The 242,312-nt window shown below is 39.6% G+C and overlaps 3 protein-coding genes and 2 pseudogenes across 9 annotated transcripts; 3 read left to right on the forward strand and 2 right to left on the reverse strand.

The window, feature by feature from the left end:
• The first annotated feature begins 57,791 nt into the window (after window positions 1-57,791).
• On the forward strand, window positions 57,792-58,290 carry LOC131825826 (large ribosomal subunit protein eL36-like). The gene has a single exon (XM_059165200.1). The coding sequence runs from the start codon at window positions 57,807-57,809 to the stop codon at window positions 58,236-58,238; it is 432 nt and encodes a 143-aa protein (XP_059021183.1). The 5' UTR covers window positions 57,792-57,806; the 3' UTR covers window positions 58,239-58,290.
• Window positions 58,291-79,027: 20,737 nt separating this feature from the next.
• On the forward strand, window positions 79,028-80,485 carry LOC131825559 (nuclear receptor subfamily 2 group C member 2-like; annotated as a pseudogene).
• Window positions 80,486-98,189: 17,704 nt separating this feature from the next.
• LOC131825560 (cytochrome c oxidase assembly protein COX18, mitochondrial-like) lies at window positions 98,190-98,775 on the reverse strand (annotated as a pseudogene).
• A 2,232-nt stretch (window positions 98,776-101,007) lies between these two features.
• Window positions 101,008-116,341, forward strand: SGO1 (shugoshin 1). Of its 2 annotated transcripts, XM_059162503.1 has the most exons (9): window positions 101,008-101,194; window positions 101,718-101,903; window positions 103,313-103,467; window positions 103,549-103,745; window positions 108,229-108,305; window positions 109,954-110,012; window positions 111,042-111,854; window positions 114,453-114,639; window positions 115,253-116,341. In XM_059162503.1, the coding sequence occupies exons 3-9, from the start codon at window positions 103,320-103,322 to the stop codon at window positions 115,368-115,370; spliced, it is 1,599 nt and encodes a 532-aa protein (XP_059018486.1). In that variant the 5' UTR covers window positions 101,008-101,194; window positions 101,718-101,903; window positions 103,313-103,319; the 3' UTR covers window positions 115,371-116,341. The 2 variants fall into 2 exon arrangements, with proteins under 2 accessions (XP_059018486.1, XP_059018485.1); XM_059162502.1 differs by lacking the exon at window positions 101,718-101,903 and having other exon boundaries at window positions 101,009-101,194; window positions 115,253-116,340.
• Window positions 116,342-123,405: 7,064 nt separating this feature from the next.
• Window positions 123,406-225,211, reverse strand: KAT2B (lysine acetyltransferase 2B). 6 transcript variants are annotated; one of them, XM_059162504.1, is made up of 18 exons: window positions 224,799-225,211; window positions 193,154-193,280; window positions 176,683-176,828; window positions 172,646-172,738; window positions 171,102-171,283; window positions 163,401-163,592; window positions 157,447-157,553; window positions 153,441-153,566; window positions 150,927-151,072; window positions 147,641-147,849; window positions 146,477-146,603; window positions 141,533-141,643; window positions 137,858-138,001; window positions 132,366-132,480; window positions 130,842-130,878; window positions 130,537-130,600; window positions 130,355-130,439; window positions 123,406-125,484 (listed from the first exon to the last, which is right to left on the reverse strand). In XM_059162504.1, exons 1-18 carry the CDS (start codon window positions 225,087-225,089, stop codon window positions 125,291-125,293), a joined length of 2,496 nt encoding a protein of 831 aa, XP_059018487.1. In that variant the 5' UTR covers window positions 225,090-225,211; the 3' UTR covers window positions 123,406-125,290. The 6 variants fall into 6 exon arrangements, 5 of the variants coding, with proteins under 5 accessions (XP_059018487.1, XP_059018488.1, XP_059018491.1 ...); XM_059162505.1 differs by having other exon boundaries at window positions 150,936-151,072; window positions 224,799-225,210; XM_059162508.1 differs by lacking the exon at window positions 224,799-225,211 and adding an exon at window positions 217,100-217,204.
• Window positions 225,212-242,312: the final 17,101 nt, after the last annotated feature.

A 242,312-nucleotide genomic window follows, 5' to 3' on the forward strand; every position in this document is an offset into this window, starting at 1 on the left:
CATCTACCCACAGACCTGTGAGCTAAATAAATGCTTATTTTTGTATGTCACTACTTTTTTTTTAATTTTTCATTTCTTTTCAGCGTAACAGTATTCATTGTTTTTGCACCACACCCAGTGCTCCATGCAATCTGTGCCCTCTCTAATACCCACCACCTGGCTCCCACAACCTCCCACCCCCCGCCCCTTCAAAACTCTCAGGTTGTTTTTCAGAGTCCATAGTCTCTCATGGTTCACCTCCCCTTCCAATTTCCCTCAACTCCCTTCTCCTCTCTATCTCTCCTTGTCCTCTATACTATTTGTTATGCTCCACAAATAAGTGAAACCATATGATAATTGACTCTCTCTGCTTGACTTATTTCACTCAGCATAATCTCTTCCAGTCCCGTCCATGTTGCTACAAAAGTTGGGTATTCATCCTTTCTGATGGAGGCATAATACTCCATAGTGTATATGGACCACATCTTCCTTATCCATTCGTCCGTTGAAGGGCATCTTGGTTCTTTCCACAGTTTGGCGACCTTGGCCATTGCTGCTATAAACATTGGGGTACAGATGGCCCTTCTTTTCACTACATCTGTATCTTTGGGGTAAATACCCAGTAGTGCAATTGCAGGGTCATAGGGAAGCTCTATTTTTAATTTCTTGAGGAATCTCCACACTGTTTTCCAAAGTTGTATGCCACTACTTTCTGCAGTGATTGGCTATGTGCATTTTTGTAACAATAATTAACTGTAAACAATAGTTTACAGGACTGAAATGTCCTAAGATTAGCATGTAATGGATGTAGATACATTCACCATAAACCAATCAAAATCAAGAAGTCTTATCTGTCACTTCTTAAATGTCCCATTTTAAGGAAAATGAGGGTTTAAAATACAGATACAATAGGAACTGCCAATTGCTGAATTCTCAAGAACAACAGTTACAGATAACAAGCGGTCCCTATTACATATAGAATTTGATTAGCTTTGCCAAAAGAATGCTTAAAAATCACATGTTAGCACTATGACTGCATAGAAAAAGTAGATCTGAAAGCTACCTTTGAAGAGGATGACAACTTATTTCAAACATAGTCATTACATGACTAGCATTATCACTTGTCAATTAATTTTTGGTGATTTCTTTGATTTTCTTTTGTCACTAGAAGTTTCTTTTTTTAGTTCACTTGGGTCAATCCCAAAATTTAACCAGTATAATAGCATGCTTAATTTTATTTTTGTATTCCGCAGTCCTTGATAATAGCAAACTAATTTCTGTGGCTGCATTTGATGAAAATATGCTGATGAAACTCATATTTCACATCATTGACTATAATGAGCTATTTTATCAAACTGTCCTTATGACAGTATTATAGAGAAAATGATAAATTTACTAATTTATTCACTTGAGATTCCATTTGAAAATTTTAAAAGAAAGGAAAAGATCAATGAAGTCAGGTAAATTAGACTTTCACCAAATGATATGTCTCGCTTTATATAAAACAATAGCACTAACCATCCTGGTCTTAATGAAATACTAACACTAAATAAGGGTTGATTAATTATTACTTTTAATAAAATTCTTCAGAACAAATAAGTAGCTGTGAAATGCCCTATTGTGAATACATATTCACAATGTTTACTCATAATCACTGTCATGGTTTTATATTAAAATTGCTTTTTTTCACATTCCTGCAATTTTTTATTTTTACTAGATTTTTTATTTAGAAATTATCAGTAGTAGCTGTATGAACTAATTAGAGTTACTAATCATTTTGTGGGACATATCTAAAGACTTTGAAGTAACTAGAAACTGTAGTATAGTATCTCTGAAATGTTGATGTGCCCTTTGGCATAGACAGGGTTGATGTTAGTGCAAACACAATTACATATACAATATACTAACATGTCTTTTGTCAATTACTATGTTCTATCGAATGTGTGCTCTCTGAACTCTAGAAACAATATTAACTTAGAGCAGGTCAGGGTCTTCATGGTCTGGCTATATCCAATCTTCAAGTGTTATATGACCATGACATTTTGTTTTGGAATCTTTTCTCAACATAAAATGATTTCATTGATTTTTTCTTTCCATTTACAAGCCATCAGCAATGAAAACAATTGCTCTAATAAATTATTTAGCTTGATCTCTTCTCAAGCAGCTTATTCCACCACAAATGACTCGAGTATCTATAAAAAAACACATAAGTATATTAAGGCTATTTTAAATGACAACTATATTCGTGATAAACGTCTACAGAAAAAAAATGCATTGATACCATGATAGACATGTTTCCTTCCTTTCTAATTTTTCCTCCTATTTGTATTTGCCAGATACTATGCTAAAACTGCCACCATTCCTTCAATCCAATTAATAGTTTCCCAAATCCTACAATGATGATGAATTCTAAAAGCAGCTGTTAAGACTAGAACATCACATTCTTAATGGAAGTTCACACAGAAACAATGAAACTATAATTTCTGGGCAAAAAAAGAACAAAAAAGCTTCATTAAATATTGGAAACATAGTTTGAACTTTAAAATTTAGTGCTGCGGGGCGCCTGGGTGGATCAGTGGGTTAAAGCCTCTGCCTTCAGCTCAGGTCATGATCCCAGGGTCCTGGGATTGAGCCCCACATCGGGCTCTCTGCTCTGCAGGGAGCCTGCTTCCTCCTCTCTCTCTCTCTCTCTCTCTTCCTGCCTCTCTGCCTACTTGTGATCTCTGTCTGTCAAATAAATAAATAAAATCTTTAAAAAACAATTAGTGCTGAATGCTAGTAACCTCTGGGGCTGTCAGGTGTCAGCAGACATTTGAAAATAAACTGTTTTAATATAGATCTAGCTTTGTCATTTCATGGCAATCAGCTGTCCTTTAAAATGACAGGAAAAAAGAGAGAGATGATCATCTCTTTCCTCATTTAGGTACTCTTGAATGGTCTGCATTTTACACAATCTTGAGAACAGTACTATAGTAGTCAATGAATCTAAGCTTCCTTATAAAGTATTCAATCATCATCGTCATATCAGAAAATTATTGAGTGATTTTTATGTGCCAGTCTCCAAGAATTTGTTTGCGTTGTCTATGCATTCCTCATCACATCCGTGTGAGGTATGTAACTAATATTTTTCCTGTTTAACAGATAAAGACACTGAGATTCTGAGAGATTCAATCAATTGCCCGAGTCCACGCAACTAACATCTTAAGCAGATGATGGAGCTGGCTTCAGACCGTCATAATCTAGTATTTCTTAATGTTGAAAATTTAACTTCCGGGGTTTTTATTGAGATATGTGCTATAATTCATAAAGAATGATCGATGAGGAATTATTTTTCATGGCATAAAGAAATATAGCACATAATTATCCTTCCAAATATCATCAATAAACTACTGAACAAGTGATCAAGTTCTATGTCTGCTGAAAACAGGGTTGGTCAAACCAGTATTTAGAAAGTTGACCGTTTTCATAAAGTGACTCCCTAAAGGTCATCTTTTCCACAAGAATGTGGTCTAACTCCCACATCTTAGACAAATGAAGAATTTCATCAACTCAGTGATTAGGTCAACAGTTTTATTTCATGGTTCCTTTGTAGATGGAACACATATAACATAAAACCACATATGACAAAATATCCCACCCTCATTTCTGAAAATTAAAATGATGCCTTCAAAGGCATACACAACATCCCCTTAAATAAATAGAAGATGGACATATAAATGGATGGATAATACCAGGTTTTGATTCACATGAGCTTATTTTCAAATGGAACTCCAGTGGGGGAGGTGCTGTGTGGTTATATGAAATTGTCCAGCGACTTCTCTCTATTCTGACATTCAGACTCTGTCTCTTTGCTATCTGCTGCTCCATACTTGAAATGACCTCACAAGAACTCACCTCTGATGACTGATGAGACAGCCCGACTACTGGACCCCTGGTTCTGGTAAAACCTACCTAGCTTATTCTCCTGTCACCTACACAAAGGTTGACATTAGGAAGGCTATGAAAAAAGACCCAAAAACCTTATGTGATCCAAGTGAAACACATTTGTCATAATCCAGTGGCATGTGTCTGCCCCCAAGGAAATGTATTCTTTCTTCTTCCCATACAGTGAGAATTATGTAGTAAACCATGTTTCTCTTTTGCTTTCACCTCCAGGAAGGTCAAAAACAAATTTACAGCTAAATCATTTGAGACATTATTGTGAGGTTTTTCTTCTTCTGGTATAATTTACTCTGTTTTGGCTTTAACTGCTGTTGATTTTATTTTTATTTAATTAAGCATCTCTTCAACTGGATTCCCTAGAACACCAGTTCTTATATATGTTAATAGATGCATTATCAAGAAAAAAAAAGACTTTTTAAAAATGTATTTTTGAAATGTTGTATAATACCATAGCCCCATGAAGTCCCCAAGAGTCACTTAGTGCTGAATTTTTTAAAAACCCACTCAAGTTCGTTTAACCAAAATTCTAAACAAATTTGAACATAGAGCAGTTTTGTCATGATATCTATTAATATCCCAGAATATGTCTAGGGAAAGAAAAACTATGCTTCTTCATTATATATATTTCCTGAAAGCAACTTACTATTTTAGGGGGAATAAGGAGATGTATTAGTTAATTAATTAGTTAATTAATTAAAAAATTATTTCATATTTGTTTATATTGTGAAATGATCTCAATAAGTCCAGTTAACATCCATCACTACAGGTGACAAGGATATTTTTAATAAATAGCTTATAAATTGTAAGTGTAGCGCTTTCAGTAAATAAAGCTAGAATGGGCTCTTTATTGGTTTTGTCAGTAGAATACCAAGGTAAATGAGATAAACCCACCCTCATATACAAACCTTATAGAGAACAAAGAAAGCCTGTTTTGTAACTCATAAATGCCTTGAAAAGATCAAGGCTATAAAAAGAGGCTAGATGAAGGCTCCTGGGTGGCTCAATCCCTCAAGCATCTGACTCTTTGATTTCAGCTCAGGTCATGATCTCAGGGTTGTGAGATCAAGTCCTGCACAAGGTTCTGAGTGGGTGTGGAAACTGCCTAAGATTCTCCTTCTCCTTCTGCCCTCCCCTAAATTGTGCATTTGCTCTCTCTCAAAAAAAAAAAAGAAAGAGAGGCTAGATGGTGGTTTGTAAAGCTTGATGAAGAGAATTTTCTGGAGAGAACCAGAATGGAAATACTGGGACCTTGTCAAAAGGGCTCCTCAGCAGAAGACAAGATTCAGCAGAAAAAGACTAGAAGCCAGGACCTGAGGATGAAGATGGAAGAGACTATCAGGAATAGTGATAAATCCACTAAACTGGCCCACTGAACTGTGAGCCTAGTGAGGGCAGAAACCACAAATGCCATGGTGACCATCATATCTACCATGTCAAGCACAGTATATAGCACTACCATTATCTTACTCTTAGCTTGCCTCTTGCATCAAAGTATTATTACCCAATGCCATTATGCTTTGTAAGGCCTTCACGTCAATATTTCTCCATGAGATCTCATTTCATGCACAGAGTTCCTGTTTCAAAATACTACTGTGCTTTTTCTCCTTACTCTCCTAAGCGCCCTTCAAACTTGTCATTTAATCAAAAGAATAATTTCAACTATTATAATTAAGAAAAAGTAAAGTGTTCTAATTTCCTTATTTCATCATTCTAATGCATATTTTTTGCATTTACTATTTCCAAAATACAGGGGCACCTGGGTGGCTCAGTGAGTTAAAGCCTCTGCCTTCCGGCTCAGGTCATAATCTCAGGGTCCTGGGATAGAGCCCCACATTGGGCTCTCTGCTCAGAAGAGAGCCTGTTTCTCCCTCTCTCTCTGCCTGCCTCTCTATCTACTTGTGATCTCTCTCTCTCTGTCAAATAAATAAATAAAATCCTTTTAAAAAAATCCCACAGTAAAATCAGATGTTCCTAATTGATTATGGGTAACAAAAGAAAAGTTTCCACCTTTAAACATCCTCAATCCACTTATCCAAAGACATTCTAATACACCTTTTAGTTTTACTTTGTTTTTTCATGACTGCTTCAGTGCCCTGAGTGTTAAGACTTATCCTCTATGATTTTGCTTATTAACTACATTTCCTTTAAAAGGACAGAGATCATGAGGCCTAGAAGGAAACATCCTTGCCATTCAATCTGCTATCCCCATTGAATCTGTCACCTCCTAATTCAGAAAGACTGAGACTTAACAGAGGTCACAAAGTGCAGAAGCAGCTTCCTGTGCTCTCTCCATCATACGTGTTTATAAACTTAGAGTGTAAATTTGCCTGTAAAATCATTTATACACATTTACCTTATCTTAGAAGCCCTAGAGTTTCAAGGACATGTAACTTATCTCTCAGAGATTACAACATTGCTCAAAACAAACTGGAAGTTGCACCTGAGATATGGAACACGGGAAAAATTTCAGGCTGGTCCACTGAGGGGTCTTACTTTAACAGTGCTGTCTTTGGGTAAGGAAGGAAACGGAGTTGTTTAAAATTGAGAATTTTTTCCATCTCATTTAAAAAAAATTTTTTTAAGAACAACAAATTTTAAAGTGTGACTCTCTCTAATCATAAAAATAACTCCTCCAAATGTCCCTTTTAAAAAGTTTGCAAGCTGCAAAGATACTTACGTTATGCCCTATAGACTTGACCTTAACACCTTAAGAAGTGTTATTGCTTTCAGTTGACTGGAGGGTATGAAAAGCAATTTCTCACACTTTATCAGCTTTTGACAATAGGCACTTATGGGCCTAAGTGATCTAAAATAGATTAATGAGGCACTAAAGTACTTTAATGAATAATGGAGCATTTTAAAATTTATTTTGTTTTTTAATTCATTTAACTGCAATCCATTTAGTAACTGAAACACTCCCTCCTGAACATATTAAAAGGCATTTTACATTGAAGCTTTTATTAATTTATTACGTTTCAATTCCTTTATCATTTATTCATTTTATTAATTTATTCACTGAATTGAGTTTCACCCTACAAACACTTTAGAAATCAATAATTTTATTGGGTTCCACATGCAACAAAATAACCTTTCAGCAGGTTAACCAGGGAATTTGGAATCTATAAAGAGAACACCATTGGCATAATACAAAAATACTGTTATCATTTCAAAGAGCATAGGATGACAGGGGGTCCACTCAAGAAATTTTATTCTGTCTCCTTGAAAGGAAGAGTTTTAAAATAGTCAAAGATGATTTGCAGGCATTTTATATCTTTCCCTTTTCTTTATATTAGTCACCCATTAGAACATTAGTAACATTTCCCCTCCCTCTCTTAGATTCACTCCTTTAAAACACACCCATACCCTTTCCTCACTGATTAAAATAATATAGATCTTAATTAACCAATTCACGCTCAACTCTTATATGTTTTCAGCTGGACTAATGAGGAGTTATGGTAGAATTTCACACATCTACACAGCATAAAGAAATTTCTAAATAATAATTGGCAGACCAGGTGGGAGGAAGATCTTCCTTCTCTAATGAAATGACAAGGTTTTGGCAGTCATCTATGTGGAAAGCTGCTCTGGCCCCTTAGAGTGATTTAAGATTTTTGATTTTTGATTTTTTCTTTTTTTTTTTTTTTTAAGATTTTATTTATTTACTTGACAGACAGAGATCACAAGCAGGCAGAGAGGCAGGCAGAGAGAGAAAGAAGGAAGCAGGTAGGCACCCTGCTGAACAAAGAGCCTGATGAGGGGCTCGATCCCAGGACTCTGGGATCATGACCTCGCCAAAGGCAAAGGCTTTGACCCACTGAGCCACCCAAGCGACCCAGATTTTTTAAAAAAAATTTCCTTCTTGGCAGGTTAGAACTTTGTCTGTGAGATTTAACCAGAAACAATTTTGTCCTTTGGGTCCACAGAACCAAGGCTCTTTGGAAAAGCTTGTTTCTTTGGTCTACCCTTGACTACCTTAAACCATCATCCTCCAAAGCAACTGAAAATAAATGACTCTGTACTGCCTTGTTCAGCATTTGTAACCCCAGGTACTGGGCTGATGCACGTAAATTCCACCCGAGGTTTCAGCCCACCCTGACAGTGGCTAAATTCTAGATCATTCTTACTGTTGAACCATTTCAAAACTTACACTACAATTCTTCAATCACTGTGTTGTAGTCTTGGTCGCTGGTACTGGCCATTTTCCTTTGTCTTACACAGTGCTTTACACATTTTTGAATAAGTATTTGTCACATAAATGAGTCCCGATCTCCTACATTCCCCATATTCATCCAGTGTCCCTGCTTTATGACCCAGTCTCTCAGAAACTAGACTATCGCCCATGTGTGAGTTTCTGATCCCTGGTCCTCAGGCACCATCCAGACCCCTCCTAGTACAGGAAACTTACAGTATTTCTCTCCTATCCTGAATTGAAACAACTCATCCTAGAATTATATTTACATTTTAGAGAATACTTTTCATATCTTTTAAGAACATACCCCCAAAATTCAACTTCACTATATGGAACATGACTTTGAGTACATTTTTCAGAGACCACTCCATAGAATGACTGACCTTGAGGGGTCAGGTGTTCAAATTTAATGTTCAAACCTTTAGATTCTACACTCTGCCAGGTCTCTTAGTCTCTGCCTGCCCCTGCCTAATATACACTGTCATTGTCAAATGTCTGATTCAAATAGGTCGTTCTCTTCTCTTTTTACAGAAGGATCGGAGATTTCAATACTATGGTTCCTACACTACATTTAGCAATACATTCTACTGCATATAGTAATGGAAAACATTTAGATTAGAGGGAAAGGGGGAATCCTCTAGATCATCTCATCTCCTATAGCAACCTGTTGAGTATCTTCAGAGAAAATTACAAAATATTTATAGAGGACCTATCATGTGCCAGGCTCTCAGGTAGATTTGGAAGCTACAGATTTCAACTAAAATACTATCTATATCTGAATAATACAACAAAGGTATACACTTTTGATCTTCTATGATAAAGAGACCAAATTAGGTACACAACAACTAGGAGAAAAATAAAAGTATCCCATAATATTAAGGGAGCACAAGCAATGACACTGTATAAAGCTAAGTAAATATTTAAAGGTTAAGTAAATAATTAACAGCTAAAGCTTCACCTAATCATTAAGAAATTTTATTCTCTCGATTCTTGACCCTATCTGATAGAGTTAGATAGCTTATCTGGTGCAAATTAAATTCTCTACTCTGTTTCATTCATGTATATGTCTATTTTTGCCAAATGTCATACTGTTTTAATTACTATAGGTTTGTAATACAGTTTGAAATCAGAGTGTGAAATATCTCCAGCTTTGTTCTTCTCAAGATTGCTTTGGCTATAAGGGGTCTTTTATGGTTCTATACAAATTTTAAGATTGTTACATTTCTGTGAAAAATGCCATTGGAATTTTGATAAGAATTGCTTTGAGCCTATAGATTGCTTTGGGTAGCAGTGTGCACATTTTAACAATGTAATTCTTTCAGCCTTACCAATTCTTTCATGTGAACATGAAACATCCTTCCATTTATTTGTATCTTGTAGTTTTCAAAACAGGTCTTTGACCTCCCTGCTTAAATTTATTATAGGTCTTTTATTCTTTTTGACACAGGTGTGAATGAGATTGCTTTCTCAACTTCTCTTTCTAGTAGTTCATTCTTAGTGTGTAGAAAGAAATGCAACAGACTTTTGAGTATTGATTTTTCATCCTGCAACTTTACTGACTCATTTATTTAACAGTTTCCTCATAGAGTCTTTATGGCTTTCTATGTATACCATGTCATTTGCAAGTAAAGACAGTTTAACTTTTTCCTTTCTAATTCAGGTGCCTTTTATATCTTTTCTTGTCTAATTGTTTTGCCTAGGACTTCCAGGACTACATTGTCATGTTCCAGATCTTAAAGGAAAGGCTTACATCTTTTCACCATTGAGTATGATGTTAACTGTGGCCTTTGTCACACGTGGCCTTTATTATGTTGAGGTATATTCCCTCCATATGCGCTTTGTTCAGAGTTTTTATCATAGATGGATGTTGAACTTTGTCAAATTCTTTTTCTGTATCTATTAAGATGATCCTATGATTTTTTTTTTTTTTCATTTTGGTAATGTGGTGCATCATACTGACTGATTTGCAGATGTCGAACCACATTTGCATTCTTGGAATAAATTCCATTTGATCATGGTCTATGATCCTTTTAATATATTGTTGAGTTCGGCTTCCTAATATTTTGCTGAGGATTTCTGAATCTGTGTTCATCAAGGGCACTGGCCTTAATTTTCTTGTCTTATGGCTTCCTGGTTGGATTTTGGTATCAGTAATGCTGACTTCATAAAATGAGCCTGGAAGACTTACCTCTTTTATTATTTTTGAAGAGTTTATAAAGAATTGGTAATAATATGTCTTTGAATGTTTGGTAGAATTCACCAATGATGCTGTCTGGTCTGGACTTTGCAGGTTTTAAAATTTGATTAAATCTCTATACTAGCAATTGTTCTGTTTGGATTTTAGTCTTGATACGTTTGTATGTCTCTGTGAATTTATCCATTTCTTTCAGCTGTCCAATGTTAGTATATAATTGTTCATACTAGACTCTCATGATCCTTTCTGCTTTCTGTGCTATCAGTTGTAAATCTCTTTCATTTCTGATTTTCTTTTTTTCTTGGTGAGTCTAGCTAAAGGTTTGTCAATTCTGTTTATCTTTCCAAAGAATAAGCCCTTAGCTTCACTGATGTTTTCTATTGTCTTTTTAGTCTCTATTTCATTCATTTTTGCTCTAATCTTTGTTATTCCCTTCCTTCTGCTAACTTTGGGTCTCATTTATTCTTTTCTAGTTCCTTGAGTATACCTGAAGTTAAGATTATTTGTGAATTCTCTTGTTCCTTGAAATAGACATTTATTGCTATGAACTTCCCTCTTAAAACTGCTTTTGGTGCATCCTATAAACTTTGATATACTGTGTTTCCATTTTCATTTGTCTCAATGTGTATTTTTCTTTCTCTTTTGATTTCTTCTTTGATCCATTAGTTGTTCAATAGCATGTTATTTAACAGCCATATATTTGTGAATTTTCCAGTTTAATCTCTAGTTTAGTTTCATAACATTGTGCTTGGAAAAAATATTTGGCATGATTTCAACCCTCTTAAATTTATTATTATCCATTTTAAGACTATTTCTTGTGCACTAAAGAAGAATGCATATTTTGTTGCTCTTGAATGAAAAGTTTTGTATATATCTAAGTCCATCTTGTCTAATGTGCCATTTAAAGCTGATGTTTCCTTATTGATTTTCTCTCTGAATTGATTAAGTAGCGCATTCAAGTTCCCTACTATTGTTGTACTGTTGTCTATCTCTCGCTTTAGATGGGTTCATATTTGCTTCATCTCTTCAGGTGCTCCTATGTTGGGTGTGTAAATATTTAGAAATGTTATATCACCTTTTTGGACTGACCCCTTTATCATGATGTAATTCCCTTCATTGTATCTTACTACAGTCTTTCCTTTCTTTTGTTTCAGGATAGCTACTCGAACTTTTTTTTGGTTTCCATTTGCATGGCATAGCTTTTCCCATCCCTTCACTTTCAGAGTGTGTGTCCTTACATCTAAAGTGAGTCTCTTGTAGGTAACATACAGATGGGTCTTTTTTTATCCATTCAGCCACACTATGTCTTTTGAGTGGAGAATTTAGTCCATCTACATTTAAAGTTTTTACTAATAAGTATGTATTTATTGGCATTTTGTTAATTGTTTTCTGTTTTTGTAGTTCCTCTCTGTTCTTTTCTTTTTCTCTTATTCTCTTCATTTGTGGTTTGATGGCTTTATTTAGAGGTATGCTTATATTTTTTCTTTCTCTTTTGTGTATTCACTACAGTTTTTTTCTCTATGGTTTCCATGAGGTTTACATATAACAACTTATATATATAACAGTCTGTGTTAAGTTGATAACAAAATTAAGTTTGAATCTATCGTAAAGCTCATCATTATTACTTTCTTCCCCCTACCATGTTTTGTTTTTGATGTCACATTTTGCAACTTTTTATTTTTTGTATCCCTTATTATTATAATCATAATTGTTGTTACTACTTTTGATTTTTAACCCTTACACTAGCTTTTTAAGTAATTAATACAATACCTTTACTATATATTTACCTTTCCATGTGTTCTTTTTTACTAGTTAGTACCCTTCTTTTTCAGCTTAACAAAGCCCTTTAACATTTCTTGTAAGGCCAATTTAGTGGTGATGAACTCCTTTAGCTCTGGCTTATCTGGAAAATTCTTTATCTCTTCTCACACCTGACTGATAATTTTCCCAGACAGAGTATTCTTGGTTGGCAGGTTTTTTCTTCCGTACTTTGAATATATCATGCCATCCTCTTCCAGCCTACACTTACTGCTGAAAAATCGGCTAGTAGTCTTATAGGGGTTTCCTTGTACATTAAAGTTGTTTTCTTCTTACTGTATTTAATATTCTCTCCTTCTTTTTAACTTTTTTGACATTTTAATTAGAATGTCTGTGGTGTGGGTCCCTTCTCATTTCAAATATTTTTCAAGCAATTTGAAAGATTATCACTTTCTACTATTTTTGTGATAAACTTTTACAATCAGAGGACAGAAAAGTTATATTAAAAAATAAAAAAACAGGGGCACCTGGGTGGCTCAGTGGGTTAAAGGCTCTGCCTTCGGCTCAGGTCATGATCTCAGGGTCCTGGAATCGAGCCCCACATTGGGCTCTCTGCTCAGCAGGGAGCCTGCTTCCCCTTCTCTCTCTGCCTGCCTCTCTGCCTACCTGTGATCTCTGTCAGTCAAATAAATAAATAAAATCTTTAAAAAAACAAAACAAAACAAGAGCACCTGAGTGGCACAGGTAGTTAAGCAACTGACTCCTGGTTTTGGCTCAGGTTCCTGAGATTGAGCCCATACGAAAGGCTCCACATTCCACATGGACTCTGCTTGGGGTTCTCCCTCCCTCTCCTACTGCCCCTCCCCCACCTCTCTCCCAAAAACAAATATTCTTTTAAAAAAAGGAAAAAATGCTTCATCCTCATAATAAATATTTGCCACAATGAATCTACTCAAAAAATAATTACACATATAAACACATGCACACAATTCTAAGAATGATTTGAGCAACACTAACATGAACACAGAACCTTCCAAGGTGAGTATTCTGAAAATATCTCTTTAGTATAGGACTTTGGGATCTCTCTGGGATGTATAGCAATGACTGATTTAATAAATATTTGGGGGGGTTATTTAAGTAAAAAATCAGCCTACATAAAGATTTTGGAAAACTGTCATTCAAATGAGAGGCATAAATAGACACATGGAAAAGTGCTCCACATCACTTGGAATCAGGGAAATACAAATCAAAACTACAATGAAATACCACCTCACACCAGTCAGAATGGCTAAAATTAACAACTCAGGAGATGACAGATGTTGGCAAGGATGAGGAGAAAGGGGAACCCTCCTACACTGCTGGTGGGAATGCAAGCTGGTGCAGCCACTCCGGAAAACAGTATGGAGGTTCCTCACAAAGTTGAAAATAGAGCTATCCTATGACTTAGCCATTACACTACTGTATTTACCCTAAAGATATAAATGTAGTGATTCAAAGGGGCACCTGCACTCCAATGTTTATAGCAGCAATGTCCACAATAGCCAAACTATGGGAAGAGCCCAGATGTCCACCAACACATGAATGGATAAAGAAAATGTGTATAAACACACACACACACACACACACACACACACAGTGGAATGTTATGCAGCCATCAAAAAATGAAATCTTACCATTTTCAATGATGTGGTTGGAACTAGAGGGTATTACACTAAGCAAAATAAATCAATCAGAGAAAGACAATTATCATATGATCTACTGATATGCAGAATTTTAAAAATAAAGCAGAGGGAAAAAATGAAACAACATGAAGCCAGAGGGGGAAACAAACCATAAGGGACTCTTAATCTTGGGAAACAACTGAGGGTCACCAGAGGGGAGGGAGATGGCGGGATGGGGGGGTGATGTTGGGGAGGGTATGTATTGTGGTGAGCACTTTGTGTTGTGTAAGACTAATGAATCACAGACCTGTACCCTTGAAATGAATAATACATTATATGTTAATAATAAAAAAATAAAAAATAAAAGAAATGAGAGGTATATAAGTTGTGGCAACATTTGAGCAATCATAAGCTATCAGACAGACTCAGGAAGCCCAAGATTCCCAGGTCTTGTCCTGGTCAAAGTTGGTATCAATTGAACACAGCAAAAGAATGAGGGAATTCAAATTCCATTCACTCTTTGACACTATTACAAGAATATCTACTTTAAAGGCATTTTTACAGCATTTACACTTCATTCTAATGATTTCATAAATTGAAGAAAGGGTAATAAACAGAAAGTAAAAGCATACTAGGACATGTATTTGACTCAGCAGTATTTGGCAATGTGATTGCCCAGAAAAATCCACTACAATTTTTAAATTCTGCCCATAACTTGCTTGCCCATATATTTCTCCTGAAACTGTGTGACAACAGTTTGTCTACTGTCATTTTTTAAAAATTATATTTGTTGCTACTGCAGTTTCATATTATTGAGTATAGTTTGATTTGTATTTTCCTTCTTGTGTTTAAGACAGTTGAGTAAGACTTCAAATAAGGATATTATAAAACCCTTCAGGGAAGGGATTTTTTTCTAAGTAGCCTTTACCTAAAATTGCAGTCAATCACACCTAGAAAAATGCAGCTATATTTTAAGTGTAATTTTCCATTATTTTAGCTTAATATACATTTCAGAATCTAAAACATAGAAGATGTACAACTTTCCTGGAAAAATATGCCATCTGTTTTGTTTTATACATGAATTTTCTTCTTAAAATGTTTCAGCATGTTTAGATAATTGAGGGGCTTTTTAATGACTTTCTATTTAAAATTACTCCCAAAAAACTATCCCAGGCAATAAAAGTTCTATGTAAAAACCGTAAAATAATATGTATCTTGCTAGTTAGATTCCATATACAATACCATAAATTTGCCAGATCAAAGATAAAAGATAGAAATAACTAGCAACATATTGTATATATATTCTAGAAAGTTCACCAGAATAAAAGGACTAGGGAAGATAGGGTAGGAAAGCTTCCTTAGAAGTAATTCCAGTAATTAGATAACTTTTTTATTATTCAGTGGAGCCAATGACATTCAAAACTAAAGTATTTCACCATAATTATTGATCATGCCTTTGTTTTGCAGAACTTAAGCACTGAAAATAAACAGGTATTGCACTTTCAAAAGAAATGGGCTTGACTATGGACTCTGAAAAACAACCTGAGGGTTTTGAAGGGGCAGGGGGTGGGAGGTTGGGGGAACCAGGTGGTGGGTATTAAGGAGGGCACATATTGCATGGAGCACTGGGTGTGATGCAAAAACAATGAATACTGTTACTCTGAAAAGAAATTTAAAAAAAAAAAAGATTTTTTTTGAATGCATGACAGAGTTCACAGAATGACCACATCTAGAACTTAAGGCATGCGAAGGACAAAAATGAAACAAGGCAGTTGGGGTGCATGATTTAGTGGAGCAATTGTGGCTTAAAGTCAGGAGATTTGGGTGATAGTCTCACCCTCACATAGTCGTTAGCTGAATGACCTTGGGAAATCACTTCATTCCTCTAGGTCTTTATCTTCAGAATGAAGGAGTTGGGTGAAACCAGCCCTGTGGTCCTTTATCACTAACATTCCATGATTCTTCAGAAACTGAGGCTAGGGCAACATCTCTTTAGGGTGTAGGAAAGTCTGGAAAGGGATCCTGTATTGATACTGGGCTGGACCTGACTTCAGGAAGAATTAAAAAATATTCTTACTTTCCCTCAAAATGGAAGTGAATGAAACTTTATTAAGGCTTTTCAAATTCTAAGGGGAATAAAAAGGCTGCATTTTATGGGAAAAAAAAAAAAAAAGAAAGAAAGAAAGAAATGAGCTTGATTATACTGAGCTAAACATCTAGATTGATATTGTTAACAGAAGCTATCTAAAAACTATGGCTGGGATGTCTGGTATCTTAATTAAAATTCCACAAAACCTAGCAAAGCTAGGAAACTTTCTTTCTCTAAGAAGCTAAAAAAATAAAAATAAAAAAAAAAATATAATTCTATCTTTTGGCGGGCTCCCAAATGCCAACTCTCTTCTTGTGATGTACTGGGTAACACCCTATCGAAACTTTTTTTTTTAAAGATTTTATTTATTTATTTGACAGAGAGAGATCACAAGTAGGCAGAGAGGCAGGCAGAGAGAGGGAGAAGTAACTCCCCTCTGAGCAGAGAGCCTGATGTAGGGCTCGATCCCAGGACCCTGAGACCATGACCTGAGCCGAAGGCAGAGGCTTAACCCACTGAGCCACCCAGGAGCCTTCACCCTATTGAAACTTGTCCCCTTTTTCATTTTGTTACCTCTATCCCTTCCAGGGGTAAATCTGAGTGGGTAAGAAAGTAGCCTGAGTTCTTAAAGTTCCCCTCTAGGATGGATTTCTGCCCACTCTGTTTGCCCTGGCTGATCACTTACCATCTCTACACATACTCTTGGTCATCCTCTTCTTACCTACCCAACACAAGGACATACAGGTCCAAATACAAAGATTATAGATATAGATATAGATATAGATATAGATATGGCATACTTACCCCTGTTTCTTTTTTTTTCCACAATCTGATTTTTCTGTTCTTTCTAATTTTCTACATTTATTTCTATTTCTGACTTTCTGCATTCAAAACCTCTCTTTTATCTAGGACAGCTGAAATTTATATACCATTTGTTGATCATGTCTAAGACTTGTTTCTTAGTAAGTTATTCTGAAACTTATCTATTTATTTATTTATTTAAGAAAGAGAGGGAGAGAAGGAAACTCTCCACTGAGCATGGAGGCAAACAAGGGGCTCAATCCCACAACACTGAGATCACGTCTTAAGCCGAAATCAAGAGTTAGCCATTTAACTGACTGAGCCACTCAGGTGCCCCAAAATCTTTTTAAAATAGTTTATTATTCAGAGATGAATTTCCAGATTTATTTCCCTTGTAAGACATTAGCTCTACAAGGTAGAATGTTAAAATTGGGGACTACATTGCCTGAGTCCAGTTCATAGACCCAAGTTCTCATTAAACAGAGAACTGGATAGAGGTCCTTTACTGTGTGACTGATAAAATCTCAAAGCCATAGCCTGAAAATGTTGATTGCTCTCATATTTCAACATATATTCCAAACAGAACAAAAGTCAAAGACATAGTTAATCATTGGATTTGTTGACAAACTAAAAATCTACTAATCCTTTTCACTCTCAACCCCCTCGTGTTCTCATTTCTTCCTTACCTACTTTAAATTACATTGTCAATCTCTTTAACCACTCCTTTGTCCTTTTGTTTTATTTTATTGCCTGGAAAATCTCCAACCTTGAGTGAATGCACTGATGCTGCAACTGTCTTGTGCACCTGAAGGGTGCTGGAGAAAATCATTCAACCAGACCAACCAACCTCAGTTTAAGTTCCTTCCTCCTAATTTCAGTCAGCCCTTCATGGAATCCCCTAATAATGCCTCTCCCAGTTTCCTAGCCAACTACCCCACGTCTTCTGGTCTCTCTTCAAATTATACCACCTCCTGCCTGTCTTCATACTTAGTTGAAAGAATCAGAAAAGAACTTGCACAAACTGATCCCACATTTACCTACCAACATCTCTGTTCATAAGCCCTGCCTTCCCAGATGAACTGTCCAACTCCTGTCAATGGCCAACCCCTACACTTGTAAATTATGTACATGCCCCCACACAATGATATTTCTCCAGCAATTCTTCCCTCTCTTTCCTGCAACTATTTCATCTCTCTACTTGGTTATTCCTTTCACCATACAAACTTGCTGTATCTCCCACCCTAAAAAATATAATCTCTCTGCTCTCACATTACTCACTAGCTACAACTCTATTTCTTTTGTGACTCTAAGCAAAACTCCCGGAAATTTTTGTCTATACTTGGTGTCTCCAAGTTCTCTCTTCTCCTTTTCTCTTATAGCACTCCAGTGAGGCCACTGCCCTGTACAGTCGGCCAAATTTATCTTTGACCTTCACATTGCTAAGTCCAAAGAATAATCTTCTTTCACCTTCTATTTGAACTATAAACAGTGTTGCACCCTGTCTATCCCTCCTTTCTTCCCAAAACTCTTTCTTCATTTGACCTACAAAAACATTCTCTGGTTCTCCTCTTATAACCCAGGACATTATAAAATCACTATTTTCATCATTATAAGAGCATTACAAGATCTCTGGTTTTTATTATTTGTTACTTCTATTATTTTCTGTTATCTTGAAAATTCTAGGCAAGTCAGTAAAACATAGCAAAGAAATAAGAAGTACAGCTATCTAACTAGAGGAAGTAAAATTATTGTACTGTACAGAGAAAATATCTACCTAAAATTTTAGTTACCCAAAAATAACTTTAACATACAATGTGCAGTTTCTAAATGAAGAAACTATAAAATGTTAGTGAGAGACACAAAAGATATCTTGATAAAATACAACATAATTGTAGAAACTTAAAATGGGAAGTGAATAGTTTATAGCAAGTGGAGATTGCTTCTGAAGCCTTTAGTTACTGAAATATATATGATGTTTCTGGATTAGGAACTTAGGTATCATAGAGTTATCAATCTTAACAGCTTAATCTACATGTTTAATAAGATTCAAATAAAAATATAAAGATGTGGGGAGCCTGGGTGGCTCAGTGGATTAAAGCCTCTGCCTTCAGCTCAGGTCATGATCCCAGGGTCCTGGGATCCAGCCCCGCATCGGGCTCTCTGCTCCGCAGGGAGCCCGCTTCCTCCTCTCTCTCTGCCTGCCTCTCTGCCTACTTGTGCTCTCTGTCTCTCAAATAAATAAATAAAATCTTTAAAAAAAAAAACTCAAGATGTTTTCTACAAAGTGGTTCTCAAGTTTACCAAGAAGTTATTACAATCAAAACAAGAGGGTAACTATGCAAACAGTTGGAAAACTGGAGAAATCAAAATAGAGTCTGAAGTTTAGTTAATAATGCTGCGTCAGTGTTAATCATACAATGGACATGGACAGATAACCACAAGAGAGATATAAGCGCTGTTTTTTTTTTGTTTGTTTGATTATTTTTTAAGTTTTTATTTTAATTCCAATTAGTTAACATACAGCGTAATATTAGTTTCAGGTGTACCATCTAGTGATGCAACGCTTCCATACAACACCAGTGCTCATCACAAGAGCATTCCTTAATCCTCACCACCTATTTAACCCATCCCTCCAATCACCTCTTCGCTGGTAACCATCAATTTGTTCTCTATAGTTAAGAGTCTGTTTCTTGGTTTGCCTCCCTCTCTCTTTTTTCCCCTTTGCTCATTTGTTTTGTTTCTTAAAGTCTACATATGAATGAAATCATATGACATTTTTTTGTCTCTGATTGACTTATTTCATTTAGCATAATACGCTCTAGCCCCATTCATGTCATGCTGTTGCAAATGGCAAGGTTTCATTCTTCTTAATGTCTGAGTAAATTCCAGTGTGTGTGTGAGCATGTGTGTGTGTGTACTGTCTCTTCTTTACCATTCATCAGTGGATGGATACTTAGGCGGTTTCTATAATTTGGCTATTGTACATAATGTTGCTATTGACATCAGGGTGCTTATATCCCTTTGAATTAGTATTTTTGTATCTTTGGGTAAGTACCTACTAGTGTAATTCCTGGATAACAGGCAGTTCTATTTTTAATTTTTTGAGGAAACTCCATACCTTTTTCTGAATGGCTTCACCAGTTTGCATTCCCACCAACAATGCAAGAAGGTTCCCCTTTCTCCACATCCTCACCAACACCTGTTGTTTTTTGTGTTGTTGATTTTATCCATTCTGATGGGAGCGAGGTGGTATCTCACTGTAGTTTTCATCTGCATTTCCCTGATGATAAGTGATGTTGAACATCTTTTCATGTGTCTATTGGCGATATGTATGTCTTCTTTGGCAAGAGACATATCTAGGAAGAAGTTGCTATGGCTGATGTCGAAGAACTTATTGCCTGTATTCTCTTCAAGGGTTTTTATGGGTTTAAGTCTCACATTCAGGTCTTTAATCCACTTTTGAGTTTGCTTTTATGTATGGTGAAAGAAAGTGGGACAGTTTCACTCTTTTACATGTTCCAGCTTTCCCAACACCATTTTTTGAAGAGACAGTCTTTTTCCCATTGGATATTCCTTCATGTTTTGTCAAAGTTTAATTGACAATCTAGTTTGAGTTCACTTCTGAGATTTCTATTCTGTTCTATGGATATATGTGTCCCTTTTTGTGCCAGTCCCATAGTGTTCTGATCACTACAACTCTGTCATATAACTTAAAATCCAGAATTGTGATGCCTTCAGCTTTGCTTTCCTTTTTCAGGATTGCTTAGGCTCTTTGGGTCTTTCGTTGTTCCATACAAATTTTATGATTGTTTAACAAATACACTTTAAATTCAACCATTCTAATGGCCAAAGAGTAAAAGATTAGTAAGTTTTTTGCCATCATATTATGCCAATATTCAAACAATTAATAATATCCACTGCTGATGAGAATCTGTTCAAATAGACTATACTGTTGACACCACTGATGGGCATAGAAAGTAAGCAAGTTTCCTGGAAAGAGTTCTGGCAATGTACAAAAAGAACCTTTATGGTTGTCTAGATGGCTCAGTTGGTTAAGCATCTGCTTTCAGCTCAAGTCATGATCCTAGGGTCCTGGGATTAAGCCCTGCATCAGGATCCTTGCTCAATGGGTGGCCTGCTACTCTCTCTCCCCCACTCCCCCTGCTTGTGCCCTCTTGTTCTCTCTCTCTCTCTCTGTCAAATAAATGAATAAAATCTTTTTTAAAAGGAGTGAGAGAGAGAGAAGTTTTAGAATGGTCATATCCTTTTGCCCAATATACAGGAGAACTATTGTCAATCTGCTGTTATTACTGGCAAAAAAAATGGAAATGATCTACACACAGGGACAAGCACACACATACATGCATTAAAAGGAAATACACACACACACACACAAAAAAAAAACAGTATTTATTACTGAGTAGTGACGTTATGAGTAACTTTTATTTTTCTTCCTTTTACTTTAAATTCTCTAAATAATCTCTCTGGTAGCATCTATTATATAAGTTTATTTTCTTTATATTTTTCTCTGTTCTCAAAATTTCCTCTAATTTTTCTTATAATTAGGACAGGAACACAAATTTTTACACTGAGAAAACAGTGAACGTAATACACAGAAGAATATAAGAAATATTTAAATGCATCAAGATATTCAAGTATTTAAAATTTAAGAAACAAAACAGATGAACATAGGAGGAAGAAGGGGGTGACATAAAGCAGACTCTTAACATAAAGAACAAACTGAGAGTTGCCTGAGGGGAGGTGGACGGTGGGGGAGATGGGTTATCTAAGTGATGGGGATTAAGGAGCATGCTTGTGTTAAGCTCCAGATGTTGTATCTAAGTGATGAGTCACTAAATTTTACACCTGAAACTAATATTACACTGTACGTTAACCAATTGGAATTTAACTAAAACTTCAATGAATGAATGAATGAATAAATGAATGAATCATGACAAGAAGTGTTAATGTTGTCTGATATTTTTATATTCCAAAGAAGAAGATAAGATTGCCATGTTAATTCTGAGAACATCTGAAAAGAGAACATGCTGAGCTATTTGGCATATTCTCATTTTAGGACTGAACCAATGAATTATATAGTTTCTGGGTCTTTAGTCTACTATTTCAATTGACCCAAACCTCTAGCTGATAACTTCTGATCCTCCCCTCACTCCCTCCATTCCTGAGGCTGCTGGGGTGAGGGTGCTGAGACTGAGTGCTAGGGACGGCTGTGTCTAGTCCAGTATTACTGGAAATTCCAACTTGGTCCAAGGAGTTCCCAGTTGGACAAGACTTTCATCCTCAAACACACAACACTAGAAACTTGCACAATCACCTCCGTGAAAATGGGGAAATTGCCACCAGGTTTTCAGAAATAGGTGACAATTTTCAGACTTTGTTTTGGCGGGGGGCACACAACTTTCACAAAACATTACTTGGCTTTACTGTGATGAGAATACTCTGATATTTTTTTTTAAAGATTTTATTTATTTATCGGACAGATAGAGATCACAAGTAGGCAGAGAGGCAGGCAGAGAGAGAGGAAGGAAAGCAGGCTCCCAGCCGAGCAGAGAACCCAATGCGGGGCTCGATCCCAGGACCCTGAGATCATGACCTGAGCCGAAGGCAGTGGCTTAACCCACTGAGTTACCCAGGCGCCCCAACTCTGATATTTTCTATTCTGCTTTTGTCTATTTATTTTTTTTAACCCACTAAATTGATTTCATGAGTTTCCAGTGGACCTTGATCCTAAGGATGAAAGCACTAGAAAAGAGAATACGGAGAATGCGAGCTGACCAAAAAAAAAAAAAAAAAAAAAAAAGCAAAGATGGTTTTAGGAGCTATGCAGACCTAACATTAAATACTAGAGTGAGACAGCTATTATCCTTTTGTTCATTTAATACCTTCTGATTATCATGTACCGAAAGCCAAGTTGTCACTTCTTGCTAGAGAAACACTTTGAAGAAAGTATTCGGGTTTTTAAATTTTTTTTTAATTTTATTTAATTATTTGAGAGAAAGAGACAGAGAAAGCATGCAAAAGGCAGGAAGGAGGGGGAGGGGCAGGAGAAACAGAGAACAGAGGAGAGAGTCCTATTTCATGACCTGAGCTGCTTAACCAATAAACCACCTAGGATCCAAAAGTATGTTTTTTTGTAATTGATCAAATAAGCACATGGAACAAGAATAAAAATAACTGCAAACGTCTATATGGTCTTGCCACATGCCAGGCACTGCTCTAAACACTTCTCACATATTTTATTTCATCCTCATTATAATTCTGTGAGGTAAATATAATTAATACCCTCATTCTATCAATTAAAAACTGAGACAGAGAAAAATTAAGTAGCTTGCTCAAGGTCACACTGCTGGTAAGCGGCAGAGTAAGGATTTGAACCCAGGCAAGTGAACCTATGCTCTTTAACTGCCATTCTGTGATTTACAGTGTCCAAAAGGAGAAACACAAAGTAAGGATCCCTTCTGCTCCCCTCTGAGCCATCTGCCCACACTTTTCTCCCCACAGGATACAACCACTGTCACTGGTTTCTTATCAAGACTCCCAGAGGTATTCCTTTTTTTCTTTTTTTTGTTTTTTAAGATTTTATTTATTTATTTGACAGACAGAGATCACAAGTAGGCAGAGAGGCAGAGAGAGAGAGAGAGAGAGGAGGAAGCAGGCTCCCTGCTGAGCAGAGAGCCGGATGTGGGACTCAATCCCAGGATCAGCTTAACCCAGGCAGCAGCTTAACCCACTGAGCCACCCAGGCGCCCTCCCAGAGGTATTCTATTCATATAATAAACAATAGGATATAAACAATATATACAATAAATAATACTACATAAAATATATACAATGTATAAAATAAAATATAAATATTTTATAAGATATTTAAAAATCTGTGTGTATAGGTATATATTACAAATGAATCTTTTTTTTTTTTTAATCTTTTTAGAAGGAAAGAGAGGGCATGAGGTGGATGGGGGAGAAGGCAGAGGGAGAGGGAAAGAGAGAAGCCCAAACAGGCTCCACACTCAGCACCAAGCCTAACGCATGGCTTGATCCCACAACCCTGAGATCATGACCTGAGCCTGAGCCAAGAGTCAGGTGCTTGAACAACTAAGTCACCAGGCGCCCTTTCTAATGAATTTTTTTTTCACATAACAATCTACTCGACATAGTATCTTCCACACAGTTTTAATGTGTTGTGTTGATACACCATTGTGTTGATGCACCGTAACATTTCACTAATCACTATCAGTCAGCATTTATTCTATACTAATCTTTTGCTACATCAAACAGTGCTTCAGTAGATAATCTGGACATAGGTCATTTGGTGCCATCATAAACAAATCTCCAGTAAACATTCATAGAAGTTGAATGAATCCTGGGTAAAAGGATATGGGCATTTTTTATGTTTATTTTAACAAAGAGAGAATATGCCTCAGGATGAAAGCCTTCCAGAGGCCAAAGTAGTTAGAATTTAATGACACTTATTTTCATTATTTACTTTTAAGTAAAGTTACCAAGTATTTATGACTAATGATACTAGTTTTCCATTTATGAAAATTATATAAACCCTCTTTAGTGAGAAAGTCAGTTTTAAAAATATTTTATCAGGGGCGCCTGGGTGGCTCAGTGGGTTAAGCCTCTGCTTTTGGCTCAGGTCATGGTCTCAGCATCCTGGGATCGAGCCCTGCATTGGGCTTTCTGCTCAGCAGAGAGCCTGCTTCCTCCTTTCTCTCTGCCTGCCTCTGTGCCTGATCTCTCTCTCTGTCAAATAAATAAATAAAATCTTTTAAAAAAATTTTTATCATAAAAATATTAAGGAAGTACATGAAGGTGGTCCTTGGTCCATTTATAACAGAGACCAAAAAAAAGGCAAAGTTCGGGGGTAGGGTGATACATAATCATCTTAAAATGCGCCCAGATTCACTTCTGTAACTTAATATTTTGAAATATTTTCATGGCGATAAGAACAAGTGCCTGTACTCTGGATAAGTGCCAGATGGCTGACAGTCATTCTTCACAACTGGTTTGGCGACTTCAGCCTTATTCTGACAGGATCTCAGATGCTTCTGCATCGTGATCTCATGCCCAGGCATAGATTATACTAACGTCTTCTTGGTCTATCTCGCACCAACTCTTTTGATTTTCTTCCCCCAATACCTAGTAAAAAGGTATTCCGCAAATGTTGACCACCCAACATGTTTCAGGTTTTCTACAACCGACTGCATGATCGAATTCCAGCCATAGACATGTTTCATAGATTTTTACAGACGTTGCTTGTCTTATAATTTGTTGACCACCTTCAGTTTGCCAAAACACTTGAGTTCAACTGTGTTGCCATATCTAATACATCTTTTGTATGTTTAAGTCACCCTTAGGATCCAATACTTTCCCTTTCTCACAAAGCTATTTTGAATAATAATACATGATTCCACAATGTGTGTTAAATGTGGTCTTGTCCTGTGGACCCACTGAAGTTGTAGATAAGAAGCTAACCTACAGGGGCACCCGGGTGGCTCAGTCAGCCAAGCGTCTGCCTTTGGCTCAGCATCCCGTGATCCAGCCTGGAGTGTGACTCCCTGCTCAGTAGGGAGCCTATTCCTTCCCCTGCTTGTGCTCCCTCTCTCTCTCTCTCTCTTTCTCTCTCTGTGTGTCAAATAAATAAATAAATAAATTTTTAAAAAAAGAAGCTTGCCTACAGAAAAATAAAAATACATGCCTAAGCAGTTACTTTCCTTGATTCTTTCATAAAGTATGCTCTTTAGCGATATTAATAAGTCCCATAGTGAACTTCAAATTGCTTTGGTCTTGGAATTTGTTTCCAAGTTATAGTCCAGATTCTGTATTCTGTTACCACATATTTCTATATTAAATTATTAGCCAAATCTAGTTATAGAAACTTCTGATCTTTGTCCCACAGACTACTTTTTCAAATCCCACCTTGAAAACATTTAGTTATACAAACCACGCACTGTGAACTTATAACCATACTATGGCCAAGTGTCCTTTGTCTCCTTTATATGTTCCCATAAAAATAAAAGTTTAAAATTTTGTAGAAGTCCAAGAATTGTTCAGGTTATTCTAAGTAAAAAGTGCCACTGCTAATTTTTTTTTTAATGGCAGTGGGGAAATGCCATAGTAATTGTTAATTCTAATCCACAAGCTATTATTTTTCAATAGTACCTCTATTCTTATTCAAATTTTATATTGAATATATTGTTTTTGCCACTGGACAAAAAAAATACTGGCGGAATTATTAACCTCAAGGTTAACAATACCAACCCTCAAGGTCAACAGTCCACCAAAGAAATATAAACTACAAAGAAGTTCTTAAAATTATCACGTAATTTCATTTCAGTGTGTCACATCAGGTTTCAGTTTTATTCCAAATATCTCCTAATGCAATCTACATGTGTTTGAGTCTTTTCTTTTCAGTCACTCTGCAAGTAAACAGAAGTGTCCTTTTAATAATTCTTCAAATCCTCTTTAATTTTATTTAAAAATACTAGGACACATATCAGACTTTCTTTACCTTGCTAAATAATGCATATCCTGCATGCCCTTTTGACAGTGTTTTCCAATACATTGTCAGTTCTTTACTTTGTTCTTATGACTGCTTACTGAGGAAACTAATCAAGAAAAAATTCTTCCCATTCTGAACTGGTGGATCACTCATTGTGTAATAGTAATTGCAGCCACGACTTCTTAAGCCCCTGCTATGTGGCTGGTGCTGTTGTAAACACAGAAACATAGACTAGTTTCTATAAACATTGCAGTGCCCCTTGATATGAATCATATTATTGTCTCCAGTTGTGGATAAGGAAACTGAGGATTGAAAAGCAGCATATTTTCCCAATGGTGCATACCTCATTTGAAGCAGAACTGGGATTCAAGCCCAGAGCTGTCAGGCCAAACCCTTAAATGCCACGGTTATTCACAGTGCCACACTAATTAAAATGGATCCTGTATTTGACTTATAATTGGTCTCACAGTAGGTGAGGAAAAAATACTTTATTCCAAGGTCACATGTCACAAAATTTATATGAATCTATCGGTAAAGTATAGGCAGACATTACTGATTAAAAAGGACAAAACTGCTTTTAATAAGCAATTTCTCTCTTAATTCTGGAAAAAAACTAAAATAAATCCTACCAGCAACTAGCCAATATCACCTACGTCTATCTAAGTTCATTTAGTCTTCATTTAATTGCTTGCCGATTCATTTTCAATTTTGAACTTCACTGTGACCTTTCCATTCTTTCCTTTTTGCCCTCTTAAATCTATGTCAGACATTCATGGTGCAGCAATGCAGAATTTCATTCCAAATGGAAATGGATTTTCACACATATTATGACTGTGTGTCTGCCTTTCTCTATGTATACCACCCATATAACCTATATATAAAATTCTTTTTATGATACTAAAAATTGGTTTATCCAGAATTACATCCTCTACAACTTAAAAGCTTTTAGATTCCATTTTACAATTTCAGAGTATCTTAATTGTTTTGAGTGCCTTTTCGAAACAAGACTCTACAGCACAGAATTTTTGCCAAGGGGCACCTGGAGTTAAAGGCAGAACTGGCACTGAAACTCTGTGCTATTAAATCACAACTCCCCCATCTGTTCCTTAATCCACCCAGCAGCATGGAAGCCCAAATGTTTAAATAAACAGCAGAACAAGATATTCACCAATGGGGTAAATTTCTCACTTTTTTTCCCTCTTTGAATATGGCTCATTATCACTGCTGTATTATACTATCGGTCGTACAAAAACATATCGTACAAAAACATATCGTACAAAAACATATACAACTAAATTACAAATGCATTAATTTTAGAAACTACCTGGAATTGAAACATATAGGAGAATATGATGCTAGAATACATTGGTTTGGATAATTTCTCTTCAGATGCATTTAGGTTTTGGTCTATAGTGTGAAAAGAAATATAACAGAGATTGACACAGTGTCAAATTTTTATATAGATGTCATAAAAGGATAACAAGCTTTGGTATAGTTGGGTTTACTAAGTTTTTTTTTTAATTAGTTGCTAACATTTAACTATCAAAGATTTTACATTACAAATAGATTTCCAGACCTTTTTACTCAAAAGGTCCAGTTACAGTGGGTACCACAAGCCATATGGTTGAGTATCAATTGTCCCTACCAGACAGAAGCTGGATACCATCTTCCCTCACCTGCTTCACTGATCTATGTTGCCTGACTAATTTGCATTGAACATGGAACTTGAGGCTTTGGAAGAAGTTAACAAGCTCTGAAAGGTATCACAGGAAATGTGAGTCAACATAGTGAAATGTGGTGAGTCTGGTGACAGATAGACTCATTACAAAATCTCAGTGACATCTGTTATGCAAAATGCCCAGACTCAGACTACTAGATTGATCTAAAAACATGATCCATGAAAGTCCTGTAAGGATGAGATCTGCACAACTCCAGATGCTTTTTCCCCTTCAAAAGTATCAAAAACAAGATAAATTAAGAAGGCATTAAAAATTTAGGAACTTGGCAGATCAGTAAATATTACCCGTTTTAGCAGTAAGGCCTGAAAATCCTTGATTAAAATTTTCAGCCTGTAATTGAGTTATTTGAATACCTAAGGCAACTGTAAAACGCATCTATTCTTAACAGTTCCCTGGGCCAAGGGTGGTGATGGAGAAAATACAGACTCCAACACTGTGCCCAGGAAATAGAAGGAAATTCCTAAATCTATGCCCAAACCAGATTATGTCAAGATTCCTCCAAGTAAATGAGAAGAATGAAAGAAAATGCACCCCCCCAAAAAAAGTCTCGTTTGTTTATTTCTATACCATTTGTGAAATAAGAACTATCCATAAGAAACAATTTCCTGGAGCCTTCCATAGATACACTCCCATCTTAAATTCCAACATGATGTAAAACTGTCAAGATTGAATAGAATTTGACCTAATTAGAAGAGTGGCTTTTCATCATGTTGGCACTGATTAAGGGCTTAGTTTACATCTAGGGAATGCCCCGCCTTCAAATGGCATTGCCATTAATCTGTTCTATGGTGCTGACAGAAACGCTCAGTCATAATGCATTGTCAGGTATTTTTACCTCATTCAAGAACTTGCTCTCATGAGCAATTACAATCTAATTAAAGTCATTAATGTTTACTCCTTTGGGAAATACAGTTATTCATAGAGATCAGAATCTTTTATGTTTTTCTATCTACTCTACAATTTATATTTTGTTTCACACTTCTGAGAGTCTTCAGGAGTTATTTTCCTGTCACCCTAAAATAGAAACGTACCCTGTGGCAATGTTTTCAGTATAGCTATTTGCAGTTAAATTGAATAAAAAATGAATAATGTGTTTATTAAGAGTATCAGGAGCGGAGATGCAACTTTTCTCATTATGTTATATTACTGTTTCTGCTGAGCTACAAGATATTAATAATTTTATAACATAAATAGTAGATTAAGCTTTGAAAAGTCATAACATCTACAGAAACATACCTGGACTGAAAATTCTTCCACATAGTGGCAACATCCTTTAAATAAAAGTAAAATATAAATATGGTACAAACTTTTAAAATTTTATTTTCCTGGGAAGTGTTTTCATTTTTCAAAACAAAAATGCATTTTTATTTTGGTATTATAACATTGCTATGAATGCATTCTCCAATATACCTAGGGGTCCTTAACTAAATACTACATGCATTAGAAAAGACAAGATAAAGAAATTGTTCTGTACTATTTACTTAGTATTGCACATGCCACATACTCTATTTCAAAAGACAAATAAGCTTAAATATTAATGGGCAATAATGACTTACACTTTTTTGCATTTAAACATTCAAACCAGACACTGGTTTAAATGTTTTGTATCACTTCATTAGATCTTATACCTCGTTCGTTTTATCCCCTTTTAACAGAAGGGGAAACTGAGGCACAGAAAGTTAAGCAACTTGCCAAAGTCAACCAGCTAGTAAATGAATGATGGAGCCAGGATACAAACCCGCATGCTCTGACTCCGGTGCAGGACTTCTAGTGTCTTTTCCTATGCTATACTGTCCCTTATATGAAGGGCTTCTTCTTTTCAAAAGTGGTAGTCATTCAAGTGCTATCTGTGACTTTCAAACCCTCCTGCTATCCCTTTATGCTTCTGTGACAATACTGCAGAGTAGATTTTTTTTTTTTTAATGTCTATGTCAGGGGACCCTGGATGGCTCAGTCAGTTTAGAGTCCAACTCTTGGTTTCAGCTCAGATCATGATCTCAGGGTTGTGAAACCAAGCCCCACCCACATCAGGCTCCAGGCTCAGTGCGGAGTCTTCTTGAGATTCTCTCTCCCTCTCCTTTTGTTCCTCCCTCTGCTTGTGCACTTGAACTCTCTCTCTAAAATAAATAAGTAAATAAATAAATAAATATTTTTTTTTTAATTTTTTATTTTTTATAAACATATATTTTTTATATACATATATTTTTATCCCCAGGTCTGTGAATCACCAGGTTTACACACTTCACAGCACTCACCAAATCACATACCCTCCCCAATGTCCATAATCCCACCCCCTTCTCCCCAACCCCCTCCCCCCGGCAACCCTCAGTTTGTTTTGTGAGATTAAGAGTCACTTATGGTTTGTCTCCCTCCCAATCCCATCTTGTTTCATTTATTCTTCTACCCACTTAAGCCTCCATGTTGCATCACCACTTCCTCATATCAGGGAGATCATATGATAGTTGTCTTTCTCTGCTTGACTTATTTCGCTAAGCATGATACGCTCTAGTTCCATCCATGTTGTTGCAAATGGCAAGATTTCATTTCTTTTGATGGCTGCATAGTATTCCATTGTGTATATATACCACATCTTCTTGATCCATTCATCTGTTGATGGACATCTAGGTTCTTTCCATAGTTTGGCTATTGTGGACATTGCTGCTATAAACATTCGGGTGCATGTGTCCCTTTGGATCACTACATTTGTATCTTTAGGGTAAATACCCAATAGTGCAATTGCTGGGTCATAGGGCAGTTCTATTTTCAACATTTTGAGGAACCTCCATGCTGTTTTCCAGAGTGGCTGCACCAGCTTGCATTCCCACCAACAGTGTAGGAGGGTTCCCCTTTCTCCGCATCCTCGCCAGCATCTGTCATTTCCTGACTTGTTGATTTTAGCCATTCTGACTGGTGTGAGGTGATATCTCATTGTGGTTTTGATTTGTATTTCCCTGATGCCAAGTGATATGGAGCACTTTTTCATGTGTCTGTTGGCCATCTGGATGTCTTCTTTGCAGAAATGTCTGTTCATGTCTTCTGCCCATTTCTTGATTGGATTATTTGTTCTTTGGGTGTTGAGTTTGCTAAGTTCTTTATAGATTCTGGACACTAGTCCTTTATCTGATATGTCGTTTGCAAATATCTTCTCCCATTCTGTCAGTTGTCTTTTGATTTTGTTAACTGTTTCCTTTGCTGTGCAAAAGCTTTTGATCTTGATGAAATCCCAGTAGTTCATTTTTTCCCTTGCTTCCCTTGCCTTTTGCGTTGTTCCTAGGAAGATGTTGCTGCGGCAGAGGTCGAAGAGGTTGCTGCCCGTGTTCTCCTCAAGGATTTTGATGGATTCCTTTCGTACATTGAGGTCCTTCATCCATTTTGAGTCTATTTTTGTGTGTGGTGTAAGGAAATGGTCCAATTTCATTTTTCTGCATGTGGCTGTCCAATTTTCCCAGCACCATTTATTGAAAAGGCTGTCTTTTTTCCATTGGACATTCTTTCCTGCTTTGTCGAAGATTAGTTGACCATAGAGTTGAGGGTCTATTTCTGGGCTCTCTATTCTGTTCCATTGATCTATGTGTCTGTTTTTGTGCCAGTACCATGCTGTCTTGATGATGACAGCTTTGTAATAGAGCTTGAAGTCCGGAATTGTGATGCCACCAACGTTGGCTTTCTTTTTCAATATCCCTTTGGCTATTCGAGGTCTTTTCTGGTTCCATATAAATTTTAGAATTATTTGTTCCATTTCTTTGAAAAAGATGGATGGTACTTTGATAGGAATTGCATTAAATGTGTAGATTGCTTTAGGTAGCATAGACATTTTCACAATATTTATTCTTCCAATCCAGGAGCATGGAACATTTTTCCATTTCTTTGTGTCTTCCTCAATTTCTTTCATGAGTACTTTATAGTTTTCTGAGTATAGATTCTGTGTCTCTTTGGTTAGGTTTATTCCTAGGTATCTTATGGTTTTGGATGCAATTGTAAATGGGATTGACTCCTTAATATCTCTTTCTTCTGTCTTGCTGTTGGTGTAGAGAAATGCAACTGATTTCTGTGCATTGATTTTATATCCTGACACTTTACTGAATTCCTGTATAAGTTCTAGCAGTTTTGGAGTGGAGTCTTTTGGGTTTTCCACATATAGTATCATATCATCTGCGAAGAGTGATAATTTGACTTCTTCTTTGCCGATTTGGATGCCTTTAATTTCCTTTTGTTGTCTGATTGCTGAGGCTAGGACCTCTAGTACGATGTTGAATAGCAGTGGTGATAATGGACATCCCTGCCGTGTTCCTGACCTTAGCGGAAAAGCTTTCAGTTTTTCTCCATTGAGAATGATATTTGCGGTGGGTTTTTCATAGATGGCTTTGATGATATTGAGGTATGTGCCCTCTATCCCTACACTTTGAAGAGTTTTGATCAGGAAGGGATGTTGTACTTTGTCAAATGCTTTTTCAGCATCTATTGAGAGTATCATATGGTTCTTGTTCTTACTTTTATTGATGTGTTGTATCACATTGACTGATTTGCGGATGTTGAACCAACCTTGCAGCCCTGGAATAAATCCCACTTGGTCGTGGTGAATAATCTTTTTAATGTACTGTTGAATCCGATTGGCTAGTATTTTGTTGAGTATTTTCGCATCTGTGTTCATCAAGGATATCGGTCTATAGCTCTCTTTTTTGGTGGGATCCTTGTCTGGTTTTGGGATCAAGGTGATGCTGGCCTCATAAAATGAGTTTGGAAGTTTTCCTTCCATTTCTATTTTTTGGAACAGTTTCAGGAGAATAGGAATTAGTTCTTCTTTAAATGTTTGGTAGAATTCCCCCGGGAAGCCGTCTGGCCCTGGGCTTTTGTTTGTTTGGAGATTTTTAATGACTGTTTCAATCTCCTTACTGGTTATGGGTCTGTTCAGGCTTTCTATTTCTTCATGGTTCAGTTGTGGTAGTTTATATGTTTCTAGGAATGCATCCATTTCTTCCAGATTGTCAAATTTATTGCCGTAGAGTTGCTCATAGTATGTTCTTATAATAGTTTGTATTTCCTTGGTGTTAGTTGTGATCTCTCCTCTTTCATTCATTATTTTATTTATTTGGGTCCTTTCTCTTTTCTTTTTGATAAGTCGGGCCAGGGGTTTATCAATTTTATTAATTCTTTCAAAGAACCAGCTCCTAGTTTCGTTGATTTGTTCTATTGTTTTTTTGGTTTCTATTTCATTGATTTCTGCTCTGATCTTTATGATTTCTCTTCTCCTGCTGGGCTTAGGGTTTCTTTCTTGTTCCTTCTCCAGCTCCTTTAGGTGTAGGGTTAGGTTGTGTACCTGAGACCTTTCTTGTTTCTTGAGAAAGGCTTGTACCGCTATATATTTTCCTCTCAGGACTGCCTTTGTTGTGTCCCACAGATTTTGAACCGTTGTATTTTCATTATCATTTGTTTCCATGATTTTTTTCAATTCTTCTTTAATTTCCCGGTTGACCCATTCATTCTTTAGAAGGATACTGTTTAGTCTCCATGTATTTGGGTTCTTTCCAAACTTCCTTTTGTGGTTGAGTTCTAGCTTTAGAGCATTGTGGTCTGAAAATATGCAGGGAATGATCCCAATCTTTTGATACCGGTTGAGTCCTGATTTAGGACCGAGGATGTGATCTATTCTGGAGAATGTACCATGTGCACTAGAGAAGAATGTGTATTCTGTTGCTTTGGGATGAAATATTCTGAATATATCTGTGATGTCCATCTGGTCCAGTGTGTCATTTAAGGCCTTTATTTCCTTGCTGATCTTTTGCTTGGATGACCTGTCCATTTCAGTGAGGGGAATATTAAAGTCCCCTACTATTATTGTATTGTTGTTTATGTGTTTCTTTGATTTTGTTATTAATTGGTTTATATAGTTGGCTGCTCCCACGTTGGGGGCATAGATATTTAAAATTGTTAAATCTTCTTGTTGGACAGACCCTTTGAGTATGATATAGTGTCCTTCCTCATCTCTTATTACAGTCTTTGGCTTAAAATCTAATTGATCTGATATAAGGATTGCCACTCCTGCTTTCTTCTGATGTCCATTAGCATGGTAAATTCTTTTCCACCCCCTCACTTTAAATCTGGAGGTGTCTTCGGGCTTAAAATGTGTTTCTTGGAGGCAACATATAGATGGGTTTTGTTTTTTTATCCATTCTGATACCCTGTGTCTTTTGACAGGGGCATTTAGCCCATTCACATTCAGGGTAACTATTGAGAGATATGAATTTAGTGCCATTGTATTGCCTGTAAGGTGACTGTTACTGTATATGGTCTCTGTTCCTTTCTGATCTACCACTTGTAGGCTCTCTCTTTGCTTAGAGGACCCCTTTCAATATTTCCTGTAGAGCTGGTTTGGTATTTGCAAATTCTTTCAGTTGTTGTTTGTCCTGGAAGCTTTTAATCTCTCCTTCTATTTTCAATGATAGCCTAGCTGGATATAGTATTCTTGGCTGCATGTTTTTCTCGTTTAGTGCTCTGAAAATATCATGCCAGCTCTTTCTGGCCTGCCAGGTCTCTGTGGATAAGTCAGCTGCCAATCTAATATTTTTACCATTGTATGTTACAGACTTCTTTTCCCGGGCTGCTTTCAGGATTTTCTCTTTGTCATTGAGACTTGTAAATTTTACTATTATGTGACGGGGTGTGGGCCTATTCTTATTTATTTTGAGGGGCATTCTCTGAACCTCCTGAATTTTGATGCTTGTTCCCTTTGCCATATTGGGGAAATTCTCCCCAATAATTCTCTCCAGTATACCTTCTGCTCCCCTCTCACTTTCTTCTTCTTCTGGAATCCCAATTATTCTAATGTTGTTTCGTCTTATGGTGTCACTTATTTCTCGAATTCTCCCCTCGTGGTCCAGTAGCTGTTTGTCCCTCTTTTGATCAGCTTCTTTATTCTCTGTCATTTGGTCTTCTATATCACTAATTCTTTCTTCTGCCTCATTTATCCTAGCAGTGAGAGCCTCCATTTTTGATTGCACCTCATTAATAGCTTTTTTGATTTCAACTTGGTTAGATTTTAGTTCTTTTATTTCTCCAGAAAGGGCTTTTATATCTCTCGAGAGGGTTTCTCTAATATCTTCCATGCCTTTTTCGAGCCCGGCTAGAACCTTGAGAATTGTCATTCTGAACTCTAGATCTGACATATTACCGATGTCTGTATTGATTAGGTCCCTAGCCTTCGGTACTGCCTCTTGTTCTTTTTTTTGTGGTGAATTTTTACGTCTTGTCATTTTGTCCAGATAAGAGTAAATGAAGGGGCAAGTAAAATACTAAAAGGGTGGCAACAACCCCAGGAAAATATGCTTTAGCCAAATTAGAAGAGATCCAAAATCGTGAGTGGGGAGAAAGGGGATAAAAAGAGGTTCAAAAAGGAAGAAAGAAAAAAGAAAAAAAAAAAAAAAAAAAAAAAAAGAAAAGAATTTTTTTTTAAAAAAGAAAACACCTAAGAAAAATGTAAAAAAAAATATATATATATTAGATAAACTAGTAAAAAATCGTTAAAAAAGAAAAAGGTAACAGTTAAAAAAAAAAAAAAATTTTACCCGAAGGCGAGAAAAAAAAAAAAAAAATGAAAAAGAAAAAATTAAATTAACTGCAAGACTAAAAAAAATCACAGGAAAGAAGCCATGAGTTCCGTGCTTGGCTTTCTCCTCCTCTGGAATTCTGCTGCTCTCCTTGGTATTGAAACCGCACTCCTTGGTAGGTGAGCTTGGTCTCGGCTGGATTTCTTGTTGATCTTCTGGGGGAGGGGCCTGTTGTAGTGATTTTCAAGTGTCTTTGCCCCAGGCGGAATTACACCGCCCTTACCCGGGGCCGGGGTGAGTAATCCGCTCGGGTTTGCTTTCAGGAGCTTTTGTTCCCTGAGCGCTTTCCGTAGAGTTCCAGAGGACGGGAATACAAATGGCGGCCTCCTGGTCTCCGGCCCGGAGGAGCCGAGAGCCCAGGGCCCCACTCCTCAGTGCGCCCTCAGAGAACAGCGCCCAGTTACTCCCGTCTGCCTGACCTCCGGCCGCGCTCCGAGCTCACCGAGCCTGCGACCGGTTCAAGGTAACACGGAGCTGCGAGCTTACTGTCGGCTCTGTCTCTGTAGCCGGCTTTCCCGTTCCAATACCCGCAAGTTCTGCGACACTCAGACACCCCCGATCCTTCTGTGACCCTGCGGGACCTGAGGCCACGCTGACCCCGCGTGGGCTTCGCTCCGGTTTAGCCTCTGGAGCGATGTCCCTCCGCGGAGCAGACTTTTAAAAGTCCTGATTTTGTGCGCGGTTGCTCCGCCGCTTGCCGGGAGCCGGCCCCTCCCCCCGGGGTCTATCTTCCCGTCGCTTTGGATTCACTTCTCCGCCGGTCCTACCTTTCAGAAAGTGGTTGTTTTTCTGTTTCCAGAATTGCTGTTCTTCTTCTCTTCGATCTGCCGATGGATTTTCAGGTGTTTGCAATCTTTAGATAAGCTATCTAGCTGATCTCCGGCTAGCTGAAGCAGTCTCAGCTTGCTACTTCTCCGCCATCTTGACTCCTCCCCAATAAATATTTTAAAAAAATAAAAAATAAATAAAAGTCTACATCAGACACCAGGCCTCTTAACAAACTGCATAGATCTAGGATTTTCATAGAAATTTTCTAAGCCTCAGTTTCTTCATCTGCAAAATGGTACCTACTTCATAGAACTATTTTGAATTAAAGAAGAAACACATGTATGGAGTGCTTGGGTGGCTCAATGGGTTAAAGCCTCTGCCTTTGGCTCAGGTCAGGATCTCAGGGTACTGGGATTGAGCCCCACATTGTGGGGAGTCTCTGCTCAGCAGGGAACCTGCTTCCTCCTCTCTCTGCCTGCCTCTCTGCCCACTTGTGATGTCTGTCTGTCAAATAAATAAATAAAATCTTAAAAAAAAAAAGAAGAAGAAGAAGAAATACATGTAAAAACACTTAACTAGATGGTGCCTGGATCAGAGCAATCAACTGCAAAATCTTAACTATTCCTATTACTATAGTTTTAATGTTCAACAAAGGAGGACCTGCATAGTGTGCACTATTAAGTAGTCAAGACATTTCCCAACATCATCAAACCAAACAGAATTTCATATTTGATACAAAGTTATGTTGGTTTTGGTTGGGTTTTTTTATTATTGTTTTAATTATTATTTTTAATAATGTGACTATGCCCCATGAAACAATCAATGATCTTATTGGTGGTCTTGCAGATATTGCTGATAGATTAAAAATGCAAACTAAATAATAAGAAAGTGTCTATGACTTTTAAGGTAAATTTCTTAAATGATTTTTAAATAGGATATAATATGAATGACAGTGAATCCAAAAAACATGTAAGAATTAATTCCTAGTGCTTTTATTTCCTTCAGCACTCTTTGGTAAAGCCAACAAACAATTCTTAAACAATAATATCTTGAAACAATGTCCTTATGTGTATCTTCCTTGTTTGTATGATAAATTTTTTTAAGACTTTATTTATTTATTTGACAGAGAGAGATCACAACTAGGCAGAGAGACAGGCAGAGAGAGAGGGGGAAGCAGGCTCCCTGCTGACAGAGAGCCCCAGGACTCTGGGATCACAACCTGAGCTGAAGGAAGAGGCTTAACCCACTGCGCCACCCAGGCACCCTGAGAAATATTTTAAAGGATATTTGTCTCCAAACTCACCATCACTTCACTTGTATTGTTCATGTTCATGGTGTCCAAATTTTTAATTATCCTTAAGACAATGGCAAATCTAACCAGGTGGGGTGCATTATGATAGAATGATATTTAAAGGACAGAATTTCTGTGGAGCTACTGAAGTTTACATTTCAGGGCTCCTCATTTGCATGGGACCCTTCTAGAACCCTGGGATACATTTAGTTTGAACTTACTGGGAGTTATCTATGTGGTTTGCAGTAACTTCTCTGTATAGTTACACTGGCTTCCCTGATATACAAATGGATTCCGAAAGTCTTCTACTGCTCACAATAGTGAATTATCCAGCACTGTTTGTTAAGGTAAGAGACAGAAGCCATATAATTATATAAATATGGTATCTAGCACTAGAATTATATGCATTGTAGAGAAGAAACAAGATTGCAATTATTTGGAGCCAAAAGCTAGTCTGGAAAATTATTATACAGATGTGTTGGCAGTTCATTAACAGAAATATTATTTCTATGGATCTGGGTGATGTTTCAGGTTTTTTCCCAGCTTTTTGAAATTTCCAACTTGCTACTTTTTTCTACTTTTAAATAAATGTGTACTCTTGAGTCTAATTCTGCATTTCTAATTTTATGTCCTTTTATATAAAGAAGCCCTAAACTACAATAGGCCTTCAAGGTCAAGTCCTGCCATGCCTAGACCTCATAACGTGTAACAGAAAGCTTATTAGCCTATTTCCACACTTCTCCACAGTAGAGTCACCTACAGTGTCAAATGAAATATTTCATACTACAAAAAAAACAAGCCTTCTATGAAAAGAGGAAAGCTACAGGTATGAAAGTATCAGAACCAAGCAAAATTAAGAAATCTTTAAAAATTCTCAATCACTGGCAAAGAAGTCAAACTTGCACTCTTCACAGATGACATGATACTTTATGTAGAAAACCCAAAGACTCCACCCAAAATTGCTAGAACTCATGGAGGAATTCAGTAACATGGTGGGATATAAAATCAATGCACAGAAATCAGCTGCATTTCTTTTTTTCTTTTCATTTTTTTTAAAAGATTTTATTTATTTATTTGACAGAGAGAGATCACAAGCAGGCAGAGAGGCAGGCAGAGAGAGAGAGAAGGAAGCAGGCTCCCGGCAGGGCTCGATCCCAGCACCCTGGGATCATGACCTGAGCCGAAGGCAGCGGCTTAACCCACTGAGCCACCCAGGCGCCCCTCAGCTGCATTTCTATACACTAACAATGAGACAGAAGAAAGAGAAATTAAGGAATCAATTCAATTTAAATTGTACCAAAAACCATAGGAATAAACCTAACCAAAGAGGTAAAGGATCTAAACTCTAAAAACTACAGAATATATCTGAAAGAAATTGAGGAAGACACAAAGAAATAAAAATAACATTCCATGCCCATGGATTGGAAGAATATTGTTAAAATGCCTATGTTACCCAGAGCGATCTACACATTCAAAGCAATCCCTATCAAAATGCCATCAATATTTTTCACAGAGCTGAAACAAATAACCCTACAATCTATATGGAAACAGAAAAAACCCTGAATAGCCAGAGAAACATTGAAAAAGAAAACCAAAGCTAGTGGCATCACAATGCCAGACTTCAAGCTCTATTACAAAGCTGTCATCATCAAGACAGTATGGTGCTGGCACAAAAACAGACACATAGATCAATGGAACAGACTAGAAAACCCAGAAATGGACCCTCAACTCTATGGTCAGCTAATCTTTGACAAAGCAGGAAAGAATACCCAATGGAAAAAGGGTATCTTTAAAATTTATCTTCAATAAATGGTGCTGGAAAATCGAACAGCCACATGTAGAAGAATGTCATGGGACCATTTTCTTATAGCATACACAAAGATAAACTCAAAATGGATGAAAGACCTGAGTGTGAGACAGGAATCCATCAAAATCTTAGAGAACACAGACAGCAACCTCTTTGACCTTGGCCACAGCAAATTCTTGCTAGACATGTCTCCTTAGGCAAGGGAAACAAAAGTGAAAATGAATTATTGGAACTTCATCAAGATCAAAAGCTTTTGCACAGCAAAAGAAACAGTCAACAAAACAACAAGGCAACCTACAGAAGAAGAGAAGATCTTTGCAAATGATATATCAGATAAAGGACAAGTATCCAAGATCTATAAAGAACTTATCATCAAACTCAACACCCAAAAGCCAAATAATCCAGGCAAGAAATGAGCAGAAGACACAGACATTTCTCCAAAAAAGACATCCAAATGGCCAACAGACACATGAAAAAATGCTACACATCACTCGGCATTAGGGAAATACAAATCAAAATCACAGTGAGATACCACCTCACTCCAGACAGAATGGATAAAATTAATAAGACAGAAAACAACAAATGTTGGCAAGGATGCAGATAAGGGTAACCCTCTTACACTGTTGGTGGGAATCCAAGCTAGTACAGCCACTCTGGAAAACGGTGTGGAAGTTCCTCAAAAAGTTGAAAATAGAGCTACCCTATGACCCAGCAATTGTACTACTAGGTATTTAGTCCAGAGACACAAAGCAGTGATCTGAAGAGGCAAATGCACCCCAAGGTTCATAGCAGCAATGTCCACAACTGCCAAACTGTGGAACGATCTGAGATATCCACTGACAGATGAATGGATAAAGAAAACGTCATATATATATATATACATATATATATATACACACAATGGTATATACAATATATACTCGGCCATCAGAAAGGATATTTAACATTTATATCGACATGGATGGAACTGAAGGGTATTATGTTGAGCAAAATAAGCCAGTCAGAGAAAGACAATTATCATGTGGTTTTGTTTATATGTGGAATATAAGAAACATGGCAAGGACTGTAGGGCAAGAGAGGGAAAACAAAATGTGAAATCATTGTAGACAGAGAAAAACCATGAAAGACTCTTAACAGGAAAAAAACTGAGGGTTTTGGAGGGGATGTGGGTGGAGGAATGGGGGGATGGGGTGATGGGCATTAAGGAAGGCACATGATGTGATGACCACGGGGTGTTATATGCAACACTGATAAATTATTGAAAATGACATCTCTAACTAACGATGTATTATAAGTTGAATAACTGAATTTAAATTTTAAAAAATCTTCAATTATTATTTTTCACATATCATTGTAATCCATATTTACATCAGTTTCATTTCATTCACATGCAATGATCTTATCTCACTTAAGATCTTTTAAGTATGAAACTTAATAATATTTTAGATTTCAATCCTTTTGGAATATACCTACTACCTGAGAGGAAAAGTTGGAAAAATGTAATCTTGATAAAGGCACAAAACTATACCTACCCACACATTAATATAAATATAAAAATTTGTCTTTGACTTTTCAATCGTGGAAAGAGCAAAGTAAGAAAGGCTCTGATCCAGAATCTTTCAAAAGAGTTCAATTCATTCCTGTAAAGGATTTCCCAAGTCTACAATAGCCTGTATTTAATGACCACTCTAAAATTTCATCTTAAGGGCTTGGTCAATATTTGGAGTGGCCCTAAAATCTCCAGCATGCCCAGCAAATCCCAAAGGCTATCAACAGACACTTGTGTAACATCTATTGACCATTTTGTTCCAGGCATCATGAAGCTACCTAAAAGCCTATCTTGATTTGCAGCAATTGACAGAGCGAGTGAAATGATTGTGGGCTTTTAGGTGCCGTATGAAATGTGCTAAGATGTCACTGAATCAGTAGATGATATACCTATGTCATTGACTCCTGGGGTTGGGGGGTTATACATAGTGTGGAATTCAGCTTGATGAAAAGACGGCAATTTGTTGACTGCAACAAGCAAAAGACCTTCATGCCCAATAAGTTTGGTGTTTACTTAAACTCTATCACAATCAAGAAAAAAAAAAGTTTTCTTGAAAGGTTATGTATTCCTGTATTTAGAGTTGGGGGTATTAGTCTTAAATGTTGTCATAAAATCATTTTTCCCAAATCTGCTCCCTGAGCATATTCGAATTGCATAGGATTCTAGCGCCACCAACTGACAGTTTTGTACCATTACTACGTTCCTGCTGCTCTTCTGCTAATCTCTGAGGGGAACTAAGGAAAGAATCTCTTCTACCACAACTGCTCATCCAGCTGGTCACACTTGAAGGGATTTTTCTCTACTCATTCACTGTTCCAAAAGAAAGTTACATTTGAACTTTTAAACTTCTATCCTCCTCTCTGCCCTCCTAAAATATACCAGTTTGAAATAGAAAATCATATAATAATATGATTTTGTGAAAGTCATTATTTTACATTTCCATCCTGAGTTTATGATTACAGTTGTTGAGAAAAAGTTGGATACAACTTTTTCTTATTCTTATTCTTTTACATATTAGAATTTACTTAAAATAATAAAATAAAATGAATAAAATGGTTAAAAATGTCAAAGATTATACGTACTTTACCCCAATAAAAAATTTCTTAATTAAAAATAAAAAATAAAAATTGACACGGCATCTGGGGCACCTGGGTGGCTCAGTGGGTTAAAGCCTCTGCATTCGGCTCCGGTCATGGTCTCAGGGTGCTGGGATAGAGTCCCATGTCTGGCTCTCTGCTTGGCGCAGAGCCTGCTTCCCCCTCTCTCTCTGCCTGCCTCTCTGCCTACTTGTGATCTCTCTTGCTGTCTGTGTCAAATAAATAAATAAAATCTCAAAAAAAAAAATTGACACAGCATCTAAGAAAGCACTAAGAGCATTTTGAAAATATAATTCCTGAAGAGTAAGGGTTTCTCTAGCTAAAATTCTTATTTATAAACTACAGAATAATGGGGGAGACCTTTTTTTCAAATAATAGGCTATATTGTATTTCTATTAACAAAAGTAATGCATGTCATTATTCAAACCAAATAATTAACTCCTGATACAGAAATATATTTTTAAAAGAAAACTAAAAAATTTATAAACAATTTATAATTCCTGCACCAAATGCAACCAAAATTACATTCTAGTTGTTATCAGGTTATTTGCTGTACATACATTCCCATATGTTTCTAGAAGGTACAAAAATAGTATCAATATAATACAAGGTATTTTCAAGTTTTCTTTTTTCTTAATGAAGCTTATAAAGTATAACACCATTTGATATAGATGCATAGTGTTCCAAAATATGAATATATTATCTTTTGTATATCCAATGTCCAGTTGTTAAACATTCTTGTCACTGCCAATTTTTCCTCTATAACAGAAGAACTATAAATATACCATTTTGCAAGGTATAGCTGTATTAATATCAGATAATCTTTAAAGCAAAGAGCATTAATAGAAAAAAGGATTTCAACTTCATAATTAATAGGGTCATTTCACCAAAATGATATAAAGATTTTAAATATGCACACATCTAAAGCACAGCTTTAAATTTAAAAGCAGAAGTCAACAGGGGTGCCTGGGTGGCTCAGCCGGTTAAGCATCTGACTCTTGGTTTCAGCTCCGGGTTGTGAGATCCAGCCCCACATCAGGTTCTCTGCTTAGAGAGGAGTCAGCTTGAGGGTCACTCTCTCCCTCTCCCTTTGCCGCTACCCTTGCTTGCTCTCTCTCTCTCTCTCTCTCTCAAGTAAATAAATAAATCTTTTAAAAATTGACCACTTGCTATCTATAAAATAAGTTCAACATTTTTTAATAATTGTTTTCATGTGGACCATAATGTTATTTTAAATTGACAATTACAATGATAATTTTTTAAGATTTTATTTATTTATTTATTTGACACAGAGAGAGCATAAGTAGGCAGAGAAGCAGGCAGAGAGAGGGGGGAAGCAGGTTCCCTGCTGAGCAGAGAGTCCGATGCAGGGCTCTATCCCAGGACTCTGAGATCATGACATGAGCCGAAGGCAGAGGCTTTGACCCACTGAGACATCCAGGCACCCCGAAAGATAATTTTTTAAATGTCTGTGGAAATTAATAAATTTTCTAGACAATTCAAACAAAAAGAAAACATCAAAATGACAGAGAACACACAGAACTGAATTATAAGGAAAATAATACCTATGGAAATTATATTGCTTAGTTTGTTAGAAAAGAAGAAAAGTTTAAAATTCATTCATTGAGATTTCAACTTAATATGTCAGAAATGAACAAAACAGTAAAAGTAAAAAAGATAGAAATAAAATAATAAAATAAGAATAAAAATAAGGTAAACAAATCAGAGAAAAAGGATCAGTGAACTAAAAGTTGGCTCTTGGCTCTTGGAAAATACTAATAGAATTGACAAACGTATAACAAGACTGATGAAGAATCCAAGAGAAAAGGCTTCCCCAAAAATGTTAAGAATGAAAAGGTAGACATCGTTACAGATGTATCAGTACAGAGATTAAAAAGAGACTATTATGAATAACTTTATCCAAATAAATACAAATATTTAAATGAAGTACACAAATTCCATATATACATATACATTACATATACATATACACATGTACATAGATATATATACACATATACACACATCCACACAATCACATATATATAAAAGTTTATAAAAAGTTTATCCAAACTAAATAAAAGAAAAACTAATAAATTCATTAATTTAAAAAAGGGTGTCAACAATTCACAGTACTTCCACACACACCCAAAAATAGGCCTATATATTGTAACAGGTGAGTTATGACCAAAATTCTAATTATTTCTTGGCCCAATTGCATACAAATTCTTACAGAGACTGGAAAAACTAGTTTTATGAGGCAAGTACAACTTTCATACCAAAGGCAGTGCAGAAGAAATGACAATATCACTAGTGAACTTAGACTGAAATATCTTAAAGGAAACACTGGCAAACTGAATCTAGCAATTAATTTAAAAGATAATACCAGATGATCAGGTTGTATTTCCTCCCAAAATTGTAAGGTTGTTTTCAGATTTAAAAACCTGTCAATGCAAATCACTATGTTAGCACTTAAGGAGGAAAGATCATATGATTATCTCAATAGAATTAGAGAGAACATCTAATAAACCCTTTCATTCACTCAACAAGGATGTATTAGGCTTACTCTGTTCCAGGCACTGTTCCAGGTGCAGGAAAAAACCCTGTCTCCATGAAGTTTGTGTTTCCCTGAACAAACAAATGAACAAACAAACAAATGAGATACATACTACAGCAGATGGTATTAAATGGTATGGAGAAAAATTAAGCAAGGCAATGAAGGGCATTGTGGGAAAACCAGAAGAGGTAGGAGGTTGAAACTTTATGTAAGATTGTTGGGAAAGGGCCCACTGAGAAGGGACATCTAAGAAGACCTGAAGGAGGTGAGAGACATGTGGAGGCAGAAAAATTCTGACAGAAGGCACAGCCAGTACATAGGCTCTGGCCAAGAAAGTACCTGAAATATTGGAAGAACTACATGCCTGGAGCAGAGTGAAGAAGTGACATTGGAAAGAGTTGGTATCAGGTGATACAGCATATATCAAAGAGGAGGAAATGAGATCAAATTGCATAGGGCATTGTCAGGACTTTGGCTCTCACTACCAGGGAGAGGGGATGCTATTAAAAGAGGTAAAGCAAAAAAAAAAAAAAAAAAAAAAAGGAAGAAGAAGAAGAAAAAAAAAAAGAAAGAAAGAAAGAAAAGAAACATCACCACCACTATCACCACCACAACAAAAAAAATCAAAATGGCAGACAAGATGTCATTATACTTTAACAGGATCATTCTGACAACTGTAGCACAATAGATTGTAGGAGGAAAGGCCAAATGCAGGGTGATTAGTTAAGATGCTACAGCAAAAAATCCAGGCAAGTGATGATAGCAGCTTGGACCAGGATGGGAATACTGAGGGAATGAGAAGTCATGAGTTCTGAATATATTTTGAACGCAGAGACAACCTCCTTTGCAGACAGATTGGGTATGGGATCTGAAAAAAGGAAATCCAAAAGTAGATTCTGAAAGTTTGACCCACACAACAAAAAAATAAGCATTCATCTATGATATAATACCTTAATTTTTTTTTAAAAAGGAAAAATAACCTTTTTACCAAAGTACAGAAATAAAATGTCATTGCATTAAAAAAAAAAAGAAAGAAAGAAAAAAGAAAAGAAAGCCTAAGGCAATCAAGGATGGAGGGAGGAATAGAAAAGAAAGCTAACCTCTTCACCTGACTAGAGAATTAAATACATTCAACCTCCTAATCAAGTATAGAAATGAGAGGGTATGGAGACACATAAACCCAGGAGGCTGAAATCTGCAAGCTCTAGTGAATGCCAACAGGGACCACATTTTCTGAACTCTCCATTATGGCTGCCCCACATCAATCCCCCAGGACCCCTATGAGAAATAGTTTGCCTTCCAAACATTTTTAAGTCCATTTTTTGTAACTCAGAGTACCTTATTCTCATAGAAACAATGTTAGAGACAGTGTAATACAGCCCACAGAAATCCACTTAATGTGTACTACAGATGAATGATACTCTTATTAATAGGCCTACAGAATCTAATCATCACTGACAGTATTCTCTCAGGGAAAACTTAAGCCAGCTTCCACCCCAAGCACCATAGTGCTTGTTTCTTCTTAATGTACCTCTAGAAATGGGAAGGTAAATTTCCCCCTGCCTGCTATTCAAAGCCACAGGGGTGAGATTCCAGTTGGCCTATAAGCACCAGAAAGAAAATTAAGGAAATTAAAAAAAAAAAAAATCCTACAGTCCTAGACCTCCCCAAATCCCTACCCCAGCAAAATCTCCACATAGACCTGTGACAGCAAGGAAGAGCATTGAGCATACCCAGAAGCCACAGAGAGCAGAACTTTGGATCCACTCCCAGCATGCTTTGGGAAGAGGACTTATAACAGCCTGGCCCAGAAATGGGTCCTTTGGTCAAGTTTCCTGCCTAGGACAAGTTTTTGAGTTCAGTATTCAATCAAGAGCTGTCTGAAACTGTAGCAAATAAATATTATCAATAGGAGGTTAGAGGATAATAAGACACTCCCTTCCCTGAGGCAGAAGAACCAGGAGCACATTATTGGGCCAGAGAGGCTCATTGGCCTGTCATTCACAGCACAGGATTGTGGGTAAATGGACTTCCTGTAGATGTTCTACAACACCCTGGGGAGATAAACAGGTGACAGGCACAGTTCCTTCCATTTTTCATGAAGAGGAAATGAAGCCCAGAAAGTGTAAGTGGCAGATTTCCAGAAAGCTTTTCAAACACTAAGAAGCAAACCTTCCAAAGTCGGCCACTTCTCTCTCTAGGTAAAAGGTCTTGCATCATATGCAAGTAATTCTGGTCTGAAAAGTCTTTTGGGATTTGTTGATGAAGCATTTCTCAGGTCTCATGGGGGGGAAAAATAGCAATTTATAATTGTGACATTTTGCAAATGTTTCAACCTTCTGCATAGCTAATTATGCTTCCTAGGGCTTTTCCTAGATTTTTCTTGACTATCTGAATTAGTGATGAATTACTTGGCATATTTCTTCTGATTACACTTGAAATTAAATCTTATTTCTAGTGGGTTTTTCTCCCCTCTACTTCTTTTCTAATTATCCGGACTACTCAGAAAGAATATTGATATCTACTCTCATTTCTCATAAATACTTGTTATATAATTTTTATGCATACATGTCAGACTTACCAAATTCATCTTCCAACTCTAGAAAAGATACTCTTATAAGAGTATAGTCTACTCTATGTTCAAATTATCTTTATGAATTACATTTTATTATGCAAATCCATCTTCCCATCGCAAACAGGACTTCTCAAAAATCTCTTTGGGACCTGTACCCCTGGGGATAAAAATATATGTTTATAAAAAATAAAAAAAAATCAGTAATTAAAAAAAAAAAAGAAATCTCTTTGGGCTGAAAGATGTAATGGGTTTTGAACTACATTTTTTTTTTAAGATGATAGATGCACAACACAGAAAAGAAAAGGAGAAAAAATGGACACAATAGTGACAATAGATGCCTCTTGCTCTGCAGTTATTTAAACCATAAGAAATTCTTTTTACACTTTTATCTGGCATCTCAGTTGAAGTTCTTCTTTAAGGCATTCAGCATGCCAGCCTTCTTGGAACTTTTCCTTCTTCTAATGAAAAGAGTAATGCACACTTCAGAAAAGTTCATTTAAAAAAAATCATTTCTGAAAACAGAAGATGCTATTTCTGACTTCACTGGAAGTTAAACGTTAAGGCTCTTAACACTTGCTATCTCCTGGGATAATTAGAAAGAAAAATTAAAAGGAACACAAATACAAAAAAAGAACGATGAGGAAGACTGGCCATTTTTCTTGTTTGTGATAGAGTTTCTAATGCCTCTGCTGTCATTTGGAATGTGTGAACGATGCTGGTAAGTAGATGAAAAAGCCCTAGGTGGTCTCACAATCACAATGGTCAGCAACAGGACAATGGAGGAGGGAGAATGAACCAGATCAAGAAACAAAGAAAGGGACTAAAGACAAAATAGACTTCTTTCATGCCATTAATCACAAGAGCCTTTGCTTCTTTTTACCCTGTGACACACAATTCCCCCCCCCCAATCTGAAAATGATATCTAAGAATAAAAAGTGCACTTTAGTCTGGAGTCATTTCCTCATCAACTGGAGGACTAGTCAGTCACCCATGGAAACAGGGGCAGGGGCCAGGAGGAAGAGAAGCAGCTGGTTTTTGCTCTCCTATAGGGAAGGGGGGCAGCTGCTGTCACAGACACTTCTAAGACAAGGAGCATCCTCTGGATGAGAATGGGCGACCGCAAACAGAGCTGTAGAGAAATTCTACTATAGACCAATGACTGGGGAGAAAAAAAGTTTTAGTTATGTAAGGTTTCTGTCTGCAAGCTTATTATTTCAATATACAGCTCAGATCTTTTATTCCTTCAGCTTCTCTACCACTGTGTTTTTTTAATATATAACAGTGTTATAAATGAATATAAACAATGCAAATATGTATATCCTAGTATATAAAATGTATTTAAACATGTAATGTTTATTTTTATATCATAAAATATATGTTCATTTACCCAACAAATACTTATGAGTGAATGTAATGAATGGGGTGTAGTCAGCTCTTCCCCAGTCTCACTTCAAAACTTTACTGATGTTTGAGCTTAATAATGCTTACAGAAACTGTTTGAAGTCAAAAACTTTCAGAGATATAACCATGCCAAAGAATATTTATTTATGTGACGAGATGGACAAAGTATATCGTCAACTTAAAAATCCTCATACTTTATCACTGTCTACAAAACAGTATGTTACTATTTCAGTTACAATTATATATTTATTCTTTCCCTCATCAAATATTTATTGACTATCTGTCATATACCAATTACTGTTTTTATCCAAAAAGATCCTTTGGCCTGGAAGAGTTTACATTCTAGAAGGTGGGGGAAGCAAGGGAGGTGGAGGAGAGGGGAAGTCAGCCTGGGAATAAACAACAGATGTAATAAAATAATATGTTCTGCAATATGTTTTTTTTTTAATTCTATTTATTTATTTGACAGAGATCACAAGTAGGCAGAGAAGCAGGGGGGTGGGGAGCAGGCTCCCTGCTGAGCAGAGAGCCCGATGCAGGGCTGGATCTGAGGACCATGAGCCAAAGGAAGAGGCTTAACCTACTAGCCACCCAGGCGCCCCTGCAGTGTGTTTTTTAAAAATATCCTGTTCTTGAAGAAAGGCTAAGGGGAAATGGAAGGGGTAGGTTTAAGGAAATGTGGCGGGTAGGCTACAGTTTTGAGTAGGGTTGTGGTCAAGACTATTTTGAGAACATGAAATCTGAGCAAAAACTGGAAAGAGAAGTGTCTTTAGGGAGATGGTCCCACCAGGGAAAGAGCTAGAACGAAGGCCTGAAGATAGAGTATGCCTGGTGTGCATGAACAACAGCAGTGATGTTGAGTGTGGCTCAACTAGAGGAAACAGGTAGAAGAAAAGGAAGTCAGAGAGGTACTAAGGGGGAGGGGAGTACATGATGTGAGTTCTCATAAGACAGGTAGTACAGGTTAGTTGACCCTTGAGCAACACGGGTTTGAACTGTAGGGTCTATTTATACACTGATTTTTTTTTCAGTAAATATAGTACTGTAAATATGTTTTCCTTATGATTTTCTTAATAACATTTTTCTTTCGTTAGCTTACTTTATTGTAAGAATACAGTAAATAATAAACAGAAAAAAACAAACAGTATGTGTGAATTGACTATTTATGTTATGGCTTCCTTCCAGTCCAGAGTAGATTATTAGTTAAGTTTCAAGAAATTCAAAAGTTATACATGAACTCTAAATTGTGTGGGGATGGGGGTGAGAGGTGTCAAGGCACTTAGCCCCTGAGTTGTTCAAGGGTCAACTGTATTATTTTCTCCATATAAATACTAGAAAAGTGTAAGCCAACAAGATTAATTTTTTTTAGGGACAAGATGACAAATTTTTTTGTGTGTGCTTTTCTTTTTTCTTTTTTTTTGTTTTTAAAGATTTTTATTTATTTATTTGACAGAGAGAAATCACCAGTAGGCAGAGCAGCAGGCAGAGAGAGAGAAGGAATCAGGCTCCCTGCTGAGCAGAGATCCCAATGTGGGGCTCAATCTCAGGACCCTGAGATCATGACCTGAGCCGAAGGCAAGAGGCTTAACCCACTGAACCACCCAGGTGCCCCATGTGTGCTTTTCTTTTGTTTCCAATTTTATTGAGATATAATTGATATGCTCTTACTGTATAAATTTAAGGTATACAGCATAATGGCTTGACTCACATATATTATGAAATACTTATCACAATAAGTTATATTCCGTCCTCTCATATATAGAAAAAGGAAAAAAAAGTTTCCTTGTGATGAGAACTCTTAGGATCTACTCTCTTAACTTTCCTATGTACCATATAGCAGTGTTAACTATAGTCATCCCTAGTATTTATTTATCTAGTATTTATTTATCATAAGACCACAAGTCTGTACTTTTTGACCATCTTTCTAAAATTGTGCTTTTCTGTATCCTGGTTTCACAGCTAGAAAAACATTTTCATAGTGATGAGGGAACAGAAGACTGGCTGAGGACAAAGCAAAATCTGACACCCTGCAACCTTCCCCCACCCCCACTCCTGGGTGGAACATATGTGACATTCTTTAGGGATCTCCCACCTATCTTAATGTTAATAGCTTGCTAAAAAGGGAGGGGAAATGACCTTGACAATGGCAAGGTCTCGAGTGTCCAGTATTTTATAGGTCCTCTTTAGCATATGAAAGTTTTATTGAAACCTCCCTTTCCTTACCTTCCCCAATCCCATGGTACATGACATGCCACCCCTCACAACCCCAGGAAGCAGCTATTCCTGCCCACAGGTCATGTCCCTGTGCTTTAATAAACCACCATTTTGCACCAAAGATGTCTCAAGAATTCTTTCTTGGTCATCAGCTCCAGACTTCACCCCACCAAACCTCACTTATATTGTAAGACTTCATCATTTGGCGCCCAACATGGGGCTTTGAGTCTTTACATTTGGACTCTGAGCTTTGGTGAAAAATTGGTGGTACTTTCTCTCCATCTCCTTTACTCTCATTTCAGGGGCTTTTCAAGGAGTATGGTCTTATTGGGACACTTTCATGTTGACTACTCAGGCTTCAATCCCACGGCTGCTCTATGGGGAGGAGAATGTCTGCCTTTTGGCTGGAAGTTAGTACACTGGCTGGAATGGTAATAAGACCCAGAAACTTCATGCCTCTCTCTATTCTTGTTCTTATATAAAGTTGTCTCTCTTGGGCATGGGGCAGCCACCTAAGTCACCAGGATGGCTGCCAGTCTTAAGACTTCAGTGTGAGGTTTCCTCCTGATTGATCTAATGTCATCCCCTCCACATCCCTGGTCTAGCCACTTCTGGCCACAGGACCTCCACTGGGAGCCTGCCAAAACCAGTACTTGATTGAATTAAAACCCAACTGGGTACTGTTTCCTAGGGAAGTTGGCTGTAAGGACCACATGTGTTGGAATGTCGTATAGACCATGATGGATTTCAGTCTTTGCTATTTCTTGTCAGTGTCCTATACTAACTACTTAAAGCTATGAAATTGGATAATTTCCCCTTGCAAAAACTTTTCTAGTATTTTCCATGGATTAAAATGGCAAAACAGTACGCAACCTTCAAGACAGAAGATGGCATGGCATGGCACAGTATTTTAGTCCATTCACCAGGCACCCATCAGCAGCCTAGGAGGTGATGGGGTAGGGGAGGGGCACCAGAACCCCTTCATGGCCTTTTATGGTAGGAATGCCTTCACAGGAAGGCAGGATCATGATCAATAACAATGATTTGGTGAAGGACGCCTCCAGTGGCTTTTGACACATGGGAATCTCTGAGTTATCCTGCATGGGATGTCACCCAGGAGCCGGGGGGATTTGTTAATGGGCCTTCTTTACTTTTCTGGGAGCATGGCCTCAGTAGGCTTCTACAGTTCCCAAGTATTCTATCTTGGAGTGCCTTTTTAACCCATGGGAAGCAAACTGCATTGCAAAACTTAGGAAAGGACTGAGCCCCTGTAACACTGCATGGCCTCAGTGGGATCTGTCAGTTAGATCTCCTCCACAGGAAACAGGGCAAATGGACCTAGGATACCTTCATTGCTGTACACCAAGACCCGGCCTAAGGGCCTTTTGCACAATGTGTTTGCCTAAATGGGTCAGCTAGTAAACTCCCTCCTGACATATTGGATGATAATTATCTAAATAAGCCTTTTCCTAGTAAACCCAGGTTGCTGAAGGATATACAGTTCATCTCTAGCAAAGGGGACTCTGACTTTATCTCTGTTCCTCCTAATAGATGTAGAGGCTTCTCCCTCACTCATTTCCCATGTTAATGGCTATAAGTGGAGCCATTAACATTATAAGTGGGGTTAGTCTAACTCGAGATGGAGACTTTAAGGAATATTCCCAAGCAGCTGCCGAAACTCCCTTTGTTTAGGGGAAATTCCCTGTCTTCTCTGGCCAAACCTGGACTGCCTAGCCCTTTCTCCCCAACTTGTTGGCATGAAAACATGGCATCTGCTCCTCTGTTGGAGCTGATGAGCTTTGAAACCAGGAACACTTTCTCTGCCCTCTGGCAGCACTTTGGCTCTTATGTCCCCCTTCTCCTGTTTCTGCACCAAATTGGGACCAACTCGAGACCATAACTGGTCTCGAGACTGTCCTCGGTGCCTCCTGCACCATGGCTCCTTCTCTCTTCAATGTCAAGGAGCAAGAAGAACACACCCTGGACCTAACATCTCCCACTCTAGATTTCCCCACCCATGCCTCAGGTAAACATTGAAAGTGGAGTGGGACCAGGTAGAACGTAAATCAGTATTTGAGCTAAATTAAGTTTGTTGGTTTAATTAAGATAAACATGTCTTTTAAGTTATCAGCAGTAAACATAAAACTTCTATCAAGGTTTACTGAAGGTCAAATAAGCTCATATTTGTTGCAATTTCTAAGCAAAAGGATGACTAAACTGATGGCTAATTGTCTCAAAGTTTTAATAAGTAATTGTTTATATAGCTTTCAAAGTCTTTGCTAACCTGAAACTAATGTTTGCTTGGATGATAAATGGAATTAAATTCATTAGACACCTAGGACTTTCAAATAGGATAAAATGCTAACTCATTAATTACTGGACATAGGTTTGTGCTTTTGACTTCTTACTGAAAAAAAAAAAAAAAAAACTAAGAATATTTAAATCTGTTGGCAAACATGTTGTATGCTTAACTGATTCACAAATTTGCCATCTAAAGAATTCTGTTGTAACAGTTCACAACAGGTTAATACTTAACTGACTAGAGACTGAGGTGTTTCTAAGAGTACAAAATTCTGCTAACTGTAACTAAGACTGATGGAAATAAGGGGAAAAACTCTGTATGTGGAAAAGTAGGAGATACATAAGAAAGATACAAAGAATGGAAATGCATTTTTGTTGAAAGTAAAAGGTAAATGAGATGGTTGTTTGGAAAGAAATGGCTTGGGACAAAATCTAAATGTAAAGGAAAGTTAGTGAAAGGTTCATGAAGGGAAATCTTCAGAAAAAGAGTTTTAGGTATGCTCAGGAAAAACTAAGATTGAAATGAGTGGGTTTTTTTTTTTTAAGATTTTATTTATTTATTTGACAGAGAGAGAGAGATCACAAGTAGTCAGAGAGGCAGGCAGAGAGAGGGGTAAGCAGGCTCCCTGTTGAGCAGAGAGCCCGATGTGGGGCTCGATCCCAGGACCTTGAGATCACGACTTGAGACAAAGGCAGAGGCTTAACCCACTGAGCCACCCAGGCACCCCAATCAGTGGGTTTTAAAGGTACATTGGTATAAGATTAAAATTCTATCCATTCAAAAAGACAGTTTTCTTAAATTAATCTGCTGTTAAGTAGAAAATATAAACAGTTGCTTCTTTTTTGCCTGTCCAGAAAAACCATTTTCCACATTTTGCCTATATCAGGTCTTTAACATCTCTAATTGTATTTAGGCATGTGATTTAAAACTTTCTAAGATTTTAACAAGTTTTGACAATATTTAAATTGTAATTGAAATCTCTAACTCATTATGCTTTTCCTTGGTATGCTGAGTTACTCAGGAAGTACTGCTAAGCAAATGATAAACCTTGGGTTACACTTGGGTAAATGGTACAACTATTCTAGAGGTTTTATGCATTTCCTAAAGTTTTAATGTTTTGATAAGGTCATCACTTGATATTTTAATTACTGAAGGGTTTGTGTCAATGGGTCACAGGATAACTGAGTTTCCTTGTCTACAGTATCATAGTGAATTTTCTAATCAGATCATTAACAATCCATTTCTAAGTTTATTTTGTCATTTATAATTGTTTTAATTCTCTTGTAAAATGAGTTTCACCTTAAAGGAGATTCATATAAAGTACTTTCAGGACAAACACAGGTATTCAATATCTTTAAGATCATAACTGAAATGAGTAAAAATTTCCAGAACTAACTAAAACTGTATTCAAACTAAACCAGAATTAGCAACATGGGACTAAATGAACCAAAAGATTATAGTGTTGTGACTCTTTTTTTTTAAATTTTTTTAAAATTTTTATTAACATATAATGTATTATTAGGCCCAGGGGAACAGGTCTGTGAATCCCAGGTTTACACACTTCACAGCACTCACCATAGCACATTAGTGTTGTGACTCTTGTTTGGAACATTGCCGGTTCTCTGCTTGCTCTTCCACACTAAGGAAAATTTTACTTATCTGTGACTTACAGAAATGTAAAAATATTAATTTGAAAACAAATCAAAGCATTCAACTTTTCTCTCTATCTGAACCCTCTGAAACTCAAAAGGTCTCAGTAAATATTCTTTTTTCCATGACAATCAGTCATTTGCATAAATTCAAAAAGAATCTGTTCTCCTTGTAACAGGACACCATTGGGAAAAATGGGTTATTTTACCAAGGCTTTGACTCGAATGTCATATTTGAGGAAGATATTCATAGACTCAGATATGACCAGACAGCTTTAAGGAGCTAAGGTTGACTTTATGAAACCTGGAGCCATAAAGACCCTTGGAACTGTTGGCCTGTACCTTGCTTACAGGGCTCCCAGCAGTCTTCACCAGGTGAGTAAAGAAGGTCACTTCCTGGGCAGGTGCAGGAACCTCAGGATACTTTGGGAACCTCATGAAGAGGAATCTGCCCAAATCTACAGGTATTGCAGGTATGTCTGAGGGCAAGTACTTGGCTTGGCTTCTGGCCTGGAGAGGCTACTTAAAAGTTCAACCTAGAGATTCCTTATAAGAAGTTCCAGCAAAGCAGATTCTAAAAGATCTACATGATCACTCACTGTTCTTGCTGATCTCATGAAAATAATTAGGCCAATTCTGTTTAAACTGGACTTGTTTTTCAAGCCCTAACTTGGCTATCTCTGGAAATGAGGGTTATTTTAGAGAGAAAAATTGTGTTTCATTAAGACAGCTTTGTGGATGTAAAATTCTAGATTTGATTGTCTTTAAATGTTTACTGTTTACCTAACCTAGACAATTGGAGGTAAAGTTCAGAGAAGTTGCATAATAGCTCATTTAGACAATCTTCTTACTTTTTATTCTGTGTGGATAATAATAGGACCCCATGGCACATGATTAAGCAACTAGAAAATGGGATCAATTCCCCAACAATTGTATAACTATCACCTTGGCCAATTCTATGTCACTAAGATAATGAAATTACCTAAAAGCCAGAAGCATACCCCAACCCACAGGGCTATGAACTTGTGGAGATAATGGATGATCCCACTTTCTTTATGATTGGATTGGATGATGCATGTGGGACTCCCCTTATCTCTTGACAAGTTTACTCCTATTTGCCAATGATCCTTTGCAATTAGGGTATTGTTAAGGCTGGACCACTCAAAGGGCTTCTTAATGGTTTCACCCCTTAGTCATATTTATCCTAGAAGCCACATTTACTGGGGTACAATTGCAAATAAAGGCTTTAGCTGAGCATATAACAGCCCTCCTCATACAAGGAGCCTCAGAGCTCACTATGGGACCATGACTACAATGACCTCACATCAGGTCCAAAGTGTCTTGGAAACCGAAGGCCACCAATGGATGATGGAGGTCAACTTACTAAATACTGGGATATATTTACAGATATGCCAGAAATAATACTTAAAACTTGTCAAACTTTAAACCTAGTTACCCACATGCCTGAACCTGACAATTGTACTTATTTCTCTATAGAGCAAAACTGTTCAGAGATTATTAATCTTGCTTACTCTAGTTGGCCAGATTTAAGATGCCCCTATTAAAAATACAAATGACAGTTGGTTTACTGATGACAATAGTTCTCATAAAAAAAACTAAGAAAATCTGGGTATGCCATAGTTCTCACTAGCACTTTGCAATTCCAAAAGCCTTAAAAATTAATATTAATACTGACTCCAAATATGCTTTCCTAGTCCTACATGTCCATGGAGAAATTCAGAAGAAAAGGCGATTATTATCAAGCCATACCTCCACAATCAAATACAGGCCTAAAATTATTACTCTTAAAGCTGTACACCTACCTAAGGAGATAGTTGTAATTCACTTGAAAGGATGTCAAATGATATGACCTTAGGAACCAATGAAAGTAATAAAGAGTTTACACAAGGCCACTGATTTGGACAAAAAGTCCATGGAGGTGACAAAAACTTCGTGAAGGAAAATTGTCCTTAAGTTCACTCCCTTGGTCCCTATAAAGTAACAATGGACTGCCTTTTATTATACATTAAAAGATGGCCCTCCAAAACTGAATAGGCCTTGATATCTTTTTTTTTTTTTTAAGATTTTATTTATTTATCAGAGAGAGAGGGGGGAGAGAGTGAGCACAGGCAGACAGAATGGCAGGCAGAGGCAGAGGGAGAAGCAGGCTCCCTGCTGAGCAAGGAGCCCGATGTGGGACTCGATCCCAGGACGCTGGGATCATGACCTGAGCCGAAGGCAGCTGCCTAACCAACTGAGCCACCCAGGCGTCCCTAGGCCTTGATATCTTGACTGTAGTTACAGAAACCAAAAATTGGAGGAATGCCTCCTAACGGGACCCAATGGTTATATGGCTCTGACTCATGTTCATGGCTTCCCCTAGGCTGGATAGCCACTGTACTCTGGGTTTTGCCTAGAATCAGGGATGCATTATTAAAACCATTACCAACCTGGCCGACCTTCCAAAATTTAAAACAGTGGTGAATTCGTTCTGTCTCATTGGTATGATAAACTAACATCCACTTTTATTCCCCCTTTGGGACTAGAGGATGTTTGGCACATGGATGCTCTTACTAAGTACATGGTCAGCCCTAAATAACCCTCAAAGTAACATTTCTCTATTAAAATGCTATGGTAATACAAATGTGTAAAGCAGCTTTACAAAATAGAATGGCATTGGATGTTTTAACTGATATACAAGGTAGAAGTTGTGCTATCACAAAAACAAAATACTATGTTTATGTTCCAGATTATCACAAAATATTTATGTTCCAGATTATCACAAAATGTGACTTACTCAAGTTAGCACTTTGAACAGTCCCTCTCTCCTTTAATAATTGATTAAACTCCCAGACTGAAAAAGGGTTTTTTTGTCAACTAGCAAAAAACTTATCTGAACTTCCTTTTCTTTTTGTTACACTAATCATGTTTTGCTGTTCTCTCCAATGTCTCCTCACCTGGCATCAACTCCTTTGCGGCCATAACTTCCACAGATGATCCTGACCACTAACAGAGACACTGTCAGCATTGGATTCAGCTGCCTCCTTCTTTCATAATTCCCCTGCATATTCCTCAACTGACCAATATTGACCCATAAGTAGGGACAGCTCTATGCCCCTATTCAGCAGGAAGAAGTTACAGAAGATGAGACCTTCCATCGTCAACAACCTTAAAGATTTAAGGGTCATGCCCTTCCGCCGCGGGAGCCATTGGAGAGTTGCAGCCATGGCTCTGCGCTACCCTATGGCCGTGGGCCTCAACAAGGGCCACAAAGTGACCAAGAACGTGAGCAAGCCAAGGCACAGCCGCCGCCGCGGGCGCCTCACCAAGCACACCAAGTTCCTGCGGGACATGATCCGAGAGGTGTGCGGCTTCGCCCCCTACGAGCGGCGGGCCATGGAGCTGCTCAAGGAGTGCAAGGACAAGCGCGCCCTCAAGTTCATCAAGAAAAGGGTGGGGACGCACATCCACGCCAAGAGGGAGCAAGAGGAGCTGAGCAACGTCCTCGCCACCATGAGGAAAGCGGCGGCCAAGAAGGATTGAGCCCCCTGCCCATCTGTAATAAAGCGTTTTTGGGGAAAAAAAAAAAAAAAAAGATTTAAGGATCAAAATTGTTCAGGGGGGAAATGATGAGGGAACAGAAGGCTGGCTGAGGACAAAGCAAAAGCCGACACCCTGCATCCCCACCGCCACTCCTGGGTGGGACATATGTGACATTCTTTAGGGATCTTCCACCTCTCTTTAATGTTAATACCTTGCTAGAGGGAAAAATGACCTTGACAATGACAAGATCTCTGGTATCTGGTATCTTGTAGGTGTTCCATTGAAATCTCCCTTTTCCTTACCTTCCCCAACCCCACAGTACATGACCTGACACCCCTCACAACCCTGGGCAGCAGCTCTTCCTGCCCACGGGTCCTGTCCCTATGCTTATTAAACCACCATTTTGCACCAAAGATGTCTCAAGAATTCTTTCTTGGTCATCGGCTCCAGACCTCACCCCATCGAATCTCACTCATATTCTAAGACTTCATCAATAGGAACCAATTTTAATAAGATCTTAGAAGAAGTTCAAGCTCTCCCAACCTCATTCTCTGTCACAGCTGTGAGCGAGATACACCTACAGAATTCAGAGCTCCCCCTGGCTATGAGCACCCACCCTGCAAGCCACAGTCTCCCTCCCCAAGGCAAGAAAAATCTAAGAGAGTCAACAGCCTCAGGCAGCCCAGTGATCAGAACTCACACACATCAGGGCCTGCTGCTTGTGATAGACAGTCCCTCCAGTGGTTTGATCTGACAGAGCCAGGGCCTTGCCATCTAGACCCATGAGTCACACCTGAACAATTTCTGCCTTAGCCACTCAAATCCACAAACACTGACGGAGCCCCAGCGATACACTCTGCCACTGTGTGTTCAAAATCTAGGAGATTTTTAGCAAAAATCTTTAAAATCTATTGGCTAACCCTACAATTACAGTAAGCCATAATAAGGGATATGGTAAAGGTGAATAGAGGCTGTCCCCAGAAGTATAGCTGCAGCTGCGGAAGGAAGCATGAGGAAATCTTCCAGGAGGAGGATGCCTGAAAGGAGAGATGGAAGTGAGCCCGCAGGGTGGGTCGAAGACAGTTTCTGCAAAAGCACAAGACATATACATAGTGCTTCCCGGACATCAGTGTAAACATAAATCATTGGAGCAGTTTGTTAAAATGCAAGTTTATATTTAAGAGGGTGAAATAGGGCCTGAAATTCTGCATTTCTAACAAACTCAGGTATGCGAATGCTGCTGGCAGGAAGACCACCTTTGCTGGACAGAGAACCACATTTTGAGTATCCAGGGGCTACAGCAGTCCGTTTCTGAGCTTAACTGCATAGTGAAATCACCTGGAGACTTTTTAAAAGTACTGATGCCTGGCTCCACCCCAGATATGCTGATATCATGGGTACAGGATGCCCAGAATCACAACCTGGGCATCAGGATTTTTTTTGAAGTCTCCCCCGGTGGTCCCGCAATGCAACAACATTTGGTATTCAAAGGACCAAAAGAGGGGAATGTAACATGAAATCAGCACGTGCCAATCATGAAGAATCCCCCCACTGCAATTTCCACACTAAGTAGTTTGGATACATATATAGATATAAAGAGAGATACAAATGAATAGATAGATACATAGATCAATCTTGCTGCCTGCTAAGATCTCACTTCTTGTATAGCTAATAGACATCTCAAAACTACTATGTAAAAATACAAACTCCTGAATCTCACCCAGCCCACCAAAAAAGCTGTTTCTCCATTAGTCTTTCCCAAGTCAGCAAGTCTCAGCTACACACACACACACACACACACACACACCCCAAACAGGTGATCTCAGGGCGATCCTTGAATCCCACACCTCACATCTGAAATGGCAGCAAATCCTGTTGATTCTATTCTCAAAACAGATCAGAATTGTCTGGGATCTCTTCTAAATAATATGCTAGGCAGAATTGAGTGGTTTACAGAGGACTGAAAACTACTCCTAAATTAATAATCTGTTTGAAGGTGGAGGAACTTATGAAATTGTTCTCTCAATATTTATATACCCAAAGCTTTCCACTGTGAAAAGTTGACATCTATATTTGCACCATCTTTATCACCACCTCGATTGCCTACGCTACCACCAATTCTCACATTGAAAATGCTCCTTAATCGCCTCCAAACCCCTCTCTAATGGGCTTTGCCTGTTTCTGTCTGGTCTCAACAAAGTATCGGTTTAGGCAAGTTCACGCTGCTCTATGGCTCCAAACTCTCCAATGGCTTCCCAGCCCGCTCATGGGGAAAAACCCCAAAACATCACAACAGACCATAATTTGTTCCATCCCTGCTCCTGTTTCTTCCTACCTCTTTGATCTTATTTCCTATTCATTTCTCCCTTCCAAACACATAAGCCTTCTTACTTTTTCTTTAAATCATGAGGCACATCTCCTCTTTACTTCTGCACCTGGAATGCTCAGCCCTCGGATATCTGCAAGGCCTGTGCTCACCTCCTTCAGGTCCTCACTGAAATACCATTTCTGTGAGATTTCCCTGACTTCCCTATTTTCAATGTAAAATCCTCCCTCTAACACTTCTTTCCCTATTTTATGTTTCATACATACCTCTCCTGAGCTATGTAATATTGGTTTTAAATATCAATTGAGTTATTTCTATCACCTCTTAGGGATTCCTATCCTGCCCTACTACCGCCAACTAGAATGTAAGCTCCACAAAGACAATGATCTTTGTTTTGTTCACCCTCTGAGTTCCAAGCCCCTTAAGCATATTGCCTGGTAGATGACAGGTGCTCTATAATATTCGTGGACTGACTGACTGTGTCAAGTCATCAACTAACATTTGTCCTGGCCATCTTGGATGAGAGACTTCTACTCCATTTAAAGTACTCGCTACAGTGTGCCACGATGTTGATAAATGGTAGCTCTTTTTATAACACATATTTCCCTATACCAAGCATTGGCAAACTTTTTTTATCTAAAGGACCAGCTTTTCAATAGGAATCATACAATCTCTGTTACAACTATGTGTGGCCCAAAACGGGATATACACAGCAGCTAAGTTAAAGGACATGGTTATGTTCCAGTAAAACTTTATTTACAGATTTGGCCCATGGGCTAAAATCTGGCAGTCCCTGCTTTAGAGCAGAACTTCCCAGTTTTGTTACTGAGGTATATATAAAAGGATTGCCTATCTCATGTTAAGCAATGCAACCAAAAGCAGAAGAAATAACCAAATCCCTCAAAATAGATGAAATAACTTCAAAACAATAAAGGACAGATGTAACCAATTCACTAAAGATTTATTAAGGCACGTGGATGGAGCTAGAGTGTATTATGCTAAGTGAAATAAGTCAGTCAGAGAAAGACAAATATATTTAACTCGTATGTGGAATTTTTTAAAAGATTATTTATTTATTTATTTGAGAGAGAGAGAGAGAGATCACAACTAAGCAGACAGGTAGGCAGAGGGATGGGGGAAAGCTCCCCGCTGAGCTGGGAGCCCAATGCAGGGCTCGATCCCAAAACCCTGAGATCATGACCTGAGCTGAAGGCAGAGGTTTAACCCACTGAGCCACCCAGGTGCCCCTCACATGTGGAATTTAAGAAACAAAACAAATCGGGGCACCTGGGTGGCTCAGTGGATTAAGCCGCTGCCTTCGGCTCAGGTCATGATCTCAGGGTCCTGGGATCGAGTCCCGCATCGGGCTCTCTGCTCAGCAGGGGGCCTGCTTCCCCCCCCCCTCTGCCTGCCTCTCTGTCTACTGTGATCTCTATCTGTCAAATAAATAAATAAAATCTTAAAAAAAAAAAAAGAAACAAAACAAATGGATATAGGGAAAGAGATGGAAAAACAAAATAAGATAAAAACATAGAGAGAAGCAAACCATAATAGAACTGACGAAAGCTGAAGAGGAGGTGGGGAGGATGGGCTAAGTGGGTGATGGGCATTAAGGAGGGCACTTGTTGCGATGAAGCACTGGGTATTATATGTAAGTGATTAATCACTAAATTCTACTCCTGAAACCAATACCACACTATATGTTAACTAACTTGAATTTAAATTAAAAAAAAAAAAACAGATTAAAGCATTTGGCATAATTTAATAGCATTTTGTATTTCTTATAAACAGTGGTGCAAGGGGCACCTGGGCGCCTCAGTCAAGCATATGACTCTTGGTTTCCGCTCAGGTCATGATCTCTTGGGTTGTGGGATCAAGCCCTGTGCAGGGCTCCATACCTGGCGGGGAGTTGGCTTGAAGAGTCTCTCCCTCTGCCCCTCCCCTCACTCTATTTCTACCCCTTTCTCTCTCTCTCTCTCAAATAAGTAAGTCAGTCTTATAAATAAATAAATAAACAAACAAACAGTGGTGCATCTGACAGTTGTTAAATTTTCGTGAAATACAGTAAATTCTTTCCTGCTTGGAATACCTAGAATAGTTAGTATTTCCTGCACCTTGATTGACATAATGTACATTCATCTAGCCTGCTTAGATGAATTTTCCCATACTCTATCTCTAGTATTCTCCTGATCTATCAGTAAATTAACAAGGATAGACAGATTACTTGCTTTTTTGAAACAAGTTTAATTCCTAAGATCATCTTAATCAACATAATTGTTAATATAATTGTTTAAAATTAATTTAATTTACCAGGTTTATAAATCTTTGTAGGACAGTGAGCCAATTCAGATGATCTATTTTATGGAATATCTCTATCTATTTATTTTTTTCAGTCAAGACTATTTGACCATCTGTAGATTTCTTGTTTTTCTCTGGCGGGCTCAGTGATCTAAAATGTAGCTTCTTTCGATATTAGGAAAAGTATCCTTTATCAATAAAGAAGCAGATTAATTTCAAATATCAAAGTATGCCACATGCAGAGGCATCTCTGATAAAATGGCCCACTCATAGAAACACAGACTGAGAGAGAAAGGAGCCAGAAATGCAGAAGATTTGCACAGGAAAGCAGAACAATGGACAGAAAACTAACTCAAAGCAGGCTTTCTCTTCAGAGAAGCAGCCAGATGGGCAAGGTGCAATATCCAAAGGCAAAACGGAAGTAACTGCATCACCATTTCCAACAAGATCTGTATTCCAGTGTATTCTGTCTTCATCTGGCACCAATCTACTGTTCAATCTGTCCACCGAGTTTTTGATGTCAGTGACGATATTTTTCATTTCTGAAAGTTCTATTTGGTTGCATTTGTGTCCTTTTTTCCAGTCGTCTTGAACTTTTTCATGGTGTCTGCTTTTTTCTCATGGCTTTGATTTGGTTTATGTCCTTAATTATCTTAAGCACACTTATTTTATTTTTACTGTTGAGTAGTTCTCTTATCTGAAGTTCTTAATTATATTACCGCTTATTATTCTATACTGTGTATGGTGACTCTCAATGACAGTATATTGTTTTCTTATGCACTTTGTAATTTGGTATTGTGAATTCCTCGGGATGCTTCAGGATACTACCAGCAGAAATCCTGTACAGTCTGGATTAAGGGTGTTCCCCCAGAGAGATTCTATAACTACTTTCCCAAATGCTCAGAGTTTTCACACACTCGGGCCACAATTATGTTAATTTATTGGCTCAGTGTTTCTAGAACCTGACAACTAGGAATATTTAAATCTCAGCTGTGGGTGAGGATAGGGATACAGTTATGAATTTTCATTAAAGACTTTCTCTCTCTAAAATCTAAACAAGGACTTACAAATGCCCCTCGGACACTATTCTGCACAGTTTTTCTAGTGGGTAGACAGTTTTTCTAGTGTGAACCTTCAAAGGCCCCAGATCTTTCCATTGTCTCAAATGTGATCTGTAAACTCATGAAATCTCAAGACATTATATTCTATTCTTGTGTAGGCACTAAGATCTAGATCTCTATATGAGAGACGCAAGTATTCCATCGCTTCTCCTCCTCCCACTCCCGAGGCTCTCAAAGCACCAACCAGCATGGTTTGGCTCTGGTTTTCACTTTGTGCTTCATTTTTTGCCCATTGGGAATTTCCTTACATGCTTTCTCATTCAGCTACATATTTAAAAATGACATCGTTCTATATTTTATCTAGCATGTGCGAGTGTTTTATAGCAGGAAGCTTCCTGGATAATCTAGTTTGTCATATTGCCAGAAACAGAAGTAGCAAATGATAGCATCATGCCATAAAGATTAGTGGGATACGTTAAAACGAAGCATCTCAAACCTGAAGAAAAATCATATTTTTCAGAGACTGATGAAGTCATGCAACACTAAATAAAGAATTTTACAAAGTGTAGTGAAATATGGTAATAAATATTTAAATGTCTTTTGACATTCCTCATTTTAAAGCAAAGGCAAAAGACATAGCCACATCCACTGGGGAAATACTTATTCTTTCTGTCGCAGTTAAAATGGCTGAAACACAACAAAACAAAACAAAAAGCATGTGGTGAAAGCTAAAATGTATATCTTTGTCAGCAAATATTGTTGAATGATATATGGAAAGCATTATAGAAGAGTGAAGAAACAAATGCTGGAACAGATTACGTAGTGTTGAAGGTTTGCTATATATTTGGATGAAATGCTGATGCTTCTAACACATTTCAGCTATGGTATTTTCTGGATTCTGCTTCCAATAATAAAACACATGAAGGGCTTGTGTAGTGGGGGGGGAGAGCTACCAAAAAAAGGACCAAATAACATTTTCTTTCAAAAATAAATAACTTTTTAGAAAAATTATGACAGTTAAGATATTTCCAGCAACTATTTGAATTGGAATTTTTAAAATTCCCCCAAAAAGCTGTAAATAAAGTACTCCACATGAAATGCATTCCCTCTATCATTCACAGGCAAGCTATTATAGCAAAGATGGTGATGCTTTAAAAAATCAAAGTGCTACAGGATAGGGGTGCCTGGGTGGTTTGGTCAGTTAACCATCCAACTCTTGATTTTGGCTCAGGTCATGATCTCAGGGTTGTGAGACCAAAATGCCATATGAGGCTCATGCTGGACATGGAGGCTGCTTGGGATTCATTCTCTCTCTCTCTCTCTCTCTCTTCTCCCCGTCAAACTACAGTGCTACAAAATATCATAGGTGAGATTAGCTTTATAAAAACAACTTTTGAAAATGTAAGGGATTCTACATACCTTTATGGAAGGTAAATTTCTTAGATCAGATTCCCTGGTAAGAAGATTCTGAGAAAAATCACATACAGAAATTTTACTGGAGAGTCCCCTTAAGATCAGCTATGGGGAAGTGTAAAAGGCAAGACTGAGCAGAGGGAGAAATTAAATTTAATTGTTCCTCAACCAATCCCATGGGCAGCACTGGGGTTAGGCTGGTGCTTTTTGTTCCACCTTTCAGCAGGGTGTCTGAGCCTTTATATCCAGCCCTGGCCAGTCTTTAGATGAGACCTGCCCCGTGGAAAGAGGTGAGACACCTTTCTACTGAGTGCAATGCCTAGAGAACGACTTCTTGGACACCAACATAGTGGAAACATAGCAGTGCACCACAGCATCCAGTAAAACAATCACACAGAGAATTGCAGGTGACTGGGCAAATCCTACAAGAGCTGGCTGACTTAAAGATGAGTACTTCATTTTTCTCTAGCAACAAACAAACAAACAAATAAATAAATAGATTCAGATGTGCTGACTTTTGCAGTTAGCGGGCATGAGAATTCCACCTACCACAAAATATTCAATCTAACAATATGTGAGAAAGTAAACTACTTGAAAGGCATTTATGCTATGGAGATAGCTTTATGAAAGCAGAAGTTTGGGAGCGCCTGGGTGGCTCAGGTGGTTAAGCGGCTGCCTTCAGCTCTGGTCATGATTCCAGGGTCCTGGGATCGAGCCCCGCATCGGGCTCCCTGCTCAGCAGAGAGCCTGCTTCTCTCTCTCCTAGTCTCCCTGCTGCTCTGCTTACTTGTGCTTTCTCTCTAGCTCTCTGTCAAATAAGCAAATAAAATATTAAAAAAAAAAAAAGAAAAGAAAGAAAGCAGAAGTTTGGAAGTGCTTCCATTATTACAAGTTATTGTCGCCAAAACTTACATAGCCCATAAAAACTCTAATACATGCACACTTAAGAAAGCTGGAAAATTATTTTAACTTGCTGATCATTTCAGTGCATGTTAAATCAACATGTTAATCTTTTTAATTATAAATTTTCAATAGGTAAAAAATTTCCTAGTTTTTTTTTAACAAAAATATTCTATTAGGTTTAAAAGATAAATATTACAGTTTGGAACGCATACTCAAGGGTATGCTCTTTGTATTTGGGTTTATATATTGCTGGAAGAACTTTTTCCAGTATGACATCCATTAAAATCAAGTATCTAAATAAATGGAAAACATAGGTTTTTAAATTTCTATACACATTGGGGCGCCTGGGTGGCTCAGTGGGTTAAAGCCTCTGCCTTTGGCTCAGGTCATGATCCCAGGGTCCTGGGATGGAGCCCCGCATAGGGCTCTCTGCTTCGCAGGGAGCCTGCAACCTCCTCTCTCTCTCTGCCTGCCTCTCTGCCTACTTGTGATCTCTGTCTGTCAAATAAGAAAATAAGAATCTTAAATTTCTACATACAAGCTTTTTTTTTTAAAGATTTTATTTATTTATTTGACAGAGAATGATCACAAGTAGGCAGAGAGAGGGGGGGAGTAGGCTCCCCACTGAGCAGAGAGTCCTGATTCGGGGCTCAATCCCAGGACCCTGAGACCATGATCTGAGCCAAAGGCAGAGCTTAACCCACAGAGCCACCCAGGTGCCCCTAAACACAAGCTTTTAATTAGAGTAAAGCATCTGATCACTCAAAGATGTGAGGCTTAGGGACGCCTGGGTGGCTCAGTGGGTTAAAGCTTCTGCCTTTCTGCCTCCAGCTTAGGTCATGATCCCAGGGTCCTGGGATGGAGCCCCACATCAGGCTCTCTGCTCCGCGGAGAGCCTGCTTCCTCCTCTCTCTCTTCCTGCCTGCCTCTCTGCCTACTTGTGATCTGTCAAGTAAGTAAATAAAATCTTTAAAAAAAAAAATATGTGAGGCTTAGAATTATGGTCTTAACTCAGAACCAGGATAATTCATCAGCTCAAGGCTTCTGGGTTCCTACAATGCCCAAGTTAAAAAACACTCATTCTCTTCTTTCCACCACCCAGCATCTAGACTGTTATCCTCACTATCACTTAGCACAGTGGCTTCCAAATCTTTATCTTCACGTATCACCATTAGTAGAAACATTGTTATGCACGGACCTCCATTTATTTATAAATTATATATATATGTGCTACTCTTCTGATAAATTATATTATGTAACACATACAAAAATAGAAATTAAAAAAGATCATTCTTGCCCAAAATGCATATGAGGAAATATCATGTGACCTCCAATGAAAGAAAGACTCTGCAACATAAGTGGCATCTCCTCTTCAAAAATGTCAAGTTCATTACAGACAAAGATTTGGAAATTTTTCCACCTGGAGTAACAGCTAAATGTAATACTTGATTCTGGACTGGACCTTGGAGCCATAAGGGCAATTTTGGAGGAAACAGGCAAATTTGGAGTGGAATTTATGGATTAGATGGTAATGTTAGATAAATGTCAATTTCATAATTTTGATTTTTGCATGGTAAATACACGCTAAATATTAAGGAATTTCAGGGCATCATATGTGCAACATATTGTCAAGTAGTTCAAGCAAAAACAAAATTCACAGCAATATATATGTGTACATATCTGCATGTTTGCGTGTGTGTGTGTGTGTGCTCAGAGAGACAGAGAGTAAGAGAATGCAAAAATGGTAACAAGCAGAAAATCTTGATAAAATTCATACAAAAATCTATGGATCTTTCTACTATTTTTGCAACTTTTCTGTAAATTTATAACTGTTTTAAAACAAGGTTAAAAATTTAATATAAACAAAGAAACAATCCTTTTAAAAGATGAGATAAAAGTAGAAACTAGTTTTAAAGCATTCCATCTATTAATGGTACAAAAAGAGGTATTTATTTTATTAAAACAATAGCTTTCTAATATGAGAATATCTAAAATTCTAGTTACTTGTTCTGTCTTCTTATAAAACTGCTCCAGAAGAAAATCTTCAGTGATCTTTTTATTAGTAAAAAAAAAAAAGTTTCTAGTCTGTAAAACCAATCTCTCTTAAAAGATTCAATTTAGTAATTTAAAAGTAGCTTTTTACTGATTAACATTTAATGTTTGAGAATTAATGAATCATAAGCAATTTAACAAATACATTTAATATCTATTCATAACCATTCAAAAGGTTTGACTTATTTCATTTAATTTAATGTTACAAAATAAAATAGAAATTATCTCCTAGAAGACACTCAAAATCTTGACCACGTTCTAACCATTTTCCGCATTCCTGGTTCTCTCTCTTCCCTCTCAGTATCAAAATGGGGTGATATCTTCAGAATGTGCAAGAGCTGAAACATTACATAGGAGGATGCGATAATAGTTTTAGTTGCAAAAAACAGTTCTTCCTTAGACCCTCTCTCTATTCTGATCCCCATCTTCATTCTAATTCCCAAAGCACAACAAAATGATTATTTAGCTGTCAGTGTCACTTAATAATCCCCTCTGCCTCCTTCATTCAGCCCACTGGCTGACTCACAAAGGGGAGCCTTCTGTCCAGAATACAGAGGGGTGAGAGGATGGTGCACTGATGCAAGAAAAGTATATGAAGAATGAATATACAATCACTTTCATTATCCACTCAAAATGCACATATAGAGAGATGATGTTTTCATTTGAGTATTTCACCAGCATGTAATACAAGTTTTAGTGAGGGTTGTGTAATTTTGAATTAAGTTTCTTGAATAACATTGTAGCACGTCCCCCCACAGCACAGCCCTCAAACACTGGGGGCCATTTAATGTAGGTACTCACAAACAGCCCAGCTCCCCCCAAAGTCTGTCACAAATCTACTGCATACACGATGTTGCTGAGTACTGCATTCTATATATACGGAATTAGCTGAAAGAGAAAGCCATGTGGAAGAAGGCAGTCTGCCCATGTATGAGTAATGAACCTTCAGCAACATCCATGAATACTCAACCATGGGCATACAAGATCAAAGTTCCTTTGGGAATTCTCTCACAGATGTGGACAAACTAAAAATCTTGAACACAAAAGAGCCACTTTTGCTGCAAATAGAAAGGCCTCATTATTATGAACAGGCAGTATGATTTGGCTGAGTTAAGATTATTTCACTTGTCATATCGTCAATTTGCATAACTTACCAAATGCAAAAATGTTAACAAGAAAGTCAGATTTTTGTCAATAATTGTTCTTCCCCTGACATAAGAACTTGGTGATATAACAAGATAAAGAAGTGGACTACAATGTTTAACAAAGAACCTGGCCAGAACTGCCGTGCTCTTACAGGTGTCAAGACAGCACATACAAAACTAGAAGATACCAGTTATGCGATATAGCAAAACACAGAAAAATTTGAATTTCTTTAAATATTTATTTATTTATTAGAGAGACAGGGAATGCGTGCGTGAGTAAGGGGAGATGTAGAGGGGGAGGGGGAGAGAGAATCTCAAGCAGACTCCCTGCTGAGCATGGAAATCGATGACGTGGGGCTCAATCTCAGACCCTGAGGTCATGACCTGAGCTGAAACCAAGAGCTGGAGGCTTAACTGATGGAATCACTCAGGTGCCCCCCAAATTTGAATTTTTTACCTCAATAGCAGAAGGGTGGGAAAAGATACAAACCCCACAGACTGTTCCTTATGTTTACTAATGCTCTTGAGCCAAAGACCAGGGGGAGCATGGGTAGTTGAAAAAGCTGGGTCTCTTGACTTGTTGCAGTAATGGAGAACATACCTCTGGGGAACCACAGGTCACCTCACTGAAAAGCATTATTAGAAGGGCTTTATAAAGGATTTGGGCTTGTGTTAGTTAGGTGATGTGAGGGAGAACTCCAGAAAGTAGGGCTTTGCTCTGGATTGGATGTTATCAGGATGTGGGTAATTCTATGATTATCTTCATAATTCTATATGGAAGCTAAGAAGAATGGAATGAGACTAAGGCTGTTGTTGGTAAAGCAGCAGCAACCATTCCCATCCACCAGGACAGGGGAGATGTTTGGTTGTTTTCGTGGTTTGGAAGTCATTCATGTTTTCTCCTGTGCTCACACATGGTTACTAAGTGGTCTTGTTTTTGTCTTGATCTGCCATGGTCACACAGTGGTCTTGTCAAGGGTTGTTTGCGTTCCCTAGAATGCCGGGGCCTCAGTCTATTCCAGGACTGTTCCTGGCTATCCAGATATGCTTCTCTTTCTCACAGATAAAGTGTGTAAATGCTCCAGGAGAACTTCTGGGAATACTCAGTGCTCAAGAGTGGGATGGCTTTTTTTTTTTTTTAATTTGACAGACAAGAGAGCACCAGTAGGTAGAGAGGCAGGCAGAGAGAGAGGGGGGAAAGCAGGCTCCCCACTGAGCAGGGAGCCTGATGTGGGACTCGACCCCAGGACCCCGGGATCACAACCTGAGCGAAGGCAGCGGTTTAACCCACTGAGCCACCCAGGCACCCATGGGGATGGCTTTTAAATAAAAATATATCCTAGTATTCACAAGAGGTGTACTCGGCAAATGTGGAATAAGAAATTATGAAATAGAAAACAGTTCAAGAGGTCACTGGATCCATCTTCTTGCTTCCAGGATGGATTTCTCTATCTCACTTTAAAAGCTCCTCATTTAAAAATTACACAGTTTCTATTTGACAGGTCTATTACTATACGAAATAATCCCAAATTCTCCCTCATTAAGTTGTAAAATAGTTTCTTCTTTCCTTCTCTGTGGAAATAGAAGACAAGCAGCCAATAACCTCTTCACTCTAAAAATAAAATCTTGTCTTTCCTTCTCTGGCAGAAGTAGCCTCTATTCCCAAGGGAGCTATTATAACTATCTCAAATTGGTCTGTGACTCTTCCTCTGCTGCTCCCAGCTCAGCGGATGCCCCGATCATGTCTTAACTGGAACACTATAGTAGCTTCCTAATGGGTCTCTCTCCTTCATTCTGGCACTGCTCCCCACCTCCTTCCACACTGCTGCCAGAGTGGTCTCCGAGCTCATTTCACTAATGTACATTTGGCCTCCCCATTTTTTTTAAAGGCAAAATCCAAACTCCTTAATGTCACCCAGAAGACTGTGACGTACTGGCCTACATCCACAACACAATCATATTCGGCCACACTGATTCTTCTCTGTACTCCAGCCATACTAAATATCTCTCAGGCCTGGGGAACCCATGGTCCTCCAGCCCCAAGGCCTTAACACGTGGTCTTCCTGAAATACTCTTTTTACCTCCTGCTCTACCCAACTAACTTCTATTTCTCTTCCCGATCGCATTTTAAACACCCCAACAACCACCCCTAAAAGAAACAAGATCCCCCTATTAGCTGTTTCCTTTGCACCCTGCACTTCATCTAGCATAGATCACAATCATCATTCACTAACTGGACATGAGCAGAGACAATCCCTGTCTTACTCACCACCATTTCCTCGGGGCCTGTGGGCATACTGCCTTTATTGGATAGGCATTCATTACATACTTGTTAAACACAATAACTTATAGGCTGGGCCCTCTTTAATTTCTATACATTATTTTTTTAAACTAAAAAAAGCACTCAAAAGTGACCTAACATTCTGAATACAGCAATGGAATTGCATCCAAGACCCCTAGGTTCAATCATATTAGAAATAATACAGCCCCTTCATGCTATTGGATGGCTGGCATATTGACCAGTTCATTCCACCAATGGTTTAATATAATAAAGTAGTTTATCCTTCTACTGACTGTAAGTCAAGCCATTACCTAGTTACTCACTAATCTCTCTGTGAGGATTCTCCACTTTCTTTTAACTATTACTAGTAATTAAGGTATTGTTTAGTTAATAATTATTAGGAATTATTATCCCCATTTTATAGAGGAGAAACGGAGGCCACATAGGTAGATGAAGCCAGGATTCAAATCCAGATAGGTTTCATCAAAACAAGCCTCTACGAACCAGAAGTGTCCTTCAGTAGCGATGGGAGATCCTGGTGCTCTCCTGAGTCTGGCAGGCCTCCTGCCCGAGGCCATCCGTAAGCAAGCAGGCAAGTGGTGATCTGACTGTGAGAGGATTCCTTTGCTTTAACAATTGCCCTGTCGTGATTGCCCATGGACTGCTACCTGGAAAAGCTGGCTGCCATGTTCTCCTCACCAGGCCTGATCACCTTATCCTGCCAACAACTAAGTTGGGTCTGTGATTGTTGTTACTTCTGGACATTGCGCCTGGACATTGAGCCTGGAACTTCCTGGCTCTCGTAGCCTGCGTCAGCCATTACCGTAGCTTAGGTCCCATCTTACTAGACACTGGCCTTGCTCTGGCTCTCCACTCTTCAAAATAGACCCCAACATTAGGAAGGCTCAGCAGGCCACAGCAAATGCACTTGCAAAGAGAACTGTGTGTGGGTGGGTGTGTTTATGTGTAGGTGGGTGTATTTGAGTGGGGGAAGGCAGAAGCAGCTTGAAATTCTCACTAAGAAAATATAACACACAAATGATACAATATATAAACAAGTAACAATGTAGCCCAGTGTCAAAATACAGGATTCAGAGAAGACATATGCAGAGTCTGGACAGAGATAGTGATGAGAAAAATTCTTTAGGAGGATTGAGAAACAAAGTATGACTTCAGTCAGACAAGGAGCTAGATTATAAAAGAACCTGAGTGCCCTAAGCATGTGTTGCCTAAGCTTGAAGTATTTGTGTCAACTTACCGTATCTATCAACTACCTGTACTGCTTTTCTTTAAGTTATCTCTATTTTTAAGTATTATCTACCCCTCAATGTGGGGCTCAAACTTACTACCCCAGGATCAAGAGTTGCATGCTCTTCTGACTGAGTCGGTCAGGTGCCCCTGTGTAGCTTTTAATGTTTTTCTTTAAACTTACTCACTTTTTCTCTGAAATAAATTTTTTTCAAAAAGAACTCGTACCATTACTTTTATATCACTATAAGTGCTAGTTGTATTTTTTCAAAGTAGACAGTGACTCAAAGTATGATGACTAAGATTATAAAAGTATGCCCTGAAGTACTCCTTAAAAACATATCATAGACCAACAGTGGTATGCTAACCATGCTTGGGGAGGCACCAACTCAAACACTTGTGTTGATCAACAAATGCCTGACTGTCCCAGGCAACAATGTCATACATTCTCCTTTCTCCTCCTCCTCACCAATACTTCCTCCATCCTCCTTCTCATCCAACCTTCTTAATAGAACTATATGTACTCACTCTGTCTACTATTTCTTCCTTCACCTTCTCTTAAACCCACTCCAATCAGGCTTTCAGCCCTACTACTCCACACTTGGCTTCTAAAACACCACTGTTGGTCAGTTTCTTCTTGCCTTACTGGCAAGAAGCTTTCTTTGTGGATACCCCCTTTCTCCTCAATGTCTTAATGTCATTGAGTCCTTGGGCTCAGTCTTGCGAACTCTTTCTTTCTCCCTTGGTGATCTCAGCTCAGCCCATGACTTTAAATATATTACATACAGTCTGTATACTGATGACTCTCAGATTTCGTCTCTAGTTCTGCTCTCTCTCCTGAACCCCCAGTGGATACAGTGTCTACCTGACATCTATACTTAGATATGTGGTAAATCTTTCACATTTAACACATTTAATGATCAATTCCCAACTCCCAGTCTTTGCTTCCAAACCTACTCTACTCCCATGTCTTTCCATCTCAGTTGATGGCAACTACATCCAGAATTCCATCATTTCCTACTCAAATCTCTGCTCCCATCCTGGTCTAATCCCTCATCACCTCTTGCCTCAAAACTACAACTCACTTCTGCCTTGCTTCTTTGTACAGTATAATTTCAATACAAAAGCCTTGTAAAATATGTTAGATCATATCATTTGTCTGTTCAAAAATCTTTAGCGGTCTCCCATCTTCCTCTTGGGGAAAAAACAAAATCTTCACAATGGCCTACAGGGTCTCAGACAATCTCCCTCCCTACTTCCTGACCTCCTTTGCTCTGTGCTCCTTCTTGCTGACACTGCTCTAGTGTATGGATCTCACTCACTGTCATAGTCCTCTAAGGCTATGGTCATGTCCGTTTTGAAGATGAAAAAAAAAAAAAAAAAACTGGAACCCAGGAAGTTCCTTGTCCAAGGTCAACATTAAGTGTTAGAGTAAGAAATTAGTCTATTTTGCTCCAAGACATGCCTCTCAAGTATACCACGCAGTCTCACATAAACCTTTGTTCTTGTAAAAATAGACCCAACTATATTGGAATTTTATTTATGGCAAAGGTGAGATTTCATGTCAGTAGCTAAGTCCGAACAAATGAACATCTATCTGGAAAGAAAATAAAGCTAGATCCCTTCCTCCCCTCTTATGCCTAATTTAATTCCAGGTAGAACAAAGATTTTACTATTAAGATGAATCCCAAAAACTTCCAAAACAAGTCACAAGTAAAATTATCAACAGTATTAGAACGGGAAAAGGAAACCCAGAACCACAAAACCCAGAATCATAAAAAGAAAGATTGGTAAATCCAGAACATAAATTTTAAAACTGCTACATGACTAAACATAAACAAAGTCAAAGACAAATAAATAATGGAAAAAAGTATTTCAAATGCATATATCAAAAAGCTAATTTCCTAAATTTACTGAGAGCTGGTACAAATTTAAAAAAGAAAAAAGATAATCTAATTTAAAGCAATTGTTTTAAAAGTACATGAAAATATGCCCAACCTCACTTGAAATGAAAGAAATGCAATTTAAATCAGCAAGGAGATATCATTTTTCACCCATTAGGAAACAAAGGGATTCTGATTCTGTTGGCTGCTATCTGGCCTCAAAAAAAAAAAAAAAAAAAAAAAAAAAAAAGTCATTAGCTTTTACTCATTAGTTCCTACCCATCATCAAAAACGTGTTTGAGAGCTAAATTAAATCCATTTTGGCTCTAGTCCTTGCTTTGAAATATCAACATCCAAAATGTAAACCATCACCTCAACAACTTTTCAGGGTACCATCCCTTAATACTTCTACTGCCTTGCCCATGACCTCGCCTCACAGTCTTTGCCTACTTCCATTCTACAAAACCTTCTCCATACCCGTTTAATTCCTGATCCATAATCAACAAACTCCCTATAACCTCACTCTGGCCCAGAACCCCTCCTCTACCACCTTTAATTAATTGAAATTGGGCTTCCCCAAAGGCATGCTGGCCCTGTAGCCTTCTCCTCTCTCAGGTGATAGCAGCAGATCTCTGACACTCCAGACCATTGTTCCTCCCCATGTTTCTTCCTTTTTTTCCTCTTTCAGGTCATTTGCCGTGTTCACCTGTGACTGGGCACATGACTTACCTCCAAGCTCTGCCATAAACAAATGTTGGGGAACCTCACCGTCCACATAGATAATCAATCTAATAATTGACCTCAGAGGTTCCTAACTTCATTTCCAAGATCCTTCATTTCATCCTAATCACCCATTCCCATGGTGATACTCTTAACGTTTTCATTTTCTTCAATAGCTATATTTCAAAAATCTATATTTCAAACAACCTAGGCTCTGTAACAGCCTCTCCTTCCAATTTGCATTATTAACTTCATCAGGACTTCAAGTTTAGGGGCGCCTGTGTGGCTCAGTTGGTTAAGTGTCTGTCCTTGGCTCAGATCATGATCCTAGGGTCCTGGGATGGAGCCTCATATCAGGCTCTCTGCTCAGTGGGGAGCCTGCTTCTCCCTCTGCCCCTCCCTCTGTTCAGGCTCTTTCCCTCTCTCTCTTAAATAAACAACATCTTTAAAAAAAGAACTTCAAGTTTATAAAGGTCTCTATTTTCTATCTGTCCTAACAACCTTCTTCTTTTTTTTTTTTTAACATCCTTATTTATCCATCTTAGATTCCATGAATCACCACTTCACAGTCCCATTTTACCTCCATAAACAATGGGTTTCCTGACTCATTTTAGATCTCGGCCCATTTGCTGCTACGTCAGAAGAGCCTTTCCAGATTATCCTGGCTAGGTGTGGTCACCCTATGACTGCTCTCACAGAAATGTGTTCCACCTTTTCAACATACTTTTCAGAACTGTAATTTTACATTTATTTTATATTATCTGATAAATATCGGTCTTCCCCATTAGACCATAAGATACATGAAAGTGAAACTGGGTAGGAGAGAGACTTTTTTTTGTTTTAAGATTTTATTTATTTGTTTGTCAGAGAGAGAAAGAGAGAGCACAAGCAGGGGAAGTAACAGGCAGAGGGAGAAGCAGGCTTCCCCCTGAACAGGGAGCCAGAAGCTGGGCTTGATCCTAGGACCCCGGGATCATGACCTGAGCTGAAGGCAGAGACTTATAACCCACTGAGTCCCCATTAGCCCCCAGAGAGACCTTCACTTTTCATTTTATCCCATTTTGTATTGTTTGAATGTTGTGGCCACTATTAAGATTTTTTTAGGGTAAAATCATGACTCTTATATAAACTGATATAAACTGATATAAAATGAGTAAATATCAGAAATTTGATTTAACTCATTAATTAATGAGGCAACCAGTAAGATGTTATAATTAGTTCAAAGGGGAATTCAAAGAAGCACATGCATGTGGGCATTAAAAATTGCTAAAATAATGTATAAATAGCTGCAAAATAGACCCATCCTCAGGGTAGAAATCAATTGAATTCCACTGCACACAATTCATTTGCATTTCTATAAAGAAGAATTATTTCATTTTATCAATTTTCTAAAATATACAAGATTGTAATTAGCTCAAAACAGTCAAAGACTGAGATAAGCTGGAATGGTACACAAACAGGACATTTTATTTATTTTCTTAGGACACTTAATATTTTTTACCTATTTCAAAGTTGTTTGTAATTTCTCCTGTCACATCAATGTATGAATGGTATACATTAATATATATACCAATTACTACTTAGTTTTTAATAATGTTAATAAGTATTACCTATATAAAGAATTATGCCCCAGTTTTCTATGTTTTTATATATGAAAAAAGGGTGTGAGTTTTATTTTTATTTTTTTTTTAAGATTTTGTTTATTTATTTGACAGACAGAGATCACAAGGAGGCAGAGAGGCAGGCAGAGAGAGAGGAAGGGGAGCAGGCTCCATCCCAGGACCCTGGGGGATCATGACCTAAGCTGAAGGCAGAGGCTTTAACCCACTCAGCCAGCCAGGTACCCCTGTGAGTTTTATTTTAAATGTTTTAATTGAATTACAACTGATAAATGACATTACATTAGTTTCAGGTATACAATATAACAATTTGACATTTGTTTATATTGCAAAATGATCACCTCAATATGTCTACTTAATATCCATCACCACAAATAGTTGCAATTTTTTTCTTATAAGAACTTTTAAAATCTAGCCTCTTACAACTTTCAAATATACAATACAGTACTGTTAACTATAGTCACCATGCTGTACATTACATCCCCAGGACTGACTTGTTTTATAATTGGAAGTTTGTACCTTTTGACCACCTTCACTCATTTTGCCCATCCCCCACCCTCCACCCTCCATTTCTAATTTCTAATTTTTTTTAATTTTTAATTTTTTTTTGTTTTTAAAGATTATTTATTTATTTGACAGAAAGAGAGATCACAAATAGGCAGAGAGGCAGAGAGAAAGGAGGAAGCAGTCTCCCTGCTGAGCAGAGAGCCCAATTCGGGGCTCGATCCCAGGACCCAAGCCACAGACAGAGGCCTAACCAACTGAGCCACCCAGGTGCCCTTTTTTTTTTTTTTTTTTTTTTAAGATTTTACTTATTTGTGATAGCACAAGCAGGGAGAGCAGCAGAGGGAGAGGGAGAAGCAGGCTCCCGCTCAGCAGGCAGTCTGCCATGGCGTTCAATCCCATGACCCTAGGATTGTGACCTGAGCCAAAGTAGACTCTTAACCGACTGAGCTACCCAGGTGTCCCAAGTTCGTTTTTTTTTTGTTTTTTTACATTCCACTTATAAGAGATTGTATGAAATTTTATTTGGCTTTTCAGGGTTCAGTTGTATATATTCTTTATATATTTTGGATATTAATCTCTTATAAGATAATATTATTTTTAAATATCTTCTCCCATTCAGTAGGTTGCTTTTCCGTTTTGTTGGTGGTTTCCTTCACTGTGCAAACGCTTTTTTATTTTGATGTAGTCCCTCTTTATTTTTGTTTTTGTTGCTTATGCTCTTAGTGTCAAATCTGAAAAACAATCACCAAGACCAACGTCAAGTAGGCTCACTGCCTATGTTTTCCAGGAATTTCCTGATTTCAGGTGTCACATTCAAGTCCTTTTGCTTGCCCTCCGTCCCGGGCACGCCCACCACAGACGCCATACCTGCTTCTAGGCCACTTTTGGTGACAAATTCCGAGTTTCTCTGATGATTTTGCTTCCCGGTGGCTCCAAATTTGGAGCGGCTGTTTGGACAGACAGTGGTGGAGGCCCGGCACACACAGATCTTGCGCAGAAACCTACCGCTGTTAGCCAGCCCCTCCCCTTGCATCCGGGCAACTTCCGCACCCCCGGCAGTAGCCTGGCCTCCGAGCTTTCAGGTGGCTACAGACCTGCAGAGGAAGATCCAGGCAGTTACCGCAGTGAGCCCCTATGGATTCCGCAAGCATCAGTTCTTCCTCATCAGCTGGAACTGAGAAGGTGATCCTGGCTTCCGCAGGGACGTGCAGTCATTTTCACCATCTGGGATAACCTCATTCCTGGTGGGATCCAGGTCTTCAGGGACTCTTGTGTCTGCGGAGCATTTTCTATGGAAGGCCCACATCCAGTGGCCACAGGTGTAAAGTCCTATATGGGCTGTGGCCACAAAGCCCCTGGCTGTCACTATGGAGCTGTCAGTTGTGAAGGATGCAAAATGTATTCACAAGGGGCATATGGAAAAATTTGACCTACAGCTGTCAGAGCAACTAAGACTGCATCGTCAATAAGCACCACCAGAACAGCTGTCAGTCTTGTTAACTGAAAAAAATGATTAGAAATGGGTATGGAAATGTAAGCTACACAGTGTGAACAGAAGCCCTTTGGCGAGGGTGGTGGGGGGTGGGGGGGAGCTGCAGAGAAGAAGCCTTTTGATGTGCAATGCGAGAAACCAAGCAATTGTGCCACCTCAACTAAGAAACAGATCTTCTTAATCCAGGACGCTCATGAACACCCAGGAGCCTTTGATATGTGGGAGTGGTATGGTTCTCCTGATGATGTATTCTAAACCTGAGACAAGCCAGGGGGTACTGGACATACTGACAAATGTAGTAGCCTCCCCTGCCCACCTAAATGCATCCCTTAACAATGGTAATGCTTCAGAAGTACTGTGGGAGAACCAGTCTGCAAAGTAAGATTCCTAGAGCTTAGCAAAAGCACCTGATACCGTAGATGGCTTCATGTCTCCATGCCTGGCAGATGAGACAGACACTAGTGGAGGAGGCAGCACCCATGTCATCATTGGAGACCAGTCCCCACCTGTCACTGAAGTCAAAGACACGCTCCTTGTAGACACATCACATCTAGATTCATGATGCCCAGCCCCATTCCAGAATACCTCAATATGAGCTACATCTGCAAGTCTATATCCTGCTTGTTTTTTCCTCCCCATCATGATCCCAGGTCAATCCAGCAGTTCAGACACTTGGTCAGGAATGCAACACCAGCCTCGTGCTGCCCTGCTAAAATAAGCTCTTCACCCTTGGCCTGACCCAGTGTGCCCAGGTGGTGAGTCTCTCTTGCATCCTGGCAGCTACCACCAACCATCTTCAGAAAAGCATCCAGGAAGATAAACTTGCTGGTCATTAAACTAGTCATGGAGCACATCAGGAAGCATCAGAACTTCTGTTATCAGTATGGTAGAACTGGATATAGGCAGCTAGGAGTATGCATCCCTTAAAGCTATAGTTCTCTTTAGTCTTGAGGATCCAGATTTGACCAGTACAAACCAGAGCGAAAAAATCCAAAAAAAAAAAAAAAAAAAAAAAACCTGAGATGGACTTCTAAGACTATGTTGAGAAACCCTACTCAGAAGACATCTTCTGAATGGCCCAGATTCTCATCTGTCTGCTAGCACTTAGGCTAATGAGCTCCAAAATAATAGAACTTAATTTTTTTCACCTTATTTACTTATTTATTTACTTAATTTATTTATTGGTCTTATTGTCAATGTTATGATAGCATAGTTCCCTTTATCCTCGAGATGGAGATGACAGAGTACAACGGCCAGATCACCAGAGCCAATCTCTGGTGGACACCACAAACCTGCTGAGGAGCAAAAGAATCTTCCCAGGACCATTCAGATACAAAGACAATGAAATAGTGGTACTTTGATAGGTACAAATATTCCCAGTGTGTTAGCCATGTCTTACCTAGTTTCTTTTTTTTTTTTTCTTTCTAAATTTTATTTATTTATTTATTTTTATTTGAGAGAGAGAGAGAGAGAACATGAGAAAGAGGAGGGTCAGAGGGAGAGGCAGACTCCCTGCCAAGCAGAGAGCTTGCCCTGATGCGGGACTCGATCCTGGGATTCCAGGATCATGACCTGAGCCAAAGGCAGTGACCTAACCAACTGAGCCGCTCAGGCGCCCTGGTACCTCGTTTTTTCTTACTTGTTAATCCCAGACAATAGCAACCAAAAGACTAAAAAGATCCTTTCCTGCCCTAAGAAATGTTTCAATGCCTTTTGATGACACAGTAGATTTTGGAAAAATCCTTTAAATTAATTTGTATTTAGAGATTCTCAAAGGGCAAAAAAAAAAAAAATCAAATTTTTATAATATCATTCTTGGATTGAGCCCCAAGGGAGGCTCACTGCTCAGCCAGGAGTCTGCTTCTCCCTCTGCCTCTCTCTCTGACTGGTGTTTTTTTCTTGCTTTCTCTCTGTGTCAAATAAATGGATAAAATATTTAAGGAAGGAAGGAAGGAAGAAACTTAAGATAGACATTTACAAATAATTCATCATTAACATTCCATTTAATGCTTAGCTTGTCACCTAAGAAATTTTATTAAACAGTATTTTTAAGAACACAAAAGTAAGTGGACAGAATGATAGAATTCAAGCCAATATTCTCCCAACCTCTTCAAAAGAAGAATAAAATCATAAAGGATTACTATGTCCTTTTGCCTTGTACTTATAGTAATTTGCATTAATATGGCATACAATGTTTTTTCTCATATTCAATAAAGCAGCTAATAGCCCATTAAAGTTGTTCCTTAAAAAGAAAAGATTAAAGCTTAGCAAAACTTAAATTTTCAGAGATCTGATTTTAAAATTTCAAGAGGTAATTAGATAACCTGTGCTTTTATTTATTTATGCATTAAGTATGATAGATTCTAACATGTGTTACTTTTTAAAAAGTATTGGCACTTAAAATTATTTCTATTACCTGTGCCATTTCTATTAGGCTTTTGGCGGAAATCAAAATCAGTAAACTACACATTGAAACAGTAATGTGTGTTAAATTAACACTAGACTACTACATGCCTATTGTTTATTTTTAAACACAAGAATTACCCACAGAATGCCCGTAATTCACCTGTCAGTCCTTGCTATTATGTTGCCCTTTTACTGGACTAAAAAAAGGGGGGGATACCAATTTCTAAAGATTACTATTTTTAATTGAAAGTTTTATTGAGATATTTTATTGAGATAATTTTATTCTTAAAAATATTTTATTTATTAGACAGAGAGAGAGAACACACATAAAAGGGGGAATGGCAGGCAGAGGGAGAAGCAGACTCCCTGCAGAGCAGGGAGCCTGATTCAGGACTTGATCCCAGGATCCTGGGATCATGACCTGAGCCGAAGGCAGATGCATAACTGACTGAGCCACTCAGGCATCTTATTGAGGCACTTGGGGTGCCTTAGTGGCTCAGTGGGTTAAAGCCTCTGCCTTCAGCTCCAGTCATGATCTCAGGATCCTGGGATCAAGCCCCGCATCGGGCTCTCTGCTCAGCAGGGAGCCTGATTCCTCCTCTCTCACTGCCTGCCTCTGCGTAATTGTGATCTCTGTCAAACAAATAAATAAAATGTTTAAAAAAAAAAAAACACAAAACTCTTACAACTCAATAATAGAAACAAACAGCCCAATTCTTAATGGACAAATTATCTCAATAGATATTTCTCTAGTGAAGTCATACAAATGGCCAATAAACACATCGAAAAATGCTCAATATCATTAGCACATCAGAGACATGCAAATTACAAGTAAATGAGATACCACGTCATACCCACTAGGATGGCTGGAATCAAAGAGGAAGATAATAACAAGTGTCATAAGAATGTAGATAAACCTGAACCATTACCATATGACCCAGAAATTATACTCTTAATTGTGTATCCAGGAGAATAGAAACATAGACCAAAACAAAAAATTTTACACAAATGTTCATAGCAGAATTATTCATAATAGCCAAAAAGCAGGAAAGACCTAAATCCAACATACAAATGGGTAAATAAATGTGGCATATCTACACCATAACATATTATTCAGCAATAAAAAAGAATGAATAATGTGTGTTACATCATACCTGAATTTTGAAATTGTGATGCTAAGTGAAAGAAGCTAGTCACAAAAGACCCTATATTTTATGATTCCATTTACATGAAATATGCAAAATAGGGAATCATATAGAAATAGAAAATGGATTACGGATTGCCTGGGGCTGAGGGAGGGGATGGGGAGAAACAGGGAATGACTTCTAGTAGTTAGTGGGTTTCTTTTTGGAGTGATGAAAATACTCTTAAATTGATTGTGACAGTGGTTGTAGGTTTCTGTGAATATACTAAAAACCATCGATCTGTATACCTTAAATGGGTGAATCGTATGGTGTGTAAATCATAACTCAATAGAGCTCTTATTTATTTTTTAATGGTTAGAAGAAAAAAAAGTAAATCTCTAGTGTCCTTCATGTTGCACTTTTATAAACATACTCACCTTCTTCCCAACCCTCCCTATCCCTATTTCTACTCAGTGACAGTCACTCACCTGCCTTCCATTTTTAAAATTTTGTTACTTCAAAATTGTTACATATGTTACATACAGTATGTTACCTTTTGGGATTGACTTTCTCCACTCAACATAATTCCTTGGAGATTCATCAGAATTGCAGCATGTATCAACATTCCTTTTTATTTGTTACCCTTGGTATGGATGTACCACAATTTGTTTAACCATTCACCTGTTGAAGGACATCTGCAATGATTTCAGATTTGGGCTGCCACAAATAAAGCTTCTATGAATATTTATGTATAAGTTTTTGGGTAAACATATGTTTTCATTTCTCTGGGGGAAAACACCCAAGAGTTTAATAGCTGGATTATATGATAATCACATATTTTGTTTTTTAAGAACCTAACTAACTTTTTTTCCAGAGTGGCTATATCGTTTTACATTCCCATCAGCAATGCATAAATGATCTAGTTTCTCCACATCCTCACCAGAATTTGGTGTTGTCATTATTTTTTTATTTTTATCATTCTGATAGGTGTATAGTTGAAATCTCATTGTGGTCTTAATTTGCATTCCCTTGATGGCTAATCCTGTTAAACATCTTTTCATGTGCTTTTCTACCATCTGTTTATCCTCTTCAGTGAAATAAATATCTGTGCATGTCTTTTGCTTATTTTCTAATTAGGTTGTTTTTTACTGTTGCATTTTGACATTCTTTTTTTTTTTTTTAAAGATTTTATTTATTTATTTGACAGAGAGAAAGATCACAAGTAGAAAAATCACAAGAGAGGCAGGCAGAGAGAGAGGGGGAAGCAGGCTCCCTGCTGAGCAGAGAGCCAGATGCAGGGCTCAATTCCAGGACCCTGAGATCATGACCTGAGCGATAGCAGAGGCTTAATCCACTAAGCCACCCAGGCGCCCCTTGACATTCTTTATATATTCAAGATGTACCCTTTGTTGGATAGGTGTTGTATTGTTTTCATACAGCTGCTGTAACAGATCACCACAAAGGGGGTATCTTAAAACAAGAGAAATGTATTCTCCCCCAGTTCTAGAGGCTAGAAGTCCAAAATCAGGGTATGAACAGGGTATCAGCAGGGCATTTCCTCTGGAAGAAAAGACTATCTTTGCCTCTTCTGGCTTCTAGTGGCTGCCAGTTCTCCTAAATTTATGGTCTTCTCTCTCTACTCAATCTTCACATCTTCTCCTCTGTGTGTTTGCCTGGTAGCTTTGTATCACTCCACTCTCTACTACCATCTTCACATCATCTTCCTTCCTGTGTATTTGTTAAATCACTGCCTGCCTTTCTCTTACAAGGATTCCTGTGATGGCATTTAGGGCCCACCTGGGTAACCGAAAATAACCTCCTTATCTCACAATCTTCAGCTTAATTACATCTAATTAATTAGATGTAATTAGGTGAGAAAATTACCCCTTTTCTTGACACATTCTATGTATTTTGAAAACATTAATTAATGAAAGTTTTTTTAAAAGATTTTTTACTTATTCACTTGAGAGACAGAGTATGAGTGAGTACATGAGCAGAGAGGAGGATCAGAGGGAGAGAGAGAAGCAGACTTCCAGCTGGACAGGGTGCCAGATGTGGGGCTCAATCCTAGGACCCTGGGATCATGACCTAAGCCAAAGGCAGATGCTTACCAACTGAGCCACCCAGGAGCCCCTAATAGAAGTTTTAAGGTGGGGGGACCTTTTTCCAAGTAACATTTACAAGTTCCAGAGACTGGACTTGATATTTTTAAGTACCCATTGTTCAGCTTACTACAGAGGGTTTGCAAACATTTTCTTCCAGTCAGTAACTTGTCTCTTAACTGGACCTTTCACGGCAATTTTTTTTTTTCATTTTCATGAGGTACAATTTATCAATTTTTCCTTTTATGGATCATGTTTTTAGTGTTCAGTTGTTCACCTTTTTTAAGATGGCCAACCTCAGAAGCACATAGGTGAGACCCATTGATTGCATAGCATTGGCTGAAGAATCATGTCTGCAATCCAGGGCGGTTATTACAGGAGTAAATGTAGGCTGAAATGGAAGTTAAACCAAATTTATTTGTTGCCTTTTTATATGTGAAGGCCTCAGTAGCAAAAAGGCATACTAACACAGGTAAAGCTATATTTTAAAAGGCAAAAGACAATTAACTAAAGGGAATTGAACCCAGCCAACCTGTCCTAGCAAATAGTAGTAAAGGAGTTAGCATCAAACTGAACCTTGAGAAACAAACTAGCAAAGTAATTCTAGCAAAGATCATGAACCTAAGAAAAAATATAGTTATAAAAAATATTATTACAACAATTGATGAAATTTGAATACAGATTGTAGGCAAGAAAATAGTGTTTTATCAATGTAAAATTTTCTGATTTTGATCATTGTACTGAGATTATGGAAGAGAATATCCTTTGTTCCTAGGAAAGATACATAAGGTTTTTAGTGGTAGGAACACTGTGTCTCCTACTTGCTTTCAAATGGGATAGATAGAAAGGTAGATCACTCTCCAGAAAGGAGATTCGAACCTAAGTGGTCAAGAGGGTGGATGACAAAAGGAGATGAGTTGTTCTAGAATTACTTACAGCAGAGGGTCTCAGACTTGGCTGTATGCTAGAATCACCAAGAAGTTTTTAAAAGTCCCTAGTACCTAAGCTTCACTCATGTATATACTTACCAAATCAAGATCTCTGGGGATGGCTACTACATAGTAATTTTCAAAGCCCCTGCAAGTTTACAGTGTGCACCAAGTTTGAGAATCACTGTCTTAAGATTTTTGCTACTCAAAATGTGCTCCATTGACCAGCAGCATCGGCAATACCTGGGAGCTTGTTAGAAATACAGAATCTCGTGCCCAGCTTTATATGTAGTGAATCAGAATCTGCATTTTAGCAAGATGGCCAGGTGATTTATGTGCACACAGAAGTCTGATGAGGTCAGAATCACCTGGAGAACAAATATAGACAAGAAAGACCCAGGCTTGTTGAGGTAAGATAAGGCCTGCACCTCCGTGTTTTTAGCAAGTTCTTCAGTGAAAGAGTTTGAAGATCTGACTATCCCAATCTGTCTCTTAGGTAAGGCAAAATTTATCTTCCCTCAGTGCACATTTCCATTCTCCCAATCCGGCAAAGTTAGCCAACCCTTGTCAGATGGAATAATTCACTATTTAATGTTCTACAACTGAGACAGATTACTAGTAAAATCTTCAAGTGCCTAGAGCTAATCATATTTTATTTTTATTATAACTCCATACTTGAGAATATTCACATAGTAGAAGAGAATGTTGAAGAAATATGCTTCTAGTCAAAATGAACAGAGTTGAGTGTGTATACTTCAGAAAGTTTTTTTTTAGGGTGGGGGGGGCTGGTTGGCTCAGTTGGTTAAGTGACTGCCTTTGGCTCAGGTCATGATCCTGGAGTCTCAAGATCGAGTCCCGCATCTACTCCCTGCTCATCAGGGAATCTGCTTCTCCCTCTGACACTCTCCACCTCTCTCTCTTTCAAATAAATAAAAAAAAATTTTAAAAAGGAAGGTTTTTTGTTTTTTGTTTTTTTTAAGATTTTTTAATTTATTTGTCAGAGAGAGAGAGAGGGAGAGAGAGCGAACACAGGCAGACAGAAGGGCAGGCAGAGGCAGAGGGAGAAGCAGACTCCCCGTCGAGCAAGGAACCCAATGTGGAACTCGATCCCAGGACACTGGGATCATGACCCGAGCTGAAGGCAGCTGCTTAACCAACTGAGCCACCCAGGAGTCCCAGGAAGGTTGTTTTTTTTTTAATGAAAGGAAAAATTGTATCAGATTTTTTCTTTTTTTTTATTTTAAGATTTTATTTATTTATTTGACAGAGAGAGAGATCACTAGCAGGCAGAGAGGCAGACAGAGAGAGGAGGAAGCAGGCTCTCCGCAGAGCAGAGAGCCCAATGCAGGGCTCGATCCCAGGACTCTGGGCTCATGACCTGAGCCGAAGGCAGAGGCTTTAACCCACTGAGCCACCCAGGCGCCCCTGTATTAGATTTTCAATTTCTGTTTAATTTCACCTAAAAATTGGAGTTAGAGGATAGTGAAAGTAGATAGCAACTGAAATTTCAGAGTTTCAGGACTTTTCATGCAATTTAAAAATAATCTTTCTGATTCTGTTGTTTTAAATCCCTTCTTCGGAGTAGGATAATTAGCCATACAGCTCTGTAATGGAAGTTAAATTAGGTGGGGTGGTTAATAAGGTGAGGCAGGAACATATTGTCGGCGGAAATGTAAGAAACCACTTCAAGAAACTGTGAGACTTTCAATAAGCCACATAAACTCCAAAATCTATAACTTAAAAGAGGTTGAACAAAACAATCTAATTTTAATTCAGCTTCAACATTCTTATTATTCCTTTAATACTTAAAACTGTTTTACTGATCTATATAAGTGCTTCCTAGTTCATTATATCAGCACATAATACAAAAGCAAATTTACCCATTAAAATATCATAACATTAGTGATTTGTGTTTATAACATAAAGCTTTAATGAAAATGACAGATCTGGGATAGATATTCTCCAAAGCAGACATACAAATAGCCAACATATACCTGGAAAAATGCTCAACATAACTCGGCATCAGGGAAATACAAATTAAAAAAAAAAAAAAATGAGATACCACCTCACACAGTCAGAATGGCTAAAATTAACAAGTCAGAAAAGGACAGATTTTGGTGAAGATGCAGAGAAAAAGGATCATTCCTACACTGTTGGTAGGAATGCAAGCTGGGGCAGCCACTCTGGAAAACTGTGTGGAGATTCCTCAAAAAGTTGAAAATAGAGCTACCCTATAATCCAGCAATTGCACTACTAGGTATTTACCCAAAAGTACATACATCACAATGTTTATAGCAGAAACTATGGAGAAAAATGTCCATCAACTGTTAAGTGGATAACAAAGTGGTGTGTGTGTATGTGTATATATACAGACACACATACACACACACAATGGAATATTACTCAACCATAAAAAATGAAATTTTGCCATTTGCAATTATGTTGGTGGAGCTAGAGTGTACTGTGCTATGCATGGTAAGTCAGTCAGAGAAAGACAATTATCATATGATCTCACTCATATGTGGAACTTAAGACACAAAACAGAGGATGACTGGGGAAGGGAAGGAAAAATAAAACAAGATGAAATCAGAGACTGAGACAAACCATAAGAGACTCTTAATCATAGGAAATAAACTGAGGGTTTCTGAAGGAGAGAGTGGTGAGTGATGGGGTAACTAGGTGATGGACATAGGAGAACATGTGATGTAATGAGCAGTGGGTACTATAGGACTGATGAATCACTGACCTCTATCTCTGAAATTAATAATACACTATACGTTAATTAACTGATTTTAATTAAAAAAAAACCCATAGAACATATAACACCAAAGATGAACCCTAATTTAAACTATGAACTTTGGGTAATAATGATGTATCAATGTAGGTTCGCCAGTTGTAACAAATGTACCACTCTGGGGCAGGATGTTGATAATGGGAGAGGCTGTGCTTGTGTGGGGACAAGAGGTATATGGGAACTCTGCCTTCTATTCAATTTTCCCATGACCCTAAATTTGTTCTAAAAGTTAAAGCTGATTAATTTAAAACAACAAACAAAAACAAAAACAAAAAATGACACATGTCTGGCAAGTGTGTATTTCCCCCCACCATGGTATGTCTATGACATTCGTGTCAAATTGACAATGACATTATTTCCCCTGAGTACAATACTAACTCAGAATCCTTCTCAACACAAAGTTCAGACAGTCATTGCTTCATTCATTATTCACGCAGCAAAGATTTTTTTCTGTGCTCCTTCTGGGATTCAATATTAAACAAAATAGACACAGGCCCTCTTATCATAGTGCTTATACATTTTAGGAAAGAGAGACATCAAAATAAGTAATTAAGGCATGATGTAATGTGAAATGAAAGATGAATCAATTTCTGCTATACCTGGTTCAGGATTTAGACTCTTCTCAAGCTAGAAACTTAAGAAAATAAGTCATGAAGCTTACATAGTTCTCTATACAAGGACTTCCATGCATATCAGATATTGTAAGAGGGAGATTTGAAATGTTCATTATAGCTGTACATACTGCTACTCAACAACAGAGTGATTCTATTATTAAGAGAGAAGAAGGGATAACAGGTAGCCAACAGCAGTCTCTGCCTTAGTATTTAAAAAGACATTTGTTCTATAAGGCATCCAGGTTGCACAGTCAGTTAAGAGTCCACCTCTTGATTTTGGCTCAGGTCATGATCTCAGGGTCCTGAGGTGGAGCCCTGCCTTGGGCTCCATGCCCAGCATGGAGCCTGCTTAAGATTCTATCTGTGTGCCTCCCCAATACCCTCCCCTCACTCTCTCTCTCTAAAGCAAAACAAAACAAAAATTATTCTGTGAATGAGTGAAATCTTTATTAAAATCATTTGTTTCAATTTCCTCAACTAATAACATTCATTTTATTTTTTAAAAATATTTTATTTGTTTTAGAAAGAGAGCACAAGCAGGGGGAAAGAGAGAGGGAGAGGGAAAGAATCTCAAGCAGACCCCCATCTTAGCACAGAGCCCAAAGCAGGACTTGATCCCAGGATTCCGAGATCATGACCCTAGCCAAAACCAAGAGTCAATGCTCAACCAAATGAGTCACCAGGTACCCTAATATCAATTTTCTAAGTCCATTTAGTAATAATCATTTCCTTATTATCTTGGTCATTAGCATTCTTAGTTAACTACATAATTGTTAAAAAAAAAAAAACTTTGCACAGGTGTGTATCTTTTTTTCACAAATAAATTAAGTCCTATGTATACTTTTTCTCTTTATAGAATACCATCAATGTGGTATAAATTACCTCACTTAATAAGTGTATTAGTCTGTTTAGGCTGCTATAACAAAATATTACTGTACTGGTGGCTTATAAACAACAGAATTTTATTTCTCACAGTTCTAGAAGCTAAGAAATCCAGGATTGTGGTGCTAGCAGATTTGGTTTTTAATGACTTCTTCCTGTGTCCTCACATGGTATAAAGGGCTAGGGAGCTCTGTGGGATCTCTTTTATAAGAGCATTAATCCCATTCATGAGGGCTCTGGCCTCCTTACCTAAATGCCTGCCTCCCAAAGGCCCCACCTCCTAACACTATCCCATTGGGCATTAGGATTTCAAACATAAGAATTTGGGAAGAACACAAACACTCAAACTGAAAGTTATTCCCAATACTTGAAGCAATAACATAATTCAGAAAAGACATAAGGGAGATAACCACTTTCTATTGTGACAGTTACTACATGTCTCAAATTGTTTTAAGGGTACTCCCACTATGGATGTTTATAAATTTTATTAGCATATACTGTATTATTTTCTTCAGGGGTACAGGTCTGTGAATCATCAGTCTTACACAATTCACAGCACTCACCCAAGCACATACCCTCCCCAATGTCAATAACCCAGCCACCCTATCCCTTCCTCCCCCACCCCACCCCCAGCAACCCTGTTTGTTTCCTGAGATTAGGAATATTTTATGGTTTGTCTCCCTCCCCAGTCCCATCTTGTTTCATTTTTTTCCATCTCTTCCCCTCATGGCCCCCAACCCTGCCTCCCAAATTCCTCATATCAGAGAGATCATATGATAATTACCTTTCTCTGATTGACTTATTCACTTAGCATAATACCCTCTAGTTCCAGCCGTCAATGCAAATGGCAAAATTACAGTTTGTATGATGGCTGCATCCACTATGGATTTTTTTAAAGTATGCCAACATTAGTGAAAATAAAAATCAGGAAGCTCTAGATAATGCTAGTCAATCATAATCCCATCAAACATATTTTAAGAAGGTGGAATTTGCATACATGACAAAGCAAAGGGATAGAAAAATATATTCCATACAAATGAAAACCAAAAGAAAGTGACAGTACTTATACTTACTTCAGAAAAATAGACTTTAAGCAAAAACAACAGATGAAAAGGCCATTATGTAATGAAAAGATGTCAATTTATTAAGAGTACATAACAATTGTAAATATATGTATCCAACATTGAAATACCTAAATATATTCAGTAAATACTAATACTCTGAAGGGAGTAATAGGCAACAATACAGTAAAGGAGAGGAATTGAATATCATACTTTCAACAATGGATGATAATCCAGATAGAAAATCAATAAGGAAACATGGGACTTGAACTATCCTTTAGATCAAATGGATCTAACAGACATATACAGAACACACAACAGCAGCAGAATATACATTTTTCTCAAGAACATATGGAACATTCTCTAGAATAGACCATTTCTTAGATTACAAATCAAGTCTCAGCCATTCACCCAAACTTAACCAACTGAAAGGATCAAATGGCTTATAACCAGAGTCAAATTTTACTTTTCCAAGCCAATCTGCATTTGGGGGTGTGTGTGTGGAATATAATTGGGTTTCAATTTCGCCCAAATAGGCATAACATGATGTATTAATAAAAACACATTCTTTCTAATTCGTAAGCTAAGGCTATATGGTTCTAAACAATCTAAGACTATGTGGTTCTCTAATATAATTCTGGCTAAAAATTCTATAGATTTTTGTTGTTACTGTAGAAATTTTGTAGACCTCCTCTAGGAAGGTGCAACTGCAATCTTTCATTGATGTCTTTTCCAGTAAACAAATCTCTAGGTTTTAATGTATGGGACCCATTGTCTTCTTAGGAAGTGGATCTCAGAAAACTTTTTAGAAAGAATTAATTTGTATGGTATGAAATACGTATTTGATTATTGCATTTTGTCTTATAATAATGAACCATGTCATAATTATTTAGGACAGGAAAAATAAGATGATGTCTCATTTCAAGAGGCAGTATTGCAGGTAGGAGTTTCCATCTAAGTAGGGCTCTAGATAGAGTCAGCAATCAGGAATTTAATAAGAGGCATTTTATGGAATCAAAAGAGAAACAGGTTCATAGTTGGAGTAAATTATAAACTAGTTTATAAATGAATTTCTAAGGCTAAATAGCAGTCAGTGAAGACCATTTCTAGATTTGAGCTGGAAACACCTTTAGATGGTGAAACGAAGATGGCAGTTTCAATCTCATGGGTTTTCCTGGTTTTCAGCTTTAATATCTGATGATATCAGAGTGTTCTGGTGAACTAAGTGACCTACATAGAGAGGTATAAAGATTGTGCACATATGATCTGTTGCGATGAAAACTCTGAAGTTTTGCATGTTTTCCTTTGTTCTTTATTTTGCTTAACATTCCAAGTTCTCCCTCATTTGTATTGATTCAAGCTTTAACATAGAAAACTCTTGGGGACTAGAAAAGCAGCAATCGTATCACACTGCTTTAAGAACTTCAAGTTTCAAAAGCAAATTGTTTTTAAAGTTCTGACTTGAGTTAGATACAGGGATAAAAATAGCACACACTTGAAGTTTACATGGTCTACAAATGGTGGCAATATTTTTCTTTTCAGAGTAGTTCTGTTGGCATATATATATATATATATATATATATATATATATATATATATATTAAACTTTAAAAAAGCTTATTATTTTCCAGTTTTAAATGTTTTTCATGCGTGTCTTTTTAAAAATTTCTTTTATTTTTTATTAACATATACTGTATTATTAGCCCCAGGGGTACAGGTCTGTGAATCGCCAGGTTTGTTGGCATATATTTTTAAAATACTCAAAAAAGCTCAACCTCAAGCAGTAATAACATAAGCAAAAGTGACTTAACTCTTAAATACTCACAAGAAACTTCTCTGTCCGTACAAGTGAGAGAATGAACAAATTAACACTTTCACATGCATACATACATACAGATTTCTTCATACAAGTAGCTAAAATCTGCTATTCCAGCCCACATGTAGTTGTCTCCTTTTAGCTAGTTAGGGCAGGGAGAAAGGGGCAGTTTTGGTTTCAGTGATTCTAAGTCATAAGTGTAGGAGAAAATCGGAAATGTGTTTGAAGATTTGTAGCCAGATATAAGAGAACTCAAACTGAAAGAAGCAGAACTCACAGTCCAGTAGTTTACAGGTTAATAACAAAACCTTAAAGACAATGAGAAGAAATAGAATCTGTAATGGGCACACTATAGTTATCTGTTGAAAAACAATTTTTCTCTCTATAGTCACCCCATTTTTACCAAAGGCCATTACAGTAACACTGATTTGTTTGTAAAATAAGTCTAGTCTCATTAAATCTAGCCTGGTTATTTACACAAGTGCAGCAAGAATAGTGATTTTTTTTTAAAGATTTTATTTATTTATTTGACAGACAGAGATCAAAAGTAGGCAGAGAAGCAGGCAGAGAGAGAGAGGGAAGCAGGCTCCCAGCTGAGCAGAGACCCCGATGCGGGGCTCGATCCCAGGACCCTGGGATCATGACCTGAGCTGAAGGCAGAGGCTTTAACCCACTGAGCCACCCAGGCACCCCAGCAAGAATAGTGATTTTATGCACATTTAAAAATACTAACTTTCAGCTACAGTTTTGCTGATATCCAAGGGGTTTCACTGGCTCCATAAAGTCAACTTTAGTTTCTTAAAACTGGCTGGAATTAATCAATCTCAGATTAGGTTTGTTGTTATTGTTGTTGTTGTTGTTTTAAAATTTTATTTATTTATTTGAGAGTGAGAGAGCACACACAAGAGGAGAGAGGTCAGCGGGAGAAGCAGACTCCCTGCCAAGCAGGGATCCCTGTATGGGACTCCATCCTGGGACTCCAAGATCACGACAAGAGCCAAAGGCAGTCACTTACCCAACTAAGCCACCCAGGTACCCTCAGATTAGGTTTTTTTAAAGTCTCTAGAGGCTAAGAAGTGCGAGAGTTCAGTGAGACCCAAACTGAATATACAAGTTCAAAGATAAAATCATGAAGAATTTGGGGACACCATGGTCATGATCCCAGAGTCCTGGGATTGAGTCTCACATTGGCTCCTTGCTCAGGAGCTGCTTCTCCCTCTGCCCATCCCCCTGCTTGTGCTCTCCGACAGATAAAGAAATAAAATCTTTTAAAAGAAACATTAAGAATTTTGAAGAGAATAGAGAGCCCAGAAATAAACCCATGATAATATGGTTAATTAATCTTTGACAAAGGGAGCAAGAACATGCAATAGGAAAAAGACCATCTCTTCAACAAATGATGTTGGGAAAACTGGACAGCTACATACAAAAGAATGATGACTTTCTTATACCATACACAAAAATAAACAAAATAGATTAAAGACCTAAATGTGCAACCTTAAACCATAAAAACCCTAGGAGAGAACACAGTGATTTCTCTAACATAGGCTGTAGCAGTATCTTTCTGGATATGTCTCCTGAGGAAAGAGAAACAAAAGTAAAAATAAACAACTGAGAGTATATCAAAATAAAATCTTCTCACAGGGGGCGCCTGGGTGGCTCAGTGGGTTAAGCCACTGCTTTCGGCTCAGGTCATGATCCCGGAGTCCTGGGATCGAGTCCCGCATCGGGCCCTCTGCTCAGCGGGGAGCCTGCTTCCTCCTCTCTCTCTTTCTGCTTGCCTCTCTATCCACTTATGATCTCTCTCTGTCAAATAAATAAAATCTTTAAAAAAAAATCTTCACAATAAAGGAAACATCAACAAAACTAAATGATAACCCACTGAATGGGAGAAGATGTTTGCAAATGACATATCTGGTAAAGGTTTAGTATCCAAAATATATAAAAAGAGTATACAACTCAATACAAAAAAAATAATAATAACACAGTTAAAAAATGGGCAGAAGACAAGAAAAGACATTTCTCCAAAGAAGACATACACATGGCCAACAGACACATGAAAAGATGCTCAACATCATTCATCATCGGGGAAATGCAAATCAAAACTACAATAAGTTATAACCTCATACCTGTCAGAGAGCTAAAATCAACAACTCAAGAAGCAACAAGTCTTGGCAAGGACATGGAGAAAAAGGAACCCTTGTGCACTGTTGGTGGGAATGCAAACTGGTACAGCCACTGTGGAAAACAGTACGGAGAGATATGCATGGCTGGCTGTCAGTTAAGTGTCTGCCTTCAGCTCAGGTCATGGTCGGAGGTTCTGGGATTGAGCCCTGCCAGCGGGCTCCCTGCTCAGCACAGAGCCTGCCTCTCCCTCTTCCTCTGCGGCTCCCCCTGCTTGTATTCACTTGTTCTCTCTCACTTTCTGTCAAATAAATAAATAAAAGCTCTAAAAACAACAAACAAACAAAAACAGTGTGGATATTCCTCAAAAAATTAAAAATAAAACTACCATATGATCTAGTAATTCCCAAGAATACAAAAATACGAATTTGAAAAGATATATACATCCCTATGCTTATTGTAGCATTATTAACAACAGCCAAATTATGGAAGCAATCCAAGTGTATATCTACAGATGATTGGATAAAGAGATAAATACACACAGACACACACACACACACACACTGGACTAGGACTCAGCCATAAAAAAAGAATGAAATTTTGTTATTTACATCAACATGGGTGGATCTACAGAATGTAATGCTAAGTGAAATAAGCCAGTTAGAGAAAGACAAATGCCTCATGATTTCAATCATAATCATTTTTCAGTTTTAGAAACAATTGAAAAAAAAACAAAAATAAATAAACCAAGAAACAGATTCAACTATAGAGAACAAATTGACAGTTACCAGAGGGGAGGCGGGTAGAAATATAGGTGAAACAGGTGAAGGGGATTAAGAGTACACTTATCATAGTCAGGGCGCCTGGGTGGCTCAGTAGGTTAAAGCCTCTGCCTTCGGCTCAGGTCATGATCCTGGGGTCCTGGGATCGAGCCCCACATCAGGCTCTCTGCTCAGCAGGGACCCTGCTTCCACCTCTCTCTCTCTCTCTGCCTACTTGCTATCAAATAAATTAAAAAATAAAATAAAATTTAAAAAGAGTACACTTATCATGATGTATAAAATTGTTGAATCACTATATTGTACACATGAAACTAATATAACACTGTATGTTAACTATACTGGAATTAAATTTTTTAAAAAATTGTTAAAAATTTCATGATGGCAGAGGGTGGGTGGTGGGCCTGGGTCGCGCAGTCTGTTAAACGTCAACTTTTAGTTTTCGCTCAGGCCATGATCTCAGGGTCATAAAATAGAGTCCCATGTCTGGTTCTGCACTAAGTGCAATGTCTGCTTGGGATTCTCTCTCCCTCTTCCTCTGCCCCTCCCCCAACCTCTCTCTCTCTCTTTCTAAGTAAATATATATATATATATTTTTTTTTTTTAAAGGAATTTCAAGATGGCAGCAGACCACTACACCAAATATAAAGTCCTTCTGAGCACAGAGTAGCAGGTATAAAATATGTGTGTCATGGAAGCCATTTAGTGAATGTCCTGAACACAGTATGGCAATGAGGCAGCAAGAGACACAGATGGACACACATATTGCACATATTCTCATTTGTTCATATGCAAGCTCAAATATAAATTGTTAAGCATTTCAAAAGGGCAAAAGCAGAACATTAAACCAAGTACAAGGCTTTTCTGAGCGCAGGTCGCATGCTCATTAAGCCAGCCCTGTTCTCACTTTCTAATTCATAACTTCTGGCCTCAAGCAATAAAAAATTTTTTTAATTTAATTTGTGATCCTTTCTCCTATTATTTTTTTAATCTTCTCAAATGACTGTCAAATTTAATCATAAATATTCTAAACTGCAATTCTAAACTGCAAAAGTGTTATCATCTTTTCAAATCAAACAAGCAAACAAATGGATCCACAATTTATATTATCTGTTAATTTTTCCTATATTAAATGTCTACTATAGTGGTAACCCATTAGAGTACTTAACCCTTCCAAATAAAGTTCATAAAATCACCTACTTAATCGGTAGCTTCCCTTTTGATTTTCTTCCTATAACTAAACAAACTTAATGCTTAAGAGTTTCCACTTTGGGCTCTAGCAGTACTTAGTGCTACACTCAATTCCAGACTTCTTAAGTTATAGACAAAGGAATGTACCCTTTCTGTATTCTTTCAGAACAGTGTTGAAAGGCAACATCACTTACCATATTAGGTACTTTCTTGTAAGGACTACTCTACTGCATGTATCTCGAGTCCATTTTATAAAAGTCACACATTAACTCATCATCATTGTGTGTTCCATTAGAATAAGATTTCTTAACCAGGAATTACCAAAAAGCCTTGGAGAAGAGTAAGGGGAGTCATCAATGAAGTCCCCTAGGTTGAGAGACCCAGAATTTTTCTAAAAAGAAAAGCAAAGCTTTAGAAGATGTGTAAATGGGTTTATGATCCCCCACACCTTCAAAACTTTAAGTATTACCTCACCGGACTCTCTTACTTTATAAAGCTTTAATGTATGAGATTAGTCAGTATAATTTGACATAATCCAGTATCTAATTCTGTTTTCCAAAGCTCTGGTGTCTCTAGTAATTTTATAAGCAGAACCAGACACTTTGATTCTACTTTTATATTTTTAGCATACAATTATTTTTCAAAAGATTTATTTATTTGTCAGAAAGAGAGAGCATATGCACAAGCAAGGAAAATGGCAGGCAGAGGGAGAGACAGGCTCCCACTGAGCAAGGAGCCTGATGCAGGACTCGGTCCCAGGACCTCATGACCTGAGCCAAAGGCAGACACTTAACTGACTGAGCCACCCAGGTGTCCCTTTAGGAGACAATTAGACATACATTTATAGCACTTAAAAGATTTTAAGTGTTGTCAAATATATTTGGATTATATCTTAACCCACAGTACTCCACACAATTCATGATTTTAAATAAAAACAAATGAAATCAATCTGAATTTCTAAGTCTAAATATATTGTGATAATGACACTTGAAATTGTTTAGAAATTACTGAAACTATGGACTCTGAAAAACAACCTAAGGGTTTTGAAGGGGCAGGGGGGTGGGAGGTTTGGGGAGCCAGGTGGTGGGTATTATGGAGGGCACATATTGCATGGAGCACTGGGTGTGGTGCATAAACAACAAATTCTGTTACGCTGAAAAGAAATTTAAAAAAAAAAGAAATTACTGAAAAACATGTTGTTTTCTTGAAATGAACTTAGTGTAAAAGGTCAGCCAAGAGGTCCTTATAAGGAATATCTATATCTGGTGACTTTGTGACCAGTATTCAACAAAGTTGGCAAAACCCAGGAGAACACAGCAGCAAGTTCTGTGCAAGGCCCATGAGCTGGAACACAACCAGAAGAAGATAATCAGTGAAGGTACTGCCACAGCAGTTGGAATAATCAACACTAATACTGCAGGAACAAAGTATGCAACATATGTCTGAAAATAAGACATTCAAATTTTTTGCAGAGCAAAAATCTCCCGTTTAATAAATTAATGACTCCAGCCAAGATAGGCAGAATCAAGTGGTGCAGTGAGGTTAAGAAAGTACAGGACCTCATCAGTAGCTAACTGGTTTCTGAATGGAAAAAACCTTCTCCTGAACGTGTTGCCCTATGCTAAAATTCCAGAGAGCAACAGATAGGAAGATGCACAATGGAAACTGAATCCAGAACAATACAGTGGCTTTCCAAGGGTGGCAATTATCCAGGTCATACAGCTCTGAAATAAGCCTCTGCATATTCCTAAGCAGGCTCAACCCCCTCAGCATGGAGCCCAAGGCTGGGGCTCTATCTTAGACCTCGAGATGTTGACCTAAGTCAGAATCTAGAGTCCTCGGCTTAACCAACTACGACACCCAGGTGCCCCAAGTCTCCACATATTCTTTAGATAAGTGAGTCTAGACGTCTTTTGGACCACCTCAACTGATCTGCACAAACTGCAACTTCTTGGTTAAGATGCCTTACAATGTTTATTTCTGCTTGCAGAGTTAGCCAGGATGTCATGGTGGTAGGCACATGACAGGGACACAGTGGTGAAGCCAATGCAGGCCCACCTGGACAGACCTGAGGCGGTATGCACACCCAGTAGCAACTCCAATGCGCTCTACACCTGTGCCAACCTTAACCGCTGCCAGGGCCCCCTGAGCCAACCACCCACACCAGCAGAGCAGAGTGATTAATGCCGCCAGTTGAGGTTTGCGCAAGCAATGGGCCCCAAACCCTGAGCTTCACTGTAAGGCAGTAGCCGCCACCACCTATAGCCAAGCCAGCACATCATACCTGCCCTGATCCTTTCTTCGTGATGCTTCTGCACATATAAGCCACGCTGCCTAGAGTAGTAAACGAAGGACCAATGGAAGCAACCTGGCTCATAACACTGGGAGAACAAGTTATTGGCTAAAAACAGATGTTCTCATCTCTTCCACTCAAGCCAAGAAGATTTGAGGTGAGGCCTAGACAAGGATAAGGATGTAAATGTTAGTTATCTTAAAAACAAACAAACAGGGGCACCTGGGTGGCTCCGCTAGTTGAGCAACTGCCTTCCGTTCGGGTCATGATCCTGGGGTCCTGGGATCGGGTCCCACGTCGGGCTCCCTGCTCAGTGGGGAGCCTGCTTCTCCCTCTCCCTCTGCCTGCCTCTCTGCCTACTTGTGCTCTCTCTCTGTCAAATAAATACATAAAAATCTTTAAAAAATTTAAAAAACAAATAAACAGAACTTCAGGATGAATTGAATGCCTAAATTGAAAACAACTGCTTAGGTTTCATTTATTCTTTTATTGTCCCAGTAAATATCTATTAACAGCAAATTGCTAAAAAGATGCTGAATATTTAACTATAAACAGTTACGTATAGTTCCTATCCATATGCAAGTTGAATAAATGGGCAGTGAATGACAAATCAATGCCACAAGGGGCACCAAAGAAAAAGTGCATGCATGGCACTAGGCTATACAAGGCAGGTTATTAAGGGGGCTTTGGGGACAGACAAGGCTTTCTGGAAGAACTCACCTCTACAATGAGACCTGCAGCATGAATAAGACTAGTGGGCCTGGGGGGAGGAAAGACTGCTCTTGACTAAATAGCATGGGCAAAAGTAGCAAGAAGAATTACAAGGAAATGAAAGAAAATTCAGAAGAGGTGAAACTAGAAACCATATGGCTCTTTAAAGACCAAACATCTTTAGGAGATTAAACTCCATCTTAAATATAGTGGGGAGTCATATAAGAGTTTCATACTCAATCATAGTTGCTTTGTCCAAATATCACTCGAAGAAGAACATAAGGGAGTGGGTCAGAGTAGGTACCGGTACACAGTTCACAGAAAGAGATTAGGTATTTGGCTATATGGAATACAGTGGGGTTTGGACGTGAACAAAATAATTAAAAGGCAGAAGTGACAGGATGGGTGACTGACAGGGCATGGAAAGGCTGAGGGGGAATAAAAAAATCAATAAGGAAAATTGCCCAGACTTCTGGCTCAATACTGTATGGATGCCAGTCCCATTTCCTGAGGGTTGAAGAGTCAGAGGTAGCCAGCCAAAGAGGCTGGAGATGAATATTTCAGATATCTGGAACTTCCCTAACACCCCGTTAATCCAAAACGTGCTTCCTATTTTGGCTTTAATGGCCCTACCCGATGGCTCTGTGCAGCAGGTCGATGGCTTGAGCGGGCAATCAAGGAGCTTCTTCTAACACAAGAGGGAGCCCGCGAGCACAATCTCAAAGTCGGGAAGCCGCAAGACTAAAGTTCACAGGAAGCTTCTGAACGCCCTAATATACCCACCCTTAAAGATCTCACAACGGCTCCACCCCTAAAAGCCAAAGACTTAGCATAAAAGCGCCCTCAGGTCAACGCGCGGACTAATGACTCCGCCCCGCTCCGCGGCACAGGGGAGAGGTAGACGGCCGGATGTACAGTCTCGGAGTGAGTCACGTGAGCTAGCAGAGTTCGGCGGGACTCCGCCGCGCCCCCGCCGCACCGTCGTCTCACGTGACCGCCTGCAGCCAGCCAATGGGTGAGCGCGGTGGAGAATTTCGAATGTGGCCGCGTTAGCAGACTGGCGACTGGAGGTAGAACCTAGACCCGGAGGGTCCGAATCGTGGGACACACCGGCCGGACCGCGTCGCGGAAGCTTGGAATGTGAGGAGGAGGGCGACAGCTGCGGCAGAAGTGGTGGTCAAGGTACTGTTTTGAGCGTACCTGTGGGAGGAAGGTTTCCGGGCCCTCTTCCGGCAACACCTCCCCTCCCCAACTTTACCCGAGCCCCCGAGAAAACGGCCCCAGGTTTTTCAGGTGTGGAACAGGGGTGTTGTGGCCCTCTTCCTTCAGAGGTCTCTCAGTCGTTCCAAGTTCGGTGTCCAAAAGCTCAGGATGTGGAGTCAAATTAATCGGGTGCCTTTGTGTGTTCATCCACCGGCCTTGCGCCTTCCGACGCTCTAATTTCCTCTTCTGTTAAATACTGGGATACCCTAACCTCCTGCCTTGCAGAATTTTGTGGATTAAGTTATGTGTGAAAACATTTACAGTGTTAAAAGCTAGGCTTAATGTTAGGGCACACAAACCGGCAGCTGTTCTTTGTGCAGCACGATACCGTTGACCTTGTTTCGCTTCGGTTATCCTGGAGAAGCTAGCCCTGATCAGTGTCCTGCCTGGCTGCTTCAGCAGCACGAATGGTAAAAATTATGACGGAGATCCCATATTCCAGGTTCATCTGAATCCAGACCCTTTATCTGAATGCAGACGGACTCTCATCTCGCACGGTGACCTGTTTTCATTAGCTCTCCCCACCAAACCACCTGTTAACGCCATTGGCCTAGACAGGGAACTTCTGATATGGCCAATTTCTTTTGTGATTTTAAGTTGGTTAAACGTGGTAACAAAAGTTTTTTAGGTAAGTCTTTACTAAACTAACTTGATCAATTACTTCATTTGTTTGGCTCTCAAACATCTCCAGTGGAAACTCAAAAGCTCCATTGTGATACATTGTTTTATACAATCCACTTAACATTAGTGCTTTAAAAAAAAATGTGCTTGCTCTACTAGAACCATCCCAGTACATGTTGTATCTACACTGTCAGAAAATAATGGGATCTATAATATCTATATTTAACACCCCCAGACACTGTTTCAAGGAAAATAAGGCCTGGAGAAAATATTCAAGAAAATGTAAGATTTAGTAAAATACTTGACTGAGAGGAGATGGAGCTATCTTTTGTAATGTATATCTAGCTGTAGGAAACAAGAATTATTTTTGCAATTTTAAGATCTGCAAAGTGCAGTTTAGGAAAAAAGATGTTCATGAAAAGTAATTTGATACGCTCAGTAGTAGAATACTGAAGCAAATCTGATTTGCAGTATTGAAAGATTTAAGTATATTTATATATACTTATGTACTTATTTATATGCTCAGTAGCATTATGCCACTATGTGGCATACTTTTAACTGTATGTAGAGCAATCATTATTTAATGTTGTTTGATATATTCATGACTTACTAGGAGCTAGCAGACCTGAGTATTTAAAAAAAACTTTGAGAAAACTGACGTGTTCCCCTGCCTCAGTTCCTATTATTTCTACCTCTATAATTGTTATAGTAGCCTATTAAATAATTGCATATAGGGCTACATAGTTTAATGAAACCTCTGAAGATGACCTTGACTTTATTGAAAGTGTGTGCTATATCTTGAGTATTGGGTTAAAAGAGTGTGGAAGAAAGAGTTAATCAAGTGACCTAATCTAGTAAATTAATAATATAGAGCAGAACTGGAAAACAAAGCCCACATATATGATTATCTCTGACTAATGCTGTAAGTCTAATAAACACTAAAACACTACATGTTGGTCGTATGCATTGCCCGTAGGAAACATATAATAATATCAAAATAATAATAAGACTAAAATATAATATTATTTCCCGTAATGCCTTTACAGTAAGCCTTCAGTGAGTATTTGTTAAAGAATAAATAGTGGCATATTACAGAGGTTTTGGTTGAAAATGCATACTTATTAACCTTCCCTATAAAGTACCTGAAGAGGCTAATATTATGCCAAAATATTAATGAGATTTTAAAGCTGCAAAATCTAAGTTATTACCAAAATCTAAATCTAAATAGTATCATCTTCTATAAGCTAATTCTACAGTTACTATGTCTATTTAATCTATTTAATTTGTTCTTTATGAACAACCTGTGTTCTCAATCTTATTTTATGATATTATCATAAACAACCTGTGTTCTCAATCTTATTTGATGATATTATCTCTTAGGTAACTTAAATACTTTTTATTGTTTTAAATTCCTAGGCAGAAGATGGCCAAGGAAAGGTGCCTTAAAAAGTCCTTCCAAGACAGTCTTGAAGACATAAAGAAACGGATGAAAGAGAAAAGGAATAAAAATTTGGCAGAGATTGGCAAACGAAAATCTTTTATAACTGCACCTTGCCAAATCCAAATAATCTGTAAGAGATTTTCATGTCCTTTTGCATCTCTCTTTACGTTTAGACTTAATACATAATAAAAAAAATTTTTTCCTCTTTTAGCCAACACTTCTACGCTGCTAAAAAGCTACCAAGACAACAACAGAATGTTAGTTTTAGCTTTGGAAAATGAAAAATCCAAAGTGAGAGAAGCCCAAGATATCATCCTCCAACTGAGAAAAGAATGTTACTACCTCACATGTCAGCTATATGCATTGAAAGAAAAACTGAATCCACAACAAACAGAAGAAACTGCTCAGGTAATTTTATTACAAATGGTAAATTTCAATTACTTATAGCTCTGTTATTAGCAAATTGATAAAACATCTCTTGTCAGTTAAGGAAACTTCAAGCACATACATGACTGAGACTTGTGCTTATATAACTTGATTCTGAAAGCAGGTAGCGAGACAAGGTATAGAAGAACTAGTTTAGCTTATTGCACTGCTGGTCCCTTTGACTATTCACTTAAGTGAGTCAAAGATAGCGAAAGGTCTAAAAGTGGTACTTGATGTAGACAGTCCAGAAGTTTTAATCAGTGGTATAAATCTTACCTATTCTATGTGGTTTTATTACATCTAGTGAGGTTTTATAAGAACTACCTTAATTTGGGAGGGGGGTATTTAAGTGCCTTTGAAGAGTCAATTTTACTAATGGTTGGTCAAATAAGGAAAACTGTACACTAACTGGGCATTAACAGAAACAGTTTACTTTCTTCCTGTTGGCCATCTATTTGCTATGCTAGTGAAGACAGTTGTGTTGGCACTTAGGCCAGGAAACCAGAGAAGAAAACCGGACCATAGTGGAAGGGTATAGACTCAGGAAGTCATCTCACCCCTGACAGGGGAGTCAGTGAAAGAGTTCTTGCTTCCCAGCAACTAAAGTGATTCCACATTTTTTCTGTGTATGATATAGAGAATGTACATACATATATATGCAATATATGCATGTGTAGTGTAGCAGAGAATTGTCTATAAAGATTCAATATAATTTCCTTCATGTGAGGGTTATTTTTTTAAAGATTTTATTTATTTTATTTTATTTATTTATTTGACAGAGACACAGCAATAGAGGGAACACAAGCAGAGGGGGTAGGAGTGGGAGAGGGAGAAGCAGGCTTCCCAGCAAGCAGGCAGCCCGATGCAGGGCTCGATCCCTGGACCCTGGGATTGTGACCTGATTTGAAGGCAGATGCTTAAGGACTGAGCTACCCACACGCCCCAAGGGTTAGATTATTTTAAAAGGTTTTTTTTTTCCTTCAGAATATAATTATTCCTTTTTTTTTTTTCCTTTTCCTTGTTTGGTCAACTAGTGAAGAAAAAAAATCCCTCCAAAGATATTTGACTCTTCCTTTTCCCTTTCCTAAGTTTTTGGTGGAATCATATATAGAATAGTGAAAAATGGGTACCTGATAAGATAATCACAAAAACTGTGGGCAAAAATTCTATTATTCAAGGCCTTTTGACATTTATCAATGATTTTTAAGTATTTATTAGAACGTATTAATTGCTGGGCAAAAGTGTTCTTAGCATTTAAAACATCAAAGTTCGTTTTCTGCCATATACTTGGTACATGTGTCACTCTCTCATCCATCATCCTATACTCGTGCTTCCATGCTTATCAATTTATGAGTGATAGAAAAGCTTAAAATGTTTTAATAAGAAAAATGTTTTTCTTGCCTGTCAATAGTTAATGTGGTTTATAAGGATTAATCCCAAAGTAGTTCCTAATAACCTTTTGTTCCCTAAATTTGATAATGAATCTTTTAGTAACTTGTTATTAAATTATATTATTCTGGGGACACGTGGGTGGCTCAGTCAGTTAAGCATCTGTCTTTGGCTCAGGTCATGATCTCAGAGTCCTGGGATTGAGTCCCACATCAGGCTCCCTGCTCAATGGGAAGTCTGCTTCTCCCTCCGTGCTCATACACTGTCTCTCTCTCTCTCTCTTAAATAAATAATAAAATCTTTTAAAAAATAAAAATAAATTTGGGGCACCTGGGTGGCTCAGTGGGTTAAGGCCTCTGCGTCGGCTCAGGTCATGATCTCAGGGTCCTGGGATCAAGCCCTGCATCGGGCTCTCTGCTCAGCAGGGAGCCTGCTTCCCCCTCGTTCTCTCTGCCTTTCTCTCTCTCTGTCAAATAAATAAAATCTTTAAAAAATTTTTTTAAATTTTTAAAAAATAAAAATAAATTCTATAGTTAAATATTCTCCTTTGCCTTCAGTAATACTACTACTTAAATGTTAGAACATTAACGTTTAGAACGTTAGCTGTACTGAAAATAAATTGAAGACATTTAACAGGATTAAATTTCTAGTTGTTTTGTTTCTCTTGAACAATTTTAACCTGTCATAATGTCAGCATCTTATATGTGCATCAAGTTAAAAAAACAACTGAACTAGATTAGAGTGATCTCTAAGGAATCTGTATGGAAGTGAAAACCTTCCTAATACAAATCTACAAATCTGTCTGTGTCTGTGCTGTGTTTTTCATCTTCCCTCCTGTCACAGTGGCAGAAGTGCCTCTGCTCCTATCGAAGTCTCTACATCAGATTCCCTTTTTCTCATCTCTAGGACTTTGCTCCTAGAAGTTTGTGCTCTTTCAACATGTATTTCCCTCTTGGCTGAATCATTCTAGCTATCATTCAAATGTGCTTTACTATATCATACCTTAAGAGGAAAAGAAAATAAGTAAAAAAACAAATAGGGATGCCTGGGTGGCCCAGTGGGTTAAAGCCTCTGCCTTCAGCTCAGGTCATGATCTCAGGGTCCTGGGATTGAACCCCACATCGGGCTCTCTGCTCAGTAGGGAACCTGCTTCCCCCTTTCTCTCTGCCTGCCTGACTACTTGTGATGTCTGACTGCCAAATAAATTTAAAAAAAAATTTTTTTTAAGATTTTTTATTTCTTCATGTAACAGAGATCACAAGTAGGCAGAGAGGCAGACAGAGAGAGGGGGAGAAGCAGACTCCCTGCTGTGCGGAGAGCCCAATGTGGGGCTCGATCCCAGGACCCCAAGATCATGCCCTGAGCTGAAGGCAGAGGATTAACCCACTGAGCCACCCAGGCACCCCTAAATAAAATTTTTGAAAAAAGAAAAGAAAAAAGAAAATAAATGAAACCTCTCCTGGTTTCATATCCCTCTACTCATTTCTCTGCTTCCCTTCACAGCAGAACTTTAGCAAAGAGGACAGTGTGCTTACTGTCTTCACTTCCCCAGCTTCCATTTACATTTGAACTTGCTTTTACCTGGCTTTTATCCCCATGGTTCTATGGTCACTCTGCCAGGTGCCCACAACTCCCATTTTTAGTGGCCAAATTTATTGGTCACTACTTTCTTCTTGACCTTGAAAAAAAAAAAAAAAACAACAACTTTGATTTCTTAGCTTTCTTACTATCATACTCTCCTGGTTGTCCTGCCTTTCTGACTGTTCCAGGTCAGCTTCTTACTTCTTCTTTACTTTCAAATGTCAATTGTTCTAGACCCATACTGTCTTATCCCCCTCCCACGGCTTTAAATGTGATCTGTCTGCTGATGACTTCCAAATTTATAACTTAGCACACACACACAAAACTACTATTTGATATATCTACTTAAATACTTACAAAGGATCTTAAACATGCTTTGTACAAAGTACAACTCTTTATTTTTCCTCTCCCAAAGATATTGTATACTTCTGCCTCTGTCTGTGAGTCTTATCTCATAAAATAATCTACTCATTTGCTCAAAACCAAAGAGGCTTCCCTCTCCCTTACTGTCCCCACCTCTACCCCTCTTCAATCCAGCACACTTTGTCCTCTTAACACCTTCCACTGGGCTTCACCTTGTAGCCATAGGACACTAGTCCTATGGCTACAAAGACATAGGCATGTCTTGCTAGATCTATTATAATGACTTCTAACTCCTCCTGCTCTTGGCCCCATTCAGTCCATGTTTCACACAGTGAGCAGACTGATCTTTTTAAAACGTAGATCATTTTACTTTCTTTCTTACTATTTATGTGACTTCCCATCACACTTACACTAAAATTCAAACTCATGACTCCCAAGGCTTCATTATGTGGTCTCTGTGCACACACACCCTACTGTTCTCATTATGAGAAAGGTCATAGGTGACTCCAGCCACAATGGCCTTTCTTTTCAAAGACTTTATTTATTTATTTGACAGAGAGAAAGTGAAAACAGGAACACAAGCAGAGGGAATGGGAGAGGGAAAGCAGGCTTTCCACAAAGCAGGGAGGCTTGATCCCAGGGCCCTGGGAGCGTGACCTGAGCTGAAGGCAGACGCTTAATGATTGAACCACCCAGGTCCCCTGGCCTTTCTTTTCTAAATACAGCAAGGTTTTTTCTACACCATGACTTCTGTATTTGCTGTTTCTATCACTTTTTCTTTCCATGGCTAGCTCCTTTGCATTCTTTAAATTTCAGATGAAAGTCACCCTAAGAGAACCCCTCCAACCTCAAGTACTCTATCACTTCAGCTCTGAGTATTTCCTTCATAGCATTTACAATGTCTGAAATTACTTACATATCTCTTTTCTTTTGTTTTAAAATTTTCTCTCCCTACCCTAGAATATAAGAGGGTTGGACCTAAATCTATTGTTAAGTTGCTATACATCTAGTTCCTAGAACAGAGCCTGGCACCATATAGAGTGCTCATATGTTTTTATTATTAAATAAATGAATGCTTTGTTATGAGTATTTCAATTGTACCACTTTTTTCTTTATTTTAATATATTAACAGAACCAGGAAATACGTCCTTCTGGAATGGACTCCAAAAGTGGCATCAACTCTGGGGATTTATTTGTGAAGGATATACCGTTAGTATCAAATTTCATTATTATGATTACTAATATCAAGAAAGATTTAATCTGATGATAGATTTACCAAAGAAAATTTGCATATTATAGATTCTTGTGTTTGGAGTCTGATGTTTTCTGTACTAAAAATGCATTAAAATAATATGATACGTACTGTTACATATAGCCAAGCCAAAACTTTCTTATACTTACTTTATTGATATCTAAGAATAAGCTAGTTTTTTAAATATATCTGAACTTCTTCACTTATATTTTTCTTATGTCATGTTTTTATTCTAAGATGGATTGGTTATTCACATGAAGGTATTTTTGCCAGTACTACACATAGTCTGGTTTAGAAACAAAACATAATAAAACATCATGTTTAACACAGCTATCACATCGCTTCTCAGCTTTTGGTTAAGATCGAGTATAACACAGCTATCACCTGTCTTGTTAATCCACGTCATTCCTAAATACAGTCAGACCACCCAATGTACCCTCCTCCCCTTCTCTTAGATCAAGTATACTTTGCTTATAAATTATTGAGATATAATTACATAAAGTAAAATGCACAGATCTTAATTGCACAGTTTGATGAGTCTAATATATACACCTGTGGAGACAAAATCTCCATTATGATATAGAGCACTGCTGTCACTCTAGCTGGGCTTTCTCAGTTTCAGCATTATTAACGTTTTAGGCCAGATCATTCTTTGTTGTGGAAGGCTATCCTAAGCATTGTGGGGCATTTGGCAGGATCCTTGGCCTCTACCACTAAATGTCAGTGGCACTTCCCTCCACCGGTTATGAGAACAAAAATAACTTGACAGTGCCACGTATCCTTATAATTATCCCTAATTAGAATCATTGCCATAAGGCATCACCTATCCCTTTCAAGTCTTTCCCCTTCTCTTCACAAAAATAATCACTAAGATGATTTCTATCCCCGTATTAATTTTAATCATGAATAGTTGAAAATAGTTGAACTGTAAGATCTAACAAAATATTTATGTAATGGTCAAAAAGTAAGATGGGGTACTTGACTTTTTATAAGATTCCTCAAATTGTTAGTTACCATAACTGTTACCTAAACCTACATTTAATTTTCAATGTCTAGAGGGAAAAATTCTCTATAGGAAATAAAAAATAAAATTAGGATGAAACAGCCAGTAATAGTATTAAAGCATAAAGAAAGTTGTTTCATGAGCCAAAGAGGGACAAGATTTTTAAACAAATAGGTTTTTCAAAGAGATCAGTAATTAGGCACCGTAAAACATATACTACCAAGAAAAAAAAAAGATCACAGCTCGACTAATGATGAAGCAGGCTGATAAAGAGTTGAGTAATAAAATTGCATTTCTGTGATATATTTTGTAAGTCAGTTCCAATTGACTGTTTCTCCAGGTAAATGAAATTATGAGTTATGGCATGTCTTCATTGATAAGGTAGTTCTTCCAGTGGAAGTTAAATGTCAGTTTTAACAAACCAGCCTCCATATAAGCCTCCATATATTTTTGTTTGTTTGTTTTCTTTGATACTGAACAGATATACTGATTTCGAATAGAAATGATGAAATACTAAAGAAAGAGAAAAACAATTTTAAGAAAATCTTAAATTTGTTTTTATTATATAATTATAAAATAAATTTCTGTTTCTCTTTGGCTAGACAAGTTCCTCTTCAGGAAACTCACCTTCCAGGACAAGGAGAATCATTCCAAACAGAAGGTAATTTAAGTGAAAATCTAAAAATAATATTAAGGGAAACAGATCTTTGTGAACAAGTAAAAATTAAATTTCTCTAATATTTTTTAACTTTAAATTTGTTCATCTGGATTTTTTCTGCTTAAAGCAAATCTATTTATTTTACACGAAATAATAAGTTTTAAAATACATTCATTTATTTTGCCAAATCTATAATCAGGTATAAATGGCTGCAATTTACTGAGCCCTACTATGTGCCAAGCTATTATGTATATAGCTACTATGTATGCCAGTGGCTACTATGTGTTAGCCATTTTACATACATTATAACAATTGACCCTCACAACAACCTTGGAATGTAAGTGCAATTGGTCCCATTTTATATAGACTCAAAGAAGTAAATTATGTCACAAGAAGTGGCCCAAATGGTAAAAGCCTAGTGTTTAAACTCAAAGCTGACCTCGAAAGCCATGCCATTCTTTCCACTTCTAAACTGACATGTACCTGCTCTCAAATATCAATCCTTTCTACTTGAACTAAGCTTTGAAGAAGGGATAGCATTTGAATAAATAGGACCAAATATCCTCACTTTTCCTAAAAATACAGATTATATTTCTTATCTGAAGGGCTTTGCAATTACCCCAATCTTACTAATTTTTCAAGGAACACCTTAGCTCCCACTTTCTCAAGTGTGCTTGTCCTACTTTAAAATATGAGGTTCTTTCCAACTGAATCCTATACACATAAATACATATAACTTACTAGTTTTTCTTTAAACCTTTAAATCAGGGATGCAGAAAACCTTCAGTTAGAATATTTTCAAAAGTTATATAAGGTTCTTTCACAGGTCAGATAGAAGCCATCAATTGATCATTGCTAAGTAAATAAATGGCAATATTAAGTTCCTCAGATTTGTATTTACTTAGAACAAGTGTGGAGAAGCTACAGAATGACTTTTCATTTATTCCATTTTTAATTTTGAGATCTAAGATTGCTAAAATTAAAATTTGCATAAAGTAAAACTATTTTTCTCATTTTTTAAAAAATTCTCAGAGCAAATACCTATTTCTCAAGATAGACTGGGATTTGATTGGGATTCAGAAGAAGATAAATCTGCTGATAATGTCTTACCTAGAACTGTATCTGTTCGTCGAAGTTTAAAGAAACATTTTAACAATCTATCACATTTCAATACCATGGATGATTTTGAAATCAGTCATTTCTCAGTGCAGCCCTTTGAATCTGAAAGAATTAGATGTGCAGACCCAGTAGTAAACATGAATATACCTGAAAACATAGAACAAAGTGTTTGTCAATGGAATAAGAATCAAACTAACTTATCACTAAAGCTGATTGACCCAGGAAGACCTGCTAAAGCAAAAGAAAACATTTTAGAATATAAATTTGAACAAACTGAAAGCAAACATAGAAGTGCACAAGGAAGAAAAGGAAAAGAGAAAAGAAAAGCTAACAGAAGGAGAAAATCAAAATCTGTACCGAAGTATAAAGGGGGCAAAAGTGAAAATAAAAAAACTGTTTCCAAAAAAATGTTGAACGAATCTGTCACTTCCAGTGATGCTTACAATTTTAATTTGGAAGAGGGTGTTCATATCACACCTTTCCGCCAAAAAGTGAGCAATGATTCTACCGGAGAAGAAAACAACAATGAATTTGAAGTGAGCGTCTGTGAATCAAGTGGTTCAGGAGATGATTCCGATGACCTCTATTTGCCCACTTGCAAGTACAGTCAAGATGTCTCTAGTGAATCAGATAGGAGCCCAGTCACCAGGAATCGACCTAGAAGAGCACTAAAATATAGGAATGAAAATGAGATCATGGATTCGAAGCTTACAAAAACTCCTATCAGTAAGTGATCTACTTGTTTGCCTGCATTTTTAATGTTTATAATAAATGATTACTCCTGATGCTTATATGCTATACTTACCATCTGTTTCTCTGGGGGAGGTTAGAGACTTGCCATCTGTCTCTGGGGGAAGTTACAGTCTGATTAAACAATGGGGGCCTGGGGTGGAAATCACAATTGTATGGCTATGACCTACTTTAAGCTAATTTAAATCTTCTTTAAGAACAAATACTAGTTACAGAGAAAGCATTTTTACTTTTAGTAAATGAAGCCTTCCAATGTAAGCAAAAACCTTTGGTGGAGTTGTTGAATTAAAATACCTTCTATATACTCACTTGAAACAGGCTCTTAAAAACAAAATCAAATTTGAATCCAGTGACCTGTCATTTTAATGGCTTTCCTTCATATTCAATTTGACAGGAACCATGATTTTAAATGGATTCATTCTAGTTAATGAAAGGTGGCCAAACACTAGACCAAACTTTTTTTTTTTTCAATATGGGCTAAGTATTCTTCTCTAAGACATTTGTAAGACATCTAAAAACTTTGGCTTAGAAAATCTTGCTTTTATTAGTAAGATCAAAAGTAGAAATGGGGGACGCCTGGGTGGCTCAGTTGGTTAAGCAGCTGCCTTCGGCTCAGGTCATGATCCCAGCGTCCTGGGATCGAGTCCCGCATCGGGCTCCTTGCTCGGCGGGGAGCCTGCTTCTCCCTCTGCCTCTGCCTGCCATTCTGTCTGCCTGTGCTTGCTCTCGTCCTCTCTCTCTCTGATAAATAAATAAAAAATCTAAAAAAAAAAAAAAAAAAAAAAAAAGTAGAAATGGTTCAAAAGTTGATAATAGAGCCTCCGTCTGTCCAGAGAGTCTCATCTGGGGAATTTAGTTAGTGTGGTAAAACTAATGCATATGGTCAGGTTGTAGCATTCCCAAAACATTGTCATGCTATTTCATTTGATACTCAGAAAAACTCTATGAAGGGGCACCTGGGTGGCTTCATGGGTTAAGTGTCTGCCTTTGGCCCAGGTCATGATCCCAGAGTCCTGGGATCAAGCCCCTCATCACACTCCCTGCTCAGTGGGGAGCCTGCTTCTCTCCCCCTGCTTATGCTCTCTCTGTCAGATGAATAAAAAAATAAAATCTTGAAAAAACAAAAGAAAAACTCTATGATGTGTAGGTACCACCATGTTTATATTGTTTTTAAGGAAACTTCAAACCTAAAAAATTTAAATTACTTTCCAAGGTCACCCAGTGCAGACGTGGTAGTATGCAAATGTGTTGTTGTTGTTGTTAATATGCTATCATAATGTTACAAAATCAAGCAAAATTGGCCAAATGTTGATAATTGTTGAAGTGTGGTAACTGGGGTTTCATTATATTGTTGTGTCCAAATTTGTGTATCCTTGAAATACTACACAGTGAATTTAAAAAAAAAAAACTACACTCTAATATAGTGTCACTCAGAGTTTAGTCCCCAGATCACTAGCATCAATTAAGTGAAACTACTTTTTTTTTTTTTTTTAAGATTTTATGTATTTGTTAGAGAAAGAGCATAAGCAGGGGGAGTGGCAGGCAGAGGGAGAAGCAGGCTCCAGCTGAGCAAGGAGGCCCTTGCAGGACTCTATCCCAGGGTCCTGGGATCATGACCTGAGCTGAAGGCAGGAGCTTAACACTGATCCACCCAGGTGCCCCTTAGGTGAAACTTCTTAAAAATGCAGAATCTTGAGTCATACCCTTGATTCAGAATCTGCATCTTTTTAACAGTTTCCCTGGGGTATTTGTATATACGTAAATTTTAAGAAGCATTGTTCCAGAATATAGCAACTGATCTGATGTTGCTTAGCCATACTTTCCAAGCTAAAAGTTGGAATAATTAGTATAGTACAGTAAACTTATGTGGGGACAAAAAGAGGCAGTATTTGAAACCTAGATAACCCTGGAGAACATGGTTGCTAAATATAGGCATTTTACAGTTTGACTTCAAAAAACAATTTGCCTTTTAAAGCTGTGTGAAGAGATTGTCTTGCATTGTCCTTCTGTGTGCTGGGTACCTGTCACTCAATATAGATCTGTCTCCAAAGTAGAATAATTTGGATGCTTATGATAGGAAAAACATGGGTAACTTTTTACATAATAGCTTTACCAGAGGGAACCTGTTGATCTCCACAGAGGCTATGGTGTAGAATTCTCATTTATTTAATAAAGTGAATTTAAGTGGCTTTTTAAGACTATAGGAAGGTACTTCATAAATTTCGGTATTGAAAAAGATGGAGGCCTTGAAGATTCAACGGAGCAAGGTGAAACTAAAATGAAATTCCATAATTTAATTCATTATGCCCATATTATCATTGAAGAATTATAATTTTTTAAAGAATTTAAAGTTTTAGTAACTTTTATCAGTTCTTCACATCTACAGTAATATTTCAGTGGTATCTGGGATGAAAAAATGACTGAGTTAAAGGTCTGTATTATATAATTATATATATATATATTTTATGTAAAATGCTGGATTTGTATATGTTTAGGATATGTAATTGCACACAATTTTAGTTCGTGTTTTTTTCTTTCATTTGGAACCATATTCCGTAAAAATTGTTTTTGTAGGTGAACTACCTAAAACTCACCACTCACCTCATTTTAGCCTGAAGGATATCACCAACGTCCCCTTGCATCCTGCAGTGAAAATCAGAAAACTTTCTCTTTCTCCAAAAAAGAAAGAAAGCCCAGGAGTCTCTCTGCCTAAGCGCAGGTGTGCAGTCAGTATGAATTATAAAGAGCCCACGCTAGCTTCGTAAGTATTTGATTTGTGGGAACCCACCTTTAAGGATGCATGTTGGGGGAGTAAGGTTTAGAGCTTTGTTAAAGAACGAGTCTTGTTGGGGCAGCTGGGTGGCTCAGTGGGTTAAATAAAGCCTCTGCCTTTGGCTTGGGTCATGATCCCAGGGTCCTGGGATCGAGCCCCACATCCAGCTCTCTGCTCAGCAGGGAGCCTGCTTTCCCCTCTCTCTCTGCCTGCCTCTCTGCCTACTTGTGACTTCTGTCAAATAAATAAAATCTTTAAAAAAAAAAAATGAGTCTTGTTGAAATATAAAGTTTTAATTAAAAACTGAAGTGGGGGGCTGCCTGGGTGGCTCAGTGGGTTAAGCCTCTGCCTGCAGCTCAGGTCGTGATCTCAGGGTCCTGGGATCGAGTCCCCCATTGGGCTTTCTGCTAGGCGGGGAGCCTGCTCCTTCCTCTCTCTCTCTCTACTTGTGATCTCTGTCAAATAAATAAAATCTTTAAAAAAAAAAAAAAAAACAAAGTGGGAATACTAGCACTGGCATGTTTTACAATAACTATATTGAAGAGTGAGTTAGTATTAGGATGCTTATAATTATGTCTAAGAATTATTTTTACTCTTATAGGAAATTGAGAAGAGGAGACCCTTTTACAGATTTGTGTTTCTTAAATTCTCCAATTTTCAAACAGAAAAAGGATTCCAGACGCAGTTCTAAAAAAAGAAGTATGAAGCAAATACAGTGATGGATGCTGTTTGTTGGAGGATGTTTAAATTCAACCCATTACACCTCCTTTTATCACTCCAAGAGAGAATCTCTAAGATAGTACATAATAGGGTTGAACTCTTGCCATGGAATATTCTTTGAAATCTAGATCACGAAAATTCTTCAGAACTATACTTCAAATGTGATGCTTTTTTTCATACCATTAATAAATTTGGTTTATTTTTTCTTTTAAATATAAATAACTGAACTTAAGCCCTATTTCTTAAACTGCCTAAAACTCTTAATTTTACTCATAATGTATCTTCTGCAGAAATTTTAGAAATGAATAATCAAATTAAGATGTTTTAATTACAAGCTTTTGGTGCCTTTTTTTTTTTTCCTTAAGTGGAAAATACTAGAATGAATGATTTTTGAAGATAGGCCAAGGATCTTTTGAAACTCTATATAATATTTGAATAAAATAAATCCTTGGCATGCATAGTAGGGTATACCCTAAGCTGTTTGTGGATCTCTTATATCACTCTTCTATTTAAAATTTCAAATAAAATGTGAGATCATTATTAAAGAATTAATGGTTGCTTAGGCTCAGGGACTAGGTAAGTGACTAGCTCTGAATACCAAACTCTGTGTATACATTTTTCAGTGGTAACTCAGCAAAATCACAAATTATGTCTTGGACTTTCAGGATAGTTCTCTAATTAGTGGTTACCGTGTTGGGGTTAATGCAGATAAAGAACATTTCCATCACCACAGAAAACTATTGGGTGATCACAAATTTGTTTTTGTACTTTTAATATTTCGGTATTCTTGCTGTAGTGTTTATCCATAGACCATTTTGTTTTATATTTTAACATTTTTCATGAATGTTATAGTGTATATATTTTTTTGCAACTGACTTTTAACTCACCATTGTTTTTGAGATTTATCCATGTTGGCAGATGTAGATTATTTTCATCGTTGTACAGTATTTTATTAATAAATAAACGACATTCTTTTGAGATAATTTGCTTCCACTTTTTTCATTATTACAAGTTAGTGCTGCGGTGAATATTCTACATTCTTGCACACATGTGAGTAAGTTCCCATGGAGCTGATACCTAGAAGGGGAGTTGCTCTCTAAAGTGGTCATACCAATTCCGACACGAGGAGTGTAATCACTCTCCTCTCAGCAACGTGTTTAAGTGCCAGTTTCCCCACACACTATCACGTTGTATCATTGGACATTGAAATCACCTAAGGCAATTAATGTGAAGTGGTTTCTCTTTGTTTTAATTATGAGATTTTATCTGAGTTAATTACTTCTGAGAATTCAAATGTTTATTGGTCACTCATTCCTTCTATAAATTGCATATTGTGTACTTTGCCCACTTTTCAACCAGAATATCTTTTTCTTAACAGAATGGGCTCTTTATATATCCTGGATAGTATGCCTTGTCTTTATTTACATGGGTTATAACTATTGGTTTCTACTTTATTCTTATTTTTTTTGATGATGTTCGGGAGTTTTAAACATCGGTGTCCTCTATCACCTTTTCCCTTTAAATATCAGTGTCCTCTATCACCTTTTCTCTTCTCTAAAACTTGGTACTTTCTCTTTTTCACTTGAGTCTTTAAACTGTTTGGTATTTTGTCAAATGGGGATCTGATTTTATTTCATTTTCCATGAAAATAGCCTACCATTTCAGCACTATTCAGACTAATCTATCTGCTGTCTTTGACATACACTGAGGTTTCTATTGGTTTATTTGTCTAGCAATGGGCTGGTTACTGTATAGTCACATTTTTTTGTTGTAGTATAGTGGTGAAATATTTATCATTTTGATCATTTTTAAGTGTATAGTTCAGTAGCATTACATACATTCACATTTTTGTGCAATCAACCTTTTCATCATCCCAAACTGAAATCCTACACCCATTAAGCAGTAACTATCCATTTACTCCACCCCTCCATCCCCTAGTAACTACTATTCTATTTCCTATCTCTATGAATTTGTCTATTGCACGTACCTCATATAAATGGAATCACACATTCTTCTTTTGTGTGTGGCCTATTTCATTTATCCATGTCTGCACCTAACAGAATTTCATTCCTTTTCTTCAAGTATTCAAGTGCTAGAATACAGAATAGTATTCTATTGGGTATATGTACCACATTTTGTTTATCAGTAGACATCTGGGTCATTTCCACTTTCTGTATATATGCTAATACAAAGATCTATTTGAGGGGCGCCTGGGTGATTCAGTAAGTTAAGCGTCTACCCGCAACTCAGGTCATGATCCCAGGGTCCTGGGATCAATCTCTGCATCCAGCCCCCTGCTTATCAGGAAGCCTGCTTCTCCCTCTCCCATTCCGCCTGCTTGTCTTCCCTCTCTCACTGTGTCTCTGTCAAATAACTCTTTAAGAAAAAAACCTATTTGAGTTTCTGCTTTTAATTTTTAAATATACATCCAGAAGTGGAATTGATAATCAATAGTAATTCTGTATTTTGATGAGCCTACATACTGTGTTCTAGAGTGGCTGCACCATTTTATATTCCACCCAGGAGTACAAAGGGTTCCAGTTTTTCCATATCCTTGCTAATACTTGTTTTGTGGGTTTTTTCCATAATACCTATCCTAATGGTATGAAATGGCATCTCATTGTGGTATATTGACTTGCATTATCGTCTTTTCATATGCTTATTGTCCACTTGTATTCCTTCAGAAAAATATCTGTTCAAGTCCTATGCCTGTTTCTGAATTGGGTTGTTTCTGTTGATGAATCTTAGGAGTCCCTTAAATGTTCTAGATATTAATCTCTTATCAAATCTATGTGATCTACAAATGTTTTCCCATTATGTGGGTTGGCTTTTTACCGTTGGAGTGTCCTTTGATGCACAAAAGTTAATTTTGATTAAGTTCAGTTTATCAGTATTTCCTTTTGTTTTCTTTGCTTTTGATGTTATATCCAAGATGTTATACCCAAGAAATCATGGCCAAATCCAATGTCATGAAGTTTTTCCTCTATTATTTCTTACAAGTTGCATTTGTTTTTAAAACCATAGATGGAATTGGTTTGCTAATATTTTGCTTAGGATTTTTTATACCTATGATCGCAAATAAAATTTAAAAACAAGGCCATACTAGCCTCATTAAATTAGTTGAGAACCTTCTTTTTTTGCTCTGTGGAATAAATTGTTATCAGGTTTGGTAAAACTTGCCATTAAAAATATTTTATCCTGTGTTTTGTGGGCAAATCTTTGTCTTGGTTTTTTAAATGATTATAAATTCTCTTATCCTTCTTTATTGTATTTAGCTAAATTACATTTTTCTTAGGAATTGCATATTTATCTGTTTTATTTAGTGGCATGTTACAGTATTTCTTAAATTTTCAAATCTCTGTACTATCTAGTTTTGCCACTTTTCTTTTTTTGCCTATTTTTTGCCTGCTTTCTTTTGTACAGAATCTATTTTGCTAGTTGTTAATCTTTTCAAGGGTCCAGCTTTTGTTGATCCTCAGATTTTTCATGTTCTACTTTATTAATTTCTATTGTTATTTTCCATTCACATTTTTATTTTGTCATTTTCTAACTTCTAACTCCTTGCTGTCTAGCCTTCCTTTTTAAAAATATTCTATTTTTAAGTAATCTCTGCACTAAATATGGGACTCAAACTCTCCAGTCCTGACCCTCAGATCAAGAACTGCATACTCCACTGAGGGAGCCAGCCAGGTGCCCCCACCCTTCCTTATTAACATAAATTTTTAAAGTCATACCTTTTGGCCTCTTTGTTTTACTGCATGACCTCTTCAGTGTGTTTTATTATCCTTAACTTTGATTTCAAGTATTTTCTAACTTGGTGATTTCTTTTCTGACCTACCAGTTATGTAAAATTATTTTTTTCATACAAAAGTGGAGAATTCTATTGTTAAGGAGTTCTATTCCTTTTGTAATACATCAAAATGTTATGTGTATCATGTTGATTCTTTGCTATTTGTTAAATCTTTTGTGACTAAGTTGTCAAATTTTACAAATGTTTAAGTGTGTGCCAAAAAATATATATAAATTCTCTAATTGTTGAATGTAGTGTTGTATAATGCTTTCAAATATTTAACAGCTTTACTAATTTTGTCTTGATTCCTCATTTGCTAAAAGTATAACATCTTCCACAAAATTTCTGGGTTTACTGATTTTCCTGTGAACTGTTGTTTTTATCACTGTTGTAGTCACTCTTTTTCCCTCATAATGCTGTTTTAATGTTTTATATAGCTAAGGCAACTTATATATGGTTAATATTTGCCTGCATATGGTTAATATTAGTATTTTTACTATATCATTTTTTCTTTCCATTTCTTTAAGACTTCCTATGTTAATGTTTTAGATATATCTCATTAAAGGGCATATTACTAAGTTTTGGCTTTAGTTCAAATTGAATTGTCATCTGTTACCTAGCACAGTCAGTCCATTTACATTTATTTTGATAACTCCTAAATTTGATTTATTTCTATCAAATATTTTTATGCTATCTACTCTGCTCTTTTTTCTTTACTGTTTACCGCTGGATTGGTCAAGTTGTCTCTATTTCTACTTTTATTAAATGGCTATCCTGTAATGGCTTAATTTGTATTTCCAAAGTCCAAGTTTCTGAAGCATATCTTTTATAAGTCATTTTGATGAGGGTCAAGTTTTTTTCTAGAAATGAATTTTTCCCTCACTCTTGATGTAGGTTGACAGTTACTTCCCCCAAATTTCATTTTCTTATGGTCTTAATTTTGCTGTTGAGAAGTCTTGTGGTCTAATTTTTGCTCACATTTTATTACTTTATCCTAAACATTTCATATTGTTGACTTAATTGTATTTTTAAAATTCATGTTCACTTGTTGGCTGCTAGTTTATGGAAATTCAATTCATTTTCATGTATGGATATTGCTAAATTCACTCACTAGATTTTTTTTGTAGATTCTTTAGAATTTTTTTAATGTACATGACCTTATTGTCTACAAAGGGTTCTCCTCTGCCTTGAATGCCCTTTTCTTGCCTTACTGCACTCACTAGAAACTCCGCTACAATGTTGAATGAAAGTGATGAGAGCAGACACTTTTTCTTATCTCAACCTTGGAAGCATTTGGTTTTTCAGCGTTACTGTGATGGGCTTTAATTTTTTACTAATAATCTGTATCATATTGAGGACGCTTCCAACCTTGGAAGCATTTGGTTTTTTAGCATTACTGTGATGGGCTTTAAGTTTTTATTAATAATCTGTATCATATTGAGGATGTTTCCTCTTATTCTTCTTGTTTTTCTATTATGAGTGGGTGTTGAACTTTGCCAAATGCTTTGTCTATTGAGATGAACATTTTTTTTCTCCTTTGTGCTGTGCATATAATTACATTAATGAAGTTTCATGTTAAATCAACCTTGACTTAATCAGATACACCCCACTTGGTCATGATCTCTTATAATTTTTATATATTGCTGAATTCCATTTGCTAGTATTTTGTTAAAGATCTTTTGCATCTGTGTTTTTGAGGGTTGTGTTGATGTATAGTTCCTTAGAATTGTTTTTCTGGGTTCGGTATCAGGGTAAACAATACTGGCTCTCATAAAATGATTTCAGAAGTCTTCCCACATCTCTTTTCTGAGTTTGTGTAGGATTGATACTTCTTTTCCTTACACCTAAGACCTGTGTATTTTATTATATGTGCTTTGTGGGATATTGTGTTGTATTGCGTGTTTATTAATTATACTTCAATTTTTTTAATGTTAATACAGAAGGGGATGTTGAGTTTTTTAAAAAACAAGCTATGACTGTACAAGTGTGAGTGTGTTAAGGAGTAGCAGCAGTAGGGGCACCTGGGTGGCTCAGTGGGTTAAAGCCTCTGCCTTTGGCTCAGGTCATGATCCCAGGGTCCTGGGATCGAGCCCCACATCGGGCTCTCTGCTCAGCAGGGAGCCTGCTTCACCCCTCTCTCTCTACCTGCCCCTCTGACTACTTGTGATCTCTGTCAGTCAAATAAATAAAATCTTAAAAAAAAAAAAAAAAAAAAAAGGAGTAGAAGCAGTGCTGGCACATTGAATTAGTAACACTGTATGGGGAAAAGAAAGATTTGAATTAGAACTTGGTCACAAGGTTTGTATAAACCATGTCTGTATTCTATTCAACTCTTTAAAACAATGAAGATTAACCAAACTCAAGCACTTTTCTTATAACCCTTTGCCTATTCTGTTGCTGGACTTCTTTTTTTTCTGTTCTTATTTTCAAGCATAAACAGGATACCCATCTCTTAACTGTAGGAAATGAGTGGTTAACAAGAGAGCAAAGAATAGAGACCAGTGAATTTTAGAAAGGGTCCAAGAACCAAGTAAAGTGGTATGTAAAAAGTACCTATGCATGAACATGTGCATGACTTTGAGAGGGTCCCTACCTTCCAACAAATTCTCCAAGGGATTTCTCTTAAAGGACTTTTTTAAACATACATAAATTAAAACTGATAACCTTCGGTTCAGCTCAGAAAATCACACACACACACACACACAGTCGTGTAGTTTCTCATCTTTTTAAACTAATTCTGCCAAGGTTGTGTTGCACCTCCCAATAAAGAGGGAGTAAGAACACGGACTTTTGTTTTCTTCGCTTTTCTCTGACTTGTTGAAATATACTGCTTTTAATAAACCCAGAGAGAATCTCCAGCTTTATCTCTGTTCCACAAAAAAAGAAAAGTGCTCCCATAAAGAAACCAAGTCATAAACCTACATAAATTACATTAAAAAACTTTTCATGATACTTACGGGTGTTCCCTCACCTTCTCTCAGCATCTTCTGTTTACTTTGCTGAAGCTCTGACTTTGCTCAGAGAAGAACACTCGTTAATGAGCGCTGCAGCAGACCGGCGCAGAACATTGTGGAAAAAAGCCACAGGCTGCCTCCAACAACCCTGTCCTGTACAGGTTTTACATCTCTTAAAACAGTGAGGGCTGGTCTGAAGACTCTCAGCTAAAAGGGGTGGCACATTATCGATCTGTCCATAGTGCCTCAGTCTGATCTTGTTTCTATCTTAGGTTTCATAATTTAAAATTTTACTTCCAGGTAGTATGAAACCTCAGTCTTTTCACTATTCTAAAGAATACAACCAGCTTTCACATGTATTGAAAAAAACAACTTTGTAGCGATTCTTGATACAGATATATGGGATGGAGTGGGAAGGAGACTTCTTCTCCAATCCAGATGTTTACATTTCAGCAGAAGGAAGGACAAGCCCCCGGCCTCCCTCTGCCCTCATTCACTCCTCCCTCTGATGAGTTACCGGAAGGCTCAGGACTGCACTGTGTGGCTGCTCGCTCACCTGGACCTCTTCAGAGCTGGCCTGCCTCCAAAGAGCAGCACTGCTGTTGGCCATGCCCTGAGCTCGGTGGTAAAGGCCCTGCCCTTGGAGGGGAAGCTGGCAGTGGTGCCAAGCTGCTGGCAAGCCAGTCATGTTGTTTGGTATTAGCCCATGTTCCAGAGATATACAAGCCACATTCTCCAATACCCATTTTATTATTAATAAAGATATTCTGGCCATAAGATGCCTTATTCTTTTGACTTCTCAGTTGGTTCAAGATTCAGAAAGAAAAAGCATTCTCTCATACTCCAGAGAGGACACAGTATTCTTTCCTGCAGTCACCATTCTGAGGCACATGAGAAGCTCAGGAGGAGATGTGTAAGAATCAGCTGTATTTTTAGCTGTCTCTTCATCTATTTCACCGATGCAACTGGGGAAAAAAATATCTAATTTCTAAAAGAGTAACACTCTTCTTTCCGTAGGACTTTTTTCTTCTTTGTTTAATGAGTGACAGTGGGCAAGATGCAATGGACCACTCAAAAGACACAGACACACTCGAGCGTCTCTCCTCTTGAAATTCCCTCACTGGTGGGCTGTGAATTTTTATGAAACTTCCAACAAATGCCACAATGGTAGCCATCTTCAACAAAATGCCTAAAATCTAAGAATTATGGGTATAGTCGATGGTCAACAACCAGATCAAACACTTGCCCTGTTAAGTTTAATAGGCTAGAAGAAAAAAACACACCACCAAATTGAGAGCTTTTTAAAATATAATTTAAAACTATGTTGTACCAGTACAATATATTAATTTTACAAATGTAAAATTTTATCCGCTGTTAAAGCATTTGCAAAAACCACACATCCTACTTCAGCTTTATTGCACAATATCTATAAGAAAATATTAATTTTTAAATTAGAAAACATAAAAATGCTTTCAATATAGAAGAGACAATCTGATTTTAAAGACAATACTCTATAACAAAGTCTACCCAGAAAATAACAACTTTCACAGGATACCAAGCTGGACAGATGCTTTGGCAGATTCAGGACAAAGCACTGTTTAAAACCAGTCCAAGATACTTAATCCAAACTGTATCATCATTCTTCACTAGAAATCTAGATGCCACTCAAGGTGGTTCCTTATACTTATAAAAGTTGAGGCATTTTTCGGTGTGAGCATTCTGAATATCTCTTACATATTAAAAACCATACTTCCCACTGGCAAACAGCCATTTGCAGGTTTTTTTCCTTCGTGCAGATTATCTCTGGCAACTGTTTTTGACAACTATTACATGACCATTTTAACTCATTTATGCTGATAGAAAACATCAAGTTAAATATACTTTTAAAACCTAGTCCTTTACAAAATCAGTTTATAAATTTGTATCATTAAAAATTAGTGTCAAAGACCATCAAAATGGCCTTCATTTGTTTGATATTAGTTGGTTCTCCCAGAGTTGGGATGGCAGATGTCCCACTTTGCTATGTAGTGTTAATCAGGAGATATTTCCAAGCACTAAGCTGGAATCCCAAGACAGGTTAATAAGGTTGTATGATGGATTTTAGTGGGATACTACCCTGGGTCTGTCTTCCAATGTAGGTGTTAAAATACTGACAGCAAATCTTGTTGATTCAATTCACCTCAGACAATGAATATAATCTGGAGATGCAAAAGGAAAAATGTTCATATAATACATTATCAGTGGGGTTGCATACATCATAGAAAAGGGAAAGAAATCCTTATTTGTTAGAACAAGGATTCACCAAATTTGATACATATGTAGATGATGCATCGTTCCTTATTAAAGCACATTGATTTAACCTCAAGTGTTTTTAAATGTATGCCTCTATGCATCAGATTGCCTTTTGGAACTTATGGCCTGCATAAGCGAAGTCAAATATAATAGTTCACATCTGTGTAGAGAAAATAATTATTAAAATAGTGGTTATGTGCTCACGAGTTTATTGTAGGTAGACAGAATTATCAAAAATCCAGATGCTTATAAAAAAGTGTGCATTATTTAGAATTTCTTCCTTAGGAATCAAAGCAGTTGCTTTTCTGGAACTGCATTTTTCAGAACTGCTCAAAGCACCTCATCTAGATGAGTGTTTTTAAAAATATATATATAAAAAGTCTACAATGAGACTTCAAACATCACATATTTCACCTTTTATGGGCTTTTTATCATGTATCCCTTCTTTAAAGTCCTTCAGAATAAAATAAAAATAAACTCTCACATTCCATTAGAAAAAAATGGAAACATTCATGGTCTGAAAAGTTTCTGCATTCCCCCAAATCTTGGTACTATGTGCAATTTCCTCATACACAGGTTTTGAGGAAACCCCTGATCATCTATTATTGAATATTCAGCTAATGGACATGCCATAGAAAATTTACAATAGTAGTAAATAGCTTAAAATCTATTCCATAAAATAAAAATGTTCTATGACTTCGATTTAAATACATATCTGAAAAAGCTAAAAGGAGGTTTTGTTTGTTTGTTTTTCAAAAGTGCTAATTATTACATTTACAAGTAAGTATCTTCAATACATTATGTCCAATTCTTTATAAAACTAAACCACCTTGCTTTAGGCACACTGCTTGATGAGTTTCTAAGAAGCGGAAGGGGGGAAAAATCACTTGTCAATTAATCCAGCTTCCTTAATTTTACTGAAGAAGAATTTCTCCAGGATATTGGCACATTTGTAGTATTCACTCTCAGGGGGGTTGTACTCTTTGCAATTGGTAAAGACTCGCTGTAAGTCTGCCATGAATAATTTCTTAGACACGTAGTACCTATTCTTGAGGCGTTCGCTCATGGTTTTCAGATCTGCACAGGAAAAAAAAATATTAGCAATCTTTGACTCCTTTTAAACAGTAGCTGACAAAAAAGAAGACAGGGAGAGAAATCTATGTCATCAGCATGGCTACATTTTTATCATCCCAAGCCCTAAGCTTAAGAGACATTCTTAGGATCACAGAAAACAGTTCTTAAATTTTATGTTGTTTCTGTTGTGAGACCTTCTTGTGTAAAATCACAGCATTTTTGCGTTGAAAGGACCATTATTAGTCATCTGGCCCAATCCCCTATTCAGCACAAGGAAGCTAAGTAGATCAGCAGTGGTAAGTACGATAAACTAAGTACTATTAGCTATTCATCCAGAATTATACAGAAGAGGCTCTCTCTACCCAGAGTAGAGCAGGTGGAACATTTGTCTGAATCATTTCATTACTTAAATTCAAACAATAAGACTGAGTTTGTTTCATTACATTCACAGTTGTTTTGGAGTTGCAGAAACAGAACTAAAGTAGAAAATCTGATCATAAATAAATCTACAGATACACCAGGTTCCTTGCATATAAAATGGTTCAAATGAATTTAGTTTCATGTTCCATGCATGAAATATGAATCACAGGCAGTAAAAAAACAAAACACAAATAGTAATTTCTTTTCTAAAGCAAGTAAGCTTTGAAAAATTATTGTAAAAATAGTATTTTCCTAATATATTCACTTGCTTTAAATTATATCATTTTACAAATGAAAACAGTACTTTTATTTAAACTTGTAAGAATAGGGGCGCCTGGGTGGCTCCATCAGTTAGTTGGGCGTCTGCTTTGGCTTGAGTCACCATCTCAGGGTCCTGGATGGAGCCCTGCATCAGGTTCCCTGCTGAGCAGGGAGCCTGCTTCTCCCTTTCCCCCCCGCCCATTCCCCCTGCTTGTGACTGCTCTCTTTCTCTGTGTGTCAAATACATAATAAAAGCCTTTTAAAATAAATAAATAAATAATTTTTTAAAAATGAACTTGTAAGAATACCATGGGGCTTGTTTACTCTTCACTCTTAGAACTAATTTACAAAATTCCATGCAGATTAGAAGACGTTAACATTTCTGTATGCCTGGGTGGCTCAGCCGGTTAGGTGCCTGACTTCTGATTCTAGTTCAGGTCAAGATCTCAGGGTTGTGGGAACTGAGTCCTGTGTCAGGCTCTGCCCTGAGCATGGAGCCAGCCTGAGATTCTCTCTCCCTTTCCCGGTGCCCCTCCCCGCACAGGTATGTACTCTCCCTCTCTCTGTAAATAGGGGCACCTATTTCTCTCTCAAATAAATAGGGGCGCCTAGGTGGCTCAGTTGGTTAAGCAGCTGCCTCTTGGTTTTGGCTCAGGTCATGACCTCAGGGTCCTGGGATAGAGCCCCACAGCAGGCTTCACGCCCAGTGGGGAGTCTATTTCTCTCCTTCTCCCTCTCCCTATGCTCCTCTTGCTCCTCCCCTGGCTAGCATGTGCGCTCACTCACTCTCTCTCAAATAAATCAACAAATCTTTAAAAAAAAAAAAAAAAAGAGAGAAAAATCTTATACAAAAAAATAAAAAAAGAAGATGCTAACATTTGTCTACTTATAAGTCCCCTAGTTGTCTTTAAGTCTGGTTCTGTCAAAAAATTATATTAGCTGTACATGGGAGAGTAAGTCAAAATTGTTTAAAAAATAAAATAGCTCTACCAATGCCCAAATTCCCACTATATTATCACATTTTCCAGAAGGAAAGAAACTTATAACTGAATACACTGGGATCATCAGCTAGTGAGATATATAAATTTATGGGCAACATCCAAAAATGGGGAGAATTCATTTGTTTCAAAATCTTAAATCTACCACAAAACACCAAAGAAAAAAATGCGAAATAGGTACTTTTGCCTACTTCCTTTGACTAAAGCTTCTCTTGGTTAGTGGTATGTCATCGTTTCTGAGAGTTCAACTTTCAATTTTCTTTCTTCTCTAACTAAAACGGTTCAGAAGGAAAGAAAAATTGGCAAGTATTAAGATACTTTATAAAGGCTCAGCAAATACCCACTAGCTGTCTCACCCAAGTGTGACTGAGCAGATAAAGATGTCCTCTCAGTAAATGAAAGAAGAGCAATGAAATTAACTGTGCCTCTCTAGGTAGAGTTGGATATCTACCTTACCACCTAAGGCTTACCACTTAAGATATGCTGCTCAATACAGTGTTTATGTTTTAGAAGGAAGAGTTGTGTAACTAAAAGGGGGTGGGGGGAATGAAACATGGCACAAAGAAGTTTATCCAAAAGATTTCAAACTATTATTTGGAAGAAAGGGGGTAAGAAGAGATGGAGAGAGCCTAAGCTACAGCAGAAACAAAATGAGAGTCATAGAAGTATTTGGATCTTTCAGAATAATTAAAATCAATTCTGTGTTATTTTCTTTCTATATTTCTATTCTATTCTTAAGTTATAAATAACATCTTTCGGGTGCCTGGGTGGCTCAGTCGGTTAAGTGTCTACCTTTGGCTCGGGTCATGATCCCAAAGTCCTGAGACTGAACCCTGTATAGGCTCCTTGCTCAGCAGGGAGCCTGCTTCTCCCTCTCCCTGCCACTCCCCCTGCTTGTGCTCTCTCTGTCAAATAAATAAATACAATCTTTAAATAAGTAAATAACATCGTTCTTCCTCTAGCCTTACTAGAAGCTTACTGACCAAATGGCATGTTAAAGAAGGTGATTAAGTATCAGTGATATCACATATGGAAAAATCATTAAATTATTCCATTTTCATCCCTCCCACCAACGGTGGAGTTCTGAGTAAATAGGAAAATCCTGCCCAGCAATCCACGCATGGTAAGAAGACATGCTTGGGCCAGACTACTTAGACGATGTTCTGAATGAGATTCTCTAAATGATATAGGCTGGACCTCATTCTTATGGAAGAAAATGAGTTTCTGAGAGCACAAAGGAAAGAGAAGAAATGTTTTTAGAAAAAGCTGAGAAGGCAATTATGGGGGAAAGTAAAATTACAGATTTGTCAGTCTTGCCCTAAAAGCATGACCATCTTAAGGATAAGACTATACCTTTCACCCAGCACCTAAAGGCACCCTAAGAAAAATATTACTGCTCCCCTAAAAAGCACCACTCACTGTTGTAACTTTGTCTAGAACACACCTCAGTCTACCTTTGGGCTTGCTCAACAGGGCCTATATTCCACTCGAGCAGTCAGCTATGCACGCAGGTGGTATCCAACTGGAGAGGCTCATTCCCTTCTCGGGCTGGACCAAGCAAAACATTTCCAGAGCGGACAGAGGGGACCTTCTAGAACTACCATTGCAGGTCTTCAGAGAGTACATGAGCAGGGCTGAAAGATAATTATTCTCCCCCAACCTTATATAACCTCCTATGAGTGTTTCATGAATGGAGTTGAGATGGTCCAGGCGATGAGGATGCAAAGGTCAGTTAAGTTTGGAAATGGGCATAAAGGATTTTAACAGGGAGCCTGGGTGGCTCAGTCGTTAGGCGTCTGCCTTCAGCTCAGGTCATGACCCCAGGGTCCTGGAATCGAGGCCCACATCGGGCTCCCTGCTCAGTGGGAGCCTGCTTCTCCCTCTCCCACTCTCCCTGCTTGTTTCCTCTCTCGTTGTGTCTCTGTCGAATAAATAAATAAAATATTTTTTAAAAAATAAAATAAAGGATTTTAACATATTTTTTACAGGATGGAAAACACTGAGGGGCATGTGACCAGCTCAGGCAATGGGGCATGGGACCCTTGATCTCAGGGCTGTGAGTCTTAACCACATGTTGAGTATGGAGATTACTTAAAAATAAGACCTTTAAAAAAGAATAAAAAGAAAAGAAAATACTGATTCCCCAAACACTCTTCCATTCAGAATTCTAGACTCACTCAACCCTTACACTTCAGTTTTCATAACTAAGATACAAAGAAGCAAGGCAGAGAGAACAGAGAAAGAAAAGCCTATGGATGTAGGTCCATGTCAAGGAGGACAGACTACCAAAACCATTACAATGACGACAGTGAAAACTCATGTGAAAATTAATGCTACAGAAAACACCCACAAATAACTCTTTTATCAGGGAGCTAATAGAGCCCTTTCATTCTTCCTTTCGTATTTTAATAACATCTTAGTACCAGGAACAGTTTGCAGGTAGAAAAGGGACAGAAGACACAGGCTGTCTCCGCAACAATGGCCACACAACTGACTGAAAACAGTTCAGCTAGTTGTCTGTCATCTACACAATGCCAAATTAGCTTAATTGGATTCTCAATTGGCTCAATTAATCATTTTAGCATGGTGCAGGCACAGCAGCAAATTCCACAATTCTACATTTCTAAAGCATTTTGTGTTTGTCTGGCATTGGATGTGGAACAAAGCTTTTAACGGGAATATAAATAGTGACACTAATAGTATCCATCAAGAGCATAGAAAATCGAGAACTGAGTTACTAGGATTTCTCCCTCTGCTAGTGTAGCAGGCAAGCAGCCTTACTCCAACTTCTTTTGCATCACTTTCATAAATTATCACAAGCCTCAAAATATATCAAGAGGACAGCCTGAAGTTCTCCATGTGCAACCAAACGGGTAGAATGTAAATCAGGTGATGTCCGAACAGCCAGCTTTCGCATCTATGGCTGGGTGCAGTTCGCCACCAGGGTTCTCTGCATCCAGTGCTGGTAGCAGGTGGCTGTCAAAGTTGCAGGCATGTCTAACGAGACTGGGCCACCCACCTGTCCTTTATCACTCTGCTCTATATCAGTGGCCCGGATGCAGGGAACCCCACCGCCCATCACACACACCCTACCCTACAACAGAAGAGTACAAATCAACCTCAGCAACCACGTGTCCCCACACCGCCATCCAGAGAGAGTTAAATGTATACTTAGAAAATGTTAATGGCATTACCCATGGGGAACCTTATAACTTCATAATATCCCGGAGCTTCTGTTCTCTTCACAGGTTCCATGAAGGGCCAAGCGCTTTGATGGCTCTTGAGTAAAGAAAAAAGTAAGGTATCTAATATGGAAATTTCATGTGGGAAATCATTTCAAAAATCTGCATGAGGGGAATGAAAAGAAGACCCTCACCTTCACCTGCTGCAGGATGCTCTTGAGAGTGCTGTAAAGCTGGTCAGGGTCTCTGGGCTCTTTACTTGAAAGGAAAAGAGTAAACAGCAGAGAACCATGATTAGTTTTTGGCCCCCTTGCCAGGGGATTCCTATTCTGCTTACTTTGACCAAAACCTAAAATGGGAGCCATCCCAGATTTTTTATGAAAACTGAAAAGCAGCAAGTGCTGTTAATGGGTGATTATAAGCAGTTTGCCTGCTTCCTCTAAGTTTCTGGAAAAAGAGAAAAATCACTTCCATTAATATCCTCACCCATCCTACTTACCTTTTCTCTTTTCCACTCGGCTTCCAGCCTGTCTCTCCTATATGTCAACAAAATTAAACACTGAATGAGAACTGCTTTTGGTCAAGAGAGTAACAAAAGTAATAGTTAACAAAAGTGAAATAAATTACAAGCATGCCTCAATAAAAGTCTACCTCTGGGAAGACAGAAATCAACTGCAATTAATTACTTCCTTCTATAGCTAACAGCATGAAACATTTCCAAGATAGCCAACATCTCTTTCTGTTGGCATTTTTTAAAGAAGGAACTCCCCACTTTTCAGAGGAAAACATAAAAAATAAGTATGTCCAGTATTTGGGGCACGTGTATATTTTAAACTCTAAATCACATATTTTGCTAATCACCACGTAAAAGAGTTAAGCTGTTATTTTAGGTTAGAGCAAACCTTATCCTGGCCTCTATTTTATTTGGCAAAGACCCTGCTTGTAATACAAGATGGTTTAGTGCAGCAGAAAGAAACTATAGCCTCAAGGATTTAATTTCTTGCTCTCTCCTTAAAAGCAAACTTATCCAAGATAAGTTACTTAACCTTTTGCCTCTGTAATTTATCAATCTATAAAACAGAACTCTAAAAATTAGGTGATATTATCCCTTCTGAGATTAGCTGATGTATGTAAAAACAAAACAGAAGAATGCCGGCACAAGCGGGCATTCAGCAATGTGATAGCTATGATGCCATTAGCAGGGGTGATGTAGGGAAGTGAAATTTCTAGGTCTAGAAGTAAAAGTCAGATCTGCTATAGGGTAGCTATTGTATTGAAGGAATGTATCTTGCCGGAATAAGGTCTTACTTTTTTCTGGAGAGCTATGGTTTGTTTGATTTTGTGCTGTGTATTCAATCTTCAATATGCTACAAAACCCTGGATCTGAACTCAATGAAAGTGTGGCTATTCGGCAGCTTTCGATCTACAAAAACAGCTATTTTGCAAGTTCTCATCCATAACAATTCCTCTCTAATGTGCACAGATAAGAACCCTTGGGAAAACTACTCTAAAATAGGAAACATGAAACAAATTACATGTTTCCCAATCATCTTTCTAGAAATTTGGAGACAATTTTGGCCAAGCACACACCTGGGCGGGCTGCAGTCCTGAGAGCATGAGCAAGGGTGCACACGGCAACAAATCCGCAGACCAGCATCCCACTGCGGCTAATTCTGACGGTTACTGGCCACGGGCTATTTGCGATCAAAGGACTTCACCATTCTGAGATTCAATTTCCCCATTCGTAAAAGTAGAATTTCCCCATGCTATCCACAGCCATCTTTCAGTAAATGATAGATATGAACAGCTATAAGGAGGAGTCATCTAAGTCCTCCTTTAATTTGTTTGCACTCAGTAGAGAAAAGACAAAGGGAAAGCATCTGCTCCCACACGACTACAAACACCACAAATGGAGACAAGCAAGGCAAAAAGCTTTCCAAATCACTGCACTCTGGCAACCAGTTCAAACACAGTGCATGGCAAACCCGAAAGATTTTGCTTTTTAAAGAAGATCTATACATACTAATTCCAGGAATGCTTTCTATTGGAATCTGCCGAACTCCATCTTTAAAGCATGAAAGTCCAGGGTATACTTTTCGAATCTGGGCTTGTTTTCTTTCTATCAGCTTTTTAATGATCTGTAAAGCATAGGAAGAAAATGCGTTTAGTAACAGAAGTCTGTTGGCTACAGATGACATCAGTCCACCTAAAAAGTCGGTCTCCTAAATAAAGTCTTCGGGATGCGAAAAGGGAGAGAGGGTGAATGCAATTGAACAGAGAAGATCTGGAAATGTACTATTATACCATACCTGTCCAGTGGCATTCACACAACCCTTTTTTTTAAGATTTTATTTATTTATTTGACAGAGAGAGATCACAAGTAGGCAGAGAGGCAGGCAGAGAGAGAGGAAGGGAAGCAGGCTCCCTGTCAAGCAGAGAGCCCGACGTGGGGCTCGATCCCAGTACCCTAGGATCATGACCTGAGTCGAAGGCAGACGCTTTAACCCACTGAGCCACCCAGGTGCCCCTCACACAACCATTTTTGAATACTTGTCCCTTGCCATCAAAAAAGCCAACAGTGAGAGAACACACTACCCTGGGGGCCTGCTGTCCTCTTTGGCACAGAAGTCAGATGCCCTGCCCTCCTTCTCTGAGGAGCCTCTGCTGGAGCTGATCAGCTACCCAGCCCAAGCCCCAGTGCCTGGACCTCTTCACATCCCCCGACTAGGAGCGAAGTGTTCCCTTCTCTGGACTGGAGGGCACTCGAACAGGCCTCAGAAAGTCCCCAGTGCCAGGAAGGTTGATATTATTTTTCAAAATTTTCAAGGCTTGAGCCCTAACCTATACTCTTTGCATCAGAAAAGCGGCTCCAAACTGTTGAGGCAACACACCCCCTGATATAAGCATATATCATCCCCAGGATGAATGATTCGGGAATTCTGAGAGAAGTTTGTTTTGTTAAATAGTTCCTGAAGTACTGAGGTCAACTATTTCCAAAACAGTGCTGTTTCCCGTTTAAAAAAGAAAAATTAATTAAAAATAGCCATCCAGAAATTAACTATGTCGTAACTGATTTTAGAAAAGAAAAAATAAAAGAGAGGGAAAAAAGGATGGTGGGGAGCAAACCATAAGAGACAGGGTTGACGAGGGCAGTGGGGGATGGGCTAGAGGGTGATGGGCATTAAGAAGGGCCCCTCTGAGGAGCTTTGGGTGTTATAAGTGATGAATCACTAAATTTTATATTACACTGTAAGTTAACTTACTAGAATTTAAATAATAATTTGAGAGAAAGAAAAACACAGTAGCAGTCAGTAATTGAATTCACAAAGGTAAACTAAAAATTCCAGTTCCTAACAGCTTGATCTCAAACGTATCATTGGTAAATGCTCCAGCATGAACACATTTTAATCCTGACAATTAAACAAAGAACTTCTAAGGTGACTGGGACTAGTAAAAGTGTATGTGTGGTAAAGCTAGTTCACTGCTGTGCAACAGAAATATCATGCAATCAGCTCATGTCAGGTTTTACTCATTTCAGAGAGAGAGGACAGGAGCAGTGGAGAGGGGCAGAGGGAGAAGCAGGCTCCCATCGGAACAGGAAGCCCAGACTGGGGACTCAATCCCAGGACCCTGAGATCAAGACCTGAACTGAAGGCAGAGGCTTAACCAACTGAGCCACAAAGGCGCCCACCCTCTCCATCCACTCATGTTCCAGTAGCCACATTTTTTAAAGTAAAAAGTAACAGGAGAAACTGTACTTTAACAATACATTTTTTATGTTTTTATTTAATCCAATACATCCAAAATATTATCACTGTAGCATATAATCAGTTAGAAAAAAAAGTAGGAGATATTTTACATTTACATTCTTTTATTCCTAACAGATCTTCAAAATCAGAGTGTTCTATACTTAGAGAGCATCTCAATTTCAACTAGCCATGTATCAAGCAGTCAGGAGCCAAATGTACCTAGTGACTGCAACTCTGGATAGGATAGATCTAAATGCATGCTCTCTCTTTGTTTATTTACGAGTCCAGATTTTTTAATTTATTTTTTTAAGATTTTTTTTTAGGCGCCTGGGTGGCTCAGTGGGTTAAGCCTCTGCCCTCAGCTCAGGTCATGATCTCAGGGTCCTGGGATTGAGTCCCACATCAGGCTCTCTGCTCAGCAGGGAGCCTGCTCCCCACCCCCCACCCCCACCCCCCGCCTGCCTCTCTGCCTGCTTGTGATCTCTGTCTGTGAAATAAATAAAACTCTAAAAAAAAAAAAAAAAAAAAGATTTTATTTTTGGGAGCACCTGGGTGGCTCAGTTGGTTAAGTGTCCCCCTACTGATTTCAGCTCACATAGTGCACTCAGGGTTGTGGGATCCAGCCCCATTAGGCATTTGGCTCAGTGAGGAGTATCTGAGTTTCTCTAACTCTGCCCCTCCCTCCCCACACCTGCATGCTCTCCCTCTCTAAAATAAGTAAATTTAAAAAGAGAAAAAGATTTTATTTTTAAGTAATCTCTATAGCCAACATAGGGCTCAAATTTACAACTCCAAGATCAAGGGTCACACGCTCTTCTGACTGAGCCAGTCAGGTACCCTGAGTGTAAGCCTTATTAAGTTTTTAAATTTATCTAAGTAATCTCTACACCCAACTTAGGGCTCGAACTCACAACTCCAAGATCAAGAGTCAGATGCTCTCTGACAGAGAGAGCCAGGCACCCCACCCCAGTCTAAGTCTTTTTAAAAGAGAATGCCAATGGTAATTTCTTAAATAAACACCTTCAGAAAATATAATTTCAAATATAATTTTTAAAGTTTTTCTCTTTATCACGGATACTCTCAGATGTGATGACCCACCCAGGTGGCTTCCATACCCCTTGTGTAGCACCCTGAAGGTGGCGGAGCCCTAGTGAGTGACTGGTAATGACAGCGGAGAGCTTCTTAACCCTTCTTTGCCTCCAAGGGTTACCCTAGAGAAAGGAGACACTTTACTTCTGTTTCAATCTTTTATCTTCACCTTCCTCAAAAATGTTTGCAATTCTCCACCATGTCATCATCATTCTTTCCTCAAATTCTTCTCCCATTTCATCGCTTCAGTTTTAGTCTCCCCAAACACAAGATTTGGGGGAGCTCTTCCATCTTTAATACGTCACCAAGTCTTAGCACGTGTTCTTACAAAGAAATCCTATTGGTTGGCGTCACCCTTACTTTGGATCCTCCAAACCCAGTCCCTCGTCACCTTACTCTTGGATGAAGATTTGAGATGTATCCCTACATCCCAGCTCCACACCCCCCACACATGCATTTATACACTCAACTCGGCCTTCTCATGGCCTAGTTATACTTTCTCAAACAGTGGCTATTTCACTGGCACACCTAGGGTCCTAGCCGTGCATGTGCCCATGAATTTAATTATGCTGGACTCTGAATCTTTGCTCATGCTGATGGGATTCAGCAGGCTCAAAACAGTTCAAAACATATTTCCCACAAAGACACCTCCGATGATGTTAGGCCCCTAAAGGACTGCACCTTCCTCTTGCCCTTGGAGTCAACACTCACGAAGTAGCCCTCAACTCCTACTCTGCTCCCCTGTCCCACTGCACTAGCTTTCTCTCTCCATCTCCACTAGGCACAACCACAACTTATTCTGCTCATGCATGCTTTCAGTGGCCAGCAAAGCCCTCCATCTACATACAACTTGTCTGCTAATACCATCAGTCCCTGTTTTCTGCAAGGAGGGTTTTCCCAAGTTGAAATAAAGATACTCGTGAAAATCATTCAAGTTCTGTGGAAGAAGATACTACATGAAATCCAGTATTTTATTATGGTGACTTCGAGTCTCTTTAAAAGAAACTAGCTTAATAGCTCCCAGCCTGCATCATCTACTCAGTGGCATGTGTTAGAGAAGATTGGAGGCAAACAGGGAAGGGGAGGTGAGAGGGAGATGAGATCCAAGAGGGGATGAGCAAAAGGAAGGGGAAGGAGCACTGTCTTCTAAAGGACTGACTGCTCTGCTAGCTCTGTGTTTATGGCTTTCCCCTGTGTGCACTAAGAGCCAAAAGATCCAGACTAGGTGAATCTGCAGGAGACTCCTGCTCTCTTCTTTCACCAGAGATGCATGGGTGCTCCTCAGAGGAGGAAGGAGGACCCAGCAGCTGACTGCCTGGTGATGGCTCTAGTTGGCCAGCAGTCCCTCATGCTGAATGGGGAGCTGCTGAATACAGACCTGCTCATTAAACCCCAAAGAGAACAATGAAGAAAGCTAGCTCTTTAGAAAGAGACAGAGAGAGGGGCCTGCTGTGCTTTTATTAACTCTCCAAGTACCCTATTTGGAATTTACTCTAAGGCTGGCATCTCTGAGCAAGCAACAACAAAGGTTGTTCTTGTTTTCTTAAAAAAAAAAAAAAAAAAAAAAAAAAAAAGTAACCTTTTGCTCACATTCATAAGAACAAACCTGACCCACAATAAGTAAAAAGGAAAATATTTCTTGAGCACCTACTATGCACCAAACACTGCATAAGGACTTTTATGTCTGTTATGTTGATGTCTGACAAACAACCAAGAACTGGGATTAAGGGTCATTAGTAAAAACCAGAAAACAAAGATGGGATTTAAGACAGGTGCTTTTTCTAGTTACTTGCTAGAAAAAGAATGCACTAAAATGAGTAACAGGAGTATAAAGTGGAAATGATGAGGGATGACATAGCCACAAACCCCATTTTTGAACGCCAATGAACTAGGGGCAGTGAGGAGGTAATCTTGGGCTTAACACAAAATTCGTTCATTTAATAAATGCACACTCCCCAGTTATGCTCTTTTTATGGTATTTTCTTCTGTCTTGGACAAATGTAAAAATACTACATAGTCAAATCTCTCAACCTTTCCTCTAACTGTTTCTCTTTTAGTTCTTATGTATAAAAGACTTCACCCCAAAATGGGATAGCAAATCACTGAATTCCTACAAATACAGGCCTTCGAAATTCGCAATGTTAAAAAGAGAGATGGATACGTGCTAAGATAAATGCCCATATAAGATGAGGAGTAACAAAAATTCAAATAAGTGGATCAAACTAGTGATAGTGAAGTTCAAAGAAGAAACTGAACAGAGGCCAAGTGGTCCTATTCGTACATGTGTTGGGAAAGTGAGGTAGGAAATGGATAAAGACACCAAGCTAAAGGCTTAAAGCATCAGTAATGGCTTTTAGAGAAGAGTTTAGATAAGCGAAGAAGTCTGGGAAGGATGCATGAGGCTAACTGTAAAGGTTTTGAAGGTGAAGGTAAGATTTCATCATATTTTACAAGTTTTATATTTTATACCCATTTAACAAGTGTTGACCCTCTTAGGAATGGTGCCTAGAAAGGAAACAGATCAAGCATCCCATCAAAGAAGAAATCTGTACAAACCACAGCAAACCGAAATCATGATGACACACCATAGAGCCATCCACACAGAGCCCAGAGACACGCAACTCACCCAACGAAGACCAGCCTGTAGAGAAGGAACAGGAGGTGGTCCCGTGCTTACCTCCTTTTGCTTCTTGATGATGACAGAAAATTCTGTGTATGGGATCCTTGGATTTAGCTCACATCCCATTAGAGTGGCCCCCTCATAATCCTTGATGTAGCCAACATATTTGGTTTTAGGTATTTTAATTTCTTTGGAGAAACCCTGCAATGCAAATAAATTCATTCATATAGCCACTGTGCAACAAATATCCACTGAGTGCAAACTGTATGGTAGGCAGCAAGATAGACTTTTTTCAAGTTCTCATCATATTACTCAGGAATATGAACTCCCCACTGTAGAGTTCAAAAACATCAAGAATCAAATACCAAACAGGAAGCAAGACAACATAAAAAAATAACCCTAGTAAAACACAAATTATACTAAACAGTTCTTTAACAGACCTAATATTATGGTTAAATTTTCCATTAAATTGAACATTCTCCTAATTCCTTTTCAATTCCATTAAATTGAAATTCTCCCAAATTGGGGAGGGGACCCCAGGATTCTCAACAAATCAAAAACCAATCTAAGTTCTAAAAGAAAAGTTTATCAAAAAATACAGTAATTAGAGGTACCTGCCTGGGTCAGTCAGTAGGGCATATGACTTTTTCTTTTTAAGATTTTATTTATCTGAGGGGTAGGGAGAGCAGAGGCAGAGGGAGAGAGAAACCGAAGCAGACTCCATGCTGAGTGCACAGCTGGATGCAGAGCTCGATCTCACAGCCCTAAGATCATATCCTAGACTGAAACCAAGTTTGCTGCCCAGGCACCCTGGACCATTAGACTCTTGATCTTGGAGTTGTGAGCTGGAGCTCCACATTGGGTACAGTCATTACTTAATTACTTATTACCCTTTTCCTTTTTTTTTAGATTTTATTTATTTATTTGAGAGAGAAAGAAAGAGAGCACAAGTGGGGAGTGAGGAGGTGCTGAGGGAGAGGGAGAAGCAGACTCCTGCTGAGCAGGGAGCCTGACCAGGGTTTGAACCCAGGGCCATGAGATCATGACCTGAGCTGAAGGCAGAGGCTTAACCGACTGAGGCACCTAGGTGCCCCAAAAATTAAATCTTTAAAATATACATATACAATAGTTAGAACTTCAATATTGATTAAATGAAACCCCTGCTAACTATATAGGCAAAAACTTCCAGACCATTGTAATGTGTAGCTGTGTCAGTGACATTTATCTGTAATATGTTCATTTATATACTTTAATCTGCAATAACCAAGTGCTACAGGATATATATTCATATATTTATATGATAAACATAATTTTCCTTATAATGCCTATTTCAGTTCTTTGCAGTGAATTACTTGGAATTCAGACTACCACAATGACACTGCCTCCCTTTCAGCAAAATTTATTCTCCAAGCAATCATTACCATCATCCTCATAGAGGACTACAGACAAGTCATTTAAGAACCATGACTGGTATTTCAAGCTTTGCAATGCAGTTGCAGCCCAAGAAAGCTGATACTCAAGCCTTCAGTTAACAATCCCACTGAGTTCTCCCAAATGAGTTTTATTATAAAAGTCACAGACACAACCCAAAGAATGAGAAGAAAACAAATAGGAAATTAACTATCTGTCATCAGAGGAAGAAAAGCTCTCTAATTACATGAGACTTATATAAAGAAGTCAACAGATTTTATGTAATGAAGTCTTTAAGAAATTGTATATCAAAAGTCACAAGCAATGTTGAAACAACTGACCAATGGGAGAAAAATAATAAGATGTTAATATCCTCATATATAAAGAGTCCTCATAAATCAATGTGAAAATAAATATTTTAGTAGAAAAAGAGGCAAAATACAATGAACTGGCAATTTAAAAACAGAAAAAGAAACACAAAGGGCCACTTCATAAGAAAAAACACATCTGGGTGCCTGGGTGGCTCAGTGGGTTAGGCCGCTGCCTTCGGCTCGGGTCATGGTCTCGGGGTCCTGGGATCGAGTCCCGCATCGGGCTCTGCTCGGCAGGGAGCCTGCTTCCTCCTCTCTCTCTCTGCCTGCCTCTCTGCCTACTTGTGATCTCTCTCTGTCAAGTAAATAAATAAAAAAATCTTTAAAAAAAAAAAAACAAGAAAAAAAAACACATCAAACTTCACAATAATTAAATAAATATAAACATACACAATTTATTATCTAAGAAAGGAGAAAAAAAAAAAATGTTTTTCAATCATCAAACTTTTTCCTGAACCCCCTTATATATTGCTGAAAAGGACAGAAACTGTTATAGCATTTGGCAATGCATAACAAAACCTCAGATATATTTGGAAACAACTCTACTTCTAGACATTTATTCTAAGCAAACTTACCACAGATGAGGTAACATACCTACGAACACACAGTTATAAATGTAATTTACATAGAACAAACACCTGAATGTCCTAAACACGTAGTATTGGTTTAATGAAGTATTTTCTAATTATACCATAAATTTTCAAAGAACCATCAAAAATTATATAAATATTGGGGCGCCTCAGTGGCTCAGTTGGTTAAATGACTGCCTTCAGCTCAGGTCATGATCCTGGAGTCCTGGCATGGAGTCCCACATCAGGCTCCCTGCTCGGCAGGGAGTCTGCTTCTCCTTCTGACCCTCCCTCTCCTCATGCTCTCTCTCTCAAATAAATAAAATCTTTTTTAAAAATGATATAAATATTAATAATCAGATTAAGTGAAAAGGCAAGTAATTCAATTACATATAATAGAAGCCCAGTTTTATATTTATATCCATATATACACATTAGCACATACACAGAACAATTATTAGGAGGGTACCTATTAAAATAGTAACAGCAAATCTCTTTGGTGGTAGAATTACAATAGATTTTTCTTCATTCTACTTACTATGCCTTCCACAACTTCTATAGTAACTTTACATTATTTTTGTAGTCAGAGAAGTAAATGAAAATGTTTAGGAATTATAAAGCATTATTTTAAAAAATATGCAGTCAATGAATAATCTTTAAAAAAGTTGAGCTGAAAACTTCTAGTAAGAAAGGACCAAGATGGCAGCCAAGCTCCTAGCCTGCTGTGTGCTGCCAAAAAGTATTCTAAGAAGTATTTCATAATATTCATAACTTTCTTTCTGATGACATAAATGGAGGATTTCCACAGACAAATAGATTTCCACAGAAATCTATTTCTCTTATTCATGGAGAACTCTACTTACCTAGCCCTGGGAATTTCTCCTTAGCCTGGGGATACCATATTTTAGAATTCCACGATGCAATATTATACTTCCTTTATAGATGGCATTCATTCACTCAACAAATCTCTAGTACTTACTGTGCTGGTTATAACCGCTACTAAAATCTGAAGCTTAGTCCTGGCTTAAGGATTAACAAGTAGTTGCCATGTCCTTCTTATAAAGAGAAAATGCTAGGGGGAAAAACTTCCTTCGATGAAGGCTACCTGAGTATATATTAAGAAAAGAAATGACAGGGCGCCTGGGCGGCTCAGTTGGTTAAAACCTCTGCCCTCGGCTCAGGTCATGATCTCAGGTCCTGGGATCGAGTCCTGCGTCGGGCTCTCTGCTTGGCGGGGAGCCTGCTTCCTCCTCTCTCTCTGCCTGCCTCTCTGCCTACTTGCTATCTCTCTCTGTCAAATAAATAAATAAAATCTTTAAAGAAAAAAAGAAAGAAAGAAAGAAAAGAAATGACAGAACAGGGTTGCACAGTGAAAAACTTACCTGTTTCTTGAAGTAACCAATTGCATATTCATCTGCATATGTGAGGAAGTTCAGAATATCATGTTTTATATGATATTCTTTCAAGTGATTCATCAGGTGTGTTCCATAGCCCTATATGGAAGTTAGTAAACACATAAACATATTTGATTCTGGAAAAAAGACAATCCATTCCTACAGATTCACTCAGAAGCACTGGCAAATTTAGAAATTGGTACTTTGATATATTTTATCAATATAATACTAACACACCCTTTCCTGCATTTCTGAACATTGAAAAGGACCCACAAAACCAATAAATTCAAAATCCTCGACCTGAGATACAATCATCAGTTTAAAATACAAATTTCTTGTTCTTTGGAAGTAACACACCAAGGCTGTAAGCTGTGGCTCAAACCTAAAGACTACTTGCTGAATGTTAACAAAGAAGCTTGGGGAGTTAACACTGATGATTATTAACACTGTGATTATTTCTGCTTATCTTTAAAGTATTTGAGAACCTGTGATGCAAAGAGCTATGTAAATAAAAAGCTAATCTTTACTAGAATAATAACTAACCCAAGTGTTTCCTGAATGTATACAAATCAGCAACTCTTCCAAAGAAATATATCATATCCCATTTACAGGATTTTCGTTTTTGTCTTATCAAGCCTTTCCAAGCAAGGTCTACGAAATCCAGAGTCTCTAAGTGAGCCAGAGGACAGAAGGAAGTAAATTAAAGACAGTGAACAATGTTTAATAAATTAATGATAGAAATACGAAAAAAATATGCAAGTACCAGGTTTTTCAGTGAAGTACAAAGGTTAGTAAATATCTATAAATTTAAAGTGGCTGTTTTAGAACCTCATTAAAAGAGGTGAAAGTAAATCCAAGCATCCCAAACACAAATACCTTCACATAAATATTTTAGAATGTGGTGACACACTTTTCTAAAGGACTCAAATGTGCTTACAGGTATGATCTCATGGAACTGCAATACCACAGGGGGAAAAGGATGTTTAGAAATCATTTGGTCTAAGTCTCTATTCCATGTGATGCTAGAAATCTTCTGCCATCTACCCTGAAAAGGTGAGCTGTCAGAAACCTCCAGCACAGGGTGATCCCTTGGTCCTTAGGTAAACCAGGTCATCTTCAGTTGGAGAGTTCTTCCTAACGTTTATTTGAGATCTGACCCCTTGTTATTTCTACTTCTTGACCTTAGTTCTATTCTCAGAGGAACAAAGACTCATTCCTGCTCTTAATAATTCTTCAAGCCTTTAAAGACCATACTCTTTCATGCCCATCCGTACCTCCCAAACCCCACGTGAAGTATCATCAAGGTTTCTGTCATTCCTTAAAAGGCATTGACTGGAAGACCCCTTACTAATCTTATCACTCTTTTCTGGGCTTTCTCCTGTATAACATTGCCCTTTGGAAGCATGGAAGGACCAAACATAATAATTAGGGGATGATCTGCCTGGTAAATAGGAGAAGAGTATTACTACCTCTTTCCTCAAGAAGTTCTTCCACTGATATTACCCAAGGACATTTTAGCTTTTCCCAAACATTTTACAATACTAATATATTTTAAATTTCAATACAACTTGAATAAAAAGAGGAACGAAATATCTCCCTCCTTGAGGAGATGATGGTAAAATGGGGAAGATAAATACATAAATATGTAGTGAGAGTATAGAGCTGTGCTGTTCAATATGGTAGCCAGTAGCCACATGTGGTTTTTGCGCAACTATAATGTGACTAGCTGAAACTGAGATGTACTAGAGTGTGTAAAATACACATCAGGAAAAAGAGACAAAAAAAAACCCTCAATAACATTTTATCCTTATTACAAGTTGAAATGACAATATTTTAGATATACTAAGTTAAATAAAAAATTTCAAAATTAATTTCACCTGTTTCTTCTTACTTTTTAAACTATGGCTTCTAGAAAATTTTGCAATTACATATGTGGCTTGCATTTGAGACCCAATGCATATATCTATTGTGCAGCATTAATATAAAGTGATATATTTGTATCTATAATACAGAAAAAGGCAGGGCACCTTGGTGGCTCAGTCTGCTAAGCGTCCAACTGTTGATTTCAGCTCAGGTCATAATCTGAGGGTTGTGAGCTCCAGCCCCATGACAGGCTACAAACTAAGCATGGACCAACATGGGGCTTGAATTCCTGATTCTGAGATCAAAACCTGAACGGAAGCCAAGAGTCGGACCCTCAAATGACTGAGCTACCCAGACACCCCTTGTGGGCCTTTAACTGCCACCAAAGGAGTTTTTTTTTCCTAAATCCATCAAGCAATTTCAGTGTTTATTTAAATATTTATTATGATATTGGGGCACCTGGGTGTCTTAGTCAGTTAAGTGTCTGACTTCGGCTCAGATTGGACTCCCCTCTCTGTGGGGAAGTCTGTTTGTCCCTCTTCCTCTGCCCCTCCTCCTCCCCCTGCTGAAGCTGTCTCTCAGATAAATAAAATCTTTTAAAAAAATATGATATATAAATATTAGCTATGTAACTTTAAATCTGCACGATTTCAAATCCAAATAGTTCTTAGATGACAAGATAATTCTAAAACCAGGTGATGAGCTTTTCACGCAAATTCTGAAATGTCATCTTGTGTGTGCTTTGAGCAAGATAAATTCACATACAAATCTTATTTAAAGCATTCACAGGAATTTATATGTAAGCTGGCTTCTCTAAAATGAGTGAATGCAAATTTCAAAGTATCACTTAGCCAAGATTTTTAACATAGTAAATAAAAATCTAAAACCTCCACTTACAAAACGAGTTATTTTTCCAAATAGGTGCTAACAGCACTGTCTTTCATAACTTACCCATTCCATTCAATTGTGAAAGACTAACGTTCATTTTCTAGAAGAGACTAATGTTCATTTTCTAGAACTACAGTTTCAAATCATTTACAAAACGTGGCTTTTTTTCTAGCTCTTCCTCCTGAGTTTGTTATGTTTGGACATCTTCCTGTAAGTCTTTAGAAAATTACATGGTTTGGGAAAAAAATAAATTGCCCTTCTGGGAAGTAATAAGACAAAGCATCCAATTCATATTAAATACCTTTAGTTTCCCTCTGGTATCCCTAAAAGTGTCCAAGTCAACCTTAATCAACCTCTCCAAACAAGGTGCTTGGTTGGTGTAGCTTTCTCTAAAAACAAAAATTTTGCAATCTTTTTCTGAAATTATAAACCAAGGACGTATGTGCCAGCAACCTCTCCCTATGAAAAAAGCCAAATTTTCCTTCTAAGTAAGTTTCTGAACTCTGGACACTTGAATTGTTTCTCACTTTGACTAGGGAAAACATTTTTTAAAGTGATAAGCATAGCAACAGCACCATCTAAAGACACACTGTCAGAATTTCTTACAAAAGCACCAGACACAGGTTTCAGGCAAACCTGGGCCCTCACCCTCCCCAGTCAGAATGACAGATGTATGAATGATGGGTTTTGTTTATCCTTTGATGCTTAGCACTCTGAGTCAAAGACAAAAAGGCCCACTTGTGCTTTGTGAGAAGAAATCACAGCAGCTCTAACAGGCTGGGTGGAGCAAAGCTCTTAATGAAAACAAAAGTACCCACAGCACTGGCTTCAGCCCTCAAGCAGGGAAGGATTCCTTCCAGTGACTTCCTGTTGGTTTTTATAAATGGCACTGCTTCTTTGCAGCTGGAGAAGACAACCTTGTCCCTAGGCCTGCACTGCCCAATAATGGGAGCACTGGTCACATGTGCCCAGTGGGCACCGGAAATATGGCTGGTCCAGACTGAGATGTGCTGCAGTGTAAAACACACCCTACATTTGGGCACTGAATACAAAACAATATAAAATGTCTCATCAGTAACTCTCTGTGCCATGAGTACCTGCGGTGTAGGGACACTTCTCAGGATATGGTGGGTAAAATAAAATATGTTTTCAAAATTAACTTTGTTTCCTTTTTTTTTTATTTTTTTAATGTGGTTACTAGAAAACTTAAAATTACATGCATGGCTCATATTTGTCGCATTTTATTTCATTAGGTAACAGTGTCTTAGACTTTCCAGTCACTTTTCTCAGCAACTGCCTAACCCTGAGCTACTTATCTTTCCACCATTTGCCCTAGTTCTGAATGACCCTCTTTAGGGTTCCTAAAATACCAAACGAATAATAGTTTAAAGACACTTTTCCTGGTTCTGTTTTCCTGAGGGCAGCAGCAGAGCAGGACACAACAGACACTACACCAGAGGTCTTTCTGCAGACAGTCTACCCTTTATTCCAGTTCCAACATAACACCAGCTGCAGTTTCAATGAAACAGCCTAACTCCTGGGGATGAAGGGACCAGTGACAAGGACACTTGGGAGGGTCAATTAGACACACACACACACACACACACACACACACACACACCAAAGGAACCCCACATTCCAAACCCTGCAGGAATACTTCTAAAACTGAATCATAAATTTATTCAAATTTTCCACGACTTCCTTTACAGAATTTCTTTAGCCCTTGACCACCTTTAGGGACAAAGCCGTAAGACTTCTTTCTTGAGTATAGTAACCCACATCTCACCATATCCTTTCTGGTGATTCAGTGTCACCAGCTGTGTGTGTGCATGCGTGTGCACGTGTAAGCTAACAACGAGCAGGGAGATTTATCTTCAAACCTCCCCTCACTTGTCATACACTATACTTCAGTTGCACTTGGGGCTGTGTGGGGTCCTTGTACCTTGCCCCAATCCCAACAAAGCCCTGGCAGAACCTGACCTGCTGGGATGTGGAACATTCGCTCTCTTCACACACATGAACAGACATTTGCAGCAAGAGAACTCTTCTCAGGAAGTCCTGAACTCCACTTCGAGCCTTCTGTGGATGTGGCACAGACATACAGGCCTGCCCAAACTCTGCAGCTTTAGTGAGAAGCACCATATTCTCTGCTTTTCTTCTAACACCTTGGGTTCCCCTTACCTTGACTTGCTCATTTGAGGTTACAGCACAGAAAACAATCTCTGTGAATCCTTGGGATGGGAACATGCGGAAACAGATACCACCAATAACACGGCCATCTTTAATTAGGGCAAGGGTTTTGTGTTTCCTGAAAGAATAAGATTATGGCAAAGTTTTACCTATTTTGGTTATACAAAAATACTTTTGGGGGGGGTTCCTTAGTAATCAAACAGAAAAGGAAGAGTGTTTTTCTTGAGTTTCTATGGAACCCTCCCTTATCTACCCACTATCTAGATAGAACCCTATTAATGTGCACTTTTTAGAGCAAGTTCACGGGCACAAGACTTCATTCATCAGGGCTTCCATCACAACAAAATGCCGGTCACCTAAGAAGGGTCTGAGGTTTATAAATAAAGAATAAGCTATGTGTGGAGGTGCTGACTTGTACTGGAATGGTGTATGCTCAATGCCAAGGGACCCGCAGTGCAGGTTTGGAGGGAAAGCACTAACTCATGGACAAATGCAGGAAATGTTTTTGAAGGGTTACTCTGACTCAAAAATATTACAGAAATATTATAGAAGAGAATACAAAATCCTCACATACAATTTACCAAACCCTGCATTGTAGAATCCTGTGAGAACTTCTGTCTCAGGTGTCACTGAATTGTCACATGAAGAGATCACATTCCACATAGGCTGCTAGGCTATGTATGTTCAAGTACGTTCAATTAGAGAACTTTAGGTTTTCTGTTGTTTGGGTCTTACTTAAAGCAATGGATTTTCAAATGTGCTTATCTGACAGCCCAATAATTTTCCCTAAATTAAGACCTAGCAACAGCAGTAGCAACTTAAGATACCAAATTCAAGACTGTTTTGAGTAAGGCAAAGTAGGACATCTACTTGGTGCTTGTATTTCTTCACTGCTATAATGAATGAACTATAGGACAGTCACCAGCAACTTAAAATACAGAGCTTCATTTTATTAACAAAGAAACGTATGAATTGCTGAAAAATTCATCTGACTGCTTTTGTCATGGCAACTACCTTGATGTGGCTCTGTACTCCCCAACGTGACAAGAGGCAGCAGGATTTGGTAGCTGACCCTGGCTTACTTCCACTATCTGAGTGGTTCCCCCTTCATTTCAAAAGTAAGAAAGAAAGAAAGAAGAGCCAAGTTCCACTTACGGGTCAAAGACAAGCCGTGTGATGTACTCTTTCGGCATCCGGGGCAGCTGGTGTGAGAACACGTTCTGGAGACCGACCAGCCACATTAGAATCTTCTTGTTGGGTTTCTGGTTCAGGGAATTGCCGACCACATGAAATTCAATCACACCCCTGCGCTCTTCCAGTCTTGCTGCCTCGTCCCTGGCTGAATGTGCTGACAGTAAATTGGTCTGCAGGAGACAAGAAAAAATTATACACAGCTCCTCCCTTAAGACAATGGGGATCGGACACCTCCATGCTTCTCTGATTTGTTCTAATAAGATACACATTTGTGAATTTTCAGGGACCCAAACAACATACACAAGTTTTAAAACTGAAACGGAAACGGAAGATAAAGCATTTTGAGAAATTAGAGTATCATATGTGTACATGGATATTCGGCGTGGCTTAGGAGCCATCAAACTTTCCTATAAAGGGCCATATAGTAAATATAAGGTCTCTGCGGCAACTAGTCAACCCTGCTGTAGTGTGAAAGCAGACACAGACATATATCAATGAATGGTGGCCGGGGAGAGGGTTGCCTGAGTGGCTCAGTTGGTTAGGTGTCAAACTCTTGATTTGGGCTCAGATCATGTTCTCAGGGCTGTAAGATCGAGATCTGCAGAGGACTCCACACTCAGCAGAGAGTCAGCTTGGGGATTCTCTCCCTCTGCTCCTCCCCCCTACTTGTGTACCTTCTCTCTCTCTCTCATGAATAAATGAATGAATGAATGAATGAATAAATAAATAAGTATAGTAGAGCTCCAATAAAACTTTTAAAAGGGGGAAGGGGTAGAGTGCCTAGGTGGCTTAATTGGTTATACAACTGCCCTTGGCTCAGGTCATGATCCTGAAGTCCTGGGATGGAATCCCACATCAGGCTTCCTGCTCGGCAGGCGGTCTGCTTCTCCCTCTGACCCTTCCCCCTCTGACCCTCCCCCATCTCGTGCTTTCTCATTCTCTCTCAAATAAATAAATAAAATCTTTTTTAACAAGGTGGGGGCAGGGGTTGAGCAGACCAGATTTGTCCTATGTACGAACTCCTGGTTTGGAGGAATCCCACCTGGCTAAGCTTTACGGGACCCTCAGGGTAACTGAGCCGCAAAATTCCCATCACAGTCCCAACAGTGGCAGTCACATTTATGGTGTTAGCACCTCTTTTTGGAGGACAGTGTTCTGTCTGAGGGTATCTGCCATCCCACTCTCAGCTGCAGCTGGCAGCACAACCTTGTGCCAGCACCTTATTCTCCTGCTCTATTTAATCCACGCAGGGGTATGCAGGTAAATGTTCAACAGTCCCCCAGGGAAGAAGAGCCCCAAATGGGAGTACCTGCTCATCCCACTGGTCTACACTGGCTGCCCAGGTGACCAGGGCAACTGTGGTCAATTTCAAGCTACCAACATATTTAACACCCAGCTCACAAAATTCTTGAAAATTTAACAATTGCCTGTGCAAGCCTGTACAAGCCAACCTCATTACACTATCAAATCTACCCAACAAATTTTGAAATGTGTGCTGACATCCATACTTCACAGCTGAAAAACCTGAGCTAAACTAACTTGTGAAGTTACTAAACCCTTGAGAGACAAGCCCACAAAAGGTCTATAGTGTTAGACACCAGGACTGGATATCTACCAGGTAATGTGAGGAATAATCTGACAAAGAGGTCTTTCTCTTAAAACATTCTAGTTCTCTGACTTATCCTCAATACCATAAAATAAATATCTCAGAAGCATGACAAATTAAAAACTGATGTAGCAGAGCCACACTAAAAAAATTTTAAAAGATACTTTACCAAATAATCTCCAAGCCAGTTCTTTACTTCCTGGAAGCTGTCATATATGTCTTTTTTCTTTTTTTTAAAGTAGGCTCCAAGCCCAGCGTGGAGCCCAACACAGGGCTTGAACCCATGACCCTGGATCAAGAATCAAGCACTTAACTGACTGAACCACCCAGGAGCCCCAGAAATGTCTTAAACTGCCTTGGATGCAATGCAATAAAGGCGCTTTTACCAAAACTGCTTTACATGAATCCAATCACGAGTAAATAGACAAATCCAAAGGGGTTGTTACATAAAATTAGTAAGCAGGACTCTAACAATGGTACTGCCATTAAGAAAAAAAAAAAAGAAAAAGAAAAAAAAAAGGACTGGGTAGCTGTTCTAGATTAAAGGAGACTAAGAGATGAAGAGAAAGAACCTAAATGCAATTCATGACCCCTGCCTGATCCTTCAACAACAGGAACAAATGTTCTAAGGACATAATATGGTTAACAGGGAGAACTCCAATATGGGCTCTCTAAACATTAGGCCAGGGGTCAGCAAACTTTCTTATAAAGGGGCCAAATACAAGTATTTTAGGCTTTGCAGGTCATATATCACCTGTCTTAATTATTCAAATCTGCTCTTGTAGTGCAAGGAAGACATAAATAATGTTTCAATAATACTTTATTTACAAAAACAGCCAGTGGGCCAGATTTGGCTGTAGTTTGCAAATCCATACATTAGAAAATATAACCTAGCTAAATTTTCTGATAGTGGTAACTACATGGTTACATGGTACTACATGGTTACATGGTAATATAAAAGAGAAGTCTTCATCTTAAGAAACAGGAAAATATAGAGGTGAAATGTTATGACATCTATACTGAATTCTGAAATGGTTCCAAATGGTTCATAGGAGAGAAAGATAGAGGTAATACAAATGTAACATGTTAACAGTTGGTGAATCTAAATAAAGAAACTATGGATCTCAGGGATGCCTGGGTGGCTCAGTCAGTTAAGCGCTGCCTTTGGCTCATATCATGATCGTAGGGTCCTAGGATCAAGCCCAGAATCAGGCTCCCTGACTCAGTGGGAAGCCTACCTCTCCCTCTCCCCCCAACAACTTGTGCTCTCTGTCATCTCTGTCTAATAAATAAATAAAATCTTAAACAAAAACAAAAACAAACCATGGTTCTTTATCATGGAATGTTTCTAACATTTATGAGGATTTAAATATTCCAAGATTAAGAGATTAGGGAGGTGAGAGTGCCTTCAACTGTGTGGTATTATTAGTATGTTTCTCTGTAATGTGATATTTATCAAGGGGAATCACCTCTCCACCAGCTTGTCTTGCCCTCCATACCATGAACAGCTGGTTAAACGCAAACCAGGATAGCGTAACACGCTCTCTCTCAATGATACCACCCCCGTTTCTAAGAGCTGGAGTGGCCAGGAAAACAAAAGGTGTCTACCAGGTGGCTGGGGGCTGGGCTGCTCTTGTTTACCCTGCTGACCTCTGGTCCAAGCATTGCTGCAGGGTCTGTGATGGTAGACATGACCTCGTCGATTAATTCCATTGGAATATCCCCCATAACTCGGGGTTTCTTGGCCTCCTCCAAGGCATGAGAGTCATTCATTTTCCTCTTTTCTCCTGTGATGATCAAAATAAAAGGGCAAACAATGGATGATCTTAAACACAAAGCAGGTAATGCATGCCCACTAATTTAATTAACTTTCTGTGAACACTGATGGGCATGGAAGTCATTCTCCATTTATCCAGGGAAGGGGCGGCAGCGAAGATGGGAAAGAAAAGGGAGGAGGTCACAGTAACTGCCAACCACAGATCTATTCTGAATATTTTCTATGATAATTTTTTTTATTTGCTGTATGAGTTATGAAGGCATGTATTTGCTCATATGCAAATGCAAGGGTGATTTCAATTATCATGATTACTAATCTCTACATTTAGTCCCTTTGTGGTCAAAGAACATGGTCCATATAGTAACAAAACACCAAAAATTTTTGAATCTTACCTGAGAACGCAAAATACTACCAATTATTTGTAAATGTGTTGTGTGTTCTTGAAAATAGTGTGATTTTCTGACTTTTAGCAATACTGATCTCTGTACATCCATCAGATTAAGCTTACTAATTATGCTTTCAGGGCTTCTATATCCTTAATGATAGCTGTGTCAGCTTGAACTAGGAATTATTCGAAGATGTTGCTTTGAGCCTTCAACTATTTGTTGATGAGGTTATTTCTCTTTGTGGTTAATTCTCTCATGTATGTACGTATGTATACATGTGTGTATGCATAGTATGTGTATATTATGTATATGTGTATATTATATGTGTATATATGTGTACATTATGTATACACCTATACATATTTGAATGTGTATATTATGTATACGTCTATACCTATTTGAAATATACAAATGAAATGTTTTATCTTGCTGGTGAATTTAGTTTTTTCATTATCAAATAACCCTCTTTATCTCTCACAATGCTTTTTTTTTGCCATAAAATGATACCTCACAAATGAGCAGGGCCATTCTCAACATGTCACGTGCTGGGAAAGGCCATGAAAAAACAAAGAAAATTTTCCTCCTTAGATTATGTGGTGACTTTTTGTCCTTTCTACTATCATGCATGGCTCTCCCCGCCATCATAATATGGATTTATTTTTATAATTAAAAATTTAAAAATGTTTTAGATGTTCAAATCTAATTATTCCCCATGTCTGAATCCCACTAAGTGCATTTCCACAGAGCATTCTCAACATCTTTAGTTAACAGAACAGAACAAGGTAAAGTACCTTATCTATAAGAGAAGCTTTCAAAAACATTATGTCACTTACTAAATGGCTTTTGTTGAGTTCTTGTTTTTGTAACTTTTTTAGTTGTTATTAAAGGTAAATGAGAATATTTTCAGTCATCTGACCAAGATGCTTTCAAGTCCCGTGATTCCCCAAGAGTAATGTTATGAAATACTTATTTTGTAGCTGGGTTTATAAGTAATATGCCCCAGAATTGATACATTGCTAATAAGAGTTATGGTAAGAAAGTATCTGAGGCTATATTCCAGCTCACCAGCAAAGAGTTTTGGGACTGATTAGTGATGCCTCCCTCGGAAGTGAGAGTGAGTAAACGGTGTCACATACGCTAACTATGTGGTCCCACACTTAAATTTTTCTTCGTTCCCTCGCTTATGCCACTTCTTTTATGTCAAACTTTGGTCATACTCAAGATTTGTTTGATGTCAAGTCTGTGGACAGAAATGCAACCTTCAAAACATTCTGTGACTGTGAAATGCGTGTAGGATTAGGAGATTTTTTTGCCCACATGACTGACTACATTAGTGGCCAAATTCTTTGCATCCTGGTATCCACACTCTGCCATATGACTTTGCGGTTCTCCCTACAAAAGAAGCAGAGCACATTTCTCCACCCCTCGACTCTGAGTTTGACCATGTAATGGCTTCAGATGACAAAATAAGGCAGAAGCGATGCAATACCAGTTCTGAGCCTAGGCTTCAAGAAACTGTATGTATTTCTACTTGTTCTCTGATGCTTCTGGCCTCTTCAGAAGGACATATTCTGCCCCAAGAAAAAGAAAAGCAGCCCAAGGATCCCAGGAGGAGGATGAGAAGTATGTGGAACAGAGATGTTCCACCTTAAGTGTTCTAGCCAAGCCCAGAACAGAGCTCCTGGTCAACAGGGAGACTCACGAGCAAGCCTAGTAAAGACTGAACGAGGTTGGCTGAGATCAGCCACCTTCCAGCAAACACACAGCATGAGTGAGCTACGATAATAAATGACTACAGTTTGAAGTCTCTGCGCTTTGGGTTCCTTTGTTACATAGCAATAACTAACCAGTATAGCTCAACGTGATTTCCAGCCACTGAAATCCTGGACATGCACAATTTGTAGTTGGTCTAACTCTACCTATGGCACTCCCCAGATAACAGAACTTCTACAGCAAATCATAGCCTCTTCTTATGCCCGGTTAAGAGCTTACCTGGGTTTGCCTCAAGCCCAGAAGAGCCTTTGCAGGAAGGACTGGTGCTCCCTCCATTAGGTTGCTCAAGGGAAGATGAGTTTGAATTATATGAAATGGTCCCAGCTACAGGAGGTGGACTGATGACTGGCCCCAAAAAGAAAAAAAGGTATTAGGTGACTCCTTTCTTAGGCAACAAGGAACCAACTGTACATGCAACCATCCCATTCCTGCCTAACACCACAACAAAGTCATCTTCAAAATAAAAGCCATGGAGGGGTACCTGGCTGGCTTAGGGGATGGAGCATACAACTCTTGATATTGGGGTTGTAAGTTCAAGCCCCACACTGGGTGTAGAGAAGACTTAAAAATAAAATCTTCTAAAAGTTAATTCATTGATTAAAATAAAATAGCTTTGGGGCCAATGTGAGGATATAATAAAGTAAGTAACAGATTATAGCCCATTGGATAAAACAAGAAGATCTGAGTCCATATTGAAAAAAATAATGAAAGAATAAATAAATAAATAAATAAATAGGCAAGAAGGTAAAAGTCTTCCTCAAGGAGAACACCAATAAATAAAAAGGAAGGAATGATGAATGTTAAGGTGGGAAGAACAAAACAAAACAAAAAACATTTGGTGCCAGCATATAATAATTGATTCAGGTTAGAATCATCTGTGCAGGCTAAACCTTGGGAGTCTAATTTTCATGAAGACAGGATAATTTCAAAGTATCTCTCCACAAAACACACTTTATTGCCAAAGGAAAAATGGTTAAAACTACAGCAGAGAAACCATGAAAAGGCCACCGTCACCAAGTGACCAAGCTTATCCCCACAAGAAGGAGAAAGGCCAACATCATGTGCCTCATGAAGCAGCACAAAAATTGCTATAAACCACATGACTGAGATAAGAGGCACAATGGAAAGCAGTCTACAGATTAGATAATAATATTGCATCAAGCTTAAATTCCTTACTTTGATAACTGTGCTGTTGTGAAGTAAGAGAATGTCCTTGTTCTTGGGAGATACCCACTGAGCTCAGTAAAGGGGCATGACGTTTGCAACTTTCCAACAGTTTAGGAAAAAAAAAAAAAGAGAGAGAGAGAGAGGAGAAGATAAAGCAAATATGCCCAAATGTTAATAAGTAGTGAATCTGGGGAAAGGAGATGCAGTATGCAAGATTTCTTTGTCCTACTCTTGCAACTTTTCTGTAAGTTGGGAGTGTTTACAAATAAAAAAACTTCTCCGTTTTGTTTTATAAAGCCATTGTAGGAAATGGGCCGTTGCTTTGAGAGTGTGCTGCTGATCTATAGCTAATGGGGTGAGAGCAGATGAAGGACACAGACCTTCTCAGTGGCACTGGTCTCATACAGGACAGAGTAAGGCAGGGCAGCCGGGTGCCCAGAGAGAATGCTCAACTAAGTTTCAATGCAGCCACCATTCAGCACCCAGAGAACGTTCTATACAGCCAATAAAGTGATGGAGGACGTGAATGGAGCCACAGAGGCAGCGCTCCATAGGGCTCAGAATACACTTAAGTGCCAGGCTGTGTGGCTTCGCTTCCAGGATACAGGCCTTCTGAATCTCAAAGTGCGCTAGAGTGATTCCACACAAAGAGGAACTCCGGTGACTCTGAAGACATCTGAGTATCTTGCAAAACTTCAGAGCCATCATTACAAATGTCATTTATCACAGCTGCAGAGACGTGCAGACATGCCAATTAAGTAGATGATTACACTCTTCCTTCCCCCCAGAGAACACACTGCAATTACAGAAGAACAGGAAAAGGCAGCTTGCTTCTGACAGATTTGGGTAGTATTAAAGAGGACAATACAGCTCAACTGGGTTACAACCTTCATCACAGAAATAAATGTGGAATCCCGACAGTCAAGAGACAACGTCCGCCTTCTCCATCCTGTGCTACGGCACAGAATGTGCCGGAAGCCAAACAGACTGGGAAGCACTCTGAGCAGGCAAGGGTCAAGGGGAGTTTTCAGAAAGGGAGAGGAATCCTCTTGGGAAGAGCCTCAAGAAAAGAACAAAGCCGACCCTGCTGTCAACTTCAGTTGTCAGCTTTGCTGTCCCCTGCCCTGAGGAAGGCGCTGTGTTCTTCACAGTTCCTCCCACAGGCATTTGCCTGCACATCTGCAGCACATGCCAGAGCAGCACCGCGGGCTAGCAGCTAGAGTCCGGCTCTTCACGAAAGGAAGCAGTTAAGGAATCCCACAGCTCTGCCTGTGGGCCCACCTGGTGCTCTTCTTGCAGCTTCTATTTCTCATCTACATAAAGGGGATAATAATATCGACCTCTCAGGGTTTGTGCTAAGGCTTTCATATGAAGCAAACTTCATAGGGAAGCACTTAACAGAAGTATGTTATTATTATTGTGGAAAACGGTCTCTCACCACCCAAGAGTCAAACTCAGAGGAGACAAGGCTTATAGAAAAACAGGGTTAGGATAGCAGGAATTAAGTGCTGTATGACAGAGCAGTTCTCAAATACTGCTGCACATCAGAATCACCTGGGGAGCTTTTAAAAGTCTCAATGTCTAGGCAAGACCAATTATATCACTCTCTTGGGAAAAGCCTCAGCAATCAGTATTATTTTAAATCATCACAAGTGACGCCACAGGCAGACAAGTTAAGAGAACCAAAGATAAGATATATTCAAGGTTCTGTGAGAGTTTGGAAGAGTATGGAAGGCACAGGAAGAGTAAGGAAAGGGTTTGTGGGAGAGATGTCATTTGAAAACCAGATGAGATCAAGATAAAGTGAACAGCACAGGGACAGAGAGCACAATGCAGGGGATATGCCCAGCCACACAGAAAACATGTCCTGCCCATACTAAAAACGCAAGCCTCTAAAAACGAGAATTCAAACAAAAAGGATCTGATCCAAGCCAAACTACCTCATTCCCTAAGTACTCTGCTTGGTAGGGATTTAATTATATCTGCATCCAAACTTGGGCTCTAGATGAAAAAAAAAAAAATTTTTTTAATCACCTTCTCAAATGTATTACGTGGAGTAAAAGAAGTCAGACTCAGAAAATGGTGTACCATACGATTCCATTCATATGACATTCTAGAAAAGGCAGACTCCTGGAACAAAAGCAACACCAGTGGTTGCCAAGGCTAGAGGCAGGGCAATGAATGGACAACAGGGGGTTACAAAGGAGTTTTCTGGGGTGAGGCCACTGTTTTGTATTTTGATGGGACCGGTGGTTATACAGCCGTGTGTGTTTGTCAGAATTCACAGAACCATGTACTCAGGAAGGTGACTTTGACTATAATTTTTTTTTTTTTTTTTTTTTTTTTTTTTTTGCTGCAGGCAAAAATACTACACACTGAGCTAGATACACTGAAAACTGACGTCAAAATTCTGCAGTCTCCTTCCCTGTGGCCACATATAAATGACTGCATTGGCCTCTCTTGCTAAACTTCTCCAGAGTCTTCCAAGTGTCAAAGGTGGCAATTCAGATCCTCTCTCTGGGATCAGTGTGACTCCAAAAAGTCTCATGTGTCTTCTTTTGTCAAAATGCCGCCACTCAACGCAATGCCAAGGGTGCTCTAGCCCCACTGGGAAGCATCTCATGACCTGAGACTCAGACTGCTCCTCTCCACTCACCTCCCTACCTTGATCCATGAGAGTAACTTGATGCACCACCCACCAGACACCACAGATTCACAAAGACTGGATTCCCAGGCATATCTGGCCCTGGACGGAGACCTTATGTGTCTTTAAAAAGAAGCATTTGACTACACAGCTGAGCTGTGTGGTATTTTACACCTCTTATAAAATTATAATGTGCAAGTTAAGCAAACCCACTAAGGTACAAGGAGGAGTTGATTTTAACTGATTTGCACCTGCGCTCCTCATTAACAGAGATGCAGATACAAGATTTGCCAGAGTGTTCCTTTTTTGCTGGCTCTGTTCTTCAGTGTTTTGACGAAAAACACAAATAAATGCAGAGTGAGCTGTGACTAACACTTCCCAATTGTTCTCGAATTTATGCAAAAAGAAATTTACCTGTTTGGATTCCTAGCTGGCTGGTTCTGGAAGAGGCTGAGAGAAAATCCTGATCCCAGATAGGAGAGTTTTGACTATAAACTTCTTCTTCTAACATGGACAGGAACCTAGGCACCAAGAGTAAAAGCAACAGTAAGATAAAAAAACTAATGCACTACCAGAGGGAGAAAAGCCCTAACCATCTATGGCAAGCATCCCAACATCAGCATCTCACTTTCAACTCAGAAAGACGTTCATGAATGATGACTCGAATGATGATCTGTGGGCGGCTCCAGGATATTCAAATTTTAAAAATACATTTCTACAAATTTATTCTCTTCTGATTCTGCATGGTTTGACATGATAGACTGCACAGTGTTCTATCAGTAGGAATGCAGTGCACTGAGTACTCCTCAACCTCAGAGCAAGATTTCCATCATCTGGGACACCTGGGTGGCTCAGTGGGTTAAAGCCTCTACCTTTGGCTCACTCAGGTCATGATCTCAGGGTCTTGGGATTGAGCCCGCATCTGGCTCTCTGCTCAGCGGGGAGCCTGCTTCCTCCTCTCTCTCTGCCTGCCTCTCTACCTACTTGTGATCTCTGATAAATAAATAAATAAATCTAAAAAAAAAAACTTTTCACCACCTATGTAGCTGTCATTACCACTGTCATTGTCTATCCCAAAAGCTAATAGTTATCAAGTGCTTGCCATGTGCCTATATACTCGTCTATGAACTTACCAAATCCTCACATCAAACCAAAGAGCCACATATTTTATTTTTATTATCACACACGTATATAACTCTTACAAACACTGTTCTAAGTGGTTGATGTATTATTAATTCAGGTAATCTTCTTAAAAAACCTATGACACAGAATCCATTATTATAGCCATTTTACAGAAGAAAAAAACTTAAAGCACAGATATTAAATCACTGGCACAAAGTTCTACAATTAGTACATTACAGGGCTAGGATTAGACTGTGGTTGATTACTATGTTATACTTTTTGTCAACTTATAAACCAAATGGATCTGAAAGTTTGGGGACCCACAGAAATCACCTGGAGATCTTGTTAGAAATATAGATAGCCAAGCTCTACCTGGGCTTACTGAAAAGTAGTCCATAAGAACAGGCCTAGATAATTAAATTTTGATGAAGTACCTTAGACTTATGTACACAAAAATTAAAGAATTATGATTAAAATACCAATACAAATCTACATGTCTGGTACTGGAATACCCTTCTACAAGCCTCTTTTTAAGGCACATACATTCTAGTGGAGGAATTAAAAAAAAAAAAAAATGGCTAAGAGCCTGGGCTCTAGAATCCACTGGCTGAGCTCACCACTCAATTTCTGTGATCCCTGAAAGAAATTCTTAGCTTTCCTCTTTCTCAGATTCTACTTCCATAAAACAGAAATATCAATAGTAATTCCTGTAAAGGGTCACAGTGAGAAATAAGCTAATGTTCAACATAAAATGGTGTCTGACCCCCATGTAAGTGTTCCATTCATCCATTCGACAGATACTGGCTGGACGTCTACCTTGTGCCAGGCACTGTTAGGTGCTGTGAGGACAGAGTGAACATCCTGCCCTCATGAAGTTCACGCTGCAATGATGCAATAAAGGTTGAATATGATGAGTCCACTATCCTGTATCTGAAATTCTGAACCCCAAAAGCTCTTTTAAAAAGATCTTCCATGACCCATTTCATAACAATCTGATCTGAACATACATAAAACTATTTATAGTTTTTACGATTACGAATAGATATGATTTAGGGGGACTGTCCCTATCCCTAGAACTGAGAAATATAAAATAAGTGTCATATTACCTCTACAAAATATTTTAAATCTTGAATTCTGAAACACCAGTATCAAGGTTTTGGACAACTGATCAAGGATCAGAAACATCATCATCATTATCCCTACCACTAAAAGTACCACAATTCTTCTCACCTATCAATGCCTGCATGATTTTAAATGATTTCAGGGGTGGGAGATGTTTGTTTGTTGAAGTGAAAATAGATAGGGAAAAGGTCCGAGGGGTCTTCTTACTTGCTGCTCAGATTAAATCTCAGATTCAAGAACAAGGGACCATTTGAATGAGTACCTACCCGTACACGATAGTTTAATTCATGGTTTATAGAAACTGCATGAATCACTTCTACTTCCAACCAAGCCACCATTATGCTACATGTTAAAACATTTTGGTATGTTTCTTACCAATCACAGAAAGACTGACAGCAGTAGGAGGTTAAGAGCCTTACTGAGATCACATTGTGATCTTGCTGAGGAGAAAAAGTGCTTGAGGCCTTTTCTCCCCTTCCTCTTTTACACAGCCCTCAAGATTTCCTCAACGGCCCCTCATCACAGAAGTAAATTTCTTTTCCTTTTCTAGGCTCCTTCTCTATCGGTAATTGTATGATCAGTACACTCTTTCACAAAGCCTTGCAGAGACTCACCAAGGATGAATGCCATTACTAATTTAGGAAAAATATTCTATATATCCGTATGTGTGTGTGTGTTATATCTGTATCTACGTAAATACAGTTATTATAATAAAGAATAGTTTAATGCAATGTCATGAGAGAGAGAGCTTCCTTTGTGTATAGATACGATTCAAAACTGCATGTGGAATAAAAGAACAATCCATAGCGTAAAACAAAAATCTCTAAAAACACAAAGTTCTGAGTGGTAGGGCTTTGGGGGGCATCTTTTGCTTCGTTTTCTCTTAACCAAATTTTCATCAGCATGCGCATTTATTTATCACTTTTAGGGTAAAATACAGATACTGAACCTTTCTAATAATAATCTTGTAAGTTGGTAGATGGGAGGAAAGGCACAAGTTTTGTTTTTGTTTATTTACGTACTGATTTTTTTAAAGATTTATATAGTTGAGAAAGAGAGCACAGGAGCAAGTGCACCGTGGGGGATGGGCAGAGGGAGAATGAGGAAAGCAGACTCCCTGCTGAGAGACACAGGACTAGATCCCACCACCCTGAGATCCTGACCTGAGCCAAAATCAAGCGGCAAATGCTTAACCAAATGAGCCACCCAAGTGCCCTAGGAAAGGCACAAGTTAAAGCCAAGAGGAAGAAAGGGCCCAGATGAAGAGGAGGAAGATGAAGATGTGAGCCCTGCAAATGCATGTGAGAACCACAGCCACCTCGGGGAGTGACGTGCAGCCAGGCACAGCTCTCACCCTGAGCCGGCACCTAAGACTCTAACAGCACCTTAAGCTTCCATGTGCGTTATTTTGCTGCCAAGGCTAGAGGTATAAATCCCCATCAGCCTCCATGTTGTCATATTCAATGACAAGGGATTTAAAAGGAGAAGTGGATGGTAGCTTTACCCTACCATTAGTAATAGAGAAGAGAAAAAAAAACAGCATTGATTTTTTAACTCGATAGCATAAGCATGCCAGAACTATGGGATGAAGGAACATAACACACTATAATTAGCAAATATCTGCAAGAAGCAAAATGAATTTGCTATGGGGGAAAAAAAAAACCCTGTTACTTTGTAAGGTAATTAAAATTTCTCTTTAAATACCATAAAAGGTGGAGCAGGGGGGAGGGTCCTCTTTATGCCTTGGCTGAGACAGAGAATGACAACTATAAAAATATAAAATGCTGCTTATGTGGCAGATGTAATAGAGAAATAAGAAAATTGCTCTCGGGTGCCTGGGTGGCTCAGCTGGTTAAGTGTCTGCTTTCAGCTCAGGTCATGATCCTGGAGTCCTGGGACTGAGGCCCGCATCAGGCTCCCTGCTCAGTGGGAAGTTGCCTCTCCCTCTGATCCCCTCTCCTATCATGCTCTCTCTCTCTCTCTTTCTTTCTCTCAAATAAATAAATAAAATCTTTTAAAAAAGAAAGAAAGAAAGAAAAGAAAAGAAAATTGCTCTCAATCTTGAAGGAAAGGAGCTCAGACCAGTGAAAAGGCAGCTACTAGATATGAGAGCATGTGTAAGAGATTCTAACCCACTTAGGGGCAAGACCCAAATGGCAGCTCCAGTACTTCTGAACCTTCTTCCCTGGAGAATACCAAAATATTCCTGCCATGCCTCAGTCTCAGGAACCAGTTGCCTGAAGAAAACACTGAAACTCAGGATGCTAGGATTTATGTGCAAATATCAGGCGTTCAGCTAAATCTCACCAGAATTACCCACGACATCTTCTACCCACAGTTTAGGATTTGTGTTAAACTGCAAAGGAATTTACAGTTAATTTCTAGCAAAAAAAAAAACATTTTTGTGGTTGTTTTGGACCTAATTTATTCTTAAAAATTAAAGCTATCTTTCCTGAGAAATAAACTGGGTAATCCAATTAACAGTAACTTAATCATAAAAATCTAGCTTCCCTACTAAAATAGGGCATCATCAGTACTTGCTTAAAGTATGTAATACCTCCTCTTCTAAATGTTCTTCTCTGGGGTGCCTGGGTGGCTCAGTGGGTTAAGCCTCTGCCTTCAGCTCAGGTCATGATCTCAGGGTCCTGGGATCCAGCCCCGCCTCAGGATCTCTGCTCAGCAGGGAGCCTGCTTCCCTTCTCTCTCTGCCTGCCTCTCTGCCTACTTGTGATCTCTCTGTGTCAAATAAATAAATAAAATTTTAAAAAATAAATAAATAAAAGTAAATGCTCTTCTCCCGGCGCCTGGGTGGCTTAAAGCCTCTGCCTTCGGCTCAGGTCATGATCTTAGGGTCTTGGGATCAAGTCCCACACTGGGCTCTCTGCTCAGTGTGGAGCCTGTTTCCCTCTCACTCTCTGCCTGCCTCTGATCTCTCCATCAAATAAATAAATAAATAAAATCTTTAAAAATAAATAAATAAATTGGGGCACCTGGGTGGCTCAGTGGGTTAAAGCCTCTACCTTCGGCTCAAGTCATGATCCCAGGATCCTGGGATCGAGCCCCGCACTGGGCTCTCTGCTCGGCATGGATCCTGCTTCCTCCTCTCTCTGCCTGCCTTTCTGCCTACTTGGGATCTCTCTCTCTGTCAAACAAATTAAAAAAAAAAAAAATTTAAATAAGTAAATAAATAAATAAATGCTCTTCTCTACACCCGCAGTTCTCAATGGTGTGGAAAACAAAGTCTCTATCGAACCCAGAAAGCCCTTTCCAATAATATCTTCTGCCTCCTTCACCAGAAGCGCTGGTCTAGGCAGAATGCCACCCACGGAATAAACTGGCTCACTCACAAGTCGACAACTGCATCCTCAGCCCCTCATAAGCAATCAGACTTTTAGTTTAAATTTTTGGTTCTTAGCACTGAAAATGCATTTCCCAGGCCAAGAGTCCAGCACTGAAACTTCTGATTCCTTTAAACACATTTCCTTCATCTGAAAAATATTTAAGTGATTATTTCTCTGTTAGAGCTCTTGCAGGCACCAGAAGCAAGGTGCACAAGAGTTGCATACATTCTACTAAAAACTGAGTAGAGGCACACGAAGATCATTCCGGAGGGAGCCTCTCTATTCCAGTCCAGTCCTGCTCTTGGAGTCTAGTTCACAAAGAGTGACGGGGCAGGCTAACTGTAGCTGAGGTAGGAGTGATTCACCAGGCTTTGAAAGCGTTGGAGATGTGGGATGGGAAAAAAGATCCACTTGAGTTGTCCTGCCAAGTAGATGGAAACTGCTCCGAACACTCGCCCCATCCTCCTCTAGCGTACCGGCAGCTAAATACACCAAACAAAGCTCTACCCCATTGCGAGACCCAGAGACCAGGATCCAGGTGGGATGAGCTGGGGCCAAGGGAACCATGTCTGCAAGCAATACCAATTCACGCCAACAACGGATACACTCGCTGTGCAATACCAAAAAAGACCCACAAGGGGAGCTGAGAAGGAGAGGGTCCCTTCTTCCTCTTCCCTGGGATGACTTTGCTGGCATTCCTGATCTCCTTACTGATACAGGCTTCGGTGTGTGTTTATCAGTCACAAGCTCCAGGATCAAAGACCAGCAAGGGTGCTCTCTTACTTTGGGAAATGGGTGAGGATTAGAGTTCGTTTTTCAAGTGGCAGTTTGTCTTTCTCCTGTCTCGCTTGTTCCAGGAGTTGTCGTCTCATGACTGTGAAGACTGAGCGCAGCAGTGTTCTCCCAAACACCTGGGTGGTTTCATACCGAGGTAGACTGTCACAGAACTGGGGCACGTTGCAATAACACAGCCACCTGTGATAAGAGGAGACAAGCACCATCAATATCCCTTAAACGCCCAGGTCCTCTGACATGTCCAATGATGGTGACTCTCCCACCAGTAACCACAGCAGAAGAAACTAGATCTCAGTGATAAGCAGTAGTATCCCTGCCAGCTAAGGAACCTTGGAAATTAGAGGAGCTCGCCTGTATACAAGCACTGGGGTCCAGCTCTAGGAAAACCATCCCATACTGCAGCATCACGCAGTGAGTCCTGTGGTCAGACAGTCCTGGGGTCAAACCCCTGCTTTGCCATGACCTGGAAACTGTAATTATGTTCTTAAGTCTCTAGGTCCTTATCTGTAAAAAGGGGACAGCAATAATACCTACTTTGTTGGGTTGGTACACCCATGCCAGGAGATACTGTATGGAGAGTACATACTGTAATTCAAGTTTCTGGTACACAAATCGTAGCTTAAATAAAAGAAGAAATTAAAGGGGAAGCTGAGTAAGTCCCGTTTGTGAAAGACTCAGAAATCCACCAACTCGTTCTCTGAGTAAAATTTAAAATGCCTACACAGCACTCACATACCCCTAAGCTTTGGTGGGAAGATAAAGATCTTCAAGACTATTCAAAACTCAGTCAAAACGCAGGAAGTAATAAGCTTCACCATCTGTCGCTTAGGTACATTTTCAATGACTCAGTCTCCAACCTAAAAATGCACTTCAGCATTACAGAAAGCTGGACGAGTGCCCAGGCCCAGAGGGAAACCAGAGGCTTTCTTGAGATCTGACCACAGTCCTGGGGTACGCTGGCTATGTAGGGCACACAACGCACAAAGCTCCCTCAGCCAAGAGGAGCTGGAGAATGAAAGTTTATTCAAAATCAGCCCTCTTTCTTTATGGTCGGCCCGGATGCAAGGTCTCAAATTCCCAGGACCCAGTCCTATCACTGTAGAGTGGGGGTCAGAGGGTGGCACCAGATCAAGGCTCAGAACCTCAGAAGATCCTTACTCCTTGGTAGCAGAGCCAAACATACTTTTCCAGGACAGGACTGCTTTCTAAAAATGAACACCTCTGCTCTCTGTGTGCCTTTCTAATCTTTACAGTGGGAGAGAGGGCTCAGAGGGGCCCAAACTGCAAATGGGAAGCTCCTGACGAACTTTCAGACCCTTAATAAAGAGTGGAATAACAGTCACTAACTCATGCTTATTGCTTTCTTTATCTTACTCTGTATCACTTCATAGTTTCCCTGTGCGTATGACGGCAGTGGTGGTAGTTCCTCTCCCGAAAAGACAATTTTCAATAGTTCAAGTTCACCTGCCTAAATACAAAATTAACCTTAAAATCCTGCTACTATTTCTATACTTCTCTCAGCTTTTCTGTCGTAACAATTTATACCCAAATGTAATTTTATGATTACCAATTGGACATCTTAAGTGTCACTGTATCTTGTCAAAGGAACAGTGATCCTGGTAGCGGACAGCTAGCAAGAACATTTACTTTGTGCTTCGAACAGAACTGTATCACCTTCAAGGCCAGCCTCAGCTGGATGTTAGTCTGTGGCCATTTAATGAGGTTATAAGATATCCGGGGCTGAAGGGAGGCCAGCTCCCGAGTGACTAATTATGAAATGACAAACGTTAAAGTTACAAATTTTAATAATCAGAAACTCAGTTTCATGAGACTTGGGCCATCTCAAGACTATAATGTTAAAAATGTGTCCAATTTTCTGTACTGGAAGATTAAAGATTCTCAGGATTTAGACCAGTACTGTCTGAAACAGCCATCTTTGCTGCTGGGAGTGTTCTGTGATCTGTGCAGATAAAAAAGGCCACCAGCCACATGTAACTACTGAGCACCTGAAATGTGGTTAGGGCAACTGAGGAGCTCAATTTTTAATGGCATTTAATCAATTTAAAATTTACTTTTAAATGGGAACAGTGTGAAATACTTCTCCATGAAACGTAACTTTACTGCTCTGGTAGGACTCCATTTAGCTTTGACTATTTAAAACTGAGGGAATGAACTGAGATGTGCCATAAGGATAAAATACACTTTGGATTTTAAAGACCACACAAAAGAAGGTAAAAATGCATCATTAATAATTTTTCACATTGATCACACAGTGCAATAGTATTTATATCTTGGGTAAAATAACACATTACTGAAATTAATGCCCTGTGCCTATTTACTTTTCAAAATGTAACCACTAGAAAATTATAAATTACATTTGTGGCTCACACTATGGGTCTATGGCAGGTGCTGATTTTGAGTCTACAGAGCATTTCCATCTGTGGAGGGGTCACAGATGTCCAAGAGTCTATTTAAAACTGATGTTATTTCTGCTATAGCAGTGGTAGGTTATAAATATTACCATAAAAATCATGAAGTGCTATAAAGAAGTGCTTAACAGGCCATGCAATCTTCCCAGGGTAAGGGAAGGCAACACAGATTGTTACTGTCTAGTAAAATGTTTCAAGTAATAGACTTCCATTCATTTCCTCTGAAAACCATTTTACAGACCATAGTTGATACTTTTCAGCTTTGTTTTGACTTCCAAGGTTAATTTCATTTGGTCAATCTGTTAAGGTGCATGGGATGGTTAAGACAGACTGAGTCAACGGGTGGTGTCTGAGTGCTACTTTAAATAAATGACACGGTCCTCAAGCGGGGTGGGACAGAAAGAAGAAATGGGAACTCGTATGCCTCGTCTCTGCACACACACTCCTCCAAACACTGGACCATAGGAAAAGATTTTACCTAAATGACTGGTTTCAGGTCTTCTAAAAACCTGTGAAAGGATAGTTCATTCATGTATGTATGACTAATAAAAATGGCATATGTATGCAGCAAATAACTCTCTCAGAGTTTTGACAGCATCATGATGATTTCCAACCACCTTGTTTTCTTTAAAACGTTAACAGGGGGTGCCTGAGTGGCTCAGTGGGTTAAGCCTCTGCCTTCAGCTCAGGTCATGATTTCAGGGTCCTGGGATCGAGCCCCTCATCAGGCTCTTTGCTCAGCAGGGAGCCTGCCTCCCCCTCTCTCTCTGCCTGTTTCCCTGCCTACTTGTAATCTCTGCCTGTCAAATAAATAAAAATCTTAAAAAAAAAAAAAAAAAAACTTTAAATGTGAACAGACCTGGAGAACTTGAGCACAAACCATGTCATCCTACTTGCTGGAATGAAAATACCAAGGTATATAGGAATTAAGTGACCTGTCCTAGTTCACCCCAACTCAAGGCTTGGGGGTCTCTTACCCCCTAGCCCACTGTTCTTTCCATGTTCCTGCTGTGTACTGTCCTAGACTTATACGCCTAATGATGAATGCTTAGTCATGCAACAATGGTTACATACAACTGTTCCACCAAAATCAACTTAGTTATATCCAACTTGCACTGTATTCTTACAAAACAACTCCCCAGTATAGGGGTGACCGTCACACCTTTCAGAAGGTCTGCACAATTCAAAGTCTAAAACTAATTATTCACCACTTCTAGTAGCAGATTCTGCTGGTCAGATGTATTTGAAAAAGTCACAATCTTCAGGGGTGCCTAGGTGGCTCAGTCGTTAATCATCTGCCTTAAGGCTCAGGTCATGATCCCAGGGTCCTGGATCAAGCCCCGCATCCCACTCCCTGCTCAGTGGGGAGCCTGCTTCTCCCTCTCCCACTCCCCTTTCTTGTATTCCCTCTTTTGCTGTCTCTGTGTCAAATGAATAAGCAAAATCTTAAAAAAAAAAAAAGTCACCATCTTCGGACACTTTAGTTTCAGGTTATTTCTTCATGGAATTGTATTAATGTACCATCTCAAAATTCAGGAAACTTCAAAACATTTGTCCAGATCTTTTTCTAAATCCACAGTGATTTCCGGGGATATATACTTCCATTATTTATTATCATTACCTATAGTTAGCATGACAATATCAGATATTTTCAGTATGCAAAATATTCGTATTTTTCCTTCACTCAGAACAGAGAGGATTAAGTCATTTAAGTAATTCTACTGTTCAATCTGGACTTAATTTTTTATTGGAAAACCTTCACAGGGTAGCTATGCAATAATCATTCTCTGAGTCTGGTCTCTTCCACAGAGAATCCGATTTCCCCCCATTTCCTTGCTGACGTACAAGCTCCAGAAGCCTTCAGCTCCTTTGTTCTAACCGCTACAACTGCTGTAAATTATATGCTGAACCAGCATTACAGGTCCTGAGGTTCACTTACACATCAAGATAAAACCTGGTGGTGCCTGCAGCCTGTAATATTACCCATTTTTGAGAAGATGAGTATCGGTGAGACACCATGCTGTAGTGGTGTGTGGTTGACTAACATCCTAAGGGCTCATGACAGTGAGGTTTTCCTCTGAAACAATTACTGCTTCTCATAATTTTCACAGGTTGCTTCTCTGTACTTCCCTTTCTTCATCAGTGTGGCGTGATCGCGGGCAAGCGGGGGAGATGAGCGTCGTCTACCTTCATTTCCTTATTTATTATTAACAGAGGCTCTCGTCTCCATTCTACCTAGAAATCAGCAGGTTTTGGAACTCATCGGGGTGTACTCATTCCAGTCTCTCAGCAGATTCTCTTCACCGTGGCTGGACTCCACTCTTCCTTCAGCCCTCGGCCCGTGGCTCAAGAGGCTGGGCTAGAAAGGAATCTGCTAATTGTCTTTCTATTCCCTGTTATTTTAGTTTCTAAAGTTCATAGTCAAATAATGATACTCTCCTTCAGTTGTACACACTCTAGCTTAAGAGTCCCACGCTGGCAGCAACTGAGTTTTACAGAACAAGTGTGGGAGGAAAACAATGACTAGCATCTTCCCACCACCCGTCCTGTGTGCCAGACGCTACACAGAACACTCAGGGTATTCATGAGACTCAGACAGACGAAGACACTGAAGGTTAAGGAGGTGAAGTGACTGGTCTAAATCATACAGAACGAGGGAGGGATGGAGCTATGATTCAAACCCACTGTTCATTTCAACGTTCCATTTCTAATTTTACTACTCCTTAAGTATTTGCAAGTGCCACCCATTTCTTGGTAATTCCCAAATGCTACACAGTACATATTTTTACTGTTTTCTAAAATACAGTAAAACCTCCCATGCTGCTTTACATTTAATTCTCCTTCTCGATGAAACAATTTTTCCTCTGTTAAGAGTGGTAAATACCTTCAGAGGTCTGGCTTTAGCAAATATTCAGCTTAGCTAATTGTTCACAGATGGGTTTAAAAGACAGACACACAGAGATTTTTCAAGTAATCCCTACACCCAACGTGGATCTCGAACTCATGAACCCAAGATCAAGACTTGCACGTTCGATTGACTGAGCTGGCCAGGCGTCCCTATATATATATATATATATTTTTTTTTTTTTTTTTAAATTTATTTGACAGAGAGAGATCACAAGTAGGCAGAGAGGCAGGCAGAGAGAGAGAGAGAGGAGGAAGCAGGCTCCCTGCTGAGCAGAGAGCCCGATGCAGGACTCGATCCCAGGACCCTGAGATCATGACCTGAGCCAAAGGCAGCGGCTTACCCCACTGAGCCACCCAGGCACCCAACATCCCTATATTTTTGATAGATTATCTTAGCCCTTATTATAAATGACATTTACAATAATATAAGAACTATATTATTTCATAAAAAATTCTGAAATGAAAGTATAGAAATAGGTAATTTTTAAAAACTGATAAATCTGTAATTCCTATAAAAGTCCATTAGTATGGAAATACTTTATAACTCAAATTACATATCTTGTAAAAGAAAGGGGGAGAGGAAAGGGGATATTACTCATGAATATTGGGTCAATAATCAAAGAGGAAAACTCATCTTTTTAAAAAAAATTTTTTTAAGATTTTATTTATTTGACAGAGAGAGAGAGAGATCATAAGTAGACAGAGAGGCAGGCAGAGAGAGAGAGAGGGGGGAGGCAGAGTCCCTGCTGAGCAAAGAGCCTGATGTGGGACTTGATCCCAGGACAGTGAGATCATGACCTGAGCCGAAGGCAGAGGCCCAACCCACTGAGCCACCCAGGCGACTGGAAAACTCATCTTAAACTGCACTCATTCCTACTGTTAGAGAAAATAACCTGGACGGGTGCCTGGGTGGCTCAGTTAGTTAAATGTCCAACTCTTGGTTTCAGCTCAGGCCATGACCTCAGCGTCTCCTGAGATCAAGTCCCCACTCAGGCTCCATCCATAGCAGGGAGTCCTCTTCAAGAGTCTCTCCCTCTGTTCCTCCTCCTGCTCACGCACACTCTCTCTCTTTCTCAAATAAATAAATAAATCTTAAAAAGAAAATAATAACCTGGGTACAAGTGCTCCTCAGGTTATAAAAAAATTGCCTACTTTAAGTCAGGAATACCTCCTGAAGCAAGCCTGATGTGCCTATAAAATATAAAAGGGGGTGGGGGCACCTGGCTGGTTCAGTCGGAAGAGCATGCAACTCTTGATCTCTAGGTCGTGAGTTCAAGCCCCATGGTGGGTGTAGAGATTACTTAAATAAATAAAGCACAAAAGGGGGAAAGTTATAAAATGGGAATCAAGTCATTCTCCTACTTAAATGAAAATAAATGTAGGTCATCTTACTTTGTGTGGCCCATGTTTAAGATTTTTAAAGTCAGTTCAATTATTCTGCAATTCAAAAACAGTAAAAACAAATTCCTATGTTAAGGGAAAAAAACATGCAATCCAGGAATATTTGCACAGCCTGATGTCCACCAACAGGGAAAGAGTTGGGCAAATTACAGTACATCAACTCAACTGACCATAATGTGACCAATAACATGTTTGATATGCTGTTAAGTACGGGGAAAAACAGGATGCAAATTCTATAGATTTTTTTTTTTCATTCTAAATAATATAAAATAGTTAGAGGGCAAAGACTGGAAGACAACATGTTTAATGATACCGGTTTCATCATGGTGCTGGGACTAGCGTGACCTTTCCTTCTTTATAAAATTTTTTTAATGCTATTATATCTGTGGTCATTTTTTTTGGTTTTTTAAATGAGTGAAAGTTTCTGTATAATCATTAAAGAGTCACAGTATGGTTACCTAGATCAGTGATGTTCAACAGAAATATAAAGCAAGCAACACAAGTCATTTTAAATATTCCAGGAGTCACACTGACAAGGTAAAAAGAAACAAATGAAATTAATTTAACATAACTTAACTGAATACATCCAAAATATTATCACTTGAACATGGAGTCAATATAAAAAGAACTACTAATGAAATATTTTATTCTTTTTTTTGTTTGTTTGTATATGCTTCGAAATCTCAGTTCACACGAGCCACATTTCAAGTGCTCCGTAGCCATATGTAGCTATCAACTATCAAACTGGATAGTATAGGGCTAGCTGGTTTGGATCCCTCACGCCTCAAAATATCATGGTATTAATAAGAAGCTAAATTATATAAACATTCTCTCTGAATTGATGGAGTTACCACAATAACTGGGCAACCCTCTGCTTGTAGGGACAAGTAGTAATTTTACGTCTGCAATGGGTTCTAAGAAGCCAAAAGAAAAGAACTTGTCGTCAAATTACCTTGTGTAGTTCTCTTTGTATCCAGAAATATCATCATTGGGAGATCGCAGTCTTCGTTGAGATGGTGCCTCCAGATGCCAATAGTTGATGCGGTTTAGGAACATTTTTGCCAACTCAACAATTGTTTGCCTTTCTTTGGATGGCAGGTGACTAAATTTGTACTGTACAAAGTTATTCACACCCTGAAAAGGAGGGAAGGCAATTTATTCATACAGCTATGCAATCATACTAATTCTGAACACCCACACAGTCAGTGCCATTGGTGGCTATTAGCTAGAGAACAGACATTTCTCTATTCACAAAAATCTCTTCCTTTTCCTTATTAGAAAACAGGAATGCCCAGAGGGAATCATGCCACAGATCACAGTGGATGAAAAGTGACAAGACAGAGAAGCTGTGGGTTGCTATTCTATGCCCGCTGCAATCCTCAAGCATTAAAGAGAAAATCAGAATCACAGACTGAAAAGGTCAAAACCTATTAAACAATAAAACAGGATTATTTTGCAGAATAATTCTTGCTGCACTATCCATATAGGACATCATGTATATGTCCTATATGTCCATCATGTATATGAAGTTCTTGGATACACATGACACTTTTACATTACCAAAATTTTAATCAGAAAGCTGCTAGCATGACTTCCACTGAACTAAAGCATGACAATTTAAACTGCTTACTATCAGTCTTTTGGTTTCAGCAAGATTACCAAGAAAAAAAAAATCTTATTCAAAATCATGAGCTTCTAAAAGAATTTGCAGATTAATTCAATGTTTCTGTAGAACACTTCCGACTAATCTAATTTCAAATCAATTCTTACTGAATAGAGTTTGGAGACAAAAGTAAAATTTCTTCTACTGAAAACTGACTGATAAAAATACATTTATTTGTATTTGTAGACACCCCGATGTCCTATCTTCTGTAATCATTTTCATCAAGAAATTCAGTCAAGAGTATCTGAGATTTCTTTAGCCAAGAATGGCAGGCTAAAAAGTGACTCTGAGGAAAGATACAATACTTCACAGAAAACGTCTATACATGTCAACAGATTCCCCAAATAAACCGGTTTCTTTCCAGGAATCATAATGTAACAGGAAGTCAATTTCTGGCTGCAAAACCTCATTTCTTTTTTATGTTTTTTTGCTTGACTTACAATGTTTTTGACAATGTTCCTAAATTCCCTCACCTCAATAGGCTTTTTCAGACAGTCCCAAACAAAAGGACCAAGACTTAATTTTAAAACATCAACACCAAGAAAAAGCACATTCCATGTGTTCCTACGACCTACATGTTCTGCTTAATTCTTTTCTTCCCCAAACTCAGTGAATTCTAAATATACAGCAACCGTAAAAGACAACAGCTAGCTCATTTATTAAATTATGTATCCACTCCTGTTGCAAAGGGTCCAAGACAACTTCTACACACTCAGTGAGCATCTCTAAGCTGGCTCTAGAGGACGGAAGAAAGACACAGGGAGAGATGGAAGAGTCAGTTTGTTCAGCCTTAGAGCAATAAAAATAAGGGTGTCCCCCCACTAAAATGTTACCTGTTCAATACTAGGTTTTTCAAATGGGGGTTTCTTCTCCAAAGAGCCTTCAACCACAGGTTTTCCTCTTTGTAAAATAGACTTTCTCAAGAGCTGCAAAAAAAAATCATTAAGAAAAAAAAAATCAATGTCTCTCTCTCTCTCTCTCTCACACACACACACACACACAAAACACAGCCTCTGAAGGGAAGTCACCATATTCTAATTATCTTATCTACATGTAAATAAATCCTTAAGTCAATAAAAGTGGGTGACTACCAGGTAACCCAAATTTGCCTTCATACCCCCGACCAGAGTTATGAGAAACGGAACCCCTTCCATGTTTTCTGCACAGCCTAGAGCTCCGCCAGTAGCACCAGGCTCTCTATCCTAGTCCCTTTCCCTTCTCCCCACCATTTCCTGATTCCCACTGACCCAGAGGCCCGGTATGCACACACACTCTGCCCAGGCCCAGCTAGGCGCCTGCAGGCTGTGCTCATGCTCTGGAGGGTTGGTTGGTCAGTTTTTTAGATGCTTTTATTTATTTAAAGAGAGAACACATGGGAGGAGGGACAGAGAAAGGGAAACCTTCTTCAGCAGGCTCCACACCCATGCAGGGCTTGATCTCAAGACCCTGAGATCATGACCAGAGCGGAAACCAAGAGTCAGACACAATCAACTACACGACCCAGGCTCCCTGAAGAAGGCTCATATTTAAACCCCAGGAAGGCAGGGAGCCATTCTGTGCAAGTGAGACCAGGGGGGAGGGCTGTTTGTACCAGCTGTGCATCCTATGCATAGTCTAGGGCCCCGGCCTTTCGGGAAGGAATTCTGCAGGAATTCTCAACTGGCAACTTTCACTGCTGCAGTCTCTTTTCATTTCCTCTCCATGCACAGAATACAAGCCAAGTGTTCTGGCATCTCAATGCCCACAAAACAAAACACTGCTCTTAATCCTTGCCACTGGAATTTGAAGCTCTCAAAGAACATATATCCAAGACGAAAAAAAAAAAAAACAACAACTCAAGAGTCACTAATCAAGACCTACTTTGAAAATAAACTTAATACTGAAATCCTTTACCTTCAACCTTTGCTTAAAAATTCTGTGACCTTTACATGCGGGCCAGGTATGGCATGACCATGCGTTTATTTAAGTTGTATCTTTCTCTCCTTTCTCCACTTACTGCCTTTTCAACAGAAACAAGACGTGGCAATCATGCTCCCAGGAGTTAACAGAAATGGACAAAGTTTCAAGGCCCCCATGTGTCCCCCTGAGACATGTCTTACAAGGGCCTCAATTCCTTCTGGGGCACCATATGCATAATTAGTGTGAGGCATCTGTTGATCCATTCAATGTATTGTGCCCATTTTCATAAAAAATAAACATGTAGTAATGATAAGTCACTAATATGTTTCTAAGGATATGGATAGATCATCAAATTCAAATACAGATCATTCTGCCTGCCTACTTTCTTTGCCCAGTTAAAATAAGACCATTTGAAAACTTGGTCCCCTGGGGGTTTCAATTTGGAGATAAACTAATGGGTTGGGGAGATGCTGAATGTTGGTTTCTTCATCTACAAAAGGATTGAGCTGGACTAAGTGGCCACAGAAAAGAAATTTAATACCAGCGGCAAGCATTTGCACCCTTAGGTTCCCTAGACACACTTTATGTTGTATCTCATTTAATACCCTTAACAACCTTCAGATGTAGGTGCTATCACTGTATTTTACCGATAAGGAAACTGCGGGAGAATGTCTCGCCCAAAGTCACCTTTCACACGTGATGGAGCCAAGACTGAAACCCAGAAAGTCGAACTCTGATGCCACAGTTACAGGGTTGAGGAAAACACTGAGTTTAGGAAGCAGCTTTTCATTGGGTTTATTTTCAACATCTAAGCCTGAAGTTTTTTAAATGTTACTAAAAGAATAATACATTTAATTCTAATTTAATTACTGAGACATAAGAGACACAGGAACTGCCTTTCAAAAGCTAAGGAATGCAGGATTTATTACTTATTGACCCAAAGAATGACTCGGGGGGAGGGGTATGGTGGGGGAGAATGCTGAATATTTTAGATTTTGTTCCCATGAGTAAATACATTTGTGCTGTTAAAATGAGGGAGGTGGGAAGAGAGGAGAGAGAGAGAAAAACGGACTTCAAAGCAGAGCAGTGCTGCCTGGCCTATTTGGTTAGTTATAACCAAAATCCTGAGGAGGCCGGCAGGATGGAAACCTTGACACCACCTTCATTTCCAGCAGGGCTATGGGGCTGCCAGGCCACTCAGTTCCAAGAAAAATAATCACTGCAGTCATGCAGACGTTGTTTTTCTTCAACTAACATCTTTTTCCAAAGAAGCTCTAAACAGCATGAACCTGCCAGGGTTCAATCTGGATGACTCAGGACTCATAGCCATGTCAACAACTTGTCACCTGGAGTAGACCAGTGCCTGCTAATGGCGGTGAGGAACTCAGTGGTGCATTCTCTCCCCCCAACCCCCTTTCTCTTCCCTCCAACCTCCCATTTATCTTTGTAAAACCAGTATCCCCAAACGTGACCCCAAAGTTTAAAAATACAATTCTCACTTCCACACCTGTCTCCTATCTATCCCCAAATTCCCATAAGTAACACCACCCCCAAAAAACAATGGAAAAAAAAAAACCACAAAAGTTAATAAATTGGGAGAAGGGAAAATTATGTAGCAAGTAAATTCAGATCTTAAAAAAAAAAAGCTACAGGAATTGAGCACAAAAATTGCACTGAGATTCCTAGCAGTTAAAGCAAAAGAGGAACTCAATGGAAAAATTTTCTATCCTTGTCATGTAAAATGAAGCACGGTGCTCACTAAAGAGGCAAACCCTTCCTGGCTATAAGCTCTGAGTGGAGCATTTTGTTTTGTTTTGTTTTCTTAAAGAACCTTTTAACTATAACACAATACAACATAATCAACAGTGCCCTCAAAAGCAAGGTTTCTGTTTTTTAATTATTTCTTCTGTCTGCTCCCTTTAAGAATGTATTTTTGGCCCCTGAAGTTCATCTTTCTGCTCCCACCACCCACTTCTCTCCTACCCCTGTCCATCCTGACTGCAGTCAGAAGATGGGGAGGCATATGTCTGCAGAAAGGGGATGGATGTGACCCAAGGGGAGCTCAGACAGAGCAGGAAGCAGCAGCTATGGGGAGTGGGGAAGTGGGAGCAGTAACTGGTGACCAGTGACTGGGGTCAACAAGACACAGGACAGTAGGGAGATGCCCAAATTTGGAAATTCCTGCTTCCTCTCTGTGAAGCATGGGAGTCAAGGCCCTGGGGCCACCCTCCAACCATATCTCCTCCCACCCTCCCCTTGGTCACCGGGCTCCACCACACTGGCCTCCTTGCTCTTCCCACATCACACCATCACCAGATGGCATTGCTTCTGCTGCCTGGAAAGCTCTTCTCCCATCCCTTTTCAGCAACAGCTCCTGTCCCTAGAGCTCAGGTTCCTGCTCATCTGTGGTCTCCTCAGAGAGGCCTTCCTTAACTACCCTTCCTCATGGTTGTGTCCCCCCCACCACCACCATCCCTGCCATTCTGATTCCACTTACCCTACTTTGTTTCTCTTCACAGCACTTATCACCACCTGCAAATATATTATTTACTGGTTGATTGTCTGCCTCTTCTACTGAAAAGTCAACTCCTTGAGGGCAAGGACTTTGCCCACTGATCTATCCCTCATGCCTACATGAGTGCCATGCACGGAGCACAGGGCAGGTATGCCAAACACATACTCAGATGGACGAACGGATGAGTGGATGGAAAGAAATCTACACGCATAAGCAAATCAAGATATTCAAGTCTGCATACAAATAAGAAGGCTCTCAAGAAGAGTGATGAATCCAACAGGTGGTGGGTCATTTTAGAGAATCCCTCATGAAGAATCGCATGCTTCCACAAACCCTGAGGGCAAACGTATCATGAGCTGAGGGCCTTCCCACCCACGACCTGGTGTGCAGAAACTGAGCACATCTGAACAATGAGAGAAAGAAAAAACGCCTTTTTAAAGTGGTAAAAAACCTCACCTTAAATAGATAGAAATAAACTTGTTTGGTATCTGCATCTTCTTCCTTGTGGACACAGGTAAAGAGATATTCCACATCCAACACTATTCCCAGGAGTCTGTTCATTTCTTCCTCGGACACATTTTCCAGGTGGGAAACATGAGCAGCTGAAGACAAAGACCAAAGGAACATGTGTGACACGTGAGTTGGAAACTGCAAACGTTCTCAATTTTAAAACAGAAAAGGGCTCTCTCAAAACCTTCCAGGACATCCATCCATCAAATGGCATTGTCAACAGAGGGAATTTCTGAACCTCTGTACATCTAGGTCTTCTCACAAAGTCGACTTACCATTAAAAGACTGTCACCTTGCTAAGCCTCAGCTTCCCCCTTCAAGACCAAAAATGGGCCAGTAGCTAATGTATTCCAGTAATGTACAGTTTAAGATCCAGACCTTGTTGGCACCACGTGGTGGTCCTCATAGTGTTAAGCTCTTTTTTTTAATGGAAGTATGGCCGACACACAACATTACATGAATTTCCAGCACACAACACAGTGATTCAATCAGTCTACACTCTCCTGAGCTCACCACCGACACGGCTGTCGTCACCACACACTGTTCTCACAGTGTCACTGGCTCTACTCATTGGGTTATCCTTTTCATCCTCCACCCCCCACCCCGTGACTTATGTCTTCAGTAACTAGAAGCCTCTACTTCCCCTTATCCCCTTCACCCATTTTGCCCATCCACCCAACCCTCCCCTCTGGCAACCATCAGTTTGTTCTCTGTATTTATGGGTCTGTTTTTGCCTTTTAAAAAAAAATATTTTATTTATTTATTTGACACAGACACAGTGAGAGAGGGAACGCAAGCAGGGGTAATGGGAGAGGGAGAAGCAGGCTCCCTGCAGAACAGGGAACCCAATGAGGAACTCGATCCCAGGACCCTGGGGATGACCTGAGTCAAAGGCAAACGCTTAACGACTGAGCCACCCAGGTGCCCGTTTCTGCTTTTTGACAGAGTTGAGTTGCTATGTTTCCACATAAGAATATGGTTGGTCTCTACCATGCCCATGAATAGCTCAGTGAGCCAAGAATATCCTATTAGTGTGAAGACTGAAATGATGGCCCTTTCCCTCAGCCTTTCTGAGATGCGATGAAACCTCACTGCCCTTGCAGCCATGTCCCAAGGTCTGTTTGAGCTTGAGATTCAGTGCCTTCTGTGATCAAGCCCCCAAACCCATTTTTCTTACCTTAGTTCTTATATATATATAGTAAGTGACCTAGCCATCAACGTTCTCTCCATGTCCTGTCCTCTCTTCTACCCAAACCTGGTCTATTTATCAAGGTTAGTGCACTGAATCCTCTAACAATCCCACAAGCAGGTATCAGCAATCCCATTAACAAGTGAGGAAACTGAGGCTGTTTCATCTAATGTCACTCAGCCAACAAGATGGAGCCAGGGTCTGAAAGGGAGGAATGTTTGACCCGAATCCCAAAGCACACTTTTTGTTGATTAGGTGATTCACTTGAAGTCCTTTATCACTTGGAAAGGTTCTTTAGGTCAGCCACTCAATAACCAGCCCCTGGCCCAGGAACTCCTCGGTCAGGATCATGCCTCTCACCTCTGCACACCCAGCATTTATTACTATGCTTGTCACATAACGGGCTCCCGCACTCTGAGGGGAAACCACTTGGGTAGAGCCCTTGGTGTGTTGGCTTAGAAATACTTACATACAGAAGGGTTTGAGATCCTTTTTAAAGGCTAAACTATGGAGGAGAGCGAGCGCTTTCCCCTGTCTTCTTAAAAGGAAATATAACTAAAGAATACTAAGGAATACCTGTGAAGTATCAGGCAGGGGTCAGTGTACTCCAGAAACCACCGTGCTCCTGTCATTAAGCCACGAAGCTCAGGGCAAACAGGGAGTGTCAGGCTCTTGATGTTGGCTCAGGGCATGATTCTGGGGTCCTGCGATCCGAGCCCTGCATCAGGCTCCACACTCAGTGGGGGGTCTACTTGTCCTCACTCTCTCCCTCTCTCTCTGCCCCTCCCTCCAGCTCATGCACACAAACTTTATCTCTCTCTCTCTCTCAAATAAATAATCTTGAAAAAAAAAAATAAGAAGCCCTAAAGCTCAATCAGGAGACTGGGACAGAGAATGTTGCTGGTACCCTGCCTTCATCTCCTTCCCTTACCACTTCAGGGCATACCTCCCAGCATCCAACTACCAGCAACTCCATTTCTCTACCTAAGGGCTTTTCCTACCATTGTAATCTGCTCTGCCACCTACCTGCCCCTTAAGAGCAGCCTTCAACCCAAAACTAAGACATTAGCCTACAAATAAAAAACCCAGGTGTGCCTGGGGACACAGTGGGTTAAGCCTCTGCCTTCAGCTCGGGTCATGGTCTCAGGGTCCTGGGATTGAGCCCCGCATCAGGCTCTCTGCTCATCAGGGAGCCTGCTTTTTCCTTTCTCTTTCTCTCTCTCTCTCTGACTCCCTCTCTGCCTATTTGTGATCTCTGTGAAATAAATAAATAAAATCTTTAAAAACAAAAAACAAAAAACAAAAAAACCCAGATCCCTCATTCCCCAGTTTGAATAACTGGCTCCTAAACCCCTCCCCCCCAACAAAACTAAGTAGCAGCCGCCCAAGGTGGGAGCTGGCTCAATAATTCACCCTTTATTGGCCACTTTTTCTGCCTCATTTCACTTTTCTACTCCCTTAGCTTCATGCCAAATAAACTTATTTTTATTTTTATTTATTTATTTGATGGAGAAATCACAAATAGGCAGAGAGGCAGGCAGAGAGAGAGAGAGTTGGGGGGAGGCAGGCTCCCTGCTGAGCAGAGAGCCTGATGCGGGACTCAATCCCAGGACCCTGGGATCATGACCTAAGCTGAAGGCAGAGACTTTAACCCACTGAGCCACCCAGGTGCCTCCCCCCCACCAATAAACTTCTTATATTCAAATCCTTGTCTTGGAATCTGCTTTTGAGGGAGTACAAACTAAAATACCCAATCAAGAATGCCTGGGTGGCTCAGGGGGTTAAGCCTCTGCCTTCAGCTCAGGTCATGATCTCAGGATCTGGGATCAAGCCCCCACACTGGGCTCTCTGCTCAGCAGGGAGCCTGCTTCCCTCTCTCTCTCTGCCTGCCTCTCCGCCTACTTGCTCTCTCTCTCTCTCTCTCTCTCTGTGTCAAATAAATAAATAAGAAATTTAAAAATAATAAAAAAATAAAATACCTGATCAAAACCATTTTCAGAGTCAAGAGGATTAAGGATACTTAATTAGGATACTTAATTTGGATACTAAGAGGTTGGGACTTTTAAATGTCCACAAAGAAGCCAGGTTAAAGAACTCAGAATCAGGGGGGTAGAAGCCACCCCCTTTTCATTCCCTTCTTTGTGCATAAAAATGGAAAGGCAGAGTGATGGGCCCAAGGTCATGGGATATTGGTGATGGGCATCATGTGCTCATAACTATATGCATTTTATTTAAAGATTTTATTTCTTTATTTGTGAAAGAGAGAGAGAGAGTGCACAAGTAGGCAGAGCAACAGGCAGAGAGGGAGAGGGAGAAGCAGGCTCCCCACTGAGTAGGGAGCCCAACGTGGGGCTCCATTCCTGAACTCTGGGATCATGAACTGAGCCGAAGGCAGACACTTAACCAACTAAGCCACCAAGAGGCCCCTCTACATGCATTTTTAAATGATAAGAGGAAAGAAAGGAAATTTGGTGATCTGTCTGCCTTAGATATTGAGGAATAAATCTAGTACATACATCTAAATGTGAAAACACCAACACTATATTGTTACATTACCAAACAGAAATAGAGTAACTGACTAAAATGTCTCTCAGAACCTAAGTAACATATCATGGGAAAACTACAAATATATATATGTGTGTGCATGTGAAAAAATAAAATGCAAATCTATTCCTTTCTATTTGGCTATCCAATATGTGACTTCAACATTTTCTAAAAGAGGCCCCAAATTAGACTTCTTTCTAGGTAGAGTGATTGCATGGGTCATCCTTTTTTTTTTTTTTTTTTTTTTAAAAGTCTACAAAATTTTCCTTGAGGTCAGTGTGAAGCCTTTGGGACATAAACCTCATTCTGGAGACAACTAGGTCAAAATTTTTATGTCAGTTATTTACAGAAATAATTTTACTGAAGACTATTTTTGCCTTGTAATGTTTAATTGCTTTTCAGTGATAAGCCATGAAAGCAATCACTTCACAATATAACATCAATTCAGGGTGGCTGCGTGGCTCAGTCAGTTAAGTTTAAGAGTCGGCCTTTGGCTCAGATCCTGATCCCAGAGTCCTGTGTTCTGGTCCCTGCTCAGCAGGGAGCCAACTTCTCCCTCTCCCACTCCCCCTGCATGGGTTCCCTCTCTTGCTGCACCTCTGTCAAATAAATACATAAAATCTTTTAAAAATATATATAACATCAATTCCTTCAGATTCACCCCAGTATGAAACAGTGTAACTAAGGTGCTAATGTAAGTGAGTCTAACTCATGGAAGTACAAGCCATGAAGTATTTATTTACTTTTTAAACATTTTATTTATTTATTTGATAGACACACACTGAGAGAGGGAACACAAGCGGGGGGAGTGGGAGAGGAAGAAGCAGGCTTCCTGCTGATCAGGGAGCCTGACGCCCGGCTCAATCCCAGATCCTGGGATCATGACCCAAACCAAAGGCAGACACCCAACGACTGAGCCACCAAGGTGCCCCCATAATTTATTTTTTAAACCAGTAGTTCATTTTCTTTAAGTCACAAAACACTTAACCCAAATGAATTCTTAATCAGAACTAGAAAGAGCTATTCTGGTTAAAACAAAGGTGGAAATGCCTATTTTTCAGAAGGAGAAGTTGCAGGGGCGGGGGGCATCCCCTCCTCTTGTGGTGGGGGGTGCTCCACAGTTTGGAAAGCATTGTGTGTAAACATCTTCCAGCATATTCTGAAAAGCAGACTAGATAAACATTAAAATGCCTAAGAAGTGTGACCTTAGGAAGTTCATTTCCTTCTGATTCTCTGTATAATAAAGTCTGTGATTTCTCCTCAAAGCTGTGTGTAAGCCAAAGCACAAAGAACTAAGGAGCTGGAGACCGAGGGCAAACAGAACATCAAGTTTCCCAGAAGGAGGGAGGGAAAGGCGGAACTGGACAAATGGGGTTAACCTCTGCAGCACAAGAGTGTAGGTATCTCTTCCTCTGAGAATAAGAGAAAGGGGTGTCTGAGGTACAAGGGGGTATACTGAGGCAGAAGGATACTACTGTATGAAAAGGGTTAAGCTTCCTTGAATAAACAATGGTATGGGGGAAGACAGATTAAAGTAGAGAGGTGGTTCATCCCCTTGAGAAGAGGGAGAGAACAAAACAAAAAACAAACAACAACAAGCCAGGAGGTTTGGACAAGTTGCTAGGAAAGAGAAGCTTCCCTGGAACGAGAAAGCTAGACAAGGACAGTCACGTCTGCACTGTATAAATACTTCACTGTATGGACCTGCTGTATGCTCACACTCTCCACCTATGCGCCCCTTCTGATCAAGACCCCTTTTCCAGTCTCTGTATCTAGCTGTCAGCTCTCTCTGGGATGAGCTCCTCTCAACACATCCACACCACCAACTACCTCACAACCTCCCCAGTTCAGCATCAGTGTGCCACCATCAAGGAAAACTTCACCCTCAGGTCAAAATCCTCACGGCCCTCCTCAAGATGGCAATTCCCTCTTGCCAGCCCTGCTTGTGAGAGGCAGCCTGTCATCCATTCCTATGCTGTCCTTTACCGCCTGCATATTTCCAGTCACCAGATTCCAGGAAGCTTCCTCACTGTCTCCCAGAGTCACCATTCTTCCCTGTTCCTACCTTGCTGGTCACTGGGATCTCAAGCCCAGAGTACCGAAACCCCCAGACTGTGTTCTCTGAGCCCAGGGTACTCTTCCTAGAACACCATTTTCTACAAATGAGCCCACTTCCACCAAATCCAAACACGGAGTCTCTGGACCTGCTGACCAGAAACAGACAGGACTTCCTCAGGAGCCCATAATCACCCCTAACCCATGCAAACACCCAGGAGCACCTCACTCTAACTACCAAGCTAAACTAGCTATTGTACCGGTAACTCATTTTTAACTAAAAAGGGTCACTCCTCACGGAAAGAAACCCATCTTTTAATCTTTTCTAAAGAAGCCTTTTTGATGCTAATAGGTTACCTTCAATGATCTAAAACTTATTTTCCTAAAGAACAGGCCTCTCTCATGTAATTGTAGTGACTAAAAACTAAAAAATAAAAACTCAAAATCTGTCACCTATAATGCACAAATCTACAGCAGTTCATCTGCCACAGAATTTGTAACACGAAATTACTGCTATTTAAAGCTTCTGTAGGGGCGCCTGGCCAGCTTGGGTGGTGGGGCGTGCAACTCCTCATCTCAGGTTTTTGAGTTTGAGCCCCAGGCTGGGTGTGGAGATGCCTTAAAAATAAAACCTTTTAGGGGCACCTGGTTGGCTCAGTGGATTAAGCCTCTGCCTTTGGCTCACAGGTCATGATCCTTCGGGTCCTGGGATCAAGCCCCACATCGGGCTCTCTGCTCAGCAGCGAGCCTGCTTCCCCCTCTTTCTCTGCCTGCCTCTCTGCTTGTGACCTCTCTGTGTGTGTCAAATAAATAAATAAATAAAATCTTTCAAAAAACAAAAACAACCTTTTAAATAAATAAATAAAGCAAGCAAGCTCTTGGATCTACTGCTTGGTTTACCTTCCTCCACCAGAGAAGTTCCCATCAATGTACACTCTACCAACCGTGTGAGAGAAAGTGCCTTCCCCCACTCTTGCCTACAGTGAAGAATCATTCTCAGTAATTGAATCAATCTTGAAAATTAATGAGTCCCCACTCTTCTGATTCACATTCACTGGAATGCCCTTGGAGGGGGTTGTTTTTCAGGTTACTGGCCATCTGTATTTGTTCTTTTGGGCACTACTTTCAGATCCCCTGCCTATATTTTAGGATGTTAGTCTTTTTCTTATTGCCTTGAAAGAGCTTTAAGTCTGTCCTATTCATTGTAAATGCTCCTGGATTTTGTTGGGCTTTTGGGTAGGCTGTAAAGGAATTCTAAATTTTTCATCAAGTCAAATCTATGCTTGGCATTTCTTTAAGGTCTTGCTTGCAAAGGTCCTCCCTTCCTGAACAGACAAGGACAAAAATGTATTTTCTCCTAGCTCTCTAACAGGTTTGTTTTTAAAACTTAAAACATTCCTCCACCAAAATATCTAGGTCACAAAAGACCAAAAACAAAACAAAACAAAGCAAAACAGAAAAAAAGCTGAGGAACGGCTCCAGATAAAAGGAAACTAAAAGGACCTGTTGTGATACTGCAACTTATAAAGAAATACATATTTGGTTTTTGTTCATGGCACAGTGCTTCTTCTTTTTTTCCTGGCACTGGGTTTCTAAAACCCTCAGAATTTCGGAAGTTATGAGAGCAATAACGTGAAAGAAGAGTCTTTTGTTATTCATAACAAGTCCCTTGCAACCACACCTGAGTTTATGTTAATGAACTTTTAAAGTCCCTGAAGGATGGGGGCTGTTTGCCAGGGAAATCAAAGAAGTCACTAAAGGTTGGAATTTTCAGCCCCACTTTTCCTACCTATATGGTAGGGATAGGAAGTGGTCTGGAGGATGAATTAATCGCTAATAGTCAAAGATGCAATCAATCATGCATACATAATGTGGTCTCCATCAAACCCTAACAGAAAGAGTCTGGAGAACTTCCAAAGGGTGTTTGCAGAAAGGTGCTGGGAGAGTGGTGTGCTTAGAACTTCATGCTCCTTTCCCCCTGCCTTGCTCTGGGCATCTCTTTATGATAAACCAGTAATCAAATAAGCAAACCTTCTTCCTGAGTTCTGTGAGCTGCTCTAGAAAATTATCCACCCTCAGGAAGGGGTCGTCAGAATCTCCCAGTTTACATCCAGTTGGTCAGAAGCACAGGTAAAACTGGGACTTGCAACTGGCATCGGAAGCGAAGGAAGAAGAGGGATTAAGCCTTTAACCTGTGGGGTCTGCACTAACTAAAGGCAGTGTAGAAGTGAGTGAGAATTTGCAAGATACCCTCCAGCTGTCCACTGGAGAGCTGGAGAATTGCTCGTGTGTAAAACCCCACATATTTGGCGCCAGAATTATTCTGGAAAGGTTTTGAGTATGAGTAGACAAACTGTTTTCCTTCACATGACAACTAACTACACATGTGATTCTAGACTGGATGCTTAACTGTGAAGGAAAATATGCTATAAAGAACATTTTTGGGCCAACTGATAAAAGAATACAAACAGTACACTAAAATATGACATAAATGCTAAAATTTACTTAAGCTGGTAACTGAACTAAGGTTAGGTAAAAGAATATCTTTGATTTTAGGAAATATATAATGTATGTAGGGGGAAAAGGCTATATGATATATATGCAACATAAGTTCATACGATCCAGGAAAAATATATATATAGATCTACACACACACATATTTTAAAAAAAGAAACAAAGCCAATAGGGCATAATGCTACCAACAGGTAAATGTGAGTAAAATGGGATTTTGCTTTGGAGATGTCCTTTGTTACTTTTCTCTAAGTTTTTTTTTTTTTTTTTTTTAAATCTTTCATCCACCTGGAACTGAATATTCAAATAGAAAGGACCCTGCTTTCATTTCAAATAGTCTTCTGAGAGTATGGTACAAAACATGGATAGCATTACCCCAAGCTGGCCAACCCCTGTGACTTGTGGGAAAAGCTCACTCTTTCCCGTCACCCATGGCTTTGCCCAGTGTCCCCCGTGTGTAGGGAGCGGAGGGAAGCAGGGGGAAGGTGGGAGCCAGAAGACTGTGGGAGGTTCTGCTCTCTTTCTCTTGCTCCAGGAGGATGTACCTAGGCACCTCTCAGCACTGTGCCAGACTTACAAAGGCCCAGGGTGCCCCAGGGAGACCTGCCAAACGCCTGCTGCCAAGGATCACGGTGCAGCTGTTGCCTTGCTGGGAACAGGAAGCACACTGTCACCATATGCTGGGACCTTCTCTTGGCTCTGGCCCTGTGGATCACTGGCCTGCACTTCTCTTGAGGACAGCCTGCCAGTCCTCACATGCCCTGCACTGTGAACAGGCAGCAGCTGGGCAGGCCGCTACCATGTCTCTGCTCCTCTGGACTGGAAAGAAAGCAAACAGCACTGCATCCGCAGCCCTTGTAAGCTGTTCAAACACATTTGGTGCTCATGGGAATTTGAGGTCAAAGCTAAAAGAGGTAAAACAAATTCCTTCAATGAAACCTTCTGAATTGACTAACGTGCCAAAGTTTATCACTTAAAAGTGGTTTCCTCTTTTGAAATCTCAGATCTGGATGGAGAAAAAGAGAAGTTAAAAATTAAGAGCCCTTTAGATGAGTTCAGTCCAGCAGAAATAGGATACAAGCCACAAATGTACATATAAATATTCTAGCAGCCACTTTTAGAAAGGTAAAATAGGTGAAATTTTAGTAATACATTTTATTTAACTTCACACTAGATTTTTCATTTCAACATGAACTCAATGTACAAAAATTATTACTAGTGTACATTCTTTTGTCATTGTACAAAACCAGCGTGCATTTTACACTTGCGGTGCCACAATTCACGCCACAGTTCAAGAGCTCAGTGGCCACAGGAGACTAGCAGCTACTGTTATGCACAGTGCAGGCACGGACTACAAACTGTGAGAGCCCCCCTGCAAATAAATGCAACCAGTATCTTTTTAGTACTCCTGAATTCAGTGAGTGTTTATCAATGAAGGAATAAGCCAAATTATGCCCAAGAAACAGACCAGATTAGGAACTAGAGAAAAAGTCAGTCCTTAACCTTAGTCTCCTACAGAAAACCTACAATAAATTATTATAAATTATATATAATTAAAGATTATATAATCATTTATTATATATCTTATATATATAATTATAAATAATTATAGTAATGCAAGGAACAAACACTGCAATGCAGCCCCAAGAAAACCTTTATTCTCTCTACCAGGCTCTAGACAAGTCAAACCTTGGAGGTGAGAAGCCTTCCCCTGGAGAATGAAGGAAATGGCGGGCAGATGGTGTGAGCCTCCAGGTCTACAGCAGAGGTGGGAGAAAGGGCAAAGAACATGCCAAGAACAAAGAGCAGCCTGGTGGCCAAAATGCAGCATAGATGGTTGGGGGAAAGGCCAGACAGTAGAGGCCAGAACAATCCTGCAGGCTCAGCCAAAGCTGGACGTCATCCAGAAGAGAGTGGGAGGCTCAGAGGGGCTAAACGGGAGAATGTTTAGATCAGACTGGATCACGACTTTCTTAGGAAGCCAGGTGCACAAGGATGGAACAGGGGACTCCAGGTGCTGCTGCATATACAACAAAAGAACAAAGAGAAAAGACCTGAATTCAGGCAGTGCTGGAAGGAGGCATACAGAGAGAAAGTCAACGGGCCTTCATGATCCAAGGAAGGTAGGGAAAAGTAACTCACATCAAGTGAGGAGGACAAATATTATCAGATTTACCCACTTAACTCCTGCTGTCCCAGACACACAGCTCCTGACAACTTGAAACTCCATGTGTAAAAGACGGAATTAGTGAAAACAGGGACAGCCGGCTGGTTCAGCTGATAAAGCGTGCAACTTTTGATCTTAGGGTTGTAGGTTCAAGCCCCATGGTGGGTGTAGAGATTACTTAAAAAAAAAAAAAAAAAAACTTAAAAAAAAAAAAAAAAAAAAAACCAAACAAGAACAGAGGACACCCAGCCAAGAGAAATACGATGACTTGACTCGGATGGCTGTGCCAGGCCCCCTATTTATATCACTTGGCATCTGCACAGTACAAATATAAATGGGAACTAAGAGTGATTAAGTGGTAGAGGTCTATGCAAATGAATAAGGCTAAAGAAAATGACTTACTTATGATTTAAATGTTTGAAACAGTCCATGAGAAAAACACTCGTAGTCCCTTCATACCTACTCCTAGTCAAGAAAGTAAGCTCTACTGTAATTGGTCCATGGTAGTCTTTACTTGCCTTAGGAAGTTTCTACTGTAAATAAGCAGGTAAGCAGACATAACCACAGGGCAGGGGTTGTGGGGGGGGGGGGGGAGGCACCTGTCAATTTCTACCATTGCAATGTTTAAATATAAGTGTCTACATGACCCATGTTTATGCATCTATGTTTATCAGAAAAAGTGATGGCACTGAAAAAAAAACAAAAACAAAAACTGGGGTGCCTGGGTGGCTCAGTGGGTTAAGCCTCTGCCTTCAGCTTAGGTCATGATCTCAGTCAGGGTCCGGGGTTCAAGTCCTGTGTTGGGCTCTCTGCTCAGCAGGGAGCCTGCTTCCCCCTCTCTCTTCCTGCCTCTCTGCCTACTTATGATCTCTCTCTCTCTCTCTGACAAAAAAGAAAATCTTAAAAACAAAAACAAAACAAAACAAAAAAACTCCCATATACAACTGCAAAGAACTATCACTAGTCAAATTAAATAATCAGTTATGTCCTGGCATAGTTCAGAACAATGGACTCCAAAATGACAACAAAAATTCCAATAGTGATTTGATCACAATGGTGTTTCCTCCTTCCAGATCACAGAACCAGATTGTTATTTAAATAAGTAGTTCCCAAATAACGAATTTTTATTAATACTAAAATAAGGAGAAATGTTTGGGCCACTGAAGTGCTGTGTTAGGACCCTCTGTTGAATTTCTGTAAACTGAACCTGACTGTACCAATCCCAAATAAGAAACAATTTCAGAGAGGGGACCGGAAAGCTCTAGGCCAGAGGAAAATATAATGTGAGCCATATGTGTCATTTTAAGTCATCCATTAGCAACACTGAAAAAAGAAATGGGTGAAATTAATTTTAATAATGTTTCATTAACTCAGTATACCTAAAATATCATTTCAACATGTAATAATATTAATGAGAGAGCTCCCTTTTTTTCATACTGAGCTTTCAGAATCTGGCAGGTATTTTATACTTACAGCTCAACTTACAGCTATCTTTCAAGTGCTCATTAGCTCATGTAGTAAGTGGCTATAACACTGGACAGCATGGATCTAGACTAACCATTTCACTCTGTATATGAAGACAGCAAACTGCAAAGAAGTTAAGAGATTGGTAAACCGCTGAGCCCAGCCTAGATTTCTTGCTTCCTAATTCCTAATTTATAAAATATAAAACTGAATGTTTTATTCCCAGAAGATACAGAGGAGTAGCCAATGATGGCAGTCCAAGGACACCTGGGATGGAAGTTAACCTTCAGGAGAGCACATGAAACCAGAGCTCATTGTCAAGAGAAAATGTATGGCTGAAATGGATACCCAACAGCGAAGCTACAGAACAGACATGGTCTCAGTCAAGAAGCTTGAAGGTTATGTGTTGGTAAGGACAGAAATGTTCCAGGTTGACCCATGTGCATGATCACTGGAGACTGAATTCATATCCAGCAGAGTGACTGGGAATCAGGACAGTGTATGCAAATTTAAATGCATCCCAGGATGCAGACCTGCGTGAAGCCTAACAGAATTCCCTATACCCTAATCTCTACTTTGCTGGTAATATTTCAGAAGTAATTTGCACAAATAGGACACTATGTATGAAAACTGATTTAAATACTCTGGCCAAAAAAAAAAAAAAAAGTGAAGGAAGGGAAACTGGCCAAGTTTTATTTAAAGTTAGTTAGTTAATTAATTTGTTTGTTTGTTTGTTTGAGAGACAGAGGGCTCAAGCAAGCAAGCAAGGGGGAGTAGAGGTAGAGAGAGAGAAAGAATCTGAACCAGACTCTCTTGGCACAGAGAGCTGAGCACAGAACCTGAATCAGTGCTTGATCCCGGGACCCTGAGATCATGACCTGAGCCAAATTTATGAGCCAGATTTTTTTTTTTTAAATATTTATTTATTTATCTGACAGACAGAGATCACAGCAGGCAGGGAGAGAGAGAGAGGAGGAAGCAGGCTCCCCGCAGAGCAGAGAGCCCGATGTGGGGCTCGATCCCAGGACCCTGAGATCATGACCCGAGCTGAAGGCAGAGGCTTAACCCACTGAGCCACCCAGGTGCCCCTATGAGCCAGATTCTTGACCCACTGACCCACCTAGGTGCTCCGGATGTTGGCAAATTTTAATAATTAAAGCTGTCTGATGAGTACAAGGCACCTATTAAACTATTCTTTCTAACTTTACATATATTGGAGCTTTTCCATATTAAAAGTTTTTTTTAAAGGGGAGGGGTGTGGTTGAGAAGAAGCATAACCTCTGAAAAAGGTTTTCTACAGCCCCGATAATAAGACCAATAAATAAACTATGGCATTCTGCCAATAATTTCAAGAGCTTGAAAATGCACAGACATTTCAATTTTAAGAAAGCAGACTGAAAAGGGATGGGGGGAAGGAGAGGGAGAAAAATATTTTTAAAACACCTATAAACCTCAATACCCTGAGAAAAAGCACCGTCAGCAACTCAACAATGATCCCACCAGAGCTGCTCCTATTAGTACATATTAAAATATATGTCATATTTTCTAAACTGATAAAATGAGATTGTACTCATGATGCTGTTCTTTTTTTTTTCTTTTTTAAGATTTTATTTATTTATTTGACAGAGAGCACAAGTAGGCGGAAAGGCAGGCAGAGACAGAGAAAGGGAGAAGCAGGTTCCTCACTGAGCAGAGAGCCCAATGCAGGGCTGGATCTCAGGAGCCTGGGATCATGACCTGAGTGGAAGGCAGACGCTTAACCCACTGAGCCACCCAGGTGCCCCCATGATGCTGTTCTTAAGTCAGCTTGCCTATGTGGGAATGACCACCTTCCATGCAGTTCCCTAAGGGTGCAACGAGGGTTGGGCACGTGACAGATGCTACACCAATCAGATCCCATCCTCTAGGGATGGAATACTCACAGGGACAGGGGCCGATGGACCTCACCCAGTCAGGGCGTCCTGGACAGAAAGCCCACAAATTTATGCTTCTGAGATTCCCCGGACCAAACTGAAACTGGATTTACCATTGTTTTCAGCTTCTGGGATCTCCCGGTACCTTTTTATAAACACTGTTTTCCTACTTAAGCTGGGCAGAATTCCTATCTGTTGGCTGAAGCAAAAGAACTCTGGTAGTAATGGGAACACTACTATTAACAAAAAGAGCTAAGAGTAATGCATCATAATTTTCCAGGTACTATTCTAAAGTTTTTATAAGTTCTATCTCACTGAAGCCTCGCAACAATTCTTTTTATTTTTTTTTTTAAAGATTTTATTTATTTATTTGACAGAGAGAAATCACAAGTAGATGGAGAGGCAGGCAGAGAGAGAGAGAGAGAGAGGGAAGCAGGCTCCCTGCGGAGCAGAGAGCCCAATGTGGGACTCGATCTCAGGACCCTGAGATCATGACCTGAGCCGAAGGCAGCGGCTTAACCCACTGAGCCACCCAGGCGCCCGCCTCGCAACAATTCTATGAGATAAATACTATGAACTTCGATTCAGGGCTGAGAAAATGGAGCTCCAGGCAGATGAAAACATGCCCCAACGGACAGTGACTAGTTGGAGAGCCAAGATCTGAAATTGGGCTGTTGGAGCCTTAATTTAGTCCTAGATTATAAAACTTCCAATTAAGCAGCTTTATGACTTGCTTTTTTCATTTATAATATGTTAAGAAGGCCTTTCCATATTGGGAAATATATCATTTTTAATAGCCATATTGAATTTATAATATAGATTTTCATAATTCAAGCAATTATCTCCTACATTGGGGTATTTAGGTTTTTTCTAGTTTTTTAATGTCATTAATGTGACTGTAATTAACTGTTCTTTGAGTTTGAGGGCACATCTTAATTTATAGGTAGGTTAAATTTCTGGCTGAGATTTGCCAGGTCCAAGGATATGTACTTTTTTTTTGTTTCCATTCTTGATTATATATCACCCAATAAGGGTATTTTGTTTTCAAAGCTTGCTAAGAAATGTAAAAGAGAACAAAGTTGGCTTTTCTTTGTAAAAGGCCATTTCTGCCTTTGGGCATTCATGTCTGTTTACATGCTCAGAATGGAGACAATCTGCTCAGCTAAGAAAGAGAACTCTGTTTTTAAATGTTAATTGATGTAGGATAATCGGATTTCCCAATCAATACCAAATACAGTTGGAGCCCAGTGCTTAAGAAGTTTCTGAGCCAGCTTCATATTGCATCATATTTCCTGAGGCAAATTCTAAAGGGCACTGGCTCAGGGATCAATTGTGAAAAAGGTAGGTTATAAGCAAAGGTGTTCTGTGACTTCTGGAATTCTTCCTTTGCACCAGCTGTTTCAAAAATCAAAACTTAAATTATTTTAGATGCCAGTTATTACAATGCTGTAATTATTGGTGTGTTTATTTCTCCTGCGAGATCAAGGTTCTCTCTATCCTTTCTCAGAAGGTTAGTCCAGTGCAGTAACTTCCTGGGAAGATCACATGATCTACTTTTCTACTCTTTGAGTACTGAAATACCCTCCAGCTGAGTACAAAAGAAAATTTCAGACTCGGCCTACCACCATGCTACCTTGAAGGCGGACACTGAACCATTTGATATCACCAAGCCGCCTGAAAGAAAGAAGACATCCAAAAGAAGGCACCAACTTAGAAATGGTCGGGGGCGGGGAGGGGGTAAGCAACTTCAGTGAGAATGTTCTACCAGGAGCAGCCTGGACAGTACACTGGACACAGAGACGTTCTTTGGGAGACTGGGTAACTGAAGGTGGAAAAGTAGAATATCCCAACCTGATCCTGTATGAATCGGAATGTTAATTAATATCTAGGGAAAACTACCGTTCACTTTTATCTACCCAAACCAAACACAATTTAAAATTTTTTAACTTAAAACTCGTATCAGGACAAGAACATATTAGCACAGTCCTGTTGAGTAACAGGCAGAGTCTATCTTGCCAAACTGACAATGATTATCTTGCAGGGATAGATAAGAAGGTTGAAAGGGAAAACACAAGTAAACATTCACCAAACACAACCCTGAGGAAGAGAACGAGCTACCAGAAGCAGGAAACTAAAGAATACAAGGATACAATGAAGCACTTTCAGAAAGTTCAGACAATCAGAAAATAATAATAATAATAATAACAGTAGTAGTAAAAATTAGACAAAAAACCAGCTGGTCAAGCTTTCTATCCTGGAGATCAAAGACCCTCAGGCCCCGATCAGAATGAATCAGGACCTGGCACACTTTCCACCAGCTAGCTCAGTTGTCACATTTCATCTCATCTGGCAATCCCCCAGTTGAATCCAGCTCTCCGGGAAAAACGGGAAAAGATGGTAAGAAGGCAGTGCTAACAGCACAGGGCTTGTCACGCAAATTCCGGAGACTAAACAGACTCTGTTGTTACCCAGAGGCAAACAGCATGCAAGTATGGCTACCCCACGAAATTCAGTTAGAACTTTCAGGCAACAGTGACATCCTTACAGTTCCCTTGAAGATATTTAGGAACTCACCTAGTGCATGGCTACAACTCCGGCAGGATTCTGTTAGACTGACAATGATTTGCTGCAGGTCAGCTCTGGGGGGAGTAGGAGAAGGGTTGGGATTTTTCCAGCCATTACATTTACAAGACTCCTCAGCCTAAAAAAGGAACAGAGATAAAAATTATTTAACAGGAAGCAATGGACTCCATGCTTTCCGTGAGATCAATACCCACTAGTTACAGACAGCTACCCTCCCCACTCCTGACTTCAAAATTTCCTACATATGCACAAAAAATAAAAATAGAAAAAGGCAAAGAGGCTGTTTGATCTAGACATTTTGGATTTTAATGTCTTGGCTGGTTTCCTTTCTGCTGGCTGGAATTGAGAACTGCAGCTCAAACAGCAGATGCATGCCCTTTGATACCAGTGCCCCCAAGCAAATGTCCATGAAGTGGTCAGTTCTGAGAAAACGCATCCATAAAGCTGGCCAAGGCAACAAGCCAGACTGTCCAGAGATCCTTGGAACCTGGTTGGGGCCTCCACCATGACTGAGTCTTGCAACTTGAAGGCTCCAGTTGCAACTCTGCCCCCATGGACCAGGAAGGAAATCCACAAAACTGAGGAAGTTATCAACCTCAAGGAAACGAGGAGGGACACACCCATCTCGAGGCCACATTTGCTAGCTCCTCCAAGTCTTTTGTAGGCTCCCAGCTACATGATGGAGAGGGCCTCACTGTGCAGTCAGGGGTTTCCATCTTGATACTTCTCAGGTTCCTTGTACCAGAATACCAGTATTTATTATTTTAGCAACACTTAAAAGAAATCTTCCTTACGCTTCACATTTCCCTACCATCTTTGAGATCAGTGAATACGATTTATGATTTAGCCTTTTTGTGGAGTGTTGGGTATAAAGTTGAGGACATGGATAGAAAGATGTCAACAATTTTCAATCATAAAAATAAAATGGACACAGCTGACTGTGGGTGAGAGCGTTCTGTGTACACTGTCCAAATGGTAGCCAGTAGCCACAGGTGGCTGTTGAGCCCTTGAAATATAGCTAGTCCTTGGGACACTTGGGTGGCTCAGTTGGTTAAGCCGCTGCCTTTGGCTCAGATCATGATCTCAGGGTTGTGGGATCGAGTCCTGCATGGGGCTCCTTGCTCAGTGGGGAGCCTGTTTCTCTCTCTGCCTCTGCCTGCCATTCTACCTGCGTTTATGCTCTGATAAATAAAAATCTTCCAAAAAAAGAAAAAGAAATATAGCTAGTCCAATCTGAAATGCACTGCAGGTATAAAATATATACCAGATTTAGAAGACTAATGTAAAAACTTCTCATTAATTATTTTCACATTGGTTACCTGTTTGACCCATGTTTCACACTGGTTACATGTAGTATTTTAGTTAAATAAAAAATAGGAAAATTCATTTGACTGGTTTCTTTTCTACTTTTTAAATGTGGCTACTGGAACACTTAAAATTACATATGGAGTTCACATTCTTCTTCTCTGAAATGGCACTGTTCTAACAAAACAAATCAGACTTTTGTGCTTGGGCTTTGTGGTAGATCTTTGATCACAGGTCTTTTCACCCTGCTTCCCACCCCTGTAGCCCTCAAACCCCCAAACCCCGTAGCAGATGGCTGAAGTTGGTAGAAGTCGGATGTGTAGAAAATGACAGAACGGCTGCTACCTCAACTCCATACAGAAAATTCTCCAAGACAGGGACAGTTTCTGAAGTGTGTGTACATCTAAGAGAGTAAGGAAAGAAAGAATAAATAGCTGGCAAGGCAAGAAGGCCAAGGTGAAAGGAAAATATGTTTCTAAAGATAAGTTCCCTATGCTTCTGAAGATAAGCTGGACCTGATGAATGTTGGCAAGCCCAACCTGACTGCTTCTCACATGTTAACCCACTGGGGACAGAGAAGGCAAGACCAAAAATAGCAACTTGGTAGCACAACCCCCCGTGAGTAGCTCAAGTGACCCTCTTCTGTTTGGCCAAGGCATCAGGACCTGAAGGTTAACCACAGTGCTCGTTATTGAGCTGAACTGGACTTGAAATTCCCTATAATGAGCCATCCACTTCTTCAGAGATTGGAAAGTTCTCAAGGGCCATGTTTTTGAAGACTCTCATGAGAACTTACATGAATGCCTATAGTCTTTGTAGGGATGGAGGAAACCACTCGCCTTGGGGACTCCTCTCCTAGCAGTGGAATATCTATTTCAAGAGTCTCACACAGCCTCTGGCTTTTCTGAGCAGTTGGTCTGATCCTACTGCCCCTTCCAAAAAAGACTTTGGGTAGAGAAGGAAAAATGATGATAATAGTCCCAACAAATTAATTACATACAGCAGACCAAACATAGAAGGAGCAATAGCAATGGCCCAGAACCTTTTGAGTTTGCAGAACTAATTTCTAAGCCAAAGAACTACAATGCATACTGAGTCATTCATTCGACAGTATGTCTTTTTTTTTTTTTTTTAAGAATTTATTTATTTATCAGAGAGAGAGAGGGGGAGAGAGCGAGCACAGGCAGACAGAATGGCAGGCAGAGGCAGAGGGAGAAGCAGGCTCCCTGCTGAGCAAGGAGCCCGATGTGGGACTCGATCCCAGGACGCTGGGATCATGACCTGAGCCGAAGGCAGCTACTTAACCAACTGAGCCACCCAGGTACCCCACGACAGTATGTCTTGAAGGGCTACTCCGTGCCAGGTACTTTTGCGAGGTATGGAAAGGGAATGAATAAAGACCTGTCCTTGGGATAGTGAGAATGAGGCAAACAGACAACACAAATTAACAAATTATACAGTATATTAGAAAGTGACAGCACTATGGAAAGAAAGAAGTGATGGGGAAAGGAGGCTTGGGGAAGGGTAGGGCAGAATCTGAAATTTTAAGTAGGCTTTTTTTTTTTTTAAGATTTTATTTGATTTTATATTTGACAGACAGAGATCACAAGTAGGCAGAGAGACAGGAAGAGAGAGAGGGGGAAGCAGGCTTCCCGCTGAGCAGAGAACCCGATGCGGGACTTGATCCCAGGACCCCGGGATCACGACCTGAGCCGAACGCAGAGGCTTTAACCCACTGAGCCACCCAGGCGCCCCTTAAGTAGGCCTTTTTAAAGAAAGTGGCAATAAAGCAAAGACTTGAAGGAGCAGAGGGAGTTAACCATTAGATATATGGTAGAAGAACATCCCAGACAGAGGGAACAGGCAGGGCATAGTCAAGAGTGGTTGGCTCGCTCAACAAACAGCAAAGACCAGCATGCATAGGGCATAGTGAGCAAAGGAAAGAGCTGAGCTGGAAGTAGGAGAAATCCTACAAGGTCTCATAGGCAATTAGCAGTACTTCAGCTTGGTTATATGATCCATCGTCTCTCCTTTCCCAAACAGGATCCTCTGGGCTTGAAACGGGTATAGGAAGAGAACACAAAGACACGAAGCCAGATGTTTTCAAACTCATTTTTTTTTCCTTTCCTAGTGTAGAAAGCCTCCCCACTTTCTCTTTTCCTTTGGCATTACTCACAGAGGCATTCATTTTTCTGTCACTAACTTACAGGAGCAAATCATCCTATTTCCTTTCATTTTTTACCTCCACTCCAGGATCAAATACATATTCTGTTACACAGGGACGCACATTAATTATTCACACTTTCCTGAAATTATAAATCTCTTTAATATCTAGATGGAAAAGAACTCCAATACCTTAACCAAGGCCCACCAAAAGAACACAAGATTCCCCTGGAATTACCAAAAAGATGCCAAGTTGTCTAGTTAAGAGTTTCAACACTTACTAAGGCCCAAGATTAACTTTAAGGCTAGGAGTCAGGTGGGTAATAAATTCAGCTCAAAACCCCAAGGAATTATGTAATCTGGGAATCTGTCCTCATTCACCTAGGTAGCCGCATTAGCTTCTGACAAACGTGATGGCCTCTGCCATCTGGGCACATCAGCAATCACAGCCTAAGTCTCCTCCTTTGGCAGGTTTTCCACGGGCAGGCAGGAAAATTGGGAGGAATTCTGTATGGACCAGAATAACACCACCCACAGCCAGTATTTGTAACTCCAGATTCTCAGAAAGACCATGACCCAGTGAGATGAAATTCCTCCTTCCAAGGAAGCTTGAGAAGCCAACTTGTTCTGAATCAACCCAAAAGTATGGGGCCTCTACAAGAGCCATCAACCTCAACAAAACACCACTTTTTGGTTCAAAGGTTTGAGTCTACAGGTAAGAAATTGCTCCATCTCGTGCTTGGGGTTGAAATCCATGGGCTTATACCATAGCTTTTCACCTAACACTGTGTTAGGAATGGATTACCTCAGAAGACAGTGCTAACGGGGAGTGTTTTCTCTGTATTTAGACAGGGTGGAAAGAATGCAGAGGAAAAAGCATAGACAGAATGTGAACCTTTCCTACTCTCTCTCGCACTATTTATTCATTCTGCAAACACTAACTGAGCCCCTACTACATGTCCATCATAGAAGCAGATACCGCGGACACAACAAATTTCTGCAGAAATAAAAATCTATGGGTGCCTGGGTTGCTCAGTCTGTTAAGCAGTTCTCAACCTTAGAGGCATATTGGAATTAATATTAAGATTACTGGGGAGCTCCATTAAGCCTGATACCCACACCTGACTACAAAATAATTAACTCATGATCTTTGTGGATAGATACCAGGCATCAGTATGTTTCTTAAGCTGGTGATGCTGGTGTGTAGACAAAGCTGAGCATCTCTGATCTAAAAGAAGTGTTACTAGGAATGGACCCATGAAAAAACACACACACCTGGAGTGGATGGCTGGCTCAGTTGGTGGAGCATACGACCCAAGATCTCGGGGTTGTGAATTCAAGCTCCACCTTGGATGTAGAGATTACCAAAAATAGAATCTTAAACACACATACACTCACACACTAATTGGAGCATGTCAGGAAGACTTATACAGACGAGGGATCCTTCACATGGGATGAAAGGAGGGGAAGAACAGTCCATTTCTGAAGAACAGCAGCAAGTGTGTGCTTTGGAACATACTTCTTGACCCTCACCTCATGTATAGTTAAATATATAGGTGCCTGCTTTCTCCAAAACATTTTTATGGAATTTGAGACCACTGGTACTCTCCTGAAGCTGGGTGACAGAGGAGAAAAGAGAAAAGTTAACACCTTCTCTGTGTCAGAATTTTCTAGGATTTTTATGAAGGGGATAAAAGAACATGTCTAGTTTAAAATTCTAAAATTATCACTATAAACAAATATATTGCAGAATTCCCCCCCCCTTTTTTTAAAGATTTTTTATTTGTTAGAGAGAGAGAGAGAGAGAGAGATACAGAGCGCAAGCACAGGCAGACAGAGTGGCAGGCTAGAGGCAGAGGGAGAAGCAGGCTCCCTGCCGAGCAAGGAGCCCAATGTGGGACTCGATCCCAGGATGCTGGGATCATGACCCGAGCCGAAGGCAGCCGCTTAACCAACTGAGCCACCCAGGCGTCCCATCCCCCCACCCCCGCCGCCGCCTTTTTTTGAGCCTGTCATTTATAGATCTCTGCTTGGCCTTGCTTTTTTTAGTCATGGTATTTATATTAAAAATTAAACCTAAATTAAAAGCAAAAGGTTGAGAACCACTGGCCTAGAAGAGATAAGACTCTGGGACTGAATCAAATAGGTGATGCATACCAATTCCTCCTGAAGCTCTGCTCAGTAAATGGATTCCTGGAAATCTTCCCAAAGAGTTGTGTGGAAAGAGACAAGATCTTCCAGCAGCAAAACCTATAAACTAGAACATTCTTTCAAGCTATACTGCCTTTCTCAGTCTGTGGAGGAGCAAAGAGGCCGGAGACAGAGAAAATGGGCCAGAGGAAAGACGTGATGTTTGACTATTCTCCATCACAAAACAGACTGCCAGGAAACTCTGTGAAAACATTCTCGCTAAGTACTCTTAAACCTTTCTCCACAGCCCCTCAACATCCTGCCCTCATTCAACTCACAGCAGCAACAGGTGAAGGAATGCAGGCAAAAGGTGGGTCCGCAAAATGTTTCAGCTTAGGCTGAGGTTGGTAGAAGAGCTCCAGGTGACAGCAGACGCATCAGTGCCATGATCAAGAGGAAAGGACTTGGGAACTATGGAAATACAGTTTCAAATCTTAGCTGCAACACTTACTATGTGAACCTAGGTGAATCACTAACCCCTCCAAGCTTCCCAGTCTCTAAAGTGGATTTTAAAATACCTATCTCACAGGACTGTTGGGGGCATTAAGCAATGAATGGAGGCAGATGCTGAATTAATGGAAGTAGTAATAAAGATTATGGTGACTCTGATAATGTAACATGCAAGGAGAACTCTGTTAAGGTGAATGGTGAGGTCATGATGAACTATGACAGTTAGTACTTTAAAGCAAGGACTTGAAGAGGTTGCAACCAATGGAAGTAGTTTGAGGATACTGGCACCAATCATTAGGCAAGAGGCTATAGCTCTTACTGAACAAAAGACTAGGGAGCTTATGAATTAAATAAAAAGTTATGCTCTTCAAAGAATAAACTGGCTCCATTTCCACTGTAGGTAAGAGCAGTGGGAAGTCATTCAAAGGCTTACTGGGTGATCTTGTTGGACAATTTATTTTAACAGAAGTAAAGAGAAAGAGATGGCCACATTCTATATATATAATCACCTAGCAAGAACACAATTAAAAAAAAAAAACACAAAAAACACAATATATCAAAATCTGTGAGAAATGATCAACACTTAGGTGAAAACAAATACCCTTAAATGCATTTATGGGGAAAACACAAAGATTAAAAATAAACTATTCATTCAACTCCATAATCTAGAAAAAGAGTAAAAGAATAAACTCAAGAAAAATTGATAAAAGGAACTAATGTAAAAAAAAATTTAGGGAAATCAACAAACAATATCATATACCTAATGAGTAAAATAAATTGTTGATTTTTGAAAAGACCATTAAAATAAACAAACTCTTGAGACTCTAATGAAGGCAGAGAAAAAATAAGAGTGAGAAAGGAGATAAAAACTACAGATTTATAACTAAAATAAGTACTCTGGGGGCACCTGGGTGGCTCAGTGGGTTAAGCCTCGGTCTTCAGCTCAGGTCATGATCCCAGGGTCCTGGATGGAGCCCCACATCGGGCTCTCCACTCAGCAGGGAGCCTGCTTCCTCCTCTCTCTGTCTCTGCCTGCCTCTCTGACTACTTGTAATCTCTGTCAATCTATCTGTCATATAAATAAATAAAATCTAAAAAAAGTAATAAAATAAAATAAGTACTCTGTAGAACTTTATATCAATAATTATGAAAAACCAGATGAAACAAGTGACTTCCTAGGAAAACAGAAATTATCTAACCTCATTTAATAGGTAGTAAAGTTTTCTGACAACCCTAGAAGATAATGAAAAGGTCATCAAAGATATAAAAATGTCCCAAGATCATATGGTTTTATAGGTAAGTTCCAATTAACTTTCAAGAGCTAGCCAAAATAAATATAATGTTAATTTTCGGGACACCTGGGTAGCTCGGTCAGTTGGGTGTCTGCCTGCGGCGCAGGTCATGATCCCCATTGAGTCCCCTGTCAGGCTCCTTCTCCCTCTACCCATCTCTCTTTCTTCCCTCTCTCTGACAAATAAATAAATAAGATCTTTAAAAATAATTAAGTAAATAAGTAAAATTTTTAATTTTCCAGTAGCCACATTTTAAAAAGTAAAAAAAGTAAATAATAACATAATACACCCAAATATTACCACTTTAACATGGAATCAGAATAAAAACATTATTAATAAAACAATTTACATATTTTTATGCTAAGTCTTCAAAACCCAAGGCATATATGACCTCACATTTCAATTCAGACTAGTCATGTTTCAGGTGCTCAATGGTCATCTGTGGCTAGTGGCTACCACACTGGACAGCCAGGGACCACACTATTCCTTTTATTGTAAATTGTTTCAGAACATTAGAAAAAGATGAAAAACTCAACGTCATTCTATGAATCCAGTATAAACCTGACACAAAAACAAAGAGAGAGCAAAAAACACCAAAAAAGTCACTAGCCCAATCTCACACACACAAAAAACTGACATAAAGTATCTGTAAATTAAATGCAATAGTACACGATTAAAAGCATGCATTTTGGCACATAATAACTAAGTAAAGTTTATTACAAGAAAGCAAAGATAGTCCTTTCAAATTAATCAATTAACAAACTAAGAAAAAATAATTACAACTGATGCCAAAAAAGCTTTAAATTCATAAAATTCATAAAATTCAATATCATAAAATTCATAAAATTCATAATTTCCATAAAATTTAATATCAATTTCTGATTTTAAAAATAGCATATTTGTCATAGAAGAAAATAATCTTAACTTGAAAATAAACATTAGGGGCGCCTGGGTGGCTCAGTGGGTTAAGCCGCTGCCTTCGGCTCAGGTCATGATCTCAGGGTCCTGGGATCGAGTCCCGCATCGGGCTCTCTGCTCAGCGGGGAGCCTGCTTCCTCCTCTCTCTCTCTGCCTGCCTCTCTGCCTACTTGTGATCTCTCTCTGTCAAATAAATAAATAAAATCTTTAAAAAAAAAAAAAAAAAAAAAAAAAAAAAGAAAATAAACATTATACTAAATAGAGAGACACCTCATTCCTATTAAAGTTACCAAAACAAGGAAGCCCTCAATACAACCACTGTTCAGTACTGCCCTCAAAGAGGGTGCAGTACGTGGGTGGCTCAGTGGGTTGGGCCTCTGCCTTTGGCTCAGGTCATGGTCTTGGGGTCCTGGGATCCAGCCCCGCGTCGGGCTCTCTGCTCAGCAGTAGCCTGCTTCTCCCTCTCTCTCTGCCTGCCTCTCTGCCTACTTGTGATCTATGTCAAATAAATAAAGTCTTTTAAAAAAATATATTGTCCTGGAAGTACACAAAACTATAAAAATTGGCATACAATCTTTAGAGATTATCATAACTTATAAAGAAATAAATAAATCAGCTGGATAATAAGATCAAAACTTTTCTCTTTCTCAGCAATAACCACCTAGAAACTGTAATAGGAAAAAAAACCCTAATAATAAAAGCCATCAAATACTTAGGGACCAATCTTTAAGGAGATGAGTAAGATCTATATACAGAAAACTACAACTTTCTACTAAAGATTGGATGAGTTTCTTCACTGCAACAAGGAAATATGCAGTATTCATGATAGGAAGACACCATATTGTAAACCTAACAGTTCTCCTTTAATTAATCTGTAAGTTCCATAATCATTACTTATAACATATGTAACAAAGTATTAATATTCAGAATATATCAAGATCATCTATAAAACAATAAGAAAAAGGCACAGTCTAATTGAAAAAATTCGCAAATCCAGTATTCCAGAAAAATAAATGCTAAAGACAAATAAACCAACAAAATGGTCCAAGTAACTAGTATTGGAGAAATGAAAAATTAAAAGCCCTGTGGCATATTTCCTCAGACTAATTAAACTGGCAAAAATAAATAAATAAAACGTCGACACTGGTATCTAAAGTTGACCAAGATGTGAGGAAACACACAGCCTCATATACCCTGTGTGGGAAGACACACTGCCACGTTCGTGCCCTTTGGCTGAAGAATACTACTTGGGAGCTCTCCTACAGACATACTGACATGTGCTCAATGATATTCGTATACCATTTATTAGAGCAAAAGAAATATATATGTCATGTCAGGTAAAATCTGATCAATAAGGAAAGAATTTACTAAGTTATGTAGATTGGGGGACGCCTGGATGGCTCAGCCGGTTAAGCAGCTGCCTTCAGCTCAGGTCAAGATCCTAAGGTCCAGGATTGAGTCCCCGCCTCAGGAAGCCTGCTGCTCCTCCTGCTTGTGCTCTCTCTCTGATTTAAAAAAAAAAAAAAAAAAAAAAGCTATGCAGATGGGTACCACAGACTATTTACCCATACAACTAACTTGTACAGAACCTCTCTATAACTAAAATAGGTACTCTAGGTCCTAGTAAAAGGCTGAAAAACCAAACTATAGAATAATTCAAAGCATAATCCAATATCTTTTTTTTTTAAAATTAGTGAATAAGCAATTTAAACATGTATTATTCAGATACACAGAGAAACCAGATAGATAGATACTTATGGGGGAGGGCAAAACTGGGGGAGGAAAAGGAATATTCACATTGTACTTTATATTCTTCTCTAAAGTGCATATTCATGGGCTGCTTGCTAATTATCTTTAACATTAATTCATTTGAGGGGAACTCATAATTCCAGAAAAATTCCAACGACAATAAAAGAGGCTTAGTATAAATCAGTTGTGGGGGAGGAAGGGCAGAAACCACACATCCTTATCACAAACCACATTTAGGAATTCAAGGATCCAAAACTTTTCTTCCCGTGGGGTTGCTCATAAAAGCCTTTACTGAGGTTCAAGCCAAAAAGTAACAAGCATGCAATTCTTAAAGAAGACAATATAGATTTTTAAAGATATAAATCTTAACTTCACTATTGCAACAGACTTAGAGTAATCAGCCCAGAAAGAAAACTTTATTCCCCTCTTGTCTTAACATGACAGGGAAGAATGGCCGTGTTCATGGAGGGCTGAAAATGGGTCACAGATCTCATGGCAGAGAGATTTTGGAAGAATAAACTCTTGTACTGCCCTTACTAATAAAAAATGTTACATCCCAAATATTAACCACACTTATTTAAGCTACTTGTGACAGAAGTGCTTAATGAATTCAACAATAAACACTCACAAATGTAACTGAATAAAGGACTTTTTCTTTCAGAACTGGCTCACTTTGCTTCCCCCACTGAGTCCTGGGATCTCAGCAGCTTTCACAAAGTAGACTTTCATGTCTTTTGTTAGAACAAACGAGACTTCTTCCAAATAAATAGAAAACTCCCTGAAAACTAACAGGAAGATAAAAGGACAGAGAGAGCAAAGGAGAGAGGAAGAAAACACAGGAAAAACACAGAGCAGTCTAAACGTTTTGTCAGCCCCACAGCCCTGCAACTGTGCCGGCCAAGATGTGGAAGACAGCCATAAGTGGGGGTTCAGTCTTCAAAAGGTAGCAGGTCCAAGTTGGGAATGCCTCCTGAGCGTAAAGTAAATACTGGATTTCAAAGACTTAGTGTCAAAAGCAAAAGAAGAATATTAAAATACCTCATTAAGAATTATTATCTGTTGGTTACATGTTACAGTGATCTTGTGGGGTAGTAAGTTAAAGAATATACTACAATTAATCAAATTTAACGGTTGATTTTTCTCTCTCCTTTTTCAATGTGTTGGAGTGGGTTGAACAGTGTCCCCCCAAGTGCATGTCCACTTGGGGCCCCACATGGGATCTTATTGGAATATAGATGATTTTTGCAGGTATGATTACTTAAGGATGTTGAGATTAAATTATCTTGGACTTAGGGCCCTGAAACCAGTAAGTGGTGCTTTCATAAGAAAAAAAAAAAAAAAAAAAAGGAGAGGGAGATCATAGATACACAGGCCATGTGAAGCCAGAGGCAAAGACTCATTCCTTGGAGTGATACATCTACACACCAAGGAATGCCAACGACTGCCAGGAGGCACAAAAGGATTCTTCCCAGAGCCTCTGGAGGGTATGTGGCCTGCTGACACCTTGATTTCAGACCACGGGCATCCAAAACTGTGAATAAGGGAAGTTTCTGTTGCTTTAACCCACCTTGTTGGTGATAATTTGTTATAGCAGTCCTAGTAAACTAATACACGTGGCTAGTAGAAAATGTTCAGTTATATATGTGGCTCATAGTATATTTCCATTGGACATCACTGCAGTATAGTTTAAAAGGAATCTATCCCCCCTCCAAAACCCAAGTCTTTGCTGTAGACCATTACAGCTTATGCCTAGAATAGTCCCAACATTTTCTAAGTGGTTCTAAGTGGTTCAAGTTATACCCCTCTGAGATACCTGGAAATTCCTTGAGCTTGGCTCACTTGTTTCAGGATTTTTTGGAGGTGGCTGGGTGGGGCAGGATATACAGAGCACTTCCTACACATGTACATGCACCATGGGAAACATGGAAACCTCAGCGCACAAAAATTTAATACATGTGGGACTTCTTGCCCAGTTTACTAAAGAGGACATACTAAGTCCTTTAGGAAACATTCAATGCCATTAGCCAGCAAAGCACTTTCTGCCATGTGTTCCAAGCTACCACCCCATGCCCTTTGCCTTGGCCTTTATATCTCCTTTCCAGATGTGCAGGCCCAGCCACTGTTCTTCCAGATAAGAGTTTTCCTTCAAAGCACCTTTCCCAGTCTCTCCTTAATTAGGCAAGACAGCTGCTATCTACGGGAACTCCCACGGGGACTGGCCTGCGGCTTTAACTAAGTACCAGCTGAAGGACAACCTTTTAGGGATTGTGCTGCTAAGCCAATTACCAAAGCAACTAGCAACCCCGGCACAAGGAGGGGAAAGCTGCCAGATGACTTCGTCCCCCCCAAGACAGATATAGCAGAACCAAGAAGAAAAGGCCACTGGATTGCTTCAACAGGCCCAGGATAAAAATGGTTTTGCCCCAGTAGAATCCAGGGTTACATGGCAAAAGAATGCAACAGCGTCCGTTGTAGTCTGCAGAAGCCAGGACAGAGGATGAGAAGGAAGTTGAACTGGATAAACAAGCCATCGTGACTCAGAGGACAGACAGACAAGTGAGTAGAGTGCTTACAGTTCACTCAGTGGCGATGAGATGGGTGTGAAGATATTTGGGTGACATCCAGAGGAACAAGAGAAAGACAGCCAAGCTGACTAGAAGGATTCAGTCGTGCTTAAAATACTGGGAAGCCCTATTTGCTAGAAAACTGAAATCAGTGACAGGGATGTCCCAGAGCAAGAACACACTGAAGGGAAATTTATGGAGTAAAACTATGAATCCAACATTTATCAAGCACCCACAATAAGAAATGCACTTGAACAGTTGTTCTTATCTCATTCTGTATGAGGAAGGTATTAATTATTCCCATTATTCAGAAGAGAAAACTGAGGCTCTAAGATCTGCCTGAACATTTTCAGTCTATCCTGCAGAAGCACTGGGTATATTCAGGCAGGTGTCTGTGGTCCTGTGGTTGTGCGTGGAGGTCCTCACTCTATTTTACTACCTCTCCGCTCTGGGTTAGACCAAAGTAGAATGTTTAAGTCAACAAAACCATTATGAGATACAACTTCATATCCTCAAGGATGACTATAGTCAAAAGAGCAGACAATAAAAAATGTTGACAAGGATATGGAGAAACGAGAATCTTCAAACAGTATTGGAGGGGATGTAAAATATGTAGAAAAGATTTTGGTGGTTTCTTAAACACAGACTGATGGAACAGAATAAAGAGTCCAAAAATAAACCCTCAAATAAAATTCAAATGATTTTTGAAGCATCTCAGAGGCTCAGTCATTAAGCAGCTGCCTTTGGCTCAGGTTGTGATCCCAGGGTTCTGGGATCGAGCCACACTATCGGGCTCCATGCTCAGTAGGAAGCCTGCTTCTCCCACTCCCACTCCCCCTGCTTGTGTTTCCTCTCTGGCTATCTCTCCATCTGTCAAATAAATAAAATAAAAAAAAAAATCAAATGATTTTTGCCAAAACCATTCAATGGGGAAAGGAAAGTTTCAACAACTAGAAAAACTGGATATTCACCTGCAAAAGAATGATGCTGTTCGACCCTTGCCTCACACTACATACAAAAATTACTTCCGAATGGATCAGACTTAAAACGTAAAACCTAAACTATAGAACTCTTAAAAGAAAACAGAAGAAAAGCTTCATGATATTGAATTTGGCAATAATTTCTTGATAGGACACCAAAAACACGTGCAACAAAAGAAAAAAAAATGGATTTAATCAAAATTAAAAACTTCTGGGCACCTGGGTGGCTCAGTGGGTTAAGCCGCTGCCTTCAGCCCAGGTCATGATCTCAGGGTCCTGGGATCGAGTCCCGCATTGGGCTCTCTGCTCAGCAGGAAGCCTGCTTCCTTCTCTCTCTGCCTGCCTCTCTGCCTACTTGTGATCTCTCTGTCAAATAAATAAATAAATAAAATCTTTAAAAAAAAATTAAAAACTTCTGTGCATCAAAGAACACAATCAATAGAGTGAAAATGCAAACCACAGAATTTAAAAAAAAAGAAAACAAACAAAAAAAAAAAAAAAACAGGGAACCTGGGTGGCTCAGTGGGTTAAGCCTCTGCCTTCAGCTCAGGTCATGATCCCAAGGTCCTGGGATGGAGCCCCTGCATCCTGCATCCGGCTCTGTGCTCGGCAGGGAGCCTGCTTCTCCCCTCTCTGTCTGCCTCTCTACCTACTTGTGATCTCTCTCTAAATAAATAAATAAATAAATCTTAAAAAACAAAAACAAACCAAAAAAACCCCTCCCAAATACCTGGTAAGAGGTTAATATCCAGATTATATAAAGAACTCCTACAACCCAACAACAAAAGAATAAACAACCTAATAGAAAAAAATGGACAAAAGACTTGAACAGACATTTCTCTAAAGACATACAAATGGTCAATAAGTACATGAAAAGATACTCAAAATCACTAATCCTTAAGAAAATGCAAATCACAACCACCATGAGATATCCCCTCATACTCATCAGGATGGCTATTAACAAAAACACTGAAAAGAACAAGTGCTAGTAGGAATGTAGAGAAATAGAGAAACAGGAACTTTCGTGCATTGTTGGTGGAAAGGAAAATTGGCCAGGCACTATGAAAAACAGTATGACAGTTCCTCAAAATATTAAAAATAGAATTACCATATGATCTAGCAATTCCACTTCTGGGTATATACCCCAAAGAATTGAAAGTAGGAACTTAAATATTTAACTTCACACTCAAGTTCACAAAACCACTATTTGTAATAACTAAAACGTAGAAGTAACCCAAGTGTCCACTGACAGAGAATGGATAAACAAACTGTAGTATATAACAGAAGGGAATACTATTCAGCCTTAAAAATGAAAAGAAATTCTGACACATGGTTCAATATGGATGAACCCTGAGGGCAATGTGTTAGGTAAAATAAGCCAGTCACAAAAGGACAAACACTGTATGGCTTCATTTGTTTGGGATGCCTAGAGTAGACAGATCACAGAAAAGTCAGTAGGCTATGATGGCTGCCAGGAGTTGAGGACAAGGAAGAATGAGAATTATTGTTGAATGGGTATAAAGTTTCAGTTTGGGAAGATGATATTCAGTTCGTAGATACTGGTCGTTAGTGAGAGCTGCACCACAATATGAGTGTCTCTTCTTTCTTCTTTTTTAGAAGATTTTATTTATTTGAGAGTGAGAGAGAGCCCAAGTGGGGAGGGGGCAGTAGGACAGCGAGACCCCCCCCTCTGAGGGCAGAGTCCAATCATCCTGGGACTCAGAGATCATGACCTGAGCCAAAGACAGATGATTATCTGACTGAGCCACCCAGGTAGCACCCAGGTGCCCCAACAACATGAGTTTCTTAATGCTAATAAATAATTCATTTAAAAATGGTTAAGATGGTACATTTTATGTGATGTGTATTTTACCACAACTTAAAAAAAGGTGTTTTTGGAAGTTATAAATTTACCATAATGCCCTCAAACCTATACCAAAGTAGCTGCCTGAGAGAAATGAAACCTATACCCATACAAACCTTTGCACGCTCATGTCCACTCAACATGATTCATACCAGCTAGCCAAAGGTGGAAAACATTCAAATGTCCATCAACTGGTGAATACATACACAAAATAAGGATCTCCACAAAGGAGAATATTATCTGGCATTAAAAAAGAATGAGATGGTGATATATATTCCATAGGAATGAGCTTCAAAACATTATGCTAAGTATAAGAAGCCAGGCCCATACTGTATAATTCCATTTGTATCAGTTCCAGAAAAGGCAAATATATAGACACAGAAAGTAGATTGGTTTGTCTGAGGCTGAAGTGAAAACAGGTTTGACTGCAAATGGACATAAGAATCTTTTGGGGGAGATGGAAATCTAAAACTTAATTTTCCTAAAAGTCATTGAATTGTAAACTTAAAACCACAGACTTTTAGGGCATCCAATTATATCTCACTAAAGTTTTTTAAAAAGACAAGAACTGGGGCACATGGGTTGCAGGGCTGGTTAAGTGTCTGATTCTGCCCTGGGTTGTGATCTCAAGGTCATGGGACTGAGCCCTGAGATGGGCTCCAAGTTCAACATAGAGTGGGCTTGATCTCCCCTCCCACTAAAATAAATAAGTCTTTAAAAGTATAAAATTTTAAAAATTAAAAGGCAAGAACTGCTAATAACTAATTATCCTTTCAAATACAGGTCTTCTGCAAAATTTTGCCAAAAATGCGTCCCAAAATTGAGGTATATTTTCTTCTCAATATTAAAGAAGCTCAATAAGCTTCCTCAACATTAAAGAAGCTTAATAAGCTTCTTTAATATTGAGAGAGGGGGGAAGACCAGCAAATGGGGGTCTCCATCCTTGTCCTCCCCTGATCTGAAAAGGCAAAATAAGTCAGTGTCTAGGTAGCCACAGTTCCACTGTCAGAATTTGTCTTGGCAAAAGAGGAATGATGGGAATAAGTCATTAAGTAGGTTGCCCTGTTTTTAAAATGAATGGAGACTTTGAAACAATTAAAACTTGCTAATAATGAAAAAAAAAAAACTTGCTAATAATGAAGCCGTATTCACTGGTACTTCTTTTGGGCTCTCTCATTCAACACTCTAGACTTGCCGACATCCAACTTTCTGGCATGTTCACAGCTTCAATTCAAGCCTAACCGGACTCTAAATGGATTTCTGTACAGTGAATCTAGTTGCGCTCCTTGGATTGTAGTATAAACTGTAGGGTGCAGTCTGCGGGGGAGGGAGAGGAGACAGACTCATTCTGCAGATTCAAGAAAGGGAGTGAAAGCCAGGATGCAGGAGGTTGGGGGAGAGGGCTAACATTTTCATTTGCCACTGTAGTGAGCTGTCTGAATTTTCCTCTAAATGGTGTGCACGTGTTACTCTGGGGAAAAAAATAAATAAATAAATATATATATATATATATATATATATATATATATATATATATATATATCTTTTAATCCTATTTTCAAACAACAACACCTGAAGTCCTGAAAGCAGTTGTGATCCCAATAAATTTGGAAGCCAACTGCTTTCGAAGCAATTTGGATAATGCTCTTGGGATTTGGAGCTGGGCTTCTCAAACTTTAATCTGCTCCTGAATCACCCAGGAAATCTTAAAATTCAGATTCAGATTCAGTAAGTCTGAGGTGCAGCCCAAGATCCTGCTTTTCTTAAAAAGTTCCCAGGTGAGGACCCCACGTGGAGAAGCAAAGACCTGAAAGAAGAAAGTGGTCTGAGGGAAGTGCTGACACCTTCCTCTTTTCCCAAGATGAGCTTCAGTTTTCCATATTCAGTTTAAATGTAAATGGCTAGCTAATCCTTTCTGGGACAGAAATTCTTTCTCCACGTGAAAATCCTTCCAGTTCACACAGTTGTACCTGGAAATCCAGGAGACACCATAAAGCTAGGACTTGAAACTGGGATTTTAAAAAACTGGATACTTTTTTTTTTTAAGATTTTTATTTTTAAGTAATCTCTGTACCCAACGTGGGGCTCGAACTCACCACAAGATCAAGAGTGGCATGCTCCACCGAGCCAGACAGGTGCCCCCAAAATCTGGGTACTCTTAGTGTAAGAGAAAAGGAGAAGGTGGGAGTGGGTGTGGGAGACTTTCCTCAGGAGATATATTTGCCCGGAATTGAAAGTAAAAACAGAAGTGGAAGGGGAGAAAAGATAACCAGCGTGCTAATTCAGGCAGAAACGTCTCTGAACACCTTAATGAACAGTGCCATTTTGGTCTGGGAAGTCACGAGAACACAAAGCAAATACTGCAAAGTGGTCAAGGATACAGAAGGAGAATGGAAACTATGCCATGAGAAAATGACCCAGGTATTAACACTCTATTTAAACGCTCATCTTCCAAGCTCTCCAAGACGACTCCAACATCCTATCAACAGAAAACCTTCCTGACTTCACTGTCTGGAAGGAATCCTAGGCCTGGGCTGGAGCTCAATCACAAACTGCCCTCCTTATGCTAAATAATCAGGTCTGAATGAATGAAAGGCCCAACCTTTAGGCATTATCTAAAGAGCTGCTAAATAACTCCAGCATTATTAAATGGCCTAGGGATGGGCCAGACCCTGCACCACAACTAAGTCATGCCTCTACGACCAACCCAAGCACGCCTCTCCCCTGGAAGGGCCTCAAGAGGCCCTGAATGACACCAAGGCCAAGAAACTGGTGCCCCAGAACCCTAAACCCAGGCAATCCCTGAGTCTCTTCTTGCCAGCACAGATAGCTCAGTCCTCACCAGTGGAAAGACTTGTTAAACTGCTTGGCTGACATGGAGCAGGCCGGACAACCGGCTGACGGACAGAATTTTTCACTCCAAGCCTGTTGTTCAGGCACCAGGTCAGCGGGATGAGCAAAACAAACAGCGCCACATATGCTGCTTCTCTGGACAGCTCACACTCTCATGGTATACCCAGCATTATTTGGGCTGAGGCTCGGCAACCCCACACAACCAGCCCAACCTGCAAACCAAAACTTCCAGGCTGCGTCCCCAACTTTCCACACCCTTCATCTCTGCCCAGGAAGTCAGTGTCAGGCTAACCCTCAACCCCAACACCTCTTTTCAATTAGCCTATCCCCTTCAGTGCCATCCACCTTTCTCCCAGTTCCTGAGGCTCAGTACATCTGCATTCACTGCCCTCACCCAAGGCTATCTGACTCTTCTTTCCAAGTCTCTCCCAGATTGACATCTTCTCCATTCTCACTGGCAGGGCCCTGGGTCAGGCCTTCGACAGCCGGTCAGAAAAAACAGCTTCCTTCTCACTTTGAATACATCCCCACTCTCGCTCCATCTAAAATGCATGGAACCCATCACTCTACTCTAAAATGCCATCTAACAACGTCCAGCATTCCTGCCTAATACTTCCCAAGGCAATTATAGCCAACACCATCTTATTCCCTCCCCCACAATAACTCCACAGGACAAGTAATTCAATGCTTACATTAGGGGTGTGGCTTGCCTGAGTTACCCCAGCTGGCAAAGAAGCAGAGAGCCAAAACCAAAACCTAGAACATCTCGCTGGCACTCTCAAATATCTTGGGGTTCCTCCTTCTTAAAGTGCAAAGACTCGCTACTATTAAATGAATTCAGTCCAAAATTTTCTACTTGAAATTCAAGACTTTCTATCAGCTGGTTTCTTCTTTACCCAGACAGAGGTTCCTTCCCACCCCCACCCCCAACAATCCCTGTGTACTTGTTTTTCCTTTTTCTTTGATTTGGCTGATCTCTTTATTAAGATCAGTAGTTACCATTTAGCTCTGCTTTTAACTGAAACGGCAGATACCATTTTTCCAGCACTTCGACTATTCCAGACACCACACTAAACTAGCTAAGTGGATTATCTCATTTTATTATCAAAACACTTGACTACTAAAAGACACACCTAATTTAACACATCCGGAAAAAGGACTCTTGATGCTTGCCCACTTCTAGAACAGCTGTGCTGGAGGTCCTGACCAACTTTGTAAATGGAGCTACTATCCTTTCCATTGCTCAAACTAAAATCCTAGACCTTTGGCTCCTTTCTGTCTTTTGCTTACACCACCTCCCACAACAAATCCAGTTCTGTCGCTTCTGCTATTTTCCCCCTCCACTACCATCACCCTCGTGCAAGCCTCCATCCGCCGTCTACCCTGCTGCCATCTATACTGCCGTAACTTCAATTGGATCTCCTTCTCTTGCACACTTGACTCTCCTCAAAGCAGCCAAAGGGGATGCTTTAAGACCCAAATCTTTTCCAAATCCATCTGAAACAGCCCAGATGCCCAACAGCAGGTAAAGAGACAAACAAACCAGTACATCCGTACAGTGCAGTACCTCAGCAATAAAAGGAAATTAACCACTAAGGCATGCAGCATGGATGAATCTCAGACCACACTGAATGGAAGAACAGTGTGTAGTGTGTGGCATCATTTACGTGAAATTCTAGAGTATCGAAACTCATATATTGTGACACAAAGCAGATTAGTGGTTACTTCTAATTGAGAGGCATTTGAACAGCAAGGGGCAAAAGGAAACTTTCTATGGTGATTAAAATGCTCTGGGTCTTGATATGCATTCGGTAAAAACGAACAGAACTAGAAATCAAATCATTTCACCGTGTGAAAATTACACATACTCAGCCATCTAGCCCCATTTACCTCTCCCTTCATCTCCTGCGCTCCTCCCCTTGCCCCCATCTAGCCACAAGGGACACCTGGCCACCCTTGAGTATGCTAAGCCATTTCTACCCCCAAGTCTTTGCATTCCCCACCTGGCACCCTCTGCACACACATACAAATACATACACACACACACCCAATGGCTGGCTTTTTGTTATCATTCAGGCCCCAGACCAGGTCCCATCCACAGAGACACCTTTCTGGGCATGTATTGGAAGAACTCCCCAGGCACTCTCATTTACTTCTCTGTTTTCATTCTCTGTGTGGCATGTGGCACTTACCAACTTTCTGTTATTTTCTTGTTTACTGTCTGCTTCTGCTACCAGAAGCAAGCTATGCAAGAGTAAAAACCCATCTGTTACTGTATCCCCAGCATCTAAATCAATGCCTGGCTCATGATACATGATATAACAGTTTGTTGAATGAATGGGTGAAGTTGACAATATCACGCTCTCCATTTTACAGCTACGAAATCTGAGGCTTGTAAAGGGTAAGTCATCTCCCCGTGCTCACACAGCGAGGAAGCAGCACATCAGTATTCAAACCCAGGCAGTCAGTTCTCTGGGTCCACGCTCCAAACCACTCTGATGTCTTGCTCCCTTCACTTCTGCTTCTCTGCAGTTTTACACCATTGCTCCACTTGGGCTGAGCCTCTCTCCTACACCTCTACCTGCCCCAACTGATAAGGGGTTTTCCTCTGTGTTGACTTCATGTTTGATCATTCGCTTAAATTTTTCTTTCCCTCTAGACCTGTCTCCCCAGGAAGATGAGGGGATCCTTGTGGCTTTCACTTCCTTTTGTCACTCACCACCCACCAGGGCAGAGCCTAGGCACAGGTACCTAACGAATACTCATGCTCCGGCGGAGGTGGGGTGAGTCAGGTAGTCCTGCGGGTATGTGCAAATCCTGGGTTACATGACTCACTTTGCTATTTCAAAGTAATGCTGACCTTGGCTTCCTTGGCATTCTGCCATCCAGTTTCAACACCAGCTTGTTAGAGCTAATGCAAATTAGAGCTGCCACCATCAGTCACTATGATACTACTCAGATCTCATCCCTGTACTTCTGGAATCTCCGGCATACCACAGAAGGCTCGTGGAAGGCTGCACAGGCTGACAGCATGCAATGATGGGGGCTTTCTAGGAGGGTGGAGAACTAATGGAAGCAACCCCATGTGTCCTGCCCCGAAGTCACTGAAGAGATTACTCAAAGCCTCCTCCTAAGGTCGGGTGGCATATCATTCCAAATGGATCATTACAGACATTATTCACACTTCTTTGCGAAATACATGCATTCATCTCCTGATTAAAAAAATAATAAGCCCTCTGTCTGGGTATCTGGGTAAAGAGAGAAGAACATATTAAAGAAAGCCCATGGTAACCTTTAGTTTAAGTGGGCAGGAAACCAACAAAAAATATAAATAGCAGTTAGCAAACATGTCTTTGTAAATGATTTTTTTTCTAGTTCACTAACACCATATAGGCTTTTAGAATATATGGTATGGCTTTTTTCTTACTTCATAGGTTTTTGGGATTTGGTTTTTTTAAGATTTGTTTATTTAGGGGCACCTGGCTTGCTCAGTCATTAAACATCTGCCTTTGGCTCAGGTCATGTTCCCAGGGTCCTGGGATCGAGCCCACCATCCGGCTCACTGCTCAGCGGAAAGCCAGCTTCTCCCTCATCCACTCCCCCTGCCTGTGTTCCCTTTCTCGCTGTGCCTCCCTCCGTCAAATAAATAAATAAGATATTTTTTAATTTAATCTTTTTTTAAAAAAAAAAGAAGATTTTGCTTATTTACTTGAGAGAGTGAGGAGTGAGAGCGCTCAAGCACAAGCAGGGAAGGAGCAGGGGAAGAGGGAGAAACAGACTCCCCACTGAGCAGGGAGCCCAATGTGGGCTCAATCCTGATGGGGACAACAGATAGGATCATGACTGAGCCGGAAGCAGACATTTAACCAACTCAGCCACCCAGGCACCCCTCACTTCGTATGTTTTAACTCTGCTCGTCTCACAACACAACTCCCATGTAAGAATTTACTTCCAATTTGCAGAAGAAGAAATGGTGGTCAGAGAAGCTCACATCCTTCACTCAAGAGAAGGATCAAAGTAGGTGTGATGACTCCCCTTGCTCCATCTTGTCGAAATCCAGGCCATCAAACAAGTGCTGAAGGTCACCAGGTCTGTTGTAAGCTCAAAGGGAACTGCACTTAGCTCTGTAGGTAGAGTCAGAAGATGCTGTTCCAGCTCCAGACAGGGTGTGGGGGGTTGCCCTGCTCCTGGGACCACGTGGCTTTGGGCACATTACTAAACCTCTCTGAACCTCAGTTACTTTGTTTCTACAACACAATTTCCTCTCTTCCAATATCACAAAGCCTGTGAATATGAAATTATCCATTTATTCAACAAATATGTATTGAGTCCTACTATGTGCAAAGCACAGTCAGCGGACCTGGGACAGGAAGTAAACCAAAGTCCCTAGTGTCCCAAAAGAAACAATATGATTTCGCGTGCGCGCGCGTGCACGCGCGTGTGAGTGTGTGTGTGTGTATGATTTCCAAGTGTTGAAAAACGCAGTAAAGGAAAACAAATCAGGTAAACTTAAAGAGTGATGGGGAGCTGCTTTTTCTGAGAGGGGGTAGTCAGGAAAGCTTCTCTGAAAAGTTGGTATTTGAGAGCAGACCAGAACGAGGCTTGACAATAAGCCACACCAATGTGGAGAAGAAGCGTGTGCAGTGCAGGGGATATCAGCATATATAACTGAGTGTCAGAGATGAGAGCAATTCAATATTATACAGATTCAAGGGGCATCTGAGTGGCTCAGTCAGTTAAGCATCTGACTCTTGGTTTTGGCCCATATCATGATCTCAGGGTCCACATTGAGCTCCCCGCTCAGCAGAGTCTGCTTGAGATTCTCTCTCTCCCTCTTTTTTTTTTTTTAATTTTTTTAAAAAGATTTTATTTATTTATTTGACAGAGAGAGATCACAAGTAGGCAGAAAGGCAGGCAGAGAGAGAGAGAGAGAGGAAGCAGGCTCTCTGCTGAGCAGAGAGCCCGATGTGGGGCTCGATTCCAGGACCCTGGGATCATGACCTGAGCCGAAGGCAGAGGCTTTAACCCACTGAGCCACCCAGGCACCCTCTCTCTCTCCCTCTTCCTCTCCCTCTTCCCCCACCCCTCCCCTTTGTGTGTGCACTCACTTGCTCTAAAAAAATAAATCTTTAAAAATATAGAAAGATTCAATTCTATTTCAATTGTGATGGAAAGTGAATTGTCATAAGGAATTTAGACAAGAGCTACCTAAGCAGAAATTTAAAGCAGCCCACGGTAATAAATGTAGAATAAATGGCAAGATAATGTAACATGTCCACGTACATGCACACACAAATTAAAAAGACAAAAATCCTGTTGTGTTAAATACATCAACTACAGAACAGATTACTTCATAAGTGGACAGTCCATATGATTCCGTTAAACAGTAAGTTTACATATTTCACAGGAGTTTTCAAAGAAGAGCTGTTATGCCAAAATTATGTTTTGAGTAATTATGTGTTCCTCACTGCCACTCCTGAAAAGAGATGGCTTCACACGTCCGGGTACTGGGGATGTGAGGGGAAGGGGGGTGAAGGAAAATGCTCTCTTTCCTGCATCTCCATCCCATAGGCCAACACACAACACAACACAGAGATGTCAATGCCTACCAGAGTGTTAGGTGCTGGGCTGTAGCCAACCCTCTAGAAACTCTGCCACAGCTCCCAACACGTATGGTTCTGCATGGCTTGCAGGATACGACAGATAATTCTAGACATCTTCCAGAACCAAGGCTGTGGGACAGCAGGGCTCCACACGTAGATTTACGAGTAAGGACTCACCAATACAGATTCCAGAGGCAAAGGAACTTTTCAGGCTGGGCATTCCACCAGCTGTGACATCACAGGCCCCCAGCACCCACCTCCCTAGCCTTCTGCCCCTCCTCCGTCCCAGTGCTTATCTACAGCCATCCTTGGTTTCTTGTCCCCATTCCTGCCCTCATGGGTTCTTCCCTGTATTCCAAGAACTTGCACATATGCTAAATTCTAAAATATCAAATTCCCATCTTCTCCTTCAAAGATTTCATTAAAGTTCATGTTAGGAAGTTGTCCACATCCTAAGACTTCATTCCTGAAAATGGTTGGCGACTTTTAAACTCGTTTTTACATTAAGAACATGTGTCTTTACAAATTACTCTATGCAGTAACAGGGATGCAGCTCACAGACATCATGTGAGTGACAAAAGCCAGATGCAAAAGAAGTCAGACCACATGATTCCATTTACGTCAAATTTCAGAAAAGCAAAAGTGATCTCTAATAATAACGAATAAGGGTTACCAGAGGTGAGAGGAGACAGCAGGGGGCCTGAGAGGTGCTGGAAATGCTCGACAGCTTTCTCTGAGTGGCAGCTGCATGGCCACGTGCCTATGTGAAAATTCACCAAGCTATATGCTTATGATATGAGCACATTACTGTCTGCATAATAAAATGAAGGAAAAAATGACTTTCCTTCAAATTGCGCTATAATAGTGCTTTGTGTACAGTCTCCCACGGAGCTGTTTTGGGACTTCTAGAAGTCCAAGAAAGCCAATTCCATACCTCTCTGGTACATCTAGCACCTTCCACGGCCTGGGTAGCCACCACTTTCATCTTCCTTCAATGAGGAATTCTAATGGGCCAGCACAGTGACCATTCTTGATTGTCAGCTTTAAAACAATCAAGGGCATGCATCTGTCTGCCCTAGGCCAGTAATAAAAAACGCTTATTTTGTCTGCTTTATGGCCTGCACAGTTTCAATGAACTAGAAAAGCCTTTGAACATACCTCGCAAAAGGACTAACAATAAAAGTCAAATGACAACCATGGAACGCCTGAACCGAAATCCTCTTTGTAAACCACTGAGAAGACCATCCCCTTCACCCCATGTGCAAGTTTGGAATGGGGATGCAATAATCGTGCACTGGATAGAAAATCGACTACATGGCCCAGCTCTTCCCTGAGCAACCACTGCCCTTGAGGAAGCTGCTTAACCTCTTTGGGTCTTGGTTCCCTGCTAGTAAAATGACCTTCCTTACCTTCCTCTTGCCCCAGGTAGAAGAATCAAATGACACAAGGCACATAACACTGTGGCAAAACACCATCAACAAAACAGCTGATACCCGTGAAAAGTCTCCAAAAGCAAACTAAAACTAACGTAGGTGGGCTACCTGTATCCTAGAACTCTCCCATACGCTAACCCACTCCATCCTCACAGTAAGTGGATGAGGCGGGCCCCGACTCCGACCTCACTTGCCGGACACTGTTTCGTGGCTGCCCGAAGGCACCTAGCACAGAGGGAGAAGGAGGAGGATTCTCCCAGTATGCTCAGGTAGCTGGCCAGTCAGCCCGCCTCCAGTGCTGCCACAGGTGCTTTGAGTTTGAATCAGATTAGGAGGAGGAAACCATTAAAAGTAAGAAACGGTTGACAAGCATTCCTAAATAACAACCTTCCTCTGCTGGAGCAGGGAGCGAACTAAATCAGAAGGCACTGAGCCTTGGAAATCCGAGTTTTATTGGCACTGATCAGAGTATCCAAATCTTTTATCTGAGAAGCAGATGTTCTGATCGTTCCAAGTTACCTCACATGAAACTGGGTATTTTACCCTCAATACTCCTTTATGATAGGTTAGACCTGGGGATTTACCTGACAGAAATAGAATTAAGTCCTGCCTATGTGGACAGGTAATCAGGTTTAGACCTGCTCAGTGTTAAAAAAAAAAAAAAAAAAAAGACAAAATAATCCACCCCCAAAAAATCAAAATCAAAACAACACACCAGCACTGCATCACCAAACGCTATTTGCAAGCACATGCTTCCGAAAACAAAACACTCCTCAGCAGATTTTTGTTCTCTTTTGCCCTGTAAACTACTTTCTCAATTACATAAAGCTGCAAATCGCAATCTGAAGGCTTTGCAGGCTTGAATTTCCATCTTCCCTGAAAGTTTATGAGGAAACAATTTAATTTGGTCATCTTTCTCTCCGGCTGTTTGTATTGCTCCTGCCAAATATTTTTCCTATGTGTGCCTGGCTCCACAATACCACAGCCTCTTCCAGAAGTCACCACACGTGAAATAGCTGTATGCTATAGATTTTTGTGGCTGAAGACCACTCTTTTAAAAACATTGCATCTAAAAACCAAAACCAAAACAAAACAAAAAACCAAAAAAAAAAATATTGTATCTACACCCCTCCCTGTTTTGTGCTTTGCTGTAATCATACAGCATACATACTTACAAGTCTCCAAAAAGGTATTTTTAATTTGGTTTCTGCTTGCAAGCTGTGAATTGATACAAAGTATCATCTTAAAGAGGTGCCCAGGACAGAGGAAAGTTTTTAGGGAGACAGAAGAGTTATAAGACTAAACTGTAGTGATGGACACATAACTATGTACTTTAACTCAAAAGCATCTGACTGCACACTTACAGCTGGTGACTTTTATGATCTATAAATTATACCACAGTAAAGCTGTTTAGAAATATGCCCCATGATTCACAAAGTGACATTTTTCAGGTTTCAAGTGTTATGCAAATTAACCTTAAAAGCATTACTTTTTCCTATGTTGCAAATGTATTCACGGTATTATGGGTCAATACAGTTTTCCTCTAAAACAGGTTTTCTCAACTCTAGCACTACTGTCACTTGGGGCCAGATAACTGTTGCGCAGTCTGGCCTGCGCAGAGTGGGATACTTAGTAACATCCTGGGCCTCTATTCACTACTTGCCAGTAACACTCCTTCACCCACATTGACAATGACCAAAAATGCCCCCGGACATCACCAAATATACCCTGGGGAGTTGGGGATAAAAATAGCTTCTGGGTAAGATCCACTGCTCAAGATTTTGACAGTTGAAAAAGAAATTTGCTCTCTGGAGGAGTGACTGACAAATACAACGGTGTTGTGGGCTCTCCACGGTTTTAAGGCTTGCTCTAGTGCCCCATTCACCAGCTCCTAGCTGGTAAGCAGGTAATTTTTCTCTGCCTCTGTCCTCTGCATATTCTACAATCAGTGTTACTTTTAGATTATAAACCATTATTTTTTTTTAAGTGAAGCCTAATTTTATAGCCCGTGTCACACTTCAAGTATGGCATTCAGCCCAGAATCAAAGCAACTAGGTTCTCCATCAATGCTCTGTGGCCACTGACTGACAGACAATGCAGCAATTCCACTTACCCAGCATCAATCCAACACTTTTAGGTTCCAGGAACTTTGGAGGACCCTTTCTCTTTTAACTTCAAGGTTGAAGTTATAGTCTCCATTTTATAGAGGAAGTCATCAAGGCTCAGGGAAAAACTGAATGACTTGGCCCAGCCTCACACAGTGGCAGAGCTGAGATCTGAGATTCTCTAAATCCTACGTTCCTTCCTGACTTCTACATTAGCAGTGTATTCCCCACTCTGGACTGCCGTAGGGGCTTACCATGGGCCAGACACAAAGCTGGATGCCTCATACATATTAGCCCAGTTTAAATCCTCCCTGTTATGCAATGAGACAGTAGTATTATTCCTACTTTACACACAAGGAAATGGAGGCTGAGGCAAAGTTACTGTCCAAGGTCACACTGCTGGACATCCTGAAATCTAAACACAGAAGCACATGCTCTTGGTTACTATACCCTAGTACTTCCTTTCAGGTATAAATGGCCTATTTCATTAGGAAGAGTCAGTGAGGTTTTTTAGTAGATAAATTATACTTAAATTCAAGGAGACTAAGATTTGGCCTACCCATCCATTTACTTGGGTTTTTTCTGTAACACTAAAAACCCAGTCCGGTGGACCCCTGTGAGATACCTAGAAATGTATAATGTTAAAGAATTCCCTCTACCCAATTGTCAAGAAGCAGTCAGGCTAAAATTTCACTACTACTTCTCCTTAAGAACTAATAATTTCCTCAGTTTCCTCTTCTCTTGTTCATTTGCCCAGTCAAGAAGAACCACAACACTTAGAATCCTTTCAGAGACAAACACATACCAAATAATCACACACTTAAAAATTGTGATAAAAGCACTAGGAAGGAAAAATAAGCACAAGAGGGTGCCAAACAATTTACAATGGGAGGGCTGGCCAGTCAGGTAAAGGAAATTCAAGGAATGTTACATGTGCAGGAAGAGTTGGGAATTAATTTGAAAGTGAGTCAAGAAGAGCTTTTAATCCCAGTAAACAGTATGTGCAAAGGCCCTGAGGTAGAAGGGAACCATGCTCACTTAGACTGAAAAGGAGCCAGACATAATAGTGGTCAGGCAATACAGGGCACTGTGGACCACAGCAAAGGGAAATGAAGGGTCTCAAGCAGAGGTATAACATAGTTAGATCTACATTTTTAATGATTACTCTGACTGGGTCACACAGAACCAAAGGGACTCTCTGAAGCAACCTTTGCCAGAACATAGTTCAAAGAACTCTACCCTGGATCCTGCAAAACAAGTTTGTTTGTTTCTTTCTTTCTTTCTTTTTTTTTTTTTTTTCCTCTCCAGGGTGTGGCATACCACCAGAGCTGTGAACTAGCTCCCTCCTCCTTCTGTTTCATTTGTGAAGTTTAAAGGCCAGATCTTTTATCAGGTCTGGGACCTGTTTTTCTTTTAATAGCCCCCAATAAACTACTCATCTCTTTCCAGGTCCCTCCTCATTCTCTCACCTCTCTACTCCCCCCAATTTGCCAAGGGGACCATCAGTAACAAAAGGCAGAGGAATCTGTCCTTTTGGGGCTTTCTTAGGTGAAGGATAGAGACAAGCTGAGAAAGAACCACTCACACCCAACAAAGCAGTTTAATAAAGAAAAAGAAGGGGGGGAAAAAGGCAAATCAGAGAGAATGTCACTCCCCAGGTTAAAATTCCTGGATTCCACAATGCCTTCTTGGCCACACACATTGCCCCCCAACCTGGTGGCCTCTGCCAAGGCGGTATTAGCTCCTTCTGGCCCAGCTCCAAGCTTTCACAAGTGCTTTCAGTTTCTCCACTTCAAGAAGCTTCGCGTCACCCCACCCTGTGCTGCCAAGAGTCCTTAGCACCCGCTGACACTTCCTCCAGGAAGCCATTCCTACCCCACCCATGCTCCAGCCCAAGAACTGCTCTCCTCTGAGTTCTAACACCACCTTGAGAAAGCAGGTTTTCCCCCCCATCATTGTAAATGGTTCACTGCCCACCTCCCTGGGCCTGAAAACCCATACATGCCCACATGCACGCACACATACACATACACTCAGTAGCTCCAGAAAGACACATTCTGGGGGTCATAGTCCCAGCATCCAGCACAATGCCTGGCACCTAGTTGAGACTCCTCTAAATATTTAGTGAATGAATGAGCAAATGAAAACAGACACTTCCAGAGTCTCCCAGGACCAGAAAAAGAGGCCTCTGATGAGAAGTTTTCCCTTCCTGAAAGTTTGGTTGTTAATGTGAACAGGGCCCCTCAAATCACAAATGTTAGAAAAGGGCCTAATATTTCACTCCTGGAAATCTGAAAGGATCAAAAATACCAATGCAGAGCACATAACACAGGCTCATGGTTTGGGGAACCAAAACTTCAGGGAAGTTTTCAGGTATTAAGGCAATAGCAGGCAGCTGGGAAAGAAAGTGTTATTCATGGGAACCCAATAAAAAGCCAGGACAGAAAAGCTGAACTGACAGTTCCTATGTGAGCCCATTCTGGCTGCGGAACGTCAGGTCCACCAAGGACCTGAGCTTATTTTCATTTGTGGGCACAGTTCTCCCTTCTGCCCACTGCACTCCAGGTCTTGCTATTAGTCTTAATGTCTTTTTATAACCACCTCTTGGCCCATCACCCTTCTTAGAAGTATACTCCCCTCTATCTTTTTCGCAGTCCTCCACAAATACCAACCATGTATTGCTCTCAGAGGAGGGCAGTGTGCTTTCTTGACCGAATTCGAAAGGGATTATAATATACTGCCCGGGTCTGAATTAGGGACTTGCTCCTTGAAGTGTGGTTACTGGAGCAGCATCACATCTGCTGAGAGCTCATTAGAAATGCAGAATCTCGCCGGGGCCCCCACCCAGGCCTATAGATTCAGAATTAGAATTTTAACAGTTCCCCCAGGTGATTCCTATGCACCTTAAAGTTTGAAAAGCACTAGAGCTAGATCCTACATTTGTCCAACAAATATTTATTAAACCCATATAGCGTTAAGTACACGGTAGGCATTCAACATATAGGTGAGGATGTGAATGGTGTGGGGAAAAGGGTAAGCACAGACTTCTCCCGAGGTTGAGAGGCTCCAGTAAATACTAAAAACAGCTTCGCTTGGAAGAGAGGTTCCAGCAGGATTAATAATCTTTACATTAAAATTCAGAAGTGGCCCCTGGAGCTTAGTTGTGGGAATCTGGAATCTGGGAACTTGACCCTGTTTGCAGCAGGCCGGAGATACATGGGAGGTGTGTGAGTGAGTGTCTCTTCCCCGCCTCAGCCACAGGCCGCAGGAGCTGACAAGGCCAAGTCCCCGCCCCCCTCAGCTGTCACCCTGTCAAAACAAAGCCACTGCTGACAGCGCAGGGCCAGCTTGCCCCGCGGCCTCGGCCAATCCTCTCACCCTGGGAGCACGGCGCCCACATCTGGATTTGCAGCTGAGGAGCTACTGGGGGCCGAGAGCTGGGACGCAAAGGGGATGGCAAGAAACGCGTGTCCTCAAACTGAGCAGTAGGGCCCGCCGCGCTGGGCTGTCACCTTGCCAAATCCTGTTTACACCTCGAGCAGCTGGGACAGCGTTTTAACTAAACAAGTAATAATACAATAATGACCGGGCTGTCACCGCGCGCAGCAGCGCCTCCGCCCTCAGCCCAAGGAGCCGGGAGCTCCTGGACCCTCGCCTCGGTGTGTGCCCACGTTCCCTCCCCGCGCGTTCCGCCCCTTCGAGCTCCCAAAGCGCTGGGAGTCCTGAAGCCTATTTCACTCTCACTCTTTCCACTCAGCTCCTCCCAATGGGACACGCGGAGAGGACGGGGAAAGAGGGGGCGCTCAGATACCCCAAAAGAGGTTTCCTTGGCCCTGGGGCGCTCTCCACTCAGCGCAGCTCCACTCTCTGAAAGGTGCCTCTGGCGAGCTTCTACAGAGCAACAAAGCCCCAGGGCAGCCTAGGAGCGCAGACGCAGAGGGGGCAAGAATGAAAGGCTCCCGATCTCCGCGATCCCCTCCGTCCAACCCAACAGGACTCTGGTCCGAGAAGCAGCTAATTGGGCGCGGGCGACAGCAGCACTTCCGCGGTGCAGCGGCCCCAGGCGGGAGGAGGGAGGCGGGGACGGGGGCTGGAGGGGGAGGGGGCGGGGGTCCCGCAGGCAGGGCCCTAGCCCCCCTGGGCGGCCGGGGAGCGGCGAGCGAGTACCTTGCAGGCGGAGTACACTCCGAGTTTCTCCAGTTTCTTGGCCCGCGGAGCCGAGCGCAGTTGCGCCTTCTTCACCGCGATCCGGGCCGAGCCGCCGCCTCCTGGTCCTTCGGCCGTGCCCGCCGCCGCCACTGCCGTCGCCGGTCCGCAGGCGCCCGAGCCCCCGGCGGCGGCGGCGCACGGGGAGCCCTGCGGCGGCGCGGGCGGCGGCACGGGGGGCTGCGGGGGCAGCGCCCCGAGCCCGGCCCCTGCCCCGCCGCCGCCCGGCCCGGCCCCTCCAGCCTCGGACATGCCGCCCCGGAGCACGGCAGGAGGCGCCGAGTGTCAGGCGCCGCCGCCGCCGCCGCCGCCGCCGCCAGGGTCTCCCTCTCGGGCTCTGGTCGCCGGGAGAGCGAGACCCTCCCCCCACGCCCTCCCGCCCCCTTCGCCCACCCCCCTCCCCGCCCCCGCCCTCCCCCGCGCGCGCCGCTCGCCGGGCTCGCTCCGGCCGCGGCCCGCGCGCTGATGGTGGCGGCGGCGGCAGCTGCTCCCCCAGGAGGGAGGGGACTAGCGGCTCCGCTGCCGCTGCCGCCGCCGCCACTGCACACGCCCTCCCCCGGTTCTCCTCCCCGGGGCTCTACTCCGCGCCCCGGCCGCGGACATATTCCTGGGGGCTGCGGACTAGGGGTGCCGGGGGAGTGCCAACCTCTCGGTGTATGTCGGGCCCGGACAGCCCCCCTCGGCCTCCTTCCCGCTGCCCGCGGGGTTCCTGCCCCCCACCCCCGCGCCTCGGCACCTAACGCTCGCCCGCCAGGGGGCGAGGCCAAGCTCTGGGTGAGGATGAGGGAGGGGGTGAGGGTGGGGGTAGGGGGCTGGAGCCCAGGCACCTGCTGGCCGCCTCCATCTCTGCAGCCCGCCCCCTCCCCCCCCCCCCAGGCCGCAGCCGACCCCCGCTCTCCCGAAAGAGGCAGAGCCTCCCAGTTATTTGTTCTTCCACTCTATTCCACCCTCTCCGAACAGAGACAACTTCCTCCACCCTAGCGGGAGCCAGAGGAAAAAAAATATTTTTGAAAAGAACCCGTTCAAGCTAATCCTTTTCTTTGTTGCTAATTCACCAAAATAAAGGCGTAATGTTTTCTATTTCTCTTTTTGAATACTTTTCTGTGCAACTTTTTTTTTTTTTTTTAATTAAGGACGCTTTCTTCCTACAACAATTTCTGGATCCCATCTGCTAGAGGAAAAAAAGAGGGACTGTTAATACTTTCTGTAATTTTTGTTTAAAAGCACTGGTTGTTAAAAAGAATGGCTGTCTAAAAGAACTATCAAAATGGAAACTATTCACAGTGGGAAAAGTTTGAATACAAAAAGTTTGTTAATAGGGCTCATCTCTGCATGGTGGGATTATAACCTTGTTTTTTTCGTTTATATAATGTTCCATAGTTTTCAAAATTGGTATCGCTAGTATTCGTATTACCCATGAAAAATTTAAGCAGCGTCCAAAAGAATGAGTGTTGATTGGGGCTTCACAGTTAAAAAAAACAAAAAACAAAACTCGACTCAGCGTTTTCAACTATTGTTGAAAACTGTCGTTTTCATTGTTGACGACAATGAGGGGGGTGGTGTTTAGTAAGGTGGAGTGCACATTCCAGTTTGTTTTTGTTTTTTTTGTTTTTTTTTTTTTTTTGAAAGTTGTGCACTCCTGGTCGGCCTTTCTAAAACAGTTTTTAAAAGCCCAGCGCTATTTCTCAGGACCCTTCACAAGTGCTGTGCTTTCGTAATATGAGTCATAATTTTTGTGTGATATGGGTCATAATGTGCGTATTATCAAATTCTTTGCATGCCATGTAGCTCTTAGCCATAGATGCCTTAAGGAATGTGCTTTTCCCTGGAAACATGCCCCTTGCAGTCCCAATTTTCCAGTTAATTTTCTCTCTTTTTTCCCCTCCCAGATTCTCTGTGTTCTTTTGAATGCAGAGTGATGTGTTAAAATGAAAAATAAAAAGTTTGTGTATCTAAACAGCAACATTAGACAGCTACAAAATGAAATAGCCTACCCCAAGTTGAGTCCAGCCTGAAGTCCAGACTCTGGTCAGGTTCCATCAGAACAGTCTCCTGAGAGATTGGTATGCTTCATTTAGGACTCCTCTCTCTCTCTCTACTGAGGTTTTACAGATTATTAGCCATTCTCACCACACCAGGATGGGAATCTTAAAGGCTGTGATCCCCTGATCAAAGTCTAACATCATGATGGTAGCAGCTATTGATAGGGGTTTGGGTTCCACATGTAGGTGTTTGTCAAACTGGTGGGATGGTCCACTTGAGATCTGCACATTTTACTGAATATGAATACCCTCAAATATTTTTTTGAAAGTTGGTAATACTGAACTCCAGTTCATGGGGTTCATGCTGAAAGTTTAGGGGTACAGTGCACTATCATGGTATCTGCAACTTGCTTTGAGATGCATCAAAAATGGTAAATTCGGGCAGCTGAATGGTTCAGTCAGTTGAGCTGGCTGCCTCTTGATTTGGGCTCAGGTCATTATCTCAGGTGGTGGGATCCAGCCCTGCAACCAGCTGTGCACTCAACTTGGGGATTCTTTCCCTCTCCCCCTGCCCCTCCCCCTGCATGTGCTCTCTCTTTCTAAAATAAATAAGTCTTTAAAAAATTTTTAAAAGATTATCTCTCTCCTTCTCCCTCTGCCCCTCCTCCCCTCCTACCCTCTCTTAGAAAAAAAAAATTAGGGGCACCTGGGTGGCTCTGTCTGTTAAGCATCTGCCTTTGGCTCAGGTCATGATCCTGGGGGGTCTTGGGATGGAGCCCCACATAGGGCTCCCTGCTAAGCAGGGAATCAGGGAGTCTGCTTCTCCCTCTCATTCTGCCCCTCCTCCTCCTCTCCCTCCCCCTGCTCATGCTCACGTGCTCTCTCTCTCTCATTCTCTCTCTCCCAAAGAAATAAATATCTTTTAAAAAATTGGAAATAATTTTTTTAATTAAAAAAAAGACAAGGCATCTGTGAATGGACAAATAGGCAGATGAACGGATTAGGTGATAAAGTAATTCCATAAAATAATAATTGTATGTAGGTAGTGAGTGTAGGAGTGTTCACTGGGCAATTCTTTCAACTTTTCTGTTTGTTTGAAATTTTCCATAATAAAATGTTGGGGGAAAACCCTAGCTTCAATATTAACTCACCCATCATCTTCCCCCTGCACAGCTGGCCTCAGAATTCAGGAGGCAGGCAACTGTTCCAGGATATTTCGAAGCAGAAGAAAACAAACTCATTTCAGTCCACCCTGAAAACCATCACTGTCTGAATGGTGAATGGCTTGTGACATCAACTGAACATTATTTTTCATTATTTCCCTGCTCAGAGCACCCAGATGACACACTGCCTTAGGCTGCAGGCCCACAGTTTCAAGGCCTATTCAAATTGTGTTAAGAACACCAGGAAGGGACATTTCAAGGGCAAAGGATTCAGGAGGCTTATTGCCTCTTCATCATCAGGCTGTTGTGAGCATTCGGTAAGTTACTGTGTGCGGTGCCCTTTTACAAAGTGAGTACCAAGAAAATAAAAGGCAATGTTTTGGTTTATAAAGTATTTAACACTGTGAAAGGCTTTCAATCTAAAATGGAACCAGAGAGGGGCGCCTGGCAGGCTCAGTTGGTAGAGTATGAGACTTGATCTCCAGGTTGTGAGTTTGAGGCCCATGTTAGGGATACACTTTACTCAATAAAATAAATAAGTAAAATAAAATGGAACTCAAGGATATGCAGTGGAGAATCTCCCACACGCATCCTCAAAAGAGCAGAACTTAAGAACAGAGGATGATTTCCTATAAATGCCTGATTTATAAAAGACAAAGACTTATCTCCGGACCAATGAACACGCACTGAGAATCTCTTCCCATCTTCAAGCCGATGAACTTTCCATCTTCAAGCTGCTTGGACTCTGGCTACACTTCCTTCTTGCCCATAAATACAGCCCACCCCAAGCCCTCAATGGAGTCACCTGTAACTTGCTACAGCATGTTTTTCCTGAATGGCAATTTTTTTGCTATTCCCAAAAAATTCAATTTCTGGTAATTTGAGCTTGCCTCAGTTTACCTCTTTATTGAAGTGAATACAATTTAGTTAGGAAATGAAGCCCAATTAGAAAATGAAGGGCTTGGGGAGTAGGAATTGTAGGGGGCAGTTTGACCACTGGAGTTTACTTCTGGCATATTAATACTATAGAATATTATTATGCTCCTGTTAAAAGAATGACCTTTATACAAATATAATAGCATAGCTAGATCTCCAAGAAGTATTGAATGAACCTTGTACAGTATAATACCACTCATATTAAAAACTAGAACACTGACAGGTAAGCCCAGTTTTGTATATGTTCAATAAGGACACGTAAAAATGTAAAAGCAAAAGCAACAGTCAGAAAGATACATGGCAAACTCTTAAATGTATTTATTTTTCACTGGGCATCCTTGAAAATGAAACTGATTTTTCTTGGGATGCCTGGGTGGCTCAATCGGTTAAGTGTCTGCCTTTGGCTCGGGTCATGATTCCAGTGTCCTGGGATGGAGTCCGGCATCAGGCTCCTGCTCCGCTGGGATCCTGCTTCTCCCTCTCCTTCTGCCCTATCCCCCTGCTCCAGCTCTCTTTCTCAATCTCTCACTCTAAAATAAATAAAATCTTTTAAAAATAAATAAATAAAAATAAAACTGATTTTTCTCATTTTTTTTAATCCCTAGTTCCTCACTCAAAGTTCTTATTAAGACTGGTAGTCATTTCTACCTATAAACTCTATGTTCCATCTATTCATATTTCTCTTCATGGCTATCATCTCTTGCCCAGACTACTAATAACAACTTCCTAACTGGTCTCTCCGCTTTTACCCTGGCTCTATCAGAATCCCCTCTTCAAAGGACGGAGTTTTAAAACTGTTAAGTACAAACCTGATCCCACAGTTCCCTGCCTGAAACCCTTTAATGGCTTTGCACAACTTTTAAAAAACAGTCTTGGGGATACCTGGGTGGCTCAGTCAGTTAAGCATCGCCTTCTGCTCAGGATCCCAGCGTTCTGGGATTGAGTCCCGCATGGGGCTCCCTGCTCAGCGGGGAGCCTGCTTCTTTCTCTGTCTGCAGGTCCCCCTGCTTGTTCTCTCTCTCTCTTTCCCTGTGACAAATAAATAAATAAAATCTTTTAAAAAATAAAATACAGTCTCAATTTCACCATGTGATTGGCAAAACCCAACCTCTCCTAAGCCCTTCTCCCCAGCGATTGGCACACGCCTCCCAGCTCAGGAAGCTCTTTTCCTGCCACGGGCCACGGGGCTTTCCCATTGGCTCTGCTGCCTGATGCCCTCCCCCAGACAGCGCGGCTGGTCTCCGCACATCTAGTGTGACTCGCACAGACATAACTTCTCATCTGAGAAAGGCAAATTTTGTGACCATCTATTATTACTGCAACCCCCAGGACCTTTTGGCCATATTCTTTCCTACCAAGCCAACATGGCTTCTGTAAAGCACCAACAAGCGTGAATGCACAGGGAGACTGAAACTGTCTCCGTGGAGGGCCTAGTCCCCACGGGCTGAGTCTGGGTCAGGTGGTATCTGAGTACCTTCGGCCTAGAGTGAGGCCAGTGGCTGGCATCCTTTCCGACACAGCCACCTGTTTTAGAGATAACAGCTTGATGATGACTGTAAAATAAAGTCATGTGAGGGACACCTTGGGGCAATGTCCCCCTGGAAAGAGTGGCTGTAATTAGTGGACATTTGTTCTAATAATCTCCAAAATAAAATTTTTCCTTTTAAGGAAAAATTACTGGAAAACAATTATAAAATAATTCCTAGGGTTCGGAGACATAAATTATTTTTGCCTAGTTTTCAAGCATTTATGCTATCAAATCCTCATTCCTCCAATGAGTCTTAGCTATGCCCCAAATACCATTGGTGCCAACTTACTCATTTTTATTTTTAATTGTTCCTAATAACAATTTTCCATATTTAATGTGAATAGGCCTAAATGTGTTTGACCAAGCATTGCCCTTATAAACAGAGGTCTTTCCCCATTGTCATTGTTTTTGTCTTAAATTTTAACACATATGTTTGTTTTTCAGCCTTTCTATTATTTACAACAAAGGTACAAAGTAAAAGAAATGAAGACGTCTTTCTTCTGAATTCAGGCTCATTGGCTGACTGCTTTTTTAGAGCAATATGTGAGTATCTATCTCTTTGAATAACTTGAAAATTATATTTAAAAAATCAAATTTTGGGGGCGCCTGGGTGGCTCAGTGGGTTGGGGCTTCTGCCTTCGGCTTGGGTTGTGATCCCAGGGTCCTTGGGATCAACCCCGCATTGGGCTCTCCGCTCAGCGGGGAGCCTGCTTCCTCCTCTTTCTCTGCCTGCCTCTCTGCCTACTTGTGATCTCTGTCTCTGTCAAGTAAATAAATAAATAAATCTTTGGGAAAAAAATCAAATTTGGGGGGAACCCAACACAGTCAGTAGAGCATGCAACTCTTGATCTCAGGTTTGTGAGTTTGAGCCCTATGGTTGGGACTATTAAAAAAAGAAATCAAATTTTCAAAGAACCAAACTTTGGTATGACCTAAATTTTCTGTAACAATTTTCCATATCAGAATAGAGTTATTCCCTCACTTTCAGGAAGTTCACATTCCAACACTTCACCTTATGAAAGAACTAAGTTAGTGTGGTAATGGGCTTTTTAAAAATAAAACCAAAAAGCCTCTTCAGATTGTTTTCAGTTGGTGAAAACAGCTGCCGGGATATTTATTCTATTTTTTTTAGTAGACTTTAAAAAAAAAATCTTTTTTTTTTTAAGATTTTATTTGTTTATTTATTTGACAGAGAGAGATAGTGAGAGCAGGAACACAAGCAGGGGGAGTAAGAGAGGGAGAAGCAAGCTTCCCGCCAAGCAGGGAGCCCAATGCATGGCTCCATCCCAGGACCCTGGGATCATAACCTGAGCTGAAGGCAGACACCCAATGACTGAGCCACCCAGGCATCCCTAAGATATAACATCTATTAAGTGTATTAATTGCAATGGTCCCACTCAGCGAATTTTTTATATGCATATACTTGGCCACTCACCATGAAGATTGAGATACGGAACGCTCCCAACACCCGGAAAGCCTCTTTTGCCCCTTTCCAGTCAGTACCCTAAGGCAGTCATTATTCTGGCTTTATCATCATAGATTAGTCTTGCCTATTCTTGAACTTCATATAGCTATAATCATATAGCATGGACTCTGGTTGTTAAGGCTCCTTTTTGAATACAGCTATATTTATGACATCATCATGTTGTTCCATGTAACCATATGTCACTTCTTTTTACTGTTGCATAGTATTCCATTATTTGAATATACTATAGCTTATCCTTTCTCCTATTGATAAACATTTCCAATTCTTTACTACTATGAATACAGTTGCTATGAATATTCTTTTGTTTGTTTGTTTGTTTTTAGAGATTTTATTCATTTTAGAGGGAGAAAGGAGCATGAGAGCAGGGGAGGGTCAGAGGGAGAGGCAGAAAGAATCTGAAGCAGACTCTGCACTGAGTGGAGAGCCCAGCATGGGTCTCAATCCCATAAGCTTGAGATCATCACCTGAGCCGAAACCGAATCAGACCTTCAACCAGCTGAGCCACCTAAGTGCCTTTATATATTCTTACCACGCTTTTTTGTGCTCATATACACTCATTTCTCTTATACCTAGGAGTATGGGTTCTGGATCAAAGGGAAAGTGTACATTGAGCTTTAATACATGTTTCCAGTTTTCCAAAGTGGCTGTATCAGTTTATGCTCCCTGCAGTGTATGAAAATGACAGTGCTGCACGTACTCATCAAACTTCAGTATCATCAGTCTCTATTATTTTTTTTTTATATTTTTATTTATTTGATAGAGAGAGACATAGTGAGAGAGGGAACACGGGCAGGAAGAGTAGGAGAGGAAGAAGCAGCCTCCCTGCTGAGCAGGGAGTCTGAAATGGGTCTTGGTCCCAGGACCCTGGGATCATGATTCCAGCCGAAGGCAGACGTTCAACGACTGGGCCACCCAGGTGCTCCTCATCAGTCTCTTTCATTTTCACCATTTTGGTGGTTGAAGAATGGTATCTTCTTGTGGTTTTTTATTTTTATGATTAACATAAAATTATTACTTGTTTCAGTCCTTGTGGCTTTAATTAGCATTTTCAACATGCATAATAATGTTGAGCACATTTTCCTTTGCTTATTGACATTTTGGATTTCCTCTTTTGTGAAATAAATGCCTGTTCTGTCTTTTACTCACTTAAAAATTAGTTTGTCTTTTTTATGATTTAGTAGATTTTTAATGTATATTTCTGATTTGAAGCCTTTGGTGGATATTTATGTTGCAAATATCTTCTTTTAGTCTGAGGCTTGATCTCTCACTCTCTCTTTTTTTTTTTTTTTTAAGATTTTATTTATTTATTTGACAGACAGAGATCACAAGTAGGCAGAGAGGCAGGCAGAGAAAGAGGGGGAAGCAGACTCCCTGCTGAGCAGAGAGCTCGATTCGGGGCTCGATGCCAGGACCCTCAGATCATGACCCAAGCTGAAGGCAGAGGCTTAACCCACTGAGCCACCCAGGCGCCTGATCTCTCACTCTCTTAATACTATCCTTGATAAAGAGAGACTTATATTGGTCTGATTTATTAGTATTTTCTTCTTTTATGTTCCACGTAAAAACTCTTTGCCTAACCCAGTTAGTTCATGAGGATATTCTTCTAAGTGTTCTTTGAGTCTTTTTTTTTTTTTTTAAGATTTTATTTATTTATTTGACAGAGAGAGATCACAAGTAGGCAGAGAGTTAGGCAGAGAGAGAAGGGGAAGCAGGCTCCCCACTGAGCAGAGACACTGAGAACATGACCTGAGCCGAAGGCAGCAGCTTAATCCACTGAGCCACCCAGGCTCAGTGTTCTTTGAATCTTAGAGAGAGAGAGAGAGCCCAAGCAGAGGGAGGAGCAAGCAGAGGGAGACACAGGCTCCCCCCCTGAGCAAAGTGGGACTCGATACCAGGACCCTAGGATCATGACCTGAGCTGAAGGCAGCTGCTTAACCAACTGAGCCCAAGTTTTATTTTTCTTACCTTTCACAGTTAAGTACTGTTGCATCTCAATCAGTTGCTGAGTATAGTGTAAGGTAGTGGGCAGCATTCCTTGTTGAATGTTTGGAGCAGGGGTGCCTTTACAGCATGACCTCATAGGTCCGTCATTATAGCAAGTTCACTGTAGTGCTTTTTGAAGAACAGTCTGGCACCCCGTTAAAGATTGCATGTTCTCTAGTTTTTATTTTATTAATATTTTATTTATTTATTTGACAGAGAGAGACAGAGCAAGAGCGGGAACACAACACAAGCAGGGGGAGTGGGAGAGGGAGCAGCAGGCTTCCTACTGAGCAGGGAGCCCGATGCGGGGCTCGATCCCTGGACCATGGGATCATGACCTGAGCCAAAGGCAGACGCTTAACCAACTGAGCCATCCAGGCACCCCCCTGTTCTCTAGTTTTTAAAGCAGCATTTCCCCTGGCCTTAGGCAAGAGGCCTACTCTGAGACCCATAGTTTATAGCATCTCTCATGTCATAAACGCTCAAAAGCAGAGTGGTAGAGGGGAATCTCTGTCACTTGGTATGAGCTCTAGACAGGACAATCCTGTAAACCTAGATATTCATCTTTTTACCGAACCGTATTATGCTCTAAGGAGACACACTTCCTTGCCTTCCTTGTCCTAGATCCTCAGAACAGAAGGAACCTGGATCAGAATATTAAGAAGTTTTGAGTATGAGAGAGCATAGTTTGGAAATGCAGGGAGGATCAGAATGGCAGGGATGCTTAGGTAAGAGAAAAGACAGATAAACTTGTCGAAACCTCCTTCTTAGCATGAATGCAAAAGATTCTTGCCTACAAAGTATTGTTTCCCAGAGGGCCAAGCAGCCATTGCTTTGCTTTTCCTGGGGCTCCAATTCATGCTTCTGGAGATCTTCATAAATTAGCGTAAGTGCTCACTAACATTGTAGTGTCTGAGGAATATTTTGTAGTATTAGACAATTTTTTACCCTTAAATGTGTATGTATATAGATCTAAATATTACATATGGGAAGCATGACAGATTTTTTTTCATTGGAAAATATGTGAATATTAAATGTGAACACTGAACAGTTTTATAAAATTATTTAAGACTTAACGGAACTTTCTGAAAAGCTAATATACCAAGCAACTTATTTTAATATCTTTAACTAGAAATTTGATAGAGATTGACTGTAACTTGATTTTGCCATTTAGTTTTGGTAGGTCCTTTTGACTATTTTAGAAGAAAGATAGCCTTTTTTAAAATGTGAAAAATTATTTTAATTTCTTTTTTTACATTTACATTCACATTTTTAGAAGAAAATACATTCAAAATATGTACACTTTACATACAATTACATTTGGCTATGTACCTGTATTGCTTTGAATTAAAAAATTAAAAAGGGGTGCCTAGGTGGCTCAGTGAGTTAAGCCTCTGTTTCCGGCTCAGGTCGTGATCTCAGGGTCCTGGGATCGAGCCCCACATCGGGCTCTCTCTGCTCAGCGGGGAGCCTACTTCCCCCTCTCTCTCTGCCCACCTCTCTGCCTATTTGTGATCTTTCTCTCTGCCAAATAAATAAATAAAATCTTTTTAAAAAAAAATTAAAAAGAAGAGGGATGCCTTGGTTGCTCAGTCAGTTAAGCAGCCGACACACTTGATTTCAGCTCAAGTCATGATCTCAGGGTCCTGAGATCAAGCCCTATATCAGGCTTTATGCTCAGTAGGGAGTCGGCTTGAGGATTACTTTCCCTCTCCCTCTTCTGCTCCCTTTCCCCACAACACATGCCTTCTCTACAATAAATAAATAAATCTTTAAAAAATAAAATTAAATTAAAAAGAAGAAAAAGGGAGTCCATGAAAAATAAAAATAATTTTTTGGCAAATTGTGCATTTTCAATAAATATTAGGGACCCCCTCTATCACCCCATCTTCCTTCTCTTGCTTTTAACTTGACATCAGATTAAAAATCGTTTCCTTCTCTTTTTTCTTCCCTTTTCTCCCCTGAATACAAACATACACCATCCTGTTAGAAATTTGGTTGCCTTATGGAAACAAGTCTAGAATTTGGGAGAAAATAGCAGAACTGACAGGAGACATTAGAGGAATCTAGCTGTAGCCAAATAGAAAAATTAGATAAAAGTTCAATCATTTAAGATGACCAATACTTTCAGTAGAATTCTGACATATGACTATGTCAGGCACCTCTTGGCCCAGTGAGAAGTCAGGGACATCTCGGAATTGTGGGTACGCCAACAGGGAATTTAACTGACTTTTACCAGAATTTTGATTTACAGGCTGGGCTGCTGGCCCTCATCAGAACAAAATGTAAGTTTAAGGAAGTTAACTACTGGCCACATCAGCATATCAGAAACATACCTGAAATGTTTTATTTATTTATTTTTTTAGGATTTATCTATTTATTTGAGAGAGAGTGAGTGAGGGGAGGAATGCAGAGAGAGAGAATCTCAAGCAGACTCCTTGCTGAGTGAGGAGTCCAACCAGCCTCAGGATTAGATCCTAGGACCCTGAGATCATGACCTGACTGCAATCGAGAGTTGGCTGCTTAACCTACAGATACACCCAGGTGCCCCCAAACCTGGAATGTTTTTTTTTTTTTTTTTTCAAACCTGGAATGTTTTATAGCTGAAATCCAATTTTATTTTTAAAGATTTTATTTATTTGACAGACAGAGATCACAAGTAGGCCAAGAGGCAGGCAGAGAGAGAGAGAGAGGAGGAAGCAGGCTCCCCGCTGAGCAGAGAGCCCGATGCGGGACTCGATCCCAGGACCCCGAGATCATGACCTGAGCCGAAGGCAGTGGCTTAATCCACGAGCCACCCAGGCGCCCTGGAATCCAATTTTTGAGGCAATTCATGAGAAATTAAAATTTGCTCTAGCACTTGACAATAATAAAACAAGAACAGCTAATAGTTTGGGGGTACTAGGCACTGTGCTAAGCCTTTTTTGAAAAACATCCTAACTAATCCTTACCACAATGTTCAAGATACTATCCCCATTGTAGGGATGAAGAACTTGGGCCTTAAAGAAGCTATACAATCAGCACCAGAGTCTCTCCTGTTCTTAACAATGTTAACTTTTGGCCAGTAACAAGCACAGCTACCATTGATTGAGAACTAAAGGCCCGAACACGTGTTCTCACTTAATCTTCGTAACAACCCTAATGGAGAGCACTTAGGGATCCTGCTTAGAGATGAAGAACCTTCAGTGCAGCACCTAGAAATTACACGTAATGGAGACAATAATCGTAATGGCTGCAGGGCTTCTCCCTGGCCTCCTGATCTGAAAGCGGAAAGGAAAGTAAACTTTCTTCTTTCGACCTGCTGAGAATCCTGTGCTCTGCTTAGTAGAACTTTCTGTGATAATGGAAATGTTCTTCATTGGCACAGTCCAATGTGGTAGCTACTGACCATGGACATGTGAAATGTACCATGGACATGTAAAATTTGAAAAATTTTAATTGTATTTAGTATTAACTAGTTTCATATATTTCTTCTATTTTAAGAGGCTCCACACCCAACGTAGGGCTTGAACTCTTGACCCTGAGATTAAGAGACCCGTGCTTTACCAACTGAGTGAGCCAGGTGCTCCTTAACTAGTTTGAATTTAAACAGGATGCATGGCTAGTGGCTACCATATTGGACAACTGGCATGGAGGGTAAGACTGCTTGGTGGCCAAGTTCTCAGCAGCAGAGTCCAAGAGCTTCTGATACTACATTCCCCTTTTTCTCAGTCCTGTCATTGGTCAACTTCTGGGGAATGTATCTTCAAACTAAGGCACAGCTAAGAATTGAGAAAGAGAGAAAATAATCAGGATCTTTTTTACTCCCTTTATTTAAAAACTGAATATTTTAAGTGCTCAAACACTTATTTGTTCGTTCATTTAACAAATACTTGTGGAACTCTCCTTACATGGTAGACACATCGACTATAAGTCTAAGCATAGGCTCTGGGGTTAAAATGGCAAGCAAGGCAGAAATGGAGAGACAGACATTAATTAATCACACAGAGACATCATTAGAAATTCTAATAAAGTCTAAGGAGTTGAAAATGTGTTTGACAGGATGGAGGATTGATTTTTTTTTTTTAAGATTTATTTATTTGTCAGAACTAGAGAGCACAAGCAGAGGGTAACAGCAGAAGAAGAGGGGGAAGCAGGCTCCCTGCTTGGCAGTGAGCCTAGTGTGGGGCTCGATCCCAGGACCCTGGGATCACAACCTGAGCCAAAGGCAGATGCTTAATCAACTGAGCCACCCAGGTGCCCTAGATGGAGACTTGATTTGAGGCCTCTGGAAACATCCTTCTGATGATGTTGAAGTTCTCCTCATAGAAGTAATGTTTTAGCTGAGAAATTAAGAATGAGCTAGAATTAGTGACAGTGGAGGGAAAAGCATTCCAGGTGGAGGGAATAGCATGTATAGGCTTGAGGTGGGCAGAGAGTGGACATGTTTGAGGAACTTGCAAGAAAAAGAAAGTGGGGAGAGATGAGGCTGAAGAGCAGGATGTAGAGAGCCCTGCTTGCTGTATCAGGGTTTTTTACCTTTATCCTAGAAGTGGTGACTAGCTACTGAAAGGTTTTCAGCTGAGGAGTGACATGATTAGAAAATAAACTTAAAAAACAAAACCAAACAACAACAACAAAAACTTGGCTTTTAAGAAGAGCTTCATTGTTCTCTGTTCCTTCCTTCCTTCCTCCTCCAGCAGCCAGGCAGGTGACTTCCCCAGACACAGGGCTGCAGCTGGCTCCAAAGGGAGATCCTCAGAACAGACCGGAAGTGCTTGGTCCTGGGCCCAGAGGATGAATGGAGCTAAGCTGTGTTCTTTCCTCCAATGCTCTGTGTGCTCTTTCTGTGTGTCTCTACCATTAAATAAATACTGGTGTATTTTTAAAAACTTCAGCCAACCACCCACTCCATTTTCTCTGCAGCAAGCCAGAAGCCCTCAAACAGTAATGAGCTGTACCAGGATCTCTGTGATACGCAAAGAGATAGCTCCTAAAAGACTACTAACTCTAACTCTTCCCCTCAGGCTGGTGTCAGCTGCCTCAACTTGTACAAGCACAGTTGTGGAACATATAGGAAACTTGAATTAGTTTAAGCTGAACCAGGGCAGCCCACTAGAGAGCGTGGCTTTCTGCATTTTCTAGTCTGTTCTTCCTGTTGAGCCACATGCAGCTGATGAACCTTCAGCTGGGAAAATGACAAACCGAAGAATTGACCCCAGTGGGGAAAAGGCAAGAAGAGTGAGTCTGAGACAACAAAAGTCTTGTGAATGTATTGGAACTTCAAAAGTTTCAAACCAGAATCCAACTTCCTGAAGCAACATGAATCACTGCTTCTTCCAAAGTGAATTGACTTTACCTCTGAAAGAGGTAAAGATAGAAAAATCACGGATTTTGCTGGTCAACACGCTTGAGCTTGATCGTCAACTCTGCCACTTACCCTAAGCAAGTTAACTCATCTTCCCGTGCTTAGTGTCTTTGCCTGGATAATGGGTTAATAGTGTCTGTTTAGGGGCACCTGGGTGGCTCAGTGGGTTAAAGTCTCTGCCTTCGGCTCAGGTCATGATTCCAGGGTCCTGGGATCGAGCCCCGAATCGGTCTCTCTGCTCAGCAGGGACCCTGCTTCTTTTCCTTTCTCTCTGCCTGCCTCTCTGCCTACTTGTGATCTCTGTCTGTTGAATAAATAAATAAAATCTTTTAAAAAAATAGTGTCTGTTTATAGCATCATAAGGAGGTAGGGCAATGTGATGAAATGATTAGAAATAGTCCCTGCACTGATATTGTTGTTATCCAGTACTGTACCTGTGTATCTGTCTTCTTCATGATATTGACCTTCTCAAGAAAAGACACCTGCCATTGACCTTTTTGTCTGGTGCCTACTCCTGTAGGTGTTCAGTAGATAAAATGAAATAATTAATACAGCCATCTTCTAGGAAAAGGAGTATCCTCTTGTATGGTTAGCCTTCCCAAGATAGTCTGTCTTCTAATTTCCTACAACCTTTTCATTTGCTTTAGACATGAATTAGGAAAACAAAATTATTGGATACCTTTACAGAAAATTATTTTCCTAGAGTGTTTCTACTTACACAGATACATTATTTAATTAGTAAACTTATTTTTGAGTATTTTTAGGATTACAGAAAACTTGAGCAAAATGTGTAGATTTCCCATATATACTCCCTTCTTCCCTTGATATTGTTAACATCTTGGATTAGTGTGATACATTTGTTACAATTGGTGAGCCAATATTGATACAATATGAACCAAATCCATAGTTTATATTTAAATTCATCCTTCACATTGTACATTATATAAGTTTTGGCAAATATATAATAACTTGTGTCCACCATTATATTATCATTCAGAGTAGTTTTACTGCTCTAAAAAGCCCCTGTACTTCACCCCTTCATCCCTTTCTTTTCCCAATTCCTGGCAACCTTTCATCCTTTTATTATCTCCATAGTTTTGCCTTTCCTAGACTGTAATGCAGCTAGAGTCATAGGATATGCAGCCTTTTTAGATTGGCTTCTTTCCCTTAGTGATACGCTTTAAAGATTCATCCATGTCTTTTCCTGGCCTGAGAGCTCATTTCCTTGCATCACTGAATACTATTCCATTGTATGGATGTACCACAGTTTATTTATCCCTTCACCCACTGAAAGACTTCTTGGTGGCTTCTCAAGTTTTGGCCATTATGGATAAAGTTGCTGTAAATATTCACGTGCTGGTTTTCTGTGGATTTCTGCAAGTTTTCAACTCATTTGAGTGAATACCTCAGAGTGTAAGTGCTCTATCATATAGTAACAGTACACATATGTTTAGTTTTGCAAGAAATTGCCGAACTGGGTTCCAAAGTGACTGTCGCATTTTAAATTCCCACTGGCAAGAGGTGAGAGTTCCTGCTGCTCATCATCTTCTCTTTCATTTGGTGTCATCGGTGCTCTGGACTTTAGCCATTCTAATAAGTAGTGATAGTTTGTTGTTTTCATTTGTGTTTCTCTAATGGCATACAATATTAAGCATCATTTCTTATGTTTATCTTATTTTCCGTCTGTCTGTTTTTTTTTTTTTATTTTCTTTGGTGAAGTGCCTGTTCAGATCTTATGCCCATTTTTAAATCCAGTTGTTTTATTGTGGGGTTTTAGGAGTTCTTTCCATCTTTTGAATACCAGACATTTGTCAAATATGTGTTTTACAAATATTTTCTCCCAATTGTGGTTTGTCTTTCCACTCTGTTAGTGTATTTTGCGGAGTAGTTTTTAATTTCAATGAAGTTCAATTTACCAGTTTTTTCTCCCATGGTTCGAGCTTTTCATATATAAAAAGTCATCCAAACCCCAAATCACTAGATTTTCTTCTGTGTTAATCTTTTAGGAGTTTTAGAGTTTTCTGTTTCAAAAGGTTTTATTTATTTATTTGAGAGAGTAGTTTTCTGTTTTAAATTTAGGTGTTTGAAACATTTTGAGTTAATTTTGTGAAAAGTGTTAGGTCTTTTTTAAAAAAACATTTTATTTATTTATTTGACAGAGAGAGAGAGCACAAGTAGGCAGAGCGGCAGGCAGAGACGAAGGGGGGGAAGCAGGCTCCCTGTTGAGCAGAGAGGCTGATACCTCTCTGATCATGACCTGAGCCGAAGGCAGAGGCTTAACCCACTGAGCCACCCAGGTGTCCCTGTGTCTAGTTTTTTTGTTTTTTGTTTTTGGGGTTTTTTTGCATGAGGATGTCCAGTTTTTCCAGAACCATTGTTGAAAAGATTATGCTTTCTCCATTGAATTGCCTTTTGTTCATTGTTAAAGATCAGTTGATTATATCTGTGTAGGTTTATGTCTGGGCTCTCTGCTCTGTTCCATTGATCTCTTTATTCTTTCATCAATACCACATTGTCTTGGTTACTGTAGCTTTCGTGTAAGTCTCGATGTTGGATAGGGTCAGTCCTCCAACTTTGTTCTTCTTCTACAGTGTGTTGGCTATTTATATATTTAAAAGTATGTTTCTTGTTTTCAGAAAAATTTTACATTTTATTAATAAAAAATAAACAACACAGAAAAGTAATACATATGAAAATTTACTATTATAGAAGATAGGTTTCTAATCAATTAAGAAAAAGGATAACACAGTAGGGAGAAAAATATCTCAATCATCAGTTACAGAGAGAGAAAGTATAGTGTCCAATATTTGTAAAAGTGTCAACCTTCCTCTTAATTTAAAATGAAAATAAATGCCAGTAACTCCTACTTTTCTTTTTTTATGCCCATTATTAATCAGGGTAGAGGAAAGGAAACTCTCAAAAATGGTATAAATTGGTATAATATGTATAGGTGGCTATTTGGCAAAATTTGGAATATGTGTTCCTTGTGGTAAGAAATTCCTTTTCTTCAAATGGTATCCCCAGGCTAAAAACAGTGTCTGATACACAGT

This window comes from Mustela lutreola, chromosome 2 (genome assembly GCF_030435805.1).
Source record: "Mustela lutreola isolate mMusLut2 chromosome 2, mMusLut2.pri, whole genome shotgun sequence".
Lineage (NCBI taxonomy): Eukaryota > Metazoa > Chordata > Mammalia > Carnivora > Mustelidae > Mustela > Mustela lutreola.

Excerpts from the sequence above, each read along its gene's own strand:
- LOC131825826 (XM_059165200.1), top strand. The coding sequence starts at position 57,807 with ATGCCCCTATTCAGCAGGAAGAAGTTACAGAAGATGAGACCTTCCATC.
- SGO1 (XM_059162503.1), top strand. The coding sequence starts at position 103,320 with ATGGCCAAGGAAAGGTGCCTTAAAAAGTCCTTCCAAGACAGTCTTGAA. Across the intron at positions 103,746-108,228 it reads AAACAGAAGAAACTGCTCAG|AACCAGGAAATACGTCCTTC; the intron begins GTAATTTTATTA and ends ATATATTAACAG. Across the intron at positions 108,306-109,953 it reads TTATTTGTGAAGGATATACC|ACAAGTTCCTCTTCAGGAAA; the intron begins GTTAGTATCAAA and ends CTCTTTGGCTAG.
- KAT2B (XM_059162504.1), bottom strand. The coding sequence starts at position 225,089 with ATGTCCGAGGCTGGAGGGGCCGGGCCGGGCGGCGGCGGGGCAGGGGCC. Across the intron at positions 193,281-224,798 it reads GAGTGTACTCCGCCTGCAAG|GCTGAGGAGTCTTGTAAATG; the intron begins GTACTCGCTCGC and ends TTCCTTTTTTAG. Across the intron at positions 141,644-146,476 it reads CCTCAAATGAGCAAGTCAAG|GGCTATGGAACACACCTGAT; the intron begins GTAAGGGGAACC and ends ACTTCCATATAG.